Here is a 207120-nt window from a genome sequence, read left to right as displayed (position 1 = left end):
CCTCTATTGAATTACTAAATTACCTAGGAAAAGAAGGGCTCCGGGTCTCAAAGGGGAAACTACAATTTGTGGAAAGAGAGGTTAAATATTTGGGACATTTCATTAGTGAAGGAAGTAAAAGATTGGATCCTGAGTGGGTGGCAAGAATCCTCCAAACTGAACCCCCAAAGACTAAAAGAGAGTTACGGAAGTTCTTGGGGCTAGTGGGCTATTGTAGGACTTGGATAGAATCATATGCAATATTAACAAAACCCCTGTGTCAGCACTTACTGGAAGAAGAACCCAATTCTGTCCAGTGGACACTGGAAAGCCAACAGAGTTTTTGTCAGGTGAAAGAGGCCCTGGTATTTCCACCAGTTCTAGCCTTGCCCTCTTTAGAAAAACCTTTTCATCTGTATGTAAATACAGAAAGAGGAGTAGCTTTAGGAGTTTTAGCACAAATAAGAGGAGGGCAGAAAAGACCTGTAGCCTTCCTCTCTAAAGTCTTGGATCCGGTAGCCCGAGGATGGCTTGTATGTGTACAAGCTGTAGCTGCGACGGCTATCTTAGTAGAAGAAAGTAGAAAACTTACCTTTAGGTGAAGCCTGATAGTTAGTGTACCACACCAAATTAGATCTTTCTTAAATCAAAGGGCCGGGCGGTGGTTAGCAGATTCCTGGATCCTGAAGTATGAGGTCATATTACTGGGAAAGGATGACTTATTGGTGACCCAAGACTCAAATCTGAATCCGGCCTCTTTTCTTACTAGCACAGGATCAAGGGAAATAGATTTGGAACACTGCTGTTTGGAAACAGTGGATTTTCAGACAAAGATTCAGGAGGACCTTCAGGATTCTCCCATACCCGGAGCCAGAAACCTTTTCATAGATGGGTCCTCCCAAATGGTAGAAGGAAAAAGGAAAAATGGATATGCTATTATTGATGGGGATCAGCTCGCCTTAGAAGAGGCAGGAGGATTGCCAAAAGATTGGTTGGCTCAAACTTGTGAATTGAATGCTTTAAATCAGACTTTAAAATTACTAGAAGGAAAAAGTGGGAATATTTTTACAGATTCTAAGTATGCCTGGGGGATGGTGCATGTATTCAGGAAAATTTGGGAAGAAAGGGGAATGGTGAATAGTAAAGGCAAGGGATTGGTTCATTCCACTTTGCTAACACAAGTATTAGAGAATTTGTTGTTACCAGAGGCAATTGCTGTCATACATGTTAATGGGCATCAACCCACCTGGCCACACTTTTGAAGCTAAAGGAAATAGATTGGCAGATGAGGAGGCAAGGAGAGCTGGAGATAAGACATCCAACCAAGGTGATCCAATGTTAGTCCTAATCCCTTCTTTCCCTCCAAGTCTACCCCCTCCCTCCTTTTCTAAGGAAGAAGAAGGCAAGGCCCTAGAGTTGGGGGCCCAGAAGGGAAGCCAAGGGAACTGGTTCCTGTCTGATGGTTGGGAGGTATTAAACAAGGCAAGTATGAGGCAGGTGTTACAACACGTCCACCAAGGCAGTCATTGGGATGTATAGAATCTGTGTGATGTAGTTCTAACCCAGTATGTATCTCCCGGTTTTTATACCCTGGCGAGGCAAATAGTGGAGGGATGCCTTGTGTGTCGAAGGACAAATAAGTCAGCCCAACGTCGACTTCCCGCAGGAGGAAGATTCCCGGAAATTAGACCTTTCCAAAGCATCCAGGCTGACTTTACCGAGCTGCCCCCGGTTGGCCGCCTCAAGTACTTGCTGGTCATGGTTGACCACCTGACCTCGTTGGTAGAGGCATTCCCCACAACCCAAGTGATGGCTTCAGCTGTTGGCAAGATCCTTGTAGAACAAATTCTTCCTAGATATGGGCTAGTGGATCGGATAGACTCAGATCAGGGAACTCATTTCACTTCCAAAGTTCTTCAATTTTTGGTACAAGCCTTGGATATTAACTGGGAGTTTCATACTCCCTGTCACTCTCCTTCCTCTGGCAAAGTAGAAAGAATGAACCAAGAAATTAAAAGACAGCTCACTAAACTAACCTTAGAGACTCAATTACCTTGGACCCGATGTCTACCCCTAGTACTCCTTAGAATCAGAACAAAACCCTGGAGGGATATTGGATTATCCCCATATGAGCTTCTTTTTGGACATCCATATCCTGGAGGAAGTGGCAAAGGAGAAAATTGGGACCCTATATTCAGTTGTAAGGATAGATTTTTAAGGAATTATGTACATTCTCTGGTGAAGCATTTAAATGTGTTACAGCATAAAGGGCTTATCGCCCAGACGCCACCTTTGGGGTTCCCAGTTCACAGATTCCAGCCTGGTGATTGGGTGCTGATCTAGACTTGGAAGGAAGAAAAGCTCACCCCATCTTGGGAAGGAACTTACAATTCCTGCTGACCTCGGACACAGCGGTTCAGACCAAAGAACGTGGCTGGACGCACCACACACAAGTAAAGGGTCGATTCCACAGACTCAGAGGAATTGAAGTTATGCCTGCGGTGAAAGCCGCACACTGGTTGGATTCATGAACCCTAAACCCCTACCCTTATCAGTTAGAATTCTTTTCCTCTTAAGTGTGTTAATTCCTCTTCTACTTGTAACCATATTGTTGATTGGAATCTTTGCTTGTTTCTACTTCTTTACACATAATCATTTTACTTGTAATCAGAGAGTGACACCATGGGGATTTCCTTAATATTATTTCTGATCTGTTGTTTAACCCCCACACAACTTGCTCCTGTATCCTGGTCAGCAGAGAAAAATATGTTTGAACAATTGATGGAAACTGTAGCTCAGAATTTTAACTTGACTAACTGTTGGATTTGTAGTGGACCCTAGAGACTATCCCAATGGCCATGGGTCCCTGTTCCCCTGAAACCAGAATGGCCCCTTAGCAATAAATCTGTAGTAAATAATGAGACAGGCTTTTGGGAGGATTGGGAGGAACATTCCTGGCAGCTTATTGAGGAAAGGAAAGGAGTATTCTGCCTGAACCAAACAGAAGGGAAAATTGTATTAGGGGAAAGTCATTGCAAATGGACCCTTACAGGAATTATGGGAGCAGAAACATATAATTGTACTGAGGTCCAACAAGAATGGAATAGCAAGGGCACAAAGGACATGGCAGTCCTCCTAAAAGATGATAAAAAGGCTGAACTTTGGGAAAAAGCAACCCGATGCCAGGGGGTAGAAGGAATTCTAGAGGTCCCTTGTATAAATTGGGGATGGACAAATGAAACTGGGGAAAAGGACTACCTCTCATATTATTGGGATAAAGTGAACTGGACAGGAGATCTCATCACAACAAGCTGTGAATGGGAGGAGAATGTAGCCTTGTAGAAATGTCAGTATAAGGATAAGAACTTAGGAGGCGGACCTCTGGGGCCCTATAATATGTACTACTACCCAGTCATAGGAAATCATTCCAAAATACCTTGGGGGTGGTCAGAGGAGTCGGCACCTAAACTGCCAGCTTCGAGAGGGCACTATTGCATTTGCGGCCCCACTGCCCACACTCACCTCCTTTTTCATTGGGCTGGAGTTTGTTATATTGGATTAGTCCACCCCAAATTCTTTTTTCCTTCCAGGAAGAGAGGGAGGCCATCTTGGAATAAGATTATATGATAGCCTCAGTCAAGACCGGCTAAGAAGGTCCCTAGACACCTCTATTGCCAGCACAGGCAATGCAAATGGGTAGGGCAATGAATGGCCCACAGAAAGAATCGTCCAAACTTATGGACCAGCTACTTGGGCTCAAGATGGGAGCTGGGGATATAGGACCCCAATTTATATCCTTAACAGACTAATTAGGCTCCAGGCAGTGGTAGAGATCATTACCAACCAGACTGCAGAAGCTCGGGATCTGTTAGCAGATCAGGCTACCCAAACCAGAGAAGTGGTCCTCCAACACAGATTAGTTTTAGAAGGTGGAGTATGTGGGAAATTAAATCTATCCCCATGTTGTGTAAAAATTGATGATAATGGGGCAGTGGTAAAAGGAATTACTAAAGACATTAGGAAATTGGCTCATGTTCCAGTTCAGACTTGGTCCTCTCCCTTTAATACCTCCTGGTGGTCTTGGTTTGGAAGTAGTTGGAAATAAATGTTATGGTTCCTCCTGATCGCTATCAGTGGAATCATTCTTCCTCCCACATGTCTCCCATGTATGATGCAGTTAATCACTAAATTAGCACAGGATGCATTGTCTAAGATGATTAGATTAGAAAAGAAAGCCAAAGGGTCAGTTCAACTAATGATCCTAAGGAAGCAGGGATGGACCCCAGTAATGCAGGATGATAGGACTGGGCCAGAAGGATCATAAGTAACAGATGAAATAGTGGAGGGAATATACCAAAACTGGTGTGAGACATCTTCAATGAACAAATAAGAGGAGGGATTGAGTGAGATTGGTGAAGACCCCTCATAAAATTTAAACTTAAATGAGTAAAATAAGGTAAAGACCCCTAATAATAATATATGTGTACCCAGGATCTGAAATGAACAAAAACAAGATGTACTAAGAGGATACCTGAAGGAGGGGAAGGCAGGTGAAAACTATGTAACGATTCTGTAATTTGCACTGCTGTTGCTGGGGTAGTTTTTTTTCATGTTTAGATTGTGCCCTCTGAAGCCCAGTCAATGGGATAAGAGGTGGGGGGCTAGGGAGGGGTTGCGGTTAGAACCTATAAAAATGCTTGCTTGGCTGACACCACCTGCAGTCTTGCATCGAACTGCCTTTTGGTGCAAGTCGCCCTTTCTCAAGATCGAAATAAAATCCTTTCTACTTTCTACCTGGAGAAGCCTCTGAATTAATTTGGGTAAACGTCATCACTGTCCCACACATCACTTATCCAAATCAGTAGCAAAAACAGAAATCAGAGAAAGTGTACATATGAGAATACATTCCAGGGAAACCAGGGTGAAGAAGCTCTCCCATGGGGAGCAAGGTAACCCAGTTCAACAGGGTGAGAGAGAGAGAGAGAGAGAGAGAGAGAGAGAGAGAGAGACCTAGCTCCCACCCAAAGGGAAGCCCCCTGAAGTCTCTAGTGTAGCAGGTTGGTGATAGGGACATGATAAGACTGCCCATAACTCTTATGTCTTCTTAATATTTTTTCCTTCAGCAAACTAAAGTGGGGTCGTGCTCTTCCATCTTCTCTTCCCAAGTTGGAAGCCAGAAGCTAGACTTGAAGCTTGAAAAGAACTGAAGGGCTCTCCTCTCTCCTCATGTTGCCAGATCCTCCCAGCCCCTCACACCTCCACCAATGAGGAGGGAGTCATATCAATGGACTTTGGGACTGGGGTATACAAGTAAAACCACTGATCCAAGCAAAGAGCACAGGCAGAAACTGAAACGATACAGATCAACTATGCCAGAAAATACATGTGACTATGTTCTTTTGATAGAAGCAAGTTAAGATTTCAGTTCAACTGAAAGTTCCCAATCTCACCCAAAGAGAGATTGTCTCTCTAAAATCTCTAAGAAGACTAGCTGGAGATCAGGGACATGTTGAGGTGCTAGCTTCCTTTACATGTCTATAGCTTTCAGTCTTTCATGGGTCTCTCATAGAGTATCCTGAACCACAAGTGTCTCTCTACCCCAAGAAACTCTGGGATAATTAAACTCTACTCACTGTCAGATCAGTTTGCTCTCTATAAGCTTGTGGTCACCATTTGTTCCACATAGTCAGCTGCATGCAAAACACTGCAGGTATAGATAGAAACTTGGAAACAAAAATAAACAAACAATAAAAATGTATTTTTAAAAGCAACAACAAAAATTTGTATGTATGAAATATTTTTAAACAAAATACCCAGTTTTTATACAAATCCTCTTAATCACACTTCAAAACTTTCAAAGAGTCATTTGGATAGTGTACTCAAAATCTTTAGCCCACCGAAGTTTTACCCGTTGGGGTCTTGGCTAGTGAAATAATTATCAGAGTTAGATTGAACCTAAAAATCACATCCTCTAGACTAATAATATTTAAAGGAACAAATGAATATAATTCTAGTTCAGTATCCTTTCTCTCTGAGGACAGCAGAGTGGTAGTCTCTGGCCCCAACTTCCTGATTCCCCTCCTGGAAGGAATTAGTCTCCCATGGAAAAGTAAAAGGCAAGAAGAGCCTAGAAATGTCTATTCTGCCTCTGCTCAAGCCACACAATACCCCCTTGTTACATGAGGTGGCTAGCCTTCACCATACTTGCTATCTGTTATTTATGATGGTTTCATGTAACCAACATTTGATGGGAAAGGGCTAAACTGTTTAGTGTAAGCTGAGGGATCTTTCCCTTGATAAGAGTGATCAGAAAAGCAGCTTTGTTTTAAACCCCCCTAAATGTACCCCTGGACCAGAGATATTTGAGCGAAATGGTTAAAAATCTAACTCCATATTTCTCTTGAAGATAGCCAGGAAAAAAGTAAGCATCCAGCTAGGGTCCTTCTTCTGCTCCCCTAAAAGCAGAAATGTCAATGCCTGGCTTTAGTAAGCTTAAAACATTACTAAGATGTTTGGGTCACCTTGTCTTTCAGACAACTATGCCAGAAAATACATGTGATTATGTTCTTTTGATAGAAGCAAGTTAAGATTTCAGCTCAACTGAAAGTTCCCAATCTCACCCAAAGAGAGATTGTCTCTTTAAAATCTCTAAGAAGACTAGCTGGAAATCAGGGACAGGGAAGCTCCTTGCTACTGCCTGCATGTTGCACGTATGTGTAAAGATATCCCATGTGGAAATGCACATCTTACATAGGCACACACATCTTAGATATGGGGGAGGATCCAGGATAAAGTTGAAGCCTTCACTTTTGCAGAGACATTTTCCTCTAGTACTTGAGTTATTGGAAGAGCTTGTAGAAGAGACAAACGTTGAATTTTCAGTTATGCTTAAAAATGAGCAAATGCTACAAAATCAGGGCTTAAATTTATTTTTTGTTGTTGACTGTCTAGACTTAATAAAGTAGCAAAAACATTCTTTAAACATTCAGATTAAACTTAAAAGTGTGTTATGCACTTTTTTTTGCTTTTGTTTTTGTTTTTGGGGAGCCATCTGTGAAACATTTATAGCATATGACTGGTTATTGGGATTCTCTAGTTTGGGATCCACCAGGGAATATTTTGCAGGTTATTTTCTGTCATTGTTTTAAGCTGCAAATCTGCAAATGTACAGTCTTTTTTCTGATGTGTGTATCTCTTACAAGACAGAACAGTTCCTTTGGACATAACATTTTCATATTTGTGCGTTTGTTGAATGTTTAAGTACTGATACTTACTGTGTTACTGAATCCTAGACAAATATTGGTGTTGAAGCTAATGTGGAAAATATGAACTTTGTATAACTTAAGTGCTGGTGCCTAGCTGATAAATGGTTTTAATTTTTTTCTTTATTAATCTGTCCCTCCCACTACTCTCCTGTTTTCCCATAGTCCCTCCAATATCAATCATTTTCTTTTTTGTCATCTTCACCATCCAGATGAATATGACATAGTACCTCAGAATTGTTTTAATTTTTCATTTCTCTAATTATTAGTGATCTGGGACATTTTCATATAGTTGTGAATGCCTCGAATTTCTTACCTTAAAAATTGCCTGTTCATATCCTTTTTACAATTTATCTATTTGGGGAATGGCTTTTAGTTTTACAAATTTGAATTAATTCCTTATGGGTCTTGAAAATGAGATTTTTATCAGAGAAACTTGCAAAAATTTTTCATAGTTAACCATTTCCATTCTGATTTTGGGTATATTTAATTTGTTTTGTAAAAACTTTTAAAATTTTACATAATAAAAAGTATCCATTTTACCCTATGTCATGCTCACCATCACTTGCTGGAGAAACTAGAGCTAAAAGATTGATGTTTTCTAAATAGGACTGCAAAAGAAATATACACGTTTCTCAGTGCCACAAAAATTTTTTACAAAACCTCGCCACAGATGAGGGCACAGAGATATTTCAAACAATGCAAAAGGGTAGAAATAATAAACACATAATTTACAGAACTTAATGCAGTAAAAACAAGATTCAGTTGAGGAAGCAGAAACAAAAGCACAAATACAAGAAGCATAGGCTCAAATGGAGGCTTAATAGTGAAATCCTAAATATTGAGTGTGTTACAGAACAAATTACAGTAACAATGAATAATTATGTGAAAGAAAATAATAACAATGAAACAACATACCAAAATTTTTGGGATTCAGCTGAAGCAATCAGCAAGGGAAAAAAATCATCCACCTACCAATTTACATTTTAAAAAATAGAAAAGGAGAATATTGATAAACTGAATAGGCATTTAGAAAGCCAACAAATAAAATAAGCAAAAAGGGAGCTATTAAACCTTAGAGGAGAAATAGATAAACTGGAAACCAAAGTAATTATAAAAATGACAAATAAGACTAAAAGACAATTCTTTGAAAAGATTAATAAAATTGATAACTCTCTAGACAATAGGATTAAAAAGAAGAGGGAAAAATGAAACAAAAAATTAGCTGTGATAATCATAAACTTTATATTGTTTGATATCATATTAATAATGATAGGATTCCAAAAATGGAATCATTTTAGCTAAGTGATTCTAATACCCATAGAAGCATATAGACAAACAAATTCTGAGAATGTACAAAAATATTTATAGATCTTTTTGAGATAGCAAAGTATTGGAACCTGAGCATTATGTTATACAAATGTAATGGAATAGTATTATACTGTAAGAAAAAGGATGATTTCAGAGAAACCTCGGAGGACTTATAGGAACTGATGCAGAGTGAAGTGAATAGAACCAAGAAAATAATTTATACAAAGACAGCAATGTGATAAAGAAAATGACTTTGAAAGAATGATGAACTCTGATCAGTGTAATGACTTCCTCATAGAGAGGTGAAGGACCCAGAACACAGAACAACATATATTTCTTTTTGACATGGCCAATGTTTTGCTTGACTATATATGTTTGTAACAAGGGTTTTGTTTTTCTTTCATTCTTAATAGGAGAGATGATATGAGGGAAGGAAGAGAAGGCAAATTTTTGTTTATTTGAAAAATAATTATATGTAATTATATATTATATATAATATTAAATATAAATTATATACATGATTTTTTAAAAGAGTGCTCCAAATCACTTAGTAATAAGAAAAAATGCAAATCCAAACAACCTTCACACCCTGAAAACTGGCAAAGATGACAAATTATGTTGAACAGGCCATGAGAAGAGAGATATTCACAGTAGTTGGTGGATTTGTGAATCACTATAACCACTTTGGAAAGCAATTTGGTATTATGAAAATCAAATGACCAAAGTGTTCATACCCTTTAACCTAGCAATTGTATTACCATGCTTATACCACCAAAGAGATCATAGATAGTATATGTGACTTGAATTAAGAGATATGAGTAGACAATCCCATGTCACCTATTTGCAGAGATGGGAGGTCCATACATATTATTCATTGCATATATTTTCAGATGTTTTCATTATATTAATCAGTTACTCTAATATTTTCATCTTTTTTTCATTGTCTTTTGTCTTTAAAAATGCCATTGTTTTAATAGAAGATGGCTCTCCGACAGAGGAAAATGGGAGGGATGCTAGGGAAAATTACTGTGATTAAAAAACAAAAACAAAAGATGTCAATAAAAACTTGGGTAAAAAAAGTCAAAGAGAGTGGAAAGGTCCCTTCTTTTTTATTATTGCAAACAGTTTATGTAATATTGGAACTCATTGTTCTTTGAATATTTGCTATAATTCACTTGTAAATTCATGTAATTCTGGAGTTTTTTTCTTTGGGAATTAATTCATGGCTTCTTTAATTTCTTTTTTTTTGATACTGTATTATTTAAATAGTCTATTTCTTTTGTTAATCTGGGTATTTTATATTTTTGCATGTGTTTCTCTATGTGCTCTCTATTATTACTTTTGATAGCATATAATCAGGAAAAGTAGTTTCTGATAATTTCCTTTATTTCTTCTTCAATTGTTATGAGCTCTCCTTTTTTATTTTTGATATGATTTGGTTTTCCTCTCTCTTTTCATAATCAGATTAGATAACTATTTATCTGTTTTATTAGTTTTTTTTTAATGGCTCCTAGTGTTATTTGCCAATTCAATGTTCTTTTTGTTTTCCATTTTATTAATCCCTTCTCTAATTTCTAATTTTACCTAATTGGGGAACTTTGATTTACTTTTAGAGATTTCTTTTTGGATTTGTTCTTTCTCTCTTTTATTGATGAAAGTTTTTAGAGCTATAAATTTTCCTCTCAGAACTGGTTTAGCTATATCCCATGTTTGTCTCACTAGAGAAAAATTAGCAAAAAAAAAAAAATTTGTTTTAGGCTCTAAATGTGAGGTCCTTATTTTTTTCTTGGTACATATTTCCTTTATAAATCAAACAAGTTCTTTTTGACATATTTACAGACTTTTGCATTTGTTGATTTGTTTAATGTTTAAGTGCTGATGTTTTCTGTCTACTGAATCCTGCACAAGTACTGATACTGAGGCTAATTTAAGAAGTATGGATTTTGCATCATTAAAATGCTCATTTTAATGGTAAATGTTTATATTTTCCTTTTTGTGATCAAATAGACCTAAACTTCTTACCTTATTATGGACAATGAGATCCTTAATGACAGCAGGTTCATAGAGTGAGGCTTTCTACATTGGCCTAGTAACCCTGTGTAATCAATCCCAAATGCTTAATCCTTTGGAAGCCTCTCCTTGGGGCCTTATTTGATATTACTTTCTTTAGTTTCTAACTGAGCCTATTTTTCTACTATTGATTGAATCTGGAATTCTAGTAGGAATGCCCTTTCAGTGATAAACATCTACCAGGAGAAATCTCAAGGCTCCTTTAGCACAGAGACACAAAGGAAATTTTTCTGGAACTCAAAGGAGATTGCCAATCATATAGGCACCTCGGCAGAAATTATGGTGTGCCTTATGGAGAAAGTGACATCTGGAAACTTTGACCATGCCTATTAAGACGACCCTATCCAATGAGGAAATTGTGAAAGAGTTTTCTCCCAGAACAGTCTGGTTTCTTATTTGAGAATGAGGGGTGAATTCCTGTTGACACTAGATCCCTACTCCCTTTCGGGAGAGTATCCTGAGCATTCACATGCCCTTGGATCACTGTAGAGGACTAAGCTTTCCTTCTGAGATGGGAAGCTGTTTTCTTTTCTTTTTTAAGGACATTCCTACACCTCAGAATGCTGAGGTGGAGATGTATATTGGTCTTGCTCTGAGAGAGTGAGTTCAGAGTCTGACTACATTTTGTTTTTACACAGTATTTATAAAGGATTGTAAGTGTATTAATACACAATAAACTTGTGTCATTTACTTGAATTCAATAATATATAGACTGGCCACAAAAGAGGGAGAGGAAGGAGAGAGACAGAAGGTAGATTTTTTAAAGTGCCTTCCTAATTGTTCAATTTACTGTGCATATATCCTAGAGGGAGAATTGGTACATGATTTTTTGTTTACAGATGATTGTGCACTTGATACAGTCTCTGAGGCTGAGATGTAACAAAGTATGGATCCATTCTCTACTGCTTGTGCTAGTTTTGGCCTAACAATTAACACAAAGAAAACACAGGTTCTCCACCAGCCAGCACCACACCATCCATACATGGAACCATCAGTTACAGCAAATGGAGAAATTTTGAACACTGTGGATAAGTTCGCTTACCTTGGCAGTATTTTTTCCAGGGGTATATAAATGGATGATGAGGTTGATGCACACATTGCCAGAGCTAGTTCAGTGTTTGGGAGGCTCTGAAGGAAAGTGTGGGAGAGAAGAGGTATTAGACTGCCTACCAAACCAAAGGTCTATACAGCCCTTGTGCTGACTTCATTGTTGTATGCCAGTGAAACACAGTCTACCAGTACCAAGCCAAGAAGCTGAATTTCTTCCGTTTGAGTTGTCTTAGGAAGATTCTGAAGATTGCCTGGCAAGATAATGTACGAGAAACTGAGGTCCTTTCTCAAGTTGAACCGCCAAGCATTTAAACTCCACTGCAGAGAGTGCAACTCCAATGGGCTATCCATGTTGTTTCAATGCTAAACATATGTTTGCCTAAAAGACTATTTTGCGGAGAACTCACATAAGGCAAGCACTCACACAGAGAACAGAAGAAGCAACACAAGGACATTCTCAAGGTATCTCTAAAAAACTTTGGAATAGATTCCAATACTTGGCAGACACTGGCAAAGGATAGTCCCGCATGGTGTGCCTGCATCAAAGAAGGTGCCATGTTCTATAAGCAAAGCAGAATTGCAGTAGCTCAAAAGAAACATGAGATGCACACATTTAGAAACATCTCCACTTTAAATGTTCATATGGACTATTTTTGGCTGACCTGTGATAAAGCCTTCCAAGCTCATATTGGCCTGATCGGCCACAGTTGGACACGCTGTACCTTGACCCCAACATAGTGATGTCATTTTGGTCCTCTTTGAGCACAAAGGACAACAACCAACCAACCAATCTTGGAAGGAGCACAAAATGGAAGAACTAAATCTGTTCTCTCCGAGGGTTACCTGTAGCCTTTTATAGTCAAATAACTTTCTTTGCTGAGTGTAATTATAAAATTTCTTCTTCATCTGTGATTCCATCACAGTCCAATTGTTTTTGCTCAATCTGGTAAAATTGATGAGAGGGACCATCTTAATTGGCTTTCCTAGTATTCCAGGTCATATAAAAGGCAACCAATATATTCCATTGACTTCTCAGTGCTCTCTTTTGACTCACAGTGAAGCAAAAAGGAGAAATAATTATGTAGTGATAAGATCACCCTCTATCATCTTCACATTTATATGGAACTGTTAGGTATAGTTAAGCACAAAGCAAACCCTGAATCCTGAGGCCATAGCAGCCTCTCTTGGCCAATTCACCCAACTCCAACTAGCATTGGTTGAGTGGGGTCCCCAGAAGGATAACTACTGATTAGAAGCCAGGAGACCTGGGTTAAAATCTTGCCTCAAACTAGCTGTATAATCATAGGCAATCACTTAACTTTCTAAGACTCAGTTGTCTAATTTTTAAAATGAAGATAATATTTGTACAATCTACCTCTGAGAGCTGTTGTGAACAAAATGTTTTGACAACATTAAAGTGCTATAAAATATATTATTGTTGTTCCCATTATCTTTCTTTCTCAATGCTGCTCTGATGCTGCTAGCATGGCATGGTGGATAAATGCTGAACTTGGAGTCAGGAAAATATATTTACTCTTCCTCTTATGTGACATCCTATCTCCTGTCTCTGTACAAGGGCATCAATACTATATTTGTCATGTAAAAGGAATTTGGTAGAGTTTTTCTTTCTCAGTTTTTGAGAATAATTGGCATAATATAGGTATTCATCATTCTTTTAAAAAAAAAGATTTAATTCCTGTAATTTCGCTTTGACCAAGGTTCTTTCCTTCTCCTTTGATAATTCCTTAAAGGTAGTTCAATTTTATTTTCTGAAATTGTATTATTTAATTTGGGCATTTTATACCTTTTACAGTATACTACATACCATATAGTATAAAGTATACTTTTTATAGTACTTCTTCCAGGCGCTTTACAAATGTTATCTTATTTGATCCTCCTAACAACCTCTCATAATAGCCCTGTTATCTCCATTTTACAGTTGAGGAAACAAAGGTTAAGTGACTTGCCCAGGGTCATACAGCTAGTATCTGAATCCTTATTTAAATTCTTCCTGATCTTCCTGACTTCAGGTCCAATGCTCTATCTACTGTACCATCTAGTTGCCTCATGGTTTGTCCATGGTCCTTTATTTAGTTCTCACCACTTTAACTTCTATTTCTTTAAATTGTGCTTATATCATTATCCCTTTGTGTCTTTTTTTTTAATCATCCCTTGATGGAAGATCCCTTGATCCCCCTTTTTTTGTTTTATTTTGGTTTTGCCTGATAAGTCAGTCTTTCTGTCTTTTAAAAAATAACGTCTCTACATGGAGTGATTGATTTCATCACTCATTCTTTCTTAGTAGTTGTACATATTTATACCTTTCCTGTATTTTTATTTTTTGGTATGTTTACAGGAATGCCTCAAATGCTTTTCCTTTGTTGAATATCTATCTTCTTAAATGGTAATTAGGCACAGGTTTGTAGGTTACCATCTGGGGTTGCAGCTTGAGTTTCTTTGCTTTTGAATAGGTACTATTTCCATCTTTGTCTGCAATTTTTCAGAGATACTAAATAATTTTGTATATTCAATTTTTCCCGTTTATGCTTGAAGGTCTTTCTCCTCATCACTTACAAAATTAGTTTTTTATCATTGAAATTGTTGAATTTGAAGTACTTTGAAGTGGTCTATGGTTTTCTCTCAATTGGTACTGTCATCTGTATTCCAAAGGCTACTCATATTTTTCCTGCACTGTGACACTTGGATTTTTTGGTGTGCCATGGTCTTCTGGGAGACTTATGATCCTTACAAATAGGTATTTCTGTGCATCTTGTCTATAATATCAATGATTTTGGTTTGTATAAATACATATATTCTTTTAATGTTGTTGCCTTCTTTTATGCCAGATTTTCCTTCACTTCAACATTTTGTATTCCAGAATTCTTTTCCTTCTTGTGAGACTCTCCATATTTGATTTAATTTTTTTCTAAACTGCTAATTGTCTTAAAATCTTTATATCAAAAGTTCTAACTTCTGACCTATAGCCATTCTAATCTTTCCTTTTTTTTGAAAAAATAGATTTTGTCTAGAACGATTTTCAAGTTTCTTCTTCCATGCCACTTAGGAATCCACAGGATTCTTTCTATATTTCATCAGGCATAAGTTCATTTTCCTTTGTCTTATATTTATTGCAATCTTTGCCTGCTCTTTGTGTATTTAATGCTCATTCTTCTTATTGGTTTTAGGATCCTCTTTGTTCATTTACTCAACTGCACACTGGGTTAAGAGATTTTCCACTTAAAATCTTTGATATTTCACTTTTTAAAAAATCCCTTAACTTTTTAACTCCTTTTTTTTTGGTTTTTGGTTTTTGTTTTTGTTTTTTGTAGGTTCACCCAAGGAAGGCTACCTCAGCCATTCAAGTTGGGAGAATATGTTCACCAGATTTAGGAATTTGTTGTATATATGGGGTAAGGAGAGGGTAAGCATGGCTCTAAGGCTGAAAATCTGGGTAATTAGAAAAATAGGGAAGAAATAGGAGATAGTTTGGGGAGGAAAGATGATGAGTTGTTTTGGACAAGTTGAATTTGAGGAACAGAACATCCAATTCTAAATTTCCAATAGATAGCTGTTGATGTGGGACATACAACCTTATTTATGCATCTGAATCTTTCTGTCATGTCCCACTGCCCCCTCTTTTCCTGGCTCCTATACAAAACTTACCTATTCTTCAAGGCTTACCTCAAGTTCTACCTACTCAATGAGGCCTCCAGATGAGTTCTTTCCCCAAACTTTCACACCATTTGGTATATATGCTAATCTTCTTTCTTCAAAAAAGGGTCCATCCATTTTTGTGTTGTGTTTCCTCTCTGAGTTTGTTATCTGGGGGAAAAATACTGAACTATGATTTGGAAGATTCCAAGTACTGACTCTTCCCCTAACTTGCTATCTTTGAGTTTGGGCAAGTGCACTCCTTGGACTTCAGTTTTCTCATCGATAAAAGGATTTTTAACTGGGTGACTTCTAAGGTTCTTTTTAACTTTAAGATTCTGCATGCCAGGAAATGTTTACAAATATAATCTAAAGTGGTTTGATGACTTAATAAGGAACTGAATATTATCAAATTCTCCATAAGGTTAATAGGTCAAGTCTGTCCCAGCATGCCTAAGTCACCCTTCCAATGCACAGGTCTGATCATGCCATTCTGATATTCAAAAATCTCCAGTACGTCTCAACTGTCTAATGTCATGTTTCTAGTATTTAAAGACCTTCACAAACTGACTCCATCCTACCTCTCTAGCTTTATCTCATACTACTCCCCAATAGTATTTCAATGTTCCAGGCAGATTAGACTAGTCCACTCCCAATTCTCATTTTTCCTTACGTTAATGTCTGGAATGGGCTCAGTCCCTTTGCTACATTCTTCTTATTTTATATTTATTTGTATACATGTGATTCATACCTGTGTCCCCATTCCACCCCCATCCCCTAGCAAGGTAATCTCTTTGAAAGCACGGTGTCATATTTTTGTATCTCTAGCAACTAGCAAGTACCCCGTGTGTATTACACACTTAATGCATATTTATTAAAATGAATTGGCATCTCTCAGGTTGGAAACACTACACTTTTTTGTAGAGTAAATCAAGGCACAGAAAGACAAAGCAATCTGTTTACTGTCAAATATGTAGAAACAGAGGCCAAGTTATAAAGGAAATTTAAGAATCATTGATGGGGCCAGAGAATATTGAAGATCGAAAGGACCTTAGTGATTATCTACCTAAAACCTTTTAGTTTGTAGGTGTGGAAATCAAGTCACAGATTATAGTGCCTAAGTTGGAATTAAAACTTAAGCCTTCTGACTCCCAATTCAGTGTTTCTAACACCTTTATTATACTGTAATATCTTACAGTCAAGTCAGAACATTTTAGTAACAGATGAGTCTCTATGACTTCAATAGAAGATAGGTCATTGAGCCAGTCCTTAAGAGCATGTGCAAGACCCTCTGATTCAACCAACCTCCTGAACATGGGAGACGCCAGGGAACTCTTCTTCCAGAAGAGTAATAAGGCTGTGTAATGGTAGATGCCTTGGAGAGATTTAGAGTACATGCAGACATTCTGTAACTGGTTCAGGTCTGCTATCCATATGATGAGGATAAGCCTCTGACTGGCTGAGGCTGTATGGCTGGAAGTATAGTCAGCAGACATTAACCAACCAGAACTGCGGCCCCTCCTCTTCAGCTGATTGCTTCCTGCTATTGGTATGCTACAGAAAGACAATGTTATGAAAGAAATACAAAGCCAACACGTAGCCTATGAATATGGGCCTCAGTTTTTTGCCTCACTGTTGTTTCATTTTAGGTGAAACTGGGGCTATGACTTTGTGAGTTTCAAGGGGTCAGGTGAGGCAACTCATGTCAAGGAGGGTCAAATCCATGCTGGGTTTTGCAGCCAGCCTCTACTCTACAAGGAGTGACTTCCAGGAGCAAACTGGAGGTGAGATGAGGACTCATCTGGTAGAGCTCCATCTGGAGACCCATTCTCTCCAGAGAACAAGATAGTACAGGGTAAAGTGTGCCCTTGGCGTGTTGGGAGGAGAATGTACTTTTGTGCTTTCTAGATCTTCAATGGCTTTGAAGCAAGTATCCCTTTGAAAAAGCTAACTGATATTAGTTAAATGGAACTCAGACACTGGTTACTGGTTGCTAACAGTAGTAGGGGGTTCAGATTGAAATGGGAATTTCAATCCAGCGATGTTGAGGTTTAGAGGTTTATGGGTGCTGGGACCCCAAAATCATAAAACGTGGGTCCTACCCAACTGAATTTGACCCAAGCTTGCTTTCAGCCAAAGACAAGGTTTATTTAAGATCTGCCATATTGGCCAGATTCTTAAGGAATCTAAGCATTTGTATTGCTAATACAAGCAGGCCAGATCTTAAGAATCTGAGCACCTTAATGGAGACCAGAAGGACCTTATGTATAGAAAGACTGTGGGAGGGATCTAGGAGTGGACAAGTAGTCTTGGGTGCCTGGAGAAGGGGTCTAAGGATGATCCAATAAGCTAGGATGACTGTGAGGTAACAGAAAGCCAGGCACCTGGACCACATGGCCAAGGGAGAATGGAGCCCAGATAGGATTAAGGGTGGGAAGTGGCCTGGGCCATAGGGAGGTAAGACAATGGAGGGCTCGGCTAGGTTAAGGGTAACCAAGAATGGGGAGATTGGGTGAAGGTGATAATGAAAGGCCAGTTGATAGGATTATAGCCTCAGGCAAATGCCAGAGATTTGACCACGTGGGAAAGTCCAGGGCTTTTGCTTTTTGGGGTGGACATGGTCTTTTCCTTTTAGGGGTTCAGACCTAGTCCCCATTGTTGGCATTAGAGACAGACAATCCAATTCCTGAGAAGTATGCCTAGAGCCCTAAGGGGAAAAATGTAGTAGGCTTTGCTCTCTCACTGTATCAATTTTTCCAATCAGATTTTATGAATCCAAATAAGGAGTTCAAACCAAGTAGCTCTGGGGTTTAATGCTAATTCCAGCCATAAATTTGTGGCTTATGCTTCATTGTTGGCCTCATGCCATAAAACGGTTTACAGAGCTCTGTCCATAAATCCAAATTTACGTTCCAAGAGAGGAAGCAAGATTAACTCAGAAGTTGATATTCATTCTACTTTATTAACAAACAAGACAGTAAAGGCAAAATATTACTTTATAGCCAAAGAACACACACATACTTCCACATAACGCAACTTTGAGGCAAACTTGAAACATAAAACATCAGACACTAAACTGACAAATTGAACACATTCCCCAATCCTTAATTTCAAAGTTTTTCTAAAACACAGTATGTTAACATTTTCTATTAACACAGTTAATAACCACCTCAAGTTAACTGTTACCCATTTCTAGAGATCTTACTGTAGTTCTCCTACTTCAATCTCGGAAATTCTGAAGTAGATGGCCTAATAAGAGAACACACTATCAGATTTTTCAAAGTGACTTCATTCGTTTGGTCCAGGAAAGGTTATTACAATCTCTATATTCAGGTAGGTAACATGATCTGTAAGTCCTTGCCTATAGCTGATTCCATGAAAATGTCTGGATTGGCACTTATTTTTTGACTAATTTAAGCTGTAGTTTAAGACAACTGTACTGACTAGAATGGATTGGCTAAGAACAAGAGGGAATAAGGTTCCTCTTGTTTTTTCAGAGGAGGAAACTGAGGCCCAGGGAGGGCAAGTGACTGTTCCAAAGTCACGGAGCTGATCAGTCTTCTGAATCTTGGTCAAGGCTATCTCCACCCTGTCATACCACAGCTGCCTACTGATGAAGCAGTTAAAACCTGGGAGTCAGTTGTATTAACACCCCTAGGCCATTATTAAATCTGACCCTCATGCCCTATAAAGCAGTGGTTCTCCACTGAAGAGCTAGGAGTGACTGTGATTGACTAGGTTACAGCAATCCCATCTACCCAGGGAATACAGCAGAAAACCTGAAAGCAGCCAGCCAAGGGTTCAGAGCTACCAGCTATACACAACTATCCCAAAGGCTGCTTTTTACTTAGAAGAGTCTTCCAGGCTTCCTGCTACCTTAGAGCAGTACTCTTTAAGAAGGTGGGGATTTAATAAATCAAATCTACCTAGCTTCCTTTGGCAACCAATAGTTCTTCTCAGTTTACAAGGCGTGGTAGACTGAGAAAGAAGGGCAAAGCTGGCCCTGACAAATGACAATAATAGTGAAGGAGGATCCAGGAGAGGCTGAAGAATCACATCACGGAACAGCCACTGGACGGGACATGTGGCTTCTAAGGGCATTGAGCAGATGTACTATGAATGGTTATAAAAGGAACCCTGAGAAATCAAGGAAAATCTAAATTTTTGTTTAATGAGAATATGAAAGTGTTTCATTATTCACTTGACAGAGAGCTCGATAAAAGTTAAATTGTTTAAAGTTTTGGCACCTGAAGGGTTTAGCTTCAGTTATCTGGAAAACTTACTTAAGTGAAACATACTGGTCCCTGGACTTATGTTGGACAAATTATTTTACATAGATACTCACTACATTGCCATGAGTGACTTTTCAAGATCTTCTAAATTACTTTCTACAATTATTATCTGGATGGCTTCTTCTCTCCCCTCCTCCCACCTCACATTACTATTAACAAGATATCCCTTCTGTATGTTTAGAAATGCTGCCTAGGATTTAAGAAAATTTTCAAAAATGTGACAGCAAAATGGCATCATGAGGAAGAAATGTGTACTATTGGACTTCTAGAATAAAGGATATTTATAATCCACTTGATTTCCTGTCTTTAAAGTAAAATGAATTTAAAAGGTCACATAATTTTCACTGATTCCTATTTTCTTTTGATGAATGATTTATAAGATTATATTTGATATCCTTCAGAATTATTTTTGAAAATACATAGTAATCTGAAATCTAAAAATGTTACCATATATGAGTACAATTTGAATCTTTAGCAACATTATTTCATCAAAATATTTGGTTTGATAACCATCTAATCATAATGTAGAAGAAAGTGGTGCTATGAAAACAGAAGTAGCATTAAAGTTTAACCTCTGGTCTAAGTGAAAAATGGCTGCAATAGGAAAAAAAAAAGAAGTTCCTGATGCCCCTCCCCCCAGTTTCAATTCTAACCCCAAACCCACATTTCAGGTTTTCTTTGACAATGATTAAACTGATTCTCTCGAATTTCATGCAGTACTGGGGGGCATACTGGTTTTATCTGTAAGAATATACTAATTATAAGCCTTTAGAAAAATGCTTGGTTTGGACTAATGTAAGCTTCTACTCATAGACTTTATCCTAACCAACTTTAAACTGTATACCTCAATATACCTTAAACACTTTAAACTGTATACCTCAGTAAATACATTCTTCTCAGGTTTTGAGTACATCTCTAGCAGCAAAGGAAAACAAATACACACACACACACACATACACACACATACACACATCTAGCAGCAAAGGAACACACACACACACACACACACACACACAGCAACAGAGAAGACCAGATAATAAGACAATTTGTGGAAACTGAAAATGGAATGGCATTCCCCACAGCAGATGTATATGAGATGTACACAAACCTTAATCCAATGTTTTTATTTCTAGTATACCACATTAAAATGATTAAGAAAATAATTTTTTAATGATTAAGAAAGGAGGCCTGCTCATTGCAGGATACACTGTGAACAGTGGGCTCTAGAAACCTCCCCATTCCCAAAGAAGGAAGGAGTGGTTTAGTCTGCACTGCCACTTGGCCCTCAGGCCAGCCTCCCTGCTGTGATGATCATTTCATAGGATTGATCCTTAACTTATGGAGCCACTGCAGACAGAAGCTTAAAAAGAAATTTATTAATGAAATCATAAGGTGCTCTTGTTTTTTAAAGGAGAAAAATCAGAATATAGAAGTAAGTGATTGTTTCTTATGAGCATCTGATCTTTCAAAGCTTTCCCTTGAGATTTTCAACTTCCTGAAATTCAAAATCTGACACTATGGTTTTATTCTATCAATGAATACAAGTTAATCGGCACATACAAGTGATGGGACAGACCCTGCTCCTACTGAAACTGACTGAGTGCAATTTTGGGGGAGATGACTTTAACACTGACAGGGGAAAAAACTGGCTTGTAAAATCCAGTGCACAAAAATAGGGTCCAATGTTACCACATTTAATTTTTCCAGGTTTTCCTTTTGATGATACTGGGGAAGGAAGAAGCAGAAAGCATGAAAATGAAATTTTAGAATCTATCGTGCCAAGCTCTTGCATTTGCAAATAATCATACAGAGGGCAATTATGGAAGAGGACACTCCGAGAGCCATCAGCAGGCCTGAAACCGATGGTAAGTTCCTCTCCCAGAAGGTGGTGGTGATTGCCAGGGCTGGAATTTCCTGGATAAAGGAACACAAAAGTACATCTGTCAGGCTGTCTCAAGAAGAGGTTGAGCTGGGCTTGTATATCCAAGAAAGAGCAGGCACTAAAATATTTTATGGTAGACATATAATTAACCCAGAGGATCACAGGGAAATTAAGTATGGCTAAAGATATGACAAAAAATTGAAGAAGGAAGGGGGGGGAGAGAGAGAGAGAGAGACAGAGACAGAGAGACAGAGAGAGAGACAGAGAGAATGAAAGAAGGAAAGAAAGAAAGAAAGAAAAAAACCAACAAATTTACCTTTGACTCTGGTTCTGGTACCCAAATTTCCTTTTTTGCCACCTTCCCCAAGGCATTCAACACCTGAAAAGAAATACGATTAAGTATTATTGAATTCATTCATTCATTTATTCAATATAAGTGCCTCCTATATGTAAGAGACTTTTCTAGGGGCTAGTGTTACAAAGATAAGCCAAGACAATCCCTACCCTCAGGGGACTGATGATTTAATCTGCAGGAGGCAAGGACAGGGCACAATACATACAAAAATAATTCTGATACAAGATAGAACGTGATGGGGCAAAAGAGAAATATAAAAATTATAGTAAAATCGCCCGAGTTTTCCCAAATTCCCCTCCAAACAACTTCAAAATAATGTCTCAAGATGGATTCTGGAGCAGCAGAACCAACAAAAGGACAGGTTGAAACAATTTTCCAGCCCACGACGACTTAGAAGGTTGGCAGGAAAGGTCTGTCTCGCTGAGATAGAAGAATGTAGTCCAGCAAACACCACACCCAACAAGCCAGCAGCAAGGACCTGAGCCTTGGAGCAAACCAGCAGTGAGGCCTCCAGACTCGAGCCAGCACGACCTAAGCCTGGCACAAGCAGCTGTGAGACCCAGGCTATGGCACAGGGCAGTCAGTAGAAGCCACATCTAGCACAAGCCAGCAGCAGGCCTTGGGGGCAACTAAGCCTGAGGCAGCAACTTCCAGAGCTCTCACCCACAGACAGAAAGGGGGTCAGACAACTGATCAGAAGGCGATTATAAGGGACCCTTTGCTGGAGGTGTGTACAGGATTCTGTCACAATGCCTATCCTCGGTTCCAGGTCACAGTCCAAGGGAGAAGAAAAGCACTAAAATCCTAGAGATCCTGGCATCAGGGAAGCAGGGACCCTGTTCACAGTTCTGGGGCAAAAACAGTACTTGTGATTGCTCACAGACCAGGGTACAGGCCAGGAGAGCAGCAATCACACCTCTCCTTAGACCATAACACCTTGGAAGAACTGAAAACTTACAGACCCCCAGAATTAGCTCTGAAAACAACAGAACAAAAAACCTGAAATCTGGGAAAGTGTCCCCTCTACCTTAGGAGCAGAGACCAACTTTAATATAAAGTTGAAATTCAAGAAATGGGCTGGAAAAATAAGCAATCGACAATAATAATAATAACAAAGAATACAGAAATTTAACATAGAACAAAAAACATAGAAAATTATTATGGTGACAGGGAAGATCAAAACACAAACTTAGAAAAGGACAACAATGTCAAAATGGCTATATGCAAAGACTCAAAGAAAAATGTAAATTGGTCTCAGACCCAAAAAGAGCTCCTAGAAAAGCTCAAAAAGGATTTTTCTTTAAATCAAATAAGGGAAGTAGAGGAAAAATTGGGGGAAAACATGAGAGTGATGCAAGAAAAAAATAACACATTAGAAAACAGAAGTGACCAAATGGTAAAAGAGAGATGAAAATCTACCGAAGAGAAGAACTCCTTAAACAGCAGAATTGGCCAAATGGAAAAGGATGTACAAAAATTCACTGAAGAAAATAACTTCTTAAAAAGTAGAACTGGACAAATGGAAAAAGAGGTACAAAAGCTCACTGAAGAAAATAATTCCTTAAAATTAGATTTGGGCAAGTGGAAACTACTAACTCCATGAGACATAAAGAAGCAATAAAACAAAATCAAAAGAATGAAAAAAATAGAAGAAAATGTGAAATATCTCATTGGAAAAACTGAACTGGAAAAGAGATCGACAGATAATTTTAAAATGAATGGACTACCTGAAAGCTATGATCAAAAAAAAAAAGAGGCCAGAAATCATATTTCAAGAAACTGTTAAGGAAAATTGTCCCTTTATTCTAGAACCAGAGAGTAAAATAGAAAGTGAAAGAATCCACCAATCACCTCTTAAAAGAAATCCCAAAATGAAAATTTCCAGGAACGTTATAGCCAAATTCCTAATCTCCCAGGAGGAGAAAATACTGCAAATAGCCAAAAATAAACAACTTTTTTATCATGGCCACAGTCAGGCAACACAAGATTTAGCAGCTTCTACATTAAAAAATCAGAAGGCTTAGAATATGATATTTCAGAGGGCAGAGGATTACAACCAAGAATCACCTACTTACCCAGCAAAACTAAATATAATCCTTCAGGGAAAAAAGTTAACATTTAACAAAATAAAAGACTTTCAAGGATTCCTGATGAAAAGATTAGAGCTAAATAGAAAATATGATATTCAAATATAAGACTTAAGAAAAGTATAAAAAGGTAAACAGGAAAGACAGATCATGAGGGTGTTCAATAAGATTAAAATGTTTATATTCCTATGTGGGAAAATTGGAACATTAATGCATTGTTAGTGGAGTTGTGAATTGTTAATTATGCCCAGAGACTATAAAGCTGTGCATACTCTTAGACCCAATAAGATTTAAAAAAAGGGGAAAAGGATATGTGTGTGTGTTTGTGTGTGTATACACACACACAAACACACACACACACACACACACACACACACACTTGATTTGGTGTCAAAGAATTGAAAATTGATGAGATGCCCTTCAATCACAGAATGGCTGAAGAAGGTGTGGTATATGATTGTGATGGAATACTACTGTATTATAAGAAATGATGAGCAGAAGGCTTCCAGAAAAACCTGGAAAAATTTAAATGACCTGATGCAAAGTAAAGTGAGCAGAACCAGGAGCACACTGTACGCATACTTTTTTACTTTATTTTTTTTTTTTGGTCTATGTTTTCTTTTACAACATGGCTACTACAGAAATATGTTTTGTATGACTGAATTAACCTATACCAAATTGCTTACTTTCTCAAGGAGCAGGGGAAGGGGAGAAAGGGAAAGACAGAATTTGGAAATCAAAAAATTTTTAAACGAATGTTAAAAATTATTTTTACGTGTAAGTGGAAAAAAATATAAAAAAAATTGACTGCCATGAAGATCAATCTTCTGGTGATGAACCTCTTTTAATTAAATTGAACCTTGGATTTCTAGCTTGTAAGGACTTTTCAGAGTATCTTTCTCCAGCATATAGCTCTCAAAAACCCAGGATTGTCTCCACATACCACATATGAAGTAGAAGCATATGTCATGTTAATTAATATAAATCAGATAAGTAACTATAGTAAACAAAGCAACATCTTATTAATATACCATCATACATACTGACATTGAATTGTAACCATATATTAATAGTCTACTTTGTTTAGCCATTCTTCTACATCTGAACATCTAGGATGATTCTTATTTTATGTTTTATATATAGCAGAAGTTCTTATGCATGAATTTGTTTTTTTTTTAAAAAGAGTTGATACCAATTTTGATATCACTTGTTTCTTTTTGAATTCTATATATTTATTTTATGCATTTAAAAATATTCTGAGAACAAAAACATTACATACCATCAGTTCTTAATGTGTGTGTGTGCATATGTGTATGATAAACCTCTTTGGTACTCTCAAATTTTCTATTGCAGATGTTCTAAAAATTTTACTTCTTTCTCAAATCAATATCTACATTTTAAATCCACTGTTTCTTTAAGTAGGTAAATTTTATTTGCTACTTTATTGGAAAGGTTGAGGCCATGGAACATAAAGCTTCCTCTCTCAATTACTTCCTTCACAACTAAAACTTTTTTGTTTTGTAACCCATTTTACCCTTCCATCTAGGTTCTTGAGCAGAGGGGTTCTTCTTTCTTTCCAAAGATAATTCATCCCACCCAAGCCCTTTCCTTACTCATAAAACACATATGTAACGTGGTATGGTGAAAAATAGAAATGAGGACCTGAGTCTGAATCCTGTTTCTTTGATTTAACCATTTCTGCAACTTTGGGCTAGTGACAAACTCTCTGTGACTCAGTTTCCTCATTTGGAAAATAGAAATAATATTTATGCAACCTGCTGCAACAGACTGTTGTAAGGAAATAATATTATAAATGAACAAGTTCTATAGAAACATAAACTAACATTAGAATTATTTATAGTGTATTATTCCACTTTCTCCTATACATACCTCTCTAGCTGCTCTTTCTCCAGCTTCCACTGCTCCTTCCATGTACCCACTCCAATAGGTTGCTGTCTCTGTCCCAGCAAAATAAATCTTGTCAACTGGCTGGCGGATAACCCTTCAAAGTGAATATGAGAAGTCAAAAGGAGTTCTCTGGGAAGATGACAAGAGCCAAATAACGCATTCACAATACGGATGGAAGGACATGCTCAATTATTTAAAAAACAAACCAAACAACTTCCCTGGTTTTCAGTTAGAGATGAAAGCACCGAGTCATACAAAAATCAAATTATTAGGCAGTTGGAGACAAACCTTACTCCATGCATTGTCAGGAATGCATTATATGAATCTTAAAAAGGAATTTATTTATTTTCGACAAGCATCATTATTTTAGTGAAATAAATTTCCTGTTAACTCTCTCACTCCTTAGGTTAATCACAGATGTTTTGTGTCAATAATGAACAGCTGATAACAATCATGCTGGGTTTCCCCCCCTTTTTAAGGTGATAAGCTCTATAAAATGCCTTATTGCCTGCAAGGTTTGGGGTGAGGAGGGGAAGAGCAATAAAGGATATTGGGGGCAGTACAAGAACCCCAGAGGTGGGAGAGGGAAGACAAGGTGACAGTTCTGGCAAAGGAAATGCCTGCTGGTGTTGTGTCAAGTTAAAGACTATCTCATAGTAGCTCAAGGCAAAGGGAATATTTTACATATGAAAAGGTTTCTTGGCAAAGAGAATAAGAAAGAAGGATGGGCAAAGTAGAAACCTAACTGCTTTCTTCTCTTTTCCTAGGGCTCTCTGCTTTCCTACTTTCCAATCTAGTATTCCTTGGCTTCAGCTGTTATCTGGTCTAGTCCCTTTGCTGGCTGGCTGCCCTCCCTGAAGATAAAATATTTTGTTATCTTGAGTTATTCTACTGTTGTCTAAGTCCTGTTAATAATAGCTATTTCACTGTATTTGATTTTATTTTTTATGAAAAAAATCTTGTTTCATCTTCAAATACCATGGCCTCCCTTCAGTTAGTTACCTACTTCCCAATAAAAACCAAGCAAACTATTATTTGACTGTATCGTGACTATTTTTACAAAACCAGACAGTAACTGATACCCAGGCTCCTACAGAGTGATTCACTAAAAACTGTAAGTTCTTTGATTACTTTTCTACTTTCATTTGTCTTTTATTCATCTTCTCAGCCCTTAACCCTATCGCTTTTCTAAAAGAAAAGTAGTTTACTTGTACCTTCCATACTGAGTCATGGTCCCTGGCGGGAAGTAGGCCGTGTAGCAGCCTCCAGAGTACTGATCTTCACACCAGTTCTTCTCCTCATAATGCACTGGCTACAAGATTCACAGGAAATGATACAAAGAGAAAACAAAGCTGAAATGCTGAAATGAAGGAAAACAAAGAATCTATTCCCAATAGTGAGAATAACAAAACCCATCACAATACTCTGTAGCATCCAAAGATAAGGGTCTGGACCTAAATGTTCAAGTTTCATCCACACTGTGGCCTTAATGGATAGAAGGATGATATTAATAGAGCTATGGACTCAGTGCCAGAAGACCTGGGTTTATATATGCATGCCAATCAATTTAATTTTATAGGTATTTCTGAGGCTCTGTATGTATTAGGAATGACTAGAATACTGTCTGGAAGGACATACTTTATTCTAAAGGGATAACATAGTTTTGTAAAAGCATGTGTATGTGGGAGGGGGGCAAGGATTTGAATTAGAGTATAGGATTAAGAAGATTTCTTGATGTGAGGAAATCAGAGAAAGGAAACTTTTTTGGGGTGGGGTGGAACATTTGAGTCAACAGACTTAACAGTGTCATTGTAATATACACCACAAAAAATCTAGGGAGTAGGACTGAACAGCTTAGGAGTTCCAGAAACAAATCAAAGTACTGACAACAGAGAAACATGATTATAGTAGTGAGAGGGGATTTTAATATCTGGCCATCTCTCTGCCAAAAGCAGAAAAGCTAAAGACTTTTTGGCTTGCCTCAATGATAATTTCATCTTTCAAAAGACAACGGAAACAATAAAGGATATTGCTATTCTGGATCTGCTTTTCACTATTAAAGGATGAACTTATTGCTGGGGTAGTCATGAATGGATTCTTGGAGGGGAGTGACCATTCCGTATTTAAATTTGTTATAGACGAAAGTAAGGGATAATCTGATATATCTTTTAGATTGATAGAGAGCAGATTTCATAAGGATTTAAAGAAAGAGTGGTAGAGGTAAGATTCTGTAACCTAAAATTCCATAGGAGAAATCATGACAAGAGGGCTGGGGAGCTCTGAAGAATTAAATTCCAAAGATAAAAGAAGAATCAGTATAAGAATGTCTATAAAGGGAAGATGTTTAAAGAGAACTAAGTAAATGTTCAGGGAATGAATCAACCAATTTTTAAAAGATCCACAGAAGATAGAAACAAGGGCAGGAAGCAAAATAGCTAACCATTTAATCTGGGTTGGCAAAGTATATTACCCATATTATCTTGTTTGATCTTCACAACTCTGAGATAGGGGGCATTGTAATCATCTCAATTTTAGAGATGAGGAAACCAAGACTGAGAGGGTTTAATTACCTGCCCAGAGTCAGCACCTAGTAAGTGCATGAGGTAGGATTCAAACAGGCACGATGAACAGGAGAAATATAGCTCAGAAAGAGCTAATAACAAAAATTTATTTTAAGAAAGCTATACTGGAAAAAAAGAAGATGTAAGGGCAATGGCTTGAGAGGAATGCAATGATGATAACTGACAATGGAAAGACAACATAGCTGATTCATTTTTGTTTTGTTTTGTTTTCTCTGCTAAGGATAATGATCTTTAAAACATAAAAGACAAAAACTTGCTAATAAAAACTGAAAACCAAGATAAATAAGGAGATAATAAGGAGGTCTGGATGACTTATATTCTGCAGTGAACTGGAAGATATAATTGCTGGATCATGGTCAATGATCTTGGCAATATTATGCAGAACAGGAGAGGTGATGAAGAACTGGGGAAAGATAAATGTTTTCCTATTCTTCAGAAAAAGAGAAATAAGTAAATTCTTCAACCTATATGGCAGTGAGCTTGATTTTGATTGCTGGCAAAATTCTAAAGTGATGGGGAGTGAATATCTGGAAAATAAAGTTAATGATAAAAGGCTTCATCAAGAACAGGTCATGCAATTCTAAGGGACTCATGATAAAAAATGCTACCCAACTCCAGAAAAGAAACTAATAGCAGTCTGAATGCAGACTAATGCATACTATTTTTCACAGGTTTTTTCTTTGGTGTGTGTTTTCTTTTACAACATAACTAAGATGGAAATATGTTTTGCATGACTGCATATGTATAACCTATATCAAACTGCTTGACATCTCAGGGAGGGGTGACAGAAGGAACAGGATTTAGAACTCAAAATTTTAAAAAAATGAATGTAAAAATTGTTTTTACATGTGATCGGGAAAAAATAATTTTTTTTTTTAAAAAAAGAACAGGTCATGATAGATTAACCTCATTTTTTTGTGACAGAAGATTATTAGAGAATTCTACAGATAAAGATTATCTAAATTTCAGCAAAGCATATGACAAAATCTCTCATGCTATTCTCCTCATTGCCCTCTGTGTGATATTAATATTAAATTTTGCAAAAATTATGTCCCACATTTTGAAACCAAATAACAACACTAGTAGAAGACAGGTATGAAAAAGGCAAGCCTGTGTTTCTGGTTGACAAAGGTACTCTGAAATATCTTGAAAGCAATCTATCCTGCTCCTCTCTTCCTTTTCCATTTTGCACCTAATTCATAATCCATTCTTACTGTCTGTTCCATATATACATATTGATGGACAAGCTCTATGGATTGTCCATTCAAATGCACATAATAATCTAAGTAAATCAAGTCAAGCAGCATTAATTAAGCACTTATAGGCCTGGCACTGTGCCAAGAAGTGGTTACAAAGAAAGGCAAAAGCAGTCCTGCCTTCAAGCAGCTCACTTCAAATGTGGTAGATCAATTTGCAAACAACTACAGACAATCTAGATGTATATGTCACATAATTTGTAGGGAAGGTATTATCGGCATCAAGGGGCACCAGGATTTCTTGCAGAAGGTAGGATTTTAGTTGAGACTTGAAGGAAGCCAGAAGAGTGAGTAGGTGAGAAAATTCCAGGCATAGGAGACCAGCAGTAAAAATGCAGAGTTAGGAGATGAATGTCTTGTGGGAGGATAGTATGGAGGTCAGAGTCACTGGATTGAATTCTGTAAAGTGGAGCAAGGTGTTAAGAAGACTGAAAACGCAGGAAGAGACAAGGTTATCAAGAACTTTAAAATCCTAACGAAAGATTGTATATTTGATCCTGGAGGGAGAGGGAGCCACTGGAGTTTACTGCATATGGGGGTGACATGGTCAGGTCCAATTTGACATCTGGGGGAGGATGGACTGGAGTAGGGAGAGACTAGAGGCAGGGAGACCAGCCAGAAGCGTACGGCAACAGTCCAGGGATGAGGTGACGAGGGGCTGCGCTGGGGGGTGGCACAGGACAATGGAGAGCATATATGAGAGATGTTATAAAGGAAGAATCAAGAAGACTTGACAACAGACTAGACACAGGGGTGACAGAGTGGGAAGAGTTGAAAATAGCGCCTGGATTGTGAGTCTGGATAACCGGGAAAATGACGGTGCCCTTTCCATTAACAAGGAAGTTAGGAAGATGGGAAGGTTTGAGGGAAGAAATAAGGAAGAAAGATAGAGTTCAGTCTAATATAATGAGTTTAAGATATCTACAGGAAATGCAGTTCATATCTGACAAGCAGTTGGAAAGGTGAAACTGGAGGTCAGGGGCAAGATTAGGGCCAGATAAACAGACCTGAGGATCATCTGCATGGAGATAACTGAATCCATGGGAGCTAATGAGAGCACCCAATGAAATAGTATAGAGGGAGAAGAGAGGAAGGCCCAGGACAGAATCCTGAGGAATGGTCAGTGATTAGTAGGATTGACCTGGATGAAGATCCAGCAAAGGAGACTTTGAAACTGGACTAAAGGAATAGTCTGACAGGTAAGAGGAGAACCAGGAGAGAGCTATGTCTCAAAAACCTAAAAAGAAGAAAATATCAAGAAGAGGGTGAATGATGGTGTTAAAGACTGCAGAAAAGTTAAAAGAAGGGATTAAGCATTTATATGGTGCCAACTAGGTGCCAGACACTATGTGCTAAGTGGATTTTACAGGCATTTGATCCTCACAACCCTGAAAAGTTATTATTATTCCATTTTACAGCTGAGGAAACTCAGGCAAACAGAGATTAAGTAACTTGCTCAGGGTCATACAGATTAGTAAGAGTCTGAGGTCGGATTTGAATTTAGTTCTTCCTGACTCCAGGCCCAGGGTTCTAACCACGGCACCATCTAACTGCCTCTATAGGATGAAAAGGATGAAAACAGAAAAGTCCATTAAATACAGATTGGATTACACAGCCACTAAAATCTCTTCCAACTCTGAGACCATGTGACTTTGAGAGAGGGGCTTTACTTTTGCAAGTTGCACTTCTCCATCTGTAAAATGATGCTGATGTTCGGAGTATTTTTGTGGGAAAATTGCTTTGCAAATCTCTTTATAAATATGAGTTATTATTATTAATGCTGAGCATAATGGTGGGAAGAAAGAAATGTGAGATAAGTAGAGAAATCTGAGAAAGACTGACTTTGGAAAAGATTTACTAAGCTTGAGGACCTGCTGGGGATGATCCTCATTGAATGAAGGCAGTTATGGTTAAAAATGCTTGCTGAAGGGGGTGGAGCCAAGATGGCAGAGGGAAAGCAGTGACTTGCTAGAACTTTCCCCCAAACCCCTCCAAATACCTACAAAAAATGGCTCTAAACAAATTCTAAAGCAGCAGAACCCACAAAAAAAACAGAGTAAAACAAATTTCCAGCCCAAGACAACCTGGATGGCTGATTGGAAAGGTATATCGTGCCAAGCTGGGAGAGGAGTGCAGTTCAGCATGGGTGTGCAGGCCATAGAGGACTGAATCGTGGGCAGCTGTGGCGGTTTCCAGACTTCTCAACCCACGAATGCCAAAGACAACTTAGGTCAGTGGGAAAAGTCTGTTACTGCGGTGAGAGAAGAAGCTAGATCTCAGCCACCCCGAGGGCAGCGGCTGGCTTCTGAGGTTATGGCCCACAGACTGAGGGGGAATCAAGTGGCTGATCAGAGGAGGATTGCAGGGAGCTCTTTGCCATTGCTGAGGCAGCAATCTCTTGATTTGCCCGTGCTTGGATTTGGGTCACATTTCTGAGGGGCGGTACTGGGGCGAGGAGGAGCGCTGGTGTGGTGGAGCTCGTTGTGGCTGTGGAGAGGAAACACCTCGCCCCTTATCATAGCACCTTGGAAGAACTGACACTTTTCAGGTCCCTAGAAGTATCTCTGAAAACAGCTGTACAAACCCCCAAAGCTTGGGACAGTACATTCTCCACATTGGAAACAGACTCTTACCTTAACAAAGAGTTTAAAACTCAAGTAATTGGTTGGGATCATGAGCAAGCAGTGCAAAAAGAGTCAGACTATATTATCTCACTTTGGTGACAAAGAAGATCAAAACATACAATGAGAAGAAGAAAACAAAGTCAAAGCTCCTTCATCTAAAACTTCCAAGAAAAATATGAATCAGTCCCAGGCCTTGGAAGAGCTCAAAAGGGATTTTGAGAAGCAAGTAAGAGAAGTACAGGAAAAACTGGGAAGAGAAATGAGAGTGATGCAAGAAAATCATGAAAAAGCAAGTTAACAGCTTGCTAAAGAAGACCCCAAAAAATACTTAAGAAAATAACACCTTAAAAAATAGCCTAACCCAAATGGCAAAAGAGGTCCAAAAAGCCAATGAGGAGAAGAATGCCCTAAAAACCAAAATTGGCCAAATGGAAAAGGAAGTCCAAAAGATTACTGAAGAAAATACTTCCTTAAAAATTAGAACAGAGCAATTGGAAGCTAGTGACTTTAAGAGAAACCAAGACACTATAAAACAAATCCAAAAGAATGAAAAATTAGAAAACAATGTGAAATATCTCATTGGAAAAACAACTGACCTGGAAAATAGATCCAGGAAAGATCTTTTAAAAATTATTGGACTATCCGAAAGCCCTGATCAAAAAAAGAGCCTAGACATCATCTTTCAAGAAATGATCAAGGAAAACTGTCCTGTTATTTTAGAACCAGAGGGCAAAATAGAAATTGAAAGAATCCACCAATCTCCTCCTGAAAGAGATCCCCAAAGGAAAACTCCTAGGAATATTGCAGCCAAATTCCTGAGTTCCCAGGTCAAGGAGAAAATATTACAAGCAGCCAGAAAGAAACAATTCAAGTATTGTGGAAACACAATCAGGATAACACAAGATTTAGCAGCTTCTATGTTAAGGGACCACAGGGCATGGAATATAATATTCCAGAGGGCAAAGGACAGAGGATTACAGCCAAGAATCACCTACCCAGCAAAACTGAGTATAATTCTTCAGGGGAAAAAATGGTCATTCAGTGAAATAGAGGACTTTCAAGCATTTGTTATGAAAAGACCAGAACTGAATAGTAAATCTGACTTTCCAATACAAGACTCAAGTGGAACGTGAAGAGGTAAACAGGAAAGAGAAATCATAAGAGACTTATTAAGGTTGAACTGTTTACATTCCTGCATGGAAAGATGATATTTGTAACTCATGAAACCTTTGTCAGTATTAGAGTAGTTGGAGGGGAAAAAATTATATGTATGTACATATATACAGATAGATAGATGTATAGATAGATAGATAGACAGATAGATAGAGGGCACAGGGTGAGTTTAAGATGAAGGAGTCTTATATGGAGAATAAAATTAAGGGGTGAGAGAGGATTATACTAGGAGAAGGAAAAAGGGAAAGGTAGAACGGGGTAAATTATCTCACAAAAAAAAACAGAAAAGAAAAGGCTCCTACAGTGAAGGGGAACTGGGGGAAGGTAAGAGGAAACGAGTGAATCTTATTCTCATAGGATCTGACTTAAGGAGGGTATAACATACACACTCAATTGGGTATGGAAATCTGTCTTACCCTACACGAAAATAGGAGGGGAAGGGGACAAGAGAGTAGGGGGAGGATAGAGAGGAGGGCAGATTGGGAAAGAGGGTAATCAGAAGCAAATGCTTCTGAGGAGGGACAGGGTCAAAAGAAAGAATAGAATAAATGGGGGGGGCGGGATAGGATTAAGGGAAATTAATTGAGTTAGTTAAATTAGTTGAGTTAGTTTTTCACAGCATGTCTACTATGGAAGTGTTTTGCATAACTGCATATGTATAGCCTATATTGAGTTGCTTGCCTTTTCAATGAGGGTGGGTGGGGAGGGAGGAAGGGAGAAAATTTGGGACCCAAAGTTTAAAAAACACATGTTTAAAAAAAAGTTTTCACATGCAACTGGGAAATAAGTACAGGAAATGGGGTACAGAAATCTATCCTGCCCTACAGGAAAATAGAAGGGGAAGAGGGGGAGAGATAGCAGGGAAAGCAGACTAGGGGAAGGGGTATTCAGAATGCATGCCATCTTGGGGTGGGGGTGGGGCGAGATGGGGTGAAAATTTGGAATTCAAAATCTTGTGGAAGTAAATGTTGAAAACTAAAACTAAAAAAAAATAAAAATAAAAATGCTTGCTGAAGAAGATAAGAGATGTCCCCTCTGGCTTCTCCAGCACTTACTGAAAGATGTATGTCTTTGGAATGCTGGAAGACATGTCCCCAAAGTAAAGGTTTCTTTTTAGCTTAAGAAATAATTCTTGGGGCAGCTAGGTGGTGCAGTGGATAGAGCTCCAGCCTTGGAGTCAGGAGGACCTGAGTTAAAATCTGAACTCAAACACTTAACACTTAACTAGCTCTGTGACCCTGGGCAAGTCACTTAACCCTTATTGCCTAAGCAAAAACAAAAACAAAAACAAAAAAAAAAGAAAGAATTCTTTTCTCTAGATTCATGTTCTTGTTGGACAGAGGCCATTGGAAATAAAAGCTAATTACTAACTCTAAAGAGAAATTAACCTGTAAGGACAAGATCAAAAGTTTGCATAGCACAACAATGCTTCACACTTGCTGGTAATTGCTGTTGTTGTTTAGTCCTTTTTTCAGTTGTGTCCATGCTTTGTAATCCCATTTAGGGTTTTCTTGGTTTCCCATTTCCTTCTCCAGCTTATTTTACAGATGAGGAAACTGAGGCCAACAGGGTTAAGTGACCTGCCCAGGGTCAGACAGCTACTAACTAAAGCTAGATTTGAACTCAGGAAGATAAATCTTCCTGACTCCAAGCCAAGCACTTTATCCACTGTGTCACCCAGTTGTCCTCAGTTTTAGTTTATCTTCTTAAAGTTCTTCTTGTGATTATCTTTCATGACAAAAGATGCAGCTCATGATCCTGATTGTTGGTCACTGGATGCTAGTGACAAGGACAGATGTCATATTGTCTACCATTCTTCACTTGGAAAACAACTCTGAAAGTCTTTGGTATTTTGATCAAGGATAAATTATAGGAAGAGAGGAGTGTGAATAAAAAAATGCTACCAACCTTCTGTCAGAGGTGATGGAATAAAAATCCAGAAAGATTCATACATTTTTGGGCATGGTCAATATAGAAACTTATTTTACTAGACTACATATATTTGTTGAGAATTTTCTTTCTTTAAAAAAAATGATTAAGGACATTGGAAGGGAGAGAAAATAAAATGCATATAAGAAAACAGTACAAAAAAAACTAAGGACTAAGGGAAAAAACAACTTTCTCCTCTCAGAACCACTAAACTGATCTGCCCTTTGAGATAATAAATGAAGATGCTGAACTTTAATGGAATTAATGGTCAGCTATCAAATTAAACCTTTATTTAATAAAGAATCTTGTGACCTTATGAATCAGATACTATTTGCATTTGAGAATTTGTGTTTTTTTTTAACTTCCTTTAATTGCTAAAGTGAATCTTCAAAACTAAACAGACACCTTTTATATATTTCTCATAAAACTACTGGGAAGTTATCATTTGCATTACACTTTTACCATCTAAATCAACCAGAAGAACATATCTATAATTTAAAGATAACTGCTTACTTGCAAAGCTTCTTGTGAGTGCAATACTTTCGCATAAATTTCACAGATTTTCCTCTTCCTACAAAATGGTAAGAACAAAAAGAAAAACTTTAAGCTCCAATAACTTGTCACAGAACAAAATCAGTAATTTTGATTTGTGTTCTCTAAGTACTCAAGAATCCAAATCTGCATTTAGTGGATAGCTAATTTAATTACAAATAAATTATTGTAATTAAAACTACTTTATGATAATGCCGATTTTTATATTCAATTTGATGACGCCTAGACCTTAAGTATCTTCTTTCTGTAATGCCTACTTGAATAACAATCTGCAAAGCATGACTTAATTTAGAAGTAGAGAGAACCAGGAGAAAAGTTCGGGCATTGATTCTAAATCACTTTTCTGGACAAGGAGTTATAATTCCTACAAGTTTTTGAGGTACTATATATTATAATAAGATTATCTCCCAAAACTCTATACTCTGTCTGAAATAATAAATAGATAAGGCTTAATTAGTATTTGAAAGAGTGCAGAAGAAATACCAGACTCAGGCATACCAATGCTCCAACCCATTGTCTAGGATTCTGTTTCAGATAGCAAGGTACGTACCAAGGAAAAGTTTGTTCAGGGCCATGGCCAATTACTATGATGTCATTTCAAGATGTTAAAGATCATTTTCTCTAGATTCCCTTTAGAAGCCATTATGGATCTATCACAAATTAATTTAATTATTCTTAAGCCTATTTATATTTTCTGCCTAGACTACCTCTAGGGGTCCCAGTTTCCATAATTTTAATAGCTGCTAAATAACAAAGAATAGCTTATTATTTGTCTTATAAATACCACATTAAGATTTTGAAGACTATCACTTACTTTGAGAACCTTAATGTTATATGAAGAAGACCACATACATTCTTAAGGGATTTTGCAGACTTTGATGATATCTCTTCAGCCTTTGTTTGAATAAGTACTACAGATTAGTATCTAAATTCCATACCCACAGTTTAGCTCTAGCTTGGGGTATTGAATGCCAAGTACTGAATCCCTTAATTACCTCAATAACAAAGAATAAATTGCTCTCTTTCTCTGGTTCAGTATGCTATTGCAGTTCCTTGGATTATCTTAGATTCCTGGGTCCTACATCTATTGTGAATTTTTGTTACTCCCCTGGGGTTCAATTTGCATGGTGGGACATCCAGGGCATGTTTGTATGCACCAAAAAAGAATGGGTTCTATGAGTTCCACTGGTTTTGTCTGTTTGGGGCTATGGGAATGTTACAGTAGCATATTATCTCCAACGAAACAAGAGTTGCTCCCATTCCCCAAACTCTGACTCGGCCACAAAGTACCTCAAATACTCTAGTGAGATGTTTCCCTTTCCCTAAGATGGGGACTAAAACAGAAAATATTTATCTTCTGACAAGGGGATGTTTTGGGGAAGACCTCAAGATTCCAATTTCAAAGAATGGTGATACATCCCACTTTCAAATATCTCCAAGTTACAGTAACTTATTAATGATCCATGGATCAATTTACCCAATACTCAGTTCATGTGTTGCTGTTTCTATTCCAAAGGGAAAGAATGTTCAGCTAGGAGCATGATTTAGAATTATGGGATACAAACTTCAAGGTATCTCCAATAGTTTATTATGGAAGATTTAAGGAGGGAAAGAGAGAAAGAGAGAAGGGGGGGAGGTGGGGAGAGAGAGAAAGAGAGAGAGAGAATCCCAGAGAAATGGCATACAACCTTAGGCAGGGATTTGAGATCAAAGGAGAGTCAAAATTTGTTCCTTCAGAGACACCTAGCTGTTTAATGGTTAATTTCACAAGTCAAAAATCATGAAACTACAGTACCAATTCTGCTCCTTCTCTCTGTCTTCTCAAAACGAAGAGAAGGAAGCTCTAACAATAATTACTTCAAACATAAATCACAGCATTTATTATAAAAATGTTCTGAGTATAAAACATTCTCAGTGCTCAGAAAGTCAGAATCGCAGGGCATTCAAGCAAGAAAGGACTTAAGGAAACCCTCTCGAACAATCCCATCATTTTTTCCTTTTTTTAAATAAATGAGAAAAATAAATCACAGAGAGATTAAATGATTTGCCCAACTCAACCGGATAAAAATTTATTATGGGATTATAATTTGAAGACCAATAAGTCAGGTACTAGGGCAGATAAAGAAATTAATAATGTTAAGTCTCCACCTTCATGGAGGTCATATGCTAATAATTTTTAATATGAATATACAAGTAAACTATTATGCTTGGCACATTAGTAAATATTTATTTATTGACTGATGCCTAGGATTGAGGTCAAGACAGGAAAAGAAATTTGTTTGCAGGGGAGAGTGCCTTCAAAAATAATACAAAATATTTTAGACACTGACCAGATGTCCCTGTGCAACTAAACCTTCTTTAGTCAGTGAAGTTTATTTAAAATTTTAAGGGTTATATCGTAGAATCCTAGGCATCTTATGAACATTTGAGAAGTGCAGGCATATTGTGAAAACTTAACCATATGTCTACCACCACCCTTGTGGTGTAAAGTACACTGTTTACTTAATTCTAAGGGAGAGAGAACAAGAATAGCAGATGTCTCCTGAACGTAACATCCCGTTTCCTGTGTGCACAGTCTATTCCCCAATACTAGAGGGTGCCCCTCTTCATCTTTGCCATGGAGAATCCTTGTCATCCTTAGCTCAGCTACCACGTCCTCTGGGAAGCCAGCCCTGATCCCTCATTGGGGTTACACCAGTCTCTTTTCCAAAGGGACCCTGTTCTCTCCACTAAAAAAAAAAAAAGCAATGCTTTTTTGATCACTAAATTTAGAGATATTTCTTAAAAGTGGCAACTACAAAGGTTCACACATGAATCTGGAAAAAATGGAGATTACAGAGTTCTCAATCTTCCCCATCACGCTTCTAGTCTCTCCCCTCTCCAATATATCCTCTACACCATCCAACTCTACTTTGGCTGTCCCCACCATTATCAACACCACTCCCCAGGCAGTTTTAAGAAGCAGCTTATGATACGGAGTCAGAATAGGGCCCACACCCCAGGAACCTGCTAGTCCAACTCCCACCTAAACCGAAATCCCATCTATGTTATCCCCTCTGTGGGGTCTCCAGCCTTTGTTTGAATTCCTCCAGAGAGAACAAACATGGTGCCCCTCCTCCACTCCAGCAGCCCATTCCACTTTTGGTAAGAAGTGTTTCCCTTCATCAATCCTAACTCTGTCTCTTGGGAGTGTCTCCTTATTGCTCTAAGTTTTGCCCTCTGAGGCCCAGCAGTAAGAAGTCTCAGCCGTGCTTCAGGGTACAGCCTTTCAAATGCTTCCCAACAGCTCACTCCACTTCCAAGTATCTTTTTCTGCAGGATACTCAAAAAACCCCAGTTCCTTCAGCCAATATTCATATGGTATAGACCCAAGGCCTTTCTGAATTCTGGCTGCCCTCCCCTAACCAGTCCAACTGCGCAATGGATAGGTATATAAAGGGGAGATAGGAGATCAATGGTGGCTGGGAGGATCAGAAAAAGCTTCCTGTAGAAGGTGGTATTTGAGCTGAGCACTGAAGGAAACAAAGATTCTCTAAGGTGGCAGTGAGGAGGAATTGTATCCCAGGTACAGAGGAAAGTCAAAGACAGAGAGTTTAGAAATGGAGACCCGTTTGTACTGAACAGTTAAAAAGGCCAAATTTACTAAACTGAAGTGTATATGAAGAAGAGTAATGTATAATAAGGTCAGATTGGTAGGCTGGGGCCAGGTTGGGAAACAGAGGCATTTATATCCTAAAGGTAATAGGGAGCTACTGGAGATTTTGATTAGGGGAGTCAGACATGTGCCTCAAGAAATTGTAGGTACACTGATTTCTTTTTCAAAAGTTATTTGCAGCTTGAAGTTTTGTCCTAAGATATTAAAGACATTTTTGTTAGAAAAGAACTAACTTTCTAATTGAAAATATCTGTGGATTTAACTAATTATTAGATACAATTTGGCTTACATTTGCAAAAATCAATTGCAAATGGGTTAATCATCTAGAAACTGCTTAAGTTCAGAGAATCATTTATATTAGAGCCATTTACACCATCATTAACTCTGACTTGATTTAAGTAAAATAAACAACTCACTGTCTAAAAGGGAACTAACTACTCCAGCTTTTCATTGTTTTTCAACCTTATTAAAGCAACCCTCCTGAAGCCTGTACCTGTCGCAAGTATTTTCCAAAGCCTCTTGTAGAACTGTGTTTACCAAGATAATTTAAAATCAAAGTTAATCTAGATACTTTCATTCCTATCAGTTCTCTTCAAAATTATGCTATTATCATTTTGAAATTTTTGATATCAACTTTTTCCTTACTTGGACAAATCTTATCTACACTTTCAAAGTTAATGTACAGCTTTAGATATAAAGGTTATAACTGCTACATGATAATCAGTTGTAAATGAGCAGCTAGTTGGCAAAGTGGATTGAAAGCTGGGCCTGGAGTCAGGAAGACTCATCTTCCTGAGTTCAAATCTGGCCTCAGACACTTGCCAACTGTGTGACCCTGGACAAGTCCTTTAACCCTGTTTTCCTCGGTTTCCTCCTCCATAAAATGAGCTGGAGAAGAAAATGGCAAGTCATTCCAGTATCTTTGCCAAGAAAACCCCAAATAGTTCAAGGGGAGTGGGACACAATTGAAATGAATGAACAACGATGACAACAACAGTCAGTTGTTAATATTTATGACTAGATATCCATAAAGGTTTGAATGCCGATGGGTGTGCTTACTTAAAAAAATACACATTATGTATTTATTTATTTATTTTTATTAGGCAATTGGGGTTAAGTGACTTGGCCAGGGTCACATAGCTAGTAAGTGTTATATGTATCTGAGGCCAGATTTGAACTCAGGTTCTCCTGACTCTAGGGCTGGTGTTCTATCCACTGTGCCACCTAGCTGCCCCCCAAAAATACACATTATTACAAAGCATATTTCTATAGTGCGTAAGTGGTTCCAAAGTACTTTTCTCACAATTCTTTGAGGTAGGTAGTATAAGTATTACTATCGCCATTTTAGAAATGATGAAATTGAGGCTAAGAAGGATGAGATGTTTTTCCCATAACAACTGAATATCTGGAATAGATAAGAATCCAAGTTCTAGTTTAAGTTCCTCTACATTACTCTACCTCTCAACCTTATAGTCTACAGTAGAAGAGGTTTCTATACTAAAAAGAAGTTTCCATTAGATGATTTCTAAGTATTCTCCTCCAAGAAGAGTAAGAGTTAAGTCCCTAATTCATTCATTACTCTTTCCTTGGGAACCTTCCAAACTAGCCCATTTAAAATGAAGCTGACATTTTAATAGATGACATAGACATTTTAATCGCTCAGAGTCACACAACCAGTGTTTGTCAGAGGAAGGACATGCACCTAATTCTTCCTTACTTGGTGCGTACCACAGAACTTCCCACTACTTTAAATTATAGAACAGTTGTTGATCTGTGTGATTAGAGGGAGTTATCTGAATGGGGGTTCCTTATAATATCGAAATCACAGATCTGAACAACAAACAACAAATAATGCCTTGTTTTAATAGATTTTTTTTTTCAAATTTAACTCTTACCGTAGCTCTTTACTAATGGTGGCAAGTTGATGAACCTTCCTGGCAAGGATAAACCTGATGAGAAAAAAAATTGTTTATTTATGTATTTATTTAATTTTTAATTTATGGACTAAAACAAACATTTCTATAACACAGTATAATAAAAAAAGATGATTGTACATGAAACTGCAAATCTTTAATGTACAACTTACTATTCCTTTTAAATATATAATAAAGTTACCATGTAAATTTCTTTTTTTCCCCCTTTTTTCCTCCTTCCCCCACTTCCCTGCCCTAGAGATGGCTACCACTAGACACAAACAGGTATGTGTGTGTATATATGTATACACATAGTTATTCTATACATACTTCTACTTATCAGTTCTTTCTCTGGATGCAGATAGCATCTTTCTTCATACATCCCTTTATAGTTAATTTGCATATTTATAATAGTCAAAATGACTTATTCGCTCAAAGTTGTTCTTAAAACAATACCGCTGTTACTGTACACAGTGTTCTCTTGGTTGTGCTCATTTCACTCTTCATTATTTTGTAGAAGTCTCGGGACACTCAGAAATTAGAACACTATGATGCAAAGCAGGATCATCGGTTCAGAACTGAGAGGGACTCTATGAATAGTCATCAAGTCTGACCCCTTCATTTTAGAGATGAGGAATTTAGGTCTAGAGTCGTTAGTGACTTGTCCAAGGTCAAACCACAATAGTAGACAGCAGAGCCAGAAGTCAACTAAGGAAAAGGCTCTTAGAGCACATGAGGTTTTTGTCTTTGAATTTCCAAACCCAATACTACCCTACGTATCTGCAGTGGCCCTATCAAAGTACCCTTCTAGGTTGAATCTAGGCAAAAACAAGCAAACAAATGAAAAGGGATCCTTGAAGGATCACCTGGCTGATGTAGAAGATGTGGTCCTGATTATATGATAGGCATAAGCAGACCCCTTATACAGAAATACTTTTAGTGTACAGAAAAATGAACCTCTGAAAGCCTGAAAACAAGGGAAATGGTAGAGGCTCCATAGTACTATGAGGAGAGCTATCATTCCCCAGCTTGACTTATATCAGGGTTTCCCTGCCTCCTCAGACTAGAAAGTCCCTAAACTGGAGCTGCTGTATGCCGAGTTATGCTACATACGCTCAGTGCAGGAAGAAGGACAGATATTCCCCACCCCCTCTACTGGGCAACTACTCAAGAATCAGTATCAGTGTAAGATACAGTTATCCTTTTTCTGGAAATTGCACAGAGGTGCAATAACAAGTAGGAAAGATGGGAAAATAATGAGTCCTAATTACCCTGCTTTTAGCTAGAAATCCCTAAGATTGATTACTTTATGTGAAAAGATCCTCTACCCTGATTCTTGAATGATCAAAAGATCCAATCTCAGTGCCTTTACTTCCCCTCCTTTCCCTCTCTTCTTAGTCCTCTGTAGTGTAGCTTTTGACCCTGCCACTCAACTGACGCTGCCCTGTGCACGTGACAGTGATCAATCTCTTTATTGCAAAATAGCCTTTTCTCAATCTTTGTCCTGCTTGACCTCTCTGAAGCCTATGACAATATGGACCATCCTAAACTTCTGAATACTCTCTTCTTGCCAGAATTTTGTGATGCTGTTACCTCCTGGTCCTCCCTTTTGCTTGTCTGATGACTCCTTGATCTCCTTTCTTTGATTTACATTCACGTCAGGCTCACTAATTGTGGGTGCTTCCCAAGGCTCCATCCTGGGTTTACTCTTTTCTTTCTACATTCTCTCACTTCATGACCTCATTAGCTCCCATGGTGGGTTCAATTAGCATCTCTATGTAGATGACTCCTAGATCTACATATTCAGTCTTGGTCTGCCACCTGAGAACCAGTTCCACATTACCAACTGCCTGCTGGATGTCTGGAACAGGATGTCCCCTAAGCATCTCAAGCTCAGCACATCCAAAATAGAAGTCATCATCTTTCCCCCTATGCCCATCCCTCTTCTTCTCTATTACTCTCAAGGGCATCTCTACCCTCCCAGTTACAGTTACTCAGGTCTGCAAACTCAGCACCACCGTTAATTCTTCCCTCTCACTCACTCCACATATCCAGTTAGCTGCCAAATCTTGTATTTTCTGTCTATAAAATGCCTTTTATTTGCCCCTTTCTTTCTACTCATACAACCACTATCTTATTTCAGGCCCCTCATCACCACTCACCAAGACTACTATAATAGCTTCTTAATTGGTTTCACTACTTCTTGTCATTGCTGCAATTCATCCTCCCTGCAGCTAACAAAATTATTTTCCTGAAGCAATTTTCCTAATGAATTTCCTAAGTGAAATTTTCTAATTCCTAAGTGAATTTCTGACTATGTCGCCTTCCCCCATTCTATAAACTTCAATGGGTCTTCCGCCTTCATCCCTGAAATCCTCTCAATCCCTCCTCTGCCTCTCTAGGAATCTTGAACTCCACTCAAGATTCATCTCAAATGCCACCCCCTACAAGGCATAAGACCTTTTCTGATCTATTTCTTGCCCTCAGCTGTTAGTGTTCTCCTTCAACAAATTACTTTGAATAAATCTACTTCAAATATAGTTAGTTTTGTCTGTGTGTTGCCAGGGCCTAGCACAGTGTCTATCTTGTAGTATGCACTTAATGTTTGCTGAATTAAAATGAAGTAATTCTGAAGTCCTAAGTTTTCACTTACAAACTGAGCTTTTTATTAGTTATGTTTTGTAACAAATATAACTTCCCAACAAAGTTTTCTAATTCTAAGAATAAAGCATTTTTAAATTCTCGATTACCCCATGATGGCAGGTAAAGTTCCATCTGGCTTGCAGTCATCTAAAGTGATTGAAATTGGAGAATCTTCATCTTCAATGACTACACAGCCACAGTAATCTTTTTGGAAAGAAAAGAAAAACAAGATGATGACAAATTACTAGAGATGGACAGTGTTGTCCTGAACAATTACACAGAAACACAATTTGCTAAAGACATGGCAAACTCTGAACATACGTATTCTTAAACCTGCAACTTATTCTCTCTTAAGTACAAACACTTGACTTCATGGGAAAATTTTGTCTAAAGAGGGAAAAATATTTTGTCTTCTTGTTCAGAAATATTCCTATCCAATATATGTCATGAATAATCTCATGATTAGAGATCACTAGTGCATTCTCCATGAGGATCTACTGGTAAAAGTATAGGAAGAAAACTGTATCAGGAAATCTCTCTATTTCAGGAATAAATACTAGGCCAAAAACAAGGCCACTTTTTTTTTTTACTGGTCCCGAAAAGTCTGATGACACGTCAGGACTGGGACAATGGACAATTTATCTTATAATTCAATTCACTTCAATTTATTCAATAAACATTTATTAAGTAACTCCTGTATGCATGAAGGGCACTGTAGCTATTAATAGGACCACTTCATGAAATCAAGGGGTATAAAAGAAATCTGGTTCTTCATTTCAATTAGTTGGGTTTCTTTCTTTTTTTAAAATTATGTCCAATGTATAGATTGGTTCTTGGCACAATGTGGTCCCTCAATTTATTATGAATTGTATATGAATAAGAGCAACCTACTCTTCTTCTTCCAAAAGGCTTCCTTGTAATACATCACAGTTTTAATGATGGCCCCCATTGGAAGACGCTGGATTAACTGGTTTCTCTCTGATGGAAGTTCTGGTCGGAAGTGGATCTTGGAAGTCAAGATTGGAGGGATGGCACTAATTACATATCTGCACTAAAACACACATATGGCATCAACTTAACTATGACTTCAGTCTTTTGATAAAAGTGTAAACACAGTCTTTTACATTTTCAATGACATTGAGCAGTAAGTATCAACATCTAAAACAAGACCACCAGGGGAAAACAAAACATAAACAAGAAAGACAACATAAACAAAACATAAACTAATGAAAACGATGAAAAAGGTACAAACCAGCATTAATCAAATAGTAGTGACAGTTGGAGAGATGTTTAAATAAGCAAAGAAAAGCAAAGATAGAAAGCTAATTACAATTATTTAAAAGCTACATCAGATATATCACCCATTAAATATGTTGTTTTTGGCTGAATGAAATTACCTCATATACGTCATGGTTTGTCGTTTCCACAAAAACACTTTGACCCGACTGATCAATATAGGATACAGCCTTCTCCAGCTTTACTCGTTCTCCAAGAAGTTCCATGATCTTTTCACTAACTTGACCAGAACCTCCAATAAACTTCCTTTCCTAAGAGAGGAGAGAGGGATGGGAAAGAAAATGGAAGAAAAGAAAAGCCAAAAACACACATATAAAAACTCTGCTCAATGATATCAATAATGGATATAACAGGAGGACTATGTAGCATATACCTAAATTATAAAAAAATCAATAATCATACTTTGGTTTGTGTAAGCACCTCTCAGAGCTCATGTTCCACTGGTATAACCTCTATGACTAAAGGATTTTTCAGAGAAGTATATCACCAGAAAAATGGCTACCACAGGATGAATGTATTTAGCTACAATTACTCATGAAGACCATCTACTAAGGCATAGATATGGGGGAGTGCCCATGTCAATGAAATGAATTTTTTAATGCTTTATGTCTTTAATCAAAATTAGTTATCTGACTCATCTGGATAGAAAAAGTATCCTTTTCCAACAGATTCCTGAATTAACATTATTTGCAGGGAGGCAAGGGCTAAGTGATAGATGGACTCAGGAAGATATGAGTTCAAATCTGACCTCAGAAATATACTAGCTGTGTCCCTGGGCAAATCACTTAACCTTGTCTGTCTCAATTTCCTCAACTGTAAAACAGGGACAATAGCACCTACCTCTCAAGAGCTGTGAGGATCAAATCAGACTGGTAAAGCACTTAGCACAATGCCTGGCACACAGTAGGCACTTAATATATGTTTGTTCCCTCCCTCATGCCTCTTCCATCAAATATCTGAATTAACATTATTTGCATGACTTAAAACAATGAAAAACTATCAACAGCTTACAGAAAGAACCTTTTCAGTACACAACTGCCCAACATAAAAAATATTTAAAGAAAAATATTATTATCCCCATTTTTAGATGAGGAAACTGAGAAGTTAAGTAACTTGCCATAGGTCCCACAGCTACTAAGGGGTCTAAGTTAGTATCTATCTATTTTAATCATCACCTCTTGCTATCACAAAAAAAATAGCTAAACACAACAAATATACAAAATTAAATTCTTTTAGTGAGAATTAAGGAAACCAATAGGGCAGATTTTGAAGAGCCAATGAAGTTATAATCATCTGGTATCAAAGCTGTTGTTGTTTAGTCTTCAGTCATGTTCAACTCTTTGCAAACCTATTTGGGATTTTCTTGGCAAAGACATAGGGGTGGTTTGCCACTTCCTTCTCTAGCTCATTTTACAGATGAGGAAAATGAGGCAAATAGGGTTAAGTGACTTGCCTAGGGTCACACAGTTAGTGTCTGAGGCTGAGTTTGAACTCAGAAATATGAGTCTTCCTGATTTCAGGTCCAGCAAAAGTAGAATCATTATATTTATTATACTTGGACAGAACCTCAAATGAAAAATATAGGGAAAGGATAAGTCAAAATCACATGGAGGATTTGAACCCAGGATGCTGACTCAAAATTGAAAGGCTAGTTGTGATTACTACTGTTTTACTTCTCCAAACCACAGCTATGAAGACATTATTAAACTGTCTTGCTTGTCCTGATGTGAGTTGTTGGCTTTACTGATTAAAAACAAAATACAACAGTTTTTTGACCACATAGTATGAAATAATTTCATGCAGGTTCATCTTTTCTGACTAGTTATAAACTTGAGATTGGGGGTCACTTGCAAACTTCCATCCACAAAGTCTGGAAAAGACTTATAGCGTAAACACTTGTATCCTAGTAGCCACACTAATTGGTAGAGTTCATAGAAAAGGTTCCCAAAGTGAGGGATGACCACACTTTGGTCATAAGCTATTTTGCAGAAGAAACTAAATATTTAACTTCAAATAGAAACAACATTAAAATAGGATCATGATGCTAAGGGGCTTAAAAATATTTTGGATGACTATCAGATACATATTTACTGGCTGTGCAAAGAGTTGCAGAGGCTGAAAATATAAATACATACCCAAAAGGTTTAATATATGTTAATGGATGGCATGGATTATTTGACTAGGAAATTAAAGACTCGGTTTTAATTCACATCTTTCCCTTAAGTTACTAAGGAAAACACCGTAGCAGGCTGTAAAGGAGATAATGATATTATCTGGTACACAGGACTTCCAGGTAAGGAAAGTCTTATACCATTGAGGCTGGGATCTTCTCTGCACCTTAGAGTCTTAGAGAGTTGTCTTGAGCACTGAGAGATTAAACAATTTGCTCAGGGTAACACAGCCAAGATGTGTCAGAGGCAGGATTTCAATCCAGGTTCTCCTGGCTCCAAAGCCAAGCTCTCACAATACCTCTTTATAAAGGAATAAGAGAAAACACTTTCCGGAATTAAGCAAAGCTAGGTTGACTGAGGTACATCTCTCTAACTTCTAAGAGGCTGATCTCAAAGGGGAAAATGAGATCTTCCAACTTTTAAATCTTTCTTTTCAGAAATGAGAAGAATGAAAATAAGAAATGACTTTTTTTAAAAAAAAAAAGAGCTCATACTAGAAGTTTCAAGTTGCCATTTACTCACTCCCCAAACTATTAAGACAGTTATTAAGACACCACTGTCAGTTTGTCACAAAGCTAGTCTATAACCACAAGTATGGTTAAAAGAAAGACATTGCATACCTGGCCCCCATTGCTGACAGAAAATATTCTAGTTGTGCCCCCACATTGCTTCACATACCACAGGAACCAGAGGGCAGAGATTTCATGAGGTTCAGACGTAACGTTGACATTCACAAAAAGAAAAGCAAATTGCTTGGCAGTTCTGCCAAAGGAAAGACAACAAAGACCAAACACGTGTTCACATACATGCAATAAGCTATGATCCTTTATATATCATTAACCATCTATTCTTGTTTATTTCAGTGGACATTTCTATCACCACTAAAACACCTATCTTCTTATTTTCCCCTAATGTCTTTGTTGGACCTGGGGGGCGGGGGTTCCAGTGTAGAGGTGGAACAAAGTCTGACCCACTTTCAGAAAATCTTTGGCTTTTCCTCATGTGCTCTGGTCTTATAGCAACTTAAACATTCAACATTCTTGCTAACAGCCTACAAATCATGGCTTACAAGGAAGAAAATGTCTAATATAGACATATTTGCAATTGAAAATTTCCCTCCAGTCCTTAAATTTACAAAAAAGTTTATTATAATACTTATTTGTTTACAAAGCCAAAAGTCTGGGAATCCCATAGTTGTATATTGTTTCTAGAGAAAAGGCAAGTTCATGGGTCATGTTACACTATGGAAGAAGTAGAAATTTGAAATAAAATCTCATAATTCATACAATCCACTCTCACAGTTTGGTGATATGAACATGATGCTGGGGAGCTTTAGAGTTCTTCAGGGTAAGGGGTCCCAGGATGCAGATATGAGCCAGGGTCAGAAGTCAGCCAGTTGCAAGTATAACTGCGACCCCAAACGGAATATAATTGTGAGCAATTTGAGCACTGTCTGGCTCACGAAGTAGCTGGAAGAGTGACCTGCCCACACGGATTTTGCTATCTTCCTGATGGCGAACCATTCCTGGGGCCTCCCAAAGTCTATCTCTTCTTCACTTCCTCCCCTGCCAATTGCCACCGCTTACCCTTGGGAATTTCCTGTTCTCTCTAAATCTTATGTGACGTCTGTACTTTTATTATGGGTTTTGCCTCCAAACAAAGAGAAGCTGATTTTCACTCCATTCTGACCAAGCGTTTCTTATAAAGGGGTATACCACATACTTGGGAAAGGACAAAAGAGAACTCATGGACCATTAATTCTAGATAACCCAACCCCAATACTAAAAGCACCTTCTGTCTAGACACGTAAAGAGGGCCTTTTAAAGTAGAACCTCCTTCAGAGAACAATAACAACTCATATTCCTATAGTGACTTCAAGTTTAGAAGTACTTCCTTTACAAAAACTCTGTGAGGTAGGGAGAAACTATTTCTAAGCATTAAGTAGCAACTGTCTGTACACCTTACAAAATTAGCTTAATTAGAAGTGATCCCTAGGATTCATTAAAGCCAAATAATTTTCACTTGGCAATGCTGCCTTAGCCACTGGTTTGTTTTACTGCATAGAGGTGAAAGTCATAAAACTGTATTTTTTTTGAAAATATGCTACAACTCAGATGTGTCCCTAACTTAGCCTGATCTTCCCCTTAAAGCAATCCAAATTAGTGAATTGTACTATAATTTTGGCATATAATTATGTAATTCCTTCTAGGAAAATCAGGATGCTATTAAAGCCATGGATTTTTGTCCAGCATCCTTCAGGTTCAAAGGAGAGTTGCATGGGCAGAATAGGCTCATGTGTACTTTATAATTTTATTTAAGAACAGAGAAAGAATGACAGAGAAGATCTCATTGAGGCTGAATGTCTAATTACTAATGAGTAATAATAATAATGATAATACACATTTATAACCTTTTCTAATTTTAGCATCAGAGTCTTTGCCTAAAGCATAAACATTTACCTTAATAAGTGGCACGTTAAAACAATTGGTATTTAAATTTTTTACTTTAATTGTGGCCCCAATGCATTATTAGTCAGAGACAGGCAACTACTACTGTAGCCAAGGGTAACAGCACACATAATCCAGTCAGGACCTGGACAATGTTTGGATTTGGTGATCTAATTGATTCTTCTTTACTTTGGGTGCCTGGCTCTTTGTCCTCACTCCAGTGAAACCAGAATGCCAGAGTAAGTTTGGTTTGATATGAGGTGATACAATAATAAAGAGGTGATAATAAAGAGACTTACAATGTTCGGCACATGGCATTACCAACTGATTTAAAGGGACTGAGGATAATATGTATAAGGAAGAATTAAACAAGGATGTGTCTATGAGGTCATAACTCTATCCTATGTTGGACTCACAATAACAATAGTTCACATCTACTACAGAATTTTCACAGGTAGGTGGCACAGACCTGGAGTCAGGAAGACCTGAGTCCAAATCTGATCTAGATACTTACTAGCTGTATGACCTTGGGCAAGTTACTTAACCCTGCTTACCTTACTTTCCTAATCTGTAAAATGAACTGTAGAAGGAAATGGCAGAACACTCCATTATCTTTGTCAAGAAAACCTCAAATGGGGTTATGAAGAGTTGGACACAACTGAAACGACTCAACAGTTTAAGTTTTGTAAAGTACTTGACATGATATCTTATTTGATTCTTACAACAACCTATGAATTGGGTTACTATTATTATGTTCATTTTACAGATGAGAAAAATCAAAGCTGAGAAAAGTTAAGTGACTAGACTTGAGTTGCATAGCTATTAAATTTTTCAGGCTGGATTTGAATCCAGGTTTTCTTGACTAATGAAATGCCCTCTCTTTAAAAAACTTGCTTTGTGTACATACCCAAGGATACACTAATGCAGCCCAATAGTGACTGCCATTTTCTAAAATAACAATATGGTACATATTTCTTAGCCATTCCCACACTGCTTCTGTAGCACAGAGAAAGTGATAACCTTTTTCATACTACTAGATTACTCTGCCTTACTAAAAAAAAATTCTAATACTTTCATCGTTGATTTTTTTAAACTTCTGATAACTATATCATAATTATTTTCCTTTGTAATTCTAAATATTTAAATTTATACATTTAGCAATATTTTTCTGAGAAGGAGCTCATAAACCCTCATCAAACTTCGAAAAGGATCCATGGCTTAGAAGAGGATAAGGATCCCTAGTCTAAGTACAAGAATGGTTCCCTTAAGGTTGCTAATCATCAGGAAAGTGAGTGTTTTTTTACTTTTTTCTTCTAAACTAGCAAGGAAATCATCATAGGTAGTGGCTGAAAGGAGGTAGGGAATAAAAAGGGAATTCCAAAATTAAATGAGGTCTACTTTGTCCAGCAGATTTTTTCAATGAGCTCCTTCATGGTCATCTTGTCCCATTCTTCAGCATGAGGTGCCTGCCAGGGAGCCTCTGAAGGAATCTGAAAGGAAAACATATACTATACTTAGGGTCATTATCCATGCTCCTCTGCAGAGCGATGCTGAATCCTAAATGGAGAGCCTTTCTTAATGACCCATTTACACAGAAAATTCTACCACACAGTAAATTAACACGTGGAATATGGAAATATGGAGAGGTGAATTTCCATTCTCACATTATCTGTGGGTTAACTTGTGAAAAAAAAAATGTATACACCTCTTTGCCAGTTCATAGATGAGAATCATGGATCTATCTAGCCTAAGCCTCCTTTATTATATAGATTAGGGAATTAAAATGCGGGAGGGGTTAATAAGTCTTCTCAAAAGTCATAAAAGTGGGACTCCTCTGATTCAAAGGTGGTAGAATTTGAACCCAGGTACTCTGAGTCCAGAGCCAGTACCTTTCCACTATATGTTGGAGCCAAAAGTCCTAACAGGAAGTGATTACTCAAAGTTATTTAATATAGCTGGTGGGGCTATAATGATAACATAAAGTATAATTATTTGATAAGCTTCCTATGGAAGCTTCACATCCAACATACCTCCTTCCCCAACATACCTCCTTCCCCATGTGATCTATTGTCCTCCACAGATTGTTGTAATCCAGATATGCTATGGGATTCCACACTGGAGGAAAAGTTCCCCGGAAGGCTGTAGATTTTCCCTTTAATATAAAAGTTAGGAAAATCAATTAGGTTATACAATGCTTTGAATGAAGATTTGGTAATTATAACAACAACAAAAACAACTGTAATCATCAGTAGATAAATCAACGAGAACAACTACATATGTCACCACATGTATACAGTCTGCAAATTTTCAATAAGAGAAATAAAATTTCACTAGATTGATAACAAATGATATCAAGTTAGCTATTCTTATGCTTTCAGAAAAGAATACTTTAATATATTCTCACCTATGCATAAGTAAAACCTCTACTAGCACCTGGAAAATTAATACTTATCCTAAGTTAAAAAAAAAAACTTCAAATTTCTATCTAGATTTAATTTAGGTCAGAGTAAAATGGTATATGGAGGAGAAGGCAGCCTCCAAACCATAAAAGACATAAAATACAGTAAGTTAATAGTAATATTAAAATACAGTAAGTTAATGATTTTAGCTTTCATTCTGTAGCCAGACTAGGAATGGGAAGGTATCAATGTTAAAAACGTGGAAAAATAAATTAGCAATTATTTATGAAGTAGCTACTATACACTGAGCACTACAGTCAGCGCCCTATCATATTAGATAATGGGAGGTGAGGTCACCTATAAGCTACTTTTTTAGCCTACTTTTTTTAGAAAATGGTTTTTCACTAAACTAAAATACATTTTATTAATTTTTTCAAACATCCTTTACACTAATCTATGTTTATTCCCCAAGCCAATACTGCACTATAGGGTATACAAAGCAGTAAGTGTCTGATCTTCAGGAGTTTATAATCTAGTTGGCAGGGGAAAAAAAAACCCATACACACAAAATAATACTACAAAAATATAATTATATGTTATAAGTGGCACAGACAGTGACTTCTTCCATGATGGAAAGCCAAATGATTTTTACTTATAACATCTTAAGTTATTCTTATCTTTGACTCTTAAGCAGCAATGTGGATATCTATCTATGTCTTTCTCTGCTCAATAAGCCCTTGATCTTAAAAATTATTCCCTCTGTCTAAATAATTAAAAGAATGGATTTCAAAATACCATGTATAATGGTAAAATGTATCAAATACTTGACCATAAACCTATTAAGAAACATATAGGGTGAGACTGTCTCAAAAGCTTTACGAGCTAAAGTCCATACTAGGGTTTTGGGGCACTCAATATAAGACCTACATGAAGACAACTACAAAAACAATTTGGACAGAAATAAAGGGAAAACTAAATAACAGGAGAAATATATAATACTATGGTCAGGATGAGCTAATAGAGTAAAGATGGCAGTATTAATTTATATACATATTTGTATACATGTATAAGGATAGTTCTATACATGCACATACATATTTATTTCATTCATATATTTTTAAATTATAATATATACATATATATGAATACATATGTGCATGAACACATATAATTTTAAAGAATTCTAATGTATTATATTTCATTAGATAATTACATATTTATTTATTAGATAATTAGATAAGTTGATAACAAAATATATATGTCTGAACAAGTGATTATAATAATGCCAAGGAAAATTACACTTAGAAAAAGAATGTCTTATACCAAAGAAGGGCATTAATTATTAATTTAAATTATTAATTATAAATTTAAATTAAATTAAATTAAATTAAATTAATTAATTTAAATGATCTAGTTTTATTAACTATTAATCAACCAACAATAATGTATTAAGAGTCTATTATGTGCTATTCACTGTGCTAAGCATTCAACATACAAAAACAAAAGTGAAATAACCAAAGGGCTTACATTTTAATGGAAGAAATAATACATACATATTTAAGTATATATAAGATACAGAGTTTCAAAAGTTAATTTTATAGAAGGCATTACCTTATTAAAATATATAGATAAAACAGAAAATAGATAAATGGAACAGAACCAAAAATTCACAATTAGAACCAAAATTATGCAATAGATTAGTAGTTCATAAATTGAAGATTATAAACTTTGAGGAAGAGTACCCATAATGGTTGTTGTTATAAGAATTATGTAACAGAAAAATGAGATTGAGTCCATATTTCATATACAATGCAGTAAATAAATCAAACATATTAATAACCAAATAATAAAAACTAATAAAAATTATAATATATCTAATTCACCCTGAAAGAGTAGAAAAATTATTATCTTTTCAATAAATTGAAGATAATATTGGAGAAAAAAATAGATCTATTAGAACAGCTAAAAATAATGAGTTTTATACAACAGAAAGCAATACATTAGAAAGGAAAGAAAGATACTAGGGAAAATGTTTACTATTTCTAATAAAATATATTTCTAATAAAAATCTGATACACAAAAAATTAAGGAATTAAGGGTAGGATTCACTTTCTAAAGGAAAATGGCTGAGATATGAATAAATAAATGATAGAATTATGTCACAGAATGACAAGATTAGAGGCAGAAGGTACCACAGAGGTCAAGCAACCTCCTCGTTTTCCTCAGATTTATTAGTCCCAAAAAAGTGAAATAACTTGACCAACATCACACAGTTAATGGCAGAGTTGGGATTTGAGCCCAAGTTCTCTGATTCTAAAGATCTTGAAAAGAAAAAAGAAAAAAACAAATCATAAAAAAATAACCTGGGGCAGCTAGGTGGCACCGTGGATAGAGCACCGGTCCTGGAGTCAGGAGGACCTGAGTTCAAATCCAGTCTCAGACCAGACAACTGACCCTGGGCAAGTCACTTAACCCCACTGCATAGCCAAAAAACAAAACAAAACAAAAAACAACAACAACAAAAAACCAAAAACCTGGAAAAGTGTTCAAACCCTTTAATAACTTGAGAAATAGAAGTGCAAATATCTCTGAATAAACTCAATACTGGTGAGGCTATTGAAAAAAAGGTCTTATTATGGAACTGTAATGTTACTGAAAGAAAAAAAAAACTATCTGTACAAAGTATTTATAACATAATTATTTATAATTGTAAGCCTTTATCTAATGATTGAGATAGTTGAGGTCTTCTTGGACAATCATGGCATGAATATAATAAAATATTGTTATACAATGAGAAATCGCAAACGTCAAAAATGCCAACCACTATGGAAAATTTTATATGGAACAATACATGATGAAGAAATAAGTAAAATAATATATAAGGATTATTGGCAACAAAAGCTAACCCCACCAAAAAAAAACAAACAAATAAAAACAGAAGAAAAAGAGTAAGGAGACAAAGATGTAAATAGGACATTTTTGTTACAGTCTTATTAAAATTAATAATTACATTTAAAAGCAAACTTTAGGTAACAAAATTCATGATTATAGGTATTATGTGAACTTTTGTTTTCATTGATGATTACTATTGTTTAGAAGAAAAAATATTTTTAAAAAATTTTATAAACAACTGAGCAAATCAATTCTATTGTGAGAGAATGAAACTATTAAATAAATGGAAACATCAGGATAATATTTGTAAATCTTTAGCACACAAGTCCTATGTTTTTCAAAAATTAAAAGGAGACTAAGGAGAACAGTAGAAAATATATCTGGACTATTTGAAATGATGACCCTGCAAAATATTCCATGTACTCTGAAAGGACAATGATGGAGAATCTATTTACAAAACGCAAACCTGGTATGGGGAAAAGAAACACCCAAGAGGCTATATTTGGGTAAAGAAGTTCAATGGTAGTTCTCTTAACAGCTAGTGCTTGTTACAGTTCTTGTGTTAACCAGGACTTAGCTCACATTTTCTCACAAAAACACAAGTGTTTTTTGAAAAAAATAACTCAATGAAAAACAAGTCTATGTTTTGCAGAACTATTTTATGGTTTTATTTGAGACTTTTCAATTTGCCTTGGATAGGGCATGCTTCTGGGCACATTTAAAATGTGTTGGATAAAATTAAACAAAATTTTTCCGACATCCCTAACTTAAAACTCCCTGGCCACACTGAAAAACTGTACTTTGAATATTGCCCTGAAGACCAAAGAATCTGCATTCTGGAAAACAAGCAGAAGAGTCAAGAGTTAGGTGGCTAAGTATGTAAAAAGATGAACATCTATTTTACAAGTGGAAAGATATAAAAAGAGAGTGCAGCAACTTCAGAGGATACAGATCAATCACTTCAAAGACCATAGGAAAAAGAAAACATTTTGACATTTAACTTTTTTAACAAATGAGTAAAAACTGTCATATTAAATAGTTGCAAATGTAAAGAGGTGTTTCTGATAGTCCCACCAGCTACTGCAAGTTTTGATGGAGAGCAACAGGTCAGTGAGAAAATGGGGGAGGTAATAAGAACAATAATAACTAACATTTATATAAAGTGTTAAGGTTTGCAAAGTGTTTTATATATATATAGTCACATTTCATCCTTACAACAGCCATATAAGGTAGGTGCTATTACTATTATTTCCATTTTGTAGATGAGGAAACTAAAACAAAAAGTTAATTAACTTGCCAAAGGTCACATAGGTATTAAGTGCCAGGAGCAAAATTCAAATTTAGATCTTCTTGACTCCAATGTCAGCATTCTATCCATTACATCACAATGCTTTACCAGAACAGGTAGTAAGGCAGAAGAACATGAAAATGTGCACACATTTCCACATGCTCCCACGATTCTTCTTCCTTAACCTTCAGAGATCTGCTGCCAAGAGATTTCTGCCTCTGTGCATCTTGTCTGACTGACTGACAGCTGTTTAAGTGTCTCCGTGTATGGCTCAGGTCTCTCCCCTTTCCAATCCATTCTCTGCTCAGGGGACCACTGAAGTACAGATCTGACCACATCACTCTCCTACTCAGTAATTCCAGTGGCTCCCGATTACCTCCAAGATCAAATATAAAGTCCTGGCCCCTTCCTACCTTTACAGTATTCTTATGCTTTATTCTCCTCCACACACTCTATGATTCAGCCAAGATGGTCTACCTGCTGTTCTTTATTCAAGATTCTCCACCTCCTAAATCTGTGTCTTTTCATAGACTGTCCTCACTTCCATCTCTTAACTTGCCTGGTTTCCTTCAAAACTCAGGTCAAAGCACATCTCCTGTAGTAGGCCTCTGCCTGTTAAATGGAAAATCCTAGGCCTCTAACAACTTCAACTTTTCATAGAAGGGAAAATTATATGGAATACAGAGGAAAAGCAGAGGCCAAAAAATACAGTTTGATTAGAAAAGTTTGCTTAAAAAAAAGTTTGCTAAGAAAAGCTCTAAGTGGTGATTGGTTGCATTCTCTAGAATCTCCAGTGCTCCTAGATGTGATAATATGATCAGGATTTCAAAGACTTCTTGATCATCACACATTTCTCATGAAGAAAGATTTTGGTGAATTAAGCATCAGTGAGTCAGACACCTGAGGAATAAGCACATAACTCCCCAAATCCCAAGCTTTTGAGATCCCAAGTACTTCCCTGAGGCCAGTACTCCTCTCTCACAAGAAAAACTACCCTGTAAAGCAGCAAGAATTGTTGTTCTAAGCCGAACACAATGTCCCTGGAAGTGTACCAAAGCTTCTTGGGCCTTGTTTACAGTAAGTACTGTTTAAGCCAACCCATGTTTGTGATAAAAGGGGAATACTGTTCAAGAGATAATCATTTGTTGAACCTATGACATTATTGTGTTGGCCCTTTCAAGATGGGCCAAGTGTTGGCACACTAGTAAACAACCGTAGGCATTTACTCTTTGGCACTGTTAGAAATTTTTGCTGCTGTTCATCTTTATTTTTAAAATATTTCTTTAAAAGTTAGTACTGGCTTTGTAAGTTTGACATATTAGTAAATTTTAGTGGATTATCTATGGAATGACTGGGAGTACATAAGAATTGTATGGAATTTAAATTTTCTTTGCTTTGAAAAACAAACAAAGAGGAAAATTCACTGACGATATAGAAGCAGATCTGGGTTCCAGCTTCAGCTCTCCTACTATCCAGCTTGGTGATCATAAGACAGAGCCTAACTAAACTGGGCATCAGATTCCTTAAGCTCAGAATGAGAATATTATGGTACATTATCTCTAATGTCACTTCTGGTTGTAAACTGCTATCATTTCTCGGCTTCCTGTGATAAGATCACCTCTTAAGCTATGCCAGTTTTCCTTATCAAGCCTGCTGGCAAGGTAAGATACTTAAAGGCACTCAGATGCTGAAGTGCAAATCAGATATTCACGGCAATTTATTGCCTTGTAATCTTAACAAAATAACTTCGCCAGCCTCTCCCTTTAACTACAGAGACCTTCCACCTGTGAATGCAGCATGGGGAATAATTTGTGATATCAAACGACAGGGCACTTTATGAACGATCTTCCTTATTATTATCCACAGAAAACAGATCAGGAGCTGTGTAGACCTTCAACCACAAGAGGAAGGCTTCCAGTTAGAAATAATGAAGTGAGGGTAGACAATACAATGGATTACTGAGAAGTGTTTCTAAGCTTTCTTCCTTTGAAGTTTTGAAAATCAGAAATACCTTTAGGGAAGTCCAATTTTGGGTTGAATAATATAATATCTTTAAGAAAATATATTACTTTCATACTTAACTTTTTTCCATATCACCTCCATTTCCAAATATATTCCTTCCCCTCAATCCCCTAATCAGTGTGCCAGCTCTTAAAACAATGATTTTAAAAGAGAAGAACAGTTTAGTAAAATCAGGTTAACATACCAACCACATCTAACAGTACATACAATATTCCACAACCAAAGTCTTCCTCTTTTGCAAAGAAGGAAGGGGAGGGGCATTTTCTCAACTCTTGTCTGGGTGGAAGCTTGGTCATTTTAATTACACAACGTTCAGCTTTGGTTTTCTTCTTCTTTTCATTTACATTCTTGTAGTCCTTATCTACGCTATTTTCCTTGTTTTGCTTACTTCACTACATCAATAAGTCTCTGCTTCTCTGAATTCTCCATGTCCATCATTTCTTACGGAACAGAAACATTCCATTACACTCCATGTGTCACATTTTGTTTAGCCATTTCCCAATTTCCAGTTCTGAGCTACCAGAAAAAAAGTGATGCTATAATATTTTGGAGTTTATGGGACTTCTCCTTGGATTTTATGTTTAACAGTGGAATTTCTGTATTCAAATGGTATGAGAAGATGTCACTTTTTTTTAGCCTAATTCCAAACTGCTTCACTATCAACAGTGTGTTGGTATGGGCAATATAACTTCTTGCTTTATTATTTTATCCTAAGTATTTGTGCACATGTTATCTATCAGATTGCAAGTTGCTAAAAAATGTCTTATCTAAACTTTGTCATTTCTATAATTAAACATTTAAAAGCTTCATATATACAAGACATTCTGTTAAGTGCTAGGGATACAAAGACAAAAATCAGACAGCCATAGCTTTCAAGGGGTTTCTGTTCTATGGCGAGAATGTCTTTACTCTGGTGCTAAACAAATAGCAGGTGCCTAATAATTATTTCTGAATTAATGCTACTTCTAGTACTATAATTCTGAAACAGAAGGACATGAACTGAAGTTTCACTGATATGGAGAACTCCTAGGTAAGGAAACTCCCTCCCACAATTCAGGAAGGCACCTCCTCTGCAATTTATAGTCACAGAAGGTTACACAGAAAGACTTGCCTGGGGTCACACAGTCAGTATATGTCAGAGGCAAAACTTGATCTTAGGGTCTTTCTTCACTCTGATGCTGGTTTGCTATACACTACCCCACACTGCCTCTCCATTATGAGATAAGTGAGAGAAAGTACTTGTGCTTTCTTTACCATAGTGCAGAAGTATATTACAAAATTTGGGGTACTAGAAAACATATAGGCACTCATTAAATTGCAGGGTCACCTTGGTTTGCATTTGTAACTGAAGGGATATTGGATTAACCACTCTGGAGAGCAATTTGAAACCATGCCCAAAGGGCTATAAAACTGTTCATACATACCCTTTGATCCAGCAATATCACTACTAGGTATGTATCCCAAAGAGATCATAAAAAAGGGGAAAGGGCCTACCTGTGCAAAAATATTTATAGCATCTCTTTTGGTGGAGGCAAAGAATTAGAAATTGAGGGGATGACCATCAACTGGGGAATGACTGAACAAGAACAAGTTGTGCTATACCAATGTAATGGGATACTATTGTGCTATAAGAAATGACGAGTAGGATGATTTCAGAAAAACCTGGAAAGACCTACAGGAACTGATGCATAGTGAAGTGAGGAGAACTAGGAGAACATTATATACAGCATCAGCAACATTGTGCAATGATCAACTATAAACAACTTAGCTCTTCTCAGCAATACAATGATCCAAGACAATTCCAAAGGACTCATGATGGAAAATGCCATCCATGTCCAGAGAACTGATGGAGTCTGAATGCAGATTGAAGCATACTATTTTCACTTCATTTTTTGTGGTTCTTTTCTTTTGGCCTGTTTCCTCTTTCACAACATGACTAATAGGGAAATGTTTTACATGACTGCACATATATAACCTATATTAAATTGCTTACTATCGTAGGAAGGTAGTGGTGAGGGAAAGAGGGAGATAATCTAGAATTTGACATTTTAAAAAAAAGAAAATTAAAAATTGTCTTTACATATAATGGGAAAAAATACTATTAAAAAAGATGTTGGATTTTCTTTCTTCCTTCTGAATGGAAGAAGACAGAATTAACCAAGATGCTTTCACTTCAACTTTGCTTCTCCTTTAAACCATGACCATATTTCTCGATTTCTTTTTAAGGCCATACTTGACAAATAAGTGATCTAAACTTGCTGTCTCCATTGCATTAACATTACCAATTGGCTTAATTTTGCTCCAAATAGGCCATGCGGTTGTCTAGACAGACCCAATTTATTTGATTATCATTCAATTTTTACCTTCATTTTAACCAAGAATGTCTGGCCCAAGAATGAAAAAGCTGTCACCCTCTAAATCACTGAATCACTATCTTATATTCCTTCATGGGAACACCAAAACAAATGTACAATGTACCACTCTACAATGTTGTCTTTAAGGTCTATACCATATATTGTTGTTGTTCAGTCATATCTGTCTATTCATGACCCCTTTGGGGGTTTTCTTGGCAAGGACACTGGAGTAGCTTGCATTTCCTTCCCCAGCTCATATTATAGATGAAACTGAGGCAAACAGCATTAAGTGACTTGCCCAGGGACACACAGCTAGTAAGTGTCTGAAGCCAGATTTGAACTCGAGGAGCTCATGAGTCTTCCTGATTCCAGGTGCAGCACTCCATCCACTGTGCCATTTAGCTGCCCCATCTACTACAACAACTACTCATTGCAATTTGAGACGTGACCAGAGCTGAAGCGTGGAAAAGGTGATTGTGACATAGGAAACATTTTTATCTGTGTTTTTAACAAATCACTGAACTCAACCAATACATTTTATGTGAATATGTTTACCTACAAATCATTCAGAACTCATTATCTTTACCCTTAAATTCCTCATTCCTCATTCAAACTGCACTATTTCTTCTGAACGAATCTCTCTCAGTCACTCAGGAACATAACTTAAGAGACAGGCTTGACCCTCTTCTTCCTTTAATCCCTATATCTAATCGGTTGTTAACTCTTGTCAATTACATCTTCTCAAAAGAGACACATGACTCAAACACCTTCCCCTTTATAACGCCCACCACTAATCACAAGAAATGTTCTAGGAAAATGCCCCCAAACTTGGAAAGCACAAGTGAACCCACTCCATGAGACCACAAGGAGACAATATGAGATTTGAATATATGTCACTCAAACAAGTAAGCAATGACAACAGGACCGATAGCTGAATCTGAGGAGGAAGAACGGCTCATGTTTATGTTATTGTGACAAGGATTACATTCATGTATGTTAATACCATACAATGAGAGTAATCATAAAAGTGGTCCTTTGGGAGGAGGGGGAGATAGGTCATGTAGAGAGAAGGAAGTAGGGTTAGTTAATAAGACCAAGAAAATCAGAGAAGGAATGCACAGCTTACTGAATATTATGTTCTGTTGGTTAAAAAGTAAACAAACATTTATTAAGCACCTACTATGTACCAAGCACTGGAAAGGAAGTTAAAAGGCAGTCTGCTCTCAAAGAGTACTGGGAAAATATAGGTGATAGAATTTAAAGATAAAAATTGGCTGTAAGGTCTGGGTCAATCCTGCTGTACGTAGTTCAATTTACATAAATTACATGCGCATATGATGCTACTCCACGGCACCCAGATCAGCAGCCACATAACTCTACTTAATTGCAAAGCAGAATTAAATCTCCCCAAGCTTGTTAGTCAGTATTGTTAAGCATTGATATTCCCTCTCCCATCTTATCTAGTGTATTTTAGAGGCATTTACTTGCTAGATATGGTTACAAAACTATTAAACACTTCAGCAAACATACCAAATTAAATCTCCTAGCCTGGGTTCACTATGGTTTTAGAATAAATCTGACAAATTAAGAAAGGCTATGGGAATGAAAGGAAATATGCTATTCTAGTAATCAGAGGTTTTTTTTGTTTATTTGAGAAGCCTAACATGAAAAATGTATAGTAAATGAAAAAGTCTTAGCTCCAATTTTCAGATTGAAAATGCTTATAATTTATGACTGCTAACATTCACATTTTTCCTTGAAGTTGTTATTCCTAGATTCCATCTCTTTCCTCTTCTTAGTGCATGAAACCCAGACACATAAAGTACATTTGTCTTCTACAATTTGAAATTAATGCTTCAGTAAAATGAAAGAGAATTAAGGGCCTCATAGGCTCCTATTCCTGGCTTTCCCATCTAACTATGATCGGCCCTTAACTATTCGGTCTCTCTTTATCTTGTAAATTTCCTCATTTCATAACAACACTGATACTTCAAAAGATCTCCAATACAGTATCACTGGCATGAAGACTTTAAACAGTAGTGCAGAATGTAAGCTATCCATGACTTGTAATCCTTCGTGATTCCTTCACGCCTTTCCATAAATCCTCCAAAGAGGACCTACCAATTGCTGGAGGCCTTCCTCTCAGCAACAGATCCCCTCATTCTTGATACATGATTGGCCCAATTCTTTTTCTAGTTCTATAATGTACATAGGGGTTTTATAACACTTCTCAAATATAAGCTACTGATGGCAATAAGCTGCCTTTGACTTTTACCCACCATCTTTTTGAGTCAACAGCAGACGTAATTCTTCTGAGATTGTAGTATTCTCTGCTTTGTAATCATTTAGCATCATCACAAAAATGTGGGTATTACAAAGCTAGAACGAAGGCTAAGCTCCTCATTTTAGAAATGAGGAAACTGAGGCCCAGAGAGAGTGTGACTTCTCCAAGTTCACACAGGTAGTGACAGAGGCAAAATTGAAACCCAGGCCCTCTGATTCCAGAGCCAATTCTCTCTCTACTGACTTAGCTTATTTTTTGGGGGTGGTGGGGTGGTGGAAGTGAGCAGTGGGGAGCATGGCGAGGTAACTAAATAGAGTTATATTTAGATCTAGCAAGTCAAATACTTTTAGTTGGATGGGGTAATAGCAATTAGGCGGAGGATAATCAACACATAGTACATAACAATGATCTAAACCTGTCAGTCAGTTGTGTGACTATCAAAATAGGGTATGCTGTAGAATATCTTCTGTAAAAGCCTCCCAGTTTCTGTTTCATATCTTCACTAAGTATACTCTTAATATAGTCACAAACTCTCAAAAAGATTGTATGGCAATGAAAATACTGGCATATAGATTAGGATTTATTGATGCTTTTTTCAGTTGTTTCTTTCTTTGGGGACAGGCAACAATACTATTATAAAATCTTTTCCACTCTCTTTAATCATTCCTTCTTTAATATCTCGAAAATCACTCATTGTCTTAAGAATATTGTGAGGCAACAGTCCATTAGTCAATGGCATTAAGGGCTGGAGATACAAAGAAAGGAAAAATAAAATACGAGTCTCTGCTTTCAAAATCGCTAACAGTTTCTACAGGGGTGTGAGTGTGTGTGTGTGTGTGTGTGTGTGAGAGAGAGAGAGAGAGAGAGAGAGAGAGAGAGAGAGAGAGAGAGAGAAATTGCTGTATGTTCACAAAATACATATAGTACTAAGTTTCTGTGGTTCAGTTGTTTTAGTTATATCCAACTCTTTAGTTATATCCAACCCCAATTGGGGTTTTCTTGGCAAAGATACTGGAATAGTTTGCCATTTCCTTTTCCAGATCCTCATTTTATAGATGAGGAAACTCAGGCAAATAGGGTTAAGTGATTTGCCCAGAGTCACAAAGATAATAACTGTCTGAGGCTGGATTTGAATTCAGGAAAAGGAGTCTTCCTGATTCCAGGACCCAGCACTCTACCACTAATGGTTCATTTCACCATTGATGAAAATAGATTACTCCCAAAATTATGGCAGCTCTGTTCCATTTCACTTTTTGTCCTTGAATTCAACAGGCTCAAAAGATATAAAGACAAAATGAGTTTTTGTTCTCAAGGAACTTCTACTATGGGAAGGAAAAACATGCAGACAGATAAATAGATACACATCAAATAAGAGGGACATACCAAATAATCTGGGGTAATGGAAGAATATTTACAACTGGAGAAGCCTCAGGTAGAAGGTAGAACTTGTGCTGTACCTTGAAGGCAGCTAGGGAATCTAAGACGGGCATTTTAGTTGACGATGGACAGTCAGTTCAAAGGCATGGACATGGTCAATAGAATGTCATATGCAGGTAACAGAAGTGTGAGTAGCTATGTGGGGGAAAATACGAATCAGTTCAGAAAGGTGGACTGAAGCCAGATTGTGAAGGGTTTAAATGACACACACATAAGTTTGTAGTTAATTTTAAAGGCCATAGGGAATCACTGAACTTTTTTGAGCAGGGGAGCATCACGGTCAGACTTGTATTTGCAGAATATTAAGCTGGCATCTGTATAGAAGATGAATTAGAAGGGGGGTAAAAAGACTTGCAGCAGGGAGATTAATTAGGAGGCTATTGATAATAGTCCAGGTGAGAGGTGATAAGGGCCTGAACCTGGGTGTGAGGTGAGGTGTGGTTGTGTAAGTGAAGAGAAGGGGACTAAGGTGAGAGATACTGAAATTCAGTAAGATGTGGCAACTACCTGGATACGGTGGGTGAGGCAGTTAGAAAAGTCAAGAATGGCTCTAAGATCATAAACCTGAGTAACAGGGGATTGTGGTATCTATGACAGACATGCTGAGTCTGGGATGCCTATGGGATATGCAGATGGAGATGTCCAGTAGGCAGCAGATAATGTGCAACTGAAGTTCAGAGGAAGTATCTAGGGCTGGATATACAGATCTGGGAATGATCTTCATGGCAGTGATAACTGAGCCCATGGGAGCTGAAGCCATCACTAAGTGAGAGACTGACTATAACTAGAAAAGAAAAAATGGCCCCAGACAGAGTCTTTTAGTATGCCCACAATTAGTGGAGATGGCATAAATGATAATTCAGAAGAGGAAACTGAGCAGAGGCCAGTCAGGTAGGAAGCCAAGGAGAAAGCAGCATCATGAAAACTCAGGGAGGAGAGAGTATTCTGAAGTCAACAGCATCAACTACTGCAGAAAGGTCAAGAGGAATGAGGACTGAGGAGAAAAGGTCAATGGATTCAACAATTAAGAGGGCAGTTTCATTCATGCGGTGCGGTCAAAAATGAAACTGCAAGAGGCTGAGAAATGAGTAGGATATGAGCACATGGAGGTAATGTAATGAGTATAGACAGATTCTTCTAACAGTCTGTTGGTGAAAGGGAGAAATACTATAGATTTAGAGAATGGCAGGGACAAATGAAGGCTTTTTTTAATGATAAGGGAGAGATGTTCATAATTTGAAAGAAAATAAAGATGACAAAGAAAGAGGAGATGATAGAAGGGGCAAGCTCCTGGAAGAAATGAGAGATTAGAATCAAATCAGATTGTGAATGACTTTAAATACCAAGCTAAGAAAAAGGAGTTGATGTGGTTAAAACTGGACTATCAATCCAACAACTGTGTAGAAGATGAGTGGGTGAGACAAGAACTTGGGTACAGGGAAATAAATTAAGAGGCTGTTTTAATAATTTGGGCAAGAGGAGATGAAGCACTGGCCTATGGTGGCTATGAAGTAAGGAGAAAAGGGCATGGATTAAAGAGGCGTTGAGGATATAGAATCAACAAAATCTGGTGATGGAATGAAAATGAAGGTGAAAGCCAGGAATCAAGAATGATTTCTAGGTTGTGAACTTGGGTGACTAAAATAATGGTGGTTCTCTGAACAGAAATAGGGAAGTTAAGAGTTTAGGGGAAAAGATAGGAGTTCTGTTTTATACATGATGAATATCAGATGCCTCTGGGTCATATAGGTGAAGGTTTTGAGCAAGCAGTTAAAGATGTGGGCCTGGAACTCAGATGACAGACGAGGACTAGTTACATAGATTTGGAAGCCATGTGAATTAATGGCAGCTGATGAAATCATTCAGAGCGTAGAGACAGAAAAGACGGCCCAGTACAGAGCCACAGACTACCTCCACAGATAGGGAACGTGGCATAGACGATGAAACCTGAAAAGGGCTCAGAAGGAATGTTACAATTCTGAAATGACTACTGTTATCAGTAGCCCGTTTTCTTTTGTTTTTTAATTTCCTCTGCCTATTAAGAACAAATTTTATTTGTTGTGATATTATCTGGTGCTTACTGTTTGGTAGCTTATATTTTTTCTTCATTATGTTTGGTAGCTTACATTTTTTTCTTTCTTGAATAGGGTATTTATGATGGCAAGGTATGGGACTTCTGAATAAGCTGCAATAATCTGGCCTCTTTAATTTCTAAATCTTGAATCACATTTTCCAATGCATTTTTTTAGCCATGGTCCCCTATGACTACATTCACGGTAAAATGATTGAATACTAAGATACATGCTGACTTGCTTTGGAAGATCTTGTAAAGTATACAAAATTTCTCTGCTTCGTACACTAAAATCAAGGCTAGCTTTACTCAGAATGAATAATTGTTGACTTAGCTTGACTTGGCCATGTTGGAGGGATTCAGAACCTGAAACAGAGTAAATTCGTCCTCTTAGTTTATCTTGGGTCCCAATCCCTTGTTCGTCTGGGAGATGGGGATGGGATTGTCTCATGAGTCAAAGGAATTACGTGAGGGAGCGTAAGAAAACCCTTTTCAGCTATCACATCCTGGGTTCCCCTTACTCTTCCACCTACTTACACTTACCCCTTACACTTACACCTGCCTTTGGAAAGGCAGGGAGTGGATACAGTTATAAAATAATGAAGAGAGGGGAAAGGGATAGTGGGACAATGGGAAGGTCTTTACCATCAAATTGGTAAATGTTATTTCCTAAAAAGAAAAACCATAAAAAGATACTGGCTTGGTTCCCATGTTGATGATGACAATATTTATGAAAACAATATGATGAATAGTAGCTTGCCTCTGTATAATTTTTATAAAGCACTTTCACATGCATTTTCTTTTACAAAGCTTCCCTATTATATGACTTACTTCTGTTCTTTCTGAAGCTGTGGACTTTAAGAACTTCACTATTAAAAATCTCCTAAAAAGTAAGAGTTCAGAGTCTCATAATCCCTGTAGTCAGGAAACTGTCAAACCTGAACCTTTCTTGCTGCAAGTGAAGACTAATCACAAGCTAGGAGGTAACTAAAATACTGCTGAGTGGAGACCGAAAATGAGATTTGTCAGGATTTTTTCCTTATTAAAAGGTCACCACAAACCAATAAAAATGGATGCCTTTCCTATCTCACCTGCTTAACAACTCTACACCACATCTTTTATGTCATAAAATTCAACTAGTCAAGCTAAATATCTGTTTTCCAATGTTTCTGACTTATAATACAGATGCAAATACCTATGATTAGAAAAAGAAATGATCCCCACTGCTTCTAAAAATCAAATAAAAATTTCTAATCATGGCCTTGAAGCCCTGCCAGGATTTATCCGCTCTTATCTAACAGTTTTTATTATCTTCAAAACCTTGACTCATGCTCTCTAATCTAGGGAGCTAAAATATTTCTTTGTCACTCAGTTACAAAAGCTCTTCCCACATCTGAGCCTACTAGAACACATAGTTGCTTGCTCAATTTATCTCTCTCCTTTCTTGCTAAATTGTCAGAAGAAAAGCACCATAAAATCCTTCCAGAGAAATTAAACTATCCTTCCCATTTTCTTGGTCCAATAAAACTGAACAAATACTAAATGCCTGTGTAGAATATGGTGTAAGTGTTGGAAGAGATGCAAAATTTGAATTAGACTTCATCTCTGTCCTCATGGAGTTTAAAATCTGGCACTTCTCCTGAATAAAGGAGAGCTCCAAGACATGTGAAGATCTATTCTACAAAGATCCCAACTTACGAATAAAAAATAAGGTGTCTGTGCTTCATTTCATATGGTAAGACCTTTCATAAAAATGAATTTTTAGAGTCCTGGAATACGGCTAGGATCATCATGGATCATTCAATTCAAGAAACATTTATTAAGCCTCCATGTGTTCAAAGTGCTAGGCATAGTGTTGTTTTAAGAACTTCATGGCACAGTGGAACAGAGCATTAGAACTGAAGTCAGAAGACCTGGGATCAAATCCTGGGAAGATATCTCTAGCTATCCAAGTGACTCTGAGCACTTAAATTCTATGAACTTCAGTATCTCTCATCTGTGAAATGAGGAGGTTGAACTAGATGAACCCTCAGGTCCTTTTTAGTTCTATATGATCTAGGATCCTTCTGCTTGTGTAGTACTCTATTCCTTGGAATTTCAAAGACAGTAAAACTGGGAACAAAATAATATAAAAATTGACCCTAAAGTCCATGTTACCTCAAGAGATGCTAGACAGAATTTAGAAATTCATCACCTGGTGGCCGACATTTTAGTGATGGACTTGTCTTAATTTACCGAGGCTGATCCTTGTATGACAGATGTATAGCCCATTGCTGGACTAGAGCTAGAAGCCTTTTCAGTTTCATGTGACCTGCTAGAGCTTGAACTCTACTGGCTCAGCTTTTGAGAAGGCAGAGTTACCTCCACGATACAATGAGACATGGGAGTCTAATTTCAGCGGAGGTAAAAAGTCAAACTCTAATCAAGACATCATCGACAAACTGCTAAGATCCATTAAAAGTCCTTAGTCCTGCATATTTCTGTGGCATCTTCAAAAGTACAATAGTTACTCAAAGGTCATGGTAGGATGAGGGTCAGTCATTTTGTATTTCATTTACACGTAGCTTACTTTGCAGCCAGTACCAGGTTCAGTACAATGGAAACAATCTATATCTTCCCTTTCTTCCTAAACACAGACCAAAAATATCTCCCTTAACTATGCTGGGGAAACAAACACACAGCACATTCAAGGATCAAAGGAACTAACCAAATTGAAATTAGGGGGTAGGGGAAAGAAAGAGATTGTATTTCTTAGGAATTTTATCCATAGGTTGACAAATATGAGCTTCCTTTTTTGAAACAATGGGGCTAACTCTAGGCCCTGGTCTGGCACATGGATTTGGATAAATTTAGAGTACCACCCCAAAGGGGAAGTAAATTTCTCTCCCACTCCTGAAAAGCTGGCCCTACCAGATCTCCTTCACTTGACTTGGAGCATAGCTCAAGAGTAAACATCATGTACCATTAGGCATTCTTTCCAGCAATGCCTACTCCAAAACATTCATGTCATTTCTAAAGTAGCACAGCGAGAGGTGCACTAATGGCTATAGTGCAGCTGGTTGCCATGGAGTGCTTCTCTGCTCTTGCTGGAAAGGAGAATATGGTAAGAATTCAAAGGGTGAATTTTTTCCCCAGCATACTGTGTAATCAGAAGTTAAGAATTATGGCAATAAAATGAATATCATATTTTTCAAGGTCTTAACATCTCAGTTATCTAAAGCTGCCTAGTCAATGGTTGAAAAAGAAAAAAATTAATAACTTTCAGTGAGGATAACAGAAAGGTCTCCCTGAGAGTTAAAAGAGAAATGTCAGCTCAAACTGAAAAGGAACAAACACCTTATTATGAATCTGTTTAACAACAGTCATAGCTAAGTCTAACTAATCGAAACAAAGTCAAACAAAAATCACTCCCCCAGTCTTAACCCCCATAAATGCCCCAAGGTTGAAACTAAGTACACCTGTTCCGTACAAACATTTTACTTAGGATTCCAGAACACGGACACTTTGAAAACTCTCTGATTTCAGTCGTTGGCATGGTAACCATGGATAAATGTCTGTGGGAAGAACAAAACAAATACTGAAAAGTCAGTGGCCAGTGATGGATTACTATAAGATAACCTGTATTCTTCATAGAACAACCTGGGTTCTTACAGAACGAAAAAAATAAATTTGCACTGCATACTTCTCTAAATATGTGTCATATGTGTGCACATCACTGGGTTCTTAATGGAGATGGGAGGGCAGCAGAAGCTCTGACAGGTCCTATCAAACTGTGTTCTCCATTCAATTCTACACCTCATTTTCATTTTAATCAAACTGTGATACAGAAAGGTCCAAAAGCTACAGACAATGAAAATCCTGAGTATTTCCATCATGAGGTGATACTATAAAGATTAACACAAAGTCTCCAAACTTGCTATTAAAAACAAATTCTAAAATAAAAATTTAATTGTGTCCACGCTGATCTCAGTACTGCAGAAGCACGAATTTGAAATTCATTTATTTGGTGACAGAGAACAACTTGTTTTATTCATGTAGCTATACAAACAGCCTAATTAACTTGGGGAGGGGGAGCAATCCACTGTAATTGTTCTAAATCATGCCCGGTCACAGTACCTATCACTTAAATACTACCTCTCAGGGCAAACTTGAAGATAGGAAAATTCATTAAGAGGCACAGAATAGATCAGATATCTTCCAGCTAAATAAAACACTTAAAAATATTAATAAACTGCCAATGACATACACTTGCAAAAAAACTATTAAACAAGAAAAATCATTACACTACATGATTCTATTAACAAAATATTGCAGCATGTATGACAGGTTCAATAAGGTTCAATTTAAATATTTTATAATAATGTCCTTTTTTTTTTTTTTTGGCTAGGCAATGGGGTTAAGTGACTTGCCCAGGGTCAATAATGTGCTTTTAATGTATCAAGAACAAGTTAGAAAACTGTGAGTCTGCAGAGCAGAAGGCCTATGCAAGAGGATAACGATAGTTATTAATGATAATAGTTATATTAATAATAATAGCTTAACATTTATATAGAACATACCATGTGTCACACACCATGCTAAGCACTTTGCAAACTCATCTCGGTAGATCTTTATAACTACTCTGGGAGGTGGGTGCTATTATTATCCCCATTTTATAGATGAGGAAACTGAGGCAAACGAGTTTAAATGACTTGCCCAGGGTCACAAGCTAACAAGTGTCTATGGCCAAGTTATTCTGACTCCAGGTCCCAGGCTCTGCACACTGTGCCACCTAGATGCACCTATGATTAAACATTTTCTTGAGCATGGTGGGGGCCCTTAAGAACAGCTCAATCAGAAATGTAAACTTCTCTCAAAATGGCAATATAAACTCAATCTAGAAAAGGCTGTAGTAGTTTCTTTTCCAAAGATTGGAAAACAATCCCAAACTCATAGCGTATGGAATACAAGATCTTAGTGTATGACCACTTACAGAACACACTTACGCAGCACTTATGGCTATAATCTGGAAAAAGCGGACACAATTCTAGCTATAAATACTATTGTATGAAACAGCCAAAAAACTGAGGACAAATTGAATTACCTGGAAAATGACTACATTCTCTGTTTCATTTTATATTTATAGATATGTAATAAACAGCTATTTTGTCCAATTTTTTCTAGCTTATATTGCAAGGAGAGGAAAATAATTGAATACGCATTAGATCCTGAGACAATTTTTTTTTCAAACTACAGTCCTATGAGGTTTTATTTTTATTAACACTGGATTTCATGATACAGCATGACACAGCAAAGACAAGTGAATTATTAACCAGTTACACTACTTATCTTACTTAAACAGTTCTTTTAAATATAGAGGTGAGGTGTTTTCAATTATGAAAAATAATATTTTTATTTGGTTCTACTTATTAATCCCACCTGAAATGCTTCTTTAACTCAAATTACCTTTATATTTTACCCTGTTCTGCCCTCCCTATCCTGTTCCCACCCTTTATTCAGCAAAAAAACCACCAAAGTTTTAAAATTACTGATGCCGAAATGTTGCCATTCATCAAATAGTGGCAAAAGAAAAGCAAATTGCTCAGATGGCATCCAGATGTGTCAGCCAATAGTAACTTCCCTTACACCCTCAAATACACACAAACACAGCCATAGAACTGTCTTAATTTAGGTTTAACTGGGTCAGGGGTAAGGTCAAGTAAAGCCAAATCAACAACATTTATTAGGCATTAACTAAATGCCAGGCACTGGAGAATGCAAACACAAGCAGAAATAATACAGTTTCTGCCCTCAAGGAGATTACATGGGGAATGTGGCAGTGGGGAGAACCCAGGAGTGGAATCCTAAAAGAAATGAAGACGTGACTGGTCTGAGCACTTTCCATAAAATGGAGGTTCTGAGAAAAATGAATCACTCAAGAAGGGGACATAAGTGCGGAGTGCAATTCCAGTGACAGAAGGCTGGGGAACACAGTGAATTTCCATGATAAGGAGACCATAAGTGCAGAGTGAACTTTCTGGCAGAGAAGACTGCTTGGGGCATAGTGGAGAAAAGTCCAAAGTCAGACCAGAAGAATGAATGAAAATGAAGTGAGAGTAAGACTGAAATAGCTACAAATAATTCTTCTTTAATTTACCAGTGAAGATTTGGCTTTTACCTCGATGAGAAGAGTTAGTGTCCTTCAAGATACACAGTGAGCTATGGGATTTTAAAGTGAGCACTGGTGCTTATATTCTGGCATTCTGGCATGGTGGGTAGTGTTAGACTTGGAAGATTTAAATTTTACCTCTTATACTTAATCCACTTCATGACCCCAGTTAAATTCGTCACCCTCTTCTACCCTCAGGTAATTCTCTAAGACTTATCAACTAAGTTATATATGTCCAGTTTGCCCACATTTACTGACATACTTTAATTTCATAAGTAGGCCTTTTGAAACACAATTTACTCTATTTGAATCCTTTTTACAATGTTATTCCTTTAAAAATTGAAAACAATGCATGTATTATGGGATACTCAAGCATTTTTCTGAATTCAGTCTTATCTATAAATGCATAAACACCTGAGTAATAAATAAACACACTCATGAAATTGTGAGCAAAAATGGTTTAAGAGGAGAGTGTCTGTTGTGGTCTCAAAACTTTTCTAAGACTTTTTCTTTGAAGTTGTAACAAAAGCTTGGAGTGAACTGAAGGAAATTCCCATCTCTGACCATTCCAAATATTCTTTTCAGAGGTATGTGAAGTCCTTAGAGACCTGCAACTCATTATTCTTCCTACTGCTAGATTATCCCAACCTTGGTTATGTGAAAGGCAGGTAGGGAGAGAAGGAAGAAAGAATTCTTGTAGCTTCAAGCTTTCCAATAGTCCAGGTCAGCTCAGAGGGCAGGTCAGTGAGAAGAGGAAAAATTATAAGAGATGGCTAAGTGGGAGGGAGGAATGGTGAGGATACAGGAGAAAATCTGAGTGGTGTAAAAAGGCATTAATAAAAAATTATTATAAAAATATTTGGAAGATCATCTAACTTTTATTTAAAGACTTTCACTGAGGGAGAACCCACTTCCTCTCAAGGTAGTTCATTCCCCTTTTTGTTAGATCAAATTGTTAGTCATTGTTGCCTTGCATAAACCTGTTTGATATTTTGCAACTCTGACCCACTACTCTTACTTATTATGCTTTTATATTATGAGGGATAAGTAGAACAAATTCTTTCACATGGTTTATTGTTGTTTATTTGTTACAGTTTTATTCGAGTCTTTGTGACTACATTTGGGGTCTTCTTGGTAGACATATTGGAGTGATTTGCCATTTTCCTTCTCCAGCTCATTTTACAGATGAAGAAACTGAGGCAAACAGCGTTCAGTGACTTGCCCAGGGTCACCCAACTAGTAAGTATCTGAGGCCAAATTTGAACTCAGGTCCTCCTGACTCTAGGCCTGGCACTCCATCCACTGTGCCACCTAGCTGCCTTTCTAAATGGTAGCCTTTCAAATACCTGAAAACAATTATCATATCCCACCAAGAGCATCCTCTGCACTTTCAATTAATCCTCTTATGGCAAGAATACAAGGTCTTTCACCTTCCTAGTTGTCATGCTTTAAGATGTTCACTAGCTCACTAACCAGCTTTCTAAAATGGAGAATCTAGAACTGACCACAATGCTCCAGATGTGGTGTGACTAGTAGAGCAGGACTATCACCACACTAATCCTGGACACGACCTTCTTTACGCTAACCTAAAAGAATGATAGTTGTTTTGGTTTTCTGGAAGGAGGGGGAAGTTGGCTGCTATATCACATAGTTGACTCATACTGAACTTGTATCTAACTGAGGCAGCGAGGTGACACAGTGGATAGTGTTGAACTTAAGAGTCAGGAACACCTGAAATCAAATCTGGCCTCAAAACTTACTAGTGGTGTGACCTTGGGCAAGTCTTAACTCTGCCTCAGTGTCCTCATCTATAAAATTAACTGGAGAAGGAAATGGCAAACCACTCCAGTATCTTTGCCAAGAAAAGGGATCACGAAGAGTCAGACACAACTGAAAAAGAATGAAGGACAACAAAAGATAAGGATAATATATTTTCCATGGTTAACATGAGTATTTGTTGAGGTAACATATATATGGGCTTTCAAAACCTTAAAACGTAGATGAATACTAGCTATTATCATTTATAAATAAAACCACTATCTAGCCATGGCTTTATATAAATATATGTATACATATATACATATATATATATATATATATATATACACACATACACACACACATATGTATAGTATGTGTATATGTGTATTTTTTTAACAACATAGGATCAAGAACAGATCCCTAGCCACTGGAGATCTCCTTCCAGGTTGGCACTGAATCATTAACCATGATGTTTTGAGTAGCCATTCAGCCTGTTCTATACCGACCTCACTGTATTTTGTGCAGCCTATATCTTTCCATCACATCCACAGAGAAAGAATGAGAGACTTTATCAAACGCTTTCCTAAAATCTGGGTAAACTATCTACAGCACTTCCTAATCTACCAATCCAATAACCCTGGCAGAAAGAGAAATGAGAGGAGTCGCTAGGTGGTGTAGTGGATAGAGCACTAGACCTGGAGTCAGGAGGATGGGAGTTCAAATCTGGCCTCAAACATGTAACACTCACTAGCTGTGTGACTCTGGGCAAGTCACTTAACCCCAATTGCCTCAAATGAAAAAAAAAAGAGAGAAATGAGGACAGTATGTGGCAAAACCTATTCTCCATGGAGAACTGGCTCCTTTTGCCTTTATTGTGACCTCTAGCCCTTTGACTCATCTCTGTTTTTTCATCTCCCCTACTCTGATTTCACTTTCCCCCATATCTAATCTTGACAAGATGGCTTGCCACTTTAATTTTTCACTAACAGCTGCCCAAGAAAGCCTCATTCTCTGGAACTTTCACCATTTTTAAGCTTGTAAATTCCTGTCTTTGGGTAACATCCACCTGATTAGTCTGTTCCTGGAACAGGAACAGGTTAGCATTGATGGAAAAAAAACATATCATCAAACTGACTTCCCCTACTATGAATTTATTTTAATAATTTCTGCTGCCTCAATCAAAAAATCCTACTTCAGTACCTCATCATGGCCTGGAGTCCAAATCAAAAGACAGAAAGTACACAGTATAGACAGCTTAGCTGCAGCAGGCTAGACCCCCATTTACTTATTCTTTATCTTTAACTTATTCTTTAACCCATTAAAGAAAATGAGCAAACTAATCAACCAACCAATAAATAAATGGTCATCAGTCTAGTGTGTTTCACTTGTGTAGGAATGATGACGGAAGGAAACAAACATTTATTAAGCACCTAATATATATCTGGCAATGTGCTAAGTGCTTTACAAATATCTCGTTTGATCTTCACAACCACCCTGGGAAGTAGGTGCTATTATTATCCTCATTCTACAGCTGAGGAAACTGAGGCAGACAGAAAGGGTTTAAGTTGACTTGCCCAGGGTCACACAGCTGTTTAGTGTCGAGGCTAGATTTGAACTTAGGTTCTCCACATCTGGAAAAGGGATCAGAGTGTGTTCAAACACTTTGTAAAGGTATCTACACTCATTTAATTGTTGGTATTCTAAATGTGAGATCCCTTTTCCATGATCAGTGAACTGACATTTGAAAACAGATATCAGACCACTTGCATATGAATATGCTTTTAAAAAAACAAGACTGCAAGTCACTATGAAATTATAGCTCAAGGGAAAGGTTGGCTCATAGGTTCTATTCAGGTGAATAAATACATTGATTTCACTGGGCACCCAAGAGCAGTAAGAAAGATGATTCTGTGGTACATGGTCATCTTGTTTTGCTGGGCTTATGATGAATATATGTAATAGGCCACTACAAAGGCAGCTGGAGCTTATGTGCAATGTGTTTCATATTCAATTAAAGACATATTTAGTAAAATGTCTCCAAACCAAGTCAAAACATAACTTCATGCTCTGTGTTTTCAATATTTTAACAGTAAAATGACAAAAAAAGGATGAAAATTTTGATTCAGAATTAAGCCATGAAAGAGGCCAAAGTGTAAAAGTGTAAGACATGGCGAACACCAAACAATACCTTAAAAATAAAACTGACTATGTATAACAAGAAATGACATATTACTGACATAGGACTCACTGCAGCATCAGGACTCTGTCAGAGCAATGACTTCTCTTTTTTAAAAAATTATTTATTTTACATGCCTTTATAATCGGTCCCCTCCACTCCTCTATTGAACAACACAAAAAATAAAATAAAATAAAACCCTCATCATAAACATAACACAGCACAGTACATAGCATATTATGGCAAAATAACTCCTACATTGGTCATGCCTGGAAATATCTCTCTTTGGCAATTTGGGTTCATCACCTCTCTGGCAGGGGATGAATAGCGTGTTTCATCTTCAGTCTTCTGGATATGTGGTTTATCACTTCAGTAGATCAATGACTTCTTAAAGGAAATGTGAAAGTTAGCACCAAATTGTAGAAATCATAAAAATGAGAAAATACTATATGCCATTTTAATAGCACCTATTTGACATAGTCAAACTGATAACCCTGAAAATGGAAAAAGAATTAAAAGTAAAGGCATCGACTATGATCACTGACAGTTGCCAGCAAAGTTCATCTGATATAAAACTAAGATCACAAAGAACCCAGAAAAAAAAATCCTCCAAGTAGCAAACATTTGATCTCCTTGCCAAACAGAGGTATGGTGACCAAGAGCAACACTGATTTAGAACAAAGATCATTTTGTAGTATATAGCAGATGGAAGAATATGAGCAGAATTACTAGTCTTCCCAAACAGTAAAACGCAGGGAAGAGGGAAATGAGTCTACAAAAAGCGTGTGAGACCAAACAAGGCCAGAACATGTTAGAAAAGCACTTACTGATAAAACTGGAAGGAGAGTAACTACAAGACATGAAATGGAGCAAATCTGTCAGTGTTTCATCACACCAAGGACAATGGCATTTTCAGTATCGATTATATTACCTGAGGATGAGGAAGGAAAATGAGTTTTGTTTTGTTTTGAAACAGAGCTGTGATTTCATTAACATAGGGAACTCTTGCTGAGGACACTCTCCCTACCAATGAAGGCCAGTTCCTGCTTGGCAAGACAGTGCTTGGGGGCATACGTTCCGGGTCACAAGGCCACTATATATCAGAAGCAAGACATGAACCCAAGCCGTCTTCACTTAAAGGCAAGTTCTCTATCCACTTCACTGGGGTTGCTTAAAATTTTTAATGTTATAAACCCTTTTTGGAAATTTGGTGAAACTCTATGGAGTCCACCTCAGAATAATGTTTTTAAATACACAAAATAAAATACACAGGACCACAAAGGAAACCAATTACACTGAAATAGTTAACAAAATATTTTTTAAAACACAAACCCAGGTCAGAAACCCCTGTACGATACCATGTTGCCTCTCATGTTAATGCATATGTTAAGGTCATATGCATAAATCCTTCATAGAGGTAACTGCAGACACAATTTTGTTCAATGAATATTAAACTATTCTTAAACATGTAGTCATATAGTTACCAAATCATCACTGTCATGGAAGATGCCCTCTGCAAAGTTCAATAGAAAAATGTTCCCTACAGGTTTTCTAGAACTATTTGTGGATGATGCTGCCGAGTTCACTGAGCCCCAGAACTCTACAAGACTTTCTCCATGAGTCAAGGCTGTTCAAAAAAATTAAGACTGCTAATCCACACAGTAAAAAAAAAAAGTATGGAGAATTCTTATTATATCTTAGGCACTGAAGATGGAAAATAAGTTGGGAAAAGAATAAAAAAGGAACAGATTGTGTTGGACCCTACTTGGAGATTGGAGAACACTTTCATGATTCAAAGCTGTTCTCTGTTAGCACAGTATTTCATTTTAATAGCAGTGTCTGAAATGTGACATGGCTGAAATCATGCCACACCATCAGTCAAAAAGTATTAAGTATCTACCACGCACTAGAACCTGTGCTAGGCTATGATAAACTGTATGCAATAAATGATGCATTGTTGTTTAGTCATTTTTCAGTTGTATCCAACTCTCTGTGATCTAATTTGGAGTTTTCGTGGCAAAGATACTGGAGGGATTTGCCATTTCCTTCTTCAGTTCATTTTATAGATGAGAAAACTGAGGCAAACAGGGTTAAGTTACTTGCCCAAGATCTCACGGCCCAGTTAAGTGTTTGAAGCCCAGATTTGAATTCACAAAGATGAGTCTTCTTGGCTCCAGGCCCAGTGCTCTAACCACTGTGCCAGCTAGCTACCAAAAAAAATGATGTATGGGGCAAAAAAAGGAGATAAGCTGGTCACAAAACCAGAGCAAGGTCTCCATATGAATTTCACTCTCACTCTTACCTAAACTGGGCAAAAGAGAGTGGTGTCTATATGCACACACACAAACACATACACAGAGTTTATTGTAATGCAATAAATCCACAGGGAAGCAGGTGAGATAGGGAGAAGAGGGTTTAAGGAGGCTAGTACTAGGAAGGAAGTCACAAGTAAAACAATTTCAACCTCAATGGATGAACTGCAAAAGGATCTTATATCCAGATCATGAACACCCATCACATACTTCTTTCACTATCACCTACCTCTGTTTTGGGAATAGGGGAAGAAGAAAAAAGTATGGCAAGATGGAAAGATATACATGGTTATGTTCATAACCATGAACCTGAATGTGAACTTACTGTTAAATAGAAGAGGATACTTTATTGGATTAGAAAGCAGAATCTAACAGTATGTTGTTTAAAAGAAACAAAACTTGAAACATAAAAACTCACACAGAATTAAAGGAAGAGCCTAAAGAAGAATTTATTATGCCTTGATGAACTAAAAAAAAAAGCTGGAATAGCAATAGTAACTTCAAATAAGGCAACAGCAAAAATAGACTTGATTAAAAGAAACAAAAAGGGAAACATCATTATATTTAAAAACAACATTGACAATGAAATAATACCAATACTTAACATCTATGCACCAAATGGCATAGAACCTAAGTACTTACAGGAAAAGTTAACTGAATTACAGAGAGGAAGAAAGACAGAAAAACTGTAAGACTTGGGAACTCAATGTACCACTTTCAGACCTGCACAACTCTAACAAAAGATAAGAAAGGAGCTGAATATTTGAATAGAATTTTAGAAATGTTAATCTCTGGAGATTACTCTGAAAATAGTAAAGAAGACACATATTTCTCATTTATCCATGGAATGGAACTTTTAGAAAAACTGACCATGTACTGGGGCATAAAAATCTCACTAGCAAATGCAGAAAAACAAATATTGAAACAGAAATATTCTGATAGCAACACGATAAAATTATAAGTATTAAAGAGCCCTTGAAGAAAGATTCAAACTTGAAGGGACGCTGATTTAATTTTAAAGAATGGTGGGTCAAAGAACAAGTGTTAGAAATAATAGTTCTTACATTAAAAATGAAAACAAAACTTAGGAGACGTACCTAAAGTAGTCCATAGGGGATAACTTATATCTTTCAAAAACAAAAGAGAAAAAGAACTTATCAATGAATGAGACACTCAACTAAAACAATTAGAAAAGCAACAAATAAAAAAATCCTCAACAAATGCCAAAACAGAAATTCTGAAATTCAAAAATATAAATGAAATTAGGGGGGAAAACCCACTAACTTGGTAAATCAAACTAGGAACAGTTTTTTTTTGGGGGGGTGGATAATGAGATAAAAAGAGAGGAAAATAAAATTGCTAATATCAAAATAAAAAGAATTAACAAATGAAAGTAATTAAAAAATAAATTTTTACAAAGTATTTTGCTCAAACTGATAAATGGAATGGATTAATATATACAAAAATATAAAATATCCCAATTAACAGAACAAGAAGTAAACAATTTAAATAAGTGAATCTCAGCAAAAGAATCCTAACAAACTCTTTCTGTTAGACAAATAGGGTTCTGATTCCTAAGACAAGGATAGATAACTAGAGAACAAAATGCCTAATGAATATAGATGCTAAAATGCTGGGAAAAAATATAAGTGAGAGGTTACAACAACATATTTAAAAGATTATACATTATCTAACCAGGTTGGCTTTATAACAAGAATGCAGAGTTGATTCAATATTGGAAAAACTATATACATAATAGACCATATTAATAATGGAAACAAAAATGATGTTATTATTATTATTATTATCAACAGATGCAAGAAAAGCTTTCTATAAAGTATATCACTTCTTTATGTTAAAAACACTAAAAAGCATAGAATAAATGGACCATTTTTTAATATAGCAAGCACTATTAATCTAAAACCAATAGAAAGAATCATCAGTAATGGATAACCAACAGAAGCCTTTCTAATAAGAAAAATAAATGGTGTACACTGTCACCTCTATTATTTTACATAGTTCTAGAAATGGTAGCTATAGCAATAAGGAGGAAGGAAAAAGGAAGGAAAGGAAGGAGGGAGGAAGAGAAGGAATAAGGGAGGGGAGGAAAGAGGGAGGAAGAAAGGAAGGAGAAGGCTGAACCAACGATGGGTAAAAGTTGCAAAGAAGTAAATTTGGGTTTAATTAAGAACTTCCTAACAATGAAAACTATACCAAAGTGGAAAGGGTTGCTTTCAGGAAGTTGTGGGTTTCCCTTCACCAAAGGTCTTCAAGCAAAGGCTGGAATACTGCTTTTTGGGTATACTGTAGAGGGGATCTTTGTTCAGGTCCTCTCCCCACTTCAGTCCATCCTCCACTCGGCTATTAAAGTGATTTTTATAGCAGATCTCACCATGTTACCACCAAGGTCACTCAATAAATTCTCCAGTGGTTCCCTATCACCTCTAGGATCAAATACAAAATCCTCTGCTTGGTGTTCAAAACTCTTCAGATCCTAGGCCCCACCCCCTCCTTCACCTTTCCAGTCTTCTTACACCTTCCACCCTTCCCCCTCCCCAATACTCTTGGATCCAGTGACACTGGCTTTCTGGCTAATCCACCAACAAGACGATGCACCTCTTAGCTCCCGGCATTTTCTCTGGGTGTCCTCCACTGCCGGGGATGCTCTCCCTCCTCATTTCTGCCTCCTGGCTTCCCTGACTTCCTTCAAATCTTAGCTAAAATCCTACCTTCCAGAGGAAACCTTTTCTAATCCCTCCTAATTCTAGTGCTTTCCCTCTACTATTTCCTATTTATCCTTCATATGGCTTGTTTGTACATAATCTGTTTACTGATTTTCTCCCCCGTTAAATTGTGAGCTCCTTGAAGGCAGAGACTGTTCTTTCCCTTTCTTTGAATCCTCAGCACTTAGCACAATGTCTGGAACTAGCAGGAACTTAATAAATGCTTACTGACTGACTGACAGGTGGAGGCTGGACTAGATGGCCTTAGTAACTGAGATTCTGTGATGCTGCCTATAAATCTGCCAGCTAAGTTATCTCCAGCCCTAAAAATGCCTTTCCTTGACCCTTTTATCTCATTCATTTATTGTTCCTGGGCCACTTCTCTCCTTTACTGATAAACTTCTTGAAAAACTTATCTATGCCTGATAATTCCATAGCTCTAATGAAAGTACTCTTCTAAAGGTCACCAATGGTCTTTAAGTATGAAGTATAAAATGAAGCATAAAAGTATGGAGATGGGGGGAAGGAGACAAGATGGTAGAGTAAAAGCAAAGACTTGCTTGAGCTTTCCCCAAAACCCTCCAAATACCTGTAAAAACGACTATAAACAAATTCTAGAGCAGCAGAACCCACAAAAATATGGAGTGAAATAAATTTTCCGCCCAAGACAACCTGGAAGGTCGGCATGAAAGGTCTGTTGCACGGGGCTGGGACAGGAGCTCAGTTCAGCATGGGTCGCACAGGCAAAGATAGGGCCCCAGCAAACATGGAGCAGGCCTCAGGGGACTGAATCACAGAAAGCTGTGGTGGTTTCCAGACTTTTCAACCCACAAACACCAAAGAAAACTTAGAAGTGCTTTGATCTTGGTCACAGTCCTGGGTGGCGGTTCTGGGTTGAAAAGGAGCGCTGGCATAGTGAAGAGGAAATCTTCCTCATAGTTCCAAGGCAGAAAAGAGTGCTTGATGTCACTCATAGACCAGAGCACAGACCAGAAAAGGAGTAAACACTCTCCATTGATCATACCAGCTAGGAAAAACTGAAAATTTACAGGTCCCTAGAAGTACCTCTGAAAATAGCTGCACAAAATCCCCAAAGCTTGGGACAATACACCCTCCACACTGGAAGCAGAGCCCTATCTTAACAAAGAGTTTAAGACTCAAGTAATCAGCTGTGAACATGAGCAAAGAGCAGAAAAAAACTCAGACTACAGAATCTTACTTTGCTGACAAAGATCAAAACATACAACCAGAAGAAGACAACAAAGTCAAAGCTCCTACATCCAAAGCCTCCAAGAAAAATATGAATTGGTCTCAGGCCATGGAAGAGCTCAAAAAGGATTCTGAAAATCAAGTAAGAGAAACAGAGGAAAAATTGGGAAGAAAAATGAGAGTGATGCAAGAAAATCATGAAAAACAAGTCAACAACTTCCTAAAGGAGATCCAAAAACATAATGAAGAAAATAACACCTTAAAAAATAGACTAACCCAAATGGCAAAAGAGATCCAAAAAGCCAATGAGGAGAAGAATGCCTTAAAAAACAGAATTGGCCAAATGGAAAAGGGGGTCCAAAAGCTCACTGAAGAAAATAATTCCTTAAAAATTAGAACGGAGCAAATGAAAGCTAATGACTCTTTGAGAAATCAAGAAATTATAAAACAAAACCAAAAGAATGAAAAAATAGAAGACAATGTAAAATATCTTATTGGAAAAACAACTAACCCGGAAAACATATCCAAGAGAGATCATTTAAAAATTACTGGACTACCTGAAAGTCATGATCAAAAAAAGAGCTTAGACATCATCTTTCAAGAAATTATAAAGGAAAACTGTCCTGATATTCTAGAACAGAAACTGAAAGAATCCACTGATCACCTCCTGAAAGAGATCCCCAAAGGAAAACTCCTAGGAATATTATAGCCAAATTCCAGAGTTCTCAGATCAAGAAGAAAGTATTGCAAGCATCTAGAAAGAAACAATTCAAGTATTGTAGAAACACAATCAAGATAACACAAGATTTAGCAGCTTCTACATTAAGGGATCAGAGGACTTGGAACATGATATTCCAGAGCTCAAAGGAGCTAGGATTAAAACCAAGAATCACCTACCCAGCAAAACTGAGTATAATCCTTCAGGGGAAAAATGGACCTTCAATTAAATAGAGGACTTTCAAGCATTCTTGATGAAAAGACCAGAGCTGAATAGAAAATCTGACTTTTAAATACAAGACTCAAGAGAGGCATAAAAAGTAAATGGGAAAGAAAAATCATTAGAGACTTATTAAAGTTGAACTGTTTACATTTCTACATGGAAAGATGATATATGCAACTCATGAGACCTTTCTCAGTATTAGGGTAGTTGGAGGGAATGTATGTATCTGTGTGTATATATATATACACACATATATATGTATATATACACACACACACATACACATATATATGTATGTATGTATGTGTCTATATATACAGATATATACATATATATTCACACACAGAGGGCACAGGGTAAGTTGAATAAGAAGGGATAAGATGTAAAAATTAAAATTAAAGGGTGAGAGAGAACTGTACTGGGAGGAGGAGAAAGAGAGAGGTAGAATGGGGTAAATTATCTCACATAAAAGAGGCAAGAAAAAGCTTTTACAGGGAAGAGGGAGGAAGTAAGAGGGAATGAATGAATCTTTTTCTCATCGGATTTGGCTTAAGGAGAGAATAACATACACACTCAATTGGGTATGGAAATCTATCTTGCCCTACAGGAAAATATGGGGAAAGGGGATAAGAGGGGGTGAATGATAGAAGGGAAGGCAAATTGGGGGAGGGGGCAATCAGAAGCAAACACTTTTGAAGAGGGACAGGGTCAAAGGAGAGAATAGAGTAAACGGGAGAGCAGGATAGGATGGAGGGAATTATAGTTAGTCTTTCACAACATGACTATTACAGAAGTGTTTTGCATGACTACCCATGTATAACCTATATTGAACTGCTTGCCTTCTCAATGAGGTGGGTGGGAAGGGAGGAAGCGAGAGAATTTGGAACTCAAAGTTTTAAAAACGAATGTTAAAGATTGTTTTTACATGCAACTGGGAAATAAGTTATACAGGAAATGGGATATGGAAATCTACTCTCCTGCCCTACAGGAAAATAGAAGAGGAAGGGGATAAGAGAAGGGGGATGATGTTAGAAGGGAGGGCAGATTGAGAGGAGTATTCGGAATCCACTCTGTCTTGTGGAGAACGGAGGGGGAAAATGAGGAGAAAATTTGGAACTCAAAATCTTGTGGAAGTGAATGCTGAAAACCCAAAATAAATAAATTAACTTAATAAAAATTTTTAAAAATTAAAATAAAATAAGATAAAATATATGACTTAATGCAGTATCATAAACAGCACCAGGAAAATAATGCACATAATGACTATAACCATGTAAATGGAAAGAACAAAAAAAAAAATCAGAACTGAAAGCTATGTAATTTATTATATATTTACAAGGAACAGCAAGTAGTACATAATAGATCTGCAGTTCCATGCATAATCTTTTTTTCTTATTCTATTATGTTATGGAAATGCTTGTTTTTTTTGTTAAGTTTAGAATAACGTAAATATATTTTTTTAAAAGTATGGAGATGGGAGAGCCAAAAAGCGTAGTCTCTCTGTCCATGTATGATATCATAAAGTTGCATGTGACTACACAAGCCTAGAAATCATAACCCCTGGGGAACTGAACTGGCACATATTGGAAAACCAAAGGCAGCCACAACTCACTTTTTTTAGGACAAACCAGCCATGTATCCTTGCAGATACTGATAAATAAAAATGGAAATGAGAACACATAACTGCCTGTAGTGTCAATTCTGGGCCTTTAAGCATAAGTGCAATGACTTTAAGTAGATCTTGAAGGTGAGAGGGGTAGATTACCATGCTCACTTTGTCAGAGCTTAAATAGTGCTTCCCCATCACCTGGGTGCTATGAACTGGACTTTCACTAATGAAATGGAAGACAGAATGGTGTTGAGGATTCTGAGACCTCCATGCCAGCAACCAGTGCCATAGGTTGAATATAACTGGAAACTAGTCTTTAGAGTAAACCAAGAGTAGGATTGCTTTGGCTGCTTGAGAGACTGGTCAGTGGAGCTGGGGTATGGGAAAGAACAAGCCAAGTAAACAGTATCCTTGTTAGCAAATAAAAATAGGATCATGCACGACAGTTTGAAAGAGACCTTAGAGGTCATCTAGTCTAATGTGCTCCCTTTACAGATGTCATATCTGAGTCAACAGAAGTTAAGTCAATCACTCAAGGATACATGGATAGTATGTGGCAAGAGTCGGCAGATTCTACCCCCAGTCCTCGGCTCCAAGTTCAACATTATTTCATTACTGTGCAACCTCTCCAGGTAACCACACCAATCATTCAGACCAGAAAACTGCTTTCAGTTCAGAGAAGCCTAGAGGACACTGGGCAAGCATTTGGGAATAAACCTTAAGGGCTGCCAAAAGTCGTCACTAGCACCAAGCCCTTCCATTCCTCGGAAGAGATATAGCATCTCAGACAACCAAGAAGAGATCTGAGTGGTTCACTGGCTTAGCTGTGAGGGCTAGAGGTTATGAAACCCATGCCCCTTTCACAAAGACCATTGGGCATAAGGGAGTAACCACATACTTCTCAAAACAATGAGTAAATAAGAGGAAAGGGGGTGAGAGAGACCTCAGTTGGAATTGGTCCAATTTAAGAACTCCCCACCAGGATAGGAAGTGGGTAGATCATAGGTAGGATAATAGATTTAGAGGTAAGAGGTCTCTTTGAGGTAATCTAGTCTAACTCACTCAATTTTCATGTAAGGAAACCGAGGCTCTAAAGCCATTAAGTGAATACCCAAGGTCAGATTGGTAGAAACTTGCAGATTCAGGATATGATACCAGATCCTTGGACATCAAAATCTATGTTTCTTCCAAATGCCTACTTAGGAATTTCCAGACATCCCTTGAGCACCTGAAGTAGAATATTAACCAGGAAAAGTTAGGAAATCCTGGCCTTGATCCTAGAAAATTAACTTAATTTGGTCTTGTCTTATACAATGTCTGTGTGATCTGCCACAGTACCAAAGAGAAAAAAGCATTTTAAAAAGTTTTTATGCTACAGACTAAAAGAGTTTCAAACTACTTTTATATGTTTGTGTGTGTGTGAGCCTACTATTAAAATGAATATTTACTAGTGACTTAGGAATTAATTGGTTTAAAATCTATTATTCCTTTCTCTATCTAGTAAGCTGCCAAGTACAGAGAGTCTTGGGGAAAAACTATGAGGCTTCTGACTGAATAGATGAGGGGTAAAGGGAGAGGAAAGATGAAAGTTAGCAGAACAATGACTTCAGAATATCTAAAGAACTGGAATTAGAGTCAGAGATTCTTTAAATTTGGCATTTAAAAGATTATAAAATTGGATTTAAAAATTAAGTCAACTCATCTTCCTATGGTCATCTTCTGATGGTTGGCAAATCTGAAATGTTTTAGCTGCTATATTTATAAATTATGTATGTCTGTATGAATAATTTCTTTACTAAGGGATGTCTAAAGTCATTATGTTTTTTAAACTTGTTTGTATGAAAGTAATATTTAAATTCTGATTTCTTTTATAAGCACAACTGTATTAAATGTTAATTTAGTGATTTGAAAATTTTAATGGAATAGAATTGTATCTGGAATAACTGAGTACATTCACAAGACACTCTTCTGCCTACCTTTCTGGTATAGCCTGTAATGACACTGCCTTACTTTTTGATTATATTGATTTGTTCTACTGATGTTTGATTTCTTTATAATGATGTAGAGGATGTGTCATCAAAGACAAACATTATCAAAAAAGAAGATAAGTTTGTCACATGGTAGGAAACTACACTTCCACCAAAGTGACCCATCTATCTATTCCCTCAACATTCTATGCTTTGTTCACTTCCTTCCCTCTACCTGGAATATTATCCTCTTCCCTCTCTGCCTATTCTTCCTTTAATTAATTCGTGATTTAATGCTTGAATCAAGTGCTAGTTTGTGGCCTTTCCTGACTGATCAAGAATATCCTTCCTCTTGGGCCTCAGCATTTTACAATTCTCAAATGCACTTATCAGATAATACTCTTTAGTATAGTTATCTGTATTTCTGTCTTACTTCCTTCCCCCCACACCAGCTCTTGCTCCAACAGGGGAAGGACCATGTCTTTATCCAAACTAATTTTTTTAATCTCCCCTGCACTGTGCTGTGTATACAATAAGTATTTAATTAAAATTTATTTAATCCAATTCAACATTTATTCAGCAACTAAAGTACAAGACATTGCTAAGGACCCAATGAATTCTGATTTAACAGAAACAGATATGATTATGCAATTCTCTTAGGATACATTAAGATGTCCCACAATCCTAAATGTGAAAGAGAGCATCTGTACCATATTTGAGATATAATCATAAGAACAAATTTTCAAGAGCTATCTCCTTTCAAGTATATAAATGGCTAAAGAACAAGAGAAGTATAATGGTACAGTTTTGTTTAATTATACTTTGATCAACTAAAGGCAATGCATTCTCTATGGTTGTGGTGATACACATGATAACTGACTGAATGTCAACTTAGTAATGACATGAAATAAATGGGATAAAAATGCATACTTGATCCAGGTTCATACTGGATACATATTCTCTGTAACCATCCAAGGTGTTCAGAAAGTGGAGGGAGATTCATGAAGAGGGGCCAAGAAAGCATCACCTCCAAGAGAGGAGGTGAAAAAGAATTCCCTCCCCATCTTGCTTTTCACAGACTTTTCATATCTTACTCCAAGTTGAACACTTAAGTTTCTCTAAAAAACATAAGGTTTTCTTTTCACAACACATTCCCAGAATATATAAAAGTTTTTAAAATAATGTTTTCTGCATCCGAACATTAGCAAATCTAGAATACAGTTGTGTTTCAGTCCCTTGACCACCAGATAACTGTATCTAGAATATGAAATTTTTTAAAAAATTAAGTTTTATGGATATCTTTTATTTTTATATCACCTAGATTTCCCTCTGTATCTCTCCCCTTCTCTCTTCCTTGAGATCCACCTCTTTTAACAAAGAATGTGTTTTCTTTAAAATAGGAAGAAAAAAATCCAGTAAAGTTCATAGTACATCAAAAAATAATCCGATGCACTATACAATATTCCATATTTCTAGTTCCTCCCTCCCATCTCAACAAAAAAGCAATAAATGGTGCTTTCTCATATCACTTCTTGCACAGCAAAAGAAGTTTTAAAGGCTAGAAAGGACCAGCTACTTCCATTTGCCTCTCCCTTTCACAGATGAGGAAACTGAGGCACAGAGACTTGCCCCTGTCTCAGAGCTAATTGTGGCAGAGCTTGGAGTAAAAAAAGTCAGGTCTTCAGACTTTCAGTCCATATAACACATTCTGCAGTGACTTTTTGAGAGGGGGAACTATTATCAACATTTGAAAGTGTTAAGGTGAATTAGTAAAGACTTGGCCCCCAGTTGTTGATCTGCATTCTCTAGACCCGTTCTAGGACTAGGACCACATTGTCCAACTAAACTTATTTCTCGGGGCCTATTTCCAGACCTCAAGTATTATACATTTATCTTCAAGGAGGAAGAATAACACTGGCTACAACTGTGGTTTCTTGCTAATATACCAGTAGCTCAAATTTAAATAGCTGCTTGCCTAAGCAGTAGGAAACAGCACAAAGGGGCCGAGCATCTGTGATTTCAGGCAGTCATGGCCTGGTCCAAGATGAAGATGTTCCAAATCCTTCACTTAAATATAAACCATACTCACTGAAACTGGCACACCATTCTACCTCTGTTTTTCCATGCTACTGAATTTACAAAAGTCTGTGATTGAAGTTTTGAAGAACTGATCTTCCATTAAAAATGAGAGAGGCTTTCTGGTCAGTTCTTGGAGGTAAGGGTGCCATTTTTACTGAGCTTCCATGTTAACCCCCATGTTCATCAGCAAAAAGTTAACAACAAAGCAAGCAGAAAAGCTGAGGGGTTGGGGGCAGCTAGATGGCACAGTGAATACAGCACCAACCCTGGATTCAGGAAGTCCTGAGTTCAAATCTGGCCTCAGAAACTTGACACTTACTAGCTGTGTGACCCTGGGCAAGTCACTTCACCCCACTGCCTCACAAAAAAAAGAAAGAAAAGCTGGGGAGCAAAGGGCAAGGGAATCTTTTACCTTCAAATTCTTACAACCGAAAGTAAGAGATAAGGATAAAACAAAACAATTAATTCAGCTTCTTACTTCAGAAGGATAAAAACTAAATCAAAACAGAAGCACATAAAGGGAACCAAGAGGGATAAGGGCTGTGGAGCACTGAACTGCTTGGTGCTATTGATGGATCCTGAAAAGTCAAAGGTGGAATAGCTGGTGTTTTTGAAGAAAGGTGAGCAGAAGCTCAGAGGAAGAATAAACTAGGGAATCAATAATTTTATGCAATGCAAAAACAACTTTAAAAACAAAATACTTTTCCAAGCCAAATAACTAATGAGAATAATTTATTTCTTTTAAAAAAACCATAGGCTTACCTTTACATGATGAATAAGGCATTCCTCCACATTTACTTTGTAAGTCTCTATACCCAGCTCCTTAGATAATCGTAGGATTCTATTTTGAGTAGGTCCTACATAAGCTCCACCAATATCAACATAATCAACAAAGTCATTCTAAAAAAAAAAAAAAGATGGATTGAAAGATTTTCATTAAACACTTTTTAAAAAGAATAATTTCAGTCATTACAAAGGATTTCCCCATTGATTGTGTGCCCTCACCATGAAGTAATGGACCTGGAGTCAGGAAGACCTGGGTTCAAATGCTCTCTCTCATACTCAGATATGTGACTACTGGTAAGCCACTTATTCTCTAAACCTCCATTATCTCATCCATAAAATGAGGATAATAATACTTGTAATATTGTTGGGGAAATAATATTGGCCAATAGGAATAGCATGAATAAAGGCAAGAAACTTCAGGTCACAGTAAGTGGTCATAGAACAGTACAGTTTGGCTGCAACATGGAGTGTCTGAAGGAAGAGATAAGCTCGGAAATAGTAGCTGGGGCTTAGTTGTGGGGAAGCTCGAATGTTGGGCTAAAGAGTTTACATTTTATTCAGTAGGCAATGGAAGTCATTGAAAGTATTTTAGAAAAGGGGTAACATGATCAGAAATGTGCTTTTAAATGATTAATCTGGCTGCATACTGCAGGATGTGACTCAATCAATCAACCAACAAGCATTTAATAAGCACCTACTATGTATCAAGAAAACAACATGGACAGTATGGTCCATGGAGTAACAAAGTGTCAGACATGACTAAACAACTGAACAACAATGTGCTAGGAATCAAGAGACAAAAAAATCCTAGCGGATAAAAGCTGACCTCGGAGAAAGATGTGGATTCAAGTCCTCCTTCAGACACTTGATCAGCCTGTTGTTGTTGTTATTTGTCCTTCATCCTCAAAGAGGTCCAACGGCCAACTATGTGACCCTGCCCTCGGCAAATCTCTAAGACTATAAGTCACAGAGAAAGTGTCAATTTGCATTGGTAGTTTTCTCATTTGAAAGGTCCCTACACTGATAAAATCATAGGTTCAGTCCCTATCACTGTGCGCCAAGCACTATGCTAGGAGCTGGGAATATTAAGACAGGAAATTTCTATCCTGATGGGGGAAGATACGTGTGTGTGTGTGTGGGTGTGTGTGTGTGTATGTATATATGTATGTATGTAAATAAGTACAAAACCAATACAAGGTAATTGGGACAAGAGACACTAGCACCAGGACGATTAATAAAGACAGGAGTAAAGAAGGTGGCACTTAAAGGAAACCAGGAATCCCAACTGGGAGAGGTGAGGAGAGAGGGTATTCCATGCATAGGAGACAGTCTGCGCAAAAGCAAAAGAAAGAAAAGCTGGGGAGCAAAGGGCAAGGGAATCTTTTACCTTCAAATTCTTACAACCAAAAGTAGCTGTCCCTCATGCCTGGAATGTTCTCCCTTCTTTGCTCCAACTACCAACCTTCCCTGGTTTCCTTTAATTTTTGTTTTAGTCATTTTTCAGTCACACCTGACTCTTCATGACTGCTTTTTGGGTTTTCCTTGGTAAAGATACTGGCATGGCTTGCCATTTCCTTCTCCAGTTCATTTTACAGATGAGGAAACTGAAGCAAACAGGGTTAAGTGACTTGCCCAGGATCACACAGTTAGTAAGAATCTGAGCTGGGACTTGAACTCATGAACAGAAGTCTTGCTGACTCCAGGCCCAGCACTCTATCCACTGTGCCACCTAGCTTCCCCTGGTTTCTTTCAGTTCCAACTAAAATTACATATCCTACAAGAAGCTTTCCCCCAACACTCCCCTTCCCCTTTTAAGTCCAGTGCCTTCCCTCTGTTAATTATTTCCTGTATATCTTGTATGTAGCTTGCTTTGTATATATTTCTTTGCATGTTATCTCCTCCATTAGATTTTAATCTCCGTAAGGGCAGGGACTTTTTGTCTCTTTTTGAATCCCCAATGTTAAGCACAGTACCTAATACATGTTAGGCACTTAATAAATATTTATGGAATTGAATTGACTACTATCTCCTCTCTGGATTTCAACGATACCTCTCTCTTTCTCTCTCTCTCTCTTTTTCTCTCTCTGTCTCCCCTTCTCCTATCTATCTGACTGCTCTTTCTTAGTCTCTTTTGTGGGATAACTACAATATGCCTTCTAAATGTGGGTATACCCCAAGGTTCTGTCCTGAACCCTCACTACCCTTTCTCTCAGCCCCATCCATGTCAAACCTAATCCCTGAACTCCCTGCCCTTTCTAGTAAGTCCTCTGGAAATTTCTTTCCATAATTAAGAAGTTTTTCATGAGGTGCTTCTAGGACAAGACTAAAGATTAAAGAGAATGATGGGATGATAGTAGGGGAAATCTGCTGGAAAAAAACAGGAGGGATGGGATCATGCATACATGTTGAGGGATTGACCTTGGTAAGGTGAATAGCTAGTTCATTATAAGAGCCTGGAGGAAAGGAGGAGATAAGAAAATGGATGAGGTTGTGTGATGCTGAACTGGTGTCTGGGATGGATAATAAATGGGAATCTATGGAGGAGAGAGACACAGTTTATCAGCTTTCTGCTTAGAGTCCAGAGGTTCCCAAAGTTTTTTGGCCTACTACCCCATTTTCAAAAGAAAATTACTCAGCACCCCTCTGGGGTTAGGTTAACCCTTATTTTTATTCAACACTCCCCAATTGCACCCAAGGCTACTACCAATCCCCCACCCCCAATCATTCCAGCGCCCCCCTCCAGGGGTGGTTATAACCCACTTTGGGAATCTATGACCACCTCCTCAAACAAATATATTCAGTCCTTGGGAATATTTTGTGCAGCTTCCAGGTGAAACCACATCAAATTTTACTATTTTAATTGAATTATCAGTAGTATTTTGATAGGATTAATTAGCCTAATCAAAGGCAAATTTCATAATAGCCTCCTTGCAAAATGATTTTATTTGATCCTCTACTACAAACAAGTCTATTCATATTAACGTCTATCTACCAATATTTTAAATAATCTATTCTGTAGATCCTAATTTTCTGTCTCCCTTTCTCTCACACAACTGAAGATGAACAGGTTTATGAGCATTTAGCAAATTTGCTGATTTGAAAATTGGAATACTTTGCTATAAATGGAACCATGTTCTAATGTAATAATGATATACATCAAGGGGTTCTTAACCTATTTTGTGTCATGGACCTCTTCTCAGAAAAAAAATGTTTTTAAATAATTGAAGGAAATGCTAAATTTTAGTTAGAGATTAATGAAAATAAAGATGTCTTTTTTTTTTCCTGTCCAAGTTCATAAACACCTGAAATTTCTCCATGGATCCCAGGTTAAGAACCCCTGATACATAGAAATGATATAAGCATGGAAACCCATGAAACTAACCTAAGGCAGTGAATATGTATGGGGGAAATAATGCTGACATATAACTACTGCCCGAAATAAAGAATCTGGTTCTTTAATTTAAAGCATTTTATGTGAAGGTACATACCTATTGAGAGCCATAAAGAAGGAATCAACAATCCAGGCTTTCTAACACTACTAGGTATCTCTCATTAAAACTGAAGAATGTTAGCACCTTCTGGATCAACTATTCCAAATCCTTCTGTTGTCAGGAGGAAAGTTGAGAGCATGCTTTATTCAAAGGTCACACAGTTAATTAGTAGAAAACCTGTGATCCCATCCTCCTGACTCTCAATCTAGTGCTCTTCTACTCAGGCTATCCTGTTTTATCATTTCAGTACCTATCACTACTGGTAAAGGAAAATTCAGCTTAACATATATTAATTTTTTTAAAAAAGGTCATTCAACACTATTAGAAGTAGAGACAGTAGGCAATAAAACATCCAAAAGCAAATGAAGGGGAACTGGAACTGGGAATCCTCACAGGAGGGATTTAAAAGTCTCCTGATTAGAAAAGAATTTATGTGTTATTGGGTTATGGAGAGAACCCGTGCAATCCTTCTTAAACTGATGGAAAGGCTGAGGTTCCATGATACCACAGATAAGGAACTGAACTTGATTTCTCAGGGTCTTCTTAGCCCTCTGAATTTCAATTATCTTCTTAGCCCTCTGAATTTCAATTGTACTTACAGTGTGTGTCAGATAGTGCAAATGAAATATTATGAAGCTCTCACCCTCAAAGTGTAAGTCCTTCCTCCAACTCGGTTCCGTGCCTCTAAAACCACAACATCAATTTCATATTCGGCCAACAGTTTGGCAGCAGACAGACCTAAGCGAAAAAGAGAAAGAGATAGAAAGTTATGCTTAATAAAATTCATTTCCTTATAAATATATCTGGATTGCTGAATCAATTCTACAACTACTTGCTAAAAATCTACCATATCCATACACATATCACTATATTCCCACAAAAGGCATGTTCCTATATAAAGAGGTAAAAAGGGTGTCCTTAGAAGTATTCCCTGGTTATTCTGGGCCTTGCTGATCTCGCAGTCTTCTGATATGAGGCTCACAGTGTCTACAGAATCCAATTTAGCATCTACACACATGCTTTCTTATATTATTTGCTAACTGTTTAACATTTATTCATCTTTTTTCTTCAGCTAAGTATGTATTAGGTTCTGTGAAAGTATGGACCATATCTAACAGCCTTTCTTGATTTCCTCAATTCCTAGTTTCTTCCCCCCCAAAACGATCTTTTATTTAACTACAACATGTATGTTTGTACTTCTTTATTTTTATGGTTTAAATATATTTTATATGTATATATTATTTACTCCATTTTAAATGCAAATACATTGCGAAAAGGGAATGTTTCATTCTTGGGACTGATACTCCCAGAGCTTTGCTTAGTAGCTGGCACAAAGTGGGGGCTTAACAGATAGTTGCTGGTTGACTTCTGATTTTTCTTACAGCACCAAAGAAATATTAGGCCACTGACTGCTTGAAAATCCTAATAAAAAAGATGAGATTTTACAGCCAAAAGAATGAGAGACAACACGGTGTATAGAGAGAGAGCTGCTCTTGGGGTCAGGAAAATTTAAGTTAAGTTCTATAGATACCAGCTTTGTGATCACAGGAATGTTCAAGCAACAACTTAATAATTAAAGTTACAAATGATTTATTAATTTGCACCTCATGAAGGGTGTTTCTAAATAAGGAATTTCCTTACAATGATTAAATTATAGGTCTGTCCTACCCTTCAAAAAAGCCTATCAATCCAGGCAACTAGGTGGTACAGTGGGTAGAGCTGTAACTGGAAAGACCTGGGTTCAAATCTAGTCTTGGCACTTACTAGCTGTGTCATGCAGGGTAAGTTAAGAGGCAACTTAACCTCTTCCTGCCTCAATTTCCTCATCTGTAAAATGGGAATAATAGCACATTATAACAGGGTAATTGTGAGGATTAAATGAAATAATATTTGTAAATCATTTTGCACATCTTAAGGCAATATTTAAATGCTAGATACTATTACTATTATGAGAGAGAGAGAGAGAGAGAAACTGAAAAGTAATTGAAGGAGATTAATGAACTTTATGAATCTAGACCAAATAATCTATGGTAGGTTTTACTTTTTGGTGGTTTTTTCTTTGCTTGTTATAAGAGCAACATATTTCCTGCTAATTTTACAGCAGTGACTTGCTTATATATACTACAGGGGTCAAACTCAACTCCTGCAAAACTCCGACTGCTGTGGTCAGAACCACATTAAAATGTAAATTGGGAAATACTTGACAGAACAAATAAAAATACAATATCGACAATGTTAATTTGTGGTTTTTTAAGTCAATATGCCACCATAGGGATCCCTTCTGTTTGAGTTTGACCCCACTGGCCTAGATTGTAAGTCCAGATGATGGACATATCAGTTGTGACTGGACCCATACTCAAAGTTTTTCCAGTTCAGAAGGACCATCCAGAACATGTGAATTGGCTACAGAACCCAGGATCACCTCCACATGATGAGGTGGTACCAGAATAGGATTTTGTATTTTATACCATTCAACTGCATAGAAAAGAGAGGCTTTAATTGCTGGGGGCAAAAAAGCTAATTCAAACTATGGTAGATGTTTGAAAGTCACTTCACAACTCTTTTGGTGGTAGAACACAGGTGTTTTTCATTAGATTCATTTATATGCTGTAGCATATAAAACTCCCTAACAGATTTATTAATGAAGTACATGCCCTGTGCATTATATGTACCATATTTATAAATGGTCTTCAGACTCTTGCCAAATTGTGAGTTTTCTACTTCATGCAGGAGCCCATTTGCATCAGATGTCCTGATGTTTTACACAAGAGGAGCCGAGATGACCCTGCATTAGAGAGACTGATCTCACTTTGTCATAATTTTAAGATAAAGAAAAGAACAAAAAGTTTAAATTATTTTTCCTGGGAAGCAACCCCTGGGAGATGCAGCCTGGCAACTGTTCATACAGGTGCTACAGCCACAGCTACTGAAGATCCAGAAAGAAAGTTCTTGCCCTGAAAGTCTTTGATTTTGTCAAATGGTTCAACAGAAACAACTGATATGATTTTGATCAGCATAAATGACATTAAAGAAGAGGCATCACCATCTATTTTGCCTCTGCACCATAAGGACAACTGGACCTTTCCATCTGACTTGCAGGCAAAATATTCCATACGTGTTATCCTTGACAGTAGGGATGTTTTAGTTTTCTATTTGTATCCCCAATATTTAACAAAAGGATTTGCAGATAGTAAGTGCTTAATCAATGCTTCATTCATTCATTCTGTTAGAGCAAGGGTCTTCAAACTACAGCGTGAGGCCAAATCCCATCTGCTGCCTGCTTTTATATGGCCTGCAAGCTATGGTTTTTACATCTTTAAATAAAGCTGTATATTTAAAAATGTAAAAGACATTCCTAGCCAGGAGGCCATATATACACAAATAGGCAATGGGTGGTATCTGGTCCTCAGGCCATGGTTTACCCACCTTAAATTAGAGGAAAAAGGTCACTGAACACATATAGTTGCTACTCTTTACGATCTCCCACACAATGCTTAACATTAAATTTTTAGTGAGCTTGAGGAGCTGGTTTCCCAGAAGCAACAACTGGAAGTGGGGTGAGAGTCAGAGCCATGCAGACACAAGCTATATGACCTCCACTAAAGTGGAAACAGATGACCTGACATAAAAGGAAGTTAAGGGAGAAAGAATTTACAGCTGGAAATCTAGTCCAACCCCTTTATTTTATAAATGAAGAAACTGAGGTCCAGAAAGGTTAAGACTTTTCAATGTCATATGACTTAAGATGGTAGAAAAAAGAGTACCTCAAAACTCTATACATGCTGTCTATTATAATAGATGTGCTTAACGACATTCTAAACAATCAATAAATGTTGAGCTATGTTCTTTGTCTTCTGCTTAGAAAGGCAGAGAAGTATATATTTTTGAAAGATTTCAATCAAAACAATTTTTGAAAAAAAAATTGATGCTTAAGGTTTAGTTATGTGGAAAAACACATTTATGTAAACATGAAACATTACCCTATCATATTTTTAAAATCATCTTTCCAATAGAGCAAATTCCCTAAAATGTATCATTTTTTTTTGTTTAATGGAACCATGATTTCACAGCTGTTTTCAGTGAGGAAACTCCTTCTACAAAGCAAATTGTCAACTGCTCTTCAATTTGTAGTCTTAGACAGTTTCGGGTATTCCAAAAATTGAAAATGGGTTATAGGCAACTAAAAAAATTTTGGTCCCAGAAATGCATTGCTAATGTAAGAGCAAATATTGAAGATACTTGTAGTACATATAGCTACATCTATAACTTCCTGTTGTTTAATCATTTTTCAGTCATGTCTAACTTTTTGTGACCCCTTTTGGGGTTTTCTTGACTTAGGTACTGGAGTGATTTGCCATTTCCTTCTCCAGCTCATTTTACAAATGAAGGAACTAAGGCAAACAGGGTTAAGTGACTTTTCCAGGGTTACACAGCTAGCAAATGTCTGAAGCTGGATTTGAACTCAAGTCTCCAGATTCTGGGCCCCTTGCTGTATCCACTGTGCCATCTAGCTCCCCAGCTAACTTCGGGGCTCCCTAAATCTTATTTCTTAATTATAAGCCAAATTTTATAGAACACCAGAGAATAGCCTAGAATAAATAGGTTGGAGAAAAAAACTCAAAGTAACATAAGTCAACAAGCATTTATTAAGTACCTACTATTTACCAGGTACTGTGCAAATAACTGGGAATACAAGAAAGGCAAAAATAGTACCTGCTTGACTTCAAGGAGCTCACAGTCTAATGCGAGAGACAACTATGTACAAACAAGATGTATACAAGAGGAACTAGGGTAAATCTTAGAGGGAAGGCATTAAGATTAAGGAAGACTGGGAAAGACTTCTTTCAGAAGGTGAGACTTTAGCTGAGATTTGAAGGGACCTGGGGAAGTCAAGAGGCAGAAATGAGGAGGGAGTGAATACTAGGCATGAGGGACAGCCCAGTAAAAATGCAGTCAGGAGATGGAGTGTCCTGTGTGAGGAACAACAAGGCAGCCAATATCACTAGATCCTAAGAATGCAAGGAGAGAAAAAAGGTCTAACAAGGCCTTTTTGGCTTTTTATAACTTTTCGTTAAGAGAGGGCCAACTAATGAATGGATTTAAAAGCCAAATGGAGGATTTTATATTTGATTCTGGAGGTAACACGAAGCCACTGGAGTTTACTGAACAGTTGGTGACATAGTGAGACCTATGTTTTAGGAAGATCAAGTTGACATCTGAGTAAAGGTTGGACTAAAAAGAAAGAAGATTGGAGGCAGAGAGATCAACCGAAAGGCTATTAGAATAATCTAGGAATAAGGTGAAGAGACTGATCCAGTATCAAGAGGACAGAACGGGGTGTATAGCAGAGATGCTGCAAGGTGGAATCAACACGATGTGGCAATTGATCAGAAATGTGGAATGGGAGAGTGAGGACCTGAGTTTGATACCTAGTTGGTGAGCCTCAACAACAGTGAAGTTAAGGAGAGGGATTTGGGAAGAAAGATAACAAGTTCCGTTTTGTACATATCAAATAAATTTGTGCTATCTATGTATGGGACATCCAATTTAAGATGTTGACTGGATAGTTGGAGACACCAGACAGGTCCAGAGAGAGGTTGGGGCTGAACAAATACAGCAGAGGTTTATTTGCATAGAGGTGACAATGTAACCCAAGGAAACTGATGAAATCGCCAAGTGAAATCCAGAGCACCTCAAAAGTCTTAGGGTACTAAAATTGCACTAAGGGATGACCTGTAATGTAAGGAAAGAGGAGAAGAAAATGAAGGGCAGGGCTTTGGGAATATCCAAGGTTAGTGGCCATGACTTAGATGAAGATCTACAAAAGAAGACTGGGAAGGAGCAGTCAGACAGGTTAGAAGAGAAACAGCATATAGTGTGTCTCAAAAACTAAAGAAAGAGAATATCAAGGCAAAGAGGAGTTGAGTTACCAACTTTTGCAAAGGCTGCAGAGAAGTTATAAGGATAAGGACTGGGAAAAGACCATTATAGGCAAAATGATTAAGAAATCATTGGTAATTTTGAAGACAGCAGCTTCAATTGTATGAAGAGGTCAGAAACCAGCCTGCAGAGGATTTGCAGGAGCATAAGAGGAAGGAAGTAGATGCACTGACTGCAGAAGAATGCCTTCTCTCAGCACAGAAAGGGAGGAATGACACGGGATGACAGCTATCAGGGAGAAATGGATCAAGTGAAGGTTTTTTAAGAATGGGGAACATATGGGCATGTTTACAGGCAGTAGGGAAGCAGTGGTTAGACAAGGGGAGACTGAAGAAAAGTGAGAGACGGAATGGGGTCATTTGTACATGTGGAAGGGTGGGTCCTTGGCAAGGAGAAAAACCACCTACATGAGGCAGGGGTGAATGAGGAGATAGCAGCAAAAAAATCTGAGATATGAGATAAAGAAAAGGGAATAAGAGAGAGTTCTCTGTGAATGGCCTCAAAATTTTTTTTCAGAGAAATTATTAGGCAAAGTTTTCAGTTGAGGGGGTGAGGGAAAGAAGAGTTGCAGAAGGCTTCGGTAGGAATGAAAAGGATTGTGATGAGTAAAATAGTAAGTCAATTAGGGAAGTATTAAAAGGGTTGCTTTTCCAGTTGAGATTGCCTAACATAATTCTCTAACGGCATCAAGTCAGCATGGTTTTGTGATTTTCTCCAACTTTGATCAGCACATGAGTAAGATCAGAAGCAGAAGCAGCAGATGGTGGGAATAATCCAAGGCTGAGACTTAGCAAGGCAAGACTGGCAACTAGACAGAGGCAAGGGACTTAAGTGAAGAGGGCAGTGTACAGTTGAACTGATTCTGTAATGGTGCAAGATGGAGAAAGGATTAGTGTGGCCAGCGTAGGGTAACAGCCTCTGAAAGGACTAAGGGGCTAAAGGACCAGAGGCCACAGTGAGAATGAAGAACAGGGTTTAGGGTTACAAGGCAGAGGGACAGGTGGCATGGCAACAGATTGTTATCAGATAAGGGAATTTCTGAGTTCACAATTTGTGGGTGATGGTAGTATGACCATATCTTTGTGTAGCTGAGGTTGGTGAAGGAGTAGAGCATGGGATATGAGTTAAGATGTTTGAGAGAATATCAATAAATATGTTGAAATCCCTTAATAGGAGGCTATCCTCATAACTAGGAGAGGACAGAAGACAGAGCCAGGGACTGAATTCATTGAGGAAAGAAGGGAAGTATCCTGGAGGTTGCCAGATAACAGATAAGGGCAAAGAAGAAGGTTAGGGGTTGCAAGGCAGAGGGAGAGGAGGAATGAAAACAAGATTACATTCAGATAAAAGAATTTACAAGTTCATGAACATAGAAATAGAACAATTTTGGGTGACAGCAAGATCAAAGTTATGATATTTTGATGTTTTTGAAATTTTCCTGGAATAACTGTCTACATCCTCAGGAAGAACTTTTGAAAATCATTTTCGTTCTCTTCTCTGACATAGTCAGCCCAATTGAAAGTCAGAGGACCTGAGGGTGAATTCTAGTTAGGCCACATATTACCTGTGTGATGTTGGACAAGTCCCTTCACCTCTATGGGCCTCAATTCCCTCATCATAAAATTAGCAGTTTGGAGCAGATAACTTCTGAGATCCCTTATAACTCTACACTTTACAAAGCAAGATATTTTTTGAACTTTAAATCATTAGAATCACAGATTTAGAGATAAGAAGGGAACACAATGCTATCAGATGGAGTGTAAATATTTTGCAGATGATAAAAAAAGTAATAATAGCTTATTTATTAATATAGTGCTTTCAAGTTTGCAAGATGCTTTACAAATATCACTTAATTTAATCCTCACAACCACCCAGAGAAGTAGTGCTATTATTCTCCCCATTTAACAAGGAGGAAACTGAGGCAAATAGAGGTTAACTGATTTGCCTAGGGTCAAATAGCTATTGAGTGTCTGTGGCTGGATATGAACTGCAGTCTTCCTGACATGAGGTCCAGTACTCTGAACACTGTACCACTCAACTGCCTAGTATAAGGCTAAATGAAGAAAGGGGACTTGCACAGCATCACACTGTAGTAAACGTCAATGCTGGGGCTAGAACTTAGGTTTTGGGAACTTAAGATCAATAAATACTCTTACCACTGTTTCCTCTTTTGCAATGAAAACATCTCAGGATACATCCATTCAAGATACCACATCTAAAAAATGCATCTAAACACTCTGTCAAAAACCATTTATAAGATTACAAAATACCTGAATTTCACCTATTTCCTGTAATTGCACTTCACTCATATTCCAAGACATCTTTTGCACACCATAAGATTACCTAAACCATTTCTAGAATTCTCTCAAATGCCTATTTACATTTACATAAAAAAGGGTGCTTCAAGAAGTCACAGTTCAATTTAAACTATTAAAATTTAAAATCAAGCTAAGCCTTTCTGGACAGCCTGTTTAAATGTACATACATACATATGCACATACATATCACATATTTGTGTGTATGTAACAGGTAGCTTGGTGAAATGACTAGAGAAATGGCTTTAGTCCCAGAGATAAGAAGATCTGGATTAAATTTCTACTTTTGACTCATACTAGGTGACCCTAGGCCAGTCATTCAATAACTCTGTGCTCTAGGCAACTATGCAGTTCTCCATTGGCAGAAGAGGTTTCTCTACCTGAGAATTTCCTCTATCTATGAAATCACAAGTTTAGTTCCGATTGCCATATATACATGTATATACATACACAAACATACATACAATTAATAGATTATTTTCAGTACGTTGTAAGGTAACATAAAATCTCCAGGAAATTTATAGAATGCTTGAAAATTAAAGTTTTGCATTTATGATACATATGGGTTTTTTGATACCAACAACCGACCTATGAAACCTCTCTTTAGAAAAAATGAAGCCCAGACTATCCCTGCTATAACTGCAGATTTCTATAAGCCTGTTTCAGATGCAAACACTGACAATATGTTGAGAGAGGCCTGCAGGGCACTCCCTTGTTTTACAAATGAGAAATATGATCCTACCTTCAAATAGCAATAATTTTAAGAATAAAATTCTCCCCTTTGGATTTTTTATTTAATTTTGTGATTTTCACAGTAGGGGAAAAGGAAGGAGAGACAACGTTTTAGCTAATGTGACAAAATACAGTCTATTTTTTAAAGCATTGTTTGAGATTTCAGACAACATAGGTCTATTTGTTATTACAGCAGCATAATCAGGGCAAGATGATTAATATAAGCGACAGCAGTTACCATGGTAACTGCAAACAAAGCTCTAGCTGCAGAGACACTGTTTAAGAAAACAGTTTCCCAACTGATTTTGCATTGCTTAAACCTAAAAATTGCTGTTGTCACATACCCAAGTGATATATAATTATTACATAAACAAAACCAGAGCAGCACAAGTAATAAGTGAGTTTACAGGGTAGTCTCAGAGGCAGAGATGGCCTTCTACTTTCTAAAACAAACTTATTCCTTGTGATCTACATCTCATTTCTTCTTGGGACCTATGTCCCACACATCTTTTCCATCTCTCTGGTGCCTTCAGTCTCTCTTTCTACAGTCATTCTACACACTCATTTTCTATAGCTGCTCTGGGGCTGTCATTGACAGATTTCTGTGGAGGTCTGAATCAATAACCAAGGGTCTTTTCAATTCTGAGATTCTGTGGTTCTCTTGTTTCTGAACTACCCAAACCAAAACAAACCCAAAAGCAGGGGGGAAAACAGGTCATCATTCGACAATTTCAAGACTTTCCAGCCATCACTTTTTTATCCTTTCTTTCAAGGCTAAATTCCTCAAATCATTGAAAAGCCTGTTGATTCCATTGTCATCACTCACATATTAACCCCTAAAAATCTGGCTTCTACATCCAAAAAGTCCATAGTATTTGTTCTAAGGTCAACAAAAACCTTCTTTTAAGCCAGGAGTTTAAAAGGGGTTTATGGAAAGAAAATATTAAAAGATGCCTAGGACAGAATGGTCACACAGGAGAAGGCAAACAAGCAGAGTCACTGAAGCCAAGGGAATTGTATCTCTTTGATTTTTTTAAAAAGTGCTATTCCTTTTTCACAAAACTAGAGCAATAGAGGTATTTAATAAGACAATAACAAGTTCTCCAAAAAGACAAAATTGAAGTATGAGGAGAGCATCAAATAGCTGTTAACCAATTCTAGATGTATGTTTGTCTTAACTAATCAAGACAGGATACAAGGTATAGGGACCAAACCACATGAAACTTCATGTTCACTTAAGACTGGCAGCTAATCAACTGATTTTAAACCTTTTCTGTAATGAGAGCCAGAATTGTGTTGGCAATGCAAGTGCCTCTATACTGTAATTATCTGCCTGTGCACAGAAACTCACATACACTAAGATAAACCTATATGCAGATGTGTTATTTATTTTCACAGGAACAACATCCTTTTTTAAACATTCCAATGGCAATCTTCCTTAGGCTAAGGACTCATTTTTGCTTCAAATGACACTAAGAAATAAGTTAACAACTGGCTTTATTTGGCATGAATTACAGACTCGTTGTCTAGACAGACCCAATTTATTTGATTACTATTTAGTCCTCATCTTCACTTAAGCTAAGAGGAATTGGTTTAAGGATGAGAATGTCATCACCCTATAATTCATTGTTTCACCCTATTTCACAAAAATGTCCTATCAGGAGCACATTGGATACTCTCTACAACGCTATACCATGGAATTGTTACAGATTTTAAAAGTATTATATTGACTTCGTTAATAAATTCTACCACTCTCCTAGTCACTAAGGCTGAAAACTATTAGTCATCTTTGACTTTTCCTTCTCCGTCAAAGGCCATATCCAGTCAATGTCCAAATCTGATCTACCCTGTCATTGCAGTCTATCTCAACATCCTTTCCTTATTCCATTTACACTTCCACCTCCCAAGTTTTGTCACATTCTGTCTTATTATTACTGTAATAGCCTCCTAACTATGCATCCTACCTCTAATCTCTACCATCACCAGTCCATCCATTACACAGCTGCCAATATAATCTTTTTAATGCATAGATCTGGCTCCACTTGCCTGCTCAAAAAACTTGTTTTTCTTTGAATACTGTATAGATGATAAAATTAAATTTCTCAAATGCACACCTCCTCATCTTCCCTTATCAAAATCCTTCTTTTCCTAAGCTCGCTTCTGGCCTTATCTCTTTCAAGATGCACTCCCTTATCTGCCACACTGCAATGTTCTCTATCTCCTCAGATTTTCACTTTTGCTGACTATCTCTCCTTTGCTTCCATTACACCCTACTTTGTGTTATACTTGTGTTCCTGCCATGTTCTCCCCTACATATCGCAAGTTCCTTAAGAGCAGGGACTATGTAATTTTTCATCTTGTCATATCTAGTTCCTACCATATCTAGTTTCTTACACATAGTAGATACTTAATAAATATTTGCTGAATTTACTAAATTTAAAAGTATAGGGTTCTGGGTCGACTCATCTTAAAGTGAATTCCATATCACCACAGGGATGCTATAGCAAAGCTCCAGGAATACCTTGTTACCCTCATATCTCCTCCTTTCTCTGTATTTCTTTCATCAATCTCAAGTATCATTTCTTTTACTTTTTAAGATTTATCAATACCCAGTGAAATGTACAAAATATATTCCCCACACCCAAGTGTTTGAAAAAACTGAATTATAGAAATGTGTGTATGTATATACATATACACACACAAATTTGTGTGTGTATATGTGTGTGTGTGTGTGTATGTCTGTGTTGGAAAGCATAATAGAGTCAAAAGACTAGTTTTGGATTTCAGAAAGGTAACTATCATTATAAAGAGACTATAATCTAAACCAGGGGTGGGGAATCTGAAGCCTCAAGGTCACATGGGCCCTACAGGTCCTCAAATGCAGCCCTCTGACTGAATCCAAACTTCACAGAACACATCTAAAAGACTTGTTCTGTAAAACTTGGACTTCATCAAAAGGCCACACGCGAGGACCTAGAAGGCCACATGTGGTCTCGAGGTTGCAGGTTCACCACCCCTGATCTAAACTATATTTATTTTTGAAATTCTATACATTATTCTAACAAGTTAAGGATACATTTGAGAAAAGGAAAATTAATTTTACTTATGTGTAAATGAAGTTTTTTCTAATATCATATATAGTTTAGTTAAAAAATTCAAAGAGTAGTATCATTCCACTTTATCATTTCTTAAAATTTAATATTTTGCCCCCTAAGTGATATAGTGAAAAGTGAACAGGACTGAACTGAGTTCTAACCCAAATTCTACAACTTATTATTAGTGTGGTCTTAGGCATATAATCTTTCTGGGCTTTGGTTTCCTATAAGGTCTACTGTAGTTATAATACATAATAAGTAATGTACAATTAAATTCATAGCATTTTACAACTACTATCTTAATAAACCTGGGAGGTAGGTTACTACTATCTCTACTCTACAGTTGAGGCAAGTGAGGAAAATAGAGGTTAAGTGACTTGCCCAGAATCACACTGCTAGTAAGTACACGAGGCTGGATTTGAACTCAAGTCTTCCTAATTCCAGGTTCAACATTCTATCTACTGTACCACCTAGTGGCACCTAAATTTTATAATCCCAATTTTCATTCATTAATTCCCTCAAGAAGTATTTAAGAACTTACTGCATCTAGGAACTACTCAGGCTCAAGGTATAAACTCTTATACAGGATGCCAGCTACATATTCATTTCCAGGAACAGGGACTAGATCTGGCATTCTATTTGCATAGGAAACTCCCCAGTCAGGAAAATGGCTCTACTAAATACACATCAGCTCCTTCTCTGCAACTTAAGAGTGTCAGAGAGCAGACTACATGAATAACGGGTGAAACCCAAGCTCACACAGCTTGTACTCGGCAGAGGGAGGATTTGATCCCATGTCTTCACGGCTTCAAGACCAGTTCTCTCTGCTGCCTCCATCAAAGTGGCAGCACAATTGAAAAACATTTAACTAGGAATTGTAACAGTGCCTCTGGCCTCACCTCTGGTTCAAGTCATTTCACTTTCCTGAGGATCTCAATTCCCTCATCTATTAAAAAAAGGGGGAGGGGGGCAGGTAGGTGGCACAGTGGATAGAGCACCCCGGCTCTGCACCTGAGTTCAAATCTGGCCTCACACACTTAACAGTTACTAGCTGTGTGACCCTGGGCAAGTCACTTAACCCCAACTGCCTCATCAAAAAAAGAGGGGGGAGGGAGTGAGGAGAAGTATGACTGGACTAAACAATTTCTAGGTCCCTTCTAGCCTTAAAATTCTCTATGGTCTCATGGACAATGTAATTTCAATTCTCAAAGATTATCATCTTGCTTTAAAATGTATATTAATGCCAATTTCCTTTGCTAACCAATTTTAAGTGACATAAACAGGTATTTGTTTACTTTAGCTCAACAAAAACTGAAAATGGAGACTTTTCATATCAAAATAATTCCCCATGACCTTGGAAAGCTAAAAACAAGAAAGTGAGCTAAGAGTTCAAGCTTTGCTTAGGGTTAGCTATTAGCATCTTTTTGAAAGATCCAAAGGAAGAGCTTTACATAATCTGAGAACTAGGGCCTTAGGGATAATCCAGCCCTAAAATACAATCAGGACATCCTGAGGCTTGAAAAAAGTAACAGTTAAATGCTGAGAAGAGAAGGAAATGAGGTTCAAGGCAGAAAGGGCACAGGTTTTCTTTAGCCTTTTTGTGTTTAGAGAAACAGAGAATTCCTAATTAAGTTATCTCGTGTGCTGACTTGGCCTATAGTATTTCTCAAAACTATCCCTTCCTTTTTATTTAACACTGCTACTCTAATAGTTTGGGCCTGGAACACCTGCCACCTAAATTACTTAGCCCCCAAATAGTCTTCCTGCCTCCACTTTCCTCTTCTCTCCAATTCATCCTTCTTAAACTGCCAAATTAATTTGCCTACAGTATACATCTGTTCAATTACCTATCGGATATTTCAAACTGAATGTCTTAGTGCCATATCAAATGCCACATATTAAAAAAAGAACTCATTTTCTTGCTCCCCATAACAATCTATCTTACAACCTTCCCTATTTCTGTTGAAGGTATCATCATTGTTGTCATCTCTCACGTTCATAACATTGATATTGTCAACTCCTCACTTTTCCTCACACAACATAATGTCACTGATCCTCTTCTAAAAATGAAGGATGAACAATAATTCAATAAGCTGCCAAATCTTTCTGTTTCTATTGCCACTCATTGAGTCATTCAGTCACGTCTGACTCTTCATGACCCAAAGCACGCCAGGACCTTCTATCTTCCACTATCTCTTGAAGTGTGTCCAAGTTCGTGTTCATTGCTTCCATGATACTATCTATCCATCTCCTCTTCTGTTGTCCCCTTTTCCTTCTGCCTTCAATCTTTCCCAACATCAGGGTCTTTTCCAATTAGCTCCTTCCCTATGCTCACCCAGCTCAGACCCTCATCATTTTTCACCTAGATTATGGCAACAGTTTCCTAACTGGTTTCTCTACCTCAAGTTTCTCACCACTTCTGTCCATCCTCCACACTGCTGCTAAAATGATGTTTCTTATGTTCATATCTGACCATGTCACTCCCTCACCCAAGAAAAGAGAGTATATCCTTATTGCCTCTAGGATAAAATATAAAACTTTCCTATTTAATTTTTAAAACTCTTTACAACCCAGCTCCAGAATTCATCATTTCAGCCTCACTTAGCAATATGCCTCCAGGAATCCTACATGCTGTGATCACCCAAACTAGCCTCCTATTCTTCCCAAATGGCACCTCAGTTAATATATTTATCCCTTTCCACTGGCAAAAACATATTTGGAATATATTCATTCCCCATCCAACCCCTTATCTTCTTTCTAGAGGCAGTTCAAACAAAACACACTCCACAAAGCTTTTCTTGATCCCTTCAACTACTAGTACCCATCCCTCCTTTGTATACATACTTGTATTCATCATTTTCATATTTATTCTGTCTCCGCTGTTAGAATGTAAGCTCTATTCTTTGTATCCCTACCACCCAGAACAGTGCCTCACACATAGGCATTTGATAAATGTTTGCTGTTGTTCCCTTGTAATTCCTCTGCTTTAAAATGTCCAATGGCTCCCTGAGGCTCACAGGATTAAAAACACAGCCTCCTTAACCTAGCACCTAAGGTTTTACAATCCGGTTACTACCTAATACTTTAGTTTTATTTCACATATTCCCTTTCATGCACTCCACGTTCTACTAAATTGAACTATTACCTACTATCCTATCATGTTCTCTATTTCTCTGCTTCAATTAAGATCAGATTTAGAAAAAATTTAGAGGCAAAAATCTAACTTTTTAGTAGATAAAATTACTCCATAAATTTAGTTATAGCTCTTATTAGCTTATCTCAAGAGCCTGTAGCATCTGGAAAATGTGGCTTGATTTCTGTTTCTCTGGATTTATTTATTTTTTCCAAGTATATCCTATTAACATGAAATTCATGCAACAAGCATTTAGGGACTAAGGGGTTAGTTTCACAATCCTAGACAAGCTTCTGGCATGTATCATCAACTACATAACACTCCATTTGCCTGTAGGATACAAATGACAGTCACTAAGGTCATTTAGTAAAACTGTTCAAATGTTTCTATGTATCTGCATGTCAAGTCTGAACAAAAACTGAATGTGTACTTAGACATATGCTTCTCTTTCACAGAATCAGAAGAGATGTCAGAAATCATTTAGTCCAACCTGCAGCTGAACTGGAATATCTACAGTAAGTGGATAAAGTCTCTATTTGAAGAGCCCCAGTGGAAGATAACCCACTACACCTCCTAAGGAAACCCATTTCACTTTGGGTAATTCTGATTCCCATTCAGTGCTATATGTTTCGCCCTCTTAAAGGGGTAAAAAGAACAAGTCTGATCCCCTTCTGACTGGTGATGCAGTTATGAGACTTACTATATTTGCAACTTCTTTCGTTATCATTATCCATATTATCTATGGTGCTTGAGACTTGAAAGTAAACTCAAATTTGTATTTGAATATGTGTATATGATACACACACATATGCTTCAATATAAACACATATATAATCCAATACAAATTTTAATTTAGTTTTGATATATGTGTATACACAGACACACACAAAAGGTGATCCTGTAAAAAGAAATGGCAAACCATTCCAGTATCTTTGCCAAGAAAACCCCATGGACAGTATTAAAATGCTAAAAAGATGCGACATCAAAAGATAAGCCCCTCAGTTCAAAAGGGCCTGGCATGCCATGGTCCATGGGGTCATAAAGAGTCAGACATGAATGAAGACTGAATAACAGCCATAGTATACACATACATATATAATATTCAAATATATGTATATATACACACACACAGGTATATGTACATATATATATATATATATTCCACATACTAAAATTGAAATTTGTATAAGCTCTGGAAGTAACAACAATCCTAATAAAGTGTATTCACAAACATAATTAAGCATACATGAAATCTATGGAAGTTTTTTTTTTAACTTTACTCTGAACAGAGTGATACAAGAATTAAAAAAAAGTATACTGACATGCTCAACAATACCAAGCTAACACAAAATGTCACTGCCCAATTTCCCATTCCTGAAGTCAACATTGTTATGAAAGTTTATGCAAACCATATAGCTGCTGTCCTGAGCAGGAAATGTTACTGGGTTGTTTCGTGCTCCACTTTGGAAAACATGAAAACAACTGAAATGTTACCAAGTCTGTAAATTAAAATTTTTCACAGCCTAAGACATCCACAGAAATTAAAATGCAATATATCAACAAAACACCGAGGAAGACCACCTGGCCATGTGCTTATTATTTCTGTTTTCCACTCTTCTCTCTCCCCTATTGCCTCATTACAGATGTATGGGAAGTCCTTGTATTGCTCAGACACTCAAAAAGAATGGCAAAAAAAGGAAGAGATCCTTCTTCTCTGGAGATCTGCTTTGTTGGAAATACATGTGGAGTTCCTTCTAATATTCTTGCCTTCGGATTCAGAATTTAAAGTCTCAGGTTACTGGTTCTCATTCATTGGTTATATCTGTGCTGGTCCTGGAAGACGTTGAGGTAGATTTTGAATCCAGGCTCTCTGACTGCAGAGACGGTGTTCTTTTCTCTACACCGTTATGTCACCAAAATCAAGACTAACAGACAAAGTAAACAGCCGTCTGGGTAGAGAAACTTCTAACATTCACTTTTATTAATGGAATCATGGTTCTGTGACTTTTTTAGCTGTGTGTCCTTGGTCTCCTTCTGTAAAATGAGGGCGTTGAGCTAGATGGTCTCTAAAGCCCCTTCCAACTCTAAATTATGATCCTTTAAGTAGAAAAAGCAGGGTAGTGATCAAAGTATTTCTCCAGGGTTATCCAAAAATGTACTGATACAACTGGAACACAATTCCAACATCAGAGAGAGTAATATCAAACAAGTGATAAGTTCTCAATGAATAGTTACAGATGGTGGAAAGCAACACACAAAATACAAAACATTATAACTGTATAGAATTTAGTGGTTTTGTAGGGATGGCAATCTAAAAACATAACCAGTCTGGTTATACACCACAGGATCTTTCAAATGAAAATATTCAATTCCATCTTTAATCATGGAAGATACTGCTGCTACAAGAGAGAAGATCCGTGAATGATCTCTCCTCCAGGAGAACTTGGCTGCAGCATAGGAAGGGTGAAGGCTACTAAAAAGACCCTTTCCAGTTACAATCTCATTCTTCTTTCTTCCTTTAGAGTATTCTCTGCCTGCTGAATTCCTACACACATGATCACATATAGCCACTTTAGAGATTCAGATTATCTAGTCTAGTTCCTTCATTATACAGATGAAGAAAGTGAGGTCCAGATAGGGAGTAACCTACCCATAGTCACACAGGTAAACAAGTAGCAGAATCAGAAATTGCCCTACACCACAGTTTAAAGCTCAACTTGAATTTCTCCTACATCAGGAAGTCTTCCCTGATCCCTGTCCCCTATATCAGTTATGACCTTTCCCTCTACAAATTCTATATAACACTTTGCTTGCATCTCTGTTATGCCCTTATCATGGATTAGAGTTGACTGTTTATTTGTCCTATCTTCCAGTTAGATTGAACGTTCCAAGAAGACAGAACTTTTATCTTTGCCAGTGTCTAAAACAAAGCACATAGTAAATATTTTTAAAATGTAGTTTGAATTTGATTATTCTCATATGCTTTTTAATCTAATTAAAATCACAATGCTACTCAAGAGTATGTCCAACACTATGGATATTACTACACAAAACAACCACAAATGGGGCAGCTAGGCGGCGCAGTGGATAGAGCACCAGCTCTAGAGTCAGGAGGACCTGAGTTCAAATCCAGCCTCTGACACATAATACTTCCTAGCTGTGTGACCATGGGCAAGTCACTTAACCCCAACTGCCTCACTAAAAAAACAAAAAACAACAACAACAAATGACCTAGCAGTAAGCATTCCATCACTGAAGTACTATAAACCAAAGAAACAACTAATTTAGACAGATATTCTCCACAGAGACTGATGTCAAATTCAACTAAGAAATGGAGATACATCAATAGATATAAATCAGGGAGACTATTATTCAATATAAAATAGGCTCCTAAATGTCTAATTTTCTCTTTCAGTTTCTTTCATTTCCCCTTCCAGATCTTCTGACAATTTTAAAAGAAAATTATTTACAAAACCCAAAATAAAAAAGCACTAAAATATTAATTACAAATATAAAAAAATTCTCTCTCTCATATGTCATTATGTCTTTTTCTGTTTGCATAGATGCTATGAGTTTAATATATTCAACTCCTAGAATACAAGGACTCAAGCTTTTTAACTCTCTATTATATATATGTATTATCTAATAAATATCATATACACAGAAGTACAAAATAAATTGTTAGAAAATGAGATTTTATTAATTTTAAGACATAAATTACATTTGTAGCATGTTCAGAGTTTTTTGAAAAAGGATCTTATTACTGAGGAAAGGGTTCCCTGGATATTTCTGTCACCCTGATGTGATCTGTTGAAAGACGGAGAAGGAAAAGAAAAGGAAGAAAGGATTACATGCATATATGTCTAAATGCATTCTCAATATTCCCAACTATGTGCAATCAACAATTATTTACTGTTTAAAATAATCATGTGAAATCATGTTCCCAACTCATTAATGGTAAAAGAAATAGAGAATAAAACATCAGACTCAGCAAATTAACAAGGATGACAAAAAATGGGAATGTTCAGTATTGGAGAGGCTATAGAAAGACAGGCAGGCTAATATACCAACTGATGGAGCTATCAATGGTACAGCCATTCTGAATTTCAATTCAGAATTACATAAGAAACCCAACAATCCCAGCACTGGGCATAAACTCCCAAGACAGTCAAAGACAGAAACAAAGACTGACTAGAATTGGCATAGCAGCACTCTTTATTGGAAACAAAGTGGGTACCCATCAATTGAAGAATGGCTGAAAAAAACATGGCATATGAATTCAATGGAACATTATTGTCCACTATGAAGTGACAAGTAAAAGGAATTAAAAAACCTGGAAAATCTGTATCAAGTGATGAAATGAGAAGAAGTATAACTAAAAGAACAATAGAGCAATGACAATACAACAGCTTAAATGAGATCACTAAAAGGAAAGTAAATCCTGAATAACTCAAAAAACCAGTGATGGTCCCTTAAAAAAAGTAAAGTACAGTGAAAAAAGCACTGGCCTTTGGAAGAGAGGACCTAGGTTCAATCCTATCTTTGGCATCTACTAATTATAAGACCTTTGGCGAATCACAATGCTTTAGTTTCCTCATCTATAAAAATAAGATGGTTAAACTAGATGCTCTCTAAGGTCTATTCCAGCTTTAAACTCCATGATCTTCCTCCTCCTGGCAGAGAGACAGGGAACTAATGAGATATAGAATATTCTATACATTGTACAACTTGGTCACCATATCTGGTGCTTTTTTGTTACAACATCGTGGTAGGTTGGAAAAGGGAAGGATTCCCCCACCACGCCCAGAAATTACTGTGAAGCAAAAGCAGAAGGCATCAATAAAACTTATTTTTAAAGTAAGAATTTATTGAACTTCTACTATATGCTTAGTGTTCTGACAAGTACTCAAAGAAAGTACTCAAAGACTCAAAGAGTCTAGCCAGTCAAGACAGAGAAATAAAATACAGGTGAAACAAAAGCAAAAACAAAAACCAAAACCAAACCCATAAGTGAGTAAAATTAAGTGTTTAATTGGATAGTAATGACTTTAACTGCTATAGGATTTCAGAGGAAAAGGTGATCAAGGAGGACTAGAGGAATCAAAGAAATTTGGAAATCATCAAAAAAGATTCTGATTTTAGAGCTGGGAGGGACCATAGAAAAGATGGAAGAAAGAAAGATTCTGCCTATGGAAGAAGTAAAACTTCTAGCTTAACAAGCACTGAACTTGGAATTTACAAAGAGGGTTCAGTTTCTGTTTTTGACACCAGAAAACTGTGTGATCATGGGCATGTCTCCTTGAACCTCAATTTCTTCATCTATAAAATGTGGATAATTATATTTACTTTGTTGTTCAGTCTTTTCAGTGATGTTCGACTCATCGTGACCCCATTTGGGGTTTTCTTGGCAGAGACCCTGGAGTGGTTTGCTATTTCCTTCTGTAGTTCATTTTACAAATGAGAAAACTGAAGCAAACAAGGTTAAGTGACTTGCCTTGGGTCACACAGCTACTAAGTGTCTGTGTCCAGATTTGAACTCAGGAAGATGAGTCTTCCTGATTCTAGGCACCATCCACTGCACCACCTAGTTGCCCTAATACTTATAGTACCTATCTAACAGGGTTATTATGAATCTCAAATAAAATAATATATGTAACCACTTAAAAACCTTAAATAAATGCTAAAATGTCAGCTATTACTCAATTTTTGGGCAAAGGAAAGAAGAGAGATCATTCCAGGGTAAGGGAAACGTGAGTGAAGCCCATGAAGATGGGAATAAGAATGGTGGATTTTTGAAGTAATAAACAGATCGGACAGAGCAAACAGTTCCAGGGAGATAAGCACTGAGAAATAAGGTTGAATTAATTGAATTTTTAGAATAGGACCCCATGTGAATGGCCTTGAAAATCTCAAATGTTTAGAGCTGATGCTAGGAGTGACATAATGAAAGAAAGATTTAAAAACAAATTTATCTGGGAGCAACAGGTGGGATGGGTTGAAATGAGATGAAAATACAGTCACAGAAGTCAGCTAGCAGATGCTGAAGTTGTAAGGGACCGGTTTAAGGTGAGACCACTGAGAAGAAAACGGGATAACATGAGAGATATTTTAAAAGAAGAAACGGGGGCAGCTAGGTGTAGAGCTCTGGCCTTGGAGTCCGGAGGACCTGAGTTCAAATCTGGCCTCTTGACAAGATCCAGACTCAAATCCAGACACTTGACACTTACTAGCTATGTGACCTTGGGCAAGTCACTTAACCCCAACTGCCTAAGCAAAAAAAAAAAGAAGAAGAAGAAATGACAGAACTCCATGACTGATTAAATACTGGGCTGAAATAGAATAGCTGACTTTAAGTTTTTGAGTCTATGTGAATAATAGTCACAGCAATGTCACTGACAAAAACATAAAAAAAAATGGAAAACTGGGTGGAGGGACTGCTCCTTTTTTGGAGAAGAAGAGATATGTTTTGTCTTCTGACATAAATTTGAGGTGACACAGAAAAATATAAGCAGATACGCCTCCAAGGCAGCTGTATACACAAGACAGGACCTGAGACAACATGACAGGACCAGAGATATTGATTTGAGAGTCATCAATAGAAGCTGAAGCCATGAAAAGGCATATTTTCTGGAAAACAGGATAGAATAAGAAACAAAGACTACTGATAGAGTCTTGAGAATGCCTAAAATTAGGTTGTGGGAAGAGTAGGAGTGGCTAACAACTGTTTCTGTTGCCAATCAAAGAAACAGAAAAGGCCCAGCTGTGGAGTTGGAAAAAAACAAAACCAAAAGAGGAGCTTCAAAAATGAAGAATGACCAGTGATGTTATAGTTTCAACAGAGTTCAAAAGTTCAAAGCTGAGAGAGTATGTTTTGCATTATTATTATTCAACTTGGAAAAAAATAAGAAAAAAGGAAATTAGGCTCAGCCCACCCCCCAAAAATGGCTTAAACCACTTCCTTTGGAAATGTTTTTCCCCATTCAATATAGAATAAAGCTATTTAATTAGTGGGAGGGAAGGGGGAATGTTTTTGATACATATCTTCTACTTATGAATCTCAGTTTCCTTATCTGTAAAAGTTCTGTTTTACAATGACAAAAAATAAGGACATGAATATTACTGAATGATATTTTTTGTACAGCCAAAAAGTATTTCAAAATATTTTAAAATCCCATTATACAAAACCCATTTGTTATTTATCAAAATATGCAAACTGTCAAAGTGACAATTCGTAAAAGCATCCATCTGGTAATGTTTCTAAATAATATCTCAGGGACTCAAACTAATTGCTGTTGGGGTAATGCATAAACTCATGGGACACTGCTTAGCAATGAAAAGATTTGTTCTCGAATTCATAGATGTGAAGGATTTGACGCCAGTAAAACCCAGTTTATCCTCACGGATTATTAGTGAAATACCTTACAAAAGATACAAATGGGTTTTTTTTGTTTGTTTATTTGTTTAGTTATAGTCCTACTCTGGATGGGTTTGACACCTTCAATATCTCCACTTGAAGTCATATGTGGCACATCAGAAAAGGCAAAATGCCCTAATCTTTGGTCTACCTGGTGTCACTGCTGGCAGGAAACTATCCCCCAGGGGAACATAAAATGGCTATAGAGAAAAAGCTTTCCAGTTCTTCAATTTTTTTTTTTTTTACAATTTAATAATAACTTGGTGTCAGGGAGGAGAATGGAGAGAAATAAGGAAATGTCAAAAAATTGGAGGCAAGATCCTTAAAGATGGTAAAGGAATGGGTCCCAAAGAAACCTGAAATCCAAAGACTAATGCCTGAAGTACGAAGGACTGGCTGGTGATAAGTAAAGTGCAGACATTCTGCCACATCTTTTTAAGAGGCGTTACGATACTTTTTTGTGGAGACTAGCCTAAAAGGCCTATTTCCTTATTTTTCCAGATGAAAGGATATAGAAGCTATACTACTTGGTATTTTTTTTTCCTAATATAAACGCCAATATACTCATCAGGATTTCTCCTAAGGCCAAACTTTCTGAGTCAGGGATGAGGAACCTGTGGCCTTGAAGCCACGTGTGGCCCTCTAGGTCCTCAAGTGCAACCCTTTGACTGAATACAAACTTCACAGAACAAATCCCCTTAATAAAAGAATTTTTTTCTGTAAAACTTGGACTCAGTCAAATGGCCGCATCCAAAGACCTACAAGGCCAAGTGCAGTCTTGAGACCTCAGGTTCCCCACCCTTGCTCTGGGTCTTTGATCAAGCATCTCCTGCTATACCATGGCCACTAATATCGAGGTAGTTCAACCCTAATTATCCAAGGTACTAATCTCCAATTTGAGTAAAAAAGCTGTTTCTGTAATTAATTTGGGAGTATGTACATGTATTCTGCTCAAAGGATTATACAGAATGATGGCATCTCTAGGACTTCCTCCCCACTTTTTTTTTTTTAATTAGATCATAGAGGTAAATCAAGGAAGGCCTCTAGCAAGTTCTGCAGACCCTTCTGTGCATTTGGGCAGGCTTGGATCAGTATATGTACCTTTATACTGACTAACCCACAAAGAGATCACAGACCTATTTTTGTATTTTGAGTACGAGCATTCCATCATGAACTGACAGACCATTTAAGGTAACAGCACCAAAAAACAGCTTTCAAGGTTATGTTTATCTCTGAGTTGAAAAGCATTTTGATTTCTGGCACTGAAAATTCTATAAGTAAATTCAGAGGTCATAGAGGAAATACCCTGTGTGAGAGTTTTCATGAACAAGTAAGTTATCTGAATTAAGAAAAGCCCAAGTCTAAATACCTGTTGATATCATGTCTTCTGCCACCCCTTCTACAAGGTATCCATAATTAATAAATCTCCTTTACTGAGGCTGCTTAAATTAAAGTGGCATAGGTAAAGACAGGAGCTGCAACAGAAGTTAGCCCCTTAAGAATGGGGGTCTAGGTGCTCCCTATTTGCGTCTTGTTCTTAAGGGTTTGAACCTCCTCCTAGGGCAAGAGAACTAAAAAAAGGTTCAAAGCAGAACACAGCCACCTTCCTGGACCTTTCTTGACAATATCCCTCCCCTTTTTTCCCATCCTCAAATATTCTCCTGCCACAGAAGTAGAGGAGGGGGAAATGAATTCAAGGAAGACTTAAAATAGGAATAAAAATATACCAGCACTGGTATTCCAATGAGGGAGAGGGAGAGGGGAAGGCAACTGTAAAACACACTTCGCCCCTACAAAATCCAAGTAGTTGCACAACTGGATACCCCCTGGGCCTCCTTTCCATATATACTGCAGGATTCCAAGGTGTACCCTGGCCCTAGATAATGCCAACTGTTGCTGCTCTTGGACACACACACATCTTATACCCATGTAAATAGACAGTTGCACACAGGTAACTAAGCTGCTGCATGTCTCTAAGTGAAGGGGCACACAGAAAGGGCCATCTCCAACAGCTCCCTGTGGAGCAAGGAATGCTGGAGTATGAACAACTGGGTTCAAATCCCAGCTCTGCAGCTTACTAGGTCATTTCGTATGTGACCAAGACTCACTTTCTCTCTCTGGGCCTCAGTTTCCTCATCTGCAAAATGAGTAGGTTGGCCTGAGGAGATGCACCACCTATCTAAGGACCCCTCTACCCCAGGATCTATGCATGACCCTATATTTTGTTGGTGTCAGGCCCACAGCCTACATCTGTGACCTCTGTGCAAGGCTGCTCTGCCTCAGTTTCCTCAACTGCAAAATGAGTGGGTTGGCCTAAGGAGATACAGGTTCTTTCTAAGGCCTCCTCTAGCCCCAAATCTATGACTCCTAGATCTTGCCGGTGTCGGGTCCACAACCTGCATACCCGCAGATGGTGCATGACCCCTGCGCAGGGCTGTCTGCCTCAGTTTCCCCCCTGTAAAATGGGGAGAGTAAAGGCCCCTGACCCCGCTGGCTGGTGTGGATCCCCCCGTACCCCCGCCGCCCAGCCCCGGCCCCACTGACCTGAGATGCCTCCCCCTACGACGACCACGTCGCACTTGCTGGTCGGGAGGTTGATGCCGTCCAATCTCCTGGTGGTCGGGGGAGTGGACCTCGCCGAGGACGCCATGCTCACGGCTGTGTGGGTTCCGCTGGGAGATTTCGGTCTAGGGGCAAGAGGGGAAAGAGAGGTTGGGGCCGGTTAACGGGGGTCCGGGGATGCGCTCGGCGCCACTCGGCTCTGGTTCGCCTGCTCTGCGCCGCGCTGCGCTGCCCGGCTGCCTGCCCGCGCAACCCGGCGCGCCAGGGGGTGCTCGAGCTCGCCTGCTCGCCCCGCCCCTCTAGGCTTCTGTGCTGCTCGCTCCCGCCTCCCCAGCCACAGACCATGCCGCAGCCTACCTCGCTCCCCTCGCCCCCTCGCGGTCTCCCCGGGGCGTCGCGCGCACCTCGATCTTATAGCCTGAGCCGGGAGGCGCCTGCCCAGAGCTCCTCCTGCTCAGCACTGGCGGAGGGGAGGGGCGTGGCGAGCCCAAATGGACTGGGCGTCAGGTAAAGTTTGCCCTGGCACGGCCGCGGCGGCGGAGCCCCAGCCTGGCACGCGTGTCATGGGGAGGGGGGCGGCGGGACGGGCTCTCTCAGGCTCCCACAGCGCCGCTGCTGCGAGCCCCGTGGAAGACTCATGGGGGAAGGCGTGGAGGAGGGGCCGCGGCCGCGGGAAGCTTCCTCCTGGCACGCGCCACCTGCCCCACTTACTGAGCATGCCCAGCGCTCAAGGCCGGAGCCCCGCGAAGCCGGGCCAGAGGCCGCGGACCCCGGGGCTCCCAGGCCCCGTCCTGAGGCAGAGGCAGCGGGGCGTCCGGGCGGGCCATCCCTGGGAGCCCAGAGGAGAAAAGGGCCGGGGGCGAGGCCGAGAAGGGGAGAGACTCCTGAAAAAGCATAACCAACCTTGATCTTGGCTTGACCTCTTGTCTGCACGAAGCGCGGGCTTCCTTTGTGATGTCACTCGCCTGAGCGCTCCCCCCCCCCACTGGGTGCAGGCAGGGGGAGCTGATGTGACCTGGAGCAGCGCTCAGGTTCCTAATCTCTGTAAGGAGCATAGTCCAGTCTGCCCCCGTGATCCCAAGGGCCATTTGGTTTTATAGGTTTGTTAGTTTTTCAATAATAAAATTATAAATAAATAAATAAAAATAAATAATATAATAATATAAATATATTAATAAGTAAAAATAAATATAAATAAATCAATAAATGAATTTAAATGAATAAAAGCTAGAAGAAATCATGGAATTGTCCTTAAAAAAGAAAAGTAAGATGGGAGTTGTTGTTAAGGGTAAGGGATATAGTAAGGAACACAGAAGATACAACCAGAGCTTTCTATTTAAAAAAAAAAAAAAAAAACTATGGAGGGCAAATGTCTTTAGAAGCTGTATGTGCCAGAGTTAATACTAGAAAGGCAGTATCAATGAAAAGACCACTGTCAGAGGACCTGGGTCCAAATCCCAATTCTTCCACTTTACCTTTGTGACTGAATAAATCACTTAACTTCTCCAGGACTCAGTTTTCTCAACTGTGAAATGAGAGGATTGTACTCCAAAGTCACGCCCAGCTCTAATCTATGAAATCCTATAGAGGATGGCCTTGAAGCTTATCAAGCCCCACCTCTGGCACATTCTCATGTGATGGTAACCTCTGTGCACCCCAGACATCTCTCCAAGATTATATATAAGCTGCAGAAATGGTGCTGATGTTACTGCTGGAGGATGCTGGCAATTCGTGCAAGAGTTGCAATCAAAGGTCTCATTTTTTTAAAAAATGATCTGAAAAAATGATTGTTTTGTGATCTCATCAAATTGCATATTTTCTTTAATGATTCAGATCACAACTAGTGCAACCCTTTCATGTTCTTCTATAAATCTGTCAATGTGCTGAGGGGCTTCTTCCATGTGTTGGGATTGAGAAGATAACCAATGGACTTCAGTATCCATCCTCAGCTATCAGTTATCACTCAACTACCCATGAAAACAAAATGAAGCTATACTACTCCTTACAAATTTGCTTCCAGGGACAATAACATTTCCCTCTTGAAGTTGAATTTTGCCCCTTTCCCCATGTTCAGAAACCCAACCACATTATGTATTATGGTCCTGAATCGATAGTTTAGTAAGTTAAGAAAGGATCTCTGTAGGATCAGTCAATAAACATTAAGCACCTACTGTTTTCCAGGCTCTGTGCTAAGCACTAAGGGTACAAAGAGAGGTAAAAGACAATCCCTTCTCTTGAGCAGCTCATAGTTTGTGTCTCCTCCAACACCATGCCCAATCTGGAGTAAAGTCTAAACTTGCTGCCCTCTCTCTAAAGGCCTGTAAAAAAAAAAAGTAGAATGGTTATCTCACCATATTTAGCTATGCCCATATAATTGTTGTAAAAAGTTTGATGAAAACATTTTGATGGTAATTTAAAAAAACTTTAAATTTATTTAATGGTTCTGCTTAGACATTACTAATCACTCACATTGGTCCTATCATAATTGTGTTGTCTCGTTCTGGTGTCTTTCCTGCCAATAATAATAATTGTGAAGGATACTACACAATGCACATATAACTTGCTTTACATGGTAGTTTATGTGCCTTTAACATCCGTTCAGAATGGAATCATTCTTTAAATACATGAGAGCTTACTTTTAATAAAATCCTTTGGTGATTCATAAAGTAGTTTCTAGCTCTTATAATATAGAGAATCACTCTCCAATTTTTAACATCTAAGTCTGAGATTTTTGTATATTAGGTTCACTTTAAATGAGACACACCTGTGCATTGTTTTGGTTTGTTTTAAAATGAAACAGATTGCTACAAATCAAATTATCCCTCCAAAGCTGCAAAAACTAAAACATTGGGGCAGAATGGTTAAAGAAGTATGGCATAATGGAAAAAGCAGTAGACTTATAGTCAAGACATAGGTTTGAGTAAGCAGAATCAGTACACCATTTTACACAGTAACTTCAATACTGTACAATGATCAACTTCAAATGACTTAGCAGTTTTCAGCTGTCAACCAGATCGAAACCACCTCTAACCTGTGGGTGGCCTGAACCGAACAGAGCAGGCTACGGACAGGACAATCAGGAATCAAACAGAAGTTTAATTTCAAAGTGAGGGCAATGGGTTGCAAGCTAGGAGGTGAATTAAACACGTATGCCTGGGCCTTGCCCCTACTGGGGGAGGAACCACTTTAGTGTGCCTGAATCTTGATTTATATACTTGTGACTAGACAAAGAGTCAAAACAGTGTGAGGCACAACACCAACAATGAAGCAAAGTTGTCTAGGGACAAAAGGTCCATTCATAGCAGGGCTTCATGTCTAGGCCTGATGGTGCTTTCCCAAGCTCAGGGACCATCAGTTCCAGAAGGTGAGTGCAAAGGATTGTTGTTATGACAAGCTCAGGGCACAGCTTGCTTGCTGGACCTTGGCTCTGGAAAACAGGGTGTTTCCTAATAGTATCTTGGCACAGCAATACAAAGATCCAAGACAATTCTGAAGGATTTATGGTGAAAAATCCTGTCTATCTCCTGAAAAAGAATTGATGGAATCTGAATGCAGATTGAAGCATACTGTTATTTTATTTTATTTTTATTGGGTTTTTTTCTGTGTTTTCTTTCACAGCATGACTAATATGGGATATGTTTTGCATGACTGCACATGTATAACCTTTATCAAATTGCTTGCCTTCTCATTGATGGGGGAGGGAAGAGAGAGTGGAAGAGAATTTGGAGCTCAAAACTGTAAACAAAAAAACCCCGAAAGTTAAAAATTGTTTTTTTACAGTTATCCTTTCCACATTGTGGGGCTTAGGGGCTCAGCACCCTGACGATCTGGAAAATCTGTGTAAAATTTTTTGGCCCTCCCTTCGTACCCAAGAGATCTAAATTATCATGGTATTAAAAGATAAAATATGTTGATATTATATAATACCATACACATATTTTATGCATTTGTGAGTTTCTAAACTTTTTCTGTGTCAACTGTGGCTTCTCCCTCAAAATTTCCATTTAATTTCTTATGCTAGCCCTCGATATATCAAAATAGTGATGGGGAAGGTCACAATACAGAAGGGATAGCTATACATGTAATTGTAAAAAAACAAGATATTAAAAAATGTTTTTTTAATTTTTAATGTGGGTTTGTATCGCAGTTTTGGTACTTACTCCCTACATGCCCACGAGCAAGTCATTTCATTTCTTTGAGTCTCAGTTTCTTTATCTGTAACAAGAGGATAATATGCTTTCATTACTTGCTTTAAAGGGATGGTGAGGAAAATGTAAAGTGCTACATAAATATGACTTGTTATGGAGAAAATAAGAAATCAATTAGAGGAGAGTAAATAATCACAAGTTTATATGAGAATAGCAAAGTTCGCAGAATGACTAGTCATTATTTTACTTGGTTCTCATCAGTTCTCTCCCTAGGTAGGCCTTGAGAAGGTGGCAAGCAGTGGGGTTAGGCCTTACCCCTTTACTTTCCTATAGCCCAGTGATCTCCAAAGTAGGTTCCCATTCTCCACCCTTTATGGCTATCTAGTGACAGTCATTTGACCTTAAGATGTATGTGATCAACCAATAGGAGGGCAGGAAAATTAATTATATCACACCTTCCCTCCACGGTGGCCAGGGGTGGGTGTGTCTCTTACATGACTACATCATCCCCTTCAATATTCTCACTCCATCCCCTCCCACCATAGGCCTTCCTTCTGTGGCTACATCCCCTCAAGGTGGTTATAACTGAACCTGACCTAGGCCCCTGCAGTACCTGTGCAGCAGAACTTTGACTCCACCCTCATTCCCTGTCCTCTTTCCCCTATCATCTCACAAATGCCCCAGGAGAGAGGCTCTGCACTCTGGGACAGAGGTCAGTGAGTAAACTTTCCTGCCATCTCAACCATACCCCACCACACACACTTTGTTTTTCAGTGGGAAAGCATGAACAACATAGGATGGACAGGCATATAGGCTTTGGGGACAGTATTTTTAGAGCAGCTAGGTGGTGCAGTGGATATTGGGCTTGAAATCAGGAAGACTCATCTCCGTGAGTTCAAATCCACCCTCAGATGTTTACTAACTGTATGACCCTGGGCAAGTCACTTAGTTAACCCTGTTTGCCTCAGTTTCCTCATCTGTAAAATGAGCTGGAGAAGGAAATGGTAAACCACCCTAGTATCTTTGCCAAGAAAACCCCAGAATGGTGTCACAAAAAGTCAGACGCAACTGAAATGACTCAACAATAACATAATCTTTCCCCAAAAACTTGCCTTTCTTCTGAACTTCCCTATTTTCATGGAAATGAATATATCCTTCCTGTCTCCCTGGTCCTCATCCTCCTTGTTATCTTTGACTTCTCAGAGTGAAATGAATCTACCCTCTTACAAGTCGCCAGTGGTTATGTCTTTATTATTAAATCTGACAGCCTTTCCTTAATCTTGATCTTTCTTGACCTCTCTGAGGAATTTGACACTGTTTACAACCTTCTGCTCCTGGATATTTATTCTTTCTTCTCTGGAATGTCTTGACACTGCTTTCTCTAGGATCTCCTTCTACCTGTTTGGCCTCTCATTCTTATCTTTTTTTTTTATTTTTTTCTGAATACGTCAGTCATATCATGCCCCTTAACTGAGGGTGTTCCTGAAAGCTTTTGTCTAGGGTTCTCTTTTCTTCTCTCTATACACTCTCTCACTTGATGACTTCATCAGCCCCCACAGATTTAATTATTACTTCTGTTCAGATGACTCCCAGGTCTATGTGTCTAGCCCTAACTTTGCTACTGAACTACAGCCCCACATCACTAGCTGCCTGTTGGGCATTTCAAACTAGATGTCCTGTAGATATCTTAAACTCAACATGTCCAGGTTCATTTTGCTTGTTGAAATCATCTTTTAAAGCCCAACTCAAATACCACCTCCTCCAGGTAGCTTTCCCTAATTCTCTCAGTCAGCAAAGACTTTCCCTCTTAGCCCATACCTAACACTCTATTTTGCCCATATTTAAAGCACTTAATATGTATTATTGTGCATTATCTGTACTTGTATCTTATACCCTATTTAGACTGTGAGCTCTGATAAGTTCAATGCTGTACTGTATCTTTTGTAAATTTTGTATCATTATTTTCAAGGATAATGCTCCATGTACAATAAGCACTCAATAAGTGCTTGTGGAATGAATGCACAGGTGCTCATGGAAATATGCAAAGCTTCCTTAGGAAGATAGGATCCAGTGCCACAGTTGCCAATTTAAACTTTTTAAAGGAAAGAATAAACCTGCGTGATTGACTAAGTCCTCCACATATGCCTCATTAAGACATCAAAGTGATGCTGGGATCTTGAAGGTTTTGTCATTGGAGTACAGGCTCTGGAAGGCCCTAAACAGGACCGACCTGTTAATGGACCAGGGTTGTCTTCATCTGAGGGTCAGTTTAACTTAAGTTCTGAGTGACTTAGGCACTAGCTGATAATCTTTTTCTGATGCATCAATATATTATCAATCTACTGAAGGATTGAGGAAGCTGCCTTCCAAAAGCATAGGAGCAGCCACATAAATGAAATCATTCACCCTTGAAGCACTTAAAATAATCTGCATCATAAACTCATTAGGAGAGTAGGAGGAGCCAGGAAAAACAATAACTTGTACACAATTTACAAGTTAATAACTATTTTTGAAACTGAACTCAGCATTACAGGGTTTCTGAAGAGAATATTCAGAGATAATCTATGTCAAAATGCTTTGAAAAGTATGAAATACTCTCTATAACTTAGGACTTTATTATTATTCAGACTAGTTCAGTGAGTCGAGTGGCTTGAAAACTGGATACGATTTTAAACAGCTGAAATCAAACATCTTATGATACTCCTACCTTCTTTATTTGTGTATATTGAAATCTGTGACAAGAATAACTCTTTAAAAAAAAAGAATTCTTTCCCTCCAAACTTCTTTCTTCCAAACTTCCCTATTACTGTTAAGGACACTGCAATCCTCATAGCCACCCATTTACCCACAATGTCAATGTCATCCTCGATTCCTCACTTGAACTCACCCACATATTCAATCCATTGCAAAATTTATGGTTTCTGTCTTCATAACATCTCTCCTATATATTTCTTTCTTTCCACTCAGCTACCACAGTGGTTAAAGTCCTCATCACCTGTCCCCTACACTATAGTCTTCTAATTGGTATCTGTACCTCAAGTCTATCTCTACTCCAATCCATCCTCCACTTAGTAGCCTTGGTGATTTTTCTAAAACATAGATCAATCCATGTCAACGCCTTGTTCAATGAGCTTCATTGGATCTCTGTTACATCCAGGAGTAAATATAAACTCCTCTATTTGACATTTAAAGCTCTTTATAATTTGACCCCTTCCTACTTTTTCAGTTTTCTGACATTTTCTTACATTTTTTCCCTTCCATACAAACTTAAGTCTAGCAGCACCAGCCTGCTAGCTGCTTCTCACACAGAACACTTTCTGTATGCCTTGGTCCCTCATGCTTTGAATGCTTTTCACCCTCATCTCTGCTTTTTAGTTTCCCTGGTTTCAGGGGTGGGGAGACAGTTTCCCTAGTTTCTGCAAGAGGTTGTGGTCAGTACCCCCAGAGGTAAGAGTCTTCTGAGATTACTGCCGTCTACTTTGTATATATCTCAAATGTACCTAGTTATTTACATGTTATAACCCTTTAGAATGTAACTTTCTTGAGGGCAGGCAATTTTTTTTTTCTTTTTATCTCTAGTACATAGGACAGTGCCTGGTACATAGTAAACATTTAATCAATGTTTGTTGACTGAATGAATGAATGAATGACTTTTGATTAACTAGTGACCTCTAAAGCTCAGATATATCAATGGAAGATCCTAAAGGCAGGTTATGGCATTTCAGAGAACTTGTATTGGTGATGTCATCATGATGTTTAGAAGTCATTACATAAACAATTCTTTCTGGGATAGATGTAGGATATATTGAGAACTTTAAGGATGCAATACAGTGATAAAGTACTACTGATTGAATCACAAGATTCAAAACCTGCTGAATTGAGTTGAAAATGATTGTCATTTGTAAATCCAAACTTTTGTTTGGGACTTGACCTTTCACTTAGACATCTTGCCAAATGCTTTTCCTTTCCCCTTTACCAACATATAGAAGTCTCCTTAATTAAAATAGTTCTTTTTCTATCGTTGAGTTTAGTCAGGATTTAGAGAGATGCTCCTGTAGAAAGAAACTGGGAGAGAGCCTTCTCTCTTCTTCAATCCTTCCAATTCAACTTTTACCCTCAATAGCTTGCCTGCCTACTTGCCTGGCTTCTCCAACCCCACTCCAGAAAAAAAAATAGCATTTGAACAGGTTACTTTCTTCCTAAATATTTGATCTAATACAACATTTCCTGTTTGTCAGGATTTATAAAAGAGGTCCAACCTATTTAAGGTTCTGAATGTCTTAACCTTACACTTCATCTCTTGTTTCCATGACAGGGAAATATTCAGTCTAGGTGCTTGGGGCTCTCTCTTTTCCCAGTTAGATTATAGCTATTAGTTAGAGGGAAAGGAACATGTCATCTAATCTTTTGTATCTCCCTGGAGTGAAATACCACACTGCCTGATTTATATGTGCATTGTAATCATATCCCCTTTCCAAGGTAGACCTTTGCTAAATTCTTAATAGCCAAAGGATTAAATTAGGGAAGGGACAAAGATAGTGAGATGTGTTGTTTAGAAAAAGGGAAATCAGGAAGAAGGATATTTGGTGCAAAGAGGATTATCAGATTGGAGCTATGATCAGGGTTTCAATGAAGATAAATCATTTTTTAGTGTGAATATAGTTCCCCTTAAGGTTAAAAAGGAGGCTGACAGGGTGGAGAGTTTGGAATTGGCAAGCGGGCTTATATGCTATGGCTGCAAAATTACTCACCTGTATGTTTCACCCTAGATTTCATTTACTTCCTACTGCCCAAGTCTCCCTATCCTAAAAAAAACTTCACTAGATTCCATCATTCCCCCAAATTATTGTCATATATTTCCTCCATTTCTTAGCCAAACTCCTTAACACTGTCTACTCTTGCTGCCTTCACTTTCTATCCTCACACTCACTCCTCAAACCTTTTCAATCTATTTTCTCATCTAGATGTTATAGATATAACCTTATTCTCTTACCTGAGCTTCAGTCCTGCATTCCCTATCACCTATTAGATATTTTAAATGGGATATCCTGGAGATATCTGAAACTTAACATGTCTAAAACTGAATTCATTATCTTTCCCCCAAACACTCCCCTCTACCAAGCCTCCCTATTTTTGTTGAAGGAACCACCATCCTTCCAATCTCCCTGACAAATAATCTTGACGTTATCCTGGGCTCCTCCCTCTTAATGTACATATCCAGTCATCAGATATTGCCATTTCTACCTCCACAACACTACTCTCAACCAGTCCCTTCTGTCCATTCGCAAACCTACCATCTTGGTTCAGATTGCCTGGATTATTGAGACAGCCTTCTAAATGGCCTCCCAACCTCAAGTCTCTCCCCATTCCAGTCCATCCTATACAGCAAAGCCAAATTCCCAAAGCAATTTTCCTGAAAATGCAGGTTTGACCATATGACACCCCCCCCCCAAAATCAAAATTATTGTCTCTAGGATAAACTAAAAACTCTGTTTAGAGCTAAAGCCCTTCATCTCTTGGGCCTAACCTGACTGTCCATCTTCACCGGACATTATTCTTTCACCTGCATTCCAAACATATTAGCCTTCTTTCTATTCCTCACCCACAACATTCCATCTCCCAACCTTGTGTCTGACTCCTGTCCATCCTGCATCCTGGAATGTGCTCCCTCCTTACCTCTGCCTCACAGAGTCACTTACTTAAAGTTACCGCTTAAGCACCATCTCTGGCATAAATATTTTCTTAATCTCTCAACTTCTATGACTCGCTCCCAAAGCTATCTTGTATTTTACTTTCTTTGTATATATTTATATATGTACTTGTATCTCCTCTAAGATGTAAGCACCTTATGGGTGTGGACTGTTTTACTCTTTGTATTTATATCTCTAGCAGATAGCAGAGTGCCTGGCATATAGTTGGTACTTAATAAATGATTGATTGTGATTATATAACATTATAATATAAGGGAAGAGGGGAAAGGAAGAAACATTTAATAAGCACCTCCTATGTGCCAGGAACTGTGCTAAGCACTTTACAAGCATTAACTCATTTTATTCTCACAGCAACCCAGGAAGATAGTTATTATTATCCCCATTTTACAATTGAGGAAACTGATACAAACAGGGGTTAAGTGACTTGTCTGAGGCCACACAGCTAGTGAGTGTCTGAGGTTGGATTTGAATTCAGGTCTTCCTGACTCCGGCTTCAGTGTTCTATCTGCTGCACCACCTAGCTGCCCCTAAATCTTATAATCCTAATTATAAACACTGAGGAGCATTGCCTCCCTGTCTTCCGATCACGACTGACAGACTAGAAAGTAAGAAAGAATAACTTGCACTCAATAAACCGTAAACCATTAATCTTGAAACTTAGGAAGGCAGCCTGCTTTTCACATTGTATAAACAGGTTTTATCATACTTTAGTGAGTAACTTTTTGTGCTTTCAAAGATAACAAATGCCTTAGTATCTATCATGCGAGGAAATTTATGAAGGCTTGTTAGGTTCCACCCTTTGCTCAACTTCTCTGACACTTAGGCATGGAGCCAGGATGACCCTGGATTTTGCAAATTATATTAGCAACACAGAGACTCCAGCAGAGCCCACCAACCTGGAAACGCTTAATAATGATAGCTAGATGTCATATAGGCCTTTAAGATGTGCAAAGTATTTTGCATATATAACCTTATTTGATCCTCAACACAACCCTGTGAGGGAGGTGCTATGATTATCCCTATTTTATAGATGAGGAAACTGAAGCTAAGAGCTTTTAAGTGACTTTAAGTCACACAATCTAAGGCAACATTTGAATTCACATCTTCCTGATTCCAAGTCTAACTCTCTGTGGCTATGTCACCTAGATGCTTTGAGGAGGGGCGAATGATGCACTTGTTTGTGTTTGTCACCTGAGGACCTGCCTAAGCTAGGATTAGAGGATCATCTCCAAAGGACCCAGCCACCAGGTGCTCAAGTTTTATGGCCACAGCAATTCGTGAGGGTCATTTACTAAGAGAGAGAAGGAATTGTGAATTATATTTATGGAGAAAGCACACAGATTGGAGGAAGCGGTGCCTGAATAACAATTCTCTCTTCAGCATAACTAATGCTAATGGGTCAAGTGATTCATCCAGCCTTAGAATAAACATCACCTGTGAGGTTGAACTAACTAACTACAGAGGCATCCAGCTCCACTTTAGGCTAGATCTGATTAAAAGAAAGTGTTTGCTTAGATTAGATCTAAATTTGCCTCTTTGTAACTTCTCCCCATAGGGATACAGAGAATGTGGGACCATGTACACCAAGATCATGCTCCATGTACATCTGTGCTTTCCCCCATTATCCTCTGCAAACTAACAGAAGAGGTTTCTTACTTTCCACAAGATAACCTTTTAGCTACCATATCCTGTCTCCCAAGTCTTTTCTTCTCCAACTGATCATTATAATAACAGCTATTTTTATATAGCATTTCAAGGTTTGAAAAGGAGTTGACATACATACATATACATAAATATATACCTATATAAAATCTAGTAATTGTATAGCATCATCTCAAGATACTTCATCATCTTGGGTGCCTCTTCTAAAATTACAATCAGCACCTCATTATTTAGAGGAAATTTCAACCCCAGTTTGTTCATGTAAAAGATAGATTAAAATTTTAAAGGAATAAATGATAGATTCCATTTCTGGATTATTGAATGAAAAATGGCTTCTTTAAAAAATAAAGTTAACAGTAGCATTCAAATCAATGGTATTGCTAATAGTGGCACTAGTAGATTAAGCAAGAACTCAGCCATTGTCATGCTTGGTAAATGCTACATTTTCATTTGTCAGTCAATAAATATGTATTAAGCACTTACTCTTCATGCCAGGCACTGTACTAAGCACTGGGGTTACAAATAAAGGCAAAAACACAGTCCCTACCCTCGAAGATGACATATTCTAATAGTTGGGACAACATACAAATAACTATATATAAATAACTATAATTATATAACTGTAACATGCAAATAACTGTAAATAACTATAACTATAAATATAATATGCAAATAACTATAAGCTGTATAAAGTGTAAATGAAAGGTAATCCCAGGGGGGAAAGATTCTAGCAGTATAGCACGAGGGAAGGACTGGAAAAGGTTTCCTATAGTAGGTGAGATTTGAGCTGAGTCTTCAGGGAAACCAGGTAAGCCAGATGGCAGAGCTGTGGAAGGAGACATTGTTGGCATGGGGGACAGCCAATAAAAAACTACAGAATCTGGGGTCAGTGAGTCATCTGCAAAGAGCAGCAGGGAGCCAAATTGGCTGGATCATTGAGTATGGGAAAGAGAGGAGAGGTAGGAAAGGCCAAGTCCTGAAGGGTTTTATATGCTGAACAAAGGACTTTATGTTTGATCTTGGGATAAGAGGGAACCAGGATAGTTTATTGAGGGAGATGGTGAGGTGTGGAGCCATTGTTAAACTTGAGCTTTAGGAAAATCACATTAGCAGCTGAGTGGAAGATGAATTGGAGAATTGAGATTATGTGATGAGGGCCTGTGTGGAAATGGAGAGGAAGGCATAGATGAAATATAAATTCATTGCTTTCCTCTCCTCACCCATTCTCTCATCTTGAATGTTGCTATATGATCCTCTTTATGGGCTTCACCTGTTCATGTTCTTTTTAATCTCTTTTTTGTCCTCAGGAAAAAAGTGAGACTTTTAAAGGGCCATAGCATTATCACCTCCTTGCAATACAAAAAATATTGAATTTTAGCTTGGCTTTTTCATTGATTTTTAAAAATTTCTTTTGTTTTTATTAATTTCCATATCAAATGTCCATTAGGTCTCTAAGCTCTTAATAATTATAATAATAGGTAGTATTTAAATAGTGCCTATAATAATAGGTAGTATTTAAATAGTGCCTAATAGTAGTATTACGTGCCAGGAACTGTGCTGAGCATTTTACAAATTAAAAATATTTTCTCATTAGATCTTCACAACAACTCTGGGAGGTAGCTGCTGTTATTATCCTCATTTTATTTAAGTAAACTGAGGCAAATCAGCCTCAGGTAGGTAAACAGGTAAGGTACTCAAGTGTACTGAGACTAAGGTAGGAATGTAAATTAGAGAAGCTACTTCTTTTGCAGTTTTGGGGGTGAGTTTTCTTCCAGTTATCAATACATTTATTACTTTGTTAATTATTCTTGCCCAGGGTCACACAGCTAGTAAGTATCTGAATTCAGGTCTTCCTGACTCTAGGCCCAACAGTCTATCTCTGCTGACCTCCAGTCTCATATCTCCAACTGCCTTTCAGAAATCTCAAGCTAGATGTGAAGTAGCCATCTTAAATTAAACATGTCCAAAACAAACTCATTATCCTTTCCCCTGAACCCTACCCTACTCCTACCTTCTCCATTACCATAGAGGGCAACACCATCATCTCAGTCACTCAGACTCTCAACCTAGGTGTCATCCTGAACTCCTCACTCTCTTACCCTCCACATCCAAGCTATTGCCAATGCCTGTCAATTTCACCTTTGCAACCTCTCTTGAATACTCTTCCTTCTCTCCTCTGACACTGCTACCACTCTAGAGTAGGCCTCCATCACCTCATGCCTGGATTATTGCAACAGTCTGCTGATGGGTCTGCCTGCCTCCCGCCTCTATCCAGTCCATTCTCCATTCAGCCACTAAAATGATTTTCCTAAAACACAGATCTGATCATGTCACTTCTCTACTCAATAAATTCTAGTGGATCCCTATCCCCTCTAAGATGAAATACAAAATGCTCTATGTGGCATTCAAAGCCCTTTATACTTAGTTCCCTCCTACCTTTCCACTTTTCTTACACCTTACTTCTAACATGTACTCTTTAATACAGTGATATTGGCCTCCTTGCTATTCCATGAACAAGATAACTCCATCTCTTATCTCTGGGTATTTTCTCTGACTGTCCTCCATGCCTGGAATATTCTTCCTGATTATCTATTCTTGCTGACCTCTTTCAAATCCCAACTAAAATCCCATCTTCTACAGGAAGCCTTTCCCAACCCCTCTTAATTCTAGTGTCTTCCTTCTATTAATTATTTCCTAATTTTTCTGCTTTTTTGCACTTATCTGTTCGCTTGTTGTCTCCTCTATTAGATTATGAACTCCTTGAGAGCAAGGACTGTCTTTTGACTATTTTTTCTCTCCAGGCCATAGCAAAATGTCTAGCAATAGTAGGCACTTAATAAATGTTTATTGATCGATTATCCACTGAGCCACCTAGCTGCCATTTCTTCTTTAGAAATGAGTCAAATTTCTTAAATTATGTGGGGAATCCATTTTTTAAAATAAATTATTATTCTCAATTGTATAGTATGTATTATTTTCAAAGTCTGAAAATTATTTTCCTTTGCTTTTTAGAATATATTCCAGACTTTCTTAGTGACTATATTTCTGGATGAGTTAAACTTTGAGTTAGTCTCTGGTGGCATCCTGTCCAATCCCTCAATCTATACTTTATCCTGTTTCAAATACTTCTGGTAATTTTCTTTTATGGTTTTCTGAAATGAAATATTTAGACTGTTTCATTGTTGTTGTTATCATCTTTCTGTGAGACCAATACTTCTCAGATTGTCTACTGAGATATGTCTTTAAAATCACTTGCATTAGTTTGAAGAGATATTAAGCGTGCTTTCAATCCTTCTCTTTTGATTTTGTTCTGATGATCTTTGTTCTATCTGTCTCTGAGTTGTAAATTTGCCAATGTCTCATTCAATTCCTTTGATCTTAGTGAAGTTACAGTCACTCCACAAAATTTCATAAGCATCTACTCCATACAGAGTGCTGTGTGAGGTGCTGGTAAGACACTCCAGTGTGCTGAGACTTAAGTAGGACTGTAAATTAGAGGGGCCACTTCTTTTGCAGCTTTTTGGGCAATTTTCCCTCTAGTTATTAATATACCTATTCCTTCTTCAATTATTCTGAATAATTGTTTTTACTGTTTTGCGGGTTAAACAGAGAACAGGACACTTAGAAAATAACCAAATGTCTTTTTTTGTTCCCAGAGGCCAAGGTCCAGGGGTGAAGGCTGAGCTGTTTGGGAGTTACTTTTGAGAGACCATAAAGTTTGAGCCCATCCCATGTGTGAATTTAGATCTGAGATCCTGAGCCAAGTGACAATTGTAATATGTAATAACATATGGTAAATGCTCCCTATAGGAGCAAAACAAAATTCTGTATGAAATCTGAGGGGAAAGGTCATTTTTATTAGGGAAGGATTATAAAAGTAATGACATTTTATTTGGACTTTAGAGACTTCATTTCCCTGCTCAAAAACCTTCAGTGACTTTCTATGGCCTCTAGAACAAAATACAAACTCTTCTGTTTGGCATTTGCAGCTTGTCATAATCTGACTTCAGATTACCTGTCCAGACATTTCACAATACTCTGACTCCCTATTCCACCCAACATGTTCCCTGTATATGACATTCCCTCTCATTCAGTCATGCAATTGCACAAGCTCTCCTCTCTTTCCAGTTCAGATTTCACTTCCTACACAAGGCATTTGCTTATCACCAGTTGCTAGTGCTCTCCCTTCAACCCAGCTACTCTGCATTTACTTATCTGCATCCTATGCTGTATCCAACCTCCCATCTCCAGTGAACTGTAACCTCCTTGAGGGCAGGAATTATTTCTTTTTTTTCTTCTTTATATCCCCAGCCTCTCGCAAGGTACCTTGCTCACTGAAAATACTGAAATGTAACATAAATTACCATTTGCTTTATATTGTCAACGTCATTGCACCTGCTTGTGCCAGGTACCTCCAGCTGCATGGGCCCTGGATCTAGCTGCCTGTCCCTTTCTTCCTCAAAGGCCTTTAATCACAGATACTCCACCAGGGTCCCACCTAATGTTCAGCATGTGGTACCACAACATTCCTCGTCCTGTGAGGATGCCTAAAGAAGTAGCATTCTTGGGGGCAGCTAGGTGGCTCAGTGGATAAAGCACTGGCCCTGGAGTCAGGAGGACCTGAGTTTAAATCTGGCCTCAGACACATAACACTCACTAGCTGTGTGACCCTGGGCAAGTCACGTAACCCCAATTGCCTCACCCAAAAAAAAAAAAATACAACAAACCAACAAAAAAAAACAAAACCAAGAAGCAGCATTCTTTAGTGGAAAAAGCACAGAATTCTGACTCCAAGGTCCTAGGTTTGAATTCTAGATCTACTTGCTACCTCTATGGTGTTGGGCAAGTCACTTCTAGGTCCTATTTTCTACATCTATTGAAAAATGAGGGGGTAGAAATAGATGATCTTTACATTCTCTTTGAGCTCTAGGTCTGTGGTCCCGTGATCAGCTCCTGACACTCCAACCTAAAGCCCTGATGATTCTTCATCAGTGGACTGTGCTGCTCCTAATGACAAGACTGTCCAGTTACCTATAATTTGGGTCACCCAGTTCCTTTCATTTCCAGTTATGCAGGGCTACAGCTTAAGCACTATATGGTTTTGTCTCCCAGAAGTCTTAGAGGAGCATAGCTTTAGAACAGATAACAGCCTTAAACGTCCCAATCCTTTAAGATATTGTCGATCCATGTGGGCAATTAGGTGGCACAGTGAATAGAGTGCTGGACCTGGAGTCAGGAAGATTCATTAAGACCTCAGCCCCCTGCCACCAGGCCTAACTCTTGAAGCCTCAGTCGTCATGGAAAGCATAATAACTAATCTGTTTTGGGAAATGGGTACTCTTGGAGACACAAGGGAACCTGAGGCACAGAGAGGTATGATTTTGACAGTGATGCCAGCATCACCATGGAGGCGGCTCCTCCTCTGTCACTCTGGAGGGAATTGTGATGGTGGTGCAACAGAGCCTTGGAGAGCAACTCTTTAAACTCTAAGCTCTTAGACAACAGAATTGTCTGTTTAACGCCATGTTGCTTGCTTCCCTATTGCCTGTGGTTCTACAAGAAAATGTGATATCCCACTTTGTTTTCTAGTGAGGGGAGGAAGCAACATAGTTTGTTGAAAAGAGAACACTATGGAGATTTGGAGGTAAAGAATCTAGATTTGAATCCCAGTTCTTACACTTCAATAAATCAATCAGCAAGTCAAGGCCTGAGTATCAGGCACTGTACTGGGCACTGAGGTTACAAATACAGTGAATATAGCAATCTTAAGGAGCTCACAATGCAATGGTGGAGACAACATGTAAACAACTACGTACTTACCAAAAATGTATACAATGTAAATGGGTGGTAATCTCATAGGGAAAGCATGGTAGTAGGGATGGGAGTGAGGAAGAGTACCAGAAAGGACCTCCTTCACAAGGTAGGATTAGTCTTGAAGGAAAAAGGAAGCCAGAAAGTGGAGGTGAGGAGGTTAAGAACATTTCAGGAATGAGGGACAGCCAATGAAAAGGTATGAAGTCACTGGCTACAAAGGTGTTCTTTCAGAAAGAAGTTAATAAGAATACACACACATAAAATACACAGGCATACACAACATGCTTGTGATGATTGATGTATGAGTTGTTATCACTGACAACCATAGTGTTCTTGATGATGACGTCACTACATTTTGTAAGGTAATAGATGCTACATGGTTCCCAGAAGTGATCTGTATATCCAATTATCTTCTGAATTTGAGTTATCTTTTTCCAGCCTCTGCAAGAACATAATTACCTCTGGTTCTGGTAACTCTGGCCAGGCTCCATACTCAGAATCTTCCTCCCCCTCAATCAAGCATTATAAACTATGGGATCTTGAATTTTCCAAGGTGTTAGTTTTTCCCGTTTGTAGGCAGAGGTCTGGACAGATAACCCAGAGGAACCTTCCTCTTTAGACTATGTTGAGGAAGAGAAGAGTGAAAATATATTTATTTGATTTATTTGGGGGCAGCTAGGTGGCACAGTGGATTAAGCACCAGCCTTGGTGTCAAGAGGACCTGAGTTCAAATCTGGCCTCAGACACATGATACTTACTAGCTGTGTGACCCTGGGCAAGTCACTTAACGCCACTGCCTAACCAGAAAAAAAAAGAAAAGAAAATGTATTTATTTGGAGAATGTTTGTTGAAAATATTTCTAATGTTTATTTTATGTGATTTTTCCTCCATTTCTTTTCTGTATCCATTAAATACTTTTGCTGATGCTGTGCTATTGTTTGCCTTGGTTTCTGTAAGCATGGTAATAAACAGAGTATGGTATCTAGGCCCAAATGGATTTTAGGGGTTAATGAGTTAGGATCTTGATTCATATAGGGTACACTGATGAGAAAATACTACCCCCCAAATATAAATTCAGGTCTGTGAGAAATAATATTGATTGGCCCATGAGTGACATTAAAACACACACACACACACACACACATACACACACACACACACCAAAAAGCAACAAATATCATTGACCTGTGATAGTAATTTGTTCAGTCATATAGCTAATTAATTGAAGAATAGCTCTCAAAATGACATTTTCTAATTTACTCCATTGTTCTCACTATAGCTTAAGGGTCTTGTTATCTATTGGGTGGGATGACTAGGAGAGCATGCATGTGACAGGCAAGATGGCAGGGTTGTTGTTTTCTGTATATCTCTCCAACCTAATAACGTAAAAGCAAGGATAAGTGCCAAACCTAGAGAAATTGATACTAAACACAAAATTAAACAATACTGCACTAGTTAAAAACACCATGAAATAACATTTAAAAAATACTTGTTCATTGGTCCTCTGAAAAATGAAGGAAGAGCAACATCCCTAATTTATACTGTACATAGTTGTTTGCATGTTGTCTCTCCCATTAGACTGTGAGCTCCTTGACAGCAAGGAACTCTTGCCAAACAGTAAGAGTTGCCTTTCTTTCTATCACCAGTGCTTAACATAGTGCCCAACACATAGTAGGCACTTAATAAATGCTTACTGACTGCCTGTCTCCTTTTAAAAATAATAGATTAAAAATATGAGAGAATTTATTTCATAACTTGGTCTTCTCTTTATACTATTTACCTAGTATTTTTTGTTTGTTCAACAATGCTCCCAAGTTGAATAATTTGCTTGATTTTTTTTAAATTAATGCCTTCATGGCTTTCTTTTATTGAAAGTTCATGTTTAGGCTCAGTTTATTCATATGTATTTTGGGATCAAAATTTGTGCTCTTTTGCTTTTTTTAAATTTGCAATTCCATTTTCTCCTCTGATTTTGTATGGATAGTGAAGAATATATTATTTAAATTGCCTTTCCTTCATATTTGAATGTCTTTCTCCTAGCTGTTTGTAAAGGTTTTTGTTGTTGTTGTTGTTTTTGGAATTGGCAAATTTATCAAATGTATGCTTTAGAATTAGAAATGTATGGTATTTGGTGGCAATCAGTAGATTCAGTACTTTGTTATCTATTATTAAAAGTTCTAAATAGTTTTGAAAAAAAATTTTCCTGCATTATGGTATTGAGATTTTTTTTAACTTGTCATGTTCTTATGAGACACATAGGTTTTATAAGATATCTCTTTCATCTTGTATTTCTTTTGAAGTGTTTCCTTTAACTTCTCTTCTGGAAAATTTCCCTCCATTTAAGTATATTTATGTTCCAAATTTGTTATTCTCACTTTTGCACCTAATAAGATGGAATGTGATAGGGATAAATTTAAAATCTTGCACTCGGGGATGAAAAGAATCAACTTTACAAGATGGTGAAACAGCAATTCTAAAAAAAAAATCTTTATTTTTAAAAGCAAGCTACAATAAGTAACATCTATCTAAAACCATCAGCAAGCATTATCTGTAATGGGAATAAGCTAGAAGTCTTCCCAATGAGATCAAGAGTAAAGTAAAGATGCCCTTTATCACCACTATTATTCAATATTGTACTGGAAATGCTAGCTATAGCAATAAGAGAAGAAAAAGAAATTGAAGGAATTAGAATGGGCAGTAAGGAAACAAAACTAGCATGCTTTGCAGATGATATGATGGTATATACTTAGAGAACAAACTAAAAAACTCATTGAAATAATAAACAACTTTGGCAAAGTTGTAGTATATAAAATAAATACATATAAATCATCAGCATTCTATATATTTCCCACAAAGTCCAGCAAAAGGGATAGAAGGAGAAATTCCATTTAAAATAACTATAGACAATATAAAATACTTGGGAGTCTGTCTGCCAAGATAAACCCAGAAACTGTATGAACACAATTACAAAATACTTTTCGCATCTCTAAACAATTGGAAAAATATTAATTGCTCATGGGTAGGCTGAGCCAATATAATAAAAATGACAGTTCTACCTAAATTCATTTACTTATTCAGTACCATGTCAAACTATCAAAAAAAGTATTTTATAGAGCTAGAAAAAATAATAACAAAATTCATCTTGAAGAGCAAAGGCTCAAAGGAATAAATAAAAAAAATGTGAAGAAAGGTGGCCTAGACATAACAGATCTCAAACTATATTACAAAGCAGTAATCATTAAAACAATCTGGGACTGGCTAAGATATAGAGTGGTGGATCAATAGAATAAATTAAGTACACACTACACAGTAGTAAATGACCTTAGTACTCCAGTATTTGATAAATCCAAAGATCCAAGCTGTTGAGACAAGAACTCACTATTTGACAAAAAGTGCTAGGAAAACTGGGAAACAATTTGGCACAAACTAGTGTGTTCATCATTGTTGGGTATGTTTTAGTGGAGTTTGGACAAATGGATTTCTTTGCTATTCTCTCTGTATGTTCATTGTGGAATTGGTATCTGGTGGGAAGGGTTATAAATCTTGGTTATAAATTTTGGGGACTTTCTTCTCCCAATAATTAATGGCATAGTGACCTGAAGTGATATCAGACCTGAGCATATCCCCTAGATTATAATATTTAAGGGAACAGATGGATATAATTCTAGCTTCATACCTACTCTTTCTAAAGAGAACAGAATGACCTCTGATCCCAACTTCCTACTTCCCTTCCTGGAAAGAATGAAAGTCTCCCTTGGAGAAGGGTTTTCAGGGGAAAAGGCCAGAGATGTCTATCCTGCCTCCCTTAAAATTAGCCTTCCAGACACGCCCGGGCTCTGGGGAATGGCCTCACATCCCTACACTTGAGGCCCACTCCTTGCACTTTCATTACTCTAAATAATTGTTATTAGTACCAAATTTGCTACTGCCAATAGAAGACAAAGAGAAAGATATAGACAGAGACAGACAGATATAGGTATAGAAACAGATAACTTGACATAGATGATGATGGTGGAGGTGGAGATGGAGATGAAGATGGAGGTAGAGATAGGCATATAGACAAAGACACAGACAGAACTTACTATGTGTCAGATACTATACTAAGCATTGGGAATACAAACGTAATCAATCAATACCATCCCTTCCTTCAAGGAACTTTGATTTTAATAAGAAAAGAGATAGCAGATAAAAGGGAACTGGAAAGTTGGGTGGCATAATATGGATATAAACCAGAAAGTGTAGAGTTCTGATTCAGTACAAAATGAGGCCAAAACTAGCCAATAAAAGCATCATTCCCAAGAGTATAACCCAAGATTCAGGTGGGAGGGAGATGAGGTTGATGGCCAGAATATGGCAGCATGGTCAGGAAATGGTGGAGAGGCTTTATTTGGGACAAGAAGTGAAAGTTTTTTATCAAAAGACCAGTTCTTTTAAAATATGTAGTCTTTCCCTTCTGTTTTCAGTAAGTGAAACAAATTACAAATTAAGTACCCTACTCCCCCTCCCCAAACATTTTCACTGTGTGTACCTTAAAGCTATTTACCAAATGAATCAAGAGAAATTTCTGAGTGGAGTAGCAGCTGGCAGCTAAAGTTCTACACTGGGATGATAGTAAATAGGATTACCTACTTAGCCCCAGGGACCAAAACAGATCCAATATTCCTGATTTAATTAGAATATCTGTCTCAGTGATGTGCTGAATCACAGACAGACAGCTATCTCATGCTGGAGGGCTCCCACTTTTTTTTTTTTTGTCTTTAGTAAACTGTGTTTCAATTTAACATACTCCATGTAAAGTCGTTCAGGTAGCTATAGCTTTAATCTTTGTATACCATGGGAGATTTTGGTATAGTTGAGGGTTAATTCAAAGGGGCACTATTGCATCCCCTGTGATTATTAAGAGATATCTCACTCCCACTTCTTATCAAATCTGGCCCACTAGGAAACCTGGCCTTTGCCAGATGAATCACAACTGTGTTTGCCAAGTTCCTGATCCCTCCACCTAAAACAAACACTCTCTGGGAGGGGGGCTCTTAGGATCCACTTTGTTGCAGCAGTTTAACCTGCCCTCCTATAGGCAATGTATGTCTCTTTAGAGCACTTCCTTCAAATCCTGATTGCCTTGTGAATAATTTGATTAGACCTAATATAATTTCATAAATATCTTTTTCCATAGTATTCTCACAGCTATTCTTTCATAAGTCCTTAAGTATTATTGTTTGTTTGTTTTGTTTTGTTTTAAAGTGTCAATAAACATGGCTAGTACAGAAATTTGTTTTGTCTACATATTTGTAATACATATTTATATACATATTTGTAATGGGTTTTTTTTTCTTGTCTTCTTGTTGTATAGGTAAGGGAGTAAAAGAAGTGGGGGACAGAATTTGGAACTGAAAAAGGAAGAGTTAAAAAGTATCTATACTTTAAAAAAATAAAGTAAAAATAAAATAAAGTAGAATTAAAGTCAGTTAGTAAATTGAACTTAGGCCAACATATGAAGGAATTAGAATTTTTCCAGCTTTGGGGAATTCACAATATGGGAGCTCCTTCTATTAACACAGATCTCAATCCTCTATTTTAATAGAGAATTCCTATAGATTTATTTACATAATGGATAATTCCTATGACTCAGACACGCAGGATTCAAGTGCTTTGCTTAGAGAAACACAAATGTTAGGATTAGAGTTTAAATTTAGGTCCTCCTGAATCCAGGACCACTTAACATTTATAACCTATGTTACTTTAGGCAAGACACTTAACCTCATTAGGTCTCAATTTCCTTATCAGTAAGATGAAGGGACTGGACTAGATAACAGTTTGGGGTGGAGAGGGTCTAAGACCTCTTCTGACTATAAATCCTTGCTTCTGTGAGGCAGCATGTCATAATGGATAGAAATTGAACGTACTTCTATAGAAAAAAACAAACAAACAAAAAATCACTCATCACATCTTATATGTTGCATTCATTCTTTATCATACTCTACCTAATAGAGACATCTTCTAAATTTGTTCTTTTTGGACCTGAGGAGAGGTTTCTGTGGTAAAAAGCTATTTATAATATATTATTTCTGAGTAAAAAACAAAAACCGGATTTTATGAACATAGTACCTTCTTAAAAGCCTATACTTTGTTATACAGATTCAGAACATATTAAGAAGAGATAAAACAAAGTTCAACTATAAAAGATAAAATGTTAATTTAATTTCCTGACAACTAATTTGTTTGTACTTTTATGAGAAATAATATCTGGACAGTTGTATGACTGGATGAATTAAAACTTTACTCAATATGCATCTATTTTCTTGGGAAAATGTATGAAACACCACCACTGATCTACTCCCTCAAATTTGCATTTATGTTCCCATATTGATTCAGCAGAGGGGGTGACTTCTATTTCAGGTTCTAAAAGTGTTGGTGGGGTAGTTACTCTTAATAATGTGGCTTTTTTTTTTTAGGCAATTTTAGGCAAAAAAGTGACTTGCCCACGGTCACACAGCTAGTAAGTGTGAAGTGTTTGGTCTGAGGCCAGATTTAAACTCAGATCTTTAGGGCTGGTGCTCTATTCACTGCGCCACCTAGCTGCCCCAATAATGTGGCTTTTAAGCCCCCACCAGTTACGTTCTCCTTAACAACCAGCCAATAGACAACTAACTTTAACAAAAGCAGTTACTAAGATATAAGAATATAAGATTTAAGAATCATTGTTACAAAACACACTCTAGCCTTCTCATAATTTGGGGCACATTTTCCCAAAGATATGCACGGCATCCAAGGGAAGAGTGGACTCAGAGTATAATGCTAATGACGTATATTTGTAATATACACGTGGCAAAATGTAACTCACAACTTCTTTTACCAGAAATCCTCCCCTTTGCTGCATCTCTGAGGATCCATTTCTTTTTTGAATCCACAGGTCCTGTTCTTCACTGCCACAATGATCATATTCTCCAAAGCTGTCTTCTTTCTTAAATAACTGTCTTTCCACATTCATATCTGTCCTTGGTATGTCTCTCCATTCCCAGTTCAGAAAATTCCCAGCCATCAACTACTGCTGCTTTTGGGACACTAGCTGCTACGTTGTAAGTCTGCTGTAATCTTTGCACCTTTCAGAATACAAAAAGTAATTGCCAGTCCTAGGCAGATCCACCATTAGATCCTTTTTCACTGAAGATCAAGAAAGAACAATACAAAAAGAGGCAGAAATGTCCATGATCCCACAGCAACATGGAGCCTGGATGGAAAACAGGGCAGCCACTCCTCCTGAAAATCAGGACTAGCTCAAAGTAGCTTCACCAACAGAAGCAAAGAGGACTTCCAGAGCCTATTAGTTTAGGTCAGTATAACCTATGAGTTATTAGCTCTTTCCTTCTCAGCAGCCATTTAGAGGACCCTTTGTCACAATTCAGTTCATGCCTTTCAATCATACATGCTTAGAAGTGGGTTTACCCTGCCCCCACTCCTCTACCCACTAAGCATCAATGGAATTGACTGGAACCAGGCAGGGAATAGCTATGGAATATGCATACTCCAAAGACTACCGCCATAGTTCACCTATGCTACATTTAAAAATAAAATGTGAAAGAATATGTAAACAGTTCCTTTACTCACCAAATTTTCCAAAGACAGCTCATGTCTTTGAGCATAGCACACAGAGATCAGTTAAATGAGCTTGGGGCAGCAGAATATGCATATATTAGGATACCCAATAAGACCCCCCCATTTAAAGAATGATTATACTTAGAGGCAGACATTTCTCTGTTTTTAGAACTTCACTATGGATTTTGTCGGGTTTAAATGCAAAAAAACATTAAACTTATATTTCTATGTAGTATTCAAATAATTCACAGACATTTACTATTCTTTGTTTTTCCTATGTAATTCTGAAGGAAAGGAAGAGTATAAGAAGTAGCTGAAGGAAATATATCCCAGGAGCAGAGTTAATATACACTGTAACCTCATTCTAAGCTCTGCCTCATCCTCTCCTCCAGAATGAAGTCCGTGGCAAGACAAAAGTCAAGATATTGGCAATGACCCAGGATGCAGTGGATTAGTTCAAAGTAGGCCAAAAAACAACTTTGCCCACATGTCACCCTTCTGAGCACTAAATCATGGGTAGAAAGGGCACTTTCTAGTGGGAGCTAGGTAGCCCAGTAGATAGAGCGCTGACCCTGGAGTCAGGAGAACCTGAGTTCAAATCTGGTCTTAGACATTATTGGGGCATTACTAGCTGTGTGGCCCTGGGCAAGTCACTTAACTCCATTGTCTAGCAAAAAAAAAAAGAAAGAAAGAAAGGGCATTCACTACCCAAGGAATTAGGAGACAAGACATCTAGTCTCAGTTCTAATCTGGATCAAATCATCCATTTTCATGGGGTTTAATATCGTCATCTGTTAAAGGAAAGCATTGTACCACAAGGAAGTGTGGTACAATGGGAAGAGCATGGGATTTGCAGTCAAAGCAACTGCTCAAACCCTGGCTTTCCTCCTATTTGCATGAACTTGGACAAGTCACCTCATTTCACGGGCCTCAGTTTCCTAATCTCTAAAATGAAGAGGTTGGACTAAATCTCCAAGGGCCCTTCTAATTCCAAACCCTATGACCAAATGATTTCTAACTAAGCCTTAGTTTAAAGTACAAAAACTTCCCAGCGTTAAAGCTCTTAATAAAGACTAATTTCACAAAGTGTGGTAGAGGAGAAGGATAGGTTTGTCATGCCTCACATGTACCATCACCTAAGGCAGCCACCTCCCTGGAGTCTTGGCTTCCAAAGGAAGCTTCCCCAGCTTCCCTCGATGTGAGCATTGGAGCAGGCTGAACAGACCCGGAAGAGTAGAAAACCTGTGCTGCGATTCAGGAAGGGAAGACTCAAGCAGAGAAAGGCTAGCCTGTTTTAAAGGCCTGTTGTGGGATGAGCAGGTTCTCTACTTCTACTACAACTCACTCAGTGGACCCTGTCTTTCAAACATTAATTCATTAAAGTAACAATGGATTTTTCCTCTCTGTTTCTTGGCTCCCTGGGAATGATCATGATTCAATTCCAATACTTCCTTACACCTCACCCCTTCCAACAAATTAGAAAACACAGTGTCATACAGGATTCTACCTTAGGCTGTGTTCTATTCCACTGCAATTTCTTTCAGAATCCTCTACCACCTCTGCTATGCCTGTTGACCCAATATACAGTAGACCACCTATAGGTTGACGTAAGAGTCTAGTATTCCAGATGGTCATTAATAACCAGATGCTGGAGTTTCTGCCATGCTTGCAGAGCACCCTGTATCTATTTTTTAAAATTATGTGCAAATGTAAGCTGTTCAGAAAATGCACAGAAAGAAAAGACTATCTTAATTCAGTGCCAGATTCATGATTTAAATAGAATACGAGCTATGGTAGGCCAGCTCGTGTGTTGACATGATTTTGCCCCCATTTAAAGATTACAAACTATCTGGGCAACTAGGTGATTCAGTGGATAAAGTGCTGGACCTGGAGTCAGGAAGACTGATATTCCTGAGTTCAGATCTTGTTAAACATTTACTAGAATACTGTTTCGAGGTGACATTAAGCTGTAATGACTTCAATAACTCAAGCTTTTTCAGAGCTGAACTGAGAGTTAGTAAACACTGGATTTCATTCTACATCAAACAGTGTGGTTGTAAACAAGGTTCCCTAGATTCAATAATAGTCCTGTAATTCCTGGGAACCAATATGCAATGGAATATTACACCAAGGCATATATACAGTGCAGTCCAGGTGTTCCCAGGTGTACCTTCATGCACCTGCAGCATTCTTATCAGAATCTGCACCCCAGTGGAGACAGCTTTTCAAGGGGTGGGAACCCATAGTTGCTACAGCTTCTATCTCTCTACTCCTGCTTCTTTCTTCCCATTCACCTTCCTTTTACCATTTCCACGAAGTTCTACTGTGGGAGGAAGAAGGAAGCATATCTTGGGGCTTCCCAGCCTCATGGTCTGTGGCCCCTTTAAGATCTCTTCGTTCTTTGCAGCATAGACCTCGCTGTTCTGCTTGGCAGAGCCCAGATCTCTTGCGATCAGGAAGGCTGTCTGCCCTCTTCCTTCCTGCTCCTCTACCCCCTACACCCTCCTACCAGGAAGACTCCAGACAATTGCAGCTGAACCAGGGAAAAGTCAACGAGATTTTTTTTAACCCTTTTGATTCCACTTGCTGCTGTCATCTGTGGCTTAGTTCATACTAAGTGGCCCTGGCACAATGCTTGATGGGGGTAAAGAAGCCAAAGAAAGATAAAAATTTAACATTTTAAAAGTATAGCACCCTTTTATGTCCCCTTCTCCTTCCAGGAGCCAATGAGCTAGACAGAGTGTGTATGGTAGTGGGAGAGAATGGGTCATCTGGAATATCTTCCATTTCTCTCTGGTTTGGGGAATGACTAAGTTCCCACTGGGGAACAGAGTTTGGCCTTGAAGAAAGTGGAGAATAGTGGTGACACAGGACTAGCTGGGGACCAGAGAAGCCCTAGCCTGGTTCTTATGCTGAAACTTTCCAGTGCTGGGCGGGCTAATTGTCCCCATTCCCCTGGCTTGGGTAAAGGGATTACGAATCCCTGGGGACTCTGGACAATCCAGACACTGCTAGCATCAGCCATGCATGAATGAAAGGGTGTAATGATGAGACTAGCTTCAGGTCCTGGCACTTCCTCAGAACAGGGATTGACTTCTCTTTATCTGCCTTCATCTGCTGCTTCCTGTTCTTTATCCAAATCAGCAGGGAATGGAGGCAAGAAAAGACAAAGCCCCTTCAGGCTACAGCTTGAGAAACTAACATGAGACTATTATCTCTTTAAGAGGTATTTTTGGATTTTCCTGTTATGTGTTTGAAACTTTATTAAAACCAGATAGCTATTGAATCAATGAAGGTTTCTGCGTATTTGAATGTAAGCAGAGAGGTTGCAAAAGAGGGGGAATAACTTGAAAGGAAGGACGTTACTGAGGCTTTCTAAACTTAATGAGATATTTTTTTGCCTGTGCAAACTGCACAAATAATATAGATTAGAGTTTATTTGACGGAGAGAATATATTTAATACGATTGTACATGTATAACCTATATCAATTGCTTGCTGTCTTGGGGAGGGAGAAGGGAGGGAAGGAGGGAGAAAAATTTGGAACTCAAAATTTTACAAAAATGAATGTTGAAAACTATCTTTTACATGTAATTGAAAAAAATACTATTAGGGAGGGAGAGAGAAAAATCTCTGGGAAAAAATCCTCCAGGAAACTCAAGCTGATAGCCATAGAGGCAGGTGAACAAGCTGAGAGGGTTGCCATTTCCTTGCCTTTCCCCTAGAAGGCATCCTAGGGTATCTGAAAAGGAAGCCACACCCCACAAGGTAGAGATCTGTCTTTTTTTTAGATAATAAAAAATGCATAAATAATTTAAAGTAATCTTTAACCAAGAAATATAATTTTTCCCTCTTTCTATGAGTCTTACCATTGTCTAGGGCTCTATATAGTCCTTCAGACTTTTAGCACCACCCTGTGGTCTGGACTTCCCTCAAAAAGGAAATTAATTTAGTGTTTCTAAAAGGTCAGTCTCCTGACATTACCTTTAATCCCCAGTTTCACTTCAGAAATCTACACAGCCATCTAGTTTTATGCTATTATGCTAAGACCTCAAATTCCTTTGGAAGGAAAATGAACTTAGAGTCACTAGAGAGGTATTTCCTTCCCATCAGACTTGCCCTAAGTACTTTACAGTAATATTAGTAAAGTTCAGGTCTTTTTCTTCTCCTGCCATGGCTTTAGGCCCTCACGGTTTCTCCAGCTCTTGGGAGCCATAATTCTCCCGAAGAAGTTGGTGCTGTATAAAAGAACTCATCTTCTCTCTCTGGAACGCTGGGATATATGAACTTTTACTACTTGGCCATATGATTCATGGATCCCTTCTACGCGGGCTATATTGTTGAAAGGATGTATAACACCGCATACTCTTCCTACTTTCTCTCCCAAGCTGGGTCCAGGCACTCAGAGTCAGGAAACTGAGGGTAACAAAATTCTCAATATTCTACTGTTGTTCCCACTACTGCCATCTCTGGGACTGGAGTAAGATGGGCTGGCTTATTCCTGTTCCAATACGCATATTTCTCCCAGGGATTGAAGTCTATTCTTAGGTGATTAAGCTACGTTCAGGTAAGGCAAAAAGGACACACCCTCCCTCCAAAAAAAAGTATTTCTCTACAACTGATGCCTTTTGAAAGACCAGCATAAAGGAGATGACTTCAACCCACAAAAGTCAAAGCCAATCAATTTATCTCCAAATGATGAGGTAATATTCAAGATCCCAAGATTAACTACCCAGTGAGTTTATCAAATTGATCAAAGAACTCTTAATTAACCTCCAACAAATAAGTCTACCCTGTCTCTGACATTCACTACCTTCATGCCCTCCACTCTTGAGTAGTAACTGTCCTATCCTTTCTTTGAGCCTTCTCTTGTCCCCAACAAAACTTTATAAGCCCTTTGGCTATTGTCCTTAGCATTTAGACTCAAGTCATTCTTAGCTTTAGAACTCATTCCAGAAGAAATCTTGTAGGACTACATCATTTTTCTATATTTATCCCTTATGATTTACTCTTGCTTTCATCTTCTATATGTAAATTTTTAAAATTACCCATTGACCAACATCAGGTTCTTTCTTCTTCATCAGAATCATTTGCTTTTTTTTCTCACTAAAATTGCTTCCCTGAGAGTTTCCCTTCTTTTTAGAATTTTAGGCCAGAGAATACTATTTATCCTGTCTCTGAACTCTGAAATCTGGGTTCCCAGGATTTAAGGTACATATCAGTTTATACTCAGCATTCTTCTGTCATGAATTTTACGATGGAGTGATGACTTCCTCTCGAGGTATTATTGGTACTTCATCAATCAGTTCTTTCCTTTTTGTTAAGAATCAAGTCATGAGCAACAGATTCACTTGTTGGCTCTTCCATCCTCAAGGAAAAATGAAATTATCATTAAAGCAAGACATGAATTAATTAGCTGTCTTGCCTTTGGTGGGGTGAGAGAATACATAGAGACAGAGAGGTAGAGAGAGCAAGAGAGACAGACAGACAAACAGAAAGACAGACACACAGAAAGAGACAGAGAAATACAGAGAGACACACAGGAGACAGAGACCTTCAGCAGATGTCTGAATAACTAAAGTATCCTATAACTAATTAAGCATGTCCCTTTGTGCCAGGTTTATTTTCTGTATACCTAACCCCTCCTCTATTCCCTTGTTCTGTCCAGGTGACCTTTAGTATGTGCTTGTGGCAACATGGTTTCTATTTCTTTCTCTTTTAATCTTCACCAAATGTTCTTCACCAAACTTTTCCCTGGATTTCCTCACACAAAAATATTTTCTTAATATCCAATTCTATTTCAGTGACCATTTTATTTATACTATTTTTTAATTATTCTCATTGAACAGTCTTAAATGATTCCTAGGAGATTGAATATGCCTCCTTGCTTTAGAATTTGTCATTAACTTTCTTTGTTATCCAGACTTTTAGCATTTATGTGTAGACATCTGAGGCTACAGGTTTTATTGCCTTCTGCCTTCTTATATATTGCCTCCTATACATTTCTAGTTTCTCTGTATTCTTTCTGCTCCATTATACCTGTTACTTTCTTTGGTACCTAACTTGATCATATATTATGAGGGAAGGTGTTTTTCCCCGACTCAATCTCTCTTTTCAGTTAAATGTTTTTTTTATCAAAAAAGGGGAAAGGACCTATTGTATAAAAAAAATATGTACAGCAGCTCTTTTTGTTGTGACTAAGAATTGGAAATCAAAGGGATGCTCATCAGTTGGGAAATGACTGAACAAGTTGTGATACATGAATGTAATAGAATAGTATTATGCTGTAAGAAAAAAACAACAGGATGATTTCAGAAAAACCTGGAAAGACTTATATGAGCTGATGCAAAGTGAAGTGAGCAGAACCAGGAGGACATAGTATACAATAACAGCAATTGTGTGATGAAGAACTGTGAATAACTTAGCTATTCACAGCAGTACAATGATCCAAGACCATCCGAAAGGACTCATGATGAAGCATACTATCTGCCTCCAGAGAAAGAACTGCTGTTGTCTAAATACAGACTGAAATACACTGTTTTTCACTTTCTTTTTTTTTCGAGTCTTCTCATACAAAATCACTAATATGGAAATGTTTTATATGATTGAACATGTTTAACATGTTTACCATCTCACGAAGGGATAGAATTTGGAACTAAAAACTTTTAAAAATGTTTTAAAAGTGTTTTAACATGTAATTGGGGGGAAATAAAATATTATATATTTAAAAAATATATCTTTTGATCAAAATGAAATACTCCTGGCAAATATATTTTTACCAGTCCTTGTTAGCTACTCCATCTCTAGCCAAAAGATCATCTTTTCTATATTTTAAGCCACAGTCCAGAAATGCCATCGGCTTCATTAGCTATTCGCTTCCCCGAAATCAGCCTTTCTCTTCAGTAGGCCTTGTCTTCAATCAGTAAAACTGATTATTAAAAATCCCATCTGTGCCTGTAAAAATTTTAGTTTCTTACCCAGGACTTCATAACTGTAATATATAAGAATCAAATCAAACCCAAGCGTGAAGGTGTTAAAGATCCCATTGGTGTATCAAGTGGTATAATGAAAAGAACATTGGACTGGGAGTCAAGGAGCTTTACTGAGAAAACAACAGTATCTACCAATTTATTAGTATCAATCTGTGCCTATTCTACTATCCAGAAAAAAAATGATAGTCACTTATGCGTCTATTAAAGACTTCCTTGATGAGAGTATCAGTAGGGAACAAGAAAGACTTCACAAGCAATTGGCTGAAAGCACTATATAATTTCAAAAAATTCTGATCTAGTCTAAGTTAGCCATCAGTGACATACAGACAGCAAGAAGACCAGGGAACTTAGAGGTAGTGGTGAAGTCATCAATTCCTATATCTGCAGGCCTTTTGGCAAGAATCATAGGAAACATTACCTTCTAAGCTCATTTAACATTGTTTAATCACTAAAGGGCAGCTAGGTGGCACGGTGTGCTGGATCTAGAGTGAGGAAGACTCATGTTCCTGAATTCAAATCTGGCCTCAGACACTTACTAGCTATGTGACCCTGACCAAGTCATTTAACCGTGCTTGCCTCAGTTTCTCCATCTGTAAAATGATCTGGAAAAGGAAATGGCAAACCACTCCAATATCTTTGCCAAGGAAACTCCAAATGAGGTCATGAAGGGTCAGACATGACTGAAACAACTGAACAACAAAATCACTGAATACAAAACCATATCAGCTTTCTAATAAAATCTGGGAACAGCTTATGTGTTCTCTCTATTTGAATGATTTTTAATACTGTTATATCTATAGGACCCTGGTAGTCATGTATTTAGAAAATCATGCCACTCATTACAAGCAAATAACATACACAACTTTAATTTATTTTATGACTTTTTCTGGGATGTGGTGGCAATTGTTTGATTAGAGTATTTCTTAATATCATCTTGTTTTTTAGACTGGTATTCAAAGTGCTCACCACTGCATTTCCATGCAGCAATCTGAAAGTGAAACTAGGAGTACTTCCTCAAAATGGTATTTAGCATATCAACAGTACTCCCTCCTCTGCAGGAGAAGATATATTTGTTTAATCTAATACGTGGCTAAAGCAGAGCTACTGGAAACTTCAGAGATTCATTGCTTGCAGCAAAGCTGTGATTTGTGATTCTGCAGGTGCCATAGATCACAACCCAAGGGAGAAAATGGATTCCTTTTTATCAGAACCATTTTTCTGTCTTTCGGGTTCTCCTGTTAGGCTGAAGTGAGATTTATTCTTAAGTGAGTCACCAAAAAAAAAAAAGAAAGAAAGAAATACTACAACAATTAAACTCTAGTCTTGCAACAATTCTTACCTAATCCCTCTTGTTTTCTTAAAGAAAAGGGAAAAGTTGTGAGTGTGGGTATAATAGAAATAGCTCTGGAAGGAAATTTTAGTAAATAAACTTTGTAGCAATTAGAAAAATGGGGGAAAGATTATTGGAAAGAGAATTTTTTAATGATAAGAATCATGGATTTAGAGCTGGAAGGAACCTTAGAGGCCATGAAATCCAACCCCTCATTTTACAGATGAGGAAAATGAGACCTGAAGAAGTTCATTGACTTGCTTATGGTCAATTAAGTAAGTAGAAGTGGGATTTGAACCCAGGCCTTTTGACTCCAAATCTGATATATAGTGCTGCTTCACTTTGGCAGGCAGGTAAGTAATTAGCATTTATTAAGCACCTACTATATGCCAGGCACACAGCTAAGCACTAGGGATACAAAGAAAGGCAAAGGACAATCCCTCCGTTGAAGGCTCTCATAGTCTAATGGGAGAGACAACATGTAAACAATTATGTATAAGCAAGATATATACTGGATAAACTGGAGATAATCAACGGAGGGAAGTGGGAGTAGGACATGTTTCTTGCTTTAGGAGTCAGTAAAGGCTCTTCAATGGACAGTCTTTTCTTTAATGACCAACATTCAATTCCCTAGCAAGGTGCTAGGAGCTCTCTAAATGATCCACTACAGAACCCGTGGTAGACATTCTTTTTTGTTTTGTTTTATTTTCCAAAAACAGCAAAAGAAATGTGGCTAAGCAAATGCATCATGATGAACACAGCCTCTGACACATCATATAGCTTGGTCGCAATTAATATGAATAATAAGTCCCCTGAAGTGGTTTCATGTCTTGAATAGTGTACTATTCAAAGTTATAATTATGTACATCATAAGTTGATAATAATTATTATATTTTATAAACATTTATAATAACTTTGTAATTTTTTATAAATATACATTTTATAAAATTATAATAATATAAATTATAATGGTGATTGGTTCCAATGCAATGTAAATATGAGGTACAAATTTACATAATATGACCACTTCAAAGAGATTCATTATTTGCAGTAATCAGGACCTTGCTGTGCCAAAAAATATTCTTCCATTTTTCACCAACTTGGATGCTATTGACAAAGCTTTTATATCTGAGAAGTAATCCACCTTGGAAACAAATGTCTTCATTTTTACATGTTGCCAACTAGCATTTGCAGAAACATGCAAAGTTCCTATCTGGGACATGTGCTACAGAATTAAATGGGAGGAAGAAAGTCTACTATGTTATACTGGGAAGCATTGTGTTCCAGTGTATAGAGTACTGGATTTTTAGTCAAAGAGACCTGAATTTGAATACCATAGCTAATGCTTACTAGCCATGTGACTATGGGCAAGTCATGGAACCCAAGCTCAGTTTTCTCATCTCCAAAATGAGGATGAATGAATGAAAAGCATGTAAGTACTTACTCTGTGCTAAAATAGAAAATCAAGTTGGTCCCTCATATCCAGGAAATCACATTCTAATCAAGGAAGAAGACACACATAGAAATGTAACCTTGCATCAGAATCTGACTCTGAATCATAATCACCATAGAGATGGAGATGCTTTCCCAGGAGCTCATTGGCTGTTGAGATCACTACCTGAGGGGTCCCTGGGACAGTTTATAAAACCATTCAAGAAAGAAGAGAGAGAGAAAACTGAGCCAAGATGGTAAGAGTTAGAGGCATCCTCTATCGTGATGTCATGTGGGCCCTGCAGAGTTGAATATCTCTGCCTCTCTGCCCTGCTCCATAATAACTAATACAGCTGGACGGTAGGTGGGGCTGTAGACATATTGGCAGTTTGTAACAGCTGTCATTTTGGAGGGGAGTGGTAGGCAGGAGGAACCTCTCATCTCTACCCTTTCCCTCCTACTTATGAGTTGATAAGGATGTAACTTTGGTAACTGAGCATTCCTGAAATTTTCCTGCTTTCCTTCCTACAAAAGAGAACGAAATTGAATGAGAGAAACTCTTCCTGTTTCTTGAGTCAAGAACTGCTCAGCACTGTTACTTTAATTTCCAGGGAACCGTATTGACCAGATTTTCATGCAGTTGTGTCCCTTCTACTTTCCCCCAGTCTTTTCATGCTATTGGTTACTCCTTTGCCACATTGAAAAAACAATAGTGGCAGTGGATTGTGTTTGATGTAATTCGTGATAGAGGTCTGGGGGAGAGGATGCCATGCATCTGTATAAGAGCAGGAGACACACCTATATCCCCCCATTCCCAGGGAGAAGATTGGAGAGGCAGCTAAGCTCTCCTAAGAACCCACAAGCATGGCCATGCTACCTGCATGACCTTTCTAAGCCAACTTGAGGTAACAAGCAGGAAAAATAAATAATAGGCAGACAGCATTTTGTATCAAAAAGTGAATCATATTCTCTTAAACTAATAAGCTCCTTGTGAGCAGGGATTTTTTTTGCCTTTCTTTGTATTTCCAGGATTTAGCACAGGGTGTGGTACATAATAGGTTCTTAAATTCTATTTGAATGACCTGTTATTAGTAAGCCAGAACACCATGATTAAAGAGGAGGAGAAGCTTGACATGGTTGAATTCTGAGTTTTTCAATTCCCTTCCACTATTCATTGCTACATGTAGGGTTATCCTACCATGATATCCTTGTTACACGTTATCATATGTGGGCATTTATTACAGGAAAATTGATCTGTAGTGTGTGTGACAAGACCCATGGATGTTTAGGGAACCTTGGCAAGAAAGATGGTAAGACCCAATGGAATTCCATTTTATCAGAACATGATTCCCTGTTCATAGAAACAGAGTGGGCATGTCCATTCTGTACCTGAGGGGCTTGAAGGGCTCCTGGAAAGGGTGGAAAGGGCATAAGGGTTGGAGTGAAGCCCTTTCTCTGGGCTCCCCACCATGGTAGTGGGGAAAGAGTGGTGGTGTTAGAATCCAGTTGGGGAGGGGGAAAAGATAAGGAGGGTTGGCAGAAAAATTGGGAAAAGGGATGTTTCCAGTAGGTCCTGGGAAAGGAAAAAGTTCCTTTTAATACCTCTGAGTATCTCCCTCACAGGACTGTCAGGAGGCTCAAATAAGATAATGATTGTAGTACTGTGAGAGCTTTAAATCACTGCACGGTTGTCAGCTATTCTTACAGAAACTGTGTAGCACTTTCAAAGCCCCTAAGCTGCTGCCACAAACAATGCCTTTTTTATCCACAGTGTTCTCTCCTAGTAATATTATATTCCTCATCCTATGTGAAACACTCCAGTTTCTGAAGTGCCCAAACTGCCGGTGACTGAAAGGGCAATGGAGAGACACGTGGTTGGTTTAAAGGTGAGTTGCAGATAAAAAGTGGAATAAAAGATATTATTAAGGAAAATATGATTGAAAAAGGAGGTGAGGGATGCCGGGAGATAGCCCAAGTGCTATGTACTTATAGATTCATGTACTATATACTTATAGTCCATGTATTTATATCATTATAGATGTACTTTTAGATGTACTGTATTGCACTATTTGTTTATAGCCTATGTAGTTATATAATTACATATTTACTTATGTATGTACTCTTGTATACTTACATGTGTATTATAGATTTATAAATGTACTATACACACATATATAATATATATAATTATATATACTATATGTTTATAGTATGTACTCTCTACTTAATAGCCCATGTACTTTTGTAATTATGCATTTACTTATATATATGCTATATGTGTACTTATATGTGCATTATATGTATTATATACTTATAATCCATGCACTTTATAAGTATATATGCACTTTTATATGTACCATATGTGCTTATATTATAGTATATGTACTGTATGCTTATAGACCACGTACTTATTTCAGAAAGTGTTACAAAACCTAGACAACTCTCAGTGTATTGAGGGGCTCATCTTTGAAAAACTGAACAATTGCACAACATAAGGTGTGGGTATGTTGTCATCTGCACTGATGGAGGGAGTACTGTCATTAGTGAGATCACAGACATCTCAAAGCATTGAAATGCCAAAGGACATAGATACATCTCTCCTAAAGTCCTCCTCTGATAGCTCCCTGTTGACATGGTAATGACTCTAGATTCTCAAAGGTTTTGCCAAATGGGGTATAAGCTCTATTATTGACTTACCAAACTGGAGAAGTTTTAAGTATGGAAAATAAGAAAAAATTTTCAGAGTTGTGGAACCAGAAGATTGACTACCAAGTGATTAGATTTTTTTTTGGCTATGGTTACCAAGATCATCACCAAAGGTTGTGATCTGGGTTGGTGTGTGAAGTTGTGGCTCAAAGAATGTGTGTGCCTGTCTATGCACACATATCAGTAGGCTCATCACCTGAAGGTTAACTACCAGGTAATGATTTTTTTTCAGCCACAGCAACTCATAAAGAGTATCTAAGCTAAAGAGGAGTGGCATTCAGCCTCAATGGATAGAGGAGTCAAACAGATGAAATTATGCATTTGTGAAGCATTAAATATGCCATAGATTCTATAATGCATATAATTATAACCCCTCTTGAAAGTGGCAAAGGGGGTGGGGTGAAGCCAAGATGGCAGAGTACAGGCCAGCTAAGCTCTCCTACCAGTCCCCTCCAAACCACTTTAAAATAACACTTCAAATCAAATTTTGGGGTGGCAGAACCAACAAAAAAGTCAGGAGAAGATCTTTTTCTAGTCTAAGACAACTTAGATGATCCACTGGAATAAGTGTGGTAGGAGCACCAGCAGTGGGCTTTGGGGGTGGCTACAATGGCAGCTGTAGCAGCTTCAGAAGTCTCAGCCCAGAGAGAGTAAAGGAGTTGGACAACTGGTCAGAAAGGGATTACAGGGGACCCTTTGCTTGCAAACTGGGTGCAACTGGTGCCGATTGGCAACTCTATTGCTCATAAGCAATTCTGAGTTGCAGTTCCAGGATAGAAAGGAGCATTTGTGATAGGTCACAAGGAAGCAGGGCACCTAATCACAATTCCAGGGCCAGGAACAGCACTTGTGGCTGCAATGCAGCAGGGGCACTTCCTGGCTAAAGACCAGAGCACAGACCAGGAAAACAGTGGCTATACCTTTTTCAGGACAACACCACCTTGGAAGCACAAAAAACTTGCAGATCCCAATAACTAACTCTAAAAACAGCAGCATGAAAAAGGCTGAAGCTTGGCACAGTGTCTCTCCCCGACCCTCCTCCCCAGCTAAGCAGAGCCCAACTTTAACATAAAGTTCAAAGTGAAGAAATAAGCTGAGAAAATGAGCAAACAACAATAACAAAAAAAGAACTTGACCATAAAAAGCTACTACAGTGGCAGGGAAGACCAAGACATAAACTTAGAAGAAGATAATAATGTGAAAACAGCTACAAGTAACGCCTCAAAGAAAATTGCTAATTGGATCCAAGGACAACAAGAAGTCTTGCAAAAGTTAAAGAAAGTAAGAATGGTGAGGAGAATTTGGTGAAAAGAAATGAGAATGATGTAAAAAATTACAAAGGAAAACTACCCGATATCTTAGATCCAGAGGGTTAAATAGAAAGGGAAAGGACCCATCAATCACTTCCTGAAAGAGGTCCCCAAATGAAAACTTCTAAGAATATTGTAGCCAAATTCCAGAACTCCCAGATGAAGGAGAAAATATTGCAAGCAGCCAGAAAGAAACAATTCAAATATTCTGGAGCCACAGTCAGGATGACACAAGATTTAGCATCTTCCATGTTAAAGGAGTGGAGGGCTTAGAACATGATATTCCAGAGGGCAAAAGAGCTAGGATTATAGCCAAGAATAACATACCCAGCAAAACTGCATATAATCCTTCAGGGGAAAAATGGATATTTAATGACATGGAGGACTTCCAAGCGTTCCTGATGAAAAGACCAGAGCTAAATAAAAAATTCAGCATTCAAACAGAAGACTTGAGAGAAACAGAAAAGAGGTAAAATGAAAGAGTGATCATAACTCAATGGAGTCAAATCATTTACATTCCTATATGGGAAGATCATACATGTAACTCCAAAGAACTTTATCATTTTTAGGGAATTAGAAGGAGTCTACATAGACAGAGGCATGAGGTATGAGTCAATTATGCTGGAATGATTTCCCAAAATAGAATGTAGGGGTGAGAAAAAGGGATGCACTGGAAGAAGATGGAAGGAAGAGACAAAATGGAGCAAATTTTCTCACAGGGAGGTGCCATGCAAGAAAGAACTTTTATAGTGGAGGGGAAAATTAGTGGAGTGATGAGTAATGCTTGAACCTCACTCTCATCAGAATTGGTTCAAATAGGGAAGAATATACATGCATATATTCAGTTGGATATAGAAATCATTCTTGTCCAATAGGGAAATAAGAGGGGAAGGGGATAAGAGATATTAGAGGGGAGGGATAGGGGGAGAATGGATGGGGGAAGTCAGAAGTCAGAAGCAAGAAAGACTTTTGATGAGAGAAAGGATAAAAAAGAGAAAGATGAGGAAGAGGAAAATGGGAAGGAGGAAGTGCATAGTTAGTAATCATAGCTGAGTGAGAATGGGATGAGCTAACCCATAGAATGGAAGTGGATAGCAGAATGGATTGGAAACTACAATTCACCAATGTGTTGTGTACAAGAGACACGCTTGGGATAGAATGACACACACACAAAGTTGAATGATGAGTTGGAGGAGAGTCTATTATACTTCAGCTGAAGTAAAGAGGGCAGGGGTGGCAATCACAATCTCAGACAAAGCAAAAACAAAATTATATTTAACTGAAAGAGATAATCCAGGAAACTACATTTTGCTAAAAATATCATAAACAATGAAATAATATTAAAAAATTACAGCAAGTTTCACTGATAAAGGCCTTGTTTCTCAAATATATAGAGAACTGAGCCAAATTTATGAAAATAGGAACCATTCCCCAATTGATAAAGGGTCAAAGGATGAACAGGCAATTTCCAGAAGAAGAAATCAAAGCTATAATCATATGAAGCAATGCTCTGATTTACCCTTGATTAGAAAAATGCAAATTATAACAACTCTGAGGTACCACCTCACACCTATTAGAAATGACAAATGCTGGAGGGGATGAAGGAAAGTAGGTACATTAATGAACTGGTGAACTTGTCCAACCATTGTGAAGAACAATCTTGAACTATGCCCAAAGGGCTATCAAACTGTGCATACCTTTTGACCCAGGCATACCACTGCTAGGCCTATATCCCATAGAGATTTTTTTAAAAAGGGAAAGGACTTATATGTACAAAAATATTTATAGCTGTTCTTTTTGTGATGGCAGAGGATTAGAGATTGAGGTGATGCTCATCAATTGGGGAATGACTGAACAAGTCATGGCATATGATTGTGATGGAGTATTGTTGTGCTATAAAAATTATGAAGGGGGTGGTCTCAGAAAAAAAAACATAGAAAGACCTATAATAATTGATTCAAAGTAATGTGAGAAGAACCAGAAGATCATTGTACACAGTAAGAACAATGTTGTAATGATGATCAACTGTGAAAGATTTGGCTGTTCTGTTTAATACAGTGATCCAAGACAATTCCAAATGATTCATGATGAAAAATAATATTCACCTCCAGAGAGAGAACTGGTGAACTCTGAGTGCAAACTGAAGTATAATTTTATCATTTTCTCTTTTTTTGCCTTTTTTCGTGATATGGCTAATATGGAAATATGTTTTACATGATTTCACGTAAATAATTGATATATTGTTTGTCTGTTTAGTAAGTGGGAGAAGAGGGGGAGGGAGAGAATAGGGAACTCAAAATTTAAAAAGAAAAGAGTGTTAAAAATAAATAAATAAATAAATAATGATAAAGTGCCAAAGGAAGAAGAATCATTATTCAAAAACGAATAACATGTTAATTAAAGCTGGTTGAGTATCTATCCAAGCTCTCAGCAACATGATCAAAAATGCTATTCACCTCCAGAGAAAGAACTGATTGAGTCCGTAGATCAAAGCATACCTCAAAAAAAAAAAAAACTTTCTTTATTTTTCTTGTTTGCTTTTGGGTTTTTTTTTTTGGTCTCTGTTTTCTGTCACAACCTTATTAATATGGAAATATGTTTTGCATGATTGCCCATGTGTAATCTATATCAATTTGCTTGCCTTCTCAGTGATGGGAGAGGGGAGAAAGGAAAGGAGAGAATTTGGAACTCAAAATTTTTTTAAAATGTCAAAAACTTTTTGCAAGTAATTGAAAAAAATAAAACATTTGGAAAAAAAAGTTTGAGCAAGCACCACCAACATATGCATATTTACTTATGTAAAGGCAGCTAAGTAGTACAGTGCTGGACCTAAAGTCAGGAAGACCTATGTTCAAATTTGGCTGAGATACTTACTAGTGTGTGACTAAGGACTAGTCACTTAACCGCTATCTGCCTCAGTTTCCACATCTGTAAAATGAGGATAATAATAGCACCTACCTTCCAGGGTTGTTGTTAAGATGAAATAATATGATATTTGTAAAAAGCTCTGCAAACCTTAAAGCACTCTATAAATACTAGCTATGATTATATTATAAAACTTTGAAAAATAGAAATATGAAAAGGATGAGACAAAGATGAAAAGATATTTTATCCCAGAGTAAATAAATGGATACTAGAGTATATTAAGCAAGGGAATGACATAGTCAGACCTGCACTTTAGGAAAATCAATTTAGCAGCTGTTGGAAAGATGGATTGACAGATTTCCATGGGGAGAGACTGAGGCAGAGCAAACAATTGGGAGGTTGCTCTTGGTCAGGCTTAACTTGGGCTGGTCTGGTGCTTCAGGTTTGGGTTGGGAATAAAATGAAACACTCATAAGCCATCTAACATTTAACAAGAGAGAGAGAGACAGAGACACAGAGAGAGAAAAAGAGACAGAGACAGAGAGAGAGATGAGAGATCTTACGCCAAGATGTTTTGTTAGAACTCTTGTGACTGACCATGCAGAGCTAAAAAAAAAAAAAGATGGAGTGAATGGCAGCTCCTTTCACACATCCTTCTAGAACAGATAAAGAAAATTTATATTGAGAAACCCACCGAGGCAATGAATTGCAATGAGTTGTAGCAGGAGGACAAATAAAAGTGGTTGACACCACCCTACCCCACCACTACTATAAAGGCATAAAGTCCATGAATGCTTCAATGAATACAATTAATGCTGCACTTGAGACTTGAAACATAATTATACATGAAATTACATGTCTACCAGTTTGCCACACATGTCCTTAATAAAAAAAAACAAAACAAGTGAATAGTGTTGAAAAAGAAATCCCAATAACTCATTGTGCTCAAAACTCAGGAATATTTGTTCTAGATTAATGATCAATAAGCTTTCAGAGGCTAGGCTTTTCCTACCTGACCCTGCCTCTTGCTACCAGTTTGTCCTTGGAAAACTCATTTAATCACTTGGGTCTCCATTTCCATGAGATGTGTAAAAATGAGAGCACTGGGTTTGATGACCTCTGAGGGCTTTTCTAGCTCTGAATCTATGATCCCCTAGTCCTCCTAGGTTTTGCTTAGCTGTCTGCTAAAATGGTATGTGAGGATGAGATACTGGGACTGGAATAATAGAACTAGCTAAATCTTTTTCATCCAATATTGTTCCTTTCTCTAAAAAAAAAAGTTTATGGGGCTTACTGTTGGCTAAACAACAACTGTAAGATTGGATATGAGATAAAATGAGGGGAGTTAAGGAAGTAAAATTCCATAAAAACAGAACCTTACAAAACTAATATGGTCTGATGAATAAAGTGTGTAAGAAGACTTGGTGGCTTATATTCACAGACTGCATGACCCTGGGCAAGCTAAGAGAGAATCTTGGTCCCTGCCTATCAGATAAGCAACCCAATATTTGAAATAAAATCTTTCAAGAAAGAATGAAACAAAAATCTTCATGTGTACTAACAACCTAATTGTAAACTAGTGTCCTCCTGTCCCAACTACTGATTCATTACCTAGGTGGGTTTCTCAATATAAATTTTCTTTCTCTGTTCTAGAAGGATATATGAAAGGAGCTGCCATTATCTTCATCTTTTTTTTAATCTGTTTGCTAGAACAGAGAGTTCTAGCAAAACATGTTGGTGTAATATCTCTCTCTCTCTCTCTCTCTCTCCTTTCTCCCTCAATAACCTCCTCCCAACTGCATTTTCACAAAGTACATCCAGACCAGCAAAGACTTTTGGTTAACACTGTTCATAAAGAAAAAGTGTAAACTAGTGTTACCAAAAAAAGTTCAAATCAGTGCTTTGAGCATTTTCTCATCCTTTTCTAACTCCCACAATAAATTTGTGTTCTATTTCACATAGTTCAGTTCATGGAAGAATAATAAGAATTAATTCACTGCCAAGACTAACATATACCTACAAATAGACGAATATGTGTAAAGTACATATTTACATGGCATAGTACATAGAGAGCTAGGCTAAAAGGGAGGGCACGTATAGGCTATATGACACTTGGCAAATCTCTTATTCCCTTAGTATCTCAGGCAACTTTCTAAGTCTGTAAGGTGAAGGACATTTGGTAATTTGCAGATTTGCTTTAATAGAGTTTCCTCACCTGGGAGTTTCTTATACTGGTGAAATCACATACAGGTATATATGCACATATATGCACAGTGCATATGTGTGGTTTTGCATATAAACATATTTGTGTGTATACACATAAATATATATTGGTCAATAAACCTTTATTAAGCACCTACTATGTGCCAGACCCTATGCTAGGTGCTTGAAGATACAAGGGAAAGTCTAAAGACAGTCCTGGCCTTCAAGGAGGTCATAATCTAACGGGGGGGAAATAAAAAGAAACATGAGATCCGCAAATGTTCATGTGGGCTATTTGTTTCCGACCTGTGGTAGAGCCTTCCGAGCTTGTTTTGGTCTGATCAGCCACAGTCAGACACACAGTACCTTGACTCCAACATAGTGGTGTCATTTCAGTCCTCTTCAAGAACTAAGGACAATAACCAACCGATCTAATGGGAGAAGACAACGTATAAAGAGAAATTAAAAAGGAGGGAGGAGGGGAAGAAAGGGAAGAAGGAAGTGTGAGGGGACGAGGCAGGGAAATAATGAAGGCTTGTAGCCAAAGGAGAAATGAAGAGGTGTCTGGCCTACGCCCCCTCCTTAAATAATGGTCACCCTCCATCCTCTCCAGTCAGAGGGAAGGAGGGACCCTAGCACAGAGGCACACATGATATGTGCATGTGCACTGTATAAGCACTATGTGGTACAACGTGATACTTTCTTTTCTTTTTAAGGGGTTTGAGGCCACATTTGAACTCAGGTCCTCCTGACTCCAGGGCAGGTACCCACTCTACCACCTAGTTGCCCTTGCTATTTTTTTTTCTAAAACAAATCTCTTTAAGAAAGAAAATCATAGGATCTGATACTTTTTTCACTGGTAGAATCTATTACTGGGGCCCCAGATCTTCCAACTAGCCTTCCAGAAATACAGAATGTTGGAATATTTGTGAAACTTGCCTCATTGTTTGCCACTTTTCATGATTAACAATATGACCACTTTTAGTGACGCTTTGATTGTAAACCTGATTTGTCATCCGTTCAACAAAATCTATCTTACCTGATAAGCCATTCACTTTCCCTACTCTTCAGGAATTCTTTACAACTCTCCATAACTGTATTACCAGACTTTTTAGCTCTAGATTAGCAGGTATAATCTTTTTCTTTTAATGTGAGATCTAGATTTTTTCACCAACTCCTTTTCTGTATCTAAGCAATAGTGATCCTTTCCTCTATTAGAAAACAACCTCGATCCAAGAGCTAATAGGTTACAGTCACCTAGTGCATGACAAGGAAGAAAACGGAGTTCCAGATGATAGGATTCAGGCATCAAACCAGTGGGATTAGTCTATATAGAAGAGGGAAAAGAGGCACTCAAAACTACCTGGGGGTTGGAGAGATAGGTTTTGCTGACTCTCATCCCTTTAGTCTAAAAAACTTAGTCTCTTACAATAATTTCCACCTTCTGCTCTTTTTATCAGTCCAAATTATTAGCCTCTTTTCTTTTCCAGAACTTTGTGATTTAGGGATTCCAATATTCCTGTCTAGTGGAGATTATTGCAAATAGATGATGACATCCAGAAGAAATACCTCATTAGTTTTTTTGGAGGTCTTCATCTTGAATGCAAGACATAATTTGATTTTTTCAGAAGTGACTCCTCTCACCAGTGACTAAAAGGTAGGGAAAATTCATGTACGTAGTCTTCTTACTCTAATTTCTTTGATACCAAAGTTAAGCTCTAAATCAAACTAAGATATCATTAACCTCTTTCTTGTACTTCTTATGTTGCACCTCAACCAGGTCAGTGTTAATTTAAGTGTTCAATCAGTAGTATGTAATTTCAGGGAGAAAACATTTAAACTTTTTTACTGCTAGAGGACAAAAAAAATTAGTCTGACAGGTTTCTTTTTTTTCTGCCTGGTTTGCTTTTAATATGGAGTGAAAAGCTATTAGGAGAGCCCTTGGAAGTACCCCCCATTAGGAAGCTCTGTATATTTATTAAATTCTGGGATAGCTTATAGCAACATGCAGCCCTATTTTATTGCCTGGATAGATTGATTTAAGCCTTTAATCTCAATTTCAAGTTGTTCTCTGATCTGATTCTAAATCACTTGGGTTAAGGCCCTGGAACATAACTTCTGTTGCTTACACGGTTGATCCTTGTGAAATGGGCTAATAAAAAAAATGAAAATCTTATCCAACTCTAATAATTGTTTGCCTATCTTAAACACTTTGGTTGTTTTTCATTCATTCATTTGGATTAAGAATAACTGGAAGAATTAGCTCTGTTTACTTTCTTAGATAGTTCTTTGTGAAATGCATCCTCTAACACTCATTCTTTGCTAGTCTCTCACTTTTCCAGTCTAAGACATGTATGTTGTTATTTCTCTAATACTTGGCTTGTAGATGAGCATTGTTTGACCAAAGATTGTCTTACATGTTACTGTTGGGACAGGTAACCAGTAACAACACAGGAGGCACTGGAGTCTTTAGGCTCCAGCCTCTAACAGGTTCACTGTTGATCTGGTCAGAGAGGAAGACAGGAAGTCAGCTTTGGAGGGGTTAAATTAACTTCTTTTACTCTAGTCTAGTCTTCTCAAGAGGTTGTTTGCTGATAATGGGAGCTCTAACTCCTACAACATTCCCTAATCACACTTCTTGCAGGGGCAGGTGGGGAATGGTAGGAACTACAACTCCTTACCAGTCCCCTAAATCTTAATGGCCTGTTGAGGCAAACAGATTTTCCCCCAAGCCTTGATGGGGGCCAGTCAAGGTAGATACATGCATTCCTGTATGCATTACCCAAATCTCAAAATGGGTTCCCCACCCACTGACCAATGCCCACTTGCTTTATAGGGCAACAGATGAAGAAAGCAGATTGCCAACATTAAGCTCACAGGTTAACTTTAGCAATATCGTCATGACCTAGCACAGTGTGGGTGTATATTATGTCATCTCAATATCTCGCTGCACAAGTGTGGTGGAGATTTTACAGACCATGACTATGAGAAATATTATCTAGCACCTGGAAACTAGAGATTGATAGTTCCCATGGAGCCTGGGAACTAAATTATAAGAAAGAATAACAAAAATCCACCTTATACACACTAAAATTCACCTTATGGTTATCATTATCATATTCCTCTAGCAGCTAAAACTGCTATTGACCTGATAAAGATGGAGGGAGGAGATTAATAAGAACTAATTATCTTCTTAATTTCAATTTTCTTCTCTCTTTACTTTTTTCATTAACATACACCCAAAACCCTCAAGTCTAGGAGGTGAGTTGGCAAATCTTAACTTACATCCTTTCCCCTATAGTACAGAAGGGGTGGGGGGAAAGCTAGGCAGAATTGATTTAAAACACAAGTGCTTCCAGCCAAGTCTTGATGGAAGCCAGGGGGCATAAGTGAGGAGAAAAAGAGTATTCCATACATGAGGGACAGCCAGTACAAAGGCACAGAACAGTAAGTAGACAAATGTAGCTTAATCAGAGCATATGCTGCTCTGATCCCATTACATCCCATCTCCTGCAACAGATTCCCCCTTTGTCATTCCCACTGTATCATTTGTTTTCAGTGTGTCATAAATGATTCTTTGAAGACCTCATTGATGAGGTGCACTAGAAATAGACCTTGAAAGCTGAGCAGGATTTCAAAAGACAGAAATTGGAATCGGTGTAGATACTGAGAGCAGGAAACTGCCTGGAAAGCAAAGGTTTGGCTAAATTAACTCAAGTGATCTCTATTGGTAGGGTTCTAAGTCCCAGAATTAGACTTCTATGTAATCTCCCCTCATTCCTGTTAATGGGAAAACAAACCTGGGGAAACCAGTACCACACTTAAACTCAATTTATCCTCCTGCTGTTCAAATTCTATTGTGTATTCATGGGCCTGCTGTTTAAATATATCTATTGATTGACTCATGGCCCTTACCTTATTGGGAGAAATAGTGACCATGACGGTAAAAACTTGGCAGTAAAGAGTAGAAACTTAAACAGTAAAGTCCCTACCATTGTAAATCACTGTGAAATGTACCTAGTTAAATGGTGGCGATATCAATTTTACTGAGGAACCATTTTACTAGGGATGCTGATTAGCTCAAAATCCTGTCTATTCATCCTTGTGGGACCACGAAAATTCTCGTTGATGGTAACATAATACCAACACAAGAGGGAAAAATTTCCCTAAGACTTAGTGGAGATCTTAGGATACATCCTTATAATGGAAGGCTCAGTTTAAAGGATCAGTGACTTATGGTAGAGTGTGACAAGGTCCTCTCAGAACAGAAAAATTAAGCTTATGACGTGATCCAAAAAAATCCAAGCTGAAACATGAAATCAAAGTATAGAAAATAATGTGAGATGTTCAAAAGTTTGGTGTTCAGAAGTGGTCCAGTAACTTTTTTTACACTGATATACTGAGTTCAATGAATCATGGCGCTTACAGGGGCATTAAATCACTTTGGGGAAAACTTCTTGGCCCCCTTCTAAGAGCAGCAGAGTCTTTCCATGGAATCAGAGTTTAGATTTGGAAGGGACTTTAAGTCAACCTTGAACTGAGGGCCTCTATGAAAGTGGCCATCATACCTCTGCTTAAATATTCCCACAGTGCAGGAGAGTTTGATTGCTTTGGGAGCAGCCCGTTCTTCTGTTGGACAGCTTCAATCTATTAAATCATATTGCCATTGACTTTCAATCTGCCCTTTAACCATCCTCTTCCAGGCTCTAGTCCAGCCATCTGTTGCAACATAGAACACATTTCTTGCTCCTCTTTTCTCCCCACACCACCTCTACGTCTTTGTAGTCAACACTCAAAGTTTGTCAGGTCCGTTATCCTGGCTGTCCTAATCTGAACGTATCCCTGCTGATTAAATGTACCTAATAATTTGTTTTTCCTAGAGCTGGTCCTCCATGCTTGGTCTTCCAGGAAATAGTATCACAGGCCTATTACTTCCCCTGATCTAGACATCCTATACTTCTAAGCACAAGATTTCATTAGCTCTTCTAGTTGCCATGCCATACCCTCAAATCATGATGTGTTTATAGTTTATTAATTTGGTGGATCCTTTCATGTGGATACTATTACAATAATATTTGTTATCATCCTGTAGTTGGGCTAAAAAATACTATATAAGTAGCGGGATCTTATCTTAATTCTACTAAATGTCACATCATTGCTCTGTGCACTATTTCAACATTTTTAAAAAGATCCTGTTTCCACTGTCCATATGGGATGACAAAGTGTTGAATTTGGAGCCAGGATGAGGGTTTGAATCCCAGATCTGTAGTTTCCTGTTTGACCTTGAGCCATTAGTGTCTTATTTTAATCATCTATGAAAGAATCTGTCCTTTCTATCTCTAAGACTAAAAGGCAAAGCTAGATATATCCTTCCCTCACCTTCATATTCTCCCTAATTTTGATAGGTGTCACATCTATGCTTTCATCCAAGTGCAAAAAAAAGTGAACAAAACTGGGCTGAGAATAGGGGGCTATGTTATTCTGAAACTCCCCGCTAGGCTTGCAAAAGCCTTTGTAATTAGCACTCTGGATCTATCAATTTTGAAGACAAACACATGTGATAGTGCGGTCTACAATACTAACAGCATTGACCAGATCTGCTTAATAATTCTGTCAAAGGAAATAAGACTGGTCTGACATAAATGGTTGTGTTTGTTGTTTTTGCCTCATTCTTAATGATCGCATGCTGGTTCTAATTGATTTTTTTTCTTCCCTTTAAATGTTCATGAGTACCTTCTTGATTTTTTTTTTTTTGCTAGGAATAAATGTTACTTCTCAGTTTATGGTTTGCAATATCTGCCTATCTTGTTTCTCATTACTGGAGTATACTCATTTTTAATACCATGTGTACCCTGGTTCCAGATCCAAAATAGGTATCCCATAATTGAAAGATGACATTATCATCTGCAAAAGTCAGTATCAGTTGCTTTTCTTTATCAGACAACTCTTCACTAGATATACAGATAGTTGAAATTTTCCTATCATTACCACGTCCTATCTCTGTGCCAAAAAACATTTTTGTGAACAAAACTAAAGGCATGTTCTTGAATGAGTTGCTCTTCTGTGTTGTGAGTTCTGGGGAAGGTGCCCTGGGAAGACCTGAACAAAAATATAACAATTTATGGTCCAGGTATAAAAAGTTCTTCAGTCTCTATCTTTGTAAATTACTCTGAAAAATATGGTTGATGAGGTGGTGATGACAGAACCATTTTATTGGAGACATTCACTAGCTCAATATCATGGGCAGCTGGGTGGCACAATGGATAAAATGCTGGGCCTGGAGTCAAGAAAACTCATCTTCCTCAGTTCAAATATGGCCTCAGGCACTTACTAGCTGTGGGCAAGTCACTTAACATTTGCCTCAGTTTCGTCATCTGTAAAATGAGCTGGAGAAGGAAATGGCAAACCACTCCAGTATCCTTGCCAAGAAAACTCCAAATGTGTTTAACATAACTGAAAAATGACTGAACAACAACAATTGACTAGCTCAAAGACAGCAATCTCTCTCTCCCAGTGAAGTCAAGCGACTTGTCCAAGGTCACACAAGTAGTAAGCCAAGTTAGAATTCTGCTGTGAATCTAGAGTCTAGACCCTATTAGGAAGAATAGTAGTGATTATGCTGGTAAATACTTGAGTACAGAGTACTGAGACTAGAAACTCAACAGTAAAGTCCCTGCCACTGTAAATCACTGTGATGTGTATCTCATTATATGGTGATGATGTTAATTTTATTGAGGAACCAGTTTCATAGGGATGCTGATTTTATATCCCTTTTGTTCTGTTTTGAAATTGTCTATTTTGTTCTATTGATCTATTTCTATTTTTAATTCAGCACTAAATGAAGATAGTCGTCAAAATCTTTAATAATTGGAAATCTCTTTCTTCAAGCCTTTATTGTTTTGTTAGCAGTTCTTCTTAATACATTCTTATCCATTTATCCTTCATATAAACTGTCATTTTATGAACAAGTCTACTGATTGATGTTACATTAAGTAGGAGGATATTGTAATATTCATTATATTGACTCAACCTAGACATTAACATTGGATTTCTCCTATTTAATTCTTCCTTTATTACTATAAAATTGCTTTATAACTATCTTTATGTAGATCTTATATGTCTTAACTTAATGGCCAAGTATCATTATTGAAAATGTAAATTCTTTAACAGTTATTGTGCCAGCTTGTAAAGTTGTTATTTTATGGTTTCTCTGAGTGTTTTATCATAATCTCGTTTCTATAATTTGTTTTGTTAAATCAGACTCATAGTTAAAAAACAGATTTTTTTCTTCTTGCTTTCATATAGTCCTAGTGCTGTATCTTTGATGTTTTCTCAGTTTAGTATGACATGTAAAAGCAATGTTAAATTTTGTAATTCTGAAACTAATTTCTGAAGTATCAATTTGTAGTTGTTTGTGCACCTGAAAATATAGATGCTCTCCTGTTCATTTAATTTTATCCATATACCTATCAAATCCAGTTTTTCATCAGAATATTCTACATAATTTCTCACTTATTTTTCATCAGTACCAGAACCAAACACAGACTCCAGATATGGTCTGACTAGGGCAGAGAACTGTGGTATTAAAATCTCTCTCATTTTGAACACTGCTTTTCAATGTAGCCTATATTCATCAGCTTTGGGTAGGGGGAAGGCGGACTGTTATATATCACTGACCCTTTGAGATTGCATTCTAGTAAGACATCCATTACCTTTCAGACAAACTATTTAGCCAACCCTACCTCGTGATTTAATTCCAATATCAATCTCCCAGCAAATGGGCAAATAGGACAAAGATGGTCAATGTTGGAAAGCTTGTGGGAAGATGGAAACACCAATACTGTTGCTGGAGTTGTGAATTGGTCCATCCAGCCTGGAAAGCAATTTGTAATTATGTGAAGAAATAGACTAAAATATCTATGTCCTTTGACCATTAGTAAGCATATACTTAAGGAAGTCAATGAAAATAAGAAAGGTCCTTTATTCATCAATATAAAACAGCCCTTTTATGGCAGTATAACTTCCTGTTACAACAGTTAGCTCATTTTAAGCCTAGTTGACTATATAATGGACTGTTAGTGTCTACATGATTTCCTCTTCATCTTTAGGGAGTTTATTTTGACTTAGGGATTTATAAATACAATCGTAATCCTCCAGTTATGTGAATTAGGCTCTCTGTATAACTTTACATTTATATCTATCTCTAGTGAACCCCTGACCTTTCTGTGATTGAGACAGAATTCAGTTTATTAGAAATTTCTTGTTAATGAAATAATGGGGGTGGAGAGGAAGAAAGGAAGGTAGAAGAATATGTATTTATTAAGTGCCTACTGTGTGCCAGGCATTGTGTTAAGTACTTTACAAATATTATCTTATCTGATCTTCACAATAATCCTGGGAAGTATATGTTATTTTTATCCCCGTTTTATAGTTGAGGAAACTGAGGCAAACAGAGTTTAAAGTGACCTGCCCTGGGTGACACATCAGATTATACTATGCCTGTGGATAGACAGATATGGGAGCAGAAGTTGGAGAAAGAAACAAGGATCTTCCTTGATGTCTTCCTTCTCTGTCCCAGCTCAGTCCTAATTTTTGCTCCTCAAGATTGTGCTCCAGCTTCTCAAGTCAAATCTCTTGTAAATTGATTAAGGGGTATGGCTAAGTTTTCTCAGCCTAGTCAAGCATTATTCTTTTGCAACTATTTAATGCTACTCTTTTTTTAATTACTGTTTATTATTCTAATTAGGACTTTTTTCACTTAATCCAATTCTTTTGATTGAACTTGATTAATAGGTATCTTAACACTTTAAATAGGGAGAGGTTGAGTAAAGAATTGGAAACAAAGTAGATGCCCATCAGTTGGGGTATGACTAAACAAGTGGCAGTACATGAATAATGGATTATTATTCTGTAAAAAATAACAAATACAGATAGATATGGAAAGACTTCTATGAACTGATAGAAAGTAAGGTAAGCAGAACCAGGATAACAATGTGCACAAAAAACCAACAAGGTTAAAAATGCCTGATTTAGGGGCAGCTAGATGGTACACTAGATACAGCTCTGGCCCTGGAGTCAGGAGGACCTGAGTTCAAATCCAGCCTCAGACACACTTGGAACTTACTAACTGTGTGACCCTGGGCAAGTCACTTAACCCCGATTGCCTCACCAAAAAGAAAAAAAAAGCCTGATTTAGCAATGTGCCTCCAAACTATGGCCAGAGCATTAGAGGTCACATGACACCATTTTTAATCATTCCCCAAACTTCTCTCCCTTCCTTCCATTTTTTCTCTTCCTGCCCTTTCTCTATCTCTTCTTATATGTATATATACAAATATTATTTTATATTACGCTAACATGTTATACCTTTCATTGGCTTAGTGTAGTTTACAGATATCTATTGCATATTGTAAATATGAAATTTTATAGTGCCCATTTCACATTTAAGAGCAGAAAGGCCAAAGCTAGAAAGTAGTGACATGTAAAAGGTTGATATAGATACTTTGTTAACTTGCCATTTTTTTTAAACTTTAAAATGATATGTTAATGACACTAAACTCACATTTTCCATTCAGGCAGCAGGACTTGGGTTCCTAAATTAGCCATTCTCTCACAGTCAGTGGTACTGAACTTCTATCCCAAAGAGGATTAATCTCATTCCTTATATGGATATGCCCAACTTTTAGTCAACTAACATTTATTAAGTACCTATTATGTGCCTGGGACTGTGCTAAGTGCTGGGCATGTGAGTGGGAAATGCTTACTCCAGACATAACACTATTAACGGTGAGAGCTGAAAACACGCACCTGTTGCTAGGTTCCCACTTTACATTGCTCTCCAAGGAGCAGGGCAAGTTGAGTAATAGTCTAGAAAGCTCTGACATGTATGCACACATATGAAGTATAACAGTGATATATGCTTGCTGTTTTAACCATCTTTTAAGCCAGACCCAGTGTTCCAATGTCAGCATTATGTTTTGCAGTGTGTGTTTCTTTCTCTCTTGTATTTTTGCAAAGGACTCAGTTCCTGCATAGAGGGATTACTTTTACAATGTCAGAACTTTTCTCCCTTTCATTAAATAGCAATGCATTCCTAACCTCTCTTCACAAAAATCCCCAAATTCTAACAACAGCAACAAAACTGTAGCTGTTATTTTGTTTTAACACATACTGATTCATACAAATAAATATTTTAAGTATTAAAAAAATTCCTGATTGAGGCAGAAAGTCATATTTATCTATCACATAAAATACTAAATCTTGTTTTCCAATGACCAGTCTAATCACATTAACGAAAAAATACTTATTCTTACACTTGAATTTTAACAAAAATGGATATTCTTTTTTTCTAAAAACTTTTAAATGCATCTTTTGTTATTTTAATTTATAAATCTTTAATGTTGACTATTGTCCTAATACTGAGGCATCCTTGTATTCTGATATACAGATAATAAACACTTTTGATGTTAAGTATACAGTTGTAATATTTTATATCAAAATTAATGTTAGTGGCCTAGTTTTTCTCCTTATCTTTAAGAGATTTAGGAAACAGAACCATATTTACTTCATAGAAAATAATTAGGTGGAAAACTGGCCATATTAAAAAAAGGGTATACTTTTGTGCAGACTCACCGAGCAAAAATGTGAATTTGCTTAGTAATGGGATTCCTGGGTCAAAGGATATAGATATTTTAGTCCATTTCTTCACGTAATTCCAAATTACTTTCCAGGATCGATGGACCAATTCACAATACAATAATGACCAAATCTGGTCTCAAAGAAGAAAGATGAGGACTTACTCACCTCCCCACATCCCCATCTTCTTTTCAGCTCTCTGTTTCTCCCTTTCCTTCCTACTTCTCCTTAAGGAATAAGAGCTATACTAGTGATGTTTAAAAAAAAAAGATAAATATCAATAAAAACTTGTTAAATTTAGTAACCTCTCACAGCATATACCATAAAAAATCCAAGCACATTAAGAATCTTTAAATATAAAAGCATTTCATTATAGAATGGTATGATACACATTTTAATTATCAATTATTCTTATTTTTGTCTGTTACAAAATAGAAGAAATTATGAAATAAAATAGTTAGAATAGATTTTGTAAAACAGAAAAGTAATACATCCATAAATAAGAAAATATATATCAGGGATAGGGGTAAGAGGGCTACTTTGTCATAAATATTTGAAAATGATTTCCAAACTCTACAAACAATAGGCACGTTAATATGACATCCAGATAGGGAGAAGGGATGGCAAGAGCCATTGGTTTTTCACATGTCCAGATGAATCACCAAGCTTTCTACTTTCACTTTACCCACAAACGTTAAAAAGCAATAGAAGGGGCAAGTAGGTGGCTCAGTGGATAGGTCCCCTGCTCTGGAGTGAGAAAGACCTGAGTTCAAACAGGGTCTCAGACACTTACTAGCTGTGTGACCTTGGGCAGGTCACTCAATGCCCAATGCTCAAAAAAAAAAAAATTAGAACTCCTTGTACAAAGAACTAAAAACTTAGACTGCTACTAACCTACTAAGCATTGGAGAATTAACTACCACAGTAGTCAATATAGTAGTAGAATCAGTAAGATCCCTGAGTTTACTTTGTCCTGGTTCAATTTTAGTATAGCAGAAAATACTAGTGAAGTTTATATACTCTTCCCTTCCAACTCTAATGTTGCTTCATGAGATCATATATTTAGAGCTGGAAAAGAATTTGGCATCTGTTAAATGAAGGGGGCTGGACTAGGTGCTCTAGAGTGGAATGACCTCCCCAAGGTCTAGTTGTAGTACTGATGAACCTTGTAATTTTATGGTCTGGGAGAAGCTTTGTAAAATGTGCTTTAAAATTGACTTGAGACAATCTTAATTGGAAGGTAGGGAGGAGACCCCAAAACACCATGAGACTACCATTATGAGAAACAGTCATACCAAAGAGATTAAAAAAAGGTGGCGGTGGAGTGGGGAAGGCCTATCTGTACAAAAATATTTATAGCAGATCTTTTTGTAGTAGCAAATAATTGGAAATTGAGATGACCATCTGTACTATATGATTGTGATGGAATACTATTGTGCTACAAGAAATGATGAGCAGGATAGATTCAGAAAAACCTGGGAAGACATAAAAGAACTGAGGCAAAGTGAAGTGAAGAGGACGAGGAGAACACTGTACAAAGTAACAACAGTACGGTAGGATGATCAACTATGACTGACTTAGCTATTCTGAGGAATGCAAAGATCCAAGACAATTCTAACGGACTTGATATGAAAAATGCTATCCACCTTCAGAGAAAGAACTTATGGAGTCTGAATGCAGATCAAAGCATACTATTTTTCACTTTTTGTACTTTATGTGTATGTGTTTTTTTTTCCTTTGGGTCTGTGTTTTCTTTCATAACATGACCAACATGGTAATAGGTTTTGCATGTTTGAACATGTATAACCTACAACAAATTGCTTTCTGGGAGGTGGGGTGAGGAACGGAGAGAGAAAATTTGGAACTCCAAAGTTTTTAAAAATGAATGTTAAAAAATGTCTTTACATGTAACTAGGGAAAAAATAAAATATTATTTAAAAAATAAAGAAAACAAAAAGTCTACAGAAAGACTTATCTGGGCTATGACTGCTGAGGAGATGTATATCATCTAGTTACTTATTTTAAATCATTATTCTTGCTAATTAGGTACTAAACTCAGCTCCTATAATGGAGTATAAGTATTGTCCAAAGAACTTTAAATTCAAGAAAAGTAGAGGCAAAACCCCTGTTGTCAACCCCCAAGCAAGACCTCAGGCCCAGGTCCTCTAATTCCTTAATACTTTTTGGCCACTGAAGGGATTAATTCCTTAAGCTGTTTTCCCTCTCCTTTATAGGAAAAAAAACTATTCTTAAAGTGCCTAGCAAAACACTTTTAAAATAGCCTCTAACATAAAACAAAACTAATATTAATGCTTCCTGGTTTGTTTGGGTTTTATTTTGTTGATCTATTAAGTGAGAGATCTGGATTTGAACCACTGAGATTCCTTGCAGCTCTAATACTTTAGATTTTATTAACCACATGAATGTCAACCCATTCTGAGAGTTCCTTCTCTTGCTGTTCACAGGGGCTGTGATGGTGTTGGGATTTCTTTTCTTTTCTTTTTTTTTTAAATTCTTGATTTGATTCTGTTAGGGTGGTGTTCTGAGATCCCCTGATGTATTGCCATAATTCTTTTCTGGTTTAGGGTCTTACCCAGAGATACCTATATTGTAATTTGGCTACAAAAGCTAAGACTGTGCCCAGTAGAAGCCAAGCATGTATAACTTGGGGAAAAGATTCGGAGGGAAGAATGGAAGAAGGAAATGGAGGGAAGCATCCAGACATTTAGGTGATAAGCACCCCTGGCCCATGTAGCTATGCTCTCTTTAACTCAAGTCTTTAGTTACACCATTCAACAGTGAGACCTGATTATGTCAAATTACTTTATCCTAGAGTCTCTGTCTAAATACAAGTCTACTTCAAAGCCAACTCCAGACTGGGGTGGATGCCACAGGTTCACTTGCCTTGTCATTTCCTCCAAAATGCCATATGAAAGTTGACTGAAAGGCAAAAGAGCATGGTGATTCAAAGTCGGTTCCTATGGCAACTGGAAAGAACTGTCTTCTAGAGCTCGAATAGCCTGGCAATATCTTTCCTCAAACAGAAGATGTCGTATTGGTTGGGTGGCATGTGTAGCAGGATACTCAGCAATGCTCTTTCTCTCACATTAAAGATAAACATAGTTTGTACAGTGTGCAAATACAAAGATTTCAAAATGAGTCTTGAATATGTCCTTAAGTAGCAGTAGGACCGAATATAGAGATTTTATACTCATGTAGCCTTGAGAGTTACCCTATAACTGAAAATAAATAACTAGGGAACTGGTCAGGTAATCTGCACCTGGGGCTTTAGTATTGTCAAATAAGTTAAGCCTCCAAATGCTAACCCTTTGTAGCAGAAGTATAAAATATTTAAGGGCCTCTGCCTAAGATCTGAGCTTGAAATGCTTGGTAGTTATAATTAATCTTGACAGAGAGCTCCTACCTATAAGTGCTTTGATTTTGTTTGAGTTATTGTTATAGATGCTACTGCTATGGATGCCATCTTAAACCACAGCAAACCCCAATCTGAGGGATCTAGTGAGTAACAACATCCACATCTCCCTTGCCTTCTGTAACATGGTGTCAGTACACGTGGAGTTATGGAAAAGGGGGAGGAAGCATCTGACACAGCTGTTTCATTGGTGCTACCATGAAACATTCAGCAACTGCTTTTAACCACACTCCTCAGAAACATCTGACTAGAACATATGTATAGCAATAAGGTGTTATCTTTCTGGAGAAAAATTCCCTGTTTTGCTTATTCCAGACCCATCCACAAGCAGTAACCTAAGTCAGTTAATAAACATATATTAAATACCTCTTATGTGCCAGGCACCTTGCTAAGTGCTGGTGACACACAAAAAAAGGCAAAAACAGTCCCTACCCTCAAGAAGTCTGCAGTCTAATAACGAGGGAAGACAGCATGCAAACAAATATAAACAGACAAGCTACATATAGGATTTCCTATTTTTTTAAATTTATGGAATAAAATAAGAATTTCCATAACATAGTATATAAAAAAGATGATTGCACATGAAACCACAAATCTATTATGTATTACTTGCTATTCCTTTTAAACATACAGTAAAGTTATTATGTAAATTTCTTTTTTTCTCCCCTCCAAGGTAATTACTATTAGAGACAAATAGGTATGTGTATATACGCACACATACACACACATACATATATGTTTATATATATATAAAATTATTCTATACATAAAATAATAGAAGGAAAGCACTAGAATTAAGAGGGATTGGGACAGACTTCCTGTAAAAGATGGGTATTTAGTTGGGACTTAAAGGAGACTGGAGAAGCCAGTAAGTGGAGATGAGGAAGAATATTCTAGATACGGGGGTGAGGGTGGGGAGGGGGCACAACCAGAGAAAATGCCCAGAGATGGGAAATGAAGTGTCTTATTCATGAAACAACCAGGAAACCAGTATTACTGGATTGAATAGTACACGGCAGAGAATAAAGTTATAAGAAGACTGGAAAGGTAGACAGAAGATTTTGTATTTAATCCTGGAAAAGCTAGAGCCACTAGAATTTACTGATGTGTGTGTATATGTGTGTGTGTGTGTGCGTGCATGTGTGTGTGTATGTGTATGAGAGAGAGATAGACAAAGAGGGCAGGGCAAGAGAGACAGAGAGAGATGATCAAACTGTGCTTTAGGAAAATCATTTTAGTGGCTAGATTGGAGGATGGATTGGGGTGGGGAGAGACTTGAGGCAGGAGGATCACCAGCAGACTTTTGCAATAGCCCAGGCGTGAGCTGATGAAGGTCTGCACTAGAGCAGTGGCAGTGTTAGAGGAGAGAAGAAGGTGTATTTGAGAGATGTTGCAAAGGTGAAATCTATAGATCTTGGCAACAGGTTGGATATGGTGGTCTGTGTTGGGGGGGCGGGGCGGATCGAAAGACAAAGATGACACCTGGGTTGTGAGCCTGAGGGATTTGGAGTATAGTGTTGCCCTCGACAGTAACAGGGAAGATAGGGGGTAGGGAGGATTTAGGGGGAAAGACAATGAGCTTGGTTTTGGTCTTGTGTTTAAGATGTCTACTGGACGTCCAGTTTGAGATGTCTGAAAGGCGGCTGGAGTTTGAGATTGGGGGTCATCGGAGAGATTAGGTCAGGATAGGTAGATTTAAGAATTGTAGTATATAGATGGTAATTAAATCCACAGGAGCCAATGAGATAACCAAGTTGTTGTTGGTCCTTCATTTTTGCTACCTTGACTTGCCCCTCATTTTTCAGGTAAGGAAAGTGATGCTCAGGGAGGCTGCCTTTCTGTCTGACAACATATGAACTATAAATTAAAGATGAACTTGATTCCAAGGTTTCCATTCTGTCAGCAACACAATTATTCACTTTACCCAGAGATGGAGTTGGGAATGGGAAGTTTATTTGAGCAATCAGTATATATTTAAATATGTTGTTAGTATATGTGTATACATATGTAGACATACATACTCCCATATATATTTAAATCAGCTGTGTTTGGGGCACTACCTCCATGCACAGATCATGTTCTCTCTGTGCCTCAGCAAACATTCTTCATTAATCCTTGTGGTTAAAAAAGAAATCACGTAGTTGCAAAAGTTGAGGCATTCATGTCAGCAAGGAGGGTGTTCAGAACACACATGTTTATTAAGCAATTGGCTCCCTGACTTGTGGGCGTGTTCTCCCTCCAAGAATTACTTTATATCCACTTCATGTTGTGTGCATGTACTTTACATCCCCAGCCCTAGGAAGAATTAAACCTCATGAGGACAAGAATTATTTCATTTTTGCAACCCTAGCATAGTGCCTTGTACATAGAAGCCATTTTGTCAATGTCTGAATAAATTTCCTTAGTGTAAGACTTTGCAGAGTTCATGCTTTGCTAGCAGAGCCAGTAGGAACTCAGCCCTCCTTCAAGTCATGAAGCAGAAGAGCAAAAAACAGGAGCAGAGACAATGGCACTAATACATAAGGCAGAGAAGAGGGTGAAATCACCCTTTGGGGAATTATTGTTTCATTTGATAGTCTACTGTCCATCTGAGCAATACTTTGAAAGCCTGTGCCCTTCTAGATTGTCAAAAATGTGAAGAGGGGCTCTAAGCTTAGATTGATCAGTCCTTGGCAGAAGGATTTATTTAAAAAATTCAATTCAACAAGCACTGATACCCTGCAACGGGCTAAGCACTGGACAAAAATGTCTCCATTCTCAAAGAGCTTACTATCGCCTAATCATGATGGCGGAGAGAGGACGAGGAATATTATATATACGTATGTCAACACAAGATACAGGGAATGATGAAATCCGGGTCTTCTTGACGTGATATGTCTTAGGGTCACTAGGAGGGAACTGATGATTAGAGAAGACTTCAAAGGAAATGGTGCTTGAGCTGAGCCTCGAAGGAAGAAAACAAAGAAAAAATGATGTACATTGCACGCATAGTAGGAGATTTATGTAAGTGAGCAGAAACCAGAGAAAAAATTAGTCTTTTCAGGAAAAAACTAGTGCTCCAATTTCTTTGAAATGTAAGAGCATTATGAGAGAGCTGGAAACTAGAGCTATATTATGGAGAATCATAAAAACCAGACTTATGGGGCTTGTATTTTATCTTAGAGGGAATAGAAAGACCAAAGACTTTTTAGCGTGGAAATAACAAACACAGTCAGACCAATATCTGAGGAAATTACTTTAGCCATATGGAAAAGGAATATAGCAGTGAATGACTGGAAGAATGGAGAAAGATTAGATACTATTATGATTGCCCAGGTCAGAGGTGATGTTGGTCTGAACTAAGGTAGTAGTATGTGAGTGGAGAGAAGGGACAGGTGCAAAATGTTTGGGTTTTTTTGGGGGGAAAGGGGGAAGGAGGGAAGAGGGTAGAACCTAGAAGACTCCTAAACTTCTAAAAATCAAGGATTAGTCAAAGGTTGTGAACTAGTGTGACAGAAGGAGCAGGCAAGAGGAACTCAATTTTTGATTTGAGTTTGAGGGACATCCAAGTGAATAGGTTTAGCAGGAAGTTGGAGATGCAGGGCTGGAATCCAGGATAGGAATTTGAATTGTGTATCTAGATTTGACATTATCTGGGTATAGATGATGAACTCATGGAAGTAGATGGAAGCAATAAAGAAACATCATGACCAAAAAAAAAAAAAAGGTGGGAGGGAACACTCTCATTTAGAGCATGGGAGATGAGTACAAACCAGTCAAGAATAATACAGACCAGTCAGACAAACAGGAGAACAAAGATTGAGCAGTATCCAGAGAGGAAATGGCATCCAGGAAGGGTGTTCAACAATATCAAAAGCTACGAAGCAGTTAAAGATGAAAGCAGAGGATTAGTGGAATTCATAGTTGAAGAGAAGATTGGTATTGTTGGGGAGAACAATTTCAGTAGTGTAAGGTCCGGAATTTTCCTGGCTGGAGAACCCGGCACCTTCCCCACAACCATGGGATGTGCTTTTGATACCACAAGAAGAGGCTAAGTATCTCCAGATTGATTATAGGTAGTGGTTTAATCAATCATTATGAATACTTACGAACAGGGGCAATCTTCGGGCTGGGGTGGCAGCCAGACAGTTCTGTGGATCCCCTCAAGAGTCCCCAAATCCCCGTGGTAATTATAGAAAACACAAAGGGAGGAGGAGCTAAAGAGTACATCATTACTGATTGGTGGATATTTTTGGTTTTCTGCTTAGTAATGAGCTTGGATGTTTTAAGCCAATTTTATGCCCAAACATAAATTTGTGTATCAATCATGTACTGATCATATATAGATCACAATATTTTTGTTTTGGCTTTCATAGGTCAGAGTATCTTAAGTTATGACTCAGTGTCTAAAATATAATACAGTATCTAAGTTATGATTCTAATTAGGTTACCATGTTTGAGCTTCCACCTTTCACAGAGTTTACATTTTTATGGCTTTTCCCCATTTGGGACCCCACAAGTGGAGAGGGCTGGGAGCCAGACTACAAGGGACTGACAAATGAATAGTCAGTCAACAAGCATTTTTTAAGTGCTTACTATGTGCCAGGCCCTGTGGTTTAGCCTTAGGGATACAAAGGAAGTTGTGTACAAATACAAGGAACATTCTTTTGCCCTCAAAATGCCTATATTCTAATGAAAGGGAGACAATAAATTATCCCCTTCCACATCTTGGGATTTAGGGGTGCCCCTGAGATCTGGAAAATCCACAGAAAATTTTTTGGCCCTCCCTTCATACCAGAGAAGAAGTCTGAATTTTTCGTTTTTCTTTAATGGGGTGATGATATTATACAATTCTCTCTCTGTCTCTCTGTCTCTGTCTGTGTCTCTCTCTCTCTGTGTCTCTCTGTGTGTGTATGTGTATGTGTGTGTACTGCATTTCTGAGTTTCTGCATTTTTTCTAAATTTCTAAGTTTTCTAAATTTCTGTGTCATCACTGGGCTTCGTGTGTCATCTGTGGTTTCCACAAAACTCCCCCAAAATTCCCGTTTATTTTTTATGCCAACCCATGATATATTGAAACTGTGATGGGGAAGGGATAATTGTACTCAAATAACTATATATTCACTATACATATAAGACTGTTACACACACACACACACACACACACACAAATATACACCCACAGGATTAAGGGAACATAATGTCAGAGGGAAGGAAGTGTGTAAAGAAAATAGAGACTGCAGTGAAGGAGAGGTCGCTAAAGAATAAGAAAGAAGAAATGCAGGGCAAGAAGCTGTAGTCGATGGAGAATTTGAGTTTAAGATCATAGAAACAATAGTTTTTGGGTCATGGTGAAGTCTGTTTGATGAATTCTTTGGGTGATTGTGTGTGCACGTAGAAAGGGGTGTAAATCACAAGAGCTGAGGCTGAAGTAAGGGAGACTAAAGTGTCCAAAGAGACGTAATGGGATTTTTCAAGTAGCCAAGGATGAGAGGTGTGAACTAGGCACAGAGGGCTGAGCTGGTGGTGACTTTGAAGTGACAAATAGCACATTGATGGCCCTTCTCTTTTTGGGATCACGTGGCAGCAGAGTAATACTAACAGCTCACATTCATGGAGCTGTTTGCAAAGTATAGTCCTTGCCAGCACCTTGCCATGGTAGATAGTGTAAGTGGAATGGTGAAAACTGTTAATTTAAGATTTCTTCTTAAGGAGAAATTTCACTCTCTGAAATGGCATAATATTTTGACTAACTTCAGACCTGAATGTCTTGGATTAATTTGAAAAGATTGCTAATATTCCTGGGGTGAGACTTGCTGTTCTTTTTTAGTAGTTATTCCTTATACTTTCATAGGCAAATGAGGTTTCTTATTAGGAGTGAGGCTTACAGAGCAGAGTGGACTATAACATGTTAGAGGAGGATTTTTAGTTATATCAGTTATATCAGAAGACAGAGCATTAGCTCCTTCACTGCCAACAGCCAACTACATCTCTGATAGGTTAGCAAAGGTTCTTAACCTGGATCTGTGAACTTTAAAAAAAAATCAACATAATTGATTTCCTAAAATCTTATAGATTTTCTTTTTCATTTAAAACATTATTCTGAGAGGTGGGGTCCATAATACAAAAAAGGTTAAGAACCCAGGGGTCTGATTGCATTGGACAGTGATAGTAGAGAGGTCAGCGATTGTTTGCTAATATTCAGTTCTACTCTTTATTACTTTTGAGACCTGTTTTTTTTTTATTCTTTCAGCAATATTCAGCAAATATTCTTTCAGCAAATTCTTAATCTGATTTGGAATTTCTTCATTTACATTTTTCTTCTCAAAGATATTCCTCAGAGTTTGGTTTTCATCAGTGGAATCTAGGTGTTCAAACGTCTTCTCAATCACTTGCAGCATACCCCAATAATCTGATGAGTTTCCTGGTTATCTTCTAATTTAAACTTTTCTTCTCTAGGTGGTGCTGTGGTTAGAACATTGGGCTTGGAGTCAAAGACCTGAGTTCAGGTCTTTCAAGACCTCAGACACATGCTAGCAGGGTGACATTGGTCAGTTATAATTTCCGACTGCCTCAGTTTCCTCATCTATAAAATGGAGACAATAATAGCACCTGTCTCACAGGGTTATTGTGAGAATAGCATGGGAACTGGCACATAGTAGGAGCTTAATAAATGCTTGTTTCTCTTCTTCCACTTCCCTTAAAAAGTACTTGTGTGAAATCTTCTTCTCTTTATGACTGTGCTATATAAATTCAGTGTGATTTATACAGTTTGGTTGGGGGTGAGGGAAAGGTGTACATCCCATTGGTTTTAATCTTTTAGTGGGAAAGTACCTCCAAATCCAGTGAAAACATTTACTCAAGGTCCAGGGGCAGGAGCAAAAAGGAGCAAAAGGCCCAGAAAAGTGTGGAAATCCTGACGAGAGCAAAGGGAATAAAGTGCAATGGTATATGACCTTCAGAATGACTTCTCATCATGAAAGAGATGGATGTTGTTTCAGAAACAGAGTCTTGACCTTAGAATTGTGATATCACCATATTTCAGTTCCTTGTCAGACTGGTATCGAAGTACCAATTCGGGGCTTTCAGATCAGGAAACATCTTAGGCAAGATTTTTCATCCTGACCACAGTCTGATCCACTATATTTTCCTGGAAGTTACTGCCATTATCAGCTGTTTCTTAGCCAATCGGCAAGTATTTTTTTCAGCATCTAGGTATCTAGTCTTACTAGTCTGAAGGGATCCAAAGAGTATAGGACAGGGTCCCTGACCTCAAGAACAGACAAGATGAATATTCATGAAACATTTAGAGAGCAGCTCATGGCAATAGAAAGAAATAAATTGTGCAGTAGAGATTATGAGGGCAAGAGGGATTCTAAATAGGCAAAAGGAATTAGATACCTTGTTAGGGAACCAAGCTCATCCTAATGAATTGGACCCTCATGTTCAAAAATACAGTAGCAAGAAAGTTAAGAAGCATCCCTTATCTGTAGGTAGGTTGTCATAGAACTATGTTTGCTAAACTCACATTTATTCTGCAATTTGATTTTCTGAAACAAGTCAAATTTTCTTTCTTCATATTCTGTCTTTTTTTTAATGCTTCCATTCTTTTTTCTTTTCTTTCTTTTTTTTTTTTTAAAGAACACTTCATTCTTCTGATAAACTGGAGAGTTGAACTGATGGCCCTCTATTCCTTTTACCTTCTGTTCTAGGAGAGGACCAACCCATGTTTTGGGCATACATAGAAATTACTTGGTCAGAGCAAAAATAAAAACATTGGACACCCTATAGAGGGTCACCTCAAAATTCTTCTTTGCCTTCATACTTGCTTAAAGTGAAATCCTCTATCTTTAGTTCTCTGATGTTCCCATTGGTAGCTCATAGCCAAAACTGGGATGAACGCCACACTACTTATTGGCGATATCTGTTCACCCAACAAGGGGCTCATTATCTCACACTTCTAGCACTACATTCACCCCTTATGACATGGTCTTTGGTGTTAGTTAACTTATCTGTAACTTATAGTGTCATAAATGACATCAAGAGGTCAAGCCACTGGTAATACGGCTACTGCTGTGTATGTCAGAAGCAAGATTTGAACTTATGGCTTCCTGACACTGCACCAGTTGTTTCTGATAAATAAAACTTATTCTTCACTAACTTGTGCCTCTGGCGTTTTCTGGAGGTACTTGCTGGTCTGGAAGGAAATTGATCTGATAATTCACCACCAGGAGGTGCTGGTGGACGATAAAAGCTTAATATGTTTTTCCTAGGATATATACTTCCCCTAAGCTATTTTAAAATGGAGACACCATTAAGCCAATCTCCCTTGGCTGGATTTTCAGGCACATGAATGTCCTTATAACAAAGGATAGATATTTCCTTTTTTTTTTTTTAAAACTGTGTAAAGTTTTCATTTTTTGTTTTTAATTTCCAATCTTAAGTCTGGAATGGGGCCTGTGAGGCAATAGCAAAGAATAGCATGTCTAATTACATATTCCTAGTAGGCAGTCCCTACAAATGAATCATGACACATAGACTATTAGGTTATCAGCATGTTGAGCTATATGTACCTAGGGCTACGTGGTTCTTGCTGAGAGCATTGCTAGACAGCTCTATGCTTTATCTAAAGTATTCATGTAAATATAAAAAAGACATGTAATTTAACAAAAATCAGGGAGAATATTTTCCTTACAATTCCTCAGATTAAGGAAAAAATGGATTTCTAAATTCCTAGATAGAGTAGCTTAACAACAGAATTTACTGATTGGAATGGTTGCATTTTCTTTTTCTACAGGTGTTTCTGAGATGACTACTGAAATAGTCAAGGAAGTCTGAAGAACCCAAAAATAATTTGGGCAGCTTTGTTACCCATACCTTTCACCCTTTTTGTATGCCCCATTCTTAGCATGTAGGAGGCACTTAATAAATGCTTATTTTTTTGAGGAAACTATTTTGCTCCAGACATAGTAGATAATAAAAAACTTGTTTGAGGTAGGTTTTAAGGAGAGAATATTAATTAGACCTGGAATAACTACCGAATGAGAACCACTAGAGGGTAGACTGAGCATTCCTGAAAAGAACAGAGGTACCTTTCTTGAGTTTCCAAGAAGCAAAGTGAGTTCAGTAGAAGCATAATGAATGCTAAGATATGATGAAGACCCATATCTCAGATTGTGGTGGTGAATTAGATCAACATCATCTTTTCTGTAGTATAGTGGCATAACAGGTGCCCATGTGGATGGAATTAATGGAATTTTCTCACCCAAACTGACCAAATACAATGTTACTAGGAAGAACATACTCTAATGAACAAAGTAACTCAAACAGATTTTTTGGTACTTAATACACTCCCTCCCTTTGGTGAATTCACAGTATTAAGAGTCTAGGTGTTAAGTAAGGCCTTTTACTTAGATGGTAATACAAGAGTTTACTATGTATAATTTAGGGTTAGTGGAGGATTAATTAAAAACAAATTTCCATTTTGTCCCCTTGTACCTTTTTTCACACTTTCCACTACGTTAAATTCTACACTGATTAGATCGGAAAGATTTCCAATTCCTAACTAAGCAGTGAACTTTACCTAGAGGACGCAGCAGATGGCCTTGGGAAAGAACCAATATGCTATCCCAAGCTCAAGAGACTGTTTATCCTAAAACTTAGAACCTTGTTGATAAGAAAAATGTAAACTAGTTCCAGGAAGTTAGGACAGCTGCACTTTCTTTGATCTTCCTTTCCTTTGAAGATATTTTGTGTCTAGTTCCTCTCCAAGCTATAAATTGTTTTAACTGATAGCATTTTTGTGTATGTGCAAATGTATAAGTGGAAATCTCTGTGAAACTTATTCTTAGGTGAGAGAGACTAAGAAGGTGAAATTGAGGTTTCTTTCCCTAATGTTCCTAATAAAGGCTTGTTTTAGGCATAATTCTGTGTTACTAGATTATTTCCTTAATATACACTTAAAAATCAAAAGAAATTCAGTTTCACATGTAGTCTTTTTTGTATGTAATTGAAATCTATAAATTTATAATATAATAATAAAAATAACACCTAAGAGGACTGGAGGGAAAATGAATAAGTCTGGACCCAAAGTTCATGCATCTATCACAAGTTTCTCTGGTCAGTTGGTTTCTACTCTGAAGCTATCATAAGTGCCCTGAAAAAAAAATACAACAAAACAAAACATTTTGAACTGGTGTCTCCTGTTTATTTAATTCATCATGCTACCTCAGTTAAGTACCTGGCTTAGATGGCCTCCACAGAAGGTCAATAGGAAGTGTGCTGTATTTACTTTTCAGACTTCAGTGGAGTAGGACAAAGCTTCTGGTTTGTCCTTTTCGGCTCCAGGTTACATGGATCTCCTTGAGAGGTGGAAAGGAGAGGGGAAGGAGCTAGAGCCTAGGCTACAAAACTCAGTGTTGTGGAGAAACAGATTTTTATTGCTGACGGAACAATATTTTTGGAGAGTTGTTTAGTTGTATTCATGTATTTTTTTCTTAAAAATTTAATAACCAGAATGGAAGTATTTAATAAAAATTATACTTTAGTATAAAAGCAAAGTGTACCATAAAAGACAGCCTTTTCCAATATTTTACAACGGTCCTAGGCTATTAGTAAAATGCTCTGCTATAAAGTGGCCAACTTTTTGGTATCTGGACACAAAAAAGAGAGGCACTGCTTTTGAAAACTAACCTTACAATTGGAACAAAGTTTCCCCTCAATGGAAGAAAAAAAGAAACAAACCCTTAAACACTGCACTAAATTACCAAGGCAGGCAGTCAGGGGAATCTTCCTTGGAGATTTGAAAGATGAGGATAGGTTTTTTGTTTTTTTTTGTCTCAGATGGTCTGTGTGACTATGCTTAAAGGCAGTGGTAGAATGCTTTTCAGCCATATGCATGCAATATGCATGATTGAGCTATTATGACCTGGTGTAGTATTTCTAAACAGACCTTTCATAGACCTGTTGATAGGCTTATGTTACAGACCAATGGCACACGTCACAAAACCAACTTTTCCTTGACACAAAAAGGAAAACTGCCTGGAGGAATTTTTATGTTTGTTGAGACTTGGACATTCTGATCTTCTTTCCTCCTTCCCACACAGATCAAAAGCAATACATGCTCAAGTCACGGGGAAATATTGTATGAAAAGTAGGGTGTGTGTGCGTTTGTGTGTGTGTGCATGTTCAAGAATTTTCTCAAGCTGTGTAACAGCAGAAAAGCTGGAATAAAGTACTGTCTGTTTCTTTCCAATCTTATATCTAATGGCAAACTACTGTGCCAACTAATTTATTTTGGCAGATTAGCTATACTGCAGCATTTTTATAGTTACATTATGTAACTTCCTGAAAGTTTAATGCTTTATTTGTAGATTCTCAAATCCAATTCTCATCATTCTCTCAAGTCTTTTCTTGACTCTAATTTCTCTTACATATATTGTATTCTTCCCTATACCCAGTTCTTGTATATTACCTCTGAAAGGCTTCCTTTAAGAGCTATTTGTTAAGAAGTACAGCTATGGTGTTTGCATTACTGATGGCCCAAGGAATAAAAGGTAAAGTAAACCCGGTAAAGAACCAGGGTCTAGGCACTACTACCTAAAAGGAAAGGAGAATGAGTTCCCCCTCCCTAAAATGAGTGGGGAAGAATTCTTTGCCTGTAAGCAGTGAAGTCATGAGATTAGGACTCCAACAAATTTATCAGAAATATAAATGATTGGTGCTTTGATTTCTAGAGTTGAGGCAACAGAGCTGACCATCTTGAGGGACTCTGAAATGCCCCCTCATTTTCTTCTATTTGCAGCTTGTACATTGATTAGAAAGTAAGGTATGGGGTAGAGCTATATTTGTATGGGGTTGGGTTGGTCTCATATTTTGCTGCTTTCCTAATCCCAAGAACCAAAATTCTTTCAGAATAGAGGGAAGGGGAAAGCTGTGGCTTCTTCTCTGGATCTTAAATAGGGGTATTCTAGAGCCAGATTGGACAGCTTTTGAGACTCAATTGTTAAATTTTTGGCATGAGCACTTATATCTTGGAAATCCACAAAGGCTACAAAAGAGGGCATGATTTGTTGTTTTGTTGATTCACTAAACTTAAGTGATACAGAAAATGTTAATGCAAATTAAACTTAAAAGTGTATCTTGCACTTTTTTAATAAAAGAGAGCTGGTTGTTAAACATTTACCACATATCCCTGATCATAAACCAAATTACATAGACAGTGTATGCTTAAGTCAATAGCATGGCAGTCATGAATGTATCTTAAAGATAGTGACAAAGAGGGTAGAATGTGGGATAAAGTCAGTATATCTAATGATATGTCTTTTTTAGTGGGGAAGACCTGGCTACACAAGTCCTTATCCTTAATATTTTCCAAGTTTTTTAGAAAGAGTTAGAAGCTTCTAGGGATATAATTTATTATACCTTACCCTGATCTCTGCTCTCAAACTTCATTTCCAATTCTACAAGCATTTATTAAGCACTTAAAAGGTAAAATGTCCTGTTTAGGCACTGAAGACATGAAGATGAAAAACACTCTATGCTCTTTGGAGTCAGGGAAGATAAGGCATGTACACTAATAGTAACTGACATTTATGTAGCTTTCCCAGTAGATTGGGAACTTAAGAGGGTTTTCAGAATCAAGTCAGTAAATGCCTAGAGCAGTAGGCTTTTGATTACCTGTTTTTGCCTATAAACAGAAAGGTTTAAGGCCTGAGAAATGAGGAATCAAGTGAAGGTTTCTGGGTAAAGATTCTCACTGGGTTTCTCTCATCAGAGAAAGAAGGATACAACCAGGTCTTGGTTGCGAAACCCTGGGTGTGATGGTGTTCAGGGCACAGTGGGAGGAAGACAGGTAATCAGTCATGGTCCTTCCAGAGGCTTTCCTTGAACTTGTCACACCTACTCATTTTGTTTTGGTTTTGTGGGGGGAAAGGGGTGGAGTTTTTTTTTTTTTTAATTTGTTTTTCTTAGGACTGGTTCTCATTATCTCACCTAGGAAGGAAGTACAGTGGCAACACTTGGGCCAATCCCAATACTGATCAGCTTGGAAGCTTTAACCTGTTTAGTTTTTCTGACCGGGCCCAGTTTGTCCCACCTTAGGTGCCTGGTGGTTCTCTGCTCCCAGGATGGGGCAGCCCATATTTGTTCTGGATTTATTGTGGGTACCAGAATGGCTTCAGTCCTACTGCAGCTGAAAACTCCGAAATTCAAGTATTCCATCAGCCTCAGCCTCCTGGCAACACCAGGAATACTCAAGTTCTGTTAAGCTATTTTCACACAACCTATGGGGTGGGCTCTTTATCACCTCCATATTAAGTCAGATCATTCCTCAGTAGGATTCCTCCTCACTGCAGGTGTCAAAGGCAAGAGAACTTGCCAAAAGTCAATAAGAGTCCAGTCCTGGCCCGAATTCATAAGTAGGGAATAATTTCCAACAAGTGAATATAGATAGATAATAGTGTTGAGGCTTAGAGGTGCTGGGACCCTAAAGTCATGAAACCTGGGTCCTGCTCGAATGAATTTGACCCAAGCTTTCTTTCAGCCAAAGACAAGGTTTATTAAAACATCGATAGGGGGGTTGGTGGTGGTGAGATTTAAAGAATCGACCATATTGGCCAGACTCTTAAGGAATCTAAGCATTTGTATCACTAATGCAAGTGGGCCAGGTCATAAGAATCTGAGCAGAAAGACAAGATGAATCTTATATACAGAAAGACTGTGAAAGGATCCAGGAGTGGCCAAGTAGTCTGAGGTGACCAGAGGAGGGGTCTAAGGAGGATCTGGATGGGAGTGGCCAGTAAGCTGGAGTCAAGGGAGAATGGAGTCCAGATAGGATTTAGGGTGGGAAGTGACCAGGGGCAATTGTGAGGCAACAGAACAGAATTGGAAGATTGGATGTAGCCACAATGAAAGACCAGATGAGTGGATTACAGCCTCAGGTGAACACCAGAGATTTGGGAAAAGTCCAGGGATTTTCTTTTTTGGGGTCCAGATCCCAAAGACATGGTCTTTTCCTTTTAAGGATTCAGATCCCATTCCCATCTATAGGAGAGATTATGCAAGTTTGCTTATAATGTGCTTACGTGAGGGCACAAGGGTCAATGAAGTGAGTAAAGAAAGGGGAGGAGATACAGGACAGAAATGTCTTATAATAGATTACTCAGCAAATTAGGGCTGCCTCAGTTTGCTTTAAAATTTGCAAAATGTAGGGTAGCTCGGTGGCACAGTGGATAGATCACTGGCCCTGGAGTCAGAAGCACCTGAGTTCAAATCCAGCCTCAGACACATAGCTGTGTGACTGAGTCACTGAGTCACTGTGTAACTCTGGGCAAGTCACTTAACCCCAATTGCCTTACCAAAAAAAAAAAATGCAAAATGTTCCAGATAAATCACGTTTGATCTTGGCAACAAACTTATGGGCAATAAACTTAAGTATTACAGATATCCCCACTTACAGATGAGGAAACTGAGTCTCAGAAGTGAATATCTGCAACCTAACAACTAGTGTCAGAGGTATAACTCAATCTATTCTCCTAAGTATAATATGAGATAAAATGTGATAAGGGTGAAGGAAACGTCCAAAGGAAGGAAAGGAAATATGCATTTATTAGTCACTTATATGCCAGGCACTGTGCTAAGTGCTTTACAAACATCTCATTGGGTCCTCACAACAAACCTTGGTAGGTGCTATTATTATCTACCTTTTACAAAGGAGGAAAGTGAAGCATACTGAAAAGAGTTATGCGGCTAATTTCTGAGGCCAAATTTGATGGGCTTCCTGACTCCAGGCCCACCACTCTATCTACTGTACCACCTAGCTGTTAAAGTGCTATTAAAAACTTTGACAACAGGGAAATAAGATATACAGGCAGTGGAGTATAGAAATCTATCCTGCCCTACAGGAAAATAGAAGGGAAAAGGGATAAGGGGTGATAGAAGGAAGGGCAGATTAGAGGAAGGGGTACTCAAATACATGCTGTCTTGGGGTGGGGAAGGATGAGATGGGGAGAAAATTTGGAACTCAAAATCTTGTGGAAGTGAATGTTGAAAACTAAAAATAAATATTTAAATAAAGAAAAAAACTTTCAGAAAACAGATCACTTTTAGGTTTTTGTTGGGGTGGGAGTAGGAGTGGGGAGGTAAGATTGAGTAACACTTCATGGAACAGGAGCATCTAAGCTGGGCCTTGCAGGAAGAAAGTTCAAGGTAGAGGTGTGGCAGGCATGCATTTCAGGCATGTGGGTTATGGTCCAGTGGGAATAGGAATGCAGGAGAGTGAAATGAGAGAATTAGTAGCCTAGTTAGTAGCCATGAGAATAGAATGCTGTTAAGGTTGAAAAAATAAGTTAGAACCAGTTTAAAATGAAGAGCTGAGTAGTTTGTATTGACCTTATAGGCACATGCCCAGAATCCTGTCAATTAAACAAAGAGAAAGCTCTTGAAGAACCAGTAGGATTAATAGTTAGCAGTTATATAGGTCTTTAAGGTTGACAAAGCACTTTATGCATATCTTTATCCTCACAACAACCCTGGAAAGTAGGTGCTATTATATAATGATCTGAGACAATTTCAAAAGACTCATGATGGAAAATACCATCCTCATTCAGAGAAATAACTGATGGAGTCTGAATGCAGATTGAAGCACATTATTTTCACTTTCTTTTTCTTTTTTCTGTGTGTGTGGTTTTCCTTTTGTTCAGTTTCTTCTTTCACAACATGAATAATGTGGAAATATGTTTAACATGATTGCACATGTATAACCTGTATCCAATTGCTTGCTGTCTTGGGGAGGAGGAAGGAGAGGGAGGGAGAAAAATTTGGAATGCAAAATCTTACAAAAAAATGAATGTTGAAAATTATTTTTTCATGTAATTGGAAAAAATAAAATACTATTTACATAAAAAAATTTTAAAAAGAAAGAAGGTGCTATTATTATCTCCATTTTACAGATGAGAAAAATGAAGCTTCGTGACTCCAGGCTGAGCACAATCTCTGCTGTACCACCTAGCTGGTAGTCAGCTACTAGAGACAGATTTCCATGTGCTCTGCATCTTTAAAAACCATGCCCTGTAGATAATGAATATTTTAAAATATCGTTTGTCAAAATTTGGCGGATAATTATGCTCTCCAGAAACCTGGGCCTTTCCTGAAGATTTAATTTTGGTATTGTCTAGGAGTCATATGAACTGCTTGGGACTCTATGTGGCATTTGAGAGACCATTAAGAATTGTATTATGTGGACTTTTTTTTTAAGAATATTTTTGCCTTCCCTATATTTTGAGAAACCTCTGATCTCGATTCCCTATCTTCTAGCCAACCCACATGCTACAGAAAGAAATGAGGAGGTACCTCTGCTCCAGGAATCAAAGTCTCAGCTGTAAGCCTTGACTGTTTTGACCTCATCCAACCACAACTAGCCCAACGTGGAACCTTGAAATCAAGGTGCACTCTCTCTGTTTCTGTCTCTGTCTCTCTCTGTCTCGCTGTCTATCTCTGTCTGTCTATGTCTGTCTGTCTGTCTCCATTGTCTGTCTGTCTGTCTCCATCTGTCTCTGTCTCTCTCTATCTCTGTCTGTTTGTCTTTCTGTCTGTCTGTTTCTCTCTGCCTGTCTGTCTCTCTCTCTCTCTTTCTCTTCTCTCTTCCCCACCCACCCCACAGCTTGGCAATCTTCATTAAATCAATACTACTGTTACTACTAGGAAGAGTATGTTAATCTATTCCCAGTGACTAGAGTTACCACCCAAATTTTCCAAACCAAAATATCTCTTCTCGGTCCAGCCTCCCCTACTTGGGCTATCTCTATCGGAATGTAAGCTCTTTTTTTATGTCCCCAGTGCTCGGCCTATAGTAAACACTTAAATAAACGCTTTTTCTTTTGTTCATTGCTTCTGTAAGATTTTTTAGTGATTTGAAAAAGTATTAGAGAAGAGATGACTTGGGAGAAGTAGACAGGTTAAACATCTCTGGTTTCATAGGTATGATTGTGAGAAATTCAGCATTAACAATAAGATAGGTACAGCGCACTTTCCTGCATGCACAGGTGCAATTTGTCAGTGACAAAACAGGATTATAATTTACAATTCAGTACTATATTGTGTAGAGAGTGCCTAGTATGGGCCAGTTGCTGAGGAGAACACAAATTCAAGATGCGGTCAGTGCTCTTGGGGGTTTACAGTGGTGGAGGCAGGACAAGACAACTGCACATGATTCCTTGGATACACAGAAAAGGAGAAATGCGTGGTTGCCCAGGCTATTTGTCCTGTTATTGTCTTATTCTTCCATAACCTTGGTTTAGTTTTTCTCTCTCTTCCCCAAACTGGTAAAATTTTGCTGTCTGGAATAGAATGCTCAGAATTCACATTCTATTTTTCTACTTGAGCTAAAATTTTATAGGTACATGTTTAATTTTTTTCCCATTAAACTTATCTTAATAAAGCTGCCATCTATGCAGGTATAATAGTAAGATGAAGAAAAGTATTTTAGAAAGTTTTTTTCTGTTGTTGTTGTTTGTCATTTGTTTTTTCTTGCTACAGATTAGGAGAGCAGATGGCATACTGTTCTATAGTGTTCTATACTGTTCTATATACCTGTCAAAGTCTTAAAATCACTGAATCAGAAGAAATGAAACACCTGAGATGAAATGGTCAGTCTCTAACACCAACCCTCCAAGCCAATCTCTCTGACTATAGTTTATGTGGGTTAGCTTTCCCCTGTGGCCACTTTGTTCTTAACTTGTGCCTAGAAATAAAAGTTTGAAGGCAACAAGGGACATCTGCTGGATAATGGACAGGCAGATAAAGGTGTAACAGATTTGTGGTTATCCCCACAAAATGAAGGCAATGTTAGTCAGGTGTGATCTGTCTGGTTTTTGTAAGATTTCTGGATCTTCGTCCAGTCAGATGGATTTCACTTAAGTGATCTTCCTCTTCTCCCTTACCCAAATGTACCAAAAAAGTCTTCAATTATGGCATAATACCTTTACATATGTCCCACTTCAATTAGCATAGACATAGCTGGGAGACAGTGGAAACCCAATATTTGTCTGTCACCCAAGATAAGACCAATACTGTAGCAAGCATATCTGATTTTCCCTCTAACCTTGGTTATTAGTTTGCACATAATAGAAAAACGAGTGCCATAGTAAACAGAACTAGGAAATTAATCATGAAAACATGTTTTGAGGCATTATGGTCATATCTACCTATCATGGCTTACTTTATCCTTTGCAGACCTTGTCTAGTGCCCTTCCTCAGAATGAAGATGCTGTATAGACTGACAACATGAGCCAAGTATATCTGCAAAGAATATTTTGAATGGGGGATATTAGATCTAGATCGTAGGGTAGATATATAGGGGAGAAGAATCCCAATGAAGAATACCTTCCAAAGATAGATGAATCAGGGGTCATACTCTGATTGGATTTCCTGGCGGCTACATAAATGAAAACGAACAAGCAAAAATACCAAAAACCGTGTTTTTAGACATCATATGGCCTAAGTCTGCTTATTTGTGAGGGATTCTTGAATTTAGTCTTCAGGCAAGCATTATGGGATGTCCCATAACATCCTAGTGAATGGGGGAAAGGATTTAAAACCATCTGCCGTTCTAGGTGCAGTGCTTTACCTAGACGTCTGCTCATGGCACAGATTCTAGAATCAAAGGACCTTAATTCAAATACTACCTGAATATATACATTGTATCACAATGGGCAAGTTGCTCCCCAGGCCTCAGTTTCTACATCTATAAAAGCGAAGGGGTTGACCTCTGAGGTCCCTTCCAATTTCTTGATATGATCCTAAGCCGTCACTGACGTAGAAGACTGTCTTTTTTTTCGATGTAACAGCGACCCCTGGTGGCTGTCTGCTCCACGGTTATTCCCTGGAGAGTCCTCTGTGTGTGGGCATGTGTGTGTGAAGTGTATAGAGTGTGTGTGTGTGTGTGTGTGTGTGAGTGTGAGTGTGTGTGTGTGTGTGTAGGCGTGCATGGGCGTGTGCTGAGCTAGAACCATTTTAATGCTGGTACACTTCTGCCAAATCCAAGAGAAAGTTTATGCCGCTATGTAGATTTTGCAAATTAACATCTGCAAGCATAAATGACGATTGTCTAATTTAAATTCATCAGATCAGAGCAATTGAACAATGACATTTTGTTCATTTGCTGCTGTTTGCCGACAATAAATTATTAAGAGACAATTTACTACTCTCATTTTTCTTTCTTTTTTTCATTTTTTTTTCATTCAGAGAAAATGTGTTAAAAATTTTCAGTGCGATTCAACTCTGGCCAAATACAATCCTTTTTTTGCATTGTTATGAATTTTGCTTATTTTCTGTAACATATTTCATCACAGACAAAATCCTCCAGAGGCAGATTTCAATACAGGAGATCACAGTTGCCATTGCACAGAAGGTTGGTTCCACGGCAAGGATTGATTTTTCTTAACATCACCTGAGATGCAAACATCACTACACTGGTGTCAGATGAGACATGAATTCTGACTCTTCCCTAAAGGATAAACCTCACCTTTCTAGGAGAGGGTATCTGATTTGTCATTCTGTGTTTGAAACTTGTCAGTGACTAAAAGTCTTAAAAAATTTCAAATTCTAGTAAATTTATATCCTACTAAGGAAAGACTGAATTAAATAGATCCACTTGACCTGGCTGGCTTTCAGGCATTCCAAAAACTGGGTCTTGTGTGCCTTCAAGTCAAGTCAACAAGCATTTATTAAGTACCTACTATGGGCTATTCACCAGGATAAGTACTGGAAATACAAAGAATGGCAAATAGAGTTCCTGTTCTCAAGGAGCTCAGCCTAATGGAATCTCCTTTGTTTCCAGTTACAACAAAAAGAGCTGCTATAAATATTTTTGGACATATGGGTATTTCATAGGTATTTTAATGAACAGATCTCTAATAGTGATTTGGAGTATTTTTTTTTATGTGAATGTTGATAGCTTGGATTTTTTCCTTTGCAAACTGCCGATTTGTATCTACTGGAAAACAGCACTTACATTAGAATGAGTTTTTTGTATATCTTGAATATCAGACCTTTAATTGAAAAACTTGCTGCACAGATTTCTTTCTTCCTAGTTAACCATTTCCTTTCTAATTCTGACTGCCTTGATTTTGTTTATGCTACCCATCTACGCCTGCCCATTCTCTGTAGCCTTTAGTCTGTGACCTATACATTTGCCAATGGGAGCTTTCTTCGTTTTCTCTTGACATTAGAAGTATACCAGTAAGGCACATATATTATCCTTGATAAAAAAAAAAAAAGGTAGACTGGACATGTGGCAAGATAATATACTTCTTTGACATCATAAACTCTGGTTCTTTGGAATTCCTTATTTGTTGTGTATCATAGCCTGCTCATACCCACTATACATACACCTTTCTGTTGTTCTCTAAGGGATACTAATCTTTATTTCTTCAGAGATTATGTTTTATGACTCATAGCCTTATCAATACCACTGGTAGAACATTGGTATTAAAAAAATGAGCCTTAAAAAAATGAAAAAATGAAAAAAAATGAACCTTTGTTTCATAAACTTAGGGTCATTAAAGGAGTTTTACACTTTCCCAAAGACAATCCAATCTGCACTTTTCCTTTTTAATCCTGGGCCCAATCCTTTAAGTTTATTTCTTGTCTATTTGCAATGTCTGTCTAAGGTATATTCATGTATTTGTGTATGCATGCTGGTGGATGAGCTTTATGGGTCATACACCTAACTGTACAATATAGCCTGAACCTCATAATTTATTCCTTTATTTTTTTTTCTGTGCAAATAGTTAGACAAAACTGTTGAGTAGTTATGGATCTTGTCCAAAAAGCTCTGTAGACTTGAAGCTCTGGGACTTGAAGACACCTTCTGCAAACAGGAGCATATTAGAAGAAATCACTACCCACAGGAAATTCCTCTTCAACTTGGAGTCTGCTATGGATCTCCACCAATCCAGTTGCAAACACCTTTTGGTGAGAATTTACTTTGTCTTTGTTTTTTTGTTTTTGCACTGAATATGGTGACTTTATTAATAGTGCACAATATAGGACTCGATGCTACTCCTGCCTACTACAGGGGTGCTTTGGGAAAGGATGTGAATGGGGCACAAGATCCCCAGTGTAGGGATATAGGTTAGGGATGTGGGCTCCCCATTGGTGGGACTTCTTTATTGCCTGTGGATGAAGAGCCATAGCTTTCACTTTACTCCTTGAGGTCTACTATACCGATGCTGTAATGTTACTTTGTCATAACTGGAAATGAATTTGACAAAATGGTCACTGAGGGCAATACCAGTGCTAGCATCAAAGGTAGAAGTCACAGGATTCAATCTGGTTCTCTGTGAGCCCAAGGTGCCTTTCAAGGATCCCTTCAATGCTTGCTTAATCACGTTCTTTATATATATATATATATACACACACACACATATATATGTATGTATGTATGTATATGTATATATATGTGAATATATATACATATATATACACACATTTATATACACATATATACCTAATATGTACACACACACATATGTGTGTGTGTGTGTGTGTGTGTGTGTGTGTATCACAGTTTAACCATTCAAGTAGAGAAGTATCTGGAAAGACTGGGACAAAGGTCAGATTTCAAAAGTGAACAGATAGCCAGCATCTAACAGCTAGAAAGAAACATACTACAGATTCCTTTCACAAATACGTTTTCACAGAGCCAATACAGTACTAGCCATCAACCCAACACCAAGCGTACTGGAATAGAAAAGATGGAACAAGAAAAAAGAGAAACCTTCAAGTGGCAGATCAGATCCACATCAGATACATTGGGAATAAGAACATGAAAGGCCTTGTCTGAGTTTCCCATTCAGCTCAAGTATGACCTTGCCTACAACCTGAGCAGCACCAGTGAAACCAGGGATGATGTTTTGGGCAGCACCACACCCATCATGCCACAGCTCTCCAGAGGTACCATCTACTGTCTTCTAGGTAGCAGTAATGGCATGGACTATAATCAAGAGTTTTTCCACAATGCCAAAGTTGTCATGAATGACCTTGGCCAAGGGGGCCAAATGGTCAGTAGTAGGAGACATTACTGACAATCTTAGGGGAATTATCATATGGTTTACTCCCATCATGAACATAGAGGCAATCAGCAGAAGGGGCAGAGATAATGACATACTTGGCTCCAGCCTTCAAGTGAGCTCCAGCCTTTTCCATGGTGGTAAAGACAACAGTGGAGTCTACAATATACTTGGCTCCAATGTCTCCCCAATTAATATTGGTGGGAACCCACTCCTGGAAGATGGTAATGGATTTTCCATCGATCACCAGTTTTCTATTCTCATCCTTTATAGTGTCCTTGAATTTGCCATGGGTGGAATAATATTGGAACATATAAACCATGTAGTTGAGGTCAATGAAGGGATAATTAATGGGCACAGTGTCTACTCCTAAGTGAATGTAACCCTGGTCACAGGTACCCAATACAGCCAAATCTGTTGATTGTGTCCTTCACCTCTTGTTTCAGGGATGCAGCTGTAGCAGCAGATCCTGGCACCGAGCCTGGGGGAAGAGCTGAAAGCCAAGAACTTACCTTGATTGTTTTATGCCATTCTTGTTATTTGTGATAGAAGGGTCATCACACAAGGTCGTCTGTCACATGAGATTCTGTGAAAGAAAGATATTTGCTTTGGTGGAGCAAACCACTCCCTTAAATACTCTCTTATAACAAGGAACATTCATACATTAAAAGTTTTTAAAATAGTCAACACAGGGGGCAGCCAGGTAGCCCAGTGGATAGAGCTTTGGCCTTGGAGTCAGGAAGACCTGAATTCAAATCCAGTCTTAGACACATGACATTTACTAGCTATGTGGCCCTGGGCAAATCACTTAACCCTAATTGCCTCACCAAAAAGCAAATAAAAAATAAAATAAAATAGTCAACACAGTAGGATCTTTTCTACTTTATCAACCATATAATAGTCCCTCATGGAATATTGCATGAAAATGCCTTCCTGTTTCCTATTTCTTGCTCCCAATGTATATGGATTATTTCCATAACTTTATACATTAAAAGATGGAAAAGTAAGCATGTGGGTTGGTTTTTATGTTCTGCCACCCTTCTTTGTATTAGATTTTATCCCTTACATCTTTCATATCTTCCGCATCCTTCTGGTTGTTGTTGTTCATTTATTTCTGTCATATCCAATTCTCCATGATGCCATTTTGGGGGTACTTTTGGGGTACTTTCTGACACTTTGTGAATTGATCCTCCAGTGCCTTCATCACTGTGCCACCTCAAGCACAATCTCCTTTATGTAGTTGGTCCAATTCAAGTGCTTCTCCCCCTTTGTCCTCTCTAATTCTACTTGCACATCCTTTATGAGCATTCTGTGAGGATTATATAGTAATACAATGGTGGTAGTTCCACTTCCTGTGATTGTGAGGTTTGTCTTAATCTTTGCAGATCTTTTCCATCTTTGTCTTTCTGTTTCATCCTAGAAGGCATTTAGTAAGTGCCTTCTGGAGCCAGGTGCTGTGCTTGGTAAAGGGGATAAAAACGCAAAAACAGAACTCAGGATGATTTTGATTAGTTGGGTCTCTTTCCAAGTTTTGTTTAAAGTGCTTTTAAAGCTACCATTATTGTTGTTTGGCAGTTTCCAAGTCTTCATGATCCCAATGGGGTTTTCTTGGCAAAGATACTAGAGTAGTCCACCATTTCTTTCTCCAACTCATTTTACAGATGAAGAAACTGAGGCAAACAAGGTTAAGTGACTTGCCTAGGGTCACACAGCTCATAAGTGTTTGAGGCTGGATTTGAACTCAGGAAGATGCGTTCTATCTGCTGTGCCACCTGGCTACCCATTATTTATTTAACCCCCATTTTTTCTCCCTATTTTATGAGGTGCTCATAATCTTTTGCCATTCTTCTTAAAGATTTTACACACAAGCTTATATTCTAAACTTTTAACTTCCATATTTCTTTCCTTAACTAGATATTTGCTGACTAAAGATTTTTAGGCTCTTTTAGTCGCCTGGTTATGGCAATCAATGGTTAAACCCCTGCATAAAATAATTGTTTTTGACATCAACTACTTAAGTAGGTCAAGTTGGAATTCTGTTCATCGAAGTCCATCTCTTTCTAACTTTATACTCATTTTTATCTTGTTTTCTAACAAGATGGTCATCTAAATTTACAAAGACAGTTGATTTGATTTTAAAAATGAATAATATCTCATCAAAATATATTCAATTTCATTTTTTGTGATGCTTAGTGCTTCCTTAAAGAAATTATTAGATTTGTAGACTACATGGAGACCTCATACCTCTAAGTCTTTGATCTCTCATGGCTCATTTCTGATTTACATATAATCTACCATTCTTGGTGGACAAAGCAGAAGCAATGCCAGAACTGAGCAGCTCTACTTTCTCTGTTCTTGTCCCATCCCTTTTCTCCTGCCTCCAGGCTGGTGCTTAAATCCTCCCCCACCTGCTACTCTTCCAGGACAACTGAAAAAAGCTTAATTTTTTTTTCTTTTTGGTGAAGCAATTGGGGTTAAGTGACTTGCCCACGGTCACACAGTTAGTAAATATCATGTGTCTGAGGCTGGATTTGAGCTCATGTCTTCCTAATTCCAGGGTCAGTGCTCTATCCACTGCATCACCTAGCTTCCCAAAAACTTATTTTTTTTTTAATGAACTTGGCTGACTATGTCATATGTTTACATTCATTCTCCATTACTTGACCTTCTTTCTATCTTCTGTAGTCTTCTTAAAATTTTTTTGTTCTTAGTGCAAGAAGATTAGGGACCTTTACTGCTCAGTGGAAATGTGAGACAGAACTTGCCAGCTTTTGCCTCTTCTCTCTTCGATACCTCCAGTGATTTCCACCGGCTTCTCAGCTCCATGGTTACTTGAATGTAATACTATTGACCACAGCAGCTAGAAGTGGAGAATCCTACATCCACTATAGGATGTGGGGATGTGATGCAGAGAACAGATGAATGGAATTCAATAGCCCTAACAAGAAAAGTTCTGTGACCTTCCACAGGAAGGAGAAAATCCAAAGTTCCATAGTTGCCTGGGCAGACCATTCTGTGAACCAGCACAGGGAAAGCACTTTGTGGAGTTATTCAAAGACAGAGTTGAAGACATGTTGGCCAACCTGAGGGATATAGTTTAAGAGTAGTCTCACTCATAGGTTTTCAAAGTGGGTGATACTGCCCCCTGGTGGCAATAGAACAATCCAGGGGGGCAGTGGTAGCCTTGGGTGCAAATGGGGGCATTGAATAAAAATAAAAGGACAGTGGAAGCATAAGGAAAGAAGAGAAGAGAAGAAAATTTTGAAAAACATTCATATATGTTTCATCTGTTGTGTAACAGAGTTAAAGTCATAGTGATTACATTATTTTCCAATAAAGACACAGAATGCAAGTTATAACTGATCAGTTGTCAACTCTGTCAATATCTTAACAAGCAAGTGTTGGTAGGTGAGCATGCCATGCATTCTGGGGAAGTCCATCTCGTGTTGGCAGAAAAATGTGCGTGTAATGACTTGTTTACAATACAATACTATATGGTTACATAATGCAATATTGTGTCATTAAAATTTAATTTCAGGAAGAACCCACAAATTTATAATAAATTATTAAATTTGAGATGTGTCATTTTTAAAAATATATATTTTTTTTGAAATGATGCAAATTAAAAAAAAAAGTTAGAGAGTTAAAGAAAGTAGATTTCCAGGGAGGCGCTGAGTAATTTTATTTTTTTTGCTTTTTGATGAGGTAATTGGGGTTAAGTGACTTGCCCAGGGTCACGCAGCTAGTAAGTATCAAGTGTCTGAGGCTGGATTTGAACTCAGATCCTCCTGACTTCAAGGCCAGAGCTCTATCCACTGCACCAACTAGCTGCCCCTCTGAGTAATTATTTTTGAAAACGGGGTGGTAGGCCAAATAAGTTTGGGAACCTCTGCTCTAAAACAAAACAAAACAAAAAACCCCAAAAAACAAAACATTTCTCGTTTAAGCAGCCATGCTATAGAATAGCAGGGAAAGGTGGAGAGCATACTATTAGCAGACAGTAGTTACATCAGTAGAACATGGCAACTGATCAATAAGCTTCCTATTGTCCCCAGGAGGAAGTATAGGATACAGCATGGACCAGGCCAAAGACCTATAGGAGGCAGAGTTATGAGGGTTCAGGGTGGAGCAATTTTCTATCCCACATGCACAGAAAGCACCTATCTCACAGGTTGTTGTAAAGATCAAATATGATAATATTTGTGAAGCACTTAGTACACTGCCTGGCACATAATAGGTACTATAAAATGCTAGTTATTATTATTATTACTCAGCACAAAAATGCTACATGATTATCTAGCTGTACAACGGGGTAGGATTCAAATTAGATAGGCAGTAAGTAGCATTCTTCAGTATTTAACTGGGCAAATGAGGCATTCTGCCATACGGGGGGAAGAGCTAATTACTGGATTTGAAGTGGGTTTTTGTAATTGGAGGCTGAACATTTTGTAGTATCACCTGTTTGCTCAAGGGCTGACTTGTAGTCCTTGCGTATGGCATTTCTGAGAAGAAAGAATAAGGCTGCCATTTTAGTCACATGTTATATTTTTGTTTTTTGCTTTTTGATGAGACAATAGGGGTTAAGTGATTTGCCCAGGGTCACACAACTAGTAAGTGTCATGTGTCTGAGGCTGGATTTGAACTCAGGTCCTCCTGACTCCAAGGCCAGAGCTCTATCTACTGCACAACCTAGCTGCCCCACATGTTATGTTTTTAAAATAGCATGTCTTTTCTTCCACAAAGACCAAAATCCTTCTTTACTTAAAAGCGTAAATTAAAAAGTTTTTAGTAATTCCCTTCCCAAAATGCATGGGTCTTCAAGAGTTTGCACCCATTTGGGTATAGGATAGAGAGATCAGTGAATTATTCCATTGTGATTTTGCCTTGATTTTTTCTATTATGTTTCACTTAAGTATTTTATTATATTTATTGTTCCTGCCTAGTTAATTGGTAAGATTCTAGCAGTTTAATTAATCAACTGAGACTTCTAAATTCTAATTATGAAGACATTGTCATTAATCAACTCATTTATGGCATTGTAGCTTGCAGTTAAAAAGCGTGTTACATAATATTAATTTTATTCTAAGTTTTTATTCACACTTTACAAATGAGGAAACTGAGGCTCAGAAAGGCTAAATGAGTTACCCAAAGTCTTACAACTAATAAATGGCAGAATTTGAAGACCTAGATTTCAATTTAGACTCAAAATCCTATCTTCTTTCAGTAGAGTCCACAATTGAGTTTATTAGTTTAGTTACATTAGTATAAGAGAGGTTATTGAAAGAAAAGGGGATACGTTTTGAAACAGGTTGATAAGGATTTTGGTTACCACTCTTTATTTCCATGAAATCTTTTATTATGTATGTTGCATCCTACAAGTAAATATTTACATTTTGTCTTCCCTGACACTGTTTATGAGCCAGTATGCTCTTTTATCCCAGAGCTTTGGGTTTTGACCTGTGCCTTACCATGTAAAGTGCAAAAATAATTTTGATACCCCTACTCAATTTAATCGGTATTTACTTAGCTCATTGTGATTTAATGGGTATCTGTGATTTTATTAGTGAATAAAGTAGAATAAAATTAAGTTCGATGTGGTTCATGCTGTAAGATTAAGTCATGTGGGTTACAATTAATTAACCCACCATGTATTAACGATAATATAACCTTTATTTGATTTATAGGATAGATTTATACTGTATTAGGCCTAGAATAAGGACTTCTATTAACTTGTATTATGAATTTGCTGTATTAGCACTACCCTACCCCCACTTCTAAGTGAACTATGCTTGAAAAACCACAACTTCCTAGTCCCCTCCTCATAGTATTCTTAAGCCCCAGAATATGGCAGACCAAACATTAGTGGTTGAGGCCTGTGGAAGGCCCAAAAATGCTTCTGACAAAGTAGTAGTAGTTGATGCACATCTCCCTTAGCCAATCATAGGAGTTCCCCGGCTTTTGAAGATGACCAATCATGAATTGTAATGTCTCATTTTTTTTTCAGTGCCCTCTCAAGGGCTATAACAACCCCAAGTTGATGAGCAGAGGATCCTTGACCATGAGGAAGGTCTTAGATCCAGTTACTTAGGGACTGCTGGTATCCCTAAAAAATCAATTGTGCTCAGAGTTCCACCTCAGTTTCCTTTTGTTGTGGTTTTGAATTTGTGTGGCCTACAATAGGAATCCTCAGTATCCCTACTCTACCACCATAAGAAAAAAAATTCAAGTATCTTATTCAGTATTGCTCATCTAATGAGTGACATAATTGAGACAAAGAGACTTAGATTCCTGACTCACATTAGAAATATGTATGCTGATGCATCCATGTACCTTCTGATATTATAGAAGGCCATGAGCCAGAAATTAAGACAGTTGTATATGTATATATATTTTTGCATGTACATGTTTATATATATGTAAAATGTATTCAAAAATGTTCAGTAAGGGGAAACAAATCAAAGTCTAGAAAAAGACTTTATCAAACCTTCATCTATTCTCCCAAAATTAATTTTCAGCTGCTTAATCAGAGTCCACTAAACCATGCGTAACTCTGTTTCTATTTGTTCAATACCACTGACCTAGCGCCTCTGTGTCTAGTGGGCAAAACTTTTTGGAACATCTTTCTGTTTAGCAGACATATATCAAGTCCAAGCATTATGCAGTGTGGCATAGAGGAAAGAAGACTGGATTTTGGGTCTAGATTCAAATTTAGGTCTTCAAATTCTGCCACTTATTAGTTGTAAGACTTTCAGTAAGTCATTTAACCTGTTTGAGCCTCAGTTTCCTCATTTGTAAAAAGTGGATAAAAACTTAAAATTAAATGGGAATTATTCAAAACATTTTGTAAGGTACAATACCATAAGTGAGTTGATTTAACACTGATAATGTCTTAATAATTAGAATTTAGAAGTCTGTTAATGAAACAAGCTGCTGGAATCTTTCACACACTTCCAAGTGCAGACCTAAACTTATTTGAGGTTGAGACCCAGACTAGTTTAACATGAAGAAAATCAGAATAATGCTTACCATAGGAGGCTTGTTTAATGCTCAGTTCTATTCATATGCAACTTACTTTGGGTTGTTGTGCTTGAGTCATTTCAGTCCTGTCCCATTCTTGAGACCTCATTTGAGGTTTTCTGGGCAAAGATACTAGAGTGGTTTTTCTATTTCCTTCTCCATCTCCTTTTACACATGAGGAAAGTGAAACCAACAGAGTTAAGTGACTTGCCTAAGGTCACACAGCTAGTAGGTGTCTTTGGCCAGATTTGAACTCAAGAAGATGAGTCTTTCTAGCTTCAGATCCAGCACTCTATCCAGTATGCTACCTAATAGCCCCCTACTTTTGTTTAGGTCTCTCCCTAAAAAGCAAGGAAGATGTCCTTATGACTTGAGTCATAGGGCTAAAGCTCAACCCAAGTCTCGTTTGATGAAGCTTCCTGGTAGCCTCTAGTTGTATTGATCTGTCTTCCTGGTTACCTAAAGGCATAAAAAGGCCCACCTATATGGAGCTGGAGCCCTTCAAGATTTCCCAAGTTACCGTCCCTCCCTCTTTCCCTTTCCTCCACCTTAGTAGAGTCACTACACCCTGTTCTGCTAACTAGGTGAGTTTCCAAATGGAGGTCAAGGTCCCCTAGCACCACCACCAGAGCTAGGTGCTGCAGTATCTTCACTGAAAATTCTTTATATGCTCTGGCTAAGTAAACTTCCTTTTGTTAACTGTTGAATGACCTACTAGTGTATCATTTCATTCCAAACCCAAATTAATAGGAGACTGACCTAAGTCAGGTGGGTCCATTACAGGTGCTGATTTTGTTTTGTGTACTGATATCCACCTGTCTGATTTATTTTTACTATTCCAATTAATGTTTTACATAGCAAGTTACCTTAAAATAAACACAGTGAAGAAGGATGAAAGGAGAGTTTTCCTGAATAGGATGGAGGCCAAATCATTGGTGTGATTGGTAGAAACACCAACCTATACCCCTAAATAAAAAAGAAAGCACCACCATC

The 207120-nt window shown here is 37.8% G+C and overlaps 1 protein-coding gene across 1 annotated transcript; it reads right to left on the bottom strand.

Annotated features, from left to right (window-relative positions):
* Positions 1-18265: 18265 nt before the first annotated feature.
* MAOA (monoamine oxidase A) lies at positions 18266-119647 on the bottom strand. Its single transcript, XM_027875601.1, has 16 exons — positions 119585-119647; positions 119210-119352; positions 94680-94774; positions 90522-90659; positions 52136-52240; positions 51487-51578; positions 48262-48403; positions 45572-45721; positions 45066-45225; positions 44282-44378; positions 41514-41567; positions 35925-35982; positions 27062-27159; positions 25830-25941; positions 21814-21876; positions 18266-21529 (listed from the first exon to the last, which is right to left on the bottom strand). The coding sequence occupies exons 2-16, from the start codon at positions 119313-119315 to the stop codon at positions 21386-21388; spliced, it is 1614 nt and encodes a 537-aa protein (XP_027731402.1). The 5' UTR covers positions 119316-119352; positions 119585-119647; the 3' UTR covers positions 18266-21385.
* Between the last annotated feature and the right edge of the window lie 87473 nt (positions 119648-207120).

The sequence above is a fragment of the Vombatus ursinus genome, unplaced genomic scaffold (genome assembly GCF_900497805.2).
Source record: "Vombatus ursinus unplaced genomic scaffold, bare-nosed wombat genome assembly UNPS02014809.1, whole genome shotgun sequence".
NCBI lineage: Eukaryota > Metazoa > Chordata > Mammalia > Diprotodontia > Vombatidae > Vombatus > Vombatus ursinus.
This window is presented reverse-complemented; position numbering and strand designations above follow the sequence as displayed.

Excerpts from the sequence above, each read along its gene's own strand:
- MAOA (XM_027875601.1), bottom strand. The coding sequence starts at position 119,315 with ATGGCGTCCTCGGCGAGGTCCACTCCCCCGACCACCAGGAGATTGGAC. Across the intron at positions 52,241-90,521 it reads GCCTTATTCATCATGTAAAG|GGAAAATCTACAGCCTTCCG; the intron begins GTAAGCCTATGG and ends TTTATATTAAAG. Across the intron at positions 35,983-41,513 it reads ACCATTAGTAAAGAGCTACG|GAAGAGGAAAATCTGTGAAA; the intron begins GTAAGAGTTAAA and ends ACCATTTTGTAG.